The following is a 271529-nucleotide window of genomic DNA, read 5'->3' as shown; positions in this document are numbered from 1 at the left end:
ATTGGAGGTGATTGCTCTACAGTGCCGTGTTACTCGCTGCTGTACACCGTGGCGACTCGGCTATGACTATGGGTACGTCCCCTCTGTCTTGGCCCTTCCCCGCCCCCGCGCCCCAGGTCATCACGGAGCCTTCCCACTGCAGCTGTTTACAGGTCCCCGCGTGCATGTCAGGCTCCCAGTCTGTCCCCCTCCCTGCCCCCACCGCTGTTGGTTCTCTGTCTGCGTCTCTGTCCCTGCTGCGCTCGTCTGTGCCAATGTTTCTGCTTCCATATGTATGAGTTAATTCGTGCAGATCAGTAAACTTTAAAGATAAATTTAGCCATAAAAAATTAATTGTACCTATCCTACTTATTTTTGGTGAGTCATTTACCCCATCTCATGAGTGTCAAGATGCCAAAGCCACATGTAAACGCTCACCGAGGAGCTGGGCGCACGATTAGGTCCCGCTTGTTGGGCTCCACAAGGACGGCGAGCCGCCAGGCAGGTGCCGAGGGAAGGCGAGTCCGGGAAAAAGCCAGAAGGCGACTGGCCAGGCCCCCAAGCCAGGAGGACACGCTTCAAAGGAGGGGCGGATGGTCGGCTCCGCCTGGAGCTCTGGCAGGAGGTTCACCTCTCCAGCGAGAGGCGGGCGAGTCTCAGTTTCACTGCCGGTGCCGTACCCTCCAAAGCCGCGATCCTGAGCTAGGCGGAGCACGCACCAGGAGCCTTCTGCCCCTCCTGCTGCCCAGCCAGGTTGCCTCCTCTGACTCTTGGTTCCTAAGGGTGAACCCCCCGGTGGGGCAGCTGAGGATAGGCCCGGGGGCGGGCCCTCGTGCTCTGTCAGTTCCCTGGAGCACGGCGCTCCCGTAACAGGCTCCTGCAGGGCGCGCCACCACCTCCATCCAGGCGGACACACACCCGGGGCTCTGGGTGTGTTGTGGAGGGTGGCCCGAGAGACGCTTCCCCAGCCTTGAGGCCTGTCTCCACCACCAACAGGCTGATGTGTCCATAGGACTCTCCTTGCAGCCTCACTGTCTGGATTTTATTGGTGTGTGAAAATAATCATTTGACCATCACATTGAATCCTATGGGTTGTGTGTGTGTGTGTGTTTCGGGTACTGTGATACAAAGTTACTTCTTTAGGAGCATTTTTAGTCAAAAATCTTTTGAAGCATAGAGAGATCTGGCCTTTATAACAATAGACTAAGCCTGGAAATGCACCAAGTTAAGAACACATTGTTGGTGGGAAATGGTTTCTCTACTAACACGCTGGGCAGCACAGAGAAGCTGCTGTTTCAGCTTCTCGGAAGCACTTCTAGTGATTCTGCGGTTTATAGTCTGCTGTCGTAGGACCCCTAGGCTTGGGCGGGGGCATCCTGGGACCCCAGGGGTCTGGAAGGAGGGTGGGGTCCTGGGACCCTGGGGCTCTGCAGAGAGGTGAGAGGTGTGGTCCCGGGACAGCCAGGGCTCCCGAGAGTCAGGGGTCCCAGGGACCCACACTTCTTTCTCTTCCTGTTCCTGCGTGGTCCTGAGGCTCTGCAGGTGTTAGAAGTTCACCTCCTGCTGCCCCGTGTCTGTCTCTGACCCCACACCCAGGCAGCTGGAGGGGCGCAGAGCCTGCCCCTTCCCAAGACTGCAGCCGAGAGGGGCTGAGTGCTCCCCATGGAGCTGTGGCTGGCTGGCCCACCTGCTCCCCCAGCACCCTGGTTGGCCCTGCAAGGTTCCTTTCATTTCAGGGACTTGCTTAGCGATACTAGTGGGTAGGGGGCCTGGGGCCTGCCAGAATCTCAGGGCGTGTGTCCTGCTCGTCGTCCGGCGTGGAAAGCACCTCCTTCTGCTGGGTCAGTGTTGGCTTTTCACCCACAACGTGCCACGTTCATGTGCCTAGACTCCCTTCAGGGCCTCGCAGCTTTTCCACGTTTTCTTCACGCGGTTCGCGCATGTTCCTAGCTTGGCTCATTGCATGTACTTTCTCAGGGAGGTGCGAGCGCCTGGTGTTGCGGGGTAGAGCAAACGCTGGTGTTTGCGCCCAGTCTGCTGGCCTGACTGTGACTGCGACAGCCTCAGAACCACACAGTCCCACTGCTCCTCACCCAGAAGAACGTCAGTGGGAAGAGACCCGCAGGGCAACCCAACTTGAGTGGGGATATTCTTAACATTGCCATTTAAGTACGATTGTTGTGGGGGGGTTGATAAATACCAGTTATTAAGTCAAGAAACTTCCTTCTCTTAAAGCTTACTGGACATTTTAGGCTGGAATATGTGATTCCCATTTTGTTTCTTAAGTTAAAATTTTTCGGTAACCTTCCTGTTCTGCTTTTGAATTTTTAACACATACGGATTCAAGCAACCATGACTACAATCAGGACACAGAATGGCTCCATCACCCCAAAGACCCTGGTGCCAGTCCTTTTTTTCACCACCCCCTGTAATTGCTGGCAGCTGCTGACCTCCAGTCTTACAATTTTCCCTTCTCAAAAATGTTGTATAAGTAGAATTATGTACATCGCTTTAGAGACTGGCTTCCGTGACTCCACATACTGCCAGGCGGCCACGTATTCTGCATTTCCGGTGGCGTGGACGGACTGCAGCTTGTCTTCCAGTTCACCTGGTGAAAGGCTTGTGCATTTTCAGTGTTTGGTGATTGCAAACTTCACATACAGATCTCCATGTGGATGTAAGATTTCTCTACAAAGCAGGATTGCTGGGTCATATTTTCACTTTAAGAAAGCAGTAAGCCGTCTGTCTTCATTCCAATCCCAAAGACAATGCCAAAGAATGCTCAAAGTACCACACAATTGCACTCATCTCACACGCTAGCAAAGTAATGCTCAAAATTATCCAAGCCAGGCTTCAACAGTATGTGAACCAAGAACTGTAAGATGTTCAAGCTGGATTTAGAAAAAGCAGAGGAAACCAGAGATCAAATTGCCAACATCCGTTGGATCACAGAAAAAGCAAGAGGGTTCCAGAAGGACATCTGCTCCATTGACTCTGCCAAAGCCTTTGACTGTGTGGGTCACAACAGACTGTGGAAAGTTCTTCAAAAGATGGGTTATCAGACCACCTGACCTGCCTCCTGGGAAATCTGTATGCAGGTCAGGAAGCAACAGTCAGAACTGGACATGGAACAACAGACTAGTTCCAAATTGGGAAAGGAGGACGTCAAGGCTGTATACTGTCACCCTGCTTATCTAACTCATATGCAGAGTACATGATGCAAAATGCCAGGCTGGATGAAGCACAAGCTGGAATCAAAATTGCCGGGAGAAATATCAGTAACCTCAGATATGTGGATGACACCACCTTTATGGCAGAAAGCAAAGAGGAACTAAAGAACCTCGTGATGAAAATGAAAGAGGAGAGTGAAAAAGCTGGCTTAAAACTCAACATTCAAAAAACTAAGATCATGGCATCCAGTCCCATCACTTCATGGCAATTAGATGGGGAAATGAAACAGTGACAGACTTTATTTTGGGGGGCTCCAAAATCACTGCAGATGGTGACTGCAGCCATGAAATTAAAAGGCGCTTGCTCCTTGGAAGAAAAGCTATGACAAACCTAGACAGCATATTAAAAAGCAGAGACATTACTTTGCCGACAAAGGTCCGTCTAGTCAAAGCTCTGGTTTTTCCAGTGGTCATGTATGGATGTGAGAGGTGGACTATAAAGAAAGCTGAGCACCGAAGAATTGATGCTTTTGAACTGTGGTGCTAGAGAAGACTCTTAAGAGTCCCTTGGACTGCAAGGAGATCAAACCTGTCGGTCCAGAGGAAACTAGTCCTGAATATTCATTGGAAGGACTGATGCTGAAGCTCCAATACTTTGGCCACTTGATGTGAAGAACTGACTCACTGGAAAAGACCCTGATGCTGGGAAAGATTGAGTGCAGGAGGAGGAGGGGACGACGGGATGAGATGGTTGGGTGGCATCATTGACTCAATGGCCATGAGTTTGAGGTAAACTCTGGGAGTCGGTGATGGACAGAGGGGCCTACAGCCCATGTGATCACAGAGTAGGACACGACTGAGCGACTCAACTGTGCTGGACTGAAGCCTCCCTTCCAACCCCGTCCTGAGGGTCTTCCTCAGTCCATTTTTGGTACAGACACCAAAAGGCTCCCCGGAGACAAAGGCTGGGATACAAGTCCTCTTTTGGAGGTGTGGGGACCTCTAGGTGCAGGTAGAGATGAAATTCGGGGGATGGAAGACAGCCAGTGAGAAAGAGGAAGGCAGCCCTTAAGTCCAGGAGATCCCTCCACTGCCTTCCACCCCCTCCCCCCATGGGATTCCGACTGCCCCCCCCACCCCCACGATGACCCTGCCCCAGGAGCCAGCTCCCCTCCCCTGGAATTGAACTGCTCTCTTCCTGCCACCCCCCCATGCCCTCCACCCTGCCCCGCCCCGCCCCCCCATGACTCAAACCCCAGGAGCCAGCTCCACCCCCAGGTGCTGGTCCCGCCCCCAGGAGCCAGCTCCGCCCCCCAGGTACTGGCCCCAGCCCCAGTGCAGGTGTCCCCCTTTAAACAGAAGCAGTTTCGCAGGACATGTTGACACGTCATAGTTGAACAGTTCTATGAAGACCTACAAGACCTTCTGGAACGAACATCCCAGAAAGATGTGCTTTCCACTACAGGGGGCTGGAATGAAGAAGCAGGAAGTTGAGAGGTGCCTGAAGGTGGAAAGGAAGGTAAAGCCGCTCCGTCGGGTCCGACTCTTCGCGACCCCGTGGACTGCAGCCCACCAGGCTCCTCCCTCCATGGGATTCTCCAGGCAGGAGTACTGGAGTGGGTTGCCATTTCCTTCTCCAGGGGATCTTCCCGACCCAGGGATCGAACCCGGGTCTCCCGCATTCCAGGCAGACGCTTTACCGTCTGAGCCACCAGGGAGTAACAGGCAAGTCTGGCCTTGGAGTACAGAACGGAGCAGGGCAAAGGCTAACAGAGTTTTGCCAAGAGAATATACTTGTCACATCAAACACCCTCTTCCAACAACAAAAGAGATGATTCTACACATGGACATCACCAGATGGTCAATACTCAAATCAGATTGATTATATTCTTTGCAGCCAAAGATGGAGAAGCTCTATACAGTCAGCAAAAACAAGACCAGGAGCTGACTGTGGCTCAGATCATGAGCTCCTTAGTCCCAAATTCAGACTTAAATTGAAGAAAGTAGGGAAAACCACTAGACCATTCAGGTATGACCTAAATCAAATCCCTTAGGCTTATGCAATGGAAGTGACGGATTCAAGGGATTAGATCTGATGGAGTGTGTGAAGAACTCTGGACGGATGTTCATGACATTGTACAGGAGGCAGGGATCAAGACCATCCCCAAGAAAAAGGAATGCAAAAAGGCAAAATGGTTGTCTGAGGAGGCCTTACAAATAGCTGAGAAAAGAAGACAAGCTAAAGGCAAAGGAAAAAAGGAAAGATATTCCCATCTGAAAGCAGAGTTCCAAAGAATACCAGTGAGAGATAAGAAAGCCTTCCTCAGAGATCAATGCAAAGAAATAGAGGAAAACAATAGAATGGGAAAGACTAGAGATCTCTTCAAGAAAATTAGAGATACCAAGGGAACATTTTTTGCAAAAATGGGCACAATAAAGGACAGAATAGTATGGACCGAACAGAAGCAGAAGATATTAAGAAGAGGTGGCAAGAACACACAGAAGAACTGTACAAAATAGATCTTCACGACCCAGATAACCACGATGGTGTGATCGCTCACCGAGAGCCAGACATTCTGGAGTGTGAAATCAAGTGGGCCTTAGGAAGCATCACTATGAACAAAGCTAGTGGAGGTAATGGAATTCCAGTTGAGCTTTTTCAAATCCTAAAGATGATGCTGTGAAAGTGCTGCACTCAATATGCCAGCAAATTTGGACACTCAGTGGTGGCCACAGGACTGGAAAAGGTCAGTTTTCATTCCAGTCCCAAAGAATGCTCAAACTACTGCACAGTTGCACTCATCTCACACGCTAGCAAAGTAATGCTCAATATTCTCCAAGCCAGGCTTCAACAGTATGTGAACCGTGAACTTCCAGATGTTCAAGCTGAATTTAGAAAAGGCAGAGGAACCAGAGGTCAAATTGCCAACATTCGTTGGATCATAGAAAAAGCAAGAGAGTTCCAGAAAAACATCTACTTCTGCTTCACTGACTGTGCCAAAGCCTTTGACTGTGTGGATCACAACAAAATGTGGAAAATTCTTCAAAGATGGGAATACCAGACCACCTTACCTGCCTCCTGAGAAATCTGTATGCAGGTCAAGAAGCAACAGTTAGAACTGGACATGGAACAACAGACTGGTTCCAAATCGGGAAAGGAGGACGTCAAGGCTGTATATCGTCACTGTGCTTATTTACCTTATATGCAGAGTGCATCATGCAAAATGCTGGGTGAAGCACAAGCTGGAATCAAGGTTGCCAAGAGAAATATCAATAACTTAAATATGCAGATGACACCACCCTTATGGCAGAAAGCAAAGAAGAACTAAAGAGCCTCTTAATGAAAGTGAAAGAAAAGTTGGCTTAAAGCTCAACATTCAGAAAACTGAGTTCATGGCATCCGGTCCCATCACTTCATGGCAAATGGATGGGGAAACAGTGGAGACAGTGACAGACTTCATTTTTTTCAGCTCCAAAATCACTGCAGATGCTGACTGCAGCCATGAATTTAAAAGGTGCTTGCTCCTTGGAAGGAAAGCTATGACAAAGCTAGACAGCACATTAAAAAGCAGAGACATTACTTTGCCGACAAAGGTCCTTCTAGTCAAAGCTGTGGTTTTTCCAGTGGTCGGGTGTGGATGCGAGAGTTGAACTGTGAAGAAAGCTGAGCCCTGAAGAATTGATGCTTTTGAACTGCGGTTCAAAAAGAGTCTTTTGAGAGTCCTTTGGGCTGCAAGGAGATCCAACCAGTCCATCCTAAAGGAAATCAGTCCTGAATATTCATTGGAAGGACTGATGCTGAAGCTGAAACTCCAACACCTTGGCCACCAGATGAGCTGACTCATTTGAAAAGACCATGATCCTGGGAAAGATTGAAGGCAGGAGAAGGGGACAACAGAGGATGAGATGGTTGGATAGCATCACTGACTTTGAGTTTGAGCAAGCTCCGGGCGTTGGTGAGGAACAGGGAGGCTTGGTGTGCTGCAGTCCGTGGGGTCCCAGAGAGTTGGACAGGACTGAGTGACTGAACTAAACTGAACGCAGCTGTCCTGTGGATAATTCAGAGGTTTATTTTCCAAACAGGGAGGCCTCTGAGTCTCTCTTTATTTTCAGTCTTATACCAGGTGCCCTGAGGTGAGACCATGTGCTTTTTGGTCACGCTGGGCAGTTATGGGGTCTTAGTCCCCACTCGGCTCCCTGCTGCCCCAGACTGAGGGCCTCTGCCAGTGTAAGCCCGGAACCCGACCCCTAACCGCCAGGGCATTCTCCCCCGTGTCCTGTTCTGTGCCAGTCCCATGACTCGCTGGGACTGGTTCTGTGACCTAGTCGGCAGTCAATGTTCGTAAATATTCATGGAGCTTGAAAAGTGCCCGTGTTTATCTGTGGTTTCAGTTGAGTGCAAAGTTCGGTGTGTGTCCAGCAGGCCACATTCTCTGAGTGCACTGTCGGAATCGTCTGCATCTTTTCCTGACCTCAGCTGCTGCTTCTGTGTTCTGCTTGCTACTGAAGAGATGTGTGGAATGCGCTTCCGCAGACTTTGACGGCGAGTGCATTCCCGTTCCTGCTGTTGCGTCTCTTCTTTTTCTTCCAGGGGAGGCTCAGGGCCGCGTTTACTCTGCTTGCTGGTAGCACGGCTGCCCCTCCACCCCCGGTTCAGCTCCTCTTTGGCTGGCTCTGTTTGGAACCAGCTTCCAGCTGAGACACAGGCAAGGCTCTGCTCTCTCCCTATCTCTGAGGCTGGTTTGCTTTCTCTTCTGCATCAGGCAGGAAGGCTGCTGGGCTTTCGAGGACCATGAACATCTCAGTGTCCTGAGAGGTTGGCAGGGGCCAGGCAGGAGCCAGATGGGCTAGAGCCATCAGATGAACCTGCTCTGACCGGGATGGCCTCAGGCCACCCAGCCCAATTCACCCCATGGGGCGGAGCAGGGGCAGCATCACCCCCAAGGCCACAGCTCCAGAGCCTCCTGGTCACATGGTCCCTTGCATAGCGGCAATGGGGAGAGAGGCGACTCGGCCGGGAAGGTGCCCGGGACTGCCCGTGTGCCCACCTGGCTGAGGCTCTGCGGTCATGTGACCTGGGCTCTGGGCTGAACCCGAACTTCCCTCTCCTGGGTCTTTCAGTAAAGGGCTGGGATTAGTGTTAACTGAACTGGATTATACCTTTTTAAAGTAAAGTTTTAGAGCAGATTTAGATTTACAGGAAAATTATGAGGCTAATGCAGTGTTCTCTACATCCCACCCCTAGGCTCCCCACCTGTAAACATCTTCCACTGTCTGGTACTAAAGTCCATTCTGTGCTCAGATTTCCTTAGCCGTTTTCCTTGATGTCTTTCTGTTCCAGGATCTTATCCAGGATATTGTTACGGAGCCAAACTTGGGTCCACTCGCCTGCACACAGTAAAACCAGTTTACTGACACCAGGTGGTGCTGAAGCAAAGTGCAGAATTTATTGCAATGCCGAGCACCAAAGAATTGATGCTTTTGAACTGTGGTACTGGAAAAGACTCTTGCAGAGTCCCTTGGACAGCACGGAGATCAAACCAGTCAATCCTAAAGGAAATCAATCCTGAATATTCATTGAAATGACTAATGCTGTGTGGATCACAACCAACTGTGGAAATTCTTCAAGAGATGGGAATACCAGACCACCTGACCTACCTCTTGAGAAATCTGTATTCAGGTCAGGAAGCAACAGTTAGAACTGGACATGGAACAACAAACTGATTCCAAATTGGGAAAGGGGTACGCCAAGGCTGTGTATTGTCACCCAGCTTATTTAACTTATATGCAGAGTATATCATGAGAAACGCTGGGCTGGATGAAGCACAAGCTGAAATCAAGATTGCCGGGAGAAATATCAATAACCTTAGATATGCAGACAACACCACCCTTACGGCAGAAAGCAAGGAAGAACTAAAGAGCCTCTTGATGAAAGTGAAAGAGGAGAGTGAAAAAGTTGGCTTAAAACTCAACATTCAAAAAACTAAGATCATGGCATCTGGTCCCATCACTTCATGGCAAATAGATGGGGAAACAGTGGAAACAGTGACAGACTTTATTCTGGGGCTCCAAAATCACTGCAGATGGTGACTGCAGCCATGAAATTTAAAAAACACTTGCTCCTTGGACGAAAAGTTATGACCAACCTAGATAGTATATTAAAAAGCAGAGACATTACTTTGCCAACAAAGTTCCATCTAGTCAAGGCTATGGTTTTTCCAGTGGTCATGTATGGATGTGAGTTATCACTCAGTTGCATCCGACTCTTTGCAGCCCCATGGACTGTAGCCCCACAGGCTCCTCTGTCCCTAGGATTCTCCAGGCAAGAATAGTGGAGTGGGTTGCCATTTCCTTCTCCATGGATGTGAGAGTTGGACTATATAGAAAGCTGAGTGCCGAAGAATTGATGCTTTTCAACTGTGGTGTTGGAGAAGACTCTTGAGAGCCCCCTTGGACTCCAAGGAGATCCATCTAGTCCATCCTAAAGGAAGTCAGCCCTGAATATTCATTGGAAGGACTGATGCTGAAGCTGAAACTCCAATACTTTGGCCACCTGATGCGAAGAGCTGACTCATTGGAAAAGACCTTGATGCTGGGAGATTGAAGGCAGAAGGAGAAGGGGATGGCAGAGGATGAGATGGTTGGATGGCATCACTGACTCAATGGACATGAGTTTGGGTAAACTCCGGGAGTTGGTAATGGACAGGGAAGCGTGACGTGCTGCAGTCCATGGGGTTGCAGAGTCAGACACAACTGAGCGCCCGAACGACAACAAAGCAAGGAGTCCAGGGCCGCTGATGCTTCGGAGGCCTGATCTCCCCAGTGTTTCAGGAAAGGGTTTTTGAAGACAGGGTGAGGAAGAAGGGTTGTTGAGCTCTCCATCTACTGGTGGACATTCTTCTGATTGGCTAAGATAATCGGAAACCAACATAATCTTCCGATTCCACCTGGTCTGGTGTCTCCGTGGTGTCAGTATCAGCAAGACAGCTCAAGGACATAACTCAGAATAGTATCACAGCTCTCCAGAAGGAACTAAAGATGCTTGACTTTGTTTAGTGGCTCAACTATTGTTACTTTGTCTTGCTTGACTATTTTTGTTTCCGCATTTTCTTACTTCTCTAATTAAATGTATTCTTTGGAACTCAGGGGAGGGTTTGGAGGCTGAAGTTTTTCTACAGACAAGAGGCAGGCAGAGGACATTGTGGGGGGGGGGCTGTCCCAGAAAGGCACCTCAGGGTCCTGGTCATCGCATCATATTCGTCGGCACGTCCCCTTAGGCTCCTCTGGGCTATGACAGTTCCTCAGCCATTTCTTGTTTTTGACGACGTTGAGTTTGGAGGACTGCTGGCCCGGTGTTTTGTGGACGCGGTTAGTCTGGTGCTTTCTCCAGGGTTAGGCTGGGGTGTGTGCTGGGGGAGGAGGGCCCAGAAGTAGGCTTCCTCTCCCGTCACAACATGGGCGCCTGCAGCCAACATGACCCACTGTGACCTGGGGCCCCTGGGACCTGGGGCCTCTGGAGGTGGCGGTCTGTCCGGCTTCCCCATGTGTTCCAGGCTGTGTCCTCTGGCAGAACGTCGCTGTGTGGAGCCCACACCGGAAGAGTGGGGCGTTTGCTCCACCTCCTGTGTGGACCCATCTGCACGGGAGTTGTGTCTTCCCCACACTCAAGTGCTAAATCACGTACCCCAGTGTGGACTCGACGGTTACACTCCAGCACAACTTTGCTCGCACTGGACTGGGTTTGGGGCTGAGTCGGTGGCGGCCAAGTCCCTTTCTCCCACGTGTCATCCTGGAGCATTTCCTCATTTCCAGGCTCATCTTGTACATTTCCTGTCCCAGCCACCAGCAAATTCCTCCCGTTTGGTGAACTGTGCTCACTCACGGAACTTTATCGCCACTCACTATATGAGAATTAGTTGTAGGAGAGAGGCCTGTGAGGAGTGTCCATCTGCTGTCTGAGCCTGGAGTTCCAGCCAGGCACGGCCCCAGTCCTGAGTGGCTGAGGGAGGGGCTGGGAGGTGTGACGGGGCATGTCCCACCTTGCTTGGGCCCCATGGTCAGGGCCTGGTGGATATGTGTGGCTAGAGGCCGACTTCCAGCTGACTGACCTAGAATCTAGGATTCCTTTGAGAAGATCAGAGTTTTGACTGCCTGGACACGGGGCCCAGGGCCCTCCTTGTGGGTGAGCTCTTGTTGGAGCAGTTCCACTCAACTGCCAGTAGAAACCGCAGACTGAAGTAGATTAAGGGTCAGTGCTTGGGGTGGGCTCAAAGGCCAGTCAACAACCCATTAGGATTTGTCTTTCCAAGAAGCCATCTTAACACTGGGCCCTTTGAAGAGTGCCAGGGAGAAGGAATGGCAGGAGTGTGCCCAGATCTCCCCCAGCCCCGGGTCTCCTCCAGCAGCAGGGCAGCAGCCAGGGGCTGCTGCCAAGGTCTCACCCTGTCCCATCCGGGCCTCCAGGCCTTTCCCCAGCCAGGCCAGGCCCTTCTCTTTCCTGGCACAGACCTTTGCCCTCTCCACAGCATAAACCTCAATGCACTCACTCAAGCATGCAAGAAACAGTGTTTATTTTGCAGAAATCAAACACTTCAACTCCCATGCCTCATCCTCTGGGGCTGAGAAAAGTCACTCTGGGCACCAGCGGGGCCTGGGGGCTGATGATCAGCCCTGAGCGGGGGCTCTAGGACACCAGCAGGCTTCACCCTCCGCGACAAGTGATGTGACAGCAAGGGTTCTAGGTGCCTGGGGCTCTGGTTCTTCCCCAAGCATCAGGCGACAGAGTGATGACCCACCAACTGGCCAGCACTGCCACTGGAGGCTCGGGCACCCCCAGCCCCCTCCTCAGCTCCAGCTCCCACGGTGCCGCAGGGACCATTTTGTGGTCCTTCCCCCACGGGGTCTGTCCTGAAGTACGTGCGTGCGTTCTAAGTCGCTTTTGTCGTATCCGACTCTTTTCCGAGCCTTTGGACTGGAGCCAGACAAGTGCAGACCTCCGCTTACCCAGCGTGGGACCACCAGGCCCTACACCCTCACCTGGGCGGAGGGCGGTCAGTTTAGGGAGCAGGGCCGGTGCGCGGGAGGGATGAGTCCGCCGAGAGCAGCTTCAGCTCCCGGGGCGAGGGTGGAGATGCTCTGCCGTCGGTCCCTGGACAAGCTGTGTGGGCCAGGCCGGGCGTGTGTCTCCAGCGCCGGAATTACTGGGCCCTGGGTCAGGGCCCCGCCTAGACCCCGCTGCCCGCCCTCCAACAGGCGGTCCGTGGGACACGGAAGTTCCACTCTTCACTCGGTCAGCCCGGCCCAGCGAGCGATCCCGAGCCCAAACGCCCGCCCCGACCTTCCGCGGGCCGCCCTTCCGGCTTTCTGGTTTCGGGGGCTCGGATTAGCCAGGCTTCTGGCACGTGACCCTCTCGGAGCCAATCGCAGCGGCCTTACCCGGCACTCGCTGATTGGCTCAGGACAGCCAGGGGCGAGGAGGAGCGGGGCCTAGGGATGGGAGGGGCCTGGGGATGGGAGGGGCCTAGGGATGGGAGGGGCCTGGGGATGGGAGGGGGCTAGGGATGGGAGGGGCCTGGGGATGGGAGGGGAGGGGCCTAGGGATGGGAGGGGAGGAGCAGAGGGGAGGGGCGGGGCCCAGGCGCCAGGACTTCGCACCAGTTCGAGTGGCTCTAGGTCCTGCCTTGAGACCTTTCCACCCTCCGGACCGCGTAGACGTTGACCGACACTGGCCAGGCACTGACGCAGCCCGAGCCCATCCCCAGTCCCGCTCCCGGCTCGGCCCCACAGCCCGGCCCAGCCTGACTCTCACCCCGATCCCATCCCGACCACCGCCCCGAGTTCTGCCCAAACCTGCCCCCTCGGTTCGACCCCTCAACCCCGCCCCTCGGCCAAGTGCTAGCCCGGCTCCAAGGACCCAGCCTTCACCCCAGAGGCTACCCCTCCTTTCAGACCTGACGGGAACCGCCTGAGGCAGGAGTGCAGCAGATTCCAAATTGAGTGGACAGGTGGCCCAGACCCAGGGTTCACCGAGCCCCGCTGGCTGCGACTGCGGACAGCAGGATCGTCTCGCTGCGGATTAGCAGAACTAGACAAAATGGCCCTTAACTGCCAGATCTTTAAAAATGTGCCCTGAGAGCCTTGATAGTAAGTGGCTGATGACTCGAAGGAGGAGAGGCAGCAAATCCAAGCAGAGCGCTGCCCGGGGCTGGCTGCCCGCAGAGTGGACAGCTCTGGAGGGGCAGGTATCAAAGCGTGCTCTGCTTTGTCAAAACGGAGCTAAATGTCCTGAAAGGAAAGGGACTCCAGAAGAGGCGGCGTGGTCCTAAAGCAAGCCCAGCGGAAAGGCCGCGGTCAGCCGGAGTCCCCATGGCCACTCTGAAATGCTCAGCCAGCTCCTGACTCGGGGCCCTGGCACTGCTGTTCCTGCCTGGGTCCCATAGGGCTTCTCCTCTCTTCCTTGGGGTCTGTCTGCGCACCTCACCTCCTCAGAGGTGAAATAACCACTCTCACCATCCTCTCTGCCCCTTATCCTCCTCAGTTTCCTCAGAAGGAACTCACCACCTACGTGTTCATCATTTGTCTCCTGCCGTCGGAGCAGTCAGTCCCAGGAAGAAGGACCTCCACTACCCCAGGCTCTAGAGGAGCTCTGCACGTCACAGGGGCTCAGCAACCTGGAGTGAGCGAGCGCCTCTCCCCGGAGTCCTCAGGAGGACCAAGGGGTCTGCCCCACCAGGCACTGGGGAAGGGCTGCCTGGGGTTCCCAGGGAAGGCAACTCAGGTGACCAGCACATCTGAGTCATTGCTTAGGACCAAGATGAGTCCAGGCCAGGTTGGGGGTCGGGAGGAGGAGGATAGAGGTGGGGGAGTGGAGGCTGATGGAGGGGGCCCTTTGGGGTGCCCTACTGAGACCAGCCATGCTGGGGATGGTGGCTTGCAGATCCCAAAGCCAGAGCTGGCTACAAAGGCTTCTGTCCCCGTTCTGAGGTAGAGGCAAAGGGGCAGTGGGCCCAGGGCAGTATTCTGGGCACAGCTGGGTGGGGAGGGGGGAGTGTGGCATTTCTTTTGCTGAGACTGGGCAGGTTTTGCTGGAAGGTGCCCATGCATTCTCCTCACCCAGCAGTGTGAGGAGGGTCACAGGTACCCTCCTCCTGGATAGAAGGCCCAGGTATGGATGTCAAACAGGGCCACTCTGGGGACACAAGTGGCCACGGCCTCTCGGGGTCAGGCTCACAGAGCCAGCGGTTCCCGCAGGCATCTCGTCAGGCCTCAGCCTCCACGGACAGGACGCAGAGGCCTCTCACTGGGCCCAAGGTATGGCCAGCACGGAGAGACCTGGGCCCGCGGCCCAGGGCGTTCGGTGCAGGAGGCCTGGGGTAGGGGGCACTGAGGGACGGGCTGCATTTCAGGTGGAGACGACCCTGGCCCGGAGGACCTCAGGGAGAAAGGGCCGGATGTGTGTGTCTGAGGTGGCAGGAGCTCTGCCTCGGCCTCGGCGAAAGGAAAAGGTGCTCCCGTCTGGCAGGGCACGGGGCCAAGCGGCAGAGCCCAAAGGGAGCGCGGCAGCTGGCCGGGCTCTGCCCTCCCGCCGGGACCCCGCCCCCATCGCCTCCCAGGGAACGGACTCCAGAGGCAATGGCCACAGGCGTGAAATCACTGTGGAGTTTATTGGCTGTGGTTCCATCCGGAGAGAACACAGGCAGCGGCCCCGACATGCAGGCGGAGGCGCGGGCGTCGGGACAGACGGACAGAGGGCGCCCACGGCTGTACTAAGCTCGGCGCGAGGGCGCCCCGCGCGCTGAGGATGGGATGCGAGTTTCTACCAGAGGAGGCCCGGACTGCTCAGAGCTGGCTTTTTAAAGTGTGGAGACAGGCATTAGAAACAGACGCGGAGCCCGGAGGGGCCGGGGCGCAGGGTGGGCGGCGGGACCACGGGACGGTGGACGGCGGGGGACAAGGGCGCCAGGGGCCAGTATTGCCGTCTAGTCATATGGCTTCTCTAAGGAGAGGGGGAGGCCGCGCCCCTGGCCCGGACACTGGACAGGATGAACATTTCTGTGGACAGAAAGGGCCCTGGGGACCCAGGTGACAAGCTTTCTGTCAAGATAAAACTCCTCACAGACAGAAGACCTCATTTACCTGAGATTCAACATATTGTGATGCAAATTAAAGGAGGAGGGCGGGGGAGCGCTGGGAGGCCCACGGCCGCTTCTGGGGAGCCGGCTGGGCGGGCGGCTGGGACGCCCCCTCGAGGGCCTGCAGGGCGGAGGCGGCTGAGGGTCGGGGCTGGTCTTCCGGGCTACACAGTCCGGCCGGCGCGCAGCGCTCGGCCCCGGGCTCCGGGCCGCCTCCCTGTTCTGAGTGAAGCTGCGGGTGCCCAGAGGCTGCACGCACCCCCAGCCCCAGCAGCCTCGGAGGGACAGGAGGCAGCGGCCAGGGAAAGGGATGGGTTCCCTGGGCCCGCGGACTCTGGGGTGGCGGGGAGAGAGGTCAGAGAGGGTCTCCCAGCCTATTGCTTTGCCTCCCTTTGCGAGAACCGGCCCCGAAGCTCAGCCTTCCAGAGGCTTCGGCCGGGACAGACAGGCGGATGAAGAGGATAAGGGCGACATGGAGAGCGGCGGCAGCCAGGCCACCAGGACAGGCAGGCTCAGCAACCCGAGCGTGAGGGGTGGGGAGCTTAGGCCGGGCGTCCCGGCCGAAGCCTGCGGGGGGAGCCCCAGGCGCCTGCGGCTCGCCCCCCACCCCCGCCCGGGCTCCCAAGCGCACCCCCTACTATGGCTGTGCTCCTGAGTCGGGCTCAGCAGGCGCCCACCAACGCGGACCCTTGCGGTGGTCCTGGCCGTGGGCGCTGCTGGGTGGGCGGAGCGGGCGGAGCGAGAGGGGCTTCCGGGGTCCGGGGGCGAGTCCAGGGCGCCCGCTGCCCGAAGGGCACAGAAGGCAGCAGCCGCGGGGGGCCGGGCGCGCCTCCGTCGGTGGCGGGGGCGGCTCTGGGAGCGGGTGGGCTGCGAGGTGGGCGGAGACTCCCGAGGCGCGAGGGGGCAACGGGGCGGATGGACCTAGGGCTATGGCTTATATCGGCGTGGGGGGCTGCGTTCTGCTCCCGGCGGCTCTTCGGGGGCCTCGCGGAGGGCGGGACCGGGGTGGGCGCGGGGCGGGCTGCTGTTCAGCCCGGGCGCTACTTCTTGAAAATGTCCTGCAGCGGCCCAGGCAGGTACTTGATGACCGTGTCCAGGATGCTCTCGTCCTCCTCCTCCGCCGCGTCCCCGCAGCCCGGCGGGATGGCCTTCTTGGGCCTCGTCAGGCTGCCCTCCGAGTTGGCCTCCAGGGCGGCCTGGGCCTCGGCCTCGCGCTCCTCCTTCTTCTTGATGCCGTACTGCGGGGAGGGCGGCGGGTCAGCGCGCGGGCCCCGACCCCGCCCCGCCCGCGCGCCCGGGATGGTGCCTGACGGGGCGAGGCCACCCTCCGGCCCGGGCCCCGCCCTCCTGCGGCCCCGCCTCCCGGGGACCCGGGCGGTGTCAGCCCTGCCCCACGGGGCCCAGATCCTCCGTCCGGTGACTTGAAGCCACACTTTTATGCCAAGCATCCTCGGATGCCGCCAAGAAGCCCCAGCCCCCGGAGGGGCACTCTGCTCGCCCCGTGTCCCGCGGTCACTTCCAGGTGGGTGTCCTCGAACCCTACCTAGGTGTGCCCTCTGCAACGCCCCTGGGCACCGCCGAGCGCCCCCAGTTCTGGTTTCCTGCGTATCTCTCTGTCCCCAACCCTTTCCAAAATCTCCCCTCAGATGGAAAGGAGTCGCCCCAAATTCATGTCACCTGGAACCTCAGCATGTGACCTTGTTTGGAAACAGGGTCTCTGCAGGTGTAATTAAGGTAAGAATAGAGAGAAGCCCTCCCTGCACTCTAAACCCAGAGCTTCTCTGTAAAAGAAAAGTACACACAGAGTAGAAAAAGAAAACGTAAAGCCTTGGGAACCACCTTGCCACCAGCCAAGGACACAAACAATGCCAGAAGCCCCCAGAAACTAAGAGGGGATTCTCGCCTACAGGTTTCAGAGGGAGAACAGTCCTGCCAACATCTTGATTTGGGACTGCTAGCCTCCAGCACCAAGAAAATTAATTTCTAGGAGACTAACACCTCACCCCAAGGCCCCTCAGCACCCTCAGCAGCCCTCCTGGACCAACAAAAGCCCTGAAGCCTGTGAGGAGGCCACGAGACCAGGGCAAGACTTCCTCCCCTCGGACTGGTGGGACCAGGTGGGGCCATGCTGGCCTGATGGGCTGGGGACAGAGTTCAGGACCCACCCGAGCTGAGGGGGCGCCTTGGTCAGGTCTGAGGTCCCAGGTTACACAATATGGAATGTCCGGAAGCAGAGGCTTTGATGCTGGCGAAGAGAGAGTGCCAGGAAGCACGCCACACAGGGCTGCTGGCCCCGGGAAGGGTCCCCAGGCCCGCTCATCTCTCCTCACCAGCTCCTCCTGAAGGAAGCGGAGGGCAGTGGAGGGGGCACCCTGGTCCTCAAGAAGACCCTTCGCTCTGCTTCCAGATTAGGGGGGTGGCTTGCTCTGCACCCATTATCTCCTCCCTCGAGGTTGTGGGGGGCTTCAGGCAGGGTGGGGGGCAAGGGCTCTTCAGCAGAATCTAAGAGGAGGAAGCCGGGCTCCTGGCCGCAGTGACCAGACTACAGCGTGGGGCCCTTGGGCACTGAGGAAGGAGGGGTAAGGGGTCTGGCCACCCTCCTCAGCAGGGGCCCTAGTGGTCTAAAGGCCCCTCTGAACCCTGGACAAGTCAGGAGCTTGGGAAGGGTCTCTGGGGTGGGGGGAGGGCTCAGGGCAACTGACCAAGAGGGCCTCCCCACTGAGCACGGACGCCAGGTCAGCCCAGGGCAGAGTCAACGGGCCAGCCAGGCTGCAGCCACTCCAAGCGGCACATCCCTCTTCCTGGGTCACCACAGAGGGCGGTGCCCTGACTCGGGGAGGGACGCGCGGGGCGGAGAGGCACACCGCCAGGAATTAGGCCAGACCAGAGAGAGCTCCCCTCCAGCCAGAGCCACAGAGTCCAGCAGTTCCTGCAGCCGCAGGACGTCTGTCCCCAACTGGGGCGCAGGCATGTGCGCTGGACCTAGGAGGCCGTGGTGGCCAAAGCCCCCCCACACACTCAGCAAAGGTGCACACACGCGCTCAGGGGAGCACGTGATGCTGGCGGAACAGGCGGGTGACAAGGGGACACACACGTAAGGGCAGGAACACAGGGTGTGTGGGCAGGCAGGCGGTCAGGGAGCGGCCTGTGTCACGGTCCTCCCCTCTAGGGTCCAGGAAGGAGACCCCGGGCCCCAAGCCAGTCGCTCCACTGAGGCTAAAAGCCATTCTGACCCTAAGCCACTCTGGGCAGACCTGAGGGCCACCTTACTCTTTGGGGTCGCTCCCAGGGCCTGGCTTTGATGTGGTCTGGCTGAGCGCCTGTTTGAAACCCCACCCCTCCCCCAGCTCCCCCAGCCCAACCCCTTCCCTCCATCCTCCTCAACCACTGAGACAGTACCACTGAGGCCCGGAGGGAGCCCAGGCTGCCAGCGCCCTGGGCAAAGCAGTGCTCCCTAACGGGCAGAGTCAGCAATGTGCCCACACCTGTTACTCTCAGCGCAAACCTGGGCCAGGGGGGCCGGGTTGACCAGGACCCGCCAGCCCAGCGCTTGCTGGAGGGTGGTTCTGGCTCAGAGTCGCCGATGGCCGCAGTGTAAACCAGAAGGCGGAGGTGCAGACCACGAACCGGGGGCCAGATGACACATGCGGCCAGTCTCCCCCGACCTGGACCCGCGCAGTATGTCATGACGTCATTACGCGCAGGCGCAGTGTGTCATGACATCATCACGCGCGGGCCGGCGGGCGTGGGGTGGGGGGAGGCACCACCCACCAGCCCGCAGAGGCCAGGAGCCCGGATGCAGATGAGGTTCCGCCAGGGAGCCGGGGCACACGGCCTGGCCTGACCCCTCAGCCTCCGTGTGAGGGACCCCCACTCTCTTCCTTGACCAGTCTTGTGAGGTCAGGGGTGGGGGCATGGGGCACCCCACCCCAGACACCAGGAAGGGGCTGCAGGAAGTGGGTCTGGGGCCTGGGGGCCAGCGAGGGCCATTGGGGGAACCACCCCAAAAGGTCAGGGGTCCCACCTGTGGGGGCAGGTGGGCGGGAGGGGGTCACCTTGGAAGGCCAGGTTCAGAAGGGCTCTGCGGCCACGGGGGACCAGGCAGGGCCAGGGGACGTGATGGGGGGCTTCGTCGGTGGGTAGGGGCTCCAGGCGCTGAGCTCATCGTCAGGATGTCTGGGGAGAGAGGGCAGTGGTGACCCCCACCCTGGATGGCCGGGGCAGCCTGTCCTTCCACAGCCGCGCTGTCCACCTCTAGGGTCTTGTGGGCAGAGTGAGCTCCTCTCTGTTGAGCTGGAGGCTCCTTGAAGAAGGTAACCAAATTCTTGGAGACCAACACTGAGGCTGTGAGGACCTGGGGCTTTGGGGCTCTAACATCCAGAGTGCATCAGACCCTGAGCTGCCTCCGACCCATGAATGGGGGCACTCATCATCAGCCTGTCTCCCCTGAACACCGACAGGCCCGGCCCCCACCTGTCAGACTCAGCTGCGTGTGTCAGCATGCTCCCCAACACACCACACCTTCCCTGCAGGCTGCCCCCCAAGGACCAAGCCCTGGCCCCCTCGTCCCGCCTCATCCTCTGATCGCAGAAGCTGTGCTTGGGCTGGTAAGGAAACTGCAGCCCCAGCCCCTGCGTGGGGTGGGGCCCAGCTCTGACCCCTGGCCAAGCAACTGAATTCAGCAGACACCATCGTGCCCCATGGGCAGGTGAGACCAGACCCTGGACGTGCCCAGGAAGGAGGCCTGGGCCCAGCAGGGAGACCGTCCACCGTGGCTGATGGAGCCGCGGTGGGTCTGGGGACTGCCAGGGTCCAGAAGCGGCCTGGGGTCTGTGGAGGCAGTTCAGAAGCAAAGGCACTCAGCCCACCCACGGGGGTCCCAGATGGGGGTGATGCTCGTCTGGGGAAGCAGGACCACTGTCCAAGTGACCCCCGGGGCACCAGGCTAGGGGGCCTTGGGGCTCTGCCAAAGGCTGCAGCCTTCCGTGTGGTCGCCCTGGAAGCTGGGATCCTGAGGGTGGGGGTGGTGAGGGTCGCCCTGCCCCCTGGCCTCCCATGGAGCTGCCCTCAGGGTGGGGACACACCCTCCATTTTCACTGGGACTCACTTTGTGACTTGTGAGTCCCACTCGGTTCCCTGAGGAAGAAAAGGGCGCTGGAGCTGATGCCTGTTCACTCACTCACTCGTTTGCTCAGCATACAAGGGCCCAAGTGCAGTCAGAGTTCCTGCCCTCCCTGCAGGGGATGGACAGTGAACAGCAAACCAGTAAGAAGTGTGTGTCAGAGGAGGGGGGCTTCTCAGGTGGCTCAGCGGTGAAGAGTCTGCCTGCCAAAGCAGGAGGACACAGGAGACTGAGGCTGATCCCTGGGTCGGGAAGATCCCTGGAGGAGGAAAAGGCAACCCACTCTGGTATTCTTGCCTGGAGAATCCCATGGACAGAGGAGCCTGGCGGGATCGCAGAGAGCTGGACACAACTGAGTGCACAGGCATGCTCCCAGATGAAGGCAGGTGCGGAGCGCAGAGGGGACAGGGCGGCGGAGCCTCAGGGAGCCCCGGAGGGCAGCAGCCAAGCAAAGGCCCTGGGGCAGTGGGAGCCCTGAGGGGCAGTGTCCCCATGCCCCTGGGGCAGCCCCAGGGAGATGGGGCCGCTGGACAGTCTGAGGAGGGGAGGGGCAGGAGGGACTTCCTATCTCAGGCAGAATGCCTGAGCCGTCTCTGCCTGCTGGCCGCTCCCCGCCCGTGGCTGCCTCCCTCTCTGCTGTCTGTGTGCTCTTCCTGGCTCTTCCCCGAAAGGCTCTGAAAGTCTTAAGATTGGTCCTGGGGGTGAGGGTCTCATGAGCTGCTGCCCCAGCACAATCAACGTGAACTTTCTGCAGAAAGGTGTCCAGTGACCAGTGATGGGACACCAGGGTGCACCCCACCCCCCATCAGCGTGGGGGCCCCGTGGGCCCAGAGACCTGCAGGCGCCCGCCTGTGTCCGCATCGCAGCTTCTGTGTCAGGCAGAGGCCCTGCGAACCAGGCAGGAGGGAGGGGCTGGGGACTGTGGAGACGCCCTCTGGAGGACCCCTCTGCCCATGCCCGGTCCCCTCCCACAGGCTTCATCCAGTGTCTGGAAACACTTGCCTCAGGGCCCAGAGATGGGAGTGTCGGGGGAGCAGGACAGAATTGAGAGGCAGCACCCCCAAACTGAGTCCCCCTCCCAGGTCTCTGGGTGGAGAGGCCTGGCCCGTGTGGGCCCAAGAGTGGTGCTCAAGGCCCAAGACGCTGTGGACCATGGGAGGCCACGTGCTTCAGGATGTCGTGGGGCCCTGGGGAGGGCCCTTGCTTCTCCACCTGGCCTGCAGGCTGGCCCACCCTGGAGAAGGCAGGAGCAGCTGCCCCATGCCTGCCCTTCCAACCCACAGCTGGGTGGGCACCTGAGGGTGGGCAGTGGACAGGCCCCTGGGGCCCGCAGCTGACAGCCTCCCATGTCTGCCCCTGCTCTGGCCTCGGGTCCCGGCCGGGTGTGTGCGCATGCCGTGCACATAGAGGAAGGTGCCAGAGGGTTCTGGAAAGATGACCTCCAGCTCCCAGCCCACACCCAGCCAGCCCACACAGCCACAGACCTGCCCCCCAACACCCTGTCATTCACCTCAGGGGCCTAAGGCCCACCCGGGCGGGGTCAGGGACATCCTCCAGCCCAGGACGATTCACCCACCTGCAGCCCGCCCGTGGGCCAGCCCCTGGCCGCCCTGCCTCTCCTCTCCAGAAGGGCCTGCCCTCCAAGCCCCTGGGGGCAGTCCCGGGGGCAGCCACGGGAGCTTGTCCTACAGAAGCCAGCACGCCAGCCCGGGATCCTGGGAGGAGGGGTCCAGCCCCCGCCACCGGAGCCAGAAGGACTCGGACCGCAGGGCGAGCCCCAGGCCCGGTGAGCGTGTGCAGACGTGCGCGCTGGGACGCGGGATCTCACCCGCCCGCCCCTCCCCGGGGGGCCCTCCCCGAGGTCAGTTCTGCGAGCCTCGGAGGAGGGCGGGCAGCGGCCCAGCCCGGCTTCGCTCAGCCCTCCCGCAGGCAGCACCCGCCAGCCCGTCCCGCCGCCGTCCCCGTCGCCCGCGCGGCAGGGGCACGGTGCCGAGCGCGCCGCCGCGCCCACCTTGTCGCGGATGCCCTGCCGCACGGCCTCGCGCTCCGCCTCCATCTTGGCGTACTTGGCCTTGCGCTCCTCCTCCTCCTGCCGCAGCGCCTCCCGCCGCTCCTCCTCCTTCTTGGCGGCGTCAGGGTCCTTCTCCTCGTCGCCCCCGAGCATCTTGCCCATGTCCTTGGTGGCCCCTGGGCACAGGAAGGCGGGAGTCAGGCCAGGCCCGGCTTCTCCTTGCCCTGCGCCGGCGGCCGCGCTGGTCCAGCAGGGCGGCGGCCTCCAGTGTGGGTCGCAGGAGGCTGTGGCTGTCGGGGTGCGACTGCACGAGGGCTCCTGCAGGCCTCGGTGCTGCGGTTCCGTGTGTGATGTGTGTGGTTTTGTGTATGTGGTTGTTGTGTGTGTCTGCATGTAGTTGTGTGTGTGTGGTTGTGTGTCTATGGGTGGTTGTGTGCATGCCTGTGGCTTTGTGTGTGGTTGTGTCTGTGGTTGTGTGTGATAGTCTTTGTGTGCCTGTGGGTGGTTGTGTGTGTGTCTGTGGTTGTGTGTGTGTGGGTGGTTGTATGTGTGTGTGCCTGTGGGTAGCTGTGTGTCTGTGAGTGGTTGTGTGTGTGTGTCTCGTGGTGTGTTTCTATGGGTGGCTGTGTGTGGCTGTGGCTGTGTGTGTGGTTTTGTGTATGTGGTTGTTTGTGTGCCTGTGTGTGGTTGTGTGTGTCTGCATGTAGTTGTGTGTGTGTGTGGGTGGTTGTGTGCATGTCTGTGGCTTTGTGTGTGTGGTTGTGTTTGTGTGCCTGTGGGCGGTTGTGTGTGTGTTTCTGTGGGTGGTTGTGTGCATGTCCGTGGCTGTGTGTCTGTGGTTTTGTGTGTGGTTGTGTTTGTGTTACTGTATGTGGTTGCTGTGTGTCTGCATGTAGTTGTATGTGTGTACACCTGTGTGTGGTTGTGTGTGTGGTTGTGTTTGTGTATCTGTAGGTGATTGTGGTGGTTTGTGGGGGTCGACATGTGTGTCTGTGGTTGTGTGTGATAGTGTGTGTGTGCCTGTGGGTGGTTGTATGTGCCAGTGTGTGGTTATGTGTGTGTCGTGTGTGTGTGGCTGTCTGTGTGTGGTGGGGGGCGGCTCTGTGTGGGGGGGTGGCTCTGTGTGTGCCTGTGGTTGTGTATGTATGCGGTTGTGTTTGTTGCCTGTGTGTGGTTGGTTGTGTGGTGTGTCTGTGTGTGGTTGTGTGTTGTCGGGGGTGGCTCTGTGTGTGTGGGCTATTGTGTGTGTCTGTTGGTGGCTCTGTGTGCGTCTCTGTGTGTGCCTGTGTGTGGTTGTCTGTGTGTGGTGGGGGGCGGTTCTGTGTGTGTGGGTGGCTGTGTGTGTGTCTGTGTGGTTGTATGCTGTGTGTGCTGCCTGGGTCCCCGGTGCAGCTGGTGGGGTGGCTGAGTGTGTGGCTGTGTGGCCCTGGCCCGGAACTGCTGGCGGCCGCGGGTGGCAGCCTCAAGGCCCTAATTTGCCCCGCCAACAGCCACTTTCCTCATGCGCGCCTGATTCACAGGCGACAACAAACGCCTCCTCGGACGCCCCTGTGGCTCAGCCCCGGGACAGAGACGTGTAATTACAGCTGGAGCGCCCCCGACGCAGGGACACTGCAGGGAGAGGGCACAGCGGTCAGCGCTGCAGGTCAGCCGGTCTCAGGCCGGGCGGCCGGCCCTGCAGGAGCGCCCTGCGCATTGCACGCTGCCAGCAGGAGCGAGCCCCGTGTGCTCCCTGGGAACCAGCCCGCGTTCCGAGGGGCCCCTGGCCCGGGCTGTCTGGTCTCTGCCAGGCCCACTCTGTCCTCTCATCCCGGGATGGCCCCTCCCAGGCACAGCCGGAGGCTGGCTTAGTCCACAGCCCGGGAGTGAGGGGGGTCTGACTCCGCCACCCACCACCCATATCCAGAGGTGCCCCCCTCCAGCCCTGTCCCACCCTCTCTGATTTATCCCGGTGTCCCAAAGCTCCAGGGCACTGTCCTGGGTACGGGGGCTCCTGTTCTGCTCTGAGGCTGCACAGGTCCACGCAGCTCAGAACTAGGAGAGACTCTGGCCTGCAGACACCTGCGGGTCTCCACCCCCACCCCCGTGGGCAAAAGGAGCCTGGTGGTGGGAAGGGGGCGGCGCTCCGTCGAGTGCCCCGAGCTGAAATCTAAATGTCTGTCGGGCTAGCCTTCCCAGCTGCTGAGACTACTGCCGGGTCATGGGGTCACTGTGGGGGCAGGGAGCCCGCCCGGCTGGGGCTCGGCCGACGGCACAGCTCCAGATGCGAACAGAAACCAGGAGCCTCGCGTCAGTTTCCACCCACGTCTGCAAATTCTGCAAAGAAGACTGTCTGCCGGTGGCTGGAGGGAAACTGGGTCAGGAGCAGAGCCGAGCCGCAGACTCGCTGCTCTCAGCCCCCAGGACAGGCGGCGGTGCTGGTGGGGGCGGTGGGAGTGGCCGGGCAGGGCAGCCTTCCCAGCCTCCTTGGCAGAGGGGGCACCACAGCATTGTTGGGCGGCTTTTACACGAGTCTCCCCTCTTGACCGAGCTCACTCACGCTAACGTGAGAGTGACTGACAGCCCTCTCCTGCATGGGAAGGACTGGCGTCGAGGGCAGAGGCGTGAACAGTCTTGCCCGCATCTCTCTTCTGACGGAAAACGCGTGGAGGCTGCGGTGGGGGCTGGAGGGGCCACACCGACTGGGTGATTCGGGTCCCTAAGCCTGCTCCTCCAACGCACCGTGTGCGCTCTAGGCCTAGTGATCACACAGGCACTTACTGAGCACCAGCTGTGTGCTGAGCTCTGCGTACCAGGCGAACTGGCCCTGCCCCCACTGCAGCTCTGGGCTGGTCCGCACCACCTGCCCAGGAGACAGAGAAGGCTCAGGGCAGCGCTCCAGCAAACCAAGGGTGCTCCGGGAGGCTGGTGGCCTCTCCCAGGCCAGGGGCAGGAGGCCAGAAGTCACCCCACCGTGGTGAGACCGCGCCAGCACCGATGTCGGGCCCCCCTGTGCTCTCTGCCCGTGGCCCCGATCCTGCCTCCATGTGGTGCCCGCACGCCGCCTTGACAGCGTTTGCAGGTGAGCTGTCCCATGCAGTCGCACTCAAGGCCCAGACGGACAGCCGCAGCCCGAGCCTCCCGAATCCAGGCCGTGCTGGCCACGTAGGGCTGCGGGGTGCAGGAGCCGATGCCATCCATCCCTCACTCTTGTCTGAGCCTCGGTTGCCTGGGTGACTCGGCAGGGGAGTGCCAGGGTGGGGGTAGCCAATCACCCCCCTCGACAGTCAGGTAAAGCCCCTGGGGACGACTTCAGTGCAGGATGAGACGCGGGCACTTTTCTCCCTGGAGCAGCTCCCATATTTGGGTGGGCAGGTTATGCACAAACCCAACAACTAGAGCGAGCTCTCTAGAACAGTGTTCACAAAGGCCCTGGCCAGGAGACACCTCGAGGGAGAAGCAGGAGGAGGTGGGCCACCCCACCCCCGCCGCAGTGGGCCATGTTGGGGACAGAGCGCAGCGCTACAGTGGAAGGAGGCCAGGTGGTCTGAGTGGACAGGCCGCCTGCAGACACAGACACGCAGACGCGGGCCGCAAACGTTGCCAGTGGCGGAGGGCCTCGGAACCTGAGAAGGGAGCCCCCTCCCGGGGTCAGTGAGCTCCTCTGGGGAAGCACGAACCTCGACTCGCATAACACCACAGACTTATTAGTTATCAGCCTGAACATCAACCCAAAATAAAAGTGGGCAAAGATAAGCAGCCCTCTCACCCTCAGTCAGCAGACGCTGTTACCTAAAGTGACTGGACACGCTTTTTGGCTCCTTTATTGTCAGCCTCTGCCAACAGAAGGTCGGCGCCAGGAGAGCAGGGATCCTGACCAGCACGGGGCTGTCCTCCCTATGACTGGAATGGTGCCAGACACAAGGCAGGCGCCCACTGAATACTTGGCAAATAACGAGTTTTAAACATTTAACAGCTATGCATCATGTACTCAGCCGCAAACAAAACCTTAGCAGTCCCTTCAGCTAACATCATGGTCCACGTGAAACACTGAATCCTTGCCTCAGCTCACTGATAAGCAAAGGACATCACAGTCCCCTTTTACCGGAGGGCCTGGCTGTTGGACTAAGACAAGAAAAGACACAGAAGCATAAAGACTGAAAAGGAAGGAGTAAACTCTTTTTTAACAAATAACATGAACCGCGTAGAAAAGTTGGAGTCTGCAAAGCCATGCTAGAGCGAGAAGGCTCACAAGACTGATGAACACCAAACAAAGGGGCTGCTGTGTGCTAGCAGCTGACAAGTGGGAAATGAGTCTGAAAAACAATTCCATCAGCAATTCTGAGGAAACCGTAAAATATCTGTGACTACATTTTTAGTAGATGTGGAAGCCTGTTTTACCTAAGTCTACAGAATTGTTGAGAGAAATTTAAAAAGACCTAAATAAATAGAGAGAGACCCCACGTTCACGGACTCAGCATCACTGTGATGTCAATTTTCCCTAGATTGATCTACGGATTCAATGCAATCCCAAACAAAATGCAAATAGGCTTTTTGAGCAAACCTACCGGCTGATTCTAAACTTTGTATGGAAATGGCAAAAGGCCTAGAATAGACAAAACAGTTTTGCACGAGAACAGCTTAGAGGCCCTACCCTTCCTGTTTCCAAGGCCCACTGCAGTCGAGAGCGCGCAGTGTCGACAGGCGCCTGGACGTGTGGACCCACGGAGCAGGACAGATGGTCCAGAAATAAACCCACTAGTGTGCGTTCAGGTGGGTTTCTGACAAAGCCGTGGAGCTAATTGTGAAGAAAGGCCAGTCTCTGCAGAAGCAGCACTGAAACAATGCGGGATTCCTCCGCAAACAAGCAAACACACGAATGTCTGCTCGAGCCTCACACCTCCTAAAAAGCTCAGTGACAGCCCTAATGGGAAAGAGAAAAATATAAAGTGTCAAGAAGAGAGCATAAGAGAGAAATCTTTGTGACTTTGGCTTAGGCAGAAATTTCTTACAGAAGTGGCAAAAATGCGTGAGCCTTAAAAGAAAAAAATGATGGATTCGACTTCATCAACAAAAAATTTTGTTCATAAGACACTGCTAAAAAAAAAAAAAAGAAGAAAATAAAAAAGGCAAGGCTGAGAGAATATATCTGCAGACCACTGGTCTGATAAAGCCTTATGCCCAGTAAAGAACTCTTACAATCCAAGGATAAGTACACAGACCACCTGATTTTAAAAACAGACAACAGATCTGAGCAGACACTTTACCAGAGAAGAGATGCAGATGGCAAGTAAGCGCCTGAAAAGATGTGCTCTACAAAGAGCTGACCAACAGGATGAAACCGAACTCAGGGGCGAGACCGCCAGGCGCCCGCTTGAGCATCCTGGACTGAACACAGCACGTGCGGGGAGGCCAGGGAGGAGCCAGGACCCTAGCCCGCCCCCGGTGGGCTGCTGCTGGTGCGGCAGCTGGAAGACAGTCGGGCTGTTTCCTACGATTAAACGCGCATCGCCCCGGTGACCCAGCAATCCCACTCCTTGGCGTTTGCCCAGAGAAGCAGAGACGTCGGTTCACATGCACGGGTGGCCCGATCTGCAGGAGCCCAGACAAGAGGCCCCTCAACACCCATCAGCAAGCGAATGGACGCGGAGGCCAGGCCGTCCGTCCAGGGACACCGAGGTTCTCGGCCACAAGGAGGAGTCTCACAACCTCTATGGAGTATGAACAGCCAGGCACAAGTTATATGATTTCATTTATATAAACAGAAGTGCGAACTGGTGTATGGGGACCACAAGCGCATCAGGGGTTCCTGGGCCCAGTGCTGGGCCGAGGCCGCAAAGGACCATGCCACAGTCAGAACCCAGGGCACCGCCCGGTCTCGGGCAGTGCTCAGCCAGCGTCAACCACGTCGCAGCGAAACCGAGGGGCAAGCCTGGCAAATGACCAACAGGAGCTGGTGTGCAAAGCGTCTTCCCCAGCCATCGCCCGGTCAGGTTACAGATACTGAAAAGATGGCCAGATCCACAACTTTGTAAAGCTGAGTTTTAGAAATACGTACTTAATTAACCCTTAAGTTGAAGAGGAAATAAAAGCTGAAATTGTGAAAACTCTTAGAAAGCAAAGACAAATAAGCACTTTCTGTCTAAACTTGGGATCCACGGCTAAAGCTGGTTTTGGAGGAAAAACGATAACCTTTAATTTTAAAGATGAAAAAGAGAAAGTTTAGGAACTTCATTATTACCTTTAAATAAGTAAAACAATAAACAACCCAAAACAAGGCAGAGAGGATTAATAAAAACAATAGCTGTATCTACAGAAGAAAACAGACAAGGTGAGTAGATGAACCTGCTCCCGTGAAATCAGCAGCGCACACAGGCCTCCTGCAAATGGCCAGCGTTGCTTTGAAGGGTTGACCAAGTCTCGGAAGAAATAAACCAAGGAGTATTGCACCATAAAAAGAGATGGAATTCTCTCCCTCCCCTCACCCACCTCTTTTGCCAGTGACGTGATCATGTAAGTGAGTGTTAGTCACTCAGTCATGCTCGACTCTTTGCAACCCCATGGACTGCAGCCCACCAGGCTCCCCTGTCCATGAGATTTTCCAGGCAAGGATACTGGAGTGGGTTGCCATTTCCTTCTCCAGAGGCTCTCCCCAACCCAGGGATCGAACCCGGGTCTCCTGTACTGCAGGCAGATTCTTTACCAACTGGGCTACAAGGGAAGCCCAGAGAAACTCATGACATGCCAGTGAAAACCCACCAAAACTAATCACAGAAAGTGGCAGGATGGTAAGTGCAGTATTTATGGATAAAAATTAATTTAAAACTTCACCTCGTGTATCAGAAACAAGCTGGAAGCATCAATGGAGACAGTGGTCCACTTACAGTAATTATATAAACATAAAAAGCACTCAGGAGTACGCTCTACTCTATGGTGGGCTTCCCTGGTGGAGCAGTAGGTAAGAACCCGCCTGCCGATGCAGGAGACATGGGTTTGATCCCCAATCCCAGAAGATCCCACAGGCCACAGAGCAACTCAGCCTGAGAGCCACCACGAGCAGCCGCCACAGGAGCCGCCATGGGAGCCGCCACGAGCAGACACCACGAGCAGACACCACGGGAGCCGCCACGAGCAGCCACCACGGGAGCCGCCACGAGCAGACACCACGAGCAGACACCACGGGAGCCGCCACGAGCAGCCACCATGGGAGTCGCCACGAGCAGACACCACGAGCAGACACCACGGGAGCCGCCACGAGCAGACGCCACGAGAAGCCGCCATGGGAGCCGCCACGAGCAGCCCGTGTGCTGCAGGGACGAGGCGCCCCCACTTGCTGCAGCTGGAGAAGCTCACACATCACAGGAGACCCATCCCAGCCAAAGACAGACAAAGATTAAAAGAAAAGGAACCCTAGGGCTCCTGCTCCTCCCTAAAAGTGACGCTCTGCACAGACGCTCGAGACCCTGGGGGCCCAGGGAAGGCGCGTCAGGAAGGGCCAGCTCCTCCCATGTCACCGCAGGACCAGGTGCAGCCTGTTCACGCTGCCACGGAAACGCCGCAGTCTTCCTCCCTTGGGGGTCGGCACAAAGTTAAGCTTCATGCAGCAGATCGGACGTCAGAGGAGAGCTGATCCAGGTCCCTTTAGGATAGAAACTGTCTCTGCCGTGGTCCCAGGGACAGCAAGGCGGTCACTGACTGGAGACGCTTTAAGTGGGGAGCCCAGGAAGGTGCCCCAGGGTCTGTGGGAGGCGTGCTCCTGGCGGCACAGGCCGATAGGCACACTCTTAAGCCCCTTCAGGGCCCGCCCACCCGTCCACCCACTGGCCTCCTCCTACCTCCTCCCAACAAGCCATATCCCTCCCTGGGGAGCCACTGCCCGTGGCTGCTGACTGGCTGCTTTGTTTCGGCCGCGGCCCCAGCAGACGGTGGGACACGAGGCTCCATCTCGGGAGAACGGCCACGCAGGCCCGGTGCCCCATGTCAGGGGTCCCAGGGGCCTGCGAGCGGGAGGAGCGCCATGCATTACGAGGGCCCAGTGCGGACGAGGAGAAAAAGGCCTATGTGTGGCTTTAGACACTTCTTCACTGATTGTCTAAAGACAGAAAAAGAAAGGCAAGTTACAAACCAGGTTCATACCAAACCGAAATCCTCAACAAACAAACAAAAACCAGCCCATGTTTTTTCCAGACTCTCGTGGAATGTTCACCAAGGGCAGCCAGATGTTCGTCCGCATCATGACGAGCAGCCGCCTCACACAACTGGAGCGGCCCTCACTTAAAACACACACCAAACCCGAACCGTCCCAGGAAGCAGCGAGCGCTGGCCGGGACCTGGAGCGCCTGGGCCTGTGCGCTGTTGAGGGTGCATGAAGCGGAGCAGCTGCTGGAGAGCAGTGCGGAGCGTCCTCAGAGATCAAACTCAGAGCTGCCACAGGGCGCAGCAAAGCCACTCCCGGGTATAAACCCAGAAGAGCTGCAGGCCGGAGACGCGCGCGCCCCGTGCTCACAGCAGCAGCGTCACTGCAACCAAAGGCGGACACAACGGAGCGCCCACCCACAGGTGAGGGGCAAACGCGACGCGGCCTACCCGCACGTTGGGCACTGCTCACCCCTGAACGGGGATGAGATTCCGCTGCACGTCACAGCACAATGCACTGAGGACACCACGCTGAAGGACACATACCAGATACGACAGACAGACTTGCCCAACTCCACTTATACAAGGGCCCTAAAGCAGGCAAACTCAGAGACAGAAAGGAGAGGGGTGCCGGGGGCCGGCGGCCAGGGAGTCAGCGTTTAGTGGGGACAGGGTTCAGTCTGGGAAGACGGAGAAGTTCTGGAGTGGATGGCTGTGGTGGCTGCTCGGCAACGGGAATGTAGGTAACGCCACCGAAGCGTGCGCTTAGGAATACCTAAAATGGCAGATTTTATGCGGTGCATGTTTTATCACGATAAAAAAAGGGAAGTATAAATTTAAACTGATTCATAATGCCACGTCTCAAAAGGAATATCAGGCTGCAGAAGCAACCTGAACACAATTTCAGAGTATTCACAGGAATGACACCGAGCGTCTGAAAGCCTCGGGCAAACAGCAGGAGAGCAGGGAACCTGGGAGCAGGGCCCCCCACCCTGCAGCTAAGCCCCACCCTGCAGACCCCCCAGCCTGCAGACCCCCCAGCCTGCAGATCCCCCCAACCCTGCAGATTCCCCCAAACCTGCAGACCCCCCCAACCCTGAAGACAAACCCCACCCTGCAGACCCCCCACCCTGCAGACCCCCCACCCTGCAGACCCCACCACCCTGCAGACCCCCCAACCCTGAAGACAACCCCCACCCTGCAGACCCCCCCACCCTGCAGACCCCCCACCCTGAAGACAACCCCACCCTGCAGACCCCCCAACCCTGAAGACAACCCCACCCTGCAGACCCCGCCACCCTGCAGACCCCCCAACCCTGAAGACAACCCCACCCTGCAGACCCCCCCACCCTGCAGACCCCCCCACCCTGCAGATCCCCCAACCCTGAAGACAACCCCCACCCTGCAGACCCCCCCACCCTGCAGACCCCCCCACCCTGCAGACCCCCCAACCCTGAAGACAACCCCCACCCTGCAGACCCCCCCACCCTGCAGACCCCCCAACCCTGCAGACCCCCAACCCTGAAGACAACCCCACCCTGCAGACCCCCCCACCCTGCAGACCCCCCAGCCTGCAGACCCCCCACCCTGCAGACCCCCCAACCCTGCAGACCCCCCACCCTGCAGACCCCCCCACCCTGCAGACCCCCCAACCCTGAAGACAACCCCACCCTGCAGACCCCCCCACCCTGCAGACCCCCCAACCCTGAAGACAACCCCACCCTGCAGACCCCCCCAGCCTGCAGACCCCCCAGCCTGCAGACCCCCCCACCCTGCAGACCCCCCAGCCTGCAGACCCCCCCACCCTGCAGACCCCCCCACCCTGCAGACCCCCCAGCCTGCAGACCCCCCACCCTGCAGACCCCCCAACCCTGCAGACCCCCCACCCTGCAGACCCCCCCACCCTGCAGACCCCCCAACCCTGAAGACAACCCCACCCTGCAGACCCCCCCACCCTGCAGACCCCCCACCCTGCAGACCCCCCCACCCTGCAGACCCCCCCACCCTGCAGACTCCCCAACCCTGAAGACAACCCCACCCTGCAGACCCCCCCACCCTGCAGACCCCCCAACCCTGAAGACAACCCCACCCTGCAGACCCCCCCACCCTGCAGACCCCCCCACCCTGCAGACCCCCCACCCTGCAGACCCCCCCACCCTGCAGACCCACGCGCTCAGAACCCTCCCCCACCGCACATGCAGCTCTCTTCAACGGCGCAAGCGCAGGTGAAGTCACAGCCCCTGTGTTCTGGGAGCTGGCGGGTAAGGTGGGGTCTAGTGAGGGCAGCCCCCTGCACCCACCCCTGGACTGCGGCTGAGGGGCAGGCAAGGGACAGCAAGTCCCTGCCCCGAGGACGTGGAGCTTCAGATGCGGGTGTGGCCGTGGCAGGGTGGGCTGCCGGGAGCAAGAAGGCAGGGAAAGGGCAGAGACCTGGGAGAAAGGCTGCAGCTGGGAGGACATTAGAATGGTCAAATGATACCTGTACCCTCTATGCCCACACACGTGAAAACCTGAATGAAGCAGTTTCTTCAAGAAATGTCAAAATCTGGGAACCATGTCTAAGAATTCACAGATGGATTCTTTCAGTCAAGAAGCAGATCATTCCGACGATATTTGGGCTGTTCTTGGAAGGGAAAAAGAAAAAAGAGGGAAATCCTCCCAGTTATTTTTGTGAAATCAGCACGAGAATGACGCCAAACACATTCGGCTGAGTGGGGCCGAGCTCCCACACAAACAGCTGAGAGACAGGAGCCAAGTTTGGCACTTCTCACAGGATTCTGCAGGAAGGGCTCATCTTGGGGAGTAAAAGGCGGTCCGACCAGTGTAGGCGTGTGCGGACACTGTCCGGACCCCCATGCTAACAGAGCAGCAGGGATATTGGGCTGTCCCCAGGCGCTCCCACCCCAGACGTGGGGTCCTGGCACCAGCCCTCCTGGGCTGAAGGGCCTCCTCCCTGCAGCCGCGAGGACATGGGGCTGAAGCTCCCGCTGTGCCCATCACTGCCCGCTCCCTGGGCCTGCCTGGAGCCCGGTCAGGAGCTCGGGTGCCTCGGTCCACATGAAAACCGTCCCAGTGGCAGCCATCCTCAGTGACACAGACGGCTTCAGAACAGCTTAATGGGGGTGCAGTGAGCATGCTCCAAAGCACGAACTCTGACGGACACGACCATGAGCGCATCACACGGTCAGGATGCAACGCACGTCCGCCCCCTCAGTTTCCGGTGGCCCCATGTAAGTCCTCTCAGCACGCCACCCACGGGTGAGCAGACAGCTGACTCCTTTCTCTGCCTGCCCATCTCCACGTGTCGCCCAGAGCCCAGAGAGAGGCAGCCGCAGGACAGGCGGCGATCGTGGGGAGGGGCGGGCCGCCAGGGGGACGCTTTGCTCCCGCCCGCCCTTCCTCACCCTCCCGGGCGGCGAGGACGAGCGAGGCCGTGTCCCGCCGGCAGGTGGCAGGCACGAGGGCGCCTCCGATTGCGGGCGCCTGCCCTCCGTGTCTCACGAGCGCACACAGGCGTGGGCGCTGAGCGGTACTGGCAAGCGGAGGTCTGCTTTCCCGGAACTGCAGACTGTTCTCCGCGGCAGCTGTGTGACGTGACTCGCCCGCCAGTGTGTCCGGGGGCTCCCACTTCTCTGTGTGCCCACCAACACGGCTCCCGCCGGTCCCTGCGGTTCCAATACCCCCCGGGGCCGTGACGCGGCCACGGCGCTTCCCTCCTGACCACAGACGTGAGCATCTCCTCACGCACTTGTGCCTTATTTGGTGGAATCCCTAGTGAAACCGCTTGCATACCTTCAAAAATAAACTTTCCATTTTGGAACAGACTTAGGCTTACAGAAAAGCGATGGGGCAGCACACAGAGCCCCCAGCAGGGACGACGGCTCCCTTCACACGGCGCTAGACTGGCCCGCCTGCCACGCCGACAGACGGCAGTAACTGGCTTCTGAGACGTCCCCCCGAGGCCCGCTTTCTGGGCCAGGATCCCGTCCAGGGCCGTATGCGGCAGCCATCGAGCCTCCTCAGGCACCTCTAGGCCGGGCTCCTCAGCGGCTCAGCAGCGTCCGACTCCGGGACCCTGTGCACCACAGCACGCCAGGCTCCCCTGTCCTCCAGTGTCTCCCAGAGTGTGCGCAAACTCATGTCCATTGAGCCGGCGATGCCGTCCAACCATCTCATCCTCTGTCGCCCCCTTCTCCTCCCGCCTTCAATCTTCCCCAGCATCAGGGGCTTTTCTAATGAGTCAGTTCTTCCCATCCGGTGGCCAAAGTATTGGAGCTTCTGCTTCAGCATCAGTCCCTCCAATGAGTATTCAGGACTGATCTCCTTTAGGGTGGACTGGCTGGATCTCCTTGCAGTCCAAGGGACTCTCACATCTCCTCCAACACCACAGTTCAAAAGCCTCAATTCTTTGGCGCTCAGCTTTCTTTATAGTCCAACTCTCACATCCATACATGACTACTGGAAAAACCACGGCCTTGATTAGATGGACCTTTGTGGGCAAAGTAATGTCTCTGCTTTGTAATATGCCGTGTGTCATAGCTTTTCTTCAAAAGGAGCAAGTCTTTCCATTTCGTGGCTGCGGTCATCGTCTGCAGTGATTTTGGAGCCCAAGAAAATAAAGTCTCTCACTGTTTCCACTGTTTCCCCATCTATTTGCCATGGGACTGGATGGGACTGGATGCCATGATCTTAGCTTTTTGAATGTTTAATTTTAAGTCAGCTTTTTCTCTCTCCTCTTTAACCCTCATCACGAGGCTCTTTAGTTCCTCTTCGCTTTCTACCATAAGGGTGGTGTATCTGCATATCTGAGGTTGTTGATGTTTCTTCCAGCAATCTTGACTCCAGCTTGTGATTCCTCTAGGCTGGCAATTCGTATGATGTACTCTGCATAGAAGTTAAATGAGCAGGGTGACAGTATACAGCCTTGACGTCCTCCTTTCCCGATGTGGAACCAGTCCATCGTTCCAACCAGTTCTAACTGTGCTTCTTGACCTGCATGCAGGTTTTTCAAGAGACAGGCGAGGTGGTCTGATATTTCATCCCTTTAAGAATTCCCCACAGTCTGTTGCAGTCCACACAGTCGAAGGCGCTAGCACAGTCAATGGCGCAGAGGCAGGTGTTTTTTGGGAGCCCCTCTGCTCTCTCCGTGACCCAGTGGGTGCTGGCAATATGATGCCTGGCTCCTCTGCTGTTTCTCAGTCCAGCTTGAACACCTGGAAGTCCGCAGCTCACATACTGCTGAAGCCTAACTTGAAGGGTTTCGAGAATTACTTTGCTAGCGTGTGGAATAAGCACAATTGTGTGGTAGTTTGAGCATTCTTTGGCATTGCATTTCTTTGGGACTGGAATGAAAACTGACCTTTTCCAGTCCTGTGGCCACTAGTGAGTGTTCCAAATTTGCTGGCATATTGAGTGCAGCACTTTCACAGCATCATCTTTTAAGATTTGAAATAGCTCAGCTGGAATTCCATCACCTCCACTAGCTTTGTTCATAGTAATGTTTCCGAAGGCCCACTTGACTTCGTACTCAAGGATGTCTGGCTCTCAGCAAGTGACCACACCATCATGGCTATCCTGTGATTTAGACCTTTCTGGTATATTTCTTACCACCTCTTCTTAATCTCTTCTGCTTCCATTAGGTCCTTACTCTTTCTGTCCTTTATTGTGACCACCTTGCATGGAATGTTTCCTTGATGTCTTCAATTTTCTCGAAGAGCTCTCTAGTCCTTCCCATTCTATTTCATTCCTTTATTTCTTTGCACTGTTGACTCAAGAAGGCCTTCTTACCTCCTCTTGCTAGTCCCTGGAATTCTGTATTCAGCTGAATCTATCTTTCCTTCCCTCCTTTGCCTTTCATTTCTCTTCTTTTCTCAGCTATTTACAAGGCCTCCTCAGACAGCCGCTGTGCCTGCTTTCACTCTTTCTCTTTGGGCTGGTTTTGGCCACTGTCTCCGTTACAGGGTTACACACTTCCGTCCACAGTTCTTCGGGCCATCCGATCTGACCCCGTGAATCTAGTCTCCACCTTCACTGTATAACCCCATGGAGTTTGATTTAGGTCGTACATGAATGGCCTAGTGGTTTCCCCTGTTTCCTTCCATTTCAGCCTGAATTTTGCAATGAGGAGCTCATGAGCTGAGACACAGCCAGCTCCAGGTCTTGTTTTTGTTGACTATATAAACTTCTCCATCTTCAGCTATGAAGAGCACATCATTCAGACTTCGGTACTGACCACCTGGCAATGTCCGTGTGCAGAGTCGCCTCTTGGGTTGCTAGAAAATGGTCTTTGCTATGACCAGCATGTTCTCTTGACAAAGCTCTGTTAGCCTTTGACCTGCTTCATTTTATACTCCCGGGCCAAGCTTGCCTATCATTCCAGGCATCTCGACTTTCTGCTTCCGCATTCCAACCCCGTACGATGAAAAAGACATCTCTTTTTCAGTGTTAACTTAGAAGACGTTGTAGGTCTTCATGCATGCTAAGTCACTTCAGTCACGTCGCTCTTTGAGACCCCCTGGACTACGGCCTGTCAGGCTCCTCTGTCCACTGGGGGAAACGTGCAGGTCTTCATAGAACCGTTCAACTTCAGCTTCTTCAGCATCACTGGTTGGGGCATAGCCTTGGATTACTGTGATGTTGAATGGTTTGCCTTGGAAACAAACTGAGATCATTCTGTCATTTCTGAGGCCGCATCCAAGTACTGCATTTCAGACTCTTGTTGACTATGAGGGCTACTCCATTTCTTCTAAGGGATTCTTGCCCACAGGAGTAGGTGTTAATATAATGGTCACCTGAGTTAAATTTGCCTATTCCCACCCATTTTAGTTCACTGACTCCTAAAATGTCAGCGTCCACTCTCGTCATCTCTTGCCTGACCATGTCCAGTTTATCTTGACTCATGGACCTGAGATGGCTTTCCTGGTGGTTCACATGGTAAAGAACCCGCCTGCAGTGCAGGAGACGCACGTTCAACCCTTGGTCAGGAAGATCCCTGGAGAAGGGAATGGCTACCCACTCGTGTTCCTGCCCGGAGAATCCCATGGACAGAGGAGGCGAGCCTGGCGGACCATAGTCCGTGAGGTCCCAAAGAGCTGGACACGACTGAGCGACTGAACGTGCACACACACGGCCCTGACATTCCAGTTCTTATGTGCAGACAGGATGCAGAAGGCTGTGCGCTCACCTTCTCCTGCGAGAACTCCACAAGTGCCCCTCGCTGCTGGACAGCTGTCGGCAGGGAAATGCCGGATCCCACCAGAAAGAAACCCCACATCCAAGGGCAAAGGAGAAGCCCCAGCAAGAAACCCCACATCCAAGGGCAAAGGAGAAGCCCCAGCAAGACGGTAGGAGGGGTGAATCACGTTAAGAGTCAAACTCCATACCCACCAGGGATGCTCGGAGGGCTCAAACAAACCTTGTGGGCACCAGGACCCAGAGACCCACCCAGAGCCTGAGCCAGAACAGTGTCTAGTGTCTCCTGCAGAGCGTGGTCAGCAGTGGCCTGCCGCAGGGGCAGGGCTCCGGGTGCAGCAGGCCCGCATATGGCACAAGCCCTCTTGGAAGAGGTCGCCATAAACTCCACCACAGAGCCGCCAGAACTTGCACAGCACGGGGAAACCGACTCTTGGAGGGCACAAACAAAACCCTGTGTGCACCAGGACCCAGGAGAAAGGAGCAGTGACCCCGTAAGAGCCTGACCCAGACTTGCCTGTGAGTGTCCGGGAGTCTCCGGCGGAGGCGTGGGCCAGCGGGGGCCTGCTGCAGGGTCGGGGCCACTGGGTGCAGCAGTGTGTGCGTGGGACCATTTGAAGGAGGGCGCCATTATCCTCGTCACCTCCACCATAGTTTGGCCTCAGGCCAAACAACAGGGAGGGAACACAGCCCCTCATCAACACATCAACAGAAAATTGGACTAAAGAGTTACTGAGCACGGCCCCGCCCACCAGAACAAGACCCAGTTCCCCCTCAGTCAGTCTCTTCCACCAGGAAGCTTCCACAAGCCTCTTACCCTTCTCCATCAGAGGGCAGAGAGAACAAAACCACAATCACAGAAAACTAACCAACTGACCACGCGGACCACAGCCTTGTCTAATTCAGTGAAACTCTGAGCCGTGCCGTGTGGGGCCACCCGAGACAGACGGGTCACGGTGGAGAGTTCTGACAAACGTGGGCCCCTGGAGAAAGGAATGGCAAACCACTTCAGTATTCTTGCCTTGAGAACCCCATGGACAGTATGAAGAGGCAAAAAGACCACTCAGGTGTGACCTAAATCAAATCCCTCACAATTATACAGTGGAAGTGAGAAACAGATTCAAGAGATTAGATCTGACAGACAGAGTGCCTGAAGAACTATGGACGAAGGTTCACAACATTGTGCAGGAGGCAGGGATCAAGACCATCCCCAAGAAAAACAAATGCAAAAGGGCAAAAGGGTTGTCTAAGGAGGACTTAAAAATAGCTGAGAAAAGAGAAGCTAAAAGCAAAGGAGAAAAGGAAAGGTATTCTCATCTGAATGCAGAGTTCCATAGGACAGCAAGAAGAGATAAGAAAGCCTTCCTCAGCGATCAGTGCAAAGAAAAAGAGGAAAACAACAGAATGGGAAAGACTAGAGATGTCTTCAGGAAAATCAGAGATACCAAGGGAAAAGTTCATGCAAAGAAGGGCTCGATAAAGGACAGAAATGGTATGGACCTAACCGAAGCAGAAGATATTAAGAAGAGGTGGCAAGAATACACAGAAGAACTGTACAAAAAAAATCTTCATGACCCAGATAACCATGATGGTGTGATCACTCACCTAGAGCCAGACATCCTGGAATGTGAAGTCAAGTGGGCCTCAGGAAGCATCACTACGAACAAAGCTAGTGGAGGTGATGGAATTCCAGTTGAGCTGTTTCAAATCCTGAAAGATGATGCTGTGAAAGTGCTGCACTCAATATGCCGGCAAATTGGGAAAACTCAGCAGTGGCCACAGGACTGGAAAAGGTCAGTTTTCATTCCAATCCCAAAGAAAGGCAATGCCAAAGAATGCTCAAACTACCGCACTCAGCTCACACACTAGCAAAGTAATGCTCAAAATTCTCCAAGCCAGGCTTCAACAGGACATGAACCGTGAACTTCCAGATGTTCAAGCTGGATTTTGAAAAGGCAGAGGAACCAGAGATCAAATTGCCAACATCTGCTGGACCATAGAAAAAGCAAGAGAGTTCCAGAAAAACATTTCTGCTTTATTGACTATGCCAAAGCCTTTGACTGTGTAGATCAAAACAAAATGTGGAAAATTCTTCAAGAGTTGGGAATACTAGACCAACTGACCTGCCTCCTGAGAAATCTGTATGCAGGTCAAGAAGCAACAATTAGAACTGGACATGGAACAACAGACTGGTTCCAAATTGGGAAAGTACATCAAGGCTGTATACTGTCACCCTGCTTATTTAACTTATATGCAGAGTATATCATGTGAAATGCTGGGCTGGATGAAGCACAAGCTGGAATCAAGATTGCCAGGAGAAATATCAGTAACCTCAAATATGTGGATGACACCACCTTTATGGCAGAAAGTGAAGAGGAACTAAAGAACCTCTTGATGAAAGTGAAAGAGGAGAGTGAAAAAGCTGGCTTGAAACTCAACATTCAGAAAACTAAGATCATGGCAGCCAGTCCCATCACTTCATGGCAATTAGATGGGGAAACAGTGGAAACAGTGTCAGACTTTAATTTTGGGGGCTCCAAAATCACTGCAGATGGTGACTGCAGCCATGAAATTAAAAGACACTTACTCCTTGGAAGAAAAACTATGACAAACCTAGACAGCATATTAAAAAGCAGAGACATTACTTTGCCGACAAAGGTCCGTCTAGTCAAAGCTATGGTTTTTTTGTCAGTCATGTATGGATATGAGAGTTATACTATAAAGAAAGCTGAGCGCCGAAGAATTGACACTTTTGAACTGTGGTGTTGGAGGAGACTTGAGAGTCCCTTGGACTGCAAGGAGATCCAACCAGTCCATCCTAACGGAGATCAGTCCTGAATATTCATTGGAAGGACTGATGCTGAAGCTAAAGCTCCAATATTTTGGCCACCTGGCGCAAAGAGTTGACTCATTAGAAAAGACCCTGATGCTGGAAAAGATTGAAGGCAGGAGGAGAAAGGGACGACAGAAAATGAGATGGCTGGATGGCATCACTGACTCAATGGACATGACTTTGAGCAAGCTTTGGGTGTTGGTGATGGACAGGGAGGCCTGGCATGCTGCAGTCCATGGGTCACAAAGAGTCGGACACGACTGAACGTTGGAACTGAACTGAACTGATGCAATCCTGCTCTTCACAGCACTGAAGTTTACTTTCGTCAGCAGACACACCCACGTCGAGTGCCGTTTCTGCTTTGGTCTCTCCATTCTTTTTGAGCTGGTAGTAATTTCCCTCCGCACTTCCCCAGTAGCTTATTGGACACTTTCTGACCCGGGGGGGTTTGTCGTCCAGTGTCGTATCTTTCTGCCTTTTCCTACTGTTCAGGGGGCTCTCCCGGCAAGAACACTGGAGTGCTTTGCCACCCTCCTCCAGCGGACCACGTTTTGTCCGAGCTCTTCACTACTCCTGTCTGTCTTGGGTGGCCCTGCAAGGTATGGCTGATGGCTTCACTGAGTTATGCAAGCCCCTTCACCAGGACGAGGCTGTGATCCACAACGGGGCTGCGACCATTTCTCAAGCTTTCCTTTTCTTGACGACCTGCTCAGCTTTGAGAAGCGCTTTTCAGGAAGTCTGTGTATCTCTCAGTCAGGATTTGCCTGATGCCCTCCTCTTGATTATGCTGGGTGCCGGATTCGGGCAGCAGGACCCCAGAGGGTGGGGCGCCTTCTCATTCCCCCCTGCCCCAGCCGGGCCACGCTCCTGAAGAGACGGTCCCCTTGCTGTCCTGGCTGGCCCCCTGGAGCTGAGGGCTTCGGCGCATCTCTTTCTTTTTTGAATAATTGAATTTATTTACATGCAGTTATGGCTGTGCTGGGTCTTTGTCGCTACGCAGGCTCTTCTGGAGTCGTGACAAGCTTGGGGTGCGCTCCAGCTGCGGCGTGCACTCTTGTTGAGCACGTGCTCCGGGGAACAGGCTCGGGAGTCGTGGGACAGGGACTGTGCTGCTCTGCTGCTCGTGGGTCAGCCCTGTGTCCCCTGCACTGGCAGGCAGGTTCTTACCAACTGAGCCACCAGGGGAGCCTTGCCCATTTCTTAATTGGACTGTTGAACACCTTATTATTAAATGGTAACTGTCCTTTATATATTCTGGATACAAGTCTGATTTTATTGATCTTAACTGTCTTTTTTCAGCCCCACCCCTCATTTCAGTAATTTGCATCCTGATCTTTATTCCACTGTGGACTGGACTCTTAACGTTTACTGAGGCTGCTCCTGTGGCTGAGAATAAGGTCTACTTCAGGAAACAGTCTGAGAGTGAGAACCACCCTGAGTGTCTGCACAGTCAGTTGGCTGTGTCGGTTGGCAGTTTGCTCCAGTTTGTAGGTCCTTCTGATGTTATCACCAGAATTTGTGGGTCGTCTGTTTCACCTTTAAGCGCCACTTGTTTTTGCTCGCGTGTCTTGAAACTTTCTATGAGTAGAAACGGTCAGGACTCATCGTAAGCAGAAGCGGTCAGGACTGCTACATCCGCTTGATTAACTGGCTCCTTCTCACTGGGAAAGAACCGTCTTCCCCTTGGTCCTAATCTCTGCTCTGAAATCTACTCTGTCTGACATTAATGTGGCCCCTCCAGGCTTCTGTGGACCAGCACTAACAGGACTTGTCTCGTTCCTCCTTTGTGGCATCCCTTTGTTTGTGCCTTCATATTTCAGGCGTGCTCCTTGCGGGCGTGATAAAGTTGGGCCTTGGTTTCCCACCAAGCCCAGCATCTGCGCCTTTTGTGAGAGTGACCCCAGGAAAAGCTACCGATCACGGAGCCTCCACCAGAGTAGGGAGTGGACGGCCTCAGCTCTGGTGGTGGGGAAATTATCCTCAGACTGGACCTTGCTCTGATCCCACCAAACAAAGTTCAGACAAGACAGGAAAGAGTCAACCTTTGTCTAAATAATGCGACTCCAGACTGAACAAAATGAGTGTATTTAGGGAAACAGGACCGTGCGGCAGCACCAGGGTGAGCGGGCTCGCCATGGGCGGCATCTGTGAGAAGTCCCCAGGCCGGCAAAGGCCTGGCAAGCAGCTCCCAGGAGAAGGGAGCCGCTCCGCAGCCGGGCAGGATGGCCACAGAGACCGGGGCAGGGAGGGCGCGCAGAGCGTCGGAGAGGCAGATGGGGCGGTAACAGAAAGTACACCGAAAGTGAGTAAGCCACAAACGGCGGCAAGCACTGGCTATTCAAAAGTGTGGCTGAGTGGACAAAGAGTGCTAAATCACACGAAGACTCCAAAATGTCATTAGCAGTGAGATCAGCTTTAGCCCTGGAACCACCCACGCCGGGAAGCGTGCCCGGCTGGGGTGCAGACTTGCCGGATCTGCATAGAGGGCAGTTGGAGATTTGACAGACCAGCCCCGCACACCCTTCGTGCTGCGTTCCTGACAACAGGGATTGCGTGGTTTCCCGAAGGCCGGCTCTGCAGCCTCCGCACTGCCGCCAGCGCCCCAGCAGCCTGGAAGACAGAGCCCCGAGCGGCTTCGCTCCGCGTGGCTCCTCTCGCGGCCACACGTTTAGTCTGTTTACTGGATTGTGTCTGTCTGTTTCTGACACTGGAACCCACACTTTGTTAGACAGAGACCGTCTGTCTGTGTCCAGCTCACGGGACCCACTCAGTGAACACACAACATACCGGATGACGGGGTGACATCGTTAACTTACAGTGTAGGGGCGCCCGCAACGTTGTTTATAAGAGTGGAGAGCCCGGGTGTGAGATGGCACTGGTTAAGTCAGTGGTGGTGAGTTCATACACGCCCCCTACACTCGAATGAGTTCTGTTCCAAGGGCGCGTCCATGAGCCTGCAGGGTTAGCCTTGGTGCCCAGCTAGCACAGTTGGTATACAGCCGCGTATCGTTGCTGGTCTTTAGTAGCTCAGTCGTGTCCGACTCCTCGCGACTCCGTGGACTGTAACCCCCAGGCTCCTCTGTTTATGGGATTCTCCAAGCAAGAACACTGGAGTGGGTTGCCATTTCCTTCTCCAATAGCACCATATAATAGGTTTATAACATTAGTCACACAAATACATAAAAGCAAACACATACAATACAGAAAGCATTGTGACTCTCACAGTGCAGTCCCTTGAAAAGGATGGTAGTGCAGGCCAGCAGCTGCCACCCGGGGGCTGGCATCTTGCGAGAAGGGCTGCTGATGCAGAGGGGCGGGGTGGGACGGTCCTGCTGAAGGGCCATCAGCAACAGGCGCGGCGGGCAGGCTGCAGCCTTGCACACGCCGGAGGCTGACGGAGCGCATGTCCGTGTCTCTGAAAGCTCACAACCTAGGGGACGTACGGTACCAGCCATCCCAGCGTCAGGGCCGCACACCCGCGGCGCTCGTGCCGGACCTCGCGACACTGCTTGTCCTCACACCGCCGCACCTCGCAGCCCTGTGACCCTCAAACTGAGGGCCGGTGGCGACCCTGCACTGAGCCTAACCCTAACCTGACACCCTAACCCAACACCCTAACCCGACACCCTAAACCTAACCTGACACCCTAACCTGACACCCTAACCCTAAACCTAACCCTAACCTGACACCCTAAACCTAACCCGACACCCTAACCCTACACCCTGACCCTGTCGGCGCCGTGTTGCCGGCAGCGTTTACCCGCTTCCCGTCTCGCACCGCATCCGGCGATTCTCACCTCTCAGCCCCTCCACCAGTAAAAAGACTGCGTCCCTGAAGGCGGCGATGATTTTCTACCGTACAGCTTTTAACCCAGATATAAACACTGTCTTTTTTAGACAAAACACTGCTGCACACTCAGGAGACCACATCGCAGTGTGAACGTGCCTCTGTGTGCACTGGGAACCCAGAGAATGCGCTCGGCCACTCTATTGCGGCGCTGCCTTTACTGCGGGGGTCTGGAACCGGCCCCACACCGCCTCCGAGGCCTGCCTGCACTGGTCTTCCCAGCACACTCGCTCCAGCCACCCTGCGTTTCACATCCCATCCAGGTGCTCTAAACCCGGGTGTCTGACAGCCAGTCGTCCTAACAGCTGGCGGTACCGAGTTATAGTTGAACAGGCTGGATGGAACACCCGTGCTTGCCTACACCACTTCCACAACCCCAAATGGGAGCAAAATGCAAAGCTGTAATTCCACGAGGGCAAACAGGGCGGGAGCAGAGAGAGCGGGCTGACTGAGACTCCCGGCTCGGGACAGCGGGACAGAAGCGCAGGTGGGGGCGGTGGGGGGTCAGCAAGGAGGCAGAGGAGCCCTGCCCAGGGCACCCGCAGCGGGGGTGGGGTCGAAGGTGACTGAAGCAAGGTCCCGAGGGCGAGAAATTTCACAGTGCCAGGTCAAAAAGGAAACCGGGAGCCTCCGGAGAGAAAAGCACTCGGGCCACGGCAAAGCAGCTACGAGCGAGGGCCGTGTGGGCCACCAGCAGCTTCAGAACCGCAGCAGACACAAGGCTGCGGAGCCCAGGGAGGGAGTCCTTTAGAGTCCGCAGCCTTGTGCCCAGCCCACCTGGCAGCTGTGCACGAAGGCAGAATGGGGACCGGCTTGCCTGGCGCCCGCTGTCGGGAGGTTCCCCAGGGCCCAGCAGGAGGGGGCGGGGACAGGCCTGGGCACAGGGCACGGTGCCAACGGGGCGGGAGGTGCTGTGTCCTGGGGCAGTGGCCCCGGAGGAAAGGAAAGCGGCGGCCAGCTGTCTGGGATCTTTACCGCGTGAGCGGCGGCTCAGGGTGAAGAACCGCCTGCCAGAGCAGAAGACAGCGAAGACGAGGGTTCGCCCCCGGGTCGGGAAGGGCCCCTGGAGCGGCAAATGGCAGCCCGCTCCAGCATTCTCGCCTGGACAAGCCCATGCACCCAGGAGCCTGGCGGGCCACAGTCCTTGGGGTCGGACACGGCTGAGCCCGTGTACAAACACTGCTGGGCAGGAGCTGCTGCCGGAATGTGGGCGAGTTCACGGCAGGACAGTCAGACACGCGGAAGGCGAGACGCGGTACCTCGGCAGCCCACGGGCTCTGGAGGAAAGGGCGTCACCGGGGCACTCGGCGGGACGCAGGGCGCCGGGGGACATGTCGGGAGGGGCAGGAGGTCTGTCCCGTCTGAGCGCTGACATGCTCGTGGGTGCTTTCAGCTCCCGCTTCTGCCCGGAGGACGGAGGGCAGCAATTCACAAACTGTTCCTGAAACTGGAGTCAAGTCTGCACGTCACCCACAGGACGAGTTTCTCCTTAGTGTGTCTTCACGGCAGATGGAGGCCCCTCTGAAACCTGCACTGCTCAAGGGGCTGATGTCAAGGAGCGGCAGTCGCCAGGGAAGGCTCACTCTTCCCCCCCAGGCGGGGGCAGCCGGCCGGGCCCCCAAACTAGTTCACGTGAGCTGACAGCATTGAGAGCTGCGCAGCCTTTTAAGATTAGAGCTGGGTCTGAAGGGGTTCATTTCTCCTTGAAAAAACACTTTCACATACTATCATTTCAAGGAAGTAACGAGTGATTCTGATGGGTGAGTTTGAAGGCTATGTGGCGTCTCAGTTTTCCGTATCACCTCTTCATGTTTTCTGTATTATTTCAGTTCCCTACAATGAACACTTGTAATTTTCACGCGAGGAAAAAAGGTCCACTTTCATGCTAAAAAATAAATGTGGACAAATACCTCTTATCAAATTGAAGGCAAAGATAAAATATTTTTATAGATTAAGAAAACATTGACTGTAATACCAGTCCTCCAGATCAAAACCACAGACCCGAAGGTGGGTGTGTGGAGGGGCCAGACAGAACTTGCTTGGCCAGATCTGGAGACACGCAGCTTTGCCCCTGAAGGCAACAGCTAGATCCTGAATGGTGTTTCCAAAGGGCACATGGGTTCCAAAACACTGCAGAAGATTTTTAAAAGAGAATCGAGTTCATGCGCTAAGATTAAATAAGTGACATAGGAAGAACGCATGTAAACAAGTTAAAGTGAGCAGAACACAGGTCAGAGCAGACGTTAACTGTGATGAGACACGTTAAACGCTGAACTTTCTTACAAAGCAAGACATGCAGTGAAGCCCCTCACATATGCCCACCCCGCTGCCCAGTGGAGGGGCTTGGCCTGTGGTCCCCGGCGGGCACCTCCAGCCCTACATGTGGGGGAAGCAGCCACACCCGCCTCAGGCCACCATCTGCTGTCCGTTGCCCCGGGCCCAGCATCCCACACGCCCATTGGCCCCGCCGGGACGACCCAGAGGCGGGAGAGGCGGCTGCCCACCCCGTCCTCGTCTGTGCCCTGCTACAGGCTGAGACCACCCCGCCTGAGGTCACAGCCCAGCCGGGGTGCCCACGCCCTCGGGAGGGAAGACTCAAAGCCTGGGGCCTGTCACCCTGCTGAGGGCCGTGCTCTGCCCCGGGCCTGGGCCTCTCACCCTGCTGAGGGCCGTGCTCTGCCCCGGGCCTGGGCCTCTCACCCTGCTGAGGGCCGTGCTCTGCCCCGGGCCTGAGGCCTCTCCTGAAGCTGGCCGAGGGCCTGGCCAGGGGCTGGCTGCATGCAGGGTCGCTTGGGAGGTCCCTGTGCCCAATTCTAACCAGCTGAGTCGGGCCTGGCCTGCCCTGCCTTCACCTCCTGCAGAGCTCAGCGCTCCCTTGCTCCCGTGGCCTTGCCACCCTCGCTGGCTGGCCGGGGGCACCGGGCAGGTGCTCCACGCCCATCGGGGAGGGGCCACCGTTGTCCCTGCCTGCAGTGCCAGGCACCAGGCGGAACGTCTGGCCTTGGTTTCAGGAGAGGATGCCCCGAGACAGAGGCGAGATGAGGCCATCCGTGGACAGAGCCCAAGCGGGGACAGACGGCCGGCCCCTAGCCCCCTGTGCTCGCCAGGGCCCGTCTGCAGCAGGGGCAGCGGCCCAGGGCCCAGGAGAGGGGCCTGCCCGCCCCAGCCCGCCCCAGCCCGCAACTCCTGTCCTGAGGCGGAGCAGAGGCTCCTTCCAACCCTCCACACAGCCCGACACAGCTGGAGGGACGGGGGCTGGTGAGCCACTGCTGCTGGGAGCAGGGTCGCCCGCCGTGTCCGCTCCGGGGCGGGGCAGGGGGCGCCCCACTGCAGAGGCCGCCTTCTGAAGGGTGCGACGTGCAGCGGGGTCCTGCTGCCCAGGGACCCTCGAGGGCCCAAGGACAGAGCTCTTTCCCTGTGTTGGGGGGTCCCCATTCTCCCTGCCCCTCCTGCCACAGCCCAGGCACCTCCTCTCCCCAGAGGCCCCTCGACCAGTCTTCCCATGCAGCCTGGGCAGCAGGGGCCAGAGGACAGGCAGAGGCCTGAGGCTGCGGTGGCCGGGGTACCTGCCCTGCTCCCAGCTCAGGAAGCGGAGCTGAGCACGCGGGCCTGGCGTTTCCCCTGGGACGCTGTCCCAGTGGCGCCGGGGATGCTAGGGGCAGTCATCACACCAGCAGATCCTCCCAGGCCGTGCCACCAGCCGCCCGGCCTCAGGAGTCCTCGGCCTCCCGAGTTCAGTCTGCACCAGCACCAGGATTCCAACACTCAGCCCAGCACACTCAGCCTTCCACTGGCCCTCAGGGAAGACGTCCGCCCTGCCCCGACACCACAGCTGGTGGGCTAGTCCATGGGACCAAAGGGGCCTACAGGTTAGATGGGGGCTCCCCTGGCCCTGCCAGGCTGTGCCCCCAAGAGCAGCTGGAGGTCCTGCCTGACCGCTGCAGGGCTGAGAGGAGCCGCCCCGCCCCCACCCACCCCCCGTCAGAACAGGAGAAAAGTGGGGCGACGCCGGAAAATGGGCTTGTGCAGAGTGCGAGCACAGGAGGGCCCGGAGGAGGGGCTGGAGAGGCCCCACCCGCCCCCAGAGGGATCAGAACTCTCAGCAGCCAGTGGCAGGGGTCTCGGAGGACCGGCTTGCCCCAACGTGGGGTCGCAGCCCCACAGGGGCTACTCGGAGCTTCCAGGAACCCCCTCCCTGACCTCTGCTGACCCCAGCTTGGGTTCAGGAGGCCAAGGACTCTGAGACTCGCCCGCAGTGGGCTTTACCAAGACATGACGCTGACTCAGGGTTTTGCCAAGTCCCTGCTCCGTGAGAGGTGAAAACGCACAGAGAGGCAGACCCAGCCCCGCAGGCTGGCTGTCAGCACGGGTTACGAGAGCCTGCCACGCGGAGCCGTTCACACAAGCGCCTTAACCTCAAGCGGAACCGCTTGCCGACCAACAAGACGAAAACTAAGCGACCTGAGGGCTGAAGTGCATTGCGGGCAGTTTATTCCCCGGTTGGGGCTAAAGCATCTCTGAGTGTCGGCTTCACCGACAGGAGGGCCTCTCCTAGGGAAGGGCTGCCCAGGGCTTCGGGAGGAAAGACAGCTTCTCTGAAGTGTCCTTTTAGCCTCTAAGAGATGAGGAGTAAGAGGTGCCTCTGCCGAGCCCCATGAGGTGAGCTAGCGCTTCTTCCGTCCAACATGGCATCTGGGAGCCCACTCTGAGTGAAAACTGGTATTTTATCAGCTAGTATTTGTTGCCTGCCTGCAGGGGAGGAGCCCAGCTCTCCAGGGAAGGAGGCGCCTCCGCGGTCGGGGAGTGTGTGGTCCGGGGGCCCTGCTCCTGGAAGTCCAGAGTTCCCAGGCTGGTGAGGGCTTGCTCGGCCCTCACCTTCCCAGACCTTCTTGCCTATGACGCACAGCGGAAACCTCCACGAGATTTCACAGACGTCCTTGCCAAGCAAACAAGGTGCTGCCCCCTTCTTCCCCTCCTCACGGTGCATGGGACGCTGGGGCAGCAGCAGCCACTCTGCGACTGCAAGAAGCGAGCTGACCACTCCACTAGGGGCACAGAGCACAGCGAAAGCCGGAGCCAGGTCCCTGATGCCCTGCTGAGCAGCTGAGCTACTTCCCGACACCGCATCACGTGCGGAAACAGTCTGGCCCTCTGAAATCTGAGTCAGAAGTAGTCTCCCCAGTGCAGAATTCTAGAGTCCCCAGCCCAGTCTGTTCCGTCCCCTGCAGTCCAGCTCAGCCTGTGATGCTTATCCTCCCAGAGGCCACAGGACCCGGACGGCCCTGGCCAGCGTCCCGCAGCGCAGCCCCTGGAATGTGGGAGGCCCCTGATAGAGTGAACCCCCAAACAGACGGAGGCAGCAGGGGAGCCCGCGGGAGCAGCCCTGCCCTCAGGCCCTGGGTCTGGACAGGAGGGGGACGCCTGGCCTCATCCTTGGTGTGGAGCCGGGAGCAGTGCGGCGCGGGGTCCGGCGGCTGCAAGGCAAGCACCTGGGGGAGTGCTGGCTGAGGGGCTCCCTGCCCAGGGCGCCTGGCCCACAGAGGGGGGCTCTGCCTCCTGTGAGCCCTGAGATGGGCTGCCCCCTTCTCCTGGACCTGGAACCCGTGGCCCCTACACATCTGGGGCCTGGGCCCTACAAGACCCCCAAGGCGCCCCGGCCAGCAGTGCCCAGCCCACACCCTCAAGGTGTGGCAGCCCCAGGCCCAGGCTCTGCCCAGGGAGTCCCTCCCCAGGGTCCTCCCTCCACAGAGGTCTCAGTAACGCGGTGCCCCTGGCGCCCACACACACGCAGACGTGCAGGCCTCAGGACAGTGGCTGTCCATTCCTTCATCCCTTCCACGCACGGGGCACAGGCCCCCTGATCTCCTGCCCCTCAAGAGAGGATGGCCTCTCAGCCCAGACTCCCTGCCTGTAGGACGGGCCCAGGGCCGACTCACCAGAGGACACCGTCCACACCAGCCAAGCCCCAGGACGTGGCCAGGGCAGGCCTGATCTTGGGGAGGAAGACCCCTCAGGCTTCGGCTCTGGGCTGCCTTCCAAGCCTGTGCCAGCGCCCAAGCCCCTGGGCCTTTGCACGTGCGGCGTTCCAGGCTGTCCGCTCCTCCTTGGAGCCCCCTTCACACACCCCCTCCTCCGTGAAACGCTCCCCGGCCCCGCAATGCTCTGAGGACCGAACACATTTCAGACACAGAACACACCACACCGAGCAGGAGAGGACAGGGTCACTCGGGGCAAAATAGCCGTGTGCCCTCGACATAGCACAAAGAGTGCCTGCGGCGGGCACACCAACCCGACGGCGCCCACCTCTCCTCCGACACGTCCGTGGGGCTCCGGTGCGCTCACCACCGCCTGGCCCTGGGGGAAATCAGCTTCTTCAAGTTACACCCTTGAGGACCCCGAGTCCCCGGCCCGGGCAGACGCAGCCGGGCTCCCAGCCGCCACACGACCCCCAGTCGTGTTCTCTTCTCTCGGGGAAGGAACGTTGGCTCACTGAAGTCTGGCGGCGTCTTGAGGGATCTCGGGAGGGCCCAGTGACGGTCTCCCGGACGCTCTCCTGGTGAGAACAAGTTTGCCAACAGCTCGCACCTTCCTCGACTATTGGGCCCCAAGAGCGTGGTCCCCAGCCGGTCCCACGTGCCCGCTGCAGCCCCGGGCCCCTGGCCTCAGGGCGACACTGACAGCATCGAGGGCCGGGGGCCACGTTTTCTAACCCGGCCCTAAGAGCAGAGGCTCCCGGCCCGCCGGGTCTCACGCAGGCTGCAGGGAGCCGGGGCCTCCAGGGTCCACGCCAGGGCCCAGGAGTGACTGGGCAGACCCTGCCACCTCAGGGGGAGCCCGGAGCCCGCATCCCTTCCTCCATGGCCCACGGCTGCCCTCCTGCCATCAGAGAAACACCCGGAACCCAGAAGCTGCGTGGAGCCGCTGTTCGGGGCCACAGGCCTGCTGGGACCAGCGGGGCGGGAGGGCCTGTGGGCAGCCTCCATGCTCCCCCTGCCGCCCTGTGGGCCTCCCCTTGCCGCCCGCCTGCCCAGGGCAGCCCCATCCCCACTCGACATGACAGCTCCTCATGGACGCCCCCGTTCCCCCTCCCCTGAACAGGGGCTCCCAGGCCCGCGCCCAGCTCCCAGGTGACCTGCGGTTCCCAGACAGGTGGGCTTGGAGTCCACCAGGCAGCCCGGTGGAGGAGCGCCCTCAACAAGGCTGCGGGACCATGGCTCAGAGCCAGAGGCTATGCCGGGCATTGGACGGGCATCCAGAGGCCCACGCCAGGCACAGGGCAGGCATCCAGAGCTATGGGACGGCCACAGGGTGGGCATCCACAGAGCTATGGGATGGGCATAAGGTGGGCACAGGGAGGGCAGGCATCCAGACAGGCCAACGCCGGGCACAGGGCAGGCACAGGGCGGGCATCCACAGAGGTCCACGTCGGGCACAGGATGGGCATCCACAGAGCTACAGGATGGGCATAGGGTGGGCACAGGGAGGGCAGGCATCCAGAGAGGCCAACGCCAGGCACAGGGCAGGCACAGGGCGGGCATCCACAAAGCTACAGGATGGGCATAGGGTGGGCACAGGGAGGGCAGGCATCCAGAGAGGCCAATGCCAGGCACAGGGCAGGCACAGGGTGGGCATCCACAGAGCTACAGGATGGGCAAAGGGTGGGCACAGGGTGGGCAGGCATCCACAGAGGCCCATGCCAGGCACAGGGTGGGCATCCACAGAGCTACAGGATGGGCAAAGGGTGGGCACAGGGTGGGCAGGCATCCAGAGAGGCCAACGCCAGGCACAGGGCAGGCACAGGGCAGGCACAGGGCGGGCATCCACAAAGCTACAGGATGGGCATAGGGTGGGCACAGGATGGGCATAGGGTGGGCACAGGGTGGGCAGGCATCCACAGAGGCCCATGCCGGGCACAGGGTGGGCATTCACAGAGTCATGGAGGGGGCGCCTGGGCTCGCCTGGGGTTTCAGGGCCTGCCAAGCATGAACTGGCCCTCCCTGAGCAGGCCCTGCCGTACCTCGCAGAGGTGCCCAGGATGTGTAGGTGAGCAGGATGGACAGGGCAGAGGCTGCCGGTGGGGTCAAGACCAGACAACTGAGGGAGTGAGAGGCGTGTGCACCCCAGACACGTCAGTTCTCCCCTAAACACAGTGCTCAGGAGGGCTGGAGGGTGGGGCATGCATCGGGGGAGATGGGTGGGGCCAGACAGGTGGGGGCCGGGCAGGTGGGGGCAGGCTGGTGGGGGCAGACAGGTGGGGGCAGGCTGGTGGGGGCAGACAGGTGGGCGCAGGCTGGTGGGCCAGACAGGTGGGGGCCGGGCAGGTGGGGGCCGGGCAGGTGGGGGCCGGGCAGGTGGGGGCAGGCTGGTGGGGGCAGACAGGTGGGGGCAGGACAAGTGGGGCCAGGCTGGTGGGGGCAGGCTGGTGGGGGCAGGCTGGTGGGCAGGACAGGTGGGGCAGACAGGTGGGGCAGGCTGGTGGGGCAGACAGGTGGGGGCCGGGCAGGTGGGGGCCGGGCAGGTGGGGGCCGGGCAGGTGGGGGCAGGCTGGTGGGGGCAGACAGGTGGGGGCAGGACAAGTGGGGCCAGGCTGGTGGGGGCAGGCTGGTGGGGGCAGGCTGGTGGGCAGGACAGGTGGGGCAGACAGGTGGGGCAGGCTGGTGGGGCAGGACAGGAGGCAGAAGTGTGGAAGCCATGCCCCTGTCTGCGGCCCAGCAGCTCCCGGGCTGGCTCCTCCCAAGAGCCCCAGAGTGGACAAGGCTGGGCAGGCACAGCCATGTGTCCAGGGCACTGGGGGTGCCCCGTCTGTCTGCCTGTCTGTCCAACGCTGGACTCCTGAGTCCTGCCGCTGCTGGCCCTGCCAGACAGTTACCCAGAAACCTCTGCCCAACAAAGAGCTTGACTGCGGCACGGCCAGGCAGACGGCCTGGCTTAATTAGGCTGCACGGAGTCTTGTCCCCAGCGCTGAGAGCAAGGCCCGCCGAGGGCTCCCTCCAGGCCGTGAGCCCTTCTCCGAGGGCGCGCGTGTGCACAGGCCTCTGCTTTGGCCCCGACTCAATTTCTCAGTCTCCTTCTAATTGCCGCTGTGTCTGCGGGCCTCTCTGCCTCTCTGGCCGTCCACCCACGCCTGACTCCGTCTCTCTCAGTGTCTGTGTCTGTGTCTCTCTCCCTGTCTATGTCAGTCTCTCTCTCTCAGTCTCTCCCTGTCTGTCTCTCTCTCTCTACGTCTGTCTGTCTCTCTACGTCTGTCTGTCTCTGTCTACGTCCGTCTGTCTCTCTCAGTCTCTCCCTGTCTGGCTCCGTCTGTCCCTCTGTCTGCCTGGCCTGCTCTTGCACTTCCTGCCGTGGCTCCTCGGGTCTCCCAGGCTCCGTCTCAGCCACCCTGTCTTCCGCTATGAGCCTCTGACCCCCTTGCTCTGCCCCTGCCTGCCCTCCAGCACCTGCCCTCGGGGCCTCATCAGTCTGTCCCCAGCCCTGCTTCCCCAAGGCTCCACCTCGGCCCAGGCACGTGCTTTGTCTCTCCTGTCTGTCTGCCTCTCACCCACACTCACCCTGAGAGAACAGGACGCCGCCCGCCAGGGGAGGGAAGACATAGGAAACGGAAGACAAGGTCTCTCCCGGAGCAGCCCTGGGGCGCGAATGGGCTGGGGGCGGGGTAACGCCAGGCTGGGGCGCCCCCCAGCTCCCCGGCCCCTCGTCGGGGGTGAGCCCGCCCTGTCACTGCGACAGGAGGAACTTCGGGCGGCCACGGAACAAAGACAATCCAGGCTGGCAATTACCCAGCTAATTTCAGCCATGCAGACAGCCAATCAAATATTTCGGTTTTCTTCCAAGCCCACCTCAGGGCCTGAATTAGCCACCTAATTAATTATCTGTAGCAGCCAGGGGCTGGCTGGGGGGAGCCGAGAGCCGCCTGCGCCCGGATCACGTCCCGTGACGTAATCGTTATAATTAGACTCAACCTGCAGCCCATCCATGACCGCAGAGCCTGGAAAATGTGGCCCCGGGCCACACCCAGACAGCTTCCCTCTTGAGTCCGGGGGAGACGCGGCCCACTGTGGGGCCCCGGTCCGGGGCACGGGGGCCCTAGGGCCTCCATCCTGCCCCTAGCTCCTAGTGCCAAGCCCCGTGGCACCCTGCCTCTGGTGAAAAGAGGCCTGTCACCCCTGCCAAGAGGTGGGCTTGCCCTGCAGCACATGACCCACACCCGGCTGCGAAAGGCATCAGGTCAGGGTGGGGCCCACAGAGGCCACGCATGGCCCAAGGTGGGGCTGACGCACAGGAAGACGCCTCGGACCGCAGAGTCAGCCGGCGCCTGTCACGAGGGCTCTCGCGGCTGGCACGCACCGGGGAGCTGGGTGCACAGGGCTGGCCCCGGAGCCGGGCTGACCAGACCGCTGTGTCAGGACACATCTCTGTCAGTGTGGACTGAAGTCCACAGCCCTGCCCACCTCCTGGGCCAGGGGCTCAGCTCACTGTGAGGTGCCACCTGCCTCTCCTGGCTGTGGTGGCAGCCTTGAGCCAAGCCACAGGGCTCCTTTCAAAACAGTCAGCGGGGGCTCCCTCCCCCAACACACACACACGGGAGAGCACTGCGGCTGTGGGTGCCCATGAGCTGTTCAGGGCCTTTTCCCTTATCCTTGCGCCAAGCTGGCCCTGAACCCTGTGCCCAGCCAGCCCTGGCCCCCTGTGCCCAGCTGGCCCTAACCCCTGTGCCCAGCCGGCCCTGACACTATGCCCAGCTGACCCTGACCCCTGTGCCTAGCCGGTCCTGACCCCTGTGCCCAGCCGGCCCTGACCCCCGTGCCCAGCTGGCCCTGACCCCCTGACCCCTGTGCCCAGCTGACCCTGACCCCTGACCCCTGTGCCCAGCTGACCCTGACCCCTGTGCCCAGCCGGCCCTGGCCCCCTGTGCTCAGCCAGCCCTGACTCCCTAAGCCAAGCTGACGATGATCCCTGTGCCCAGCCGGCCCTGATCCCTGTGCCCAGCTGACCCTGACCCCTGTGCCCAGCTGGCCCTGACCCTATGCCCAGCTGGCCCTGACCCCCTGTGCCCAGCCGGTCCTGACCCCCTGTGCCCAGCCGACCCTGGCCCCCTGTGCCCAGCCGACCCTGACTCCCTATGCCCAGCTGCCCCTGACCCTAAGCCCAGCTAACCCTGACCCCTGTGCCCAGCTGGCCCTGACCCCCTGTGCCCAGCCAGTCCTGACCCCTGTGCCCAGCTGACCCTGACCCCCTGTGCCCAGCTGGCCCTGAACCCCTGTGCCCAACCAGCCCTGGCCCCCTGTGCCCAGCTGGCCCTTACCCCCGACCCCTGTGCCCAGCTGGCCCTGACCCCCTGACCCCTGTGCCCAGCCGGCCCTGACCCCTGTGCCCAGCCGGCCCTGACCCCCTGTGCCCAGCCGGCCCTGACCCCTATGCCCAGCCGGCCCTGACCCCTGTGCCCAGCCGGCCCTGACCCCTGTGCATGCTCCTGGCCCTTCCCTGGTGATGCCCCGAAGCCCTTGCTGGCTGCCCCAGGCCCAGCTCCGTCCCTTACCCCTTCTCTGGCTGCGTGGCCAGCCTGTGGCCTCCTGCACCCCCGCTCGCCAGAGGCAAAGTCCCCGTGGGGCCCCCAGATCTGACCAGTGAGACTTCCCCAGTGCCCCTTGGGTGGGCTCCACCCGACCGCAGCATGTGGCATGCACCCTTCCCCACCCCAAAGCCAACCATGGTGACTCGGGGTGCTGCCTGTGGTCCGGAGGAGCCTGCAGCTGTGCTTGCGGGCTGTGCGGCCGTCTGAGGGCAACCCTGTGCGACAGCGGCTGTGCGGGATGCAGGGGTCCCCTCGCCCTACCTCCCAGGGCCTGTTTCATCACGAACTCCATGCCAACGGCTCTGCGTCCTCAGCAGCTCCTCGGAGGGTCGAGCTCACATGCGAGTGTGGCCAGGAGTCCTCTGCCTGGGGGAGGACGTGGTCACAGGTCACCCGACGGGGCTGGGGAGGACACGTTCCGCACTCCCGATCAACTTCCCCGAGATGCGGATCTGGGGTCTGAGACAGCATCATTCACGGTCCCTACACACCTGGGGGCCAGACCTCAGCATGGGACAGGCGCCTGGGAGGGTCTGGGAGGGTCCCTGTGATGTGGTCTCATCAAGCTCCTGGGGTCTGTGAAGGTGGCTTTTGGCTGCTACTGCAGGGGAGGGGAGGGTGAAGCTCGAAGGAGGCGGCCTGGGTGAAGCGAGGGCAGCCCCAGGGGCGTTTGGAGGTGACTGGCTCAGTGACTACTTGCTGGACCCCTGGCCCACAGGGGCAGGGATCTATCTAAGGACAGGAAAGGTTAGTGTGGGTGGCACCTGGGGGGAGCACCTTGGGTCTGATGAAACTTGGGAGACCAGGTTCCACCAGGGGAGAGGCCGGCAGTCACTGCCACTCGCCCAGAGACGGGGAGTCGGGGAGGGGGCGGGGAATCCAGCCTTCAGGGAACAAATGGAACGGGGAGTGACCGCTGCAGCCCTGCGTGCGCCGGTGGGCTCTCCAGGGCAGGTCAGCTGCAGGTCTAGTGGGGAGGGGCTTCTTGTAAAATCAGTAACTGAAGTCCCCCCCCCCCACCTCCTGTGAAGTCTCTCCTGGCAGAGAAGCCCGGGTCCCTGGAGATCCTCTGTTTTATGGGTGTAAATTGTTTTCTTCCCAGATGAAGGAGACCTGTGTTTGTGCGGGTTGGGGAAGGAATGCCCTCGCCTGCCCGCAAGGCACTGGTGCGCAGGGGCGCCTTTGCCGCAAAGCAGATCTTCCAAACTTCTCCCCGGCTCCCAGGGGAGGGAGTCTCAAGGCCACAGAGCGGCCGGGGCGCTGCTGGAGCTCCCCCAAGCCTCCCACTGCCGCGCCCCTCGGCTCTGCGGGCGGGCTAGCTGCCCGCCTCTGCCCAGCGGCCCTCAGGCGGGAGCGCGCCAGGAGAGCGCAAGAAAGAGACAGAGGACGAAGCAGGGGAAGGGGGGACGCGAGGGGCAGGAGACTCGGAGAAGCAGCAAGAAAGAGGGAGGGCGCTGGCCGGGACCGCGGGGCCGCTTCAGCACCGCTCCGGCGGACAGCGCCCGGCGGGGCCCGGGAGGGGGCATCGCGGGCGAGGCGAGGGCATCGGGGGCGAGTGCGCGCCCAGCGGGGCCGGGCAGCGGGCATCGGGAGCGAGAGCGCGCTCAGCCCGGGCCGGGGAGGGGGCATCGGTGTCGCGGAGGGGGCCGGTTACCTTCCTGGGCCGCGGCCGGGGCGCGGGCGGGCGGGGGCGGCGGTCAGCGGCAGAGTGCGCTCGGGCCGGCCGGGTCCATGTGGCGCCCCGGGAACTGCGGCGACAGCTGAAGGGCACGGCGAGGAGGGCGCGTCACACGGAGGCGCTCCCCGCCCCCCGCCCGCGGCCTAGCGTGACGACGAGGGCGGGGCCGCGGCGGCCGGGCGGGCGCCCGGGGTTGGGGGGGCGGGGAGGAGCGGGACCGCGCCCCCCCAGCGCTGCCCCTGGGCCGGGCCGGGCTGGGGGCCGTCCCTGGGAGCCAGCTCGCAGCCCGGCGCACCACCCCGGCCCCCCGCTTAGGGCAGAGCCGCAGACGCTGCCCGCAGCCGCCTCCGTCCGATCCCGTCTGCGTGGGCCCGGGCGGGGGCCGCCCCCCACCCAGCCCGAGCCAGGGACCCGCGCTCTCATCCGCTTCCGCCCGTGCGGAGCGCCTGGCGCGCGGGCGGGTCGCCAGGCGCTCCGCAGCCGGGTGGGCAAGGCCTTTTCTCATCCGGGCTCGCGGCTCGCAGCGGGGGTCGGGGGAGGCCCGGGGTCGCAGCCCCGCCCGGCATCCCACTCTCCAAGGGGGCACGGAAAGCGCTTCTCAGCGCGGCGGGTGACCGCGGTCCCCACCGGGCCGAGTGCCCCTGAGCGCTGTTCCGGTCTCGACCCCCGCTGCTGGGCGGGAGAAGGGAGCCCCCAGACCCCAGAAAACCCATCCAACCGTTGGCGGAGGGCAGCCCGCAGACCGACTCGGACCTATTTGTCTGCGTAACAGGGTCGCAAAGAAAGAGCCATGCCGTTTCCCTTTGGCGGGACAGAGACGGAGCAACCCCCGCGCCCTCGGCCGGCGGCCCCACGCAGGGCAGGGACGAGAGAAGGTCACTGCGGAAAGGCCGCTGGGCTCCTGCCCGCGCCGCCGCGCCTCCGGGATCGCCTCTGCAGCGGAAGCCAGGCTGCGGGGAGAGCGGGGTCGCTGCAAGGTCGGCGCCCGGCCTCAGCGCTCGGGGTCAGGTGGTGGCCCGCGGCTCTGCAGGGGCCTGGTCTCCGCTGGTCGCTGGTCGGTGGCGGACACCCCTGCTGACTGCTGCGTTAACTTTCACTCCCCCCAGGGGGCCCCAGCAGGCAGGGGTGAGGATGGGGACAGGGTGGAGAAGGCCAGCACCGCTTTCTGGGAGTGGGCAGGGGCACCCCCACTCTGCAGCTACTTTGCCCAGCGAACACCCTGGTGGCCCTGGGGGAGGCCCACGCCCCAGGATACACAAAGCTGCAGCCTCCTTGGATGCCAGGGCTGTGGGAGCCAGCCCAGAGCTGCCCACTCTTCCTGCTGGTATCTCCTGTCACCCGGATCTGGGCAAGGTGGGTCCAGTGGGGCTGCTCGGAAGGGCGAGCCTGGGGACACACAGGGCTCACACTGGACCTGCAGGGAGCCCCTTGTGCTTGCCCACCCTGGCCGACCACTGGGAACGAGGTGTCCTCGTCCGTTTCACCTCTGGCCCTGCCCTTCACGCCTCCGCAGGTCTGGGACAGGTGCTCTGGGGAGGGGGTGGTCACCAGTTCCCAGGTGTTGAGGGTCTCGTGGGCCCAGCCTTAGCCCTCAGGGTCTGTGCAGCCTGGCCCCTGGTGTCCTCAGGCCCTGGGTGTGGACGTGGGAGGGAGACGTATGTGTCCAGCACAGAGAAGCCCCTTTCCCTGCTGGAGCCTCTGCCCTCCAGCCCTGCCGCCATGGACCCGGGGATGACCCACAGCTGAGTCCGCAGCAGCGCCGTGACTGCCGACCCCAGAGCTTATAAGCCATGGAGACACCCGGTTGACCTAGGGGCAGCCAGGCTGGTGTGGGCCTGCTGAGCACCAAGAGAGAGGGCGTCGGGACCCATGCCCAGCCCACAGACCGTGACCCCACGGACCCCATGACCCAGGCCTGGCCCATGTCGGGGACCGAGGACATAGGCCCTCTGCTGACCTCGCCGCCTGACCCTCCGCCCCCTAGCCTCTTTCTCCGCCCCCCACCCTTTGGGGGCGACCATTCAGAGGTCACACGTGAGGTCATCACCTACCTCTGTGTTGTTGCGCCCTCAGGCCCACCACAAACTCATAGCTGCCTACTCGGTTCTCACATCTGTCCGTCCGGGCCCTGGGCTGGGTGAGGGGGACTCAGACCCTTCCATGGGGAATAGACAAGGTTGGTGACAGTCCCAGCTCAAGGCGCCCAGCACCCGAGGAGGCCTGGAGGGCGGGGGTCAGCTCCGGGCAGGCAGGGGGCAGTGCCCCGTGACCAGGAGGTGATGCAGCTCGCGGCCTCTGCCTGGCCTTGGGGCCACACCCCAGGTGGGCACTCCGGAAGAGGACCTGGGCGCCGGTGACCAGTCCCCAAGCCTGCAGCCGGCCCGAGAGTCTGGAGCGAAGTGGAAACGCCCACGACAGCAAGAAGGGCTGAGCCCGGGGCGCCGGGGCGCGTCAGGGGCTGATGGCCACAGTCAAAGCTAGAAGGTGGGTGACGGGTAGGCCGGGCCAGGCACAGGGGGCAGGGAGGGGAGAGGGTTCCCCAAAGGCGTCAGCTTTGGGGCTTGCCCACAGGACAGGGCAAAGCCCTGAGCTCAGGCCTGTGTGGGCTCCTGAAACCCTGAAGGCTCGGAACCCCTGACCCACAGTAGGGCTACGCTGAAGGCCAAGACCACCGGTGTTGGTTTGAGATGCCCCCTGCAGCCTCCAAGGGGTCATTCCAGATGGCAGGGGCAAAGGTGGCCCCCTGGCTCCAGCACCCCCAGCCTGCCTCCTGGAAGCCCTTTCCGGGCGCCCGTCACGCCCCTGGGGAGGGCTGGCCCCTGCTGGTCCCCTCTGTTCTGGGAGGGCCAGGATCACTTCAAGTCCTTCTTCGGTCCTGGCGAGGGGTCTGGCCAGGGGGCTGCAGGCCCCGTGGGAAGGACACACTGGCTCACCAGAAACTTCAAATGCAAACTGAATAATTCAACATGGTGGATAATTCAGCCTCTGGCACCGGCACCAGCCATGTGGCCATTTTCCTGCTGGATTTCGTCGTTGCTTTGACACGTGAAAAGCAGAAGCCAACCAGACGGGATCATCGCTGGTGCTGCTTGGAGCTGGGCCAGAGCGCCTCGCTCGGCATGGCAGACCCCGAGCACTCCCACCCCAGGGTCCCGTCCAGCCACGTGGGCTCTGAGGGGAGCTGGAGGTGCTGGCCCGGCCCGGGGTGGCCTGCTCTCTCCTTGGGCCCCGCCCCTGCCTGGGGCTCTGGGACAGGCGGTGCCGGGTCCAGTCGGTGCTGAGATGCACCCTTCCCCACCTGCAGGGGCTGCTCCTCACGCTCCAGGGATGGGCGGGCCTTTGGTCACCCCGGGAAACCCCAAGGGCCCGCCTCCCCGTGGGGCCGGCCCAGGATCTGGGCTCAGAGCACAGTTGCCCTCTGCCCCGCCGACCCGGTCCCTCTGACTCAGTGCACCCTGCGGACACGCTGTCCTGCAGACGACCCCAGCCCGCTCCCTGCCCCCAGCCCGCAGCCACCTCCTGCCGGCCGGCCACTCCCTGGCCTCCTGCCCGCCCGTGCCCACCGGGGGCCAGCCCGCTCCTCTTCCTGGTCTCTCGTCACGGCCCTCAGCACAGGGGTCTGTCTGCGGGGCTGTCTGGAGGGTGGGGAGTGTTAGAAAGAGGGGCCGTGACTCCCTGAGATGCCCAGAGAAGGGCCTGGGGCCGTGAGGGCCATGCCCCCTTCTCCTGCTGCTGCCTGGAGCCCCCAGCCCCTCATGCTCCCAGGAAAAACAGTTCACATGGCCTGAAAGCAGATCCCACTTCTCCCCGACTCTGCTGCGAGAGGCAACCACGGGGGCGCGGGCTGCACGGCAGCACCAGGCGGCCCTGGGTGAGCTCAGGGGCCTTGGTCCCAAGTGGGGCAAGGGGGCGGCGGGGCAGCCGTGCGTCCCCAGGCCTCTGTGGGGCGGGAGCCCCCGTCGCCCCGCCCTGGGGTTAGCTCGCCCGAACCTCCCATCAGGGTCTCTGTGGCCGAAAAGAAAGTGACGTCTGGCTGAGGGGCCCACACCCTGCTCGGTCCAGTGGTCACTCCCTCGCTGCGTGACCCTCACGGGGTGAGCTCCCCGAGAGGCCCCAGTGGTCCCTGCTCTGTGAGTAACCCCACCCGTCACTCTGCCGTCCCCCATGCCAGAGGCCTCCTCTGCCCTCCACAGGCCACTGGGACCAGGCCGGGGCCCCTCCAACGGGCCGCACCACCAGAGGCAGGCTCAGGGCTCCCTGAGCCCCTCGAGGGCCCGAGCTGCCCGCGCTCCATGCAGGCCAGGCCTGGGCTCCTCAGCCAGTGACCTGCGTCCAGCAAGGACCGATTCGGCCAACCACAGAGTGGGCCCCCTGGGGTGGGCTTCAGACTCAAGAAATCCTTTCCAGAAAAGCGGGCCAATGAGATGCCACGAGGCAGCACATCCCCCCCCCCCGCCCCTCCCACCCCCATCACTTAAACCTGAGTAAGGCTTGGCCTGTGAGGGTCCCACTGGCGGGTTTGTGTGCCAGGAGGGCCCCAGGGACCCTGTCTGCTCACTCGGGGGTCTTCCTTTGGTCCTGGGTCGGGCCCCTCCTCCTGTGCTCATGTCCAGGGGGCCTAGCAGCCCCGGTCAAGCAGCTCGGGCTTGCAGGGAGGGGTGGGCAGCTGAATTCAGGCCCCGTTCCTGTAGGCCCAGGGGAGGGGGTGGCTGGAGGCCTGCCTCAGAGGACAAGGAGGCTGCAGCAGCCAGGCCCTTGCAGTGCAGTCCAGGAGACCATCCAGCTGAACAGGCCAGAGCCCAGTGACTGCGTCGCGGCGGCCTCAGTCGGAGGCACCCTGCTCACCCATCAGCACCCTGGACGGAAGGGGGCCCTGGGGGCCAGGCCCGCCCCTGGATCACGTCCCCCTCCTGCAGGACCCTCAGCAGGGCCGACGAGGGGACGCAGGACGGCGAGCCCTCATCCTTCCAGAGCTCAAGCCACCTGTGGCCCTGTCGCCGCATGCTCCACTGCCGCCCCGGAGCCATCCTGGCTGCGTACGGGCACGCGCCACGCATCCAGAGCAGCGGAGCCGGAGAGACCTGGGGCCGCGGCCTTCGGGGCCAGAGAGACCTGGGGCCGCGGCCTTCGGGGCCAGAGACCTGGGGCCGCGGCCTTCGGGGCCAGAGACCTGGGGCCACGGCCTTCGGGCCAGAGAGACCTGGGCCACTAGCTTCTGGCTGAGCGACCCTGCGCCGCCCCCCCATGCGTCCCAGGGGAGGGTGGCCTCCCAGGCAACACACTGCAGACAGGTGGAGGGCCTGAGAGGGGGACGGGGCTCCATCCCGCCTCCCAGGGCCAGGCTGCGGACTCTAGGGGCGGGGGGGGGGGGGGCGATGGGGGGCGGGGGAAACACCCAGAGGTGTGATCTCCAGGCCTGCACTGCAGTGCAGATGGAGGGGCCGGCCCGGCCCAGATGGCTGCGACCTCCATCCACCTCCAGGGCCGGAGCCCTCGAGGCCCTGGGACAGCCCCGTCCCCAGACCCCATCCTGGGCGGTTCAGGCTCAGTCGTGCCGGACTCTCTGCAACCCCAAGGACAACAGCTCTCCAGGCTTCCCTGCCCTTCACTATTTCCCAGAGCGGTGCTCAAATTCACGTCCATTGAGTCGATGCCACCCAACCACCTCATCGTCTGCTGTTCTCTTCCCCTCCCGCCCTCAACCTTTCCCAGCACGAGGGCCTTTTCCAATGAGTCAGCTCTTCACATCAGGTGGCCAAAATATTGGAACTTCAGCATCAGTCCTTCCAACGATGTTCAGGGTTGATTTCCTTTAGGATTGATTGGTTTGATCCCCTTGCAGTTCAAGGGACTCTCAAGAGTTTTCTCAAACACCACACTTCAAAGGCATCAGTTCTTCAGCGGAGGGACTTTCAGGATTCACGTGGGAATTACTGCATCACATGCAGAAAAGGAAACAACGGCGGAAGCAGAAGGCTCCCAAACCAGAGAGGAGCCTCCCCTCCGCCCCCAGGGAAAGCCCAGGAAGTGACCGAGTCGAGCTAACCCCTTCTTCCTGGCCTGGGCACCTGTGGGCCTGCCCAGCCCAGGGCCAGGTGTGCACAGCGAGCAGCAGCGCCCCTCAGTGCCCGGGGCTGCCCGGTGCCCCGCCCTGCAGCGAGGCTCTGCCCCCACACCGATGCGCCCGCCCCCACCGGACTCCTGGAGAGCCCCAGCCCAAGGGCCCCCCAGGTCTACCTGTGCCCGCACACCCACCCAAAAGCGACACGCCTGCTGGGCTCAACGCCGCCTGAGGGCCCCTCCGGCCCCCTTCCCGCCCCACTCCTCCTGACACCCCCGGGGTGGCCCAGGACTCCGCAGATCGGAGGCCTGCCAGCTGTGTCCTGGCCCTCAAGCCAGCTCCCCCCCAGCCTGACTGGCGCGGGCCCCCCCGCCCCGTTAGCCGTGACAGCCCGTGGGGTCCTCGAAGCCAGAACACCCTCCCTTCTCCAGGGGGGCTTCCCAACGCAGGGATCAGAGCCAGGTCTCCTACACTGCAGGCAGATGCCTCACCAGCTGAGCCCCTAGGGAAGCCCAAGTGCCCCCAGGAGCAGTCCCTAAAGGACAAGGTTCTGACCCCCCAAGCGGGTCTGGGGGGCTCCTGGTCCTGAAGCATTGCTCTCAGGGAGGAGGGTGTGTGCCAGGGGCACGCGGGCAGGGGACTGAAGGGTGGCAGGGGCACGCGGGCAGGGGAGTGAAGGTGGGGGTGGGGCAGGGGGGAGTGGGCTGTGTGTGGTGTGTGTATGGTGTGTATGTGGTGTGTGGTGTGTATGTGGTGTGTGTGTGTGGTATATGTGGTGTGTGTATGGTGTGTGTTTGTGGTGTGTGGTGTGTGTGTGTATGGTATATGTATGTGGTGTGTGTATGGTGTATGTGTGTGGTGTATGTGGTATGTGTATGGTGTGTATGTGGTGTGTGTGTGGTGTATGTGGTATGTGTATGGTGTGTATGTGGTGTGTGTGTGTGGTTTGTGTATGGTGTGTGTGTGTGGTATGTGGTGTGTGTGTGTGGTGTGTATGTGTGTGGTGTGTGTATGGTGTGTGTATGGTGTGTATGTGGTATGTGTATGGTGTATGTGGTGTGTGTGTATGTATGTGGTATGTGTATGTGGTGTGTATGGTGTGTGTGTGGTGTGTGTATGGTGTGTGTGTGTGGTATGTGTATGTGCTATGTGTGTGTGGTGTGTGTGGTGTGTGGTGTGTGTATGTGGTGTGTGTGTGGTTTGTGTATGGTGTGTGTGTGGTGTGTGTATGTGGTGTGTGTGTGGTTTGTGTATGGTGTGTGTATGTGGTGTGTGTATGGTGTGTGTATGTGGTGTGTGTGTGGTGTGTCTGTGTATGTGGTGTGTGTGTGTATATGTATGTGGTATGTGTATGTGGTGTATGTTGTGTATGTTGTGTGTGTGTATGGTATGTGTATGTGGTATGTGTGTGTGGTGTGTGTATGGTGTGTGTATGGGGTGTGTGTGTGGTTTGTGTATGATGTGTGTATGTGGTGTGTGTATGGTGTGTATGTGGTGTGTGTGTGTGGTGTGTGTGTGTGGGGTGTGTGTATGTGGGGTGTGTGTGTGTGTGTATGTTATATGTATGTGGTATGTGTATGCAGTGTGTGTATGGTGTGTGTATGGTGTGTGTGTGTGGTATGTGTATGTGGTATGTGTGTGGTGTGTGTGTGGTGTGTGTGTGTGTGTGTGTATATATGTATGTGGTATGTGTATGTGGTGTGTGTATGGTGTGTGTGTGTATGGTGTGTGTGTATGGTGTGTATGTGGTGTGTGTGTGTATGGTATATGTATGTGGTATGTGTATGTGGTGTGTGTGTGGTGTGTGTGTGGTGTATGTGGTATGTGTATGTGGTGTGTGTGTGTGGTGTGTATGTGGTGTGTGTGTGGTGTGTGTGTATGGTATATGTATGTGCTGTGTATGTGGTGTGTGTATGGTGTGTGTGTATTGTGTGGTGTGTGGTGTGTGGTGTGTGTGTGTGTATGGTGTGTGTGGTGTGTGTGTGGGGTGTGTGTGTGTGTGTGTATGGTGTGTGTATGGTGTGTGTGTGTGGTATGTGTATGTGCTATGTGTGTGTGGTGTGTGTGGTGTGTGGTGTGTGTATGGTTTGTGTATGGTGTGTGTATGTGGTGTGTGTGTGGTGTGTCTGTGTATGTGGTGTGTGTGTATATGTATGTGGTATGTGTATGTTGTGTATGTTGTGTGTGTGTATGGTATGTGTATGTGGTATGTGTGTGTGGTGTGTGTGTGGTGTGTGTGTGTATGGTGTGTGTATGGTGTGTGTGTATGGTGTGTATGTGGTGTATGTGTGTATGGTATATGTATGTGGTATGTGTATGTGGTGTGTGTGTGGTGTGTGTGTGTGGTGTATGTGGTATGTGTATGTGGTGTGTGTGTGTGGTGTGTGTATGGTGTGTGTGTGGTGTGTGTGTGTACGGTATATGTATGTGCTGTGTATGTGGTGTGTGTGTATTGTGTGGTGTGTGGTGTGTGTGGTGTGTGTGTGTATGGTGTGTGTGGTATGTGTGTGTGTATGTGGTATGTGTATGTGGTGTGTGTGTGTGGTGTGTGTGTGGTGTGTGTGTGGTGTGTGTGTGGTGTGTGTGTATGGTATATGTATGTGCTGTGTATGTGGTGTGTGTATGGTGTGTGTGTATGGTGTGTGTGTATTGTGTGGTGTGTGGTGTGTGGTGTGTGTGTGTGTATGGTGTGTGTGGTGTGTGTGTGGGGGGTGTGTGTGTGTGTGTATGGTGTGTGTATGGTGTGTGTGTGTGGTATGTGTATGTGCTATGTGTGTGTGGTGTGTGTGGTGTGTGGTGTGTGTATGGTTTGTGTATGGTGTGTTTATGTGGTGTGTGTGTGGTGTGTCTGTGTATGTGGTGTGTGTGTGTATATGTATGTGGTATGTGTATGTTGTGTATGTTGTGTGTGTGTGTGGTATGTGTATGTGGTATGTGTGTGTGGTGTGTGTATGGTGTGTGTGTGTATGGTGTGTGTATGGTGTGTGTGTATGGTGTGTATGTGGTGTGTTTGTGTGTGTATGGTATATGTATGTGGTATGTGTATGTGGTGTGTGTGTGGTGTGTGTGTGTGGTGTACGTGGTATGTGTATGTGGTGTGTGTGTGTGTGGTGTGTGTGTGTACGGTATATGTATGTGCTGTGTATGTGGTGTGTGTGTATTGTGTGGTGTGTGGTGTGTGTGGTGTGTGTGTGTGTGTGTATGGTGTGTGTGGTATGTGTGTGTGTGTGGGGTGTGTGTGTGTGTGTGTGTGTGTGGTGTGTGGTGTGTTGCCGGGCCCTCCGGGCAGCAAGCCCCCCTCCCACAGCCGGGCACTGGGGAGGGGCCGTCCCAGCACCGCGGCCCCAGCTGTGTCGTCCCTGGGGTGCAGGGCAGGCGCAGCGGCTCCTGGCAGGGCCCAGCGTGCCCAAGGGCACCCCAGGGCGCTGGGGGACCCGGGCCCAGTGGCTGCAGAGAGAGGGGGTCCGAGCTGGCTTCATGCTGGACAGAGGGTCTCCATTCCCACCTCCGAACTCCCACCTGGGCAGGGGTGCTTCTCCCAGGCCCGTTCACAGACCTGGGGACAGTCACCCCGCGCGCGCTGGGACAGGGCGATTCCCAAGGTCTGTGAGGGACCCGCATCTACCAGGCGGTCTGGGGCTTGGTCCTGTGGGTAGTGGGCTCAGCCCCAGCTGGGCGGGAAGGGAACTGCCATGACCAGGGGCCCTGTGGGGCCCGAGGGGGTCTAACCCTGGGTCCCCCAAGGCAGAGCCCGGGCTTGGGCCGGGGGCAGCAGTTCCTCTCTGAGGCCTCGGGAGTGACCAGGGCAGGCCAGGGAGCCAGCGGAGGTCGGCAGCTGAGCTGGCCTGGCCCGTCTTCCTGGGCTGCTCCACGGGCGCTGGTGGAGGTTCACAGGCAAACAAGTCCTTTCCACAAACGGGTGTTTGCTGGGAATCCAACAAGGGCAGGACTCCAGCCCGCCTTTCGTGCTGGAGCCAAGCACGTGGGTGTCCCGCAGCACCCGAGGGTCCCCAGCCCACAAACCCCGGGGCGCGTGGCCTCCCCGAGGCGAGGAGAGCCACGTGGCAGGAGCGTGACGAGGGTCCGCCATCGGGGGCTTCCTGCAGAGGAATCACAAGCCCACCTCCAGACTCAGGGCTCAATGCCTGCTGGGACTCGGGGGGGGAGCAGAGGCCACGGGGGGCGGGCTGGGAGGGATGGGCCGCGCGGGACGAGGGCCGTGTCTCTCGCGACACTCGTCACCCAGATGCTCGAGCGCATGCTGGCTGGGGCCTCTAAGGGCGGGCGGTGGCCAGACGAGGGGGTCCTGGGGCCACAGGAGGTCCGTCTCCAGACCCAATCTCTGCAGAGGCGCCCCCCACAGCCTCTGCGAGCGGGGACATGGCTGGCGGTGCTGGCTTAGGGCCAGACTCACTCCCTGAGCCCCCAGGGCCACGCCTGGTCTCTGGAGAATGGACACACTGGGGCTGTCACCCACCCCGGTGCTAACTCAGCTGGGGACGTGAGGGAGCGCCCACCAGACCCAGGGGAGGGAGGGCCCTCCAGGGCCTGAGCTGGCACCCGGGATGCGCGTGTGCACCCACGGGCCTACTTGGGCCATTCGCTGTTCTTCAGGAGGCCTCAGCCTGCGGAGGGCCAGGTTTATGCCTCCTAGCCACCTATGGCTGCACCAACCAGGTGGTGAAGCGGCCACCTCAGAGAGGGGACAGAGCAGTGGCCGGGCCCTCGGCCTCCTCTGCTGCCCTCTGCTCAGACCTGTGGCCCAGGATGGGGGTGAGGGGCCCAGGGGCAGAGGCTGGAAGGCCTGGGGCCTCACCGGGAGCCACAGGCTCGCCCTATGCTGGACCAGGAAGGCCCCAGAGGCTTCAGGTCAGAGTCCAGCTGCCCAGACTCCCAGGTGAAGCCTTGATCTTGAGAACGTGCCCAGAGCGCAGTGCGGGGTGGGTCCTGAGGCCAGTGGCGCCCTCCTCCATCTCCCTGGCATCACAGCCACCTCAGTGACTCACGTCGGGCACAGTGTGGGCAGAGTGTGCAGAGCCAGCCCACAGCACTCCAGGCGGCAGCTCTGGCAGGGCCGGGCCATGGGTGCCGGGCGGCCAGGAGGGGACGAGCCCAGGGGTGCGGACACACAGGAGACTGGACCGTCACCTCCAACCAAAATCCCAAGGTGCAGAGCCGCTGCCGGCCATCTTGATGTGCTGACCCCAGGCCCATACCACCCGGCCTTCCTGCTGCAACTGACCGCCAGCCCGGGGCCCGTGGAGGGCCTGGCTCAGCGTGGACGAGGAGCCTGGTGCCGTGGGGCGGGGTCCCTGCGCTGCACCTCCGCGGACAGCGGCAGACGGGCGGGGAGGTGGAGGAGCAGCCGGAGACGAGGATCATCAGAAAATAGTTTAATTCTGTACAGTGGTCACCAGGCTGATTACAGGGGAGACACGAACGCTCACGGACAGATCGCACAGGTCAGCAGCGTGGCGCCGCCCACCTCGTGGACGCGCCACCAGACAAAACAGATCACGGCTGCAACACGCGTGGGAGCACGGAGCGCCACGCTTCCTCTGGGGCCAAGAGGGAAAATGAGAGAACTGGGAGGCTTTGGAATGCTTTCTCTTCTGTCTGGAGCGCCATCGGCTCCGACCCGCTGAGCACACGGGCACGACGCGACGACCGGGTGCAGCCATGCCTGCCCACGCCGCCGGAGCCCCGGCCACCCTCAAGGGCCGCTCAGAGCACCGGCTCCAGAGCCAGACACGCAGCCGCGCCCGGGATCAGAAGAGTGGCCGGGAGCCCTGGCTCTCGAACTCGGCCCAGGCGTCGCTGAGCTCCATGAAGATCATGCGGGCGTACTGCTCGTAGGGCTGGCCCCGGGCCTGCGGGGCGGACGGCACCGTGAGGGCGGCCCCTCCCTGCGCCCAGCCACCCCAGCGTCCACGCCCGCCTTGTCCAGGGGACCCCCGCCCCGGCGCCGCGCCCGCGCCCACCTTGTCGGGGTGGACCACCAGCACGGCCCGGCGGTAGTGCTTCTTCACTTGCGCGGGCGTCACCAGGTCAGCCATGCCCACCGGCGTCCAGCGGCTCTCGCCATCCCACAGCGCCGTGTGCAGCGTGGACAGCAGGGCACGGATGTTTCTCTCCTTGCCCTCCGTCCACTCCAGAAGCTGCAGGAGACGAGGTGCCGCTGAGGGGCGCTGGGACCCGGCCTGTACCAGCCCCACAGCTGGCGTGAGCCCCACGGAGCCGGGCTCTGACCGTGAAGACACGGGGCCCCGTTTCTGCATTGACCCCCCCGGGCACAGTCAGCATGTCCCCGGGTCTGGACGAACGGGACGTGGACGAGACTGGCGTGTGGAACCAGGGACCCCGTCCTCGGCAGGACATCCGGACGACCTGCCGTTGCAGCCTCCGCCTGTCCCCAGCCTGGGGCCCCAGCGACCGGTGGAACGGGGCTGGACTGCAAGGGGCCCCTCAGAGGACCCCGCGGCCCCGTCCCCCACCTGTCCGCCGACGTCCGGGGTGTGAGCACCCAGATGTCCGTCACCCTGGGGTCTCTGCGGGTCAGACCCTGACCAGAGTCACACCTGGCTGGCCTCAGAGGAGCGAGAAGCTTAACGAGCGGAAGGCTCTCGTCCCAGCCACGTGGAGGTGGCTGACCGCTCACCACCAAGCCTCCAGAAGAGCAGTGGGTGCAGACGGACGCGCCCCCCGCAGCGTGCTGCGCGGAGGCCCTCGCGCCTGAGGCGGCAGCCGCCCGGCGGCAGCTCTCCCCCAGTACCTTCAGCTTCAGCGGGTCCGAGTCCCGGGCCTGGTCCTGCCTCCTCATCTCAGCGATGGTCCGCGGCCCCTTCCTGTCGGCTCGCGAGGAGAAGCCCTGGCTGGGCAGCAGGTCTTCAAAGTCGTTCTCTGACACCCTCGGCTTTGGACCTGCAGGCGAGCAGACGGTCAGGGGCGCCCAGGCAGCCCGCCCACCCCTCCGTGCTGGGCAGGGGCTCAAGGACCCCTTGGATGGAGGCACAGCAAGGAGACAGGCAGTGGCCAAAGGAGCTGCCCAAGCTGCAGGCTCGCCAGGGTGGGCGGCGTCGTGGCAGGTGTCGGGACCCCCCGAGGAGAATGCTGCAGTCGGGTCTGGCCCGGCCGCCGCTGCCCGGCCAGCGAGGCAGAGAAGGCTCCTGGACAGCGTGGCCTGGCCGCCGGAAGTGCCTGCCAGGGGCAGAGATCACCAAGACACAGGCCTGAAACCATGAACTTCCGTCCCAAGGGGCTCCCACCGGTGGAGTCTCTTTAAACGCCCTTCCCCAGGACTGAACTGAGCCGGACAAGACAAGGCGTGGCTTTGCTGTACTGCCTTCACGGGCCTGGGGTGGGAGGGGACTCACCGAAGCTGGGGGCGCGGACCCCCCGCTCCTCCCGGCTGCCGATCACACTGAAGCTGGAGGTGTAGTTAGGCCTTGGCTGTACACTGGCTTTGGGGGGCGGCTTGGCTTGGGGGGGCCACGGGGTGCCCTGGGCTGGGGGCCGACTCGTCTGCCAGGAGCCACTGGCCTTGGGAGGGGGTGCTGCTTTGGGACTGAAGCCCCCAGGAGCAGCCGCAGCAGGCGAGCCTGGGGAGACAGTTCCCGCGAGAGCGTCAGCGACGGCCCACACGGGCTGCCTGCAGCGCTCAGCCCTTGGGGACCGTGCCCCAGGTCGGCGGCTGCGACAGGCCATGTCGAGCTGGCGCCCGGAGGGCTCCCCTCCCCACGCGTTCACACGCAGGACCCAGTCCAGGAAGCTCAAAACCAGTGCCCAGAGCCCCCAGCCCCCGACTGGCACACGTGGGCAGGTTGCATGTCACGTGTATGGTCCTTGGCCACTTCACGTGTGTACAAATTCACGCAAGCAGCAGGGTCAAGACATCCCTGTTTTCTGACCCATGACCATCATCTCAAGAACTTTCTGGAAGTGGATCACAGGACAGGCAGCCTTTGTGATAGGCTCTTCTCGCTCAGGACACGCCCAGCTGCCCCTTGTTGCCAGCAGCCTGGCAGGCGGACATGCTGTGAAGGACTCCGGCAGGTTCCATCTGAGGCCACTGCCAGTGGCGGCCGTGTGTGCTGGGGCCGGACCCCCAAGCAGCCTGCATGTGCCTCTGGGGTGACCAGCAGGGAGGTCGGGTCCATAGGGAGCCACAGACGCCAGCTCTGTGCCTGGCGCTGCCCCCGGCACAGGGCGGGGCTGCCGTCCTCTTCGTCACTTGCTCACTCCAAGGCAGACGCGTCCGGCTCTGTTTCACTGTTGCTGCCCCGACATGTGCGGGAGCTGGTGCGCGTGTGGCTCAGAGCCTTTTCCCCACTCCAGCTTCTCATCCTGCTGACAGCCTTCAGCACAGCCAGATCTTCTGATTAAGTCCAATTTACCCATTTTCCTCTACGGATCGTGGTCCAGGTGGCATGCCTTTCTGGTTCTCTCCTAAAGGCTTCAGAAACCTACAGCCGCCTCTGAGCAGTGGCCCCTTACTTGCTGTTTAAAGTGGGAAGCTCAGGGCGAGGCCTCTTTCCTTGCCCAGTGCCTCTACAAATGGCTTTGCACCGCTGTCTTCCAGCTCCTCCATCCTGCCCCGGGACCCGTGTGTCTGTCCTGCCCACACCACGCAGGGCTAATTCCAGAAGCTAGAGTCCTCCAGGGCCTGGTGGGCTGAACGGACCCCCTCCCCCAGCTCTCCGATAAGTTCTACAGTGAGTCCGTCTGAATTCCGGTGGGGACTAAGCTGACGCCTTGCACGCTGCCAGAGAGCCTTCCCCTAGCTGGCCCCTGGGCGGCGAGCTAGTCCCCAAGGCTCCCCGACCTCTGTCCTTGCCAGCTTCAGTAAGAGCTGTGAGTTTCCCTCTTCCTTCTTTTGTGGTGACTGTAGACGGGGCTGCTCTGAACTGGGGGCTTAACCCTGCTGGCGATGCCAGTGAACAGGAGCAGCCCTGGTGTGTCTGTTGCTCCCACGTCCTGGGACCTGAAGTGCTTTCCCAGGCAGACAGCACTGTCTGCACACGGCCACACGCCTGTCCCTTCTGCCCTCTCCTGCCTGCGTGCACTGCTGGGGTCAGCCCCGGGGAGCGTGCGGTCTTCTGAAAACCAGCGTGAGGCGGGCAGCAGGACTCTGAAGACGCGCTGGCTCAAGTCTACAGACTGCGAGCCGCCGGCCTGTCGGGAGTGCCCCCCACAGTGGGGCTGGACTCTGCAGACACCTTTTCTGCACCGTGGGTACGATCACACAGTTCCCCTCCGGAGTCAGCTGACGCGGGCCTTGCTCGTGGGTCTGCGGGTGCTAAGCCAGCCGTGCCTTCTGGGACAAGCCCTGCCTGGCCGTGGCGCGCGCTCGCATTGGTCTGTGAACAATGCTGCCTTGGGGCCTCTGGTTTTCTTCTGCACTATCTCCGTCTGGTTTTGGTATCAGAGCGATACCAGCCTCGTAAAATTAACTGCAAAATATTCCCTCCTCTTCCTACTTCCTAGAAAGACCATGCAGAACTGGTGTTCTTTAAACATTTGGTGAAATTCTACAGCGGGGCCTAGAGATTTCCTCCATCAGCAGTTTCTGACTGAGCTCACGTTCGTCATGGTTACAGACCCCTCCAGCAAACCGCCTCCCCGCGTGGTCCCGCACAGCAGGCCCGGGTGCAGGGCTGAGGCCACGAGTCCGTCTTCCTTTGGCGCCTCCAGGCTCTGCGGCCGACTCTTGCTCGCCTCTCTTTTAGAGGCTCCTCCATCTTAGAGACTTGTCAGCTCTACTGATCTTCTCAGAGAACTGACGTTCTGATCAACCCATTTTCTTCAATCTTCTTTTCCTTCTCACTGCTTTGGGCTTTTCATCATTTCCTTCCATCTTCTTTGGGCTTACTTTGCTTTACAAGCACCTTTAGCTGAGAATGCACGCCACCAGCGAGCCGTCTTCCTCTTTTCCACATCTCCCTCCCACCGTTGCTCTAGCTGCAAAGCTAACGTTTAGCTATCTTGTGTTTTCATTCCGTTTGGCAATATTATTTCCCTTAAGACTTGCCACATAACCTGTGTCATTCAGTTCTGAAAAGCTGGATTTCTGAGTTGTCTCACTGTCACCGACTCCTCCTTTGGCTTTGCTGGTCGGGGAGTGGCGCACACTGTGGTCTCTGCTCTCTTGCTGAGGGTCGTTCGCAGCCCAGCGTGTGGCCTTTCCTGGCGGCTGCTTGGGTGCGGAGGGCCTGTGTCCTGCTGCTGGGCAGCGTCCTGTGGAAGCCCCACAGCTTCTCTGGCCTTCCGTCTGGCGGCTCCACCTGTGACGACACAGGGATGCTGAGGTCTCCAGCTAGAACGCGGGTCTGTATCTCCTTTCAGCGCCATGAGCTTCACGCAGGGCTCTGTTTCCTGAGGGGGGTGTGATGGACGTCTGGGGTCACAGTGCCGGGCTGAAGGCGGGGCTCCACCCTGAGAGCGGGCGCCCCGGATCCTGAGAAGTCCTTTCCACCACAGGCAGCGCCCGAGAGGCTCTGGGTGGCCCTGCCTCAGAGAGCCTGGACACACCCGCAGTTCCAGGAACACGTTCAGGGAGACAATGAAACCTTGGGAAACTCCGGCAAGCGTCTGGGGATGTTACTTTCACCTAAAATTCCACACGCTTCCCAACTGCCAAGGGAGGAGACACACTCATGGCCTCCAAAGACCCAACGTCCTTAGAGAGCTTCTCAGAAAGGACAGTGACAGTGGTGAATTCTGCACCCCAGCCCCACACCCCGAGCCAGGCAGGCAGGTTCCACCATCCTGGGCTGAGGCAGCCCCCAGCTGGCCCCCACACCCCACGGGGCCGGCAGAGGAGCTGCTCTGGCAGCTCCTGGCGTTGTCTCGGCGACAAGCTCGTGAGAGGAGGCAGAGGGGCATCTCCTGCTATTGCTGGGCCCTGGGGGACCAGGTGAGGCCTGGTGCTCCCCACGGCCTCAGTGGGGTGCAGAGCCCCCCCAGAGAGGCCTGGTGCTCTCCACGGCCTCAGGTGGCCGTCAGGTTACCTTGGAGGCCGGAACTGAGGTCACCAATGTCTGCAAATGGGTCCTGGCTCTGAGACTTGGTCTGGCTGGCCGGAAGGCCAGAAGGGGCCGGCTGGTCTCCAGGAGAGAAGGGGCCTGGAGAAGAGCAGGGGCGTCAGAACCCACGCGCTGGAGTGGCACAGCCTCTGTCCCAGCTCACGTGCTGCAGGCCTCACTGGGTGAGTCACCTCGCGTGGGAAAAGGCCACGTGCAGCAGAGCCGCCCCCCAGGCTCCGTGGGGCGCTCCCCTGGCAGCCCGTGCAAACCGCCTGGGCCCGCCCCGCCGCCCCTCGGCGCGCATCCAGAGTGCGAGTGCGCTTTCCCACGCTCTCCGTGACTCTACAGACTGTCCTGCCCCAACTCCTGGGTCACTGAAGAGTCACTATGAGGTCATTACAAGTGACAGCAGCTCAGAAAGAGCTCTCATCAACTAAACGGAAAAGGGTGAACCTCTGATTCAGAGAAATAAAGAGCGTGGAGCAGTTCTCAAAAGAAACACAGAGAAGCAGACCCTACAAAGCAATCACCAAGCTCCCTCATAACGAGGAACCCGAACGGAGAGGGCGGACGGCCTGTGAGGCCGCCGGAGTCCCCTCTGGAACCGGCTTCCCAGGCGGCGTAGTGATGAGGAGCACGCCTGCCAGGGCAGGCGCTCAGAGAGACCCGGGTTGATCCCTGGGTTGGGACGATCCCCTGGAGGGTCCGGTGACCACTCCAAGATTCGTGCCTGGTGAACCCCACAGACAGAGGAGCCTTGGGGTCCTCGGGGTCACAGACAGACAGGACTGAAGCGACTCAGCGTGCACACACACATCTGTAAAGTCACGGCCCGCAGATGAACAGAACTGAGCGAGCATGTGCCACGGGCCTCACACACACCGCTGCCTCCAGAGCACAACTCAGCACAGGCGTCTTTTAGAGGACACACCTGGCAAGGGAGAGGCCAGGCGCCCTCCCGGCCCCAGGAGGGCAGACCAGGACAGCCTGCAGCCTCCCGGCAGCCCTGCAGGAGGCGCTAAGGAACGGTCGGGGTGAAAACTTCAGAACCAGCCCCAAGTATGGCAGGGAGGGGCTGGGCCCCGCTCCTGACCCGCCTCCTTGGGGAGGGCACAGTCTCCCCACTAACCATCTGCAGCCAGCGCGGGGGCCGGTGCCTCGGCCCAGGCGTCCCAGGCTCCCAGCAGGTCGGGGTGGCTGGCAGAGGCTGTCATCTTGCTGGGCTCGGCAGGCAGGTCCCCTGGGAAGATAGTGGTGCTTTCTGAGGGTCCCCGGCAGGGCGGACACACAGCCTCACACGGGCTCTCAGGGCCCCGGGGACAGGCTGGCTATGAGCTCCGACCACAGGGCGCCCCCATCCCTTGCTCGGGTGGCCGGGCAGGGGGCCCCCAGGCTCTGCTGGGCACCAAGGCCCCCTCAGGCTGTGCTCACACCCTCCAGGCCGCCCTCCAACTGGTTCCCTCGGGCTGAGGACACGGCGTGCGGGGTCAGCAAGTGGAGACCCTGAGGGCGGTGCGGAGACCAGTGTCTGGTTCTTCAGGGGCCTCCTCCCGCTGCAGCCAGCCACACACCGACACCCCCAAACCTGCCTCCTGCCCCCTGAACCCAGCCGGGTGCACGGTGCAGACACCGGCTGCGCCCCCGCCCTGCGAGAGGGAGAACCTGAGGCCATGCCCGCCCACCCCACACCCAGGAGCAGAGGCCGCCCTCACCCAGACGCAGGAAGTCAGTGCTGCAGGCCGGCGGCGGAGCGCTGTGGGTGGAGGGGAAGGGCGTGGGCTGGGTGGCTGGGGCGGCCGAGTTGAGGAATTCCCCGAAGAGGTCAGGCTGCGAGCTGGGGGCGGCATCCGTGTCGGGCGGCAGCAGGAGGGGGCCGAACGGGTCAGCTGCAACGACACCGAGTGGGCGGGAGTGAGTTCGGGCACCGCAATGCACACTCAGCCCAGGCACCCACCCTGGGACGACCCTCCCCAGGCACCTGGGCCCCAAGTGCGGGGTCAGCGCTGACCAGCACCGCCTTGCGATGGCTCAAGGTGCCTGGATGGCAGAGCACTGCCGGCGGCAGCACCTACCGGCTGGCGCGGGGGTCTGGGTGCGAGGCGCGGGGGCCGGGCTGCTGAAGAGCAGGGCCGTGTCCCTGTCGAGCAGGCCCCCTGCAGCGCCCTCCGGAGTGGGGCCTGGGGCCCCAAGCAGGCAGCTGAGCAGGTCTGCATTGCTGGGGGGGCCGCCGGGGGCCTGGGGGGTGGGCGCGGGCCCTGCCTCCGCGTGCAGCCCCAGGAGGTCCACGCTGTCCTCCTGCAGCGCAGTGGGGTCGGGCGCATCCTCGTCTGCCGTGTCCCCGCTCTCTGCAGAAGGCGTCGGGGCTTCCTCGTCGGACGGCTCGCTCCCACAACCGTCCTCAGCCATGGCAGAGGGATCCTCCTCGGCTAGGTGACCCTCCGGGCCCGTGGTAGAGTCCCGGTCCTCTGCAAAGGCGACAGCAGGGCAACTGTGGCTCAGCACGAGGGGGCGCCGAGGGGAGCCCCACTGGGCAGCCAGGCCCGCCGACCCACCCCGCCAGTCCAGCGTGTGCAGGAAGTGGTCGGCATCCGCGCTGCGATGCGGCGAGTCCGACTCGGGCTCAGCATCTGCAGGCCTGGCCTCGGCGTCGTACTGTGCAGTGGACCCAGGCTGCCGGGGGAGCTCTGGCTTCCCTGCAAGAAGAGGGGGTGTCAGGCCCCCCACTCAGGGCTCCGGGACCAGGCCCAGGGCTGGGACGAGCTTGCACATCCAGAACCCACAGGACAACCGATGTGGGGCCATCTGTGAATGGATACCACTGCTGCCCGAGATCACACGTGTGCACACGTGTATACCCACACACACACAGGTGCTCACAGAGGTGTACGTGCTTTTTAGGAACACTTAGCTGGCAACCCACTCCAGTATTCTTGCCTACAGAATCCCAGGAATGGGGGAGCCAGGTAGGCTGCCATCTATGGGGTTGCAGAGTCGGACACAACTGAAGCGACTTGGCAGCAGCTACACCTCACATAAAAAAATGGAGAAAAAGCCAGCCAAGGACACGGGCAGCTTGCACTGTGGCCAAGGGAGCCCCAGGGTCACCGCCAGGGAGCTTCCGGCGCTTGCTCACAAGTGCTCTGCAAAGAGGCACCGTGACACACAGATGGGGGGCCACCAGGACGACCTCTGCGGGGGGCCCCGCAGGCGTGCCCACAACGCCAGATCTCACCAAACTTGGACAGGATGTCCTGCTGCTCCTCCCGGCTGGAGAAGAGAATCTTGGGGTTCAGCCCTCGCATGCCCGCACCCTCCCAGGGCGGGGCCTCGCGGCCGGGCTTGTCTCTGGGCTCCACCTCCACCTCCAGGCTCACTTGGAACAGGTCGGGATACTTCTCCTGGATGTCGCAAGCATCCAGATCATACCTGCAGTTGGAGGCCAAACGCAGGTTAGGAAGGACTACGGGCACCTCAGGGGCCAACGTCCACCAGGATTCAAGCGCGGGGCAGGGCCGTGTTCTCGGCTGGCACCACACCCGCGCCTCATGCTCTGGGCGTGCAAGCCACCACCGAGCAAAGGGTCAGAGGGGCCTGTGGGGTCTGTGTGCAGCAAGACCCGACCACACTCTCAGAGCAGGAGCCCAACTCCCATCACCCCTCAGGTCCTGGGCTTCAAATCGGATCAGGCTCTTAGATCGTAAAATGCAGGTTCAAATAAAAACAATGCCATCCATCCTGGCAAAACCTCTGTGAACAGATGCCCACAAACCAAGACCTCTAGGAGCTGCTGCAGAGGCAATGGCCTACCCCGCAGGGTGGGAGCAGCCTGGCCTCGGCGGCCAGCTCACCGGGCAGCCCGAGGCCTGCGGCCTTCCGCCTGCAGGGAATTCCAGTCTGCGCCTCCTCCCCCGAGGCCACCTGAGGACGGCACTGGTGCACCCCAGCTCCTCAGCCAGGCGGCAGGGCCCGCGGCGGATCCTTCGCTGACCTCTGTTCGCGTTACTTACTGCTTGTGCGTGTAAAAACAGTAAGGGGATGAGGGGAGGAACTAAAAAGGAGTGGCGGGTCCCTGAGGGCCTGCGGCGTCGCAACCCAACAACATGGGGTGAGCAAGCACACGTGACGCCAGAGTGACGTCCACCGGTCAGTCCTTCCCATTGCTCGCAGCCATGGCCCTCTCTGCACGATGAGGGAACCAGGGGCCTCTGCGGGGTGAGGCCAGGCCCACGTGGGTGCAGGGCGGAGCGGCTGCCGGGCCGCGGGGCTCTCCTTCGGGTCCCAGTGGGGCGCCCCCAGAAGATGGGACAGGGACAGTCAGCCGTCGGGAGGAGAAGGCTCGGGGACCACGGCAGGGAAGTCCGACAGCGACGGCGGTGAAGGGCCTGGGGAGGGGCCTGTCCACGAGGTGGGGACCAGCCTACAGAGTGCTCGAGGCTGCTAAAGCTCAGCTCCAAGGCGGCAGGGCCCCGGGGCCCACTCCTGGCAGCATGCTGGCAGCCACCCACCCCGCCTCCCCGCCCGGTCCAGCCCAGAGGCGGCCCCCAGGCCAGGGTCTTCACAGCCGGTGAGGACACAATGAGGTCTGTGACCAGAGGTGCAGCCCCCAGTGTCCCCCAAGGGCTGGGGTAGCAGAGGGCCCAGGCCCCACCCACTGGGCAGGGAACAAACGCGCTGGCTTTCGCCCCAGACTGTCCCCTGCTCGCTCACACCGGCTCCCCGCCCCCAGCACAGGAGGCCCCCCCAAGGAATCTGAGTCCTTCTGAAGCGTCTCTTTCAATAGCCCGCCAGGCACCCCTTTGCCTTTCTCCTCTTTAACCAACGAGTCCACTTTCAGAGGTGTGACCTGCACTGAAGCACAGCACCCCGTCCACGCAGAGTAAACCCAGTCTCTCTCCAGACACAAGCAGGACCACACCCCCAGGGGTGGCCGCGGCTCAGGCCGCAGGGACCCCACGGGAGGCCCGAGCAGACACCAGGGGTCACAGACGTGGCGCCACGGCTCACCCACCAACAGCACTGGCCTCTACCCGGTCTGGAGCCACTGAGCCTGAGGCTCCGGGGGCAGGGCTAGCGGCGCTGCCCTGTCACGTGGAAGTCGCTGAGATGGAGATCTCAGCGGTTCTCAGCGCGAGGAGTTCTCACCACAAGGAAGACTCTAACTCTATAGCCATCTCAGTGGTTCTCATCACAAGAAGACTCCAACTCTACGGCCATCTCAGCGGTTTTCATCGCAAGGAACTGTCATCATGAGGAGACTAACTCTGCGTGGCTCCCGACCTGGTGCTTGTCGCCTTCACAGCTCTGAACTGCTTCCCGGGCAACAAGGGACGCTCACAGGCCATGTGGACGCCATCCCTCTGAAGTGCCAGGAGCCTCCTGCCCACCTTTAATAGGGGCTTTCTCTTCTCGATCCCCGCTTCCTTGCGTGTCCTGGATGCGGCCCCACAGGCCCACCCGTGGCACACGCGCTGCAAACGTTCCGCCGCCTGAAAACGTCTCTGCCCGGCTGTCGCTTTTGAAGGGCGAGTCCCCCAGATGTGGAATTCCCAGCTGGTGACGCTCTTCTCCCGTTAAGTGCCCCAATGTGGCTCCACCGCGCAGGTGCACGGCAGCTGCCGGTCTCCTTACTCTGAAGGCCACTCGGGGGCACTGGAAAGGTCCTCTTCAGTCTTCAGCAGTTTGACACCCCTCCTTCCAGGGGCTGCTTGCTGCTTCCGGTGTGCTTTTTATTCGGCTGTACTGGACGTGCAGTTGCGGCACATGGGCTTCAGCTCCCTGACCAGGGATCGAACACAGGCCCCCTGCACTGGGAGCTTTGAGTCTGAACCACGGGACCACCAGAGGGGCCCCAGCATCCAACTCTGCTTCTATGGTTTGATGTCTCTCAGATCAGTTTCAGGAAACTTCCGGCCAGTGGTCTTTCCAGCACTGTCTCCACTGCACCCTCTTCTCCTCGGACTCCAAACAGGGCTGCCTGGCCTCTCCCCAGCACTTGACATCCCCACCTCCACCATGTTCCCACATCTACCCTGCTGCCACGCGTGTGGCGGCTCGCGGTTCCGGCTGTGACGGTCCGCAGCCCCCGAGTCACACCGCCTCCTGTCTACCCGCTCCAGGCCTGCAGCGAAACCCCTGTGTTCCCCACACACGTGACCCAAGCAGGAAGTGCCACCCCCAGCTCAGGCGCGGAGCTCTTCTGCTCAGTGTCTTCATCACCAGCATCTACTGAGAGACACGCCTCAGGCAGCAAGGCCTATGGGAGCCCTGAGGCAGCCTCCCTGAAAGAGAAAAACCTGAGGCCTAAAGATACAACCCTCCCCATTGTCACATAAAGAAGAACGCAAGGAGCCAACGTGAAAACTCACTAACAGACCGGACCGAGCCGCGAGGCTCTTAAAGGACAACGACAGGCGGAAACACGAGCCTCGAGGCTCTTAAAGGAGCAACAACACGCAGAAACACGGGCGGCACCTCCAGCCCACACCACTGATGCTGGGGGCCCCCCGAGCCATCACCACGAGCAGCCCCCGCGTGGCACCTCCTGCAGGAGCCTTCCTGGGCCCCTGCCAGTTTCCACCACGTGGCATTCATCTGCACCCCACCCACAGCAGGGGTGTCTGTGTGCCCCAACCCCCCATCCCCCCATGGTGTGGCACCAACATACTTGGCAAACTTCACAGTCGCTGCGTTCCGAGGCACGAACCCTGTGTGAAACTGGATCTGAAACATCTTCATGGACGCCATCTGCGGGAGGGAGCACAGGAGCAGCCGTCCTCAGGCTGAGTGGGGGCCCTGCCAGGCTTCTCACGGGTCCTACGGTCTGAGAGCTGCAGGCAGGGCTCCAGGTCGCGGGGACACACAGACATCAGGGTGGTGCCTCTGCTGACAAGCAGCTCCTCGGCCCGCAGGGGAGCCCCAGGCCGCAGCCCAGCAGGCCCTCAGGCCCGTGCAGAGGGCAGGTGCAGGCTGCCGACCGGCTCTGCCGCACAGCCAGGACTGGGGCCCTCACTGCACACGAAGGGCCAAGCTCAGCTTTGAGCCCAGGGCCGTTGGCGCCCTCCCCCTTACCTTGGCCTGCAGCCTTCCTCCTAGGGTGGACCTCGCATGATAGATGACGATGAGCACGTCCCCCTGGACCGTGATGCCCAGGGGAATGACCGCCTTGCCATCCTCAATTTTAAAGTCTCTGGAGAACAGAAGCAAGACCAGCAGTTCCCTTACGTAAGCGAGAGGCACACACGCTGATGAAGACCGAAGCGCGTCTCCTCCTGCCTCGTGGTTTTTCTACCAAATTACGTCAGGGTCTGGGCGGAAGGATGCTCCAAGAAATGACGCCCAAGGAGCCACTCAGCACAAAGACCCGGAGGAACCCCAAGGGCTCCGCCAGCTCTGCCTCCAGCCCACCGCCCCGAGGCCCACCACCCAGCTGCAAGCCCAGGGCACAGGCGGCTCCCACAGCTCCAGGAGCACGAGGCTGCGCAGACAGAAGGGCCTGCGCCCAAGCCCACCTCATCTTGTCGTATTCCTGGGACGTGGTGGTCACACGCTCATCCCCCACGTAGACCTCACAGAAGGGCCTGCAGCCGCTCCTCTGCTTGCTGAAGAGCGGCACTGGCGTCATGACCACGGCCTTCACCAGGATGGGCTTGCTGTGGGGCGTGACAGGCTCCTCGGCCACCATGTCACACATGTACTCAATGTACCTGGAGGGCAGGAGGCAAGCCGGGTCACGTGTGCTCCGTACTTGGCCCAGGGGATCATCCACGTGCTCCACGTGCAGCCCACACGCTACGTCACATGCATGCTCCCTGTCTCTGGAGCCTGTCAGGACATCCACCTTTTTTCAATCACAGGTAAGCGTTTCATGTGAAATGCCCCTCAAAGCAATGTTCTCGTGTCATCTCGTGAATCTGACGCAGTTTTCACTCAGTTCAAAGTGTCTTTACATTTCCCTTGAGACTTCCCCTCTGATTCATGGCTACTCAGAAGTAGGTTTTTTTCCCTTGGAAACATCTAGGGTTTCCAAAGCAGTCTTGCTGTCCTGGTTTCTGGATGAACTCCTCAATGGCCTGGGAACGCGTCTCACATGACTTCTATTGTTCTCAATCTGCTGCAGTTTATGGGCCCAGACTGGGCCTTTCCGAGGGCTCTGAGCACACGTTCCTACCGTGGGATATGCTGTGGCTCTGATCTGACCCACCGACTTGCTCGACTGGCCACTGAGACCGTCCGCGTCCTGCTCTGTGGGTCTGCAACCTGCTCCTGCGACTCCTTTCACGTTTCAACGGTTCCATGGCTCCGCCCGCTCTGAGGCACTGCCCTCTCTGTGGCCTGGCCCGGGTGTGGCTCTGCCCCGTATGGCACCACCCCTCCCTGAGGCTCCGCCCACCTCTGCGTGGCTCCACCCCTTCTGCGAGGCGCCGCCCCGAGGCTCCGCCCCCTGTGTGGGGCCACCCCTGAGGCACCGCCCCGCAAGGCTCTGCCCCCTCAGTGTGGGGCCACCCCCTCTGAGGCACCGCCCACCACGAGGCTCCGCCCCCTCAGTGTGGGGCCACCCCCTCTGAGGCACCGCCCCCTGTGTGGCTCCACCCCCTCTGTGTGGCACCTCCCCCTCTGTGTGGCGCCGCCATCTCTGGCCCTGGTCTAACCTGTCTCCCGGGAACAAGCAGGGGCCACGACTGAATTTGAACCCACAACTGTCACACTTCATGTTACCAGAGCACTCTCGCCACTCGCGACAGCTGTGGTAAGACCGCCGTGTGCCAGGAGACCTGGGCACTTTTCACCAACAGTAAGAAGCCAGGACCCGTGACCCACGTCCACAGCCTGAGTGAGCTTGGAAGCAGACGCAAGAGCCAAGGCCGAGAGGAGCAGGCAGCCTGGGCAGTTACTGAGAGCGGGCGGGCGGCATGACCGGGAGTTCCGGCCTCTGGGCACGGCCCGCACACGCCCCTGCCCACCTCCGTGAGGGCCGGGGCGCAGGCCCACAGCGCCACGAAGCGGCTTCCCAACCCCCGGCCGCCCCCGGCCCATGCTTCCCGTCACGAGCTCCTGGGTCACCCGAGCCCGCCCCAGGCCTCCCGTCGTGGCCTCCGCGTCTCTCTCGGCACCCACACTGGCCGTGTGGAGGGCGCCCGTGGTGGCTCCCGGCGGCCCAGGCGTGCCTTCTGGTTTGTCCTGTGCCCTGCTGTGTCCTCCGGGCGTCCGAGGCTCAAGCTCTTCCGTTAACTCGGGGGAATCCTCAGGACCTCCTCCAGACTCCATCTCCCACAGGGACCCGGGGGGTGTGTCTGTTGGGTCCTCCGACAGGGCCAATGGCATTTACGCCCCTCCAGGCGCAGAGCTTCTGACAGGCCCCCTCCCTGCTCAAGCGCGGCTTCCAGCCTCCACCTCGTCAGAGCCTCGAACACACGGACCAGTAGCCCCACACTTCCCAGCACGCTTCCGAGTCTCGGGGCAGGCCGCCTCATCTGACTGTCCCTGGGGTGACCTCATGCCCCCTGAGCGGCAGCCTCCCTCGCCAACCTGTCCTTGGGGCGCAGACCCCGCCTGCGTCTCCTGTGGGCCCTGTCCCTCCTGGGCTGGCGGCCAGCCGAAGGCTCCAAGACGGCTTCTCTGACAGGCGTGGAGAAGCTGTGCGCTCAGAGCTGACGCTGCTCTTTAGCTGCTGCGGGCAGGAGGGAGCGGACACTCTCCACACTTGCACGTCTCCAGGGCAGCAGCCTGGGGTCTACTAGGGGGCCCAGGGCCAGGCACACACACACTAGCAGCAACACTGCTGGCTCCGACCACAACCCCGAGCGGGGCCCTCACTGCAGGCACAGCTCCGGAGCCCTGGGTACGCCCGCACGGGAGGCTGACAGGCTGAAAGGGTCGGAAGCCTGCCTGTCAGCCCAGCCCTTGCTCTCCTGCCCCTTCTGCACCATGGATGGGCCCCCACCCCCTGGAGCCACACAGAAGACATCAGAGTGTGGCCAGCCCTCTCAGGAGGGTGAGGGACAAGGTGCTGCCCCGGGCAGTGAGCCGACAGGCTGGGCCGACAACCAGGAGAGGAGCAAGCTCCCCACCCCACCATCCAGGCCATGGAGCCACCCCAAGTGAGGGCGATGCCCACAGCGGTGCCTCACGAGCCTGGACGCTCCCCAGTGTCCCCCAGGGTCAGGGCCCTAGCTCTGCCCGCTCCAAGGCCCTCCCCACAGAGGAGGGAAGCCTCCCCAGAGGCTCCAGGGCCTAATGACTCCTCAGAGCACCAGGCTGCCTCTTGCCGCGAGGTGGATGGAAGTGAGACATGCTGGCCTGGGGGCAGGCAGCGGCCCCAGAAAGGCAGCGGGTGGGCAGGGACCAGCTGCAGACCCAGGAAACCATCTCGTGTAAGTGGTCAGCAGAGACAGCCTGGAAACCCACGTGTCCCACAGACCCTGATGCAGGGGACACAGCGCAGGGGGCGCTGCCCTCGTGTGCACCCAGAGAGCTCCCAGACGCCGCTCCACCTGCAAGCTGGAGCCAGCGGGCCACGTGCCCCTGCCCACCGAGCAAGAAGCCATGGTGCTGGGAAAGCAGGTGCCAGGAACGGACAGAGGCTCAAGGGCCCTGGTGGGGCAGGAAGTGAAGCCACCCGCCTGCACCTGCAGGCCTGTGCGCCCCCGACGCCACACCCACACCCCACGGCAGACACCGTACCTCTTGTGGGATGGCCAGATGCCCGGGGGGCAGCGCTTCATGCTGAACATGTGCACGGCGGCCTCCGCGGTGCTGAAGAGCCGGCAGAAGCACAGGAAGGAGCACACGGCCACGGCCGACGCCGCCCTCCCGTCCTAGGGCAGAGCGTGGGCCGTGTACGGGCAGTGCTCGCTCCCCTGGGACGGTCACGGCCTCTGCCTGGGGCCGGGGCTCCTCAGGGGCTGAGGAACCCCCGCCTGCGGCAGGGACGCAGGGACCCACAGCAGAAGGCCTGAGGTGGCAGGCCACACACTACACACTCACAGTCCCGACCCGACCTCTGCGCCCAGCCACCCACGGGCACCCTCACGCCTCCCCATCGTCACTCCTGCCTGACGCCACCAACACCAGGATGGCAGCGCTGACCTCCAAGGGCAGGTTCCGGCAGGGATCCCACTGGACAAGATGTCCACAAATCCTCAGCCCCAGAAGGGGGTCAGACACAGGGTCCCAGGAGGCAGAGCAGCCTGAGGGGACCCACCGTCTTCCACCAAAGAGGCAGGAAGACCACCGTGAGGACGGTTTTCTGCCGGAAGCCCTGTTGCCAGGGGACCCAGGCGTGGACACAGCAGGTGCAGGGCCTGCGCCCCCCACCCTCCCCGACAGCCGCTGCTACCTCCAGCGTCTGCCACCCTGGGACTACAGGACCCACCCGGGGCACCAGGCCCGGGCCATGGCGCAGCCCCAGGGAGAGCCACGGCCAGGAGCGGTCAGCGGCTGGCGCTCGGTGTCGCCCGAGGTGGGGCAGGCTCAGCGAGGAGCCCCGGGAGAGCCTGCCCAGACGGCCACTCGTCTCATCCCAGTGCCACCGCCCGGGAGCTGGGAGGCCCCCTCTGCCCTGAGTGCCCAAGGAGGCTGCCCGCTCACCATGCAATGCACCACGCAGACGTTGCCGGGGTCGCGGCGCAGCCAGGCGTGCATGTTCCTGCAGAGGCGGTACAGGCTGCGGAGGCTCGGGGCCCGCCGGGCGACCCAGCCGCAGTCAGAGACCTGCAGGGAAGGCGGCTCGCCAGCGGGGTGCAGACACGGGCCTCCCCACAGCACCTGACGCCGCCCGCCCAGGCGTGCAGCAGGGCTCGGGACCCAGGCTCCGGCGCGTGTGGCCAGAGCTGCAGACTGCCGCATCCGCGCTCACTCTCTGCACCGCTAACGGCGTCCACGAGCCGAGCGACAGCAGAGGAGACTGCGTGGCCTGGTGTTCCCTCTGGAGGCACCGCGGGCTCAGTGACGCTCAGAGAGCCTTGAGAACCGCCCCCAACCCCCAGGCGGCATCCGGGGTGGACCCTAAGCATTGGCACCAGCCCTCTGCTCACCCGGTTGTGGAACTTGGAGGGCCGGTAGGTCCGCAGGGACAGGTTGTAGACGGCGTAGCGACCTGGGTGCTTCGAGTCCAGGAACAGCCGCACATCCTCAATGTTGTTCTTGATGGCCGACTCCACGCCCTCCGCCGGGAACGACATGACTGAAAGACAGGAGCCCCCACAGCCTCTCCAGCCATGGTGTGAGGTCAGCCGGGTGAGGCCCCTCTGCTCGTGGCTGCCGGCCCGTCAGCACCGTGGTCCTGAGAAGGGGGATCAGAGGCCCCTAGACCCTGCCCTGCCACTCATCGGAACCCCAGTCGGGGTCCCCAAGACCCTCCTGAGGCTCAGCCTCTACATGGCCTGAAGCACCAGAGGCTCTCCAAGTGTCTGGACTTAACATGTGTGGCCTCGCATCACTTCCCTCAGGACCTCAGCCTTTCAGAACATTCCAGACTGGGGAGGGGGCTTGACCGGGGTCCTGGGTTGACACAGGACTGCCGGCTGCAGGGCCTGGAGGCACACTGGACACACGGACAGACACCCGAGGCTGGCACCCGGCACACGTCACCAGACAGGAAAGAACCAGAAGACGTCCTCATGGCTAGCGCTGGCAAGCATACCTGCGATTCTGGACGTGATGTAGGAAAGATCCAGGTCTCCCTTCGCGTAGCTGGGGTTAAGAACAAAGGGAGCTTGGTTATTACAGGGAATTTCTACGATTAGCTCATGAACCTTCGCATAGCTGGGGTTAAGAACAAAGGGCGCCTGGCTATCACAGGGAATCTTTACGCTGAGCTCGTGAGCCGGAACTGAAGCGAGTCCTCGAGCGGCTGCAGCGCTCAGGCTGTAGCCTGTCAGTGTGCACGCATGTGCCCGGGTGACTGCACACACGCACACGTGTGCACGTGTGGAGTGACATCTACCTACGAGGTGAAGGAGAAATTATGAACCACGAGGAGGAGGCAGGGCCCGACAGGAAGGACCTTTGTCCCCTCACTACTGAAGGTGGGCGCTGAGGGTTTGGCAGAGAGATGCCGACAGAATGAAGACAGCTCCTGCCGCAGCGCATCACGTCTGGCTAAACACTCACGAGGTGCCGAGGGCCCAGAAACAGTCTAAAGCGACAGAACGGGCATCAGGACCAGACACGGCAGGGGCGCTGGAGCTACCAGGCTGGGAACAGCTGGGGTCGGGGTTCTCTGGCGGCTCAGTGGTAAAGAACGTGCCTGCCAACGCAGGGGACAAGGGTCCAATCCCTGATCTGGGAAGAGCCCACGTGCCACGGAGGAACAAAGACCGTGCATCCCAAGTGCCAGAACTCCTGGGCCTCTGCTCTGGAAACCGGGGACCGCAGTTGCTGAGCCCACACAACCTGCAGCCCGTTCTCAGAACAGCAGAAGCCCCGCAAGGAGAAGCCTGCTTGCCACCGCGGCAGGGCAGCCCTCCCCGCTGCAAAAGCCCACGCGGCAAGGAAGACCCCGCGGCCGCAAAAACCAAAAACAGCTGGGGCTAACGTGCTGAGGGCGCTAACGGCTAAAGCCAGCAGTGTGCGGGTCAGACAGTAAGCAGAGGTGCAAATTCTAAGCAAGAGACAGAAGGAAACGCGAGGCGGAGGCCCTGAGCAGAAAAGAAGGCTGCCTTTGATGCTGAGTAGACTGGACATGGTTGGGGAGGAACCTCTGAGCTAGATCTCAACAGAATCCCCGAAAGCCAAGAGCACAGGCTGGGGGATGGCAGAGAACATCTAAGGCCTGTGGGGTGAGCCTATGACGTAACGGGGACCCCGAGAGGAGGAGAGAGGGGGGAACTGAAGACGTGCGCACATCCTAACTGAGAATTTATCTAAATCAGCGTCAGACACCAAACCACAGACCCGGGAGCCCAGAGGACACCCAGCAGGACCAAGGCCAGGAGAGCCACCCGAGGGCACGTCAGCCTCAACTTCGGGAACAGTCAAAGGTGAAGACAAAATCCTGAAAGAAGCTCGGGGCGGGGACACTTTACCTATGGGGGAGCTACGGTAAGAACTGCGCCTGGCTTCGCCCCAGCAACCAGGCAGGCAAGGAGTGAGGCCAGATGTTTACAGTGTTGGAAGAAAAACCAGCAGCCAGGACTCTGACCTGAGACACCATCCTCGAGACCTGAGGAGACACGAACAGCAGGGACGCGGGGACACGAGGGTGGCGGCAGGAGTCAGGAAGCACACCGCCCCCTGGAAGGAACAGCATGCTATCTGAAAGCGGACCTGGGCCAGCTGGTGACCACACGTGCCAGGGCAGCCACTGAAGTCAGCAAAGAAAGAGCCGTGTAAGTGGCGAAGTGAGCAAGGAGAGAGCGTGGGATCACAGAAAAGGCTCAGTTAGAACCACAAAAATAGAGAAAGAACGGAAGACAAACAAAAAAACTAAAAACAAGAAAGCAACAAGGACTAGAAAACACAGCTGTTGTTCAGGCACTCAGTCCTGTCCGACTCTTTGCGACCCCATGGACTGCAGCACGCCAGGCCTCCCTGTCCACGACCAACTCCCAGAGCTTGCACAGACTCATGTCCACTGAGTCGGTGATGCCATCCAACCATCTCATCCTCTGTCATCCCCTTCTCCTGCCTTCACTCTTTCCCAACATCACGGTATTTTCCAAGGAGTCAGCTCTTCGCATCAGGTGGCCAAAGTATTGGAGCTTCAGCATCAGTCCTTCCAATGAATATTCAAGGTTGATTTCCTTTAGGATTGACTGGTTTGATCTCCTTGCTGTCCAAGGGACTCACAAGAGTCTTCTCCAACACCACAATTCAAAACCATCAATTCTTTGGCACTCAGCCTTCTTTATGGTCCAGCTTTCACATCTGTACATGACTACTAGAAAGATCACAGCTTTGACTAGAGGGACCTTTGTCAGCAAAGTGACATCTCTGCTTTTTAATGCGCTGCCTGAAGCCAGCGTTTTCACTCTCCTCCTTTACTCTCATCAACAGGCCTCTCTGCTTTCTGCCATTACGGTGGTGTCACCTGCGTATCTGAGGTTATTGATATTTCCTCTGGCAATCTTGATTCCAGCTTGTGCTTCATCCCTACTAATCCAACCCCAGGCGCTGTGGAGACATGGTGGGCTCGGCTACAGTCCCCTGCAGCGAGCCAGGACCCAGCAAAGCGAGCCGTGCAGGCACCCTGGTTCCCGGCACGTCTTAGTTACATTTATACTACTCAGGTTTGTTAATGTGCAGTGTGTTATGCCCAAAAGACAGTGCTATCCCTTCAATTAGAAATACTTTATTGCTAAAAAATGTGAACTGTCGTCTGAGCCCTTCAGCGGGTCTCACAGTAACACAGGAGGCCACTCACTGATCACAGATACACCACCACGTACAATAATGACGAAACGTCGGAAGGTTTTCAAGAGCTACCAGACGGGACGTGGAGACACACAGTGAGCAGATGCTGCTGGGAAAAGGTGCTTACAGACTCGCGGATGGGGGCTGGCACAGACCTGTCTGTGTGAAGCGCGGGGAAGAGAGGCTGTCCTGTGTGCCAATAAGCACTTTACACACCACTGACCGACATACACCAACAGATCGTCAGAGTGGGTCAAGACACACAACCCAACTATGCTGTCTACAAGCAACGTGAAACTGAGCATCTTCTTGTGTTTATCCACCTCATTTCGCGGTTTAGTCGCTCAGTCTTGTCCACCTCTCTGCGACCCCGTGGACCGTAGCCCACCAGGCTCCTCTGTCCACGGGATTCTCCAGGCAAGCGTACTGGAGTGGGTTGCCGTGCCCTCCTCCAGGGGCTCTTCCCGACCCAGGGACCAAACCCGCATCTCGTCTGTCTCCTTCACCGGCAGGCGGGCTCTTCACCACGAGCGCCACCTGGGAAGCCACTGACCCTCACGCGCTAAGCCGCTCAGTCATGACCGGCTCTGTGACCCGTGGACTGCAGCCCGCCAGGCTCCTCTGTCCACGGGATTCTCCAGGTGAGAGTACTGGAGTGGGTTGCCATTTCCCTTCTCCAGGGGATCTTCCCAACCCAGGGATCACACCCAGGTCTCCCGTAATTGCCGATGGGTTCTTTACCGACTGTGCTTCCTGGGAAGCCCATTATAATCCTATGCATACTAGCTGTGATTCACACAGTCTGAACGTATTTACTCCCAACCCACTGGCACATTCTCCTGTTAAAGAAATGTGCTTTTCCAACGAACAGAGAATTTTTAATTCAGTTAAATCTATTGACCGCTTCCCCAGCCCTTATGTGCTTTTGGTCACATTTAAGATATCTTTCTTGCTCTGGTGTTATAAACACACCTCTGCGCATTCTATCAGCTTTTCCTCGGAAACAGCTTTTCACAATCAGACCTGTTAGCAGACCAGACCTACTGCATCTTGCTGTTATTAGATGAGATCCCATTTTTTCTTTTTCGACACATACCCATGATCTCATCAACATAAACTCAGTAATCTGTTATTTTCTCTGGACTCACCACTCATGGTTTATAGCACCCCTCCCTAAGTACATGTCATGGGTAAGTCTAAACACATCTAACAACAGATGCTTAAAAAAAATTGACATAAAATGAGGTCTGTCTCTGTTCTTAATTTTAAAAACATTGCTGGAAATTTTGGTACCTTACATGTGAATTCTGGGATCAAAGTCTGTGGCAACAATGTCAGGATTTTCATCTTTAAAGTAAAGAACTTGAAAATGCACCAAGCAGCACCATGACCTCTGAACGTAAACCCCCAAACTCACAGACGGCCGGCGCCCCCACTGCAGTCTGCTGCTTCCGTCTTCCTCACCGGCGGGGGCGGGGCCCCCTCCGCAGGTCTGGCCTGGATGGGGCGGTCCCTCTCGCTGCCCCCCGCCCGCGACCTCTGCCCGCGCGTGCGGCCACCAGAAGAGGCAGCCCCTGCAGACCAGCTGTCCTGAAATGGGCCGCGGGGGGGACGCGCCACACCCTCAGAGGCCACCCGGCACGTGCAGCAGAGCCCAGCGAGGGCCGCTGACTCCCTCGGGTAGGGAGAGGGCGGGCCCGCCTCCTGTGTGTGGGGGGGGCGGGGGGGGGGTGCGCAGGGGGTGAGCAAAGTCCCCAGAGGAAGGTCCGGGTGTGCCAGAAACCAAATCATGCAACGGAGCCACCGAAGCTCCACCTCCAGTATCCCGAGATGCCTACAGCCTGCCTTCCTTTCTCCCCCTGGCTGCACCGTGCGGCCTGAGGGGTCTGGTTCCCTGACCAGGGACAGAACCCAGGCCCACGGCAGTGAGCGCGTGGAGTCCCGACCAGGGACAGCCCGGGCAGGAAAGGCCTCCAGGGCAGAAGACGGAGGGCTCAGAGGGAGCATGGGCAAACCTGCGCCCGAGCGGCGCCGGCAGTGGGCGGGGGAGAGCGCCGGCCACGCGCACTACATGCACCGTCTACAGCGTGTGGCACCACATCAGCAGGAGAGACGGACACCCGTCGTGAAGCAGAGCACAGGCCGGAGCAGCAGTCCACGCGGGCGTGCGGCCGGAGGGCTGCGCCCCAGGCCAGAGCCTGCGGCTCCACACAGCACGCTCGCTGCTGGGGCGGCTGGCGCAGCCCGGCCACTCGCCCCGCTGCCCGTGAGGGGCCAGGGCGCCTGGTGGAGGCGGCCGTGAGGGCCTGGCGTGTGGGATCCGGGACACGTGCACGTCTGGGGCCTGCGCCTGAAAGCGCTGAGCGACTGACGAGAGGCCACGGGCGTGCAGGAGCTCAGGGTCAGAACTGCGAGCCAGAGGCCACAGGGCGGGCCCGCACACCCCGAGAAAGGGTCCCGCCTGCAGCCCTGGGGCTGAGTGGCCCTGGAGGGCCCTGTCACCAGGCCCTGACTGGACCCTGTGACAGACCTGCAGGAAGCCCCTGGCGAGCTTAAGAATCATGGCCGCCGTGCTCGTCTGACCCACAGAGCAAAGGCCGTTCCCTGGGGACCATCGCTCGCCTGGGGGTCGATCCCTGGGGACCATCCGCTCGCCTGGGGGTCAAGGCCCAGGGTGTACTCCCCACACACTTGAGAGCCGGTGGCCGCAGGGATGCCCCTCCCCAAGCCAGTGTCCTAAGCTGGGTCCCCACATCCGGTATCGGCCTGTGTGGGGAGTGGCCTCCCTGCTTTCAGGGAGGACCTGAGGTCCCGTCCACCCTGTCCTGGCCCTGTGGTGGGGAGTGCGGGAACAGGCCACAGTCCAGGGCCATCACCGTGCCAGGCCTCAGCACAGAGCCCCTGGGCAAGTGTGCTCACGCCAGTACCTTCAAGAGCTTCACAAGCCCCGGGGCACCCTGGGCAGGAGGCGGCTACCTGCCTGGCCCTGGTGCACAGAGAGGCTGCCCGCAAGGCTGGCCTGTGGGCGCGCACCTCAGCCGCGTGGGAACGCGGTTCCTCTCTCCTCTGCAAGGCCGAGTGGCTCCTCTCAAGTCTGCTGGCTGCTGTCGGCCTGCTATTCCCGCCGGGTCCACCCGAAACCCCACAACAAACCCCGCTGGGAGGAAGACAGGAGGACGTGAGTGCGGCCGTGGGCATCTCGGCGGCGGACGTGCAGGGAGGGCTGCAGGCGGGAGGGCAGCCGCCACACACAAGGTCAGCCCTCGCCGGGCCGCAGCAGCACGAGCAGGGCCCTCCACACGCCCACGCCCCACCCGGGCCTCAGGTCTTCACACCTGCCCTGGGACAGGACTCTGGGGAGCCAGGGACCAGACAAAGAGGTGCCTCTGACCTTCCTGCTGGAGACGAGGTGCAGCCCCGGCACCACAAAGGGCCGCATCGCACAGGCGTGAGCAGGCACCCTGCCCGGCCAGAGCCCGCACTGGGCAGACACCAAGCTCCTCTCATCCCTACAGTCACATCAGAGGCAAAGCACTGGGGCGCCACCGAGTCCCCTCACAGGACCCACACATGTGCATGCACACTCACGCACAAGCACGTGAGCCCCTGCCCGCGTCCCCGACAGCTGTGAACGTACAATAACCACAGCGCAGAGAAGACAAGCCCGAGGCCTCCGCGGCCGTGCGGGGGCGGCACTACCCAGCGGCTCACGGCACAGAGCACAGGCCGCCCCCGCCCCACGAGGCAGGCACATGCCAGACGGAACCTGACTCTCCGGGGCTCCCTGGTCAAAGCCAAGACCTCTTGGAGGACGGCACCAGCAGGCTGTGTGCGTGGCTGCCATCTCCGTGGACAGGGCCACCCTCAGGAGAGACGCGGCCCGGAGCCAGGGTGTACAGTCTCCCGCAAACACCCTCCAGCGCGAGGGCAGGAAAGTGGTGACGCCTGAGCTCGCGTAGAGGGCCAGCTCACACTGAGCACGCATGCTCACCCGGCCGTAAGTGCGGGTTCTGCACATCTGGACGCAGGTCCGCACCCAAGGCTCCAAAAATCGCACAGCAGAGAACCCACGTGTCTGCACCCTCGACTCACTTGGCAACGGACTGGATGACCTTGGAGGAGGTGCCCTTGATGTTGGTGAAGAGGCGCTCGGTGCCCCCACGCAGAATGTCCAGGAGCCCGCCATAGGGCTGCTCGCACTCAGCGACCACCAGGCCTGCAAGCAGAGAGAGACTGCAGGACTCCAGGCGCCGCAGCGGCCCGTGCGTCCCTCCACTGGGGCCAGGTGTCCCCCACCTGGCTGCCTACACCCCACGCCCGGCACAGGAACGAACTGGGTAGAAGGGAGCCCAGAGCAGGACCTGGGTGCATCAGCAGACTAGAGCCTCTGGGCGCGTGAGGCTGTTCCCACGTCCCAGACGTTCACCCAACTCACTCCCAGCGCCTGCTGGGCACCAAAAGGGACCCTGCCTCTGACAAACACGTGCTAGAGCCCAGGGGGGGTGAGCAGGCTGGTACACAAGGTACGAACATGCCCACAGACGGAGGCTGCCGGTGCGTGGGAAGGGGAGAGGAGGGGAGGGGGCAGGAGCAAGGCTGTGTGTGGCACAGGAAGGCCTCAGCGGCCCCTGCTCTGCTGGGCTGCAGGGCAACAGGCCCCTAGCGGCCGTGCGGACAAGGCCGGAGCAGCGGCCCACGAAGGCCCCAAGACCAGGGCCCAGGGCACGGCTGCAGCCCGGTCGTGAATGCAGAAGGCGGGCGGAGGACAGCAAGGAGGGTCCACGCGCTCCCGTGCGGGGGCGCCTGCGGCCTCTGGGTCCGGTGGCAACACGTGTGTGACACCTACGCCAGCCCTCTGCCCCGCACCCTGTACGCACGTGGGGCGTCTTTCCGGGCACCTCGAGGGAGCCCCACACTGCGCCCCAGGGAGGCAGCTAAGCCAGAGCTACTCTGGTGGACAAGGAGCTGGGACGCGGGCGGCCAGCTGCCGGCACCAGCCCTGGGGCGGTGGGCTGCAGCAGGACCCTGGGGTGTGCTGAGAAACAGGGCAGAGGCGTGTCTGCAAGCTTCTGGGCCAGCCGCACTCAGGGCTGGCTGCGCCCGCCCCCAGAACCCCCAGGCTAACTAGCAAATCAAGTGCAACCCTCTCAGCAAACACGTCCGAGCCATGAGCCAAGTCCACCGGCCCCCGCCCCCTGCCAGACCCACCTCCCCACCTGAGCCCGCCTCATGGTGAGCAGCTGCTGCCCCTGCGGGCCCCTCACAGCCGCTCTGCTCCCTCACACACCGCCTCCAGGCTACCCGCAGCATCACCGCGGGCTAGCCTGAAGGCACACCCGCATCTGACCGGGCAGGGGCCACGTGTACTGGAGACCTGTGCGCCCGCCCAGTCCCCCGGGGCCCGAGGCTGAGGCAGCCCACAGGCAGGCCCCCTAGAGCCCCTCGGGCAAGGCTGGGGCTCAGAGGATCCAGGTTGCCCGACGGCGGGGGTTTAGGGGGACAGCAGGCGCCCGGCCTCTGGCCCCCTCTCCAGTCCTGAGCCTCACCGAGGGGCAGCCCTGCTGAGTCTTGGGGCGGCTCAGGAACCATGAACTGGGGTCCCGGGGATACTCACTGCTGCCCATGGAGCCGGGAGGGGCCGCGTGCCCATAGCCTCCATTCTGCTCCAGGAGCTGGGAAGGTGCAAACTCAGGTCAGGCCAGGTGCTCGGGACACGTCGCCCGCCGAGTACACCCTCCTCCACCTGGCTCGCTACAGAACCACCAAGGACCCCCCCCCCCAGGGTCTCGACGCGTCCTGGACCCCAGGGCTGATCTGTGGGACCACCCAGGCACACGGCTCTGTCCACAACGCAGGCAGCAGCCATGAACCCACCCCAGCCACCGAGGCCGCAGGCCCTGCCGTCGACAGGACACAGAACGGGACCCACGGAGGCTCGGGCAGGATGACCGCCATGAAGCGCAGCCGCAGAGCACGGTGGGCTGAGCCCGAGGCCGCACCAGCCGCTGTCGCAACACCACAACTGCCCTGGAGACCCGAGGCACCCCGCGACGGGCCCAGATGAACCCACTCGAGGGCCGGCCTCACGCTCACCAGCCAGAGCAACTGCAGCTCCGTGTCCACGCTCTACAAGCTACGCGGCACTTGCTTTGAAGTCTCTTGTGGAGTTCAAAGAGCATTCTTACTTTCGGGTTAACATGTCACACTAGACTCAAGAAACACCGCATTACGGCCTCTATTGTACGTGCCACGCTGAGAGTGGTCAGTAATAAACGGAATGCTCCAAGGAGTCTTAAAAGTAACACCCGCGAAGCGTCAGGCACATGTGTCTTAGCTCAACTGTGTCATTTACTCAGAAACCAGAAACTCTGTTTTGTTGTTTCACCAGCTTCCTGAAGACGTGGGGCACCTCCTGGCAGGACTGCAGGCCCCACACCGCCTCGGAGGCTGCAGGGAGCGTGCTCAGAGGCGCCAGGCCCAGGCTGCGGCACACAGAGCCTCTGGCTCTCCTGACCCCTTCCCCACGGGCTCCTGCGTATCAATCAGCCCAGCCTCCTGCCCGGTGCTTTCCTGGTCTCAGAGTGCACCGGGGCCGGTGCGCCCACGCTGCCCCGAGGACCGGCTGACTTCTCTCCCACGAGGCCCCGGGCAGAGGGCGCAGGGTTGGGCCGCTGTCTGGCCCTCGGTCCCTGGTCCTAGACGCACTGAGAGCAGCACGTGCTCGTGAGCCCCAGCAGAAGAGGCCTGTGTCCTTCCTCGGGCGCTTCCACCCTCCTTGTGGAGCCGTCCTCGGGGGCACACCCAGGCTGGCTGCCCCTGGACCTTGGGCCCAAACGCCACCTGAGACTTGGCCCACCCGGGGGCCCAGGTTCTCCGAAAAGAGCACGGGGCAGCCCAGGCCAACCTGATTCAGCGGCCCTCTCCTCCTCGCCGCTGGCCTCTCTGAACCTCAGAGCCCAGCCCCGGGCTCCATCTCCCAGCTCCAGGAGCCCCACATGGCAGCACACTGGCCCTCAGACAACCCCGGGGTCTCCTCCCTCCACGAGAGCCAAGTGGAGCTGGACCCCCTGGCTCTAAAGCAACACAGAGAGCATCATCGCGAGAGGCACGCAGAGGCCCACCTCGGTGATGGGTGACTTGGGGTTCACGTTGCGGGCGGCCGCGATCTCCTGGAGCTGGTTGACCAGCTCCGTGATGGACAGCCGCTCCTCCGGGTTGACCTTGAGCGTCGCACCTACAGGAGAGGCAGAGGTCACCCTACAGGCGGCCAGGCTGGGGCCCCGGGCAAGCAGCACCCCCGCTCTGCAGGGCGCTGTGCCCTGGAGGCCCGTGTCTTGCTTACACTACTGGTTTTAAAAGCAAGTGGGGAAGGACAATGTGAACAACAAGACCAGCAGAAGCGGCCACTCAGGACACGTGCTCAGGCGGGGGGCGCTGCGCTGGGACTTACGGATCAGGCCGTGGAACACAGAGTAGCGCGTGTCATCGGCGGGGATTGCGTACTTCCCGTTGACGATGCGAAGCTTCGCCCCGTCCTCAAACGGGTGCTGCCCGAAGCAGAGCAGGTACAGAATGCAGCCGAGAGCCTGTGGAGACAGAGAGGCGCCCGGCTCTGCCCGCCTTGCCGGCTCTGCCCACCCTGTCCCGCCCTGCCCCACCCTGCCCCGCCCTGCCGGCTCTGCCCGGCCCTGCCTTGCCCGCTGGCCAGGGTCCACACTCATGGGGCGCAGAGACCGGCCAGGTCAGTGCAGCCAACAAAGCCCAACCCTCCATTCTCTGATGAGGTCCTCTCGAGACACCAAGCTCCTACCCCAGAGAAGGATCTACCTGCCAAGCAGCAGTGCGGAGGGCGAGTGGCAGGGCCTCCTCTGGGCTCGAGCTGAGCGCCAGGGACGAGTCAGGGGCTGCCGGCCCTGCACTCAAACATCAGTGTCCCCTCCATGCCTCCACCACGGCACCTGCCGCAGGAGGACAGGAACCCAGACTGTCCAGCACGGTGAGGGGAGTGAGGCACAAGCAGGGCCCAGGCCAGGCCAAGCCCCGCCTTCCAGCTCATGCACGAAGCCCTTGGGCTGGGACATGCTGAACGTGTCCACTTGGAGTCGACCAGCTCAAGCGTGTCCACCAGTCTACACTCGGTGCCGCCGGTCACAGGCCTGATAGGCCTGGACGGGAACCCTGAGGCAGGGGTTCAGGGCGCCCGAGTCCTGCTCTCAGGGCACCAGGGAGGCATCAGGGCACCTCGGATAGGCAGGAGCAGTGCTCCCTGAGCTCCAAGCCCTCATGCTGAACCAAGGGACCAGCAGACACCCGCTCAGTCAGACCCCACACTCGGCGTACACAGGGACAGCCCCACACCGATGGGACGTGTCCCAGAGGATGGGCCTGACCTCCGCCTGAGACCCTGTAAGGGCTCGGGCACAGTCACAGCTCCAGCATCGTCAGGGCGGTGCACAGCTGCAAGGCCATTCGGAAGGCCCAGCGCTGGCCACAGAGGGGCTCGGACCAGATGAACTCAGGTCCAGGCATGCAGGAATGCCCCATCTCGGGCCAGGCCTGGGCAACACCGGCCTCCGCCCCTCAGCACCCCGCCATCAGTGCCTGTCCACCAACAGCGTCACAAGGGCCGCAGAAGAGGAGAAAGAACCACCAGAGGAAAGGGAGAGCCAAGGAAGAGGAGGGGAGCCGAGGGCTGGGCAGCCGCAGCCTCACCCAGGGCCCCGGGGCCCAGTCAGGCTGCCCAGGCACACAGGCCGCAGCCTCACCCAGATGTCTTGCTTCTCGCCGATCGGGAAGTTTGAGTACAAGTCCACAATTTCCGGCGTCCTGTACATGGGAGTCGTGTTCCTGGTGATCTGGAGAGGAGAACGTGTCAGAGGAAATGGCACAGGCCCGTCACAGCTGCTGTGGCAATCCCGGGCCGCAGGGCCTGGCGCCGGTCAGGTAGCCTGGCCGGGGTGGTCACACGAGGCTCTGCAAGGGGGCCCTGGAGCGTGCTGAGCACACGGGACCAGCACCATGGACGTGAAGGATCGGCAACCACGACAGCCGTGCCCAGGGGTCCCCGGAAACCACCGAGAGCGGAGGAGGGTGCGTGGCGGGTAGGGGTCGCAAGGCTTCAGGAGGCGCTCCAGGCGCCAGGACCTGGAGCCCCAGGGTGCGCTGCAGACCAGTCCCCGGGCTCACTGCCCACCTGCAGGCAGAGGACGCGTCCGCAGCCCTGAGACGCACGTGGTGGCCCTGCCTGCTCGTCTTGCGCCGCTCTTTCTGCCGGGGCAGGCTCTGGGGCCGGCTCCGGGGCCGCGTCTGCGCGCTCGTGCATCCAGCACAGGAGCGCAGCGTGAGTGCACAGACGGCCGCCCCGCCCGGGGGTGTCTGTGCCCACTCAGCGGCACCTGCTGTTCACACGGGCTTGAACTCGCCCAACCAGTCTCCCGGGGGGCTCCTGTGGTTAACTGCTGAACCACCCTGAAGGCAGGTTTTTACACGATGCTTTAAAGCGCCACGTTTGGGACGGCTAAAGTCCTACAGAGGGATGGAGGTGACAGCTGCGCTGCGACGTGGACGCATGTAGGGCCACTGGACCACATGCTAAAGACGGTCACAGTGGGAACTCTTACGGTGCGTGCTTTGCTACATCAAGGCACAGGCAAGGGAAGAGCCAGCCGGGGCAGGCACGGTCGGCGGCGGGGTGTCGGCTGCCGCACTCACCTCCTCCTCCACCAGGGCCCGGCGCTGGGCGCTCCAGCTGTAGTCTGGGTAGTGCGAGATGGTTGTGGCACTGCCAAAGTCGCACAGTTTGATGGTCCCCTGGTTACTAAGCAGTAAGTTTTCAACCTGCAAAGTTTCAGGAGACGGTCTGTGAGGCCGGGCTGCAGGCTGCGCTGTGGACAGCAGGGAGCCGGGCAGGCAGGGGCCCAAAGGGCAGACCAGCCGGAGGGTCTTCTGGGCAAAGGGGACACTCCTTTCTGACCAAAATCGGTGTGTGTACCTTGACATGGGACATTCAAATAAACAAACAAAATCCACCACAAATCAAAGATAACCTTAGTAATGTAGAATGTATACAGTAAGAACCCTCAGGAAACGTAAAAGATGAAAAAAATTAACATACCAGTGAAACGTCACCAAACACGTTAATAACTGGAAGAAACCCAACAAAAGATACAGAGAAGACCTCTTATTCAGAAACTGTGAACAAATGAGACCTTAAATCCTCATCAAACAGGGACCTGGACTCTCCTCTCAACAGGAGGGCACAGACCTGCCCGCAGCTTGGGAGCCGGGCCCCCCACCAGCCCACACTCGCCACGGGGGCTCTGCTCCACCGTCTGGGAAGAGTCAGGAAACCAGCACTCCATGACCCAGGTCGGGGGCACCCTTACCAACCCAGCGGCCAGGACGTCTCCAGCCTGTCAACCCCTCTCTCGGAGGGGGAGTCACGGCAACTCCAACCAGATGCCGACACCCTGAGCCGAACAATCACAGGCCAGCCTTGCTTCCCTGTGCTCCTCACACAGACAGGTCTGTGCCGGCCCCATGTCCCTGAGTCGGCAGGCACCTTTCCCCAGCAGCATCTGCTCACTTTGTGTCTGTCTCCGTGTCCCGTTCGATAACCCTTGAAACGCTTCAGGTGTTTCATCATTAGCGTCTGTTATTGCATCTGTGATCAGTGCCCTTTGACGTTACTATGAGACCCGCTGAAGGGCTCCAACGACACTCAGCATTTTCAGCAATCAAGTATTTTTAATCGAAAGGATGAACACTGTCTTTTGGGCATAACGCGCTGCACGTTAACAGACCCCAGAGCAGTATGAATGTAACTAGGAGGCGCTGGGAACCAGGGTGCCTGCACGGCTCCAGACACCAAGAGCTGACAAGAGCCACACGGTCCCGGGGACACGCTCTGGTACAGAGGCTGGGGAGCAGCAAGGTCGGGCACTGAAGACCCCTCACGAGGAGCCAAGACAACTCACGCCAAACAGAAGGGACGCCCGAGGGAGTGAGAGAGCAGCCACAGGAGTGCAGTCTGCCTGCCAGCGCTGACACAGGGCTGTCCCCCAGGACACCGGGTCCCAAGGGCAGGGTGAGGCAGACAAACCCCGCACCAGGAGGAGAGGCCAGCCGAACACACACACACCACCAGGGGCCGGCCACGCGCAGGCACCGGGGCCACCGCGGAGACAGCCTCCGGCACCCAGGGGCGAGGGTGTCCTGGGACAGGGGCCACCACGGTGTGGCGAGGGGGGCGCGGAGGGCCAGGCCCAGCACCCAGGCCCTGCTCATCGAGGACTCCTGAGATGCAAGAGGCTGAAATCATGACGCCGAGCATACAGGCTGTGAGGCTCCACTCGTATGATGCCCGGCGGGACACCAGGAAACTCACACTGAAAGGGACGCGCAGCTGTGATGCCAGGGACGCGCACTGGGCCTGGCACTCACGTCCGGAGTTCCCGGGCCCTTCCTGCCACTCCACGGAGCACCACTCCAAGGCCCCCGTGGACAGACCACAGGGAGCTCGTGAGGGGGCCCCACACGGTGCCAGCTGCCGTCGACCCGGCACACAGGCGCTGAGCAGTCCGCCCCGGCCAAGCTGTCACCCTCCAAGCGTTCCACCTTCCTGAGCCAGAGAGGAGCCCGCCGCTTCCCGAGGGCGGTGCTGTTCCCAAGGCTCAATGCCCCCAGAGGGAACGGGAGAGCTGGCCACAGGCCGATGTGCAGGGAGCAAAGGAAGGCTCCTGGCAGAAAGCGGCATCTGGGGCCTGCTTTCAGCAAGTCAGGCGGCGGAGGGCAGAGGGGCCTGCCGCCACCCTGAGCCGCGGTGAGAGTCGGGGCCCTGGCTCCGCGGACGCCGGATTGCTGTTAGAGTGAAGCCACAGACCACGGAGAACAGCTGTAGCATGTGCCACTGAGAAACCACTGTTCTGAGAATGTACAAAAACCAACCAATAAGCAGCAGCAGAGAGGCAGGAGACACCCAGGTAACTGAAGAGTGAGGACTCTGACCAGACAGACGCAGCACACACACACGTTAAACCAGAAAACACAGTCGTGACCACCAAGCCCCTCCCCCGCCGGCAGCATGAGAAGGGCAGCCTCCCGTGTGCATCACGCGGCAACCCCGCGGGAAGCGCTCCCGCCCGGCGCCCAGCAGCAGGCGGGCAGCACGCCTGCCCAGAGCAGCCCAGGGGCGCCGCCTCCTCTCGGCTCCACGCAGGGGTCCGTGCCCGCGACCACCCACACCCTCGCCCGCAGGTGGCAGCACCCAGCTGGGGCCAGCAGGGAGAGCCTGGGCACAGGGGGGCTGCCAGGCAGCGGGGCGCAGGCGCGGCGGGCGGGGCCCAGGCGCAGCGGGCGGGGCCCCACCTTTGAGGTCCCTGAGGATGACGGGGGCGGGGCGGGCGGGGCGGGGCGCGGCGGCTTCGGCGGGCGGGGCCCCACCTTGAGGTCCCTGTGGATGATGGGCGGCTTCTGTCTGTGCAGGTGCTGCACCGCCCTGCACGTCTGGTAGAAAATCTTCAGGACGGTGTCGCACGAGAGCGGACCTTTCGATTCAACTTTTTTTAAAAATTCCACCAGCTGCCCTAAAAGAGAATCAAACTCACATCACCAGGGAACTGCCGAAGCGAGTGCCCGGGCCTGCTGCCCTCCCGCACCCACCGTGGTGCGGCCCTGCCCTCCAGCCAGCACCCGGTTGGGGCTACAGAGCCCTGGAGGGGAAGTCGGCCCCGCAGCAGCAGAGGCCTCCGACCCCGGAGCCTTCCTGACGCAGCAGCTGCAGGGACCACGACCCCGAACGTGCACATCCCGGCAGACACCTCTGGAGAGACAACCGCTGAGAGTCCTTAGGTAACAGCGGTCCTCGGCTGTTCACCTGAGATCTCAGTGGCTACGCCCTCCATGCGGCACAGAAAGGGTGGCCAGGCTCTGGGCCCCCATCCCAGGCTGCCCCCCGAGGGGTCCCCGCCTCGAGGCACTCCTTCCTGTCTCTGGCACAGGGACCTGAGTCCTGCTGGAACTGGCTGGAGCCCGGGGCCACTGGCCCTCCCCACAGGGGCTCCCTCCACAACCGTGTGCTGTCTCTGCTTGGCCAGCTTCCCAGGACCCACGACTCACCTGCCTTGGTACCCCGACCCTGCTCTTGCCCTGGACGTCCCAAAGCCTCTTCCGAGAGCCCAGCCTGCACACCCTTGTCCAGGGCCCCAGGCTGCCTCCGCTCCCGGAGATGAGCTCCGCACGTTATGGGACCCCCCGGCCCCACTCGACGTGCAACCAAAGAGCAGTGCCACTCAGCCACAAGGCCCCGTGACCAGCACTCTCCCCGCCCCCTGCGACCCCGGCCCCGCCCCCAGGACACTTCCCAGGGGCGCATGTGAACGTGAGTGGCGCGGACGCAGCAGGCTTGCAGGCAGCAGCCTGCTTCATAAGCTCACACGTGATGCTGTCTTCAGTGAGCAGGCACCTCTTTCTTGCAGGTGAAAGACAGTGATGCCAACCACCAGCTAAGTGAAGAGCCAAGCGCCCGACCTGAGCTGAGCACCCATATCGCATTGTGAGCACCCAGGAGAGGTGCCCGCAGCACGGTAAGCGACGGACAGGATCCCACACACCAGTCCCCACAGGAGCCCAGGTGCCCACGCTGCTGGGACAAAAGCACCCTGCACCCCGGGTCCTGGGCTCTCCACCTGGGATGGGGTCCCGGTCCCCTCCACTCAGGGTGGGGATCCTGTCCTCCTGGCTGTGGTCCCTGGTACACCCCCCACCCCCAGCAACCGCCACACAACTCATTTCTGCTCTTCTTCGCAGAAAGACGCCCGCACTCACAGCCCCTGCCCTCTTCCTGGTTCACTCCTCTGGGGGCCATGACCCCTCGGGCTGCTTTCTTCCCTCCCTTCCGGGGAGCCCCTGCCTCAGTCTCCCCGCTCTCCCCTGGCCTCGCGACAGCCCCACGCACTGCCGGTGGCAGATGGACAAGCAGGGCGTCTGGGGGCCCCTGCCCGAGCTCCAGGCCCTCTGGCCAGTCCTCTACGCCTGCCGGGCCTCAGATGTGCTGCCCATCTCCAAGAGCCGTCTTGCCCACACGGGCCCAGCACAGGGCAGAGGTTCAGTGCGGGATGAGAGGAGCCCGACCTTCCAGGCGGGGACCCTGGTTCTGCCGCCGACAGAAGCCTCACCTCTTCTGGGGCGCCCCCTGCCCACCCACTCTGCCCCAAGAAGTCGTGAGAAAGCACCGCCTCCCCGCTGCTGTCAGTGGACACAAGTCTTCCTCTCAGAGCACAGCAAGCGCCACCGCCTTGGGCTGGTGAGGGCGCAGCTCTGCGGCCCCGCCCGCCCCGCCCACTTCCGGCCACAGCTCTGCTCTCAGCCGGGCACGGGGGTGAGGGGGGGGATGCAGCCACTCCAAGAGCTCCCGCCAGACAGGGCGCCGCTCTCTCCCTGGAGACCACCGTGTCTCCGGAGAGGAGACCCCCGGAGCCGTTCCGCCTGCTGGCTGGTGCCAAGCCGCGGGCACCTCACCTCTGCAGAGCTCCATGAGCAGCAGGAACTCCGCCTGCCCAGTGTCCGACTCCTCTTTCCCTATCGATGCTGCAGAACAAAACTGGACAATATTTGGGTGGCCTGAAAGTTTTTTCTGCACGTGTCTTGTTAAAGGAGAATATGTCTGCATGTTTAAAAACAAATATATACAGGACATAAAGGCACTGAAGTCAGAACACCAACTCCAACTAAGGACAATCTGAGCGCATGACCACAAAAACAGTGCGGGGAGCAGGTGGGAGGCAGCCAGGAGGACAGGAAGGCACGGGCACGAGGCGAGGGAAGGCGCTGCAGGACCCCCTGCCCCCCGCCGGCCACACAGCTGGCCAGGGGCTGCGTGGGGTAGCAGGCGAGGCTGAAGGAGGCCCCAGGAAGCCCAGCGCAGTGAGGACCCTCAGGCCTGGGGCTGGCAGGCTCACAGTGGACAGAGCTTCGAGATGAAGGGGAACAGATGCCAAAAGCAAAGGGCGAGAGAGCCAGCCAGACAAGCCTGCCGATCCAGGCGCCACGCACAGACGCCCAGGGCCCTGCCCTCCGGGAAGGGTGAAGGCACCAAGGGGCTGCTCGGAGAGCAACACGGAGCCCAGGGCACCAGGGCTGGCAGGGAGCTGAGGGACTCGGGCACCGCATCAGGTCACTGGGCAAGCGGCAGGGCGGAGGCAGGGAGCTGCCCACCCCCGGCTTGAGGCCTCTTGGCAGGAACGATGCTGTTTTTCCCAATGCTATAAATCTCTTACCATTACTCTGAGAGTAAAGAACAAGGAAGAAAACTCCTTCCTACTAGACACGGGCTACGGGCAAGTCCAATGAAGCACACACAGAGAGGCGTCACGGGGCAGCCGGCAGCCGAGGGCAGCACAGCGGGCGGCGGGCCTCCCCACGGGCCCGCGCTCGGGCTCAGCCCCTGGAAAAGGATACCATGAAACACACTTCCTGAATGATGGCTCTGTTCTTCTCCTCTTCATTGGACAGCAGTCTCTGCAGCGGGAAATAACGGATGAGGGAAGGTTAAGGGCCTTATCGGGCTGCTCTCACTGAGCACACGCAGCACCTCTTGGGGCTGCCCCCGCCTGACTGCGTGTTAACATCTGACCCACAGAGAAACCTGCCTGGTTAAAGGGCCTCAGAAACGGTTCTCTGTGATCCAAGGATGTAAGGAAAACTAAAAACAGGAGGCTTCTCACCCAACAGGCTGGAGGAAAATGAGAGACATGGGTCTACTTCTGGGCCCCAGAGCCCAAGTGCGCGCCCCAGCCCAGCCACACCCCAAGACGGCCACTGCCCCTGCGGCCAAGCAGGCCCCCTGAGCCTCGGGACAGACCTCGAGGCACAGCCAGCAGCCCGCCCGAGAGCCCGGCTCACAGGCACGCTGTGCGCGCGCGACTTTACACCACTGGCTTTTGAACGCCTGGTGTTCCTGGAACCCTTACTTTGGCAGTTCTGTTTCCCCTCCCTGGCCGCCCCAAAGCTGAAACCCACAGCTTTCAAGTCCTCTAAGACTGCAGAAGAATCAACTGTAACAAGTAGACACAGACTGTAAAAAAGAGACATAAACCACAGGGGCCGGGACAAGCCTCCGCAGACAGCGTCACTTAAGAGACTTCCTTCCTTGGAAACACGGGGAAACCCACGAAACCTCAGTCCCCTCTATTACCTTCAATGCATACTCTCTGCCACTTCCCAGATCTTGAGCTTCATATACAAATGCAAACCCTCCTAAAAACGAGAAAAATATGTATCAGTTTCATTTAACATCTAGCTTCAAAAATACCTTGACTGAGAAAGGTACAAACTGGACTGTGGCCAGGAGTCTGTGTTCCGCCGTGACGGTAGCCCTGGTTCACGTGACCGCCTTCCACACACCCTGTTCACAGGCAGAGACCAGGGCAGGAAAATCAACACAATCAACGCCAGTTCTCTGGAAACAAGTGACTCGTACCACACACAAACGTGGATGACAGAAGTCCTGACAGATCGTTAATTCTACGGAAAACAAAATGTTAGCAAATCAAACCCAACAATTATAAAAAGGCTAATACATCACAACTAAGTAAAGCTGGTTTAATCAATGTAATTCGATCATTTTTAGTTTGACTTCTTAGCCTTTTCTAGCTTCCTACGGTGGAAAATTTCACCATGAAAGTTAAAACTCTCAGCAAACGGGAACAGAAGGACAGTTGCTCAGCCTGATGAAGGCATCTCTGGAAGCCCCTCCACGAACACCACACTCGGGGGACGCCTGACGCTTCCCTCTAAGACCAGGGCAAGGCAGGCATCAGGCCTGTTCTCACCACTGCCGTTCAGCATCACGCTGGAAGCGCTGGCCAGTGCAATCAGGCAAGAAAAGAAATAAAAGGCATCCAGACTGAAAGGAGACAACAGGCAACATGCCTGTCTATGTAGACAAGCCGATACCCACTCCTTCAAGCTGCTACCAGCAATAAACGAGTTCAGGAAGGCTGTGGGATGTAAGAGCAACATGCAGAAAATCAACCATCTTGACAAACCCCACATTAGGCAAGCAGTGTGACCCATAAATGGAAAACATGATAAATGGACTTCATTAAAGATGGTTTTTACTGGTTTTTGGAAACACTGTTGAAAGCTTGAAAAGACAAGTCCCTAACTGTACCTCGCAAATCACACATCTGGCAAAGGACCTCTATCCAGAAAATATACAGAAAATCCAAAGTTCAGTTCAACAACATTTTAAGGGGCAAAATATTCAAAAAGACACCCAACCAAGATAAACAGATGGCAAGTAACCACAAGAAACAATGTCATGCCAGGGATATGCATATTTAAACGACAAGGATACTACTATACACCTATTAGAACATCTAAAAATTTTAAAACCGGCCTACCAAATATTGATTGAGGTGTGGAGCAACTGCACACTTATACACTGCCCACAGGAATTCAGAATGGTATCATCATTCTGGAAGACAGTTTGGAGAGTTCTTCAAAAGCTAAACACACACCAACTCCAGGAAAAATAAGGGCACGCGTCCTCACAAAGACTCGTACACGCATGCTCATAGCAGCCCCAGCGGGAACAAGCCGTGTCCGTCAAGGGCGAGCGGGCGGAGCGGCCGTCCTCACGTGGCCGGACGCACTGCTGCCCACGTGCAGCAGCAGGGCGGCTGCAGCCGGAGCGGCAGGCGGGAGAGGAGCGCGCACGCGGCTCCAGTCACGGGAGGCCGAGGGGCCAGAGCACCCGCAGCAACAGGAAGCAGATGAGCCCGGGGGCGAGGAGGGAACCGCCGGGGCGACGGCTCTGTTCACCGCCTCCACAGCGACAGCTGCAGACACACACACACACACTTTTACACACACACGTAAACACACAGGTGGAGCATACTTACAGTGGTTCCACATATATGCAGTCACTGTCACTTTTATTTCAACATAGCTGTTAAAACGTTACATGAGTCCACATAAAACCAGATGAGAAACAAATGAAAATGCAGAAAACAGAAACAGAAGACAGACGGCTCCACCAGCGAATTCAGAGCAACATGTGCGTGAGGGGAGGACAGCCGCCTCACGCGGAGCCTGTGCCGAGAGGGGAGGGCAGTTCCCAGAGTCTTTCTTGAGGCAGAGAAAACAATGAGCACACGATTACGGATCAGAATCATTCATTAACACAGGAATCAGAAACCAGGAAACACCAGGAGCAATTCTGACAGTGCGCAGTAAGGGCAGCACGTCACGGCCACCCAGGAGTGCAAGGCTCACAGTCACCAGGAACCACTGTGGACAGGAGGGCGGGTCACCTCGACAGACACTGAGACAGCTGCTGCCCACGGGCAAAGTCCCGTCATGATCCTTTAAAACAGCAAAATTTTAAAGTGGTCATCAAACTAGGAACTGAAGCAGAAACTTCTTCAAATTAAGAAATGGCAACCACAAAAAACTAACAGCTAACTCAAGACTTAAAGGTCCTCTCAGATCAAGAACAAGCAAGGATTTCTGCTGCTCTCAGAACTGCAATGCAACAGTGTATCAGCGAGCCCAACAGTGCAGGAATGCTGGGAGGACACAGAGCTGGGAGGACACAGAGCGGAAGCACTAACGCTGCCTTCACCTGCAGACGGAGAGGCCACGCAGCGGCGCTCCTAAGGGCTCCACCAGAAACGTCCAGGACAGAAGGGCGGCTTCCGCGGGGCTAGCGGATCCTCGGGGCTGCCCACCGCGCCTCCTCAGCCAGCAGGCCCACGACTGCCCGGGGCCACGGCCTGGCCACAGCCCTGCAGGGCCTGGCCCGACGGCCCTCGCCTCGCTCCTGACTCGCCCCCACGCCCCGACCCCGCTCCTCCTCCCCAGCATTCTCTGACACCTGACTCTATCTGCACGCTTGTTCACTGTCTCTCCCACTAGGCCATGAGCGCGAAGCAGAAACACCGTCCGAGCTGTCCGCACTTCCGTCACAGGCACCCAGGACGGTGTCTGGCACGGCGGGAACCAGAACGGTGTGCTGAGCTAACCAGCAGGTCACAACGACAAACTCTTCAGAGATGAAAGCACAGTCACTTACATCTGACACCCACAGCAAGATCACGCGCTGTCTGAACACAGCGCAGGCAGAGGAAGCGCAAAGATGAGCAGGAAGGACGCGCCCCAGCTCACAGCGGGGGCTGCCTCCAGAGAGATGCGGAGACACAGCGGGGGCAGCGGGCCAGCGGAACCTTCACAGCGTCTGCGGTGCTCCACGGTCAGGAAAAGCTCGGGAACCAAAGATGACCTTTTTAAAGTTGGCAGTGGTTTAGTTAAGTCGTGTCCGACTCTTTGAACCCCATAAGCTGTAGCCCACTAGGGTCCTCTGTCCATGGGATTCTCCAGGCAAGAATACTGGAGAATGGGTTGCCATTTCCTTCTCCAGGGGATCTTTCCCACCGAGGAATCGAACCCCGGTCTCCCGCATTGCAGGCAGATTCTTTATCAACTGAGCTACGAGGGAATCCATTTTCAAAGTTCAGTTCAGTTCAGTTCAGTCGCTCAGTCGTGTCCGACTCTTTGCGACCCCATGAATCGCAGCACGCCAGGCCTCCCTGTCCATCGCCAAATCCCGGAGTTCACTCAGACTCACGTCCATCGAGTCCGTGATGCCATCCAGCCATCTCATCCGCTGTCGCCCCCTTCTCCTCCTGCCCCCAATCCCTCCCAGCATCAGAGTCTTTTCCAATGAGTCAACTCTTTGCATGAGGTGGCCAAAGTACTGGAGCTTCAGCTTCAGCATCAGTCCTTCCAAAGAAATCCCAGGGCTGATCTCCTTTAGGATGGACTGGTTGGATCTCCTTGCAGTCCAAGGGACTCTCAAGAGTCTTCTCCAACACCACAGTGCAAATGCATCAATTCTTCGGCGCTCAGCCTTCTTCACAGTCCAACTCTCACATCCATACATGACCAGTGGAAAAACCATCGCCTTGACTAGACGGACCTTAGTCGGCAAAGTAATGTCTCTGCTTTTGAATATGCTATCTAGGTTGGTCATAACTTTTCTTCCAAAGAGTAAGTGTCTTTTAATTTCATGGCTGCAGCCACCATCTGCAGTGATTCTGGAGCCCCAAAAATAAAGTCTGACGCTGTTCCCACGGTTTCCCCATCTATTTCCCATGAAGTCATGGGACCAGATACCATGACCTTCATTTTCTGAATGTTGACTTTAAGCCAACTTTTTCCGCTCTCCCCTTTCACTTTCATCTGGAGAGCAAGGACAAAGGTGTCTGTTCTGTTGTTACTCCTTCTACTTTTCTGCATTTAAAAAATTTTTCCTAACCAAAAAACAATCTCGAATTTCGTATAGCTGCAGTAACGCAGACTGTGGTGCTGGTGGGCGGACAGACTGTGGATCAATGGAGCAAAAGAGAAAAGCGCTGGAAACAGAACCACACAACCACCCAAGTTGCAAAAGCAGCTTCAGAAGGATGGTGTTTTCAACTGGAAAATACTTCAGGCAAAATAAAGAACTTCAGCCTAAACCTTACACGGTAACTCAGAGCATACAAGTGTCAAACCACGAGACGGCACAGGAGAGAATCCTGGCGATGCACAGCTCAGCAAAGTTTTCAGACCAGGCAGCGACAGCAGGATTCAGGAACAAAAAGCGACAGGATAGACTCCATCAAAGTTAGAGCCTTGGATCCACAAGAGACCCTGTTCAGAGGCCTGAACAGACCCTGTTCTCAGCAGCCTGAGAGGAAACACTCGGCTACCACCCTGGACAGAGGACTCGAGAAGCACTCACAATTCAACGGTGAGAGATGACTGGAAAGAGGCAGAGGGCACAGAGGCGCCCCACCTGTGAGGGCGGGCAGGCGGGAAGGGGCAAAGCAGGAGCGCTTAGGGGAGCGCAGACCAAAGCCTCAACGAGACATCACCACACACCTGCCAGAGTGACCACCAAACACAGCACAAAACGCTGGCAGGGACGCAGAGGATCTGACCCCTTTTTGCAGCAGACTCAACGGTGTCCCCCAGAAGTCACAAGCTGAAGCCCTAACCCCAACGGGGCTGGATCTGGAGACAGGGTGTGCGGGTGACGTTCAATGAGGTCAGAAGGTGGGGCCCGGATGAAACAGGACCGGGGTCCTCAGAGTAAAGGGAGCGAGAACAGCCAAGGGGAGAGAGCTCCTAGGCGCCCACCCGCTCCCTGACCTCAGGCTGCAGCCTGCGGCCGGCGCAGCAGCCGAGCACGAGCAGGAGCCCCTCCGCCGTCGGGCGAGCGCAGCCAGCACGGAGCTCTACAGACAGGCGGGCAGCTCTCTAAAAACACGGCGCCAACTGCCGCGTGACCAGCACCTGCGCACTTATTCCAGAAAGATGAACACAGCCATACAATGACCTGCACGTGGGTGCTTACAGCAGCTTTATTTCAGACAATCAAAAAACCTGCAAACAACCCAGATGTCCTTCAGTGGGTGAAAAGTGGAGCAAACTAGGGTGTCTCCACACCATGGACTGCTCTGCAGAGACAAAAGAAAGTTAGGGCACAGCCATGTGGATGGTCCCCAGAGAATCATGCGGGGTGAGAGAAGCCAATTCTGAGCGGTTCCACGGGACCCCATTCACACAGAATTCTTCAGAGCACAAAGGACGGGGGGGCAGGCTGCTGCTCTCTGTGGGTGCACAGGGATCCCCATGGGGATGGACACTGCGAATCCCGCCTGTAGCCACGGTCTTTCTAGACACCGGCACCAGGCAGTGCGCCCAGGCCTGTCTGCGTCTCCTCTCCTGGCTCCACGCAAGCCTGCAGCGACCTCAGGGGAAAAGTGTCTAAAAAACGGGCGCCAGCACGTAAGACACAGAGAGGGGTGCCGGCTGGGTATGTTCTGGATGGAGCACAAGCTGGAATCAAGATGGCCGGGAGAAGTATCAATCACCTCAGATATGCAGATGACACCACCTTCATGGCAGAAAGTGAAGAGGAACTAAAAAGCCTCTTGATGAAGGTGAAAGAGGAGAGTGAAAAGCCTGGCTTAAAGCTCAGCATTCAGAAAACAAAGATCATGGCATCTGGTCCCACCCCTTCATGGCAAATAAATGGGGAAACAGTGGAAACCGTGAAAGACTACTTTTTGGGCTCCAAAATCACTGCAGTTGCTGACTACAGCCATGAAATTAAAAGACGCTTCCTCTTTGGGAAAAAAGCTATGACCAACCTAGACAGTATATTAAAAAACAGAGATATTACTTTGCTGACCAAGGTTCATCTAGTCAAAGCGATGGTTTTTCCAGTGGTCATGCATGGATGTGAGAGTTGGACTGTAAAGAAAGGTAAGTGCCGAAGAATTGATGCTTTTGAACTGTGGTGCTGGAGAAGACCCTTCAGAGTCCCTTGGACTGCAAGGAGTTCCAACAAGTCAATCCTGAAGATCAGTCCTGAATATTCACTGGAAGGACTGATGCTGAGCTTAAGCTCCAACACTCTGGCCACCTGATGTGAAGAACTGCCCAACTAGAAAAGACCCTGATGCTGGGAAAGATGGAAGGTAGGAAGAGAAGGGGACGACAGAGGATGAGATGGCTGGATGGCGTCACCGACTCAACAGACATGAGTCTGAGTAAGCTCCAAAGAGTTGGTGATTGACAGGGAGGCCTGATGTGCAGTCCATGGGGTCACAAAGAGTTGGATACGACTGAGCGACTGAACTGATATTCTGGAATCAGCAAACGGCTCACCTTCTCTTCCCCACACGTGTGTGTCTCTGTGTGTGTGTGTTCTATAAAAACCAGACTTGGATCCACAACAGATACTCCCAGGTTTATCCGTGAGTAGTCATGAAATTCTCATTATACCACAGTTAGAAAAAGATACTCCCACAACCCCTGCCCCCCCAAAAAAAGTGGAAAAAAGGTTTTAAGAAACGTTTTACACACAAAAAAAGATACACAAGTGGCTAATTAATGGGTGAAAAAATGTTCAACACAGTACCCTGGAGAAGATGCAGGCTCAGCCGCTGCGCGCCCTGGAGCACGGGGACAATCGGGACAGGCATGCGCTGGGGAGGCCGTGGGGCAGGAGGCGGCAAAGCCCCAGCAGAGAGCGTCTGGCTGTTTCAAGCAAAGTCAACCCTCTGTCCGGCTAGAAGCCCACAGTCCACTCCCGGGCATTTCGCCTGAGAGAAAGGAGGACACGTGCTCGCGCGCACACGGTGCACACCCCCTCACGAGTTTTATTCACAGGAGCCCCAAGTGGGAAGACACACCAAGGCCCACAACAGGAGAGGGGCCCAAGTTCCAGGCTCGCGAGGCCACCCGAGTGCACCCAGCCGCCATGGCCCAGGCCCAGAGGCCGCAGCCACCAGCACCGCCCGCTCTGCGGGGGCCGCCGGCTTCCTCCATCCACTCCACTGCCGCCTACACCAACTGTCTTGCTGTATCTCGCTGTTCACTGAACCCAGGACAGGCGAGGTGCGAGCAGGGAAGCTGGAAGAGAAGTCCAGGAGCGCCAGGAACAGGACGCACGTTCGCTCTCTCCAGGCTGCCCCAGTGCAGACCGAGGGCTCCTCAGGCAGGGCCTGCACGCGCCTATAGACCAGAAGTGACCCGTGGCTGAATGGGCACAGCATGGCGCGTGTATCGTTGAGGCGTGAGCACCTCTGTACCTGATCCCGGCTGCTGTATAACCGTATGTTTACAAAACGTGGGGCCAGAGGCTGACCCCACCATCCTGACTAAGTTGCTCTTTCCCTACACCCCCTAAAATGAGAAGGCTGGGGGCGGCTCGAGTCCGGCAGGGCCTCCATGGCGGCAGGTGGCCATCCCTCCCACAGCGCAGGGTCAGGACAGGAGCCAGGGGAGGTGGGGCCCGCTGGCAGGACAGCAAGCCCTAGGCCGGGTGGCACCGCAGCATGGGAAGCAGGTCAGGTGACCTTGACACGCTTTCTCAGCACTGCTGCTGAGAAGCAGACTCTTCCATGGCGTGGAATTCCAGGAGCCCCACTACACACACGCTCATCACCCTCCTGCAGGGACAGGCACGCTCACGCAGACAAGGCCCTGGAGGGGAGCAGGCCCAGACAGCAGGAGGAGGAGCGCGCCTCCCCGCAGAGTCCCACCCAGGGTGACCTCCCCGGGCCCCCAGGCGCCCGCACACACGTGCTGGGGACGGACCGCAGGCCTCGCAGCGCGGCGGCCTCTGCACTAGGCTCCCAGCCAGCCCCCAGCGACCCCGCGCCAGCAGCTGCTTTTACAAGGATTCCCTCTGGACACCACTTCCGGCAGGACACACCTGAGACGGACCCATGCCTTCCATCGGACCAAAGCCTCTCGTGGGCTCCCGCCTGACTCCACCGGCACCCCTGGTGGCCTGGCGAGCTCCCAACAGCCCTGAGCTCAGCACCACCATGACCACCCCCACGCAGCCAGGACCCCACAAGTGCTGCTGTGGGGTCACTACTGTTCTATGCTGGGCACTATTGCCACGATTAAAGGCTGACCTTAAAGCCACCAGCATGCCAGGGGTAGTGCCAGCTAAGAGGGACACGAGACGGGGGCCACTGTGTCCTGAGGGCCACAAGAGGCCACCTGAGCCCACAGCCCTGCGGTGGAGACCTGGCTGTGTGCTCTGCGGTGTCTAGGGAAGAAACATCCACTAGGAACCCTCCCTGGCAGAGAAGGGTCTCCGCACTCAGGCCTCCAGCTCCAGGGTCAAGGGCAAAGACAGAGGGTTGACAAGACCCCAACGCTCAAGCGAGAAGACACCAGAACGACAAGACCGGTGAGCCGTGGGGCTCAGGGCTCACCCACGCTTCCCACGTGGAAAGTGGGGTCCACAGGGGCCGCCACAGCCCAATGGCCCCCGACAAGCCCCCCAGGCGCCACGCGGCGGGGCCCTGCAGAAGAGGGCCCAGTCCTCTCCTCCATCACACCCGCCCCCGTGCCCTCCTGCGGTCAGGACAGGCCCCATGGACACCCCTCGGCTGTGCGGCGGCGCCCCTGCCACCGCGGACGCCCCTCGGCTGCTCGGTGGCGCCCGACGCCCCTGCCGCCGCGGGATGCCAGTGTGTCAGTCGCTCTGTCGCGTACGACCCTTTGCGACCCCAAGGACTACAGCTCACCAGGCTCCTCTGTCCACGGAATTCTCCAGGCAAGAACACTGGAGTGGACTGCCACTCCCTCCTCCAGGGGATCTTCCCGACCCAGGGATCTAACCTGGGTCTCCTGCACTGGGGGCAGATTCTTTACCGTCTGAGCCACCAGGGAAGCCCATTTGTTCTTAAAAAGTGAAAATTTAGAACAAACTCTGAAAAGCTATCTAGCTCCATAGTTCTACCCAACAACCCATTTCAGGCTATAAATTGCAAAAAGTTATGAAAACCAATGCTTTCTCCCTAAATCATTTGAGAGCAAAACCTGATGAGAAACTCAGCTGGGGCAACCCTGACATTAACTGATATGGGGCTATCTGAAGACCTAGTTATACACCAGCTTACCTGGTGGCTCAGAGGGTAAAGCGTCTGCCCGCAATGCGGGAGGCCTGGGTTCGATCCCTGGGTCGAGAAGATCCCCTGGAGAAGGCAAGGGCTACCCACTCCAGTGCTCTTGCCTGGAAAATCATTCGAGAGCAAAACCTGGCGAGAAACTCAGCTGGGGCAACCCTGACATGAACTGATACGGGGCTATTTGAAGACCTAATTACCCCACAGTGAGAATACTTACTTAATTACAGGAGTATTAAATATTAGTACATTTGATGACATGACTGTTTCCCAACTCTCAGCGGTGTATCCCAGGACCCACGGGCTACACTCTACCTTTCTAAAACCTGAAAAATTCTGCAACTGTCCACACAGATGCCCAGGAGTTTTGAGCTGCCCTTCCCCATGTTTATAGAAGCAGCCCACGTGCTCAAGCTGCTATTTTACGTGAAGGACTTACAAAGCTTTCCTGCTGGCCCAGTTCAGAAACAGCTGCACGAGCTTCGCAAGCCCGAGGCTACCACTTCAGTTTAAGGGCAGGAAATCTACGGCTCCTGACCTCCTGGGGGAACGCAGGTGCTGCACAGCCAGGGCAGGCACTCGCTCTCGCTGGTCTTCATCCTCGGGTCAAGCCACTGGCAGGAGCTTCCTGTCTCCCTGAGCCACCTCCCCAACCCCCTCCAGCCCCCCCTCCTCCGCCAGCCCTGCAGCTGAGCCCACTGTCTATCCACCAGGGGCCCCCCTGCACTTTGCTGACCTCCAGTCATCAGAGCGCCTGTGTCTCACCTGAACTTCCACAAAGTAGAAATCACATACTGTGCACTGTGAATTTCTTAAAGAATCAAAACACTTGCCTGGCATTTCCAGAATAAACGAACTGATGGGGCGGTGGGGGGGGGGGGGGGGACACTTCTCATTACTAGATACACTGGCCTCCACTTCGGAAAGAGCCTGAGGCTTTCTCACCCAGTCACACCCAAAATGTTTCTGACAGTGGAGAAAAAATGTGTGGTGGTGCTCTGGCCTTAGCACCACCTGAGGACTTCAGGAAAGAGGGCCCCAGAACAGTCAGCACTCCCCAGCTCAAACTGAGCACAGCTGGCAGCAAGAGTGCGAAATCAGGGGGGTACCTCAGGCTTCAGCACCGGCCCCAAAGCCACGCCTTCAGCTGCCAAGTGCCACGGCTAGGGGAATCTGCCGGGCCAGACAAAGGAGCAAAATCTGGCGCAGCCCTGCTGCGCCAACAGGGGTGAGCAACTCTGCGTGAAGTAAAGAGGGCACTCAGGAAGCCACAGAGGGCACGCGGAAGTACCAAAGACGGCCCTGCCCGGCCTGCCAAGCAAGGTCCGCAGCGGTCACACCTGTTGGCTCGTCCTGCGGAAACTCGCCTGGGGACTCAGACGCAGGTCGGGGAAAGGGACGCTCAGGAGCGAAGAGGCAGCGCGGCTAGCGGGCGCCGCACCGTGTGTCCCCGCACCTGCGGAGGCCAGGACCACGGCCACCCACGCCCGAGCTCCTGTCAGCCAGGCGGCCGGCCCTGCGTCCGCCCACCCACCGTGGCCCTCGGAGCGAGAGGGGCCACGGCTTCGCCTGCCCCCGCCGCACCGCCCGCCTGCAGAGTCCAGCCTCCAGCCGCGTGGAGTCCCGCCCGCCGGGCCAGCCTCCGCCCGGGCCGGGGGTGGCCCACACCCGCCGGCACGGCCGCCAGGGCCCGGCCTGGCCCCGAGCCTCCCTCACGGAAGTGCCCGACCCGCGGCCGGCCTCGTGCCCCGCAGTCGCCGCCCGACCGGCCGCGGCCGCCCTCACCTTCGGCCAGGACCCGGCGCACCCGCAGCCGCAGCTCGCCCATCTCCACCGTCTGCCCCACGAAGTCCGTCTGGTCGCGGGCGGCCGCGCCCCCCAGGGAGCCCGGGCCCGCCAGGAAGTCGAGCGCGGACTGCAGCAGCGACATGGCGGCGGCCCGCGGCGGGCGCCGGCCCGAGGGCTCGGGGTCCGCGCGGGTCCGGGTCCGCTCAGCAACCGCCGCTCGCGAGCCGCACCAGCTTCCGCCCGACGCCGCGACGCAGGCGCGGGGGGCGCGACCCGCCCGGAAGAGCGCCGGCGCCGCACTTCCGCCGCGCCGGGGCCGCGCATGCGCGGCGCCGCGGCCTCAGCGGACTTCCGGGTCGCGCGCCTGCGGGCCTCGGGCGGACTTCCGGGTCGCGCGCCTGCTGGCTGCGGAGGGCGACCCTTGGAGGTCTCGCCCGCGGCCTGGTGCCCAACCGTCCCCGCGTGGCCGTTTCCGCGGAAGCTGGCGCTCCCGGGGCCTGACTGCGCGGCGGGAGCAGCGGGCTGTGTGCGCGGAGCGCCAGGGCGCTGGCAATGTCCATCTTTTTGAGTTGGTTCCCACTAAAGAACTGAAAAGCTCAATTTCAGAAACCAAGATTGGTAGCTTCCGTAGAAAAAAGTCAGATCTGGCGGCACTGGACCCAGACTCCCGGGTGTCACCCACCACCTAGAGCTGCCCCCGCAGGTAAGACAGCACCGCTTGCCTGGCCCCTGGGCCGCTTCCCGGTCCCGGCGCGGGGCCCTGGAGCCGGATCCCCAGACAGCATCGTCACCCGCCCGGAGCTTCACAGAGATCTCTCTCCAGACAGGCTAGCGTGTGTTATCCTTGTAATAAAGCAGGTTAGTTTGTACAGGGCTTTATAAGTGTTCGCCTGAGTGACCCTGGAGCATCTCAGAGAACTCCCACCCCACCCCTGCCTTCGAGGTGACAAAACGTGCTCCGCAGCGGCATTACACGGCCAGCTGGCCGGGGTCTGCTGGACACAGTTAGTGAGACAGCTCGAAGCCCACACAAGTCGCACGGCTTCTCCAGCCAGTGTTCGTCTGCTACGTGGAATACAAGGGTTGGGGGCTCAGGAAGGAGTCAGGCTGTGTTTGGGTGTCCCTAGCATATAGGTGGCAGTTGAAGGGAGCCCTGAGGGGACACGGTGGTTAGAAAGAGGACGCAGTCCTCAGAGGGGAGGAACAGCCAAGGAAGCAGGAATAAAACTAAGAGCATTGGGTCCCAGGGCCGGAGGAAGATGGGGGGAAGGAAGGGAGGGTAATTAGAAGTGGTACACAATGGCCCCCCCACTCCAGCACTCTTGCCTGGAAAATCCCATTTACGGAGGAGCCTGGTAGGCCACAGTCCACGGGGTCCCTAAGAGTCGGACATGACTGAGCGACTTCCCTTTCACTTTTCACTTTCATGCATTGGAGAAGAAAATGGCAACCCACTCCAGTGTTCTTGCCTGGAGAATCCCAGGGACGGGGGAGCCTGGTGGGCTGCCGTCTGTGGGGCCACACAGAGTCAGACACGACTGAAGCGACGCAGCAGCAGCAGCAGCAGCAGCAGCATACCCCTTTAAAAGTAGGGAAAAGAGTGAAAGTTGCATGTTGAACTTAGCAACAATGAGATCTTTGGTGACCTTGCCAAGAATAACATTGTTTCATTGGAAAGCTCCCTTTAACCTAAGGGGAGGAGTATAGAAAGGAGGAGAGAGGGTGAGCGGAGGTAACTCAGTGCCTTGGTGTGGAGAGCGAAGCTGGAGTGATGGTGGGGACTGGGGCAGCCTCTAGCCGGCAAGCAGGGGCAGGGCAGGTGCACAGGGGCCCCGAAGAAGGTGGGAGGGGATGACATCCAGAGCACAGGGAAGCATTTGCTTCGGGAAATCGCTTCTCCTCGTAAATGGAGGAAGGTGTAGTAACTTTATACGTTTGTCGGAATTAAAGTGAGGGATTCTCTCATGACTTCCCTTCTTACTGTGAATAAGGAGAGGAAACATCTACTGAAACTGAGAAGGGAGGCAAGATTGAAACAGTGCAAAAAAGATCTGACGCAGCTTCTGTGGGAGACCTGGTGAATAGCACAGGAGAGCGCGATGCTGCCCAGGGTGTACTTGCGCTCAGAGGGTGTGGGTCGTGCTGGTGTGAGCTGCAGCCAGGCGCAGATTTCTAGACAGTGTGACTCCCTTGGGGTTGGGAGTTTATTCAGACTTTGTATTTCGTTTTGCTGGGGCACTATTGATACTGATCCTGCTTGAGGAGCTGCAGTAGCACCATCTTAATCCAGTTCTGTGTCTCTGGACCACATCCCTCCTGGACTCATGGCCCTGCGTTCTGAGGCAGCTTGCCTCACATGTGCACGCCGAAGGCTGCGTGCAGGCTTTGTCACCAAGCCTGTCCCTCTAGTAGGTTTCATAACACCAATCAGAAGTCAGAAAGGTTTGATAATGATGGATGGGTAAATGCATCAGAAGATGTAACAATCCTATACAGTTCTGTCTCTGATAATAAAACTTCAAAATGCATGAAGCAAAACCTGATACTTCTGCAAGGAGAGGCAGACAAACCCACAGCTGTAGTTGGAAATCTCAGTACCACTTGCTCATGTAATGACAGAACAAACACCCAGAAATTGACCAAGGACGTGGCAGAGTTGAGTGATACCATCAACCAACTGGATCTAATAGCTTTTGTAGGATGCACATTATCAACTATGTAAGCAACATTTACCCAGATGTTTCATGTTGTGGGCAAATATGTTCCCTAACTACTATGGAATAAGCTAGAAATTAATAGCATATATCTGGAAAATCATCCAAATATTTAAAAACCTATTGACTTGTACATTACCCATAGATTAAAGGAGAAATCAAAGGGGAAATTAAAATTTTACACTGAATGAAAAAAATGAAAATGCAGCATTTCAAAAGTTGTCTCAAATCACTCATCTTAATAAACTAGAAAAATAAGAGCGAATGAAACTCTTTAAGTACAAAAAGGGAAATGATGAGCGTCAGAGCAGAAATAAACAGAGACAATAGAGAAAAATCCATGAAGCCGAAAGCTGAGTCTTTGAGATGATAAATAAAATGAGTAATTTCTGCCAGGCTGAACAAGGGGGAAGAAAGACTAACAGTCTCATGAGTGAAGGTGACGATGTCATTGCTAAAAGGGTGATCAGAGAACACGAACAACTTTCTGCCAATAAATCCAATCACTCGCACTAAGGGAACAAATTCCTTGGAAGACACTGCTAAGACTCACTCCAGAAGAAACAGGAAATCAGTATATCCCTAGAACTATTAAAGCATTGCATTCATAGTTGAAAACTTTTCCTCAAAGAAAACTCCATACCTAGATGGCTTTCCTGGGAATTCCACCAAACTAAAGAAGGGATATTACCAATTCTCTAGGGGTTCCTTAAACTGAAGGAAAGGTTTGCCAGCTCATTCTATAAGGATAACGTTATTCTAATGCCAGAATCTGACACAGACATCACAACAAAAGGGAATTGCGGACTAGTATTCTCATAATAGAAATAAAAATTCTTATAAAACATTTTTTAGCCAACAATGCAATGCTATATGAAGAGGGTGATGCGGCGTCGACCAAGTGGAGCTCATCGCAGGAGGGTAAAGCTGGCTTAGTGTTCAAAGATGGGTCAGTGCAATTTACAGCATTACAGTGAGAAAGGAAACCAAATGGGTCCTCTCAAGGTGCAGGGACTTCTTTCTAGCTATGATGGTAAGGAATCTCTGCAGTGCAGGAGACCCTGGTTTGATCCCTGGGTCAGGAAGATTCCCCTGGAGAAGGAAATGGCAACCCACTCCAGCATTCTTGCCCGGATAATGCCATGGACAGAGGAGCCTGGCGGGCTACAGTCCACGGGGTTTGAAGAGCTGGACACGACTAAGCCACTAACACAAGACGTGGGGAAAGCGTCTGATGGCACTTGCCTGGCGATGCCGCGGTCACGGCTCCACGCTGTCACTGCGGGGGTGCAGGTTCGATCCCACATGCCGTGTGGCCAAAACAGATCTTGTTAGAGAAAAAGCATTTGACAAAATTCAGCATCCATTCCTGATTAAAAAGAAAAATACTGTCGACAAGCTAGGAATAAAATGAAGGTTTTTCAGCACAATAAGGACATCTACGAAATGCCTATAGCTGACATAATGGAATGATGAGAGGCTGAATTTTCTTCCCTTCAAGATCAGGAACAGGTATTCAACACTGTACTCGAAATTCTAGCCGGTGCAACGAGGCAAGAGATTACAGCCTCCAGGTGGGAAAGGAACAAGCGAGACGGCTTATTTGAAGATGACATGATTGCCCACGCCAGACTTTCCTCACCTTGGCCATGGACATGGTGGACCAGATAGCTCCTTACCAGGGTTGAGCAGTGATGTTTCCAGTGAACCATAGGGCCTTTGGCAGCACCTCTATCTCAGCCCCCTGGATACCAGTAACATACCACTTGTCACAACCAAAAGCATCTCCAGGCATTGGAAATGTCCCTTAAGGGGGAAATTGCCCTCAGTTGAGAATCACTGCTCTCGGTGAGAAAAAATCTGTGGAAACTACAAAAAGAGCTACTGGAGCTAATGGTTTTAGCAAAGTTCTGGAGTATAAGGCTAGTAAACAAATAAAAAAGTTCTAGTTCCAAATAGCAACAACTATTGGAAGTTGAAATTAGAAAAAACACTGTTTACAATAGTGTCAACAGATACTAAAATTTGAAGAGAATCTGTAATGGATATGCAAGATTTATAACTGAAAACTAGGCAACTTTGCTCTGAAGACCCTTAATAAGTGGAAAGTTACACAGTATTCATTAGTTTAGAAAATACAGTATTGTTAGGACATCAAATCAGTCTACACATTCAGTGTCATCCCAGTGGAAACCCCGTCACGCGTTTCTAAGTGACACATGATTTCAAAGTTCATTTGGAGCAGCAGGGGGGCTAGAGCAGCCATGGCGAGTTCAGACGAGGACAGACTTCATGGCTCACGCCATGTGGCTTCAGTCCTTATGAGAGTGCTGCTGTCACTCCAGTCGCGTCCGACCCTGTGCGACCCCATAGACGGCAGCCCACCAGGCTCCCCGTCCCTGGGATTCTCCAGGCAAGAGCACTGGAGTGGGCTGCCATCGCCTTCTCCAATGAGTGAAAGTGAAAAGTGAAAGTGAAGTCGCTCAGTCGTGTCTGACCCTCAGTGACCCCATGGACTGCGGCCCACCAGGCTCCGTCCATGGGATTTTCCAGGCAAGGGCACTGGAGTGGGCTGCCATCGCCTTCTCCTCTTATAAAAGTACAGTAATCTAAATAGTGTGGTGTTGCTGTAAAGATACATAAGTGATCAGTGGGCCCACAAGTATAAATATGGTCAGTTGATTTTGAATAAAGGTAATTAATTGGAGAAAGGATAGTCTTTTCAACAAATGATGCTGGAAAAATTGGATATCCATATGTTTAAAAAAAGACTTAATCCATACCTTGCATCATATACAAGGAAAAAAAAAACCATAAAACTTCTAGAAAGCCACTCGTGAGAGTCTCTAATATGACACCAAAGAACAAGCCAGAAAAAAGTAGAGAAGCAACAGGAATGAAGAGCAGGAGCAGATAAACAGGACGTCACCAAACTTGGGGACGTGACAGGGCACGTTGCAGATGTGCTTCGGCAGGCGAATGGCTGCACTGGTGCGTGGATAAAACAATTACACAGGGATGAAAAGAAAGGAGCCAGGAGCCACAGAAAAGGCACAGAGTCCCTCAGAAGCACGGCACCAGGGGAAAGGAGCCACTCTGAAGCGCCACGTACTGCTGGATTTCAGCTCCACGCCGTTCTGGGAAAGGCAAGCCCGGAGGCCCGCGGGAGCACCGGCGGCTGCCAGGGTTTCGGGTGGGGAGGGACGCACAGAGGCACCGCAGGGGCTCTGAGGGCTGTGACGCCCTTTCGTGTGACACTGAGACAGTGAGCACAGGCGCGCGCCGACACCCTGAAAGCTGCCGTGCAGTCATGTGTCCACGGTGCCCATCGTCTGGGCCACACTGATGTCAGGGTTAGTGGCAGCAGAGTAGGGAGGGGCTGGTGACTGAGCGCTCTCTGCACCCTCCCTTCAGTCATTCTGCAGACTCAAAGCTGCTTCGCAAAGCAGGCTGTCGGCCTGAATACATGTGTGCGCCCGTGCTCCGTCCTGTCCGACTCTTTCTGACCCTGTGGCTGTAGCCCGCCAGGCTCCTCTGTCCGTGAGATTTCCCAGGCAGGAGTACTGCAGGAGGCTGCTATCTCCTTCCCCGGGGGATCTTCCTCACACAGGGACAGAAGCTGAATCTCTGGTGTCTCCTGCACTCGCAGATGGATCCTTCACCACTGAGCCGCCTGGGAAGCTCTAAACATATACGTATCTGCACATGTACACACACACACACACGTGTGTGGGAGAGAGAGTGAAAGGACAGCCCACGGTGGGAGAGGATATCTGGTCATGCGCTCGTACATGGAACAGAATGCATCGACAGAAAAGCACGCGAGCCCCGCCCAGTCTTCACAGCGATGTCCACACTCACGGAGGAGCCGAGGTGCTCTTCGTGGCTTAGTCCTGGCTCACTTCAGGTGCACCTCCCAGTCTGAGGAAGTGGAATTACGGCACCCTATATTAGTTCTCCTCACATCCAGTCCCATCGCTTCATGGCAGATAGAGGGCGGAAAAGTGGAAACAGGGACAGGTTTTATTTTCTTGGGCTCCAACATCATTGCAGATGGTGACTGCAGCCACGAAAGTGAAAGCTGTTCGCTCCTTGGAAGAAAGGGAAGGAAAGTGAAGTCGCTCAGTCGTGTCTGACTCTTCGTGACCCCGTGGGCTGTAGCCTACCATGCTCCTCTGTCCATGGGATTTTCCAGGCAAGAGCACTGGAGTGGGGCGCCATTGCCTCCTCCAGAGGATCTTCCCGACCCAGGGATCGGACCTGGGTCTCCTGCACTGCAGGCAGATGCTTCGCTGTCTGAGCCACCTGCCATGGCAGATGTAGATGGCATATTAAAAAGCAGACAACTCGCTCCAGTATTCCTGTCTGAGAAACCCCAGAGACAGAGGAGCCCGGCATGATAGTAAATAGACATTGTAAGTATTAAAAAAAAAAAAAAAGCAGAGACATCACTTTACCAACAAAGGTCCATACAGTCAAAGCTATGGTTTTTCCAGTAGTCATGTATGGATGTGAGAGTTGGACATAAAGAAGGCCAAGTGCTGAAAAATTGATGCTTTCGAACTGTGGTGCTGGTGAAGACTCTTGAGAGCTCCTTGGACAGCAAGGAGATCCAACCAGTCAATCCTAAAGGAAATCAGCCCTAAATGTTCATTGGAAGGACTGAAGCTGAAGCTCCAATACTCTGGCCACCTGATGCAAAGAACCAGTTCACTGGAAAAGATCCTGATGTTGGGAAAGATTGAGGGCAAGAAGAGAAAGGGGCGACAGAGGAGGAGATGGTTGGATGGCATCACTGACTCAGTGGACATGAGTTTGAACAAACTCAGGGAATTAGTGAAGAACAGGAGCCTGGCGTGCTGTAGTCCACAAGGTTGCAGAGTCAGACACGACTTGGTGAATGAACGGCAGCAACATTAATTCTCTGTTTGAAACTTTGAGAGACCTCTGTACAGCTTTCCACAGCAGCCCTACTGTTTATATTCCCGGTGACTCAGAAGGTAAAGCCTCTGTCTGCAATGTGGGAGATCCGGGTTCGAGCCCTGAGTCGGGAAGATTCCCTGGAGAAGGAAATGGCAATCCACTCGAGTACTATTGCCTGGAAAATCCCATGGACAGAGGAGCCTGGCAGGCTGCAGTCTATGGGGTCACAAAGAGTCAGACACAGCTGAGCGACTTCACTTCACTCCAACAGTGCACTAAGGTTCTCTTTTCTCCAAGTTCTCACTAAAAGTTGCTGCTGTCCTTCATTCATTTGTGTGATAGCCATCCTGGGGGGTGAATGTCTTGTGGTTTTGATTTGCTTTTCCCAATACAACCAAATGATGTTGAGCATCTTTTGATGTGTTTATTGGCCACTGGAATATCTTCTTTGGAGAGATGTCTTTTCACATCCTTTGCCTGTTTTTTGAATTGGGCTGTCTTTTTACTGCTAAGTTTTAAGAGTTCTATTTGTATTTTGGATGCTAGACTCTTACCAGATACATAATATGCAAATATTTTCTCCCATTCTGTGGGTTGTCTTTTTCTTAATAGTGGCCTTTAAACACCAAAGCCACAATTCTGATGAGCTTCCATTTATCTTTGTGCTTTTGGTGTTACACTGAAGGCTTCTTTGCAGAATGTGAGGCCATGCAGACTTTCTCTGGTGTCTCAGCTCTTACATTCAGGCCTATTCGATCCACTTTTAGTTAACCTTTGTATGTGGCATGAGGTGACACCCAAGTTCATTCTTTTGTGTGTGGATATCCAGTTGTCTCAGCAATATCTGTTTAAAAGACTGCTCTTTCCCCCATTGAATGGTCTTGACACACTTACTGCAAGCCAGTGGAGTGTGAACATAATGGTTGACCTCTGAACTCTGAGTTCTCGTGCATTCATCTGTATCTCTGTCTTTATGCCGGTACGACACTGACTTGATTACCATAGCTTCGCACTGAGTTCTGAAATTGAGAAGTGTGAGTCCTCAGTGGTGTTCTTCTCAAGGTTGTTTTCGCTGCTCCTTACATACCCAAAGATTCCTTACATTTCCCTATGAATTTTAGAGTCAGCTTGTAAATTTCTAGTCAGCATCACTACGAACAAAGCTAGTGGAGGTGATGGAATCCCACCTGAGCTATTTCAAATCCTGAAAGATGATGCTGTGAAAGTGCTGCACTCAATATGCCAGCAAATTTGGAAAACTCAGCAGTGGCCACCAGACTGGAAAAGGTCAGTTTTCATTCCAGTCCCAAAGAAAGCCAATGCCAAAGAATGCTCAAACTACCGCACAATCGCACTCATCTCACACGCTAGTAAAATAATGCTCAAAATTCTCCAAGCCAGGCTTCAGCAATACGTGAACCATGAACTTCGTGGTGTTCAAGCTGGTTTTAGAAAAGGCAGAGGAACCACAGATCAAATTGCCAACATCCACTGGATCATTGAAAAAGCAAGAGAGTTCCAGAAAAACATCTATTTCTGCTTTATTGACTATGCCAAAGCCTTTGACTGTGTGGATCACAATAAACTGGAAAATTCTGAGAGAGATAGGAATACCAGACCACCTGATCTGCCTCTTGAGAAATCTGTATGCAGGTCAGGAAGCAACAGTTAGAACTGGACATGGAACAACAGACTGGTTCCAAATAGGAAAAGGAGTACGTCAAGGCTGTATATTGTCACCTGCTTATTTAACTTCTATGAAGAGTACATCATGAGAAACGCTGGACTGGAAGAAACACAAGCTGGAATCAAGATTACCGGGAGAAATAATAACCTCAGATATGCAGATGAGACCACCCTTATGGCAGAAAGCGAAGAGGAGCTAAAAAACCTCTTGATGAAAGTGAAAGAGGAGAGTGAAAAAGTTGGCCTAAAGCTCAACATTCAGAAAACAAAGATCATGGCATCCGGTCCCATCACTTCATGGGAAATAGATGGGGAAACAGTGTCAGACTTTATTTTTTTGGGCTCCAGAATCACTGCAGATGGTGACTGCAGCCATGAAATTAAAAGACGCTTACTCCTTGGAGGGAAAGTTATGACCAACCTAGATAGTATATTCAAAAGCAGAGACATTACTTTGCCAACAAAGGTCTGTCTAGTCAAGGCTATGGTTTTTCCACTGGTCATGTTTGGTTGTGAGAGTTGGACTGTGAAGAAAGCTGAGCGCCAAAGAATTGATGCTTTTGAACTGTGATGTTTGAGAAGACTCTTGAGAGTCCCTTGGACTGCAAGGAGATCCAACCAGTCCATTCTAAAGGAGATCAATCCTTGGTGTTCTTTGTAAGGACTGATGTTAAAGCTGAAACTCCAGTACTTTGGCCACCTGATGCAAAGAGCTGACTCATTGGAAAAGACCCTGATGCTGGGAGGGATTGGGGGCAGGAGGAGAAGGGGACGACAGAGGATGAGATGGCTGGATGGCATCACTGACTCAATGGACATGAGTTTGGGTGAACTCCAGGAGTTGGTGATGGACAGGGAGGCCTGGCGTGCTGCGATTCATGGGTTTGCAAAGTCGGACACGACTGAACGACTATACTGAACTGTAAATTTCTACGTAGAAGGCAGATGGAATTTTGAGAGGGATTGCATTGAATCTGTAGGTAAATTTGGGAAGTATTGCCATCTTAACAACATTAAGTTCTCTAATCCATGGACAGAGGATGTCTTCCGTTTATTGGGGCCTTCTTTAATCTCAACCATGTTTTATATTCATTTTTAAACATTTATTCCTGAGTATTTCTGACTATTATGAATGTAATTGCTTTCTGAAGTGGACTGCAGGGCTGGTCATTGCCAGTGAGTAGAAGCGCAGCTGCTCTATGCGTTGCTCTTGTTTCCTGCAGCCTTGCTGGACTCATTTACTCCAACAGCTTCCTTGTGTGGGCTCCTTAGGGTTCTCTTTCTACAGCATCACATCGTCTGCAGAGAGACACGGCTTCTGTGTGCCTTTTAGCTCGTTCTCCTTGCTCAGCTGCCGTGTCTGGAAGTCCCAGCACAACATCGGCAGCAGAGGCCTTTGTCTCGCCACTGGTCTGAGATGGGACTGCTTCTCAGGGTCTTCACCATTGGGTGTCATGTTTGCCCTTTATCAGTTGATGGAGTTTCCTTACATTCCTGTTCTGTCAGATAGTTTTATCATGAAGAAGCGTTCAGTTCAGTTCAGTCGCTCAGTCGTCTCCGACTCTGCGACCCCATGAATCGCAGCACGCCAGGCCTCCCTGTCCATCACCAACTCCCGGAGTTCACTCAGACTCACGTCCATGGAGTCCGTGATGCCATCCAGCCATCTCATCCTTGGTCGCCCCCTTCTCCTCCTGCCCCCAATCCCTCCCAGCATCAGAGTCTTTTCCACTGAGTCAACTCTTCGCGTGAGGTGCCCAAAGTACTGGAGCTTCAGCTTCAGCATCAGTCCTTCCAAAGAAATCCCAGGGCTGATCTCCTTTAGGATGGACTGGTTGGATCTCCTTGCAGTCCAAGAGACTCTCAAGAGTCTTCTCCAACACCACAGTTCAAAAGCATCAATTCTTTGGCGCTCAGCCTTCTTCACAGTCCAACTCTCACAACCAAACATGACCAGTGGAAAAACCATCGCCTTGACTAGACGGACCTTAGTCGGCAAAGTAATGTCTCTGCTTTTGAATATGCTATCTAGGTTGGTCATAACTTTCCTTCCCAGGAGTAAGCGTCTTTTAATTTCATGGCTGCAGTCACCATCTGCAGTGATTTTGGAGCCCAAAAAATAAAGTCTGACACTGTTTCCACGGTTTCCCCATCTATTTCCCATGAAGTGATGGGACCAGATGCCATGATCTTCATTTTCTGAATGTTGAGCATTAAGCCAACTTTTTCACTCTCCTCTTTCACTTTCATCAAGAGGCTTTTTAGTTCCTCTTCACTTTCTGCCGTAAGGGTGGTGTCATCTGCATATCTGAGGTGATTGATATTTCTCCCGGCAATCTTGATTCCAGCTTATGCTTTGTCAAATGCTTTTTCTGCATTTATTAAGATAATGATTTTGTCCTTTTTCTATTGATATGGTGTGTTACAGTAATTGATTTTTTAATTTTAAACCAACCTTACATGCCTGGAATGAATCCCACTTGGCATGATATATAATTCTTTTTTATATGTTACAAAATTCCATTTGTTAACATTTTGTTGAGAATTTCTGTGTCTATATTTGATCTTTACTGATTTTTTGAATAAAATTTAATTGAAAACAAACATGCCAAAGTTCAGGAAGCCATGTGACGGGCGTCTGTCCCCAGAGCTGGCCCTAAAGGAGCACGCCGCCTCCCGTCCTGCTGTCGGACGCCCTTCCCTCCCGCCTTCCCCGCTCCATCCGCCTCCCTTTTGTGAAGTGAAAGGGTTCGGTCAGTGCCAGCTCCTCCCGCTGACGGCAGGTGGAAGCTCTGGACAAGATATTAGAAGAGAACGTGCACACAAGGCCACAGGCTGAAAAGGGGGTTGGAACTTGAGGAGTGACGCCCGTCTGAGGCTTCAGTGGTTTCCAGTCCTCCTCCTCCTCTGGCTTTGACCCCAGGCCAGCTCCAGTTGTGGGCCAGGCAGTGAGGGCCGCTGTAGCCCATTTTCCTGCCTGTAGGAACGACGAATGGGGCCCCGACAGCAGGAGACCATGAGGGAGAGGCAAAGAGTGAGAATCATCCAAATGGTCTGGAAAAGAGCAGAGCTGGAGGACTTGAGCCGACATCAGGACCGACGTGAGGCTGGCGCGAAGGCAGTGTGGTGCCGCAAAGGACACCTCATCCTCGGCAGGACGGGGGCTCCCAGAGACACCCCACGAATCTGTCTGTCAGTGTTTGCCCTAGGTGCCCGCACAGGCAGTTCAGTGGAGCGGGGACAGTCTTTTAAACATGAAGTGTTGGCATAATGAGACATCCGTCTGCAGGAAAGGGGAACATGACCATACCTTGCATGTTATATAAAAACTCAAAATTGATCATAGGCCAAAAGTGAGACCTCAAACTTTAAAACTTCTAGAAGAAAACAGAAAATCTTTGTGATCTTGGGTTCAGCAAAGCATTATTAGATATGACACCAAAAGAATAATCCACAAAAGAGAAAGCGGTAAGTTAGGGTTCATTGAAATTTAGAGCTCCCATTCTTCCCTAATGGGTGGGAACCCCTCTTGCAGTGCAGGGGACCCAGGCTCAGTCCCTGGTTTTGGATGATGCAATGAAGACCCGAGGCAGTCGGATAAATAAATATTTCAAAAAAGGAACCTGCATCCTCCTGGAGATTGGTGAGAGAAGGAGAGGCAAGTCACAGATTTGGAGAAAATGCCTGCAAATCACACGTCTAACAACAGACTTCTAACCACAATGTGGGAAGAATTGTCAAAATTCAACACAAGTACAAATAACCCCCAAACAAGTGAACTGAAGATTCTAGCAGGCACTTTACCACAAAAGGCGCACAGGTGAAAAGTAGGCTCGGGAGAGCACCCAGCTGGCCACCGTGGAGCACAGGCTGGACCCCAGTGGCAGGCACGTCTGTCAGCACAGCCAAGATCGAAAAGCCGCCACATTAGTAAAGAGCCTCCAGACCCTGAGGGGAGCAGCTGCGGCTCGCTCACTGCGGTGGCCGTGCAAACCCCGTCAATGGTTTGGCAGTTTCCTGTGAGGTAGACTCAGCGGACCCGTCTGAGGCACCCGCCCCAGGAACACGGCGCTGGCTCAGACCCGTGCTTCTTTCAGGCCCCACCATGTCCGGGCCCCAGACCCCGGAGCCGACCCTCGAGGGGCAGGCAGACGCCTCCGTGGGCTCGCCAGACGAGGACGCGGCCGACGGGACCCAGCACTCGCATCGCATGCTCAGCTTCAGCGACGCGCTGCTGTCCATCATCGCCACTGTGATGGTCCGTGGGGGCCGCAGGCCACTGAGCGGCGGGAGGGGCGGCCGGGCCGGCCCGACCCAGGGAGTGGTCAGTGCCCAGGGAGCGTCCCTGGGTCCACGGTGTGTCTGTTGCAGATCCTGCCCGTGACCCACACAGAGATCTCCCCGGAGCAGGTACTTGGGAACGGTCTGCAGTGTGGGCATGCAGGCGGGGGCCCAGGAGGCTCAGCCCATGGGCTCAAGGCCGGGCTCCTGGCTGGGGGGCTGGGGCCAGGTTGTCCGCCACCTCTGCCCCAGAACCTGCCAGCCCCATCCTGGCTTGTGAATGAAGGTGGTGCCCTCGGGCTGAGCCCTGAGGAGACCTGAGAAGGACAGGGGCGCCTGGCGGCTGGCATGCACGCTCCCCCGCTCTGTGCCGTGGCCCCTGGGGCGGCCCACCAAGCAGGTGCTGGGGAGCAGAGGGGCCGGCGTGTGAGCAGGGAGGAGAGGGAAGCAGGCAAGGCCACGTTCCCGTTGCTAGGCAGCCTGGAGCGTCTCCACCGGGTAAGTAAGGCAGCGACACGGGCTGCCCCTCCGAGGCCGGCCCTTCCCAGGAGGGGACGAGTCCCTGAGCATGTGCGTGCCCAGCGCCACACTCAGCCCCACATGGCCACCCTGGCGCCGGTCTGGGCAGGGCCAGCGTGCAGCTGCGGTCTGGCTCCAGCCTGGACGCTGCTGGGAATCTTCTCAGGGAGGTGGTGTCGTTGCTTCTCACGGGGTTTGAACGAGACCGAGGTGCCGGTCGAGCCTGATGACCTTGGCAAAGGGCCGTGTGGCCTTCTCTGCTCCAGGGAGCCGCCTCCCCACGGGGGCCCGCGGGCTGCGCTCAGGAAAGCCATGTGCCACGGGGCGTGGACGCTCCTGCTGCTCCAGAACCTTCCAGGGACTCCAGTGCCTCCGCTTTCAGGACAGGGAGGCAGGTGTTTGCGGGAGATGCTGAAGGTGACGGGGACCCGTGGGCCTGGAGCGCCTCACCGCTGACCGCCATGGAGAAGTCCCCAGTCTGCGTGCCAACCGGCCCGGAAGGGCTCTGAGCCAGACTGTGGCTGGGACACTCCTTCAGGGCGGGTACCGTGGGCTGGGGCGGGCGCCCTGTGGCTGGCATCCGGCGCCAAGGCTCATTGAGACCACAGGACCCGGGGATCCGGAAACCGGGGCTGCTCACGTGGGCTCAGAGGACCCGCAGACAGGGCGAGGTGTTGGTTTGCACCTGGAGTTTCCGATGACGGTGACGTGTGAGCCCTCTCCCCTGCTGCCCGGCCTGCAGTCACACAGCCTCTCACCCAGCCTCACGCAGCCTCAGGACCACTCACCTGGCAGTGCCGTGACTCTGTGGCTGCCAGGCCCGTGGCCACCCTGCCGAGGTCCTGGGAGAGGCCTGAGGCCTTTCTGCCTCCAGAGCAGACATTCCAGGGGGCTGCATGTCAGGAGGGGCCCCAGGGCCAGCTTGGACGAAGCGAAGCCTGGGTGTGTCCTGGGGCTGGGCCCTGTGCCAGGTGAATGGGGTCAATGGGAGGCACTTCTGTTGCAGGAGTTTGACAAGAGCGTCCAGAGGCTCCTCGCCACCAGGATTGCTGTGTACCTGATGACCTTCCTCATCGTGACTGTGGCCTGGGCGGCCCACACGAGGTACAGCCGGCCGGCTGTGCGCCCAGCGGGCGTGGCTTCGCCTGGCCCAAGGTCAGGCTAGCGGTGGGTGTGCTTGGGTGGACGGCCGCCCCTCCCGGCTCCCCCCCGGAGGCCTCTCCCACACCGATGCTTTCACAGGCACGTGGCCACAGCAGCACGCCCCAGGCCTGGATGATGACAGGGTGCTGGGCACGGCACTGAGGAAGAGTATCCTCAGGACCCCAGGGGAACCGGGGCCGGGAGCTCTGGTGATGAGACCCTCAGGCGGGGGGTCCAGGAGGCCCCCAGACCCCAGGGGAACCGGGGCCCGGAGCTCTGGTGACGAGACCCTAAGGCGGGGGGTCCAGGAGGCCCCCAGACCTCAGGGGAACCGGGGCCCGGAGCTCTGGTGACGAGACCCTCAGGCGGGGGGTCCAGGAGGCCCCCAGACCCCAGGGGAACTGGGCCCGGAGCTGTGGTGGCGAGCCCCCATGGGCAGGGCGGCCAGGAGGCCCCCGGGCTGGAGAAGCCCCCGCCAGGGTGCTGGGGGTGCAGGAAGGCAAGGAGCCTGCAAGGTTGCGAGTGTCTCACAACGCCGTCCCGCACACACGTGTCTCCAGCAGAGTGGGCGTCTCTGGTGGGCACAGGTGACCCCCTTTTGAGGCTTCGAGGGATTCCCTCCTGCCTGCTTGTTCACAGAAAGTGAGGCGGCCTGGGGGCTGCCCAGCCCAGTCCTGCCGGAAGCTGCACAGGCCACAGGCACAGCTGGCGCCGGTCAGCCCAGCAGCGGCCTGTCTGGAGGTTCAGCAGCGCCCCCACTCTCTGCTGCAGGGGCTGCGGCCTAGGCTTCCGACTGAGAGAAGCACCCAGGCCCTTGGGCGCCCTCGGCCCTGGCCCTGGCAGAGACCTCCCTGGGCGGAGCAGGCCGCGTCCTCGGGGCTCCGAGCGGGGAGACCGTGGAGGCTGAGACAGGCTGCGGCCTGGGCGCTCTGCCCGCTCCCTGCCTGGGAGTCTTCCGCCCACACCTCCCCACCTCAGAGTGAAGCCGTCGTGAGAGTCTGTATCTCATGCCGTCAGAGCCACATTTATTCACAGTGACTTCTGTTCTTTTCCTTGAATTGTTCAGGTTGTTCCAAATTGTTGAGAAAATAGACGACACGCTGGCCCTGCTCAACCTGGTGAGTCTCTCCTTCGGTTCCTGGGCTGGAGCTCCACCCGCCAGGAGCCAGGGCTGGTGGTCCGCCCCGGGTGTGCAGGGCTGGCCCCCCAGCCGCCCTCAGCCGCGCCCCTCCCTCCCAGGCCTGCACGATGACCATCACCTTCCTGCCGTTCACAGTGAGTCACAGGGGCTTCCGGCCCCAGGTCCACCCCAGGCGCACCCACCCTCCACTGACCCCGGAACACGCCCTCCTCAAAGCTCTCAGACCCATCGGCAGTCGGCCTGGACCACGTGGTTGCAGAGGTCTCCAGGAGCCTGCCGGTTCCTGTCACGGGGCGCGGGTGGGGGTGGGGGTGGGGAGATGCCTGCCCGGCCCCCGGAGACCCCAGCCTCCCGGCCGAGCTGGGCGCATCCCCGCCAGTGACCCACCCTCTGCTCACCCAGCAGCTCCTGGATTCGGAGGGAGGGCCGTGCTCTGAGGGCAGTGCGTCCCAGCGGGCTGGGGTCTGGAGAGCCTTTACGAGCCTGAAAACCTTCAGCTTTAAAGGCTTCACGCTTTGGCCCAAGGGCTCCTGTGGCAGAGACGCTCCCTCCCCGGACGGCTCCGCAGCAGCCCGGGCTCGGCCCAGAGGACTCGCGGGGGCCCTGACGTTGTGGGTTTTCTGGCTACAGTTTTCCTTGATGGTGGCCTTCCCCGAGGTGCCTCTGGGCATCTTCCTGTTCTGCGTGTGTGTGACCGCCATCGGGGCTGTACAGGTAGGGTGCCGCGCCTTCCTGTGTCTCAGGGCACAGCTGCGGTGTGGGCTTGGGCCCCGCTGAGGAGCCTGTGCAGACCGTGCCTGCAAGGGCGCGCCTGCCCCGGGCACCCGCTTGGGGCCCGGGCCCCCATCCTGATGTGGACAGAGAATGAGAGGGGGCTGAGGCCCCACGCCCCGCCGAGCAGCGCGAGGGTCCCGCCCCCTCACCCCAGCACTCCCGTGGCGCCCGCGTGAGGCCCCCCTGTAGCCTGCAGCGTCTCCCGCAGGCGCTGATCGTGCTCTACGCCTTCCACTTCCCGCGCCTCCTGAGCCCCCAGATCGAGCACTCTGCCCACCGCGGCCTCTACCGGCAGCACATCCTGGGCATTGTCGTGCGGGGCCCCGCGCTCTGCCTGGCCGCCGCTGGCTTCTCCCTCTTCTTCTACCCTGCGGTGAGTCCAGCGCCTGCCCAGAGCCACCACAGTGCAAACCAGCGGGCCCGGGATGCGTGGCCCTCTGCACGTGTGTGGGGCCGTGACCCACTGAGACAGGAAGTAGGGAAAGACCTTCCTGAGCCAGGAAGGACAGAGTGGAGGAAAGGGAGCTGCAGGCACGGTGGGCTTGCCCCACAGAGTGCTGGGAGGCGGCGGCCGCAGGCGGGGCTGCGCCTGCTTCTGTCCTGGCTGAGCTGCAGCTGGAGACGCTTTGCTCACAGGGGCGGGAAGATAAGCCCCACCAGCGGCGACTCGGCAGCTCCTGCCTTTACCTGTGCGCCGGTGAAGCAGAGTGAACCCTGAAACCCAAAGCACCACAAGAAGTGTGAAGGAGTGCATTTTAAACGTCTAGTAAATGTTTCAAGAGAATTCCAAATTTAAAATAAACAGAACGGCAAGGGCTGCAGGCCCACACCCTGGAGGACGGAGCTGGGGGCTGGGGCTGGGGTCCAGGGTCCAGGGTCCCCCAGCTCAGGCCATGGGTGGGGCAGGGGAGATGATGTGTCCCCTCACCGTGTGGGGGCTGCACCTCCCGGTGGACCCCGCTCCTGCTGGTCAGGGCCCTTGGGGACCTTCGGGACCAGGCGCAGTGACCCTGACCGTGGCCTTCAGGAGGGCGCTCCCCGAGGACAGGGCAGGCCAGCAGGGGTGAAGCACCCGCGCTGTGGGTGGGTCAGCCCCCCGGCTCTGGCCGGGCTCAGGCCGCGGAGGTTGTTGCGTGGAGGACAGAGGGCCTGGCTGGTGTGGAGTGAGCAGCCTGGGCAAGGAGCAGGCAGAGCAGAGGCCCCTGGGTGGGCGCTGTGAGTGCCCTGAGGGTCCTGGGCAGGGAGGTGACTGGACCCTTGAGTGGTGGCAGCGGGGGGGAGGGCCCTGGGCTGCCACAAAGCAAGCAGGGTCTTCTTCGGGCTGGGACCCAGGTAGCCCCTCCCCCACGTCCCACCTTCCTGCAGCCGGGGTCTGGCCCCTCAACCCCTCACCCGCTTGCCTGAGGCGCCTGCCCGTCACCTGGGAGAGCCCCCTGCCCAGCGCCCCCACAGCTCCCCAGGAGCCCTTGGCCATCCTCCCAGGCGTGCTCACTGCCCCCCACCCCGATCCGGGATGCTGTCCTGGGCCCACCTTCCAGGTTCCCCCCACAGCTCCCCAGGAGGCCTCGGCCATCCTCCCAGGCGTGCTCACCGCCCCACCTCCCCCACCGATCTGGGATTCTGTCTTGGGCCCACCTTCCCGTCCCCACCACGGTCACCGTGAGCCCTTGGCCATCCTCCCAGGCGTGCTCACTGCACCCCCCAACCCCCAGATCCAGGATGCTGTCCTGGGCCCACCTTCCAGTTCCCAGCACGGTCACTCCCCTGGCCCACCGTCCCCACCTCTGTCTGGCCTGTCTCCATCAGTGCTGACGCGCAGGCCGGGGGCCTGCTCCTCCCATGGGCTCACACCCCTCGGTCCTGGGCAGCCCCACCCAGCTCAGGCTCCGCTCAGCCTGCTGTTTCACGCACACACGCCCTGACCCTGCCATAACTGTGCTCCCCCGGGCCTCAGCACCCCCTGAAGCGCTCTCTCCGCACAGTCATACCTGCTGATGGCCACGGTCATCTTCCTGCCCTACGTGAGCAAGGCCGCCAGCTGGTGCAGGGCCCAGCTTGTGGGTAGGTGCCTGGTGGGACTGTCCCGGGGGACTTCGGGGCTGCCGCCAGGGCCCACGGAGCATGGGCCGGGCGTCCCTGCAGGGCCCCCCGCTGGCCCAAAGTGCTGAGGGCTCGGCCACCCCTCCCTGGCCTGCCACAGGCCCCAGAGAGCCCCCGGCTCACAGCGTGGAGGTCTTCACCTTCGACCTGCACGAGCCGCTCAGCAAGGAGCGAGTGGAGGCCTTCAGTGACGGGGTCTACGCCATTGTGGCTACTCTGCTCATCCTGGACATCTGGTGAGAGCCGTGGGCCCCCCTCCCAAGGGACTCCCACCCTCGGGCCCCAGACAGGGCTGGCTCCCCCCGGAGCTGCGGGCGGTGGGCGGCTGCTGCATGGCCCCCAGCTTCCTGTGCCCCGCTCTGCCGCTTGGCCAGGCAGCCTCTGCGTCGGTCAGAGTTCCAGCCTCAGTTGTTGTATCTGCGTTTCTAAGTTACTCCTTTTCCAAATCTTCCATCCTTTTCAAAGCCTCTTTTTGTTCCTTGGCCATGTTTCTGTACATTCATCTTTTGTTAACATTGAAACACTCTGATTTTACATTTTGTATCTGATCATGTAAGGTCTTGATGCTCCTAAGCTTCTCTGAGTAGCTTTTTCTTACTGTAACTTGTGAATTTTTAAAAATTAGGAGCAAATGTCCATGGGCACAAATCTCTGAGGCCCAGACTGAGGCTCTGCCCTGAGCCAGAGCCCTGCCCGCCTCGTCCCTGCTGGGTGGCAGTGAGGGGCAGCTGTGGCTGGGCGCCCCATGCGTCAAGGTTCCTTTCTCCCCCAAGAGGCACAGCCTGAGGACCCCAGGCGGGGGTCCCCGGGAGCCCCCAGGCTGTCTCCTGCCCCCACCCGCCAGCGTGCATGCGGCTGCCGGGTTTGTCCAGGCTGTGGCTGTCGTCCACGACCTCCCCCGTGTGCCTGAGACTCTTCTTACAGTCAAGTTCGGCCTGGGCAAAGCCCCGAAGGCCTGCGGGGCCACGCCCCATGGAAGGGTCCCTGCAGGGGGGTGCAGGCCTCCCAGCACCACCCGTGCACGCCAGAGGGGCTGCGGTCAGCCTAGACAACAGAGGCCGCAGCTGAACTTGACCTTCAGGTGAAGGGCACCGCGCGTGTCAACACAGAACCGCAAAAGCTCCGCACGTGCTGTCCGTTCATCGAAAGTTCGAGTGTGCGGGGGCGGCCGCGCTGACCGGACGCCAGAGGCGGGGCCCCTGCAGATTGGTGTCTCTCTCCCCTCAGCGAGGACAACGTCCCGGATGCCAAGGACGTGAAGGAGAAGTTCCAGGGCAGCCTGGTGGCCGCGCTGGGCGAGTCCGGGCCGCACTTCCTGGCCTACTTCGGCTCCTTCGCCACGGTGGGCCTGCTCTGGTTCACCCACCACTCGCTGTTCCTGCACATCCGCAGGGCCACGCGGCCCATGGGGCTGCTCAACACACTCTCGCTGGCCTTCGTGGGCGGCCTGCCCCTGGCCTACCAGCAGACGTCAGCCTTCGCGCAGCAGCCCCGTGACGAGCTGGAGAGCGTGCGCGTCAGCTGCGCCATCATCTTCCTGGCCAGCATCTTCCAGTTCGCCATCTGGACCGCGGCCCTGCTGCAGGAGGGGGAGACGCTGCAGCCCTCGGCTCGCTTCGGGGGCCGCGAGCACGCGTTCATGTTCGCCAAGCTCGCCCTGTACCCCTGCGCCAGCTTGCTGGCCTTCGCCTGCACCTGCGTGCTGAGCAGCTTCAGCACGGCCATCTTCCACGCCATGCAGATCGCAGTGCCCTTCACCTTCCTGCTGCTGCGGCTCCTGGTGCGCCTGGCGCTGGCCGGCCTGCGGGCCCTGCGGGGCCTGCTGGGGCCTGTGCGCGCGCGCCCGGCGCCGGGGGCCGCAGACGAGGCCCAGTCCCTGCTGCTCCCTGCCCCCTGCTAGCGCCGCCCCACCCGCCCCACCTCGAGGGCCTCGTGAAGATTCATGCTCTGCCCCAGACTACTTCCACTTTGCAGAAAAGAGTCTCAAGGCAGCTTCACCGTGTTGCTTGTGCCCGCTGTCTGCTCGAGCCAGCAGAGAGGAGCCCCAGAGGGCTGGCAGGAGGCGGAGGCCCAGCCCCTCCCTGGACTCAGTCTACACCCCAGTGCAGAGGCCCCAGCAGGCTGCCAGAGCACCCCCCCACCCTCCACGACTCGCCCCGGGCACAGCGACGCAGGAGACGGACAGCAGCAGGGCTGGGTGCCCAGACTCTATTTGTCCAAGATATAAATTACGGTCACCTTCAGGGGGTAGGTTACACACGACGAAGGGGTGCAGAGCTCACACAGACTCAGACTCGCTTACACGCAGGGTGCTCGTCCACCCGAACCACAGTGACAGACAGTTCCCGTCAACCGGTGCAGCTGCGAAGCAGAAGCTGATTCCACCCCCAGGAGCGCAGGCCCGAGGGACGCACACTGGGCACTGGAGGCCTGCGGCCCTGGTGGTGCCCGTGTCTGGGTAGCTTTGGCACGAGCTTGGCGGGCATAGGACTGGGCAGGGCCGTGTCTGAGATCGAGGCCAGTCTCAGGGTGAGGCCACCACCCAGGGTGTGGGCCTGGCAGAGCCAGCGCCAAGGCAGAGGGGCCTCCGGACCCCCCTTCCCAGCCTCGGGGTCCCCAGGCAGCTGGGCCAGGCTTCTCCAGGGCCTAGACGGGGCTCTGGGCTGGCTGGACTCCGGGGCTCTGAGTGACCCCCCGGCGGCCCATCTGCGTCCCCCGTCTCCACGCAGAGAAGCACAGAGACGAGTCTGCTCGGTGGACACGGAACCCGCGTGCTGACTGCTGGCACGTGGGGGGCGAAGCGCTTTCCCCAGCCGATTAAACCTCTCCCGCTGCACGCTTGCCTCACTTCCTCGGGGGTCCCGGCCGGGCCAGCTCCTGTTGCCTCCCAGGCACCACACACCTCCCGGGGGGCCAGGCCCACCCAGCTTCCTCGGGGCCTGCCTCTCCCAGCCCAGTCACGCCAGGGTCCCCACAGAGCTCCAGAATGGGCCAGCCAGGCACTGCGTGGCCTGGGAAGCCAGTGGCTGGGGTGTCCTGGGACTGTGCTGGGTACCCCCAAGGCGCAGAGAGCCAGCTGCCCTGCAGGAGTGTCTCAGGGCACTGCTGAGGTCTGGTGCTGCCCAGCTCAGGGGCCCAGAGGTGGCAGAGGGGCTCCAGAGGGGTGCATGTCCTCCAGGACAGCGACCTGGGCCCTAGGGAGCCCCTCACCACCCACCCAGCAGTCTCCGCGTAGCACGGGGAAGAGACAGGGAGGCCAGAGCCCACGGCTGTGGGCACATCTGTCCGCCGCTGACCGCTGCTCCAGGACACACCACTACTTGGGGTCCCCCTCGGGGGCTGGCGCCCCATCTGCTCGTGCGTCCCTGGGCGGCCCTGCCTTCCTGGGCTTCTGCTTCGCCTTCCTGAGCATGTGGACCTGTCCCAGGGCACGCAGGGGCGGTCACAACTCAGGCCACCTGGCCACAGGGCCCAGAGCTGCCACCCCTGTCTCAGCCAGTTTCACGGAAGGGGACGGAGTGGTGGCTAAGGGCTGGCCGCCTTATCCGGCCCTGTGACCTCTCAGGGTCAGAGAAGAGCCAGCCATGGCTGGACTGCCCACCAGCCACAAGCCCGCTTCCCAACCCACTCTGATGTACCTTAGGGCCCGCAGCCGAGATGATCAGGTGCCCGGGAGCCTGGACCCAGGGTTCACCGTCCACCTGCACGGGCGTGGCCTTGAGGAGGGTAACGCGGAAGTAGGAGCCCTGGGCAATGCGGATGCCCGAGCGCAGCCCGCTCTGGACCTGGCCCTGGGGAAGGGGGCCAGGCTCAGCAGGCGCGGGCGGCACCGAGGGTCTGCTCTCCACCCCCACGCTCCCCGCGCGCACACCCCGGGCCCCGGTCTCCCAGCACCCACACTCCCCGTGCACACACCCCGGGCCCCTGTCGGGCCCCTGTGTCCCAGTCCCATCTCCCCATGTGCACACCCCGGGCCCCGGTCTCCCAGCACCCACACTCCCCGTGCGCACACCCCGGGCCCCTGTCGGGCCCCTGTGTCCCAGTCCCATCTCCCCATGTGCACACCCCGGGCCCCGGTCTCCACCCCCCATGCTCCCCGTGTGCACACCCCGGGCCGTCTCCCAGTCCCACGCTCACCATGTGCACAACGCCCGTCACCCCCACCACCTCCAGCAGCCCGTCATCCATGCGTGGCTTCTCGAACCTCGAGTCGCTGTCAGAGCCCCACAGGTCGGCCCCTGAGCCCCAGCTGCATGAGAGGGAGGGGCATGGAGGTCAGAGGGAGGCTGGACAGGAGGGCGGGGTCCAGAGCCCAGGAGCCCTGTGTGTGGGGGGCATGCAGGCCAGAAGGAGGCTGGGCAGGAGGGCGGGGGCGGCGTGGGCACCTGGGGATGTTGATGAAGATGAGCCCCTCGATGCTGGGCAGCTCCACCTCCTGCTGCTCCACCTGCAGCCGCAGGGCCCTGTGCAGGCTGCGCGCGTGGCTGATCTTCTGCAGGCCGACCCGCACGTACACGCCCTTGTTGTGCAGCCTGGCAGGGGATTCGGCGTCACGAGGGGTCCCCGCCCCTGGTCACGGCTGGTGAGCCCCCAGGAAGTTCCGGGCAGCACCGCGCCGCCCTTGCGCCCTGACCTGCTCGTGAACTTGCCAGGCTCCTCCTCCCGCGCCTGGTGGAAGTCCAGGCTCAGCTCTGCGTCGATGCCAATCCCACAGTAGTTACTCATCTGCACGATCTGAGGGCAGGACGTGACTCCCTTGGACCCTGTCGACCCCAGGGGCTCCCTGCTTCCTGCGAGCCCAGCACCCGTGGCCCTGCTCTCAGCTGCCCATCCGCCTGGGAACAGCACTCAGAGCAACGCTGGGGAGTGGCCTGGATGAGGACAGACTGCCACCCACAGGGCACCACACCCTCGCCCGGGCACGCTGGCACCTTGGGGGGCTCTGCATCTGCCTCACTGTCCTCCCCGCCAGCAGGCTCGTGAGCGTCCAGCAGGATGGTCCAGCGGTCCACAAGCACGGCGTCCGCCTCGTCCACTGACAGCAGCACGGAGAACAGGTCCTCCCCGCTGTAGCCCGCGCCCCAGCGCAGAACCCGGCCCAGGTCGTTCCCTGGGAGCCACAAGACAGGCTGCCTCCACACCGGCCCCGCCGCGCCGCCCCCACCCCACCCCACCCCCTACCCCCCACCCCCTACCCCCCACCCCCCTGGCATGCCGGCGACCCCACCTGTGCCCAGGGGCAGGATGGCTACAGCAGGCTCCGGGCAGGCCAGGCGGTGCCGCACGTCCTCCAAGGCGGCGAGCACCCAGCCCACGGTGCCGTCCCCGCCGCACACCAGCACCCGGAAGCAGGGCACCCGGGAGAACACGTGGAGCCTGGCAGCAGGGAGACACGGCGTGTCCGCCACCGCCAGAGACCAGCGGGACGCAGCCGCCCCCGGGGCAGGAGAGCGGCGGCGAGGGTCCCGCCCCGCCCCTCCAGGCGCGCTCACCCGGGCAGCGGCCCCCCATTGGTCAGCTCGAAGACCTGGTGGGGGTTGAGCAGCTTCCGGAAACTGCAGAGCAGGTCACGGCCCTTGAGTCCTCCACTCCTGGGGTTCACAAACACGAGCAGGGGGCGGCAGTCTGGGGCCAGCTTCGTGTGCTGACGGATGCGGGCTGGGTCAGGGGCTGCGGGACGGCCCCCGGGGGAAGCCGGGCCTCCCCCGACCCGCAGCCCACCCCCCACGCCGGTCTGGGACTGGCCTTCCTTGGGAGGGAGGCCATGTGGCCACCCCCAGCAGTAGAGAGAGCACCCACAGACCACTGGCCAACGGGCATGGACGGTGCCTGGAGCCTGAACATGGTGCCCCCTGCCATGACGTGTCTTCAGGCCCCACCCCCGCCTGGCCCACGGGCCCAGGAGTCCAGGCGGGAAGGCCACCGGGACCTGCCCGGCAGCCAGGAGGGGCACATGGGCACACAGGGCCGCCCCACACCTCATCCCAGCGAAGGGTAAAGGCCCTCCCCACACACAGCAGAAACGGCACTTAAGAGAGCAGGGGTCCCCAGCTGGTGTGGGAGGGGGGCCGGGGTCTCCGCACGGTGAGGGTGGGGGGCTGGGGTCCCCGCCGCGGGGGCCGCTGGGTAACAAGGGACAGACGGGCACAGACACTGTGGGCAGTGGTGGCACACAACTCCGCCATGGCTCGAGGCTGTGGGCGCGCAGAGGGTGTGTGTGCGCCCCCGGGGCAGGGCGGCCTGCAGGCAGCACTCACCCCATTCGCCAGGGCAGGCAGCTGCCGGGGAGCGGGCCGGCAGGGCTCACCTGTCTCTGGCCACAGGGCAGGTGGAGGATCCCCGGGAGGGCCCGCCATCGCCGCGCCCTTGTCTGGACGGTTGGCCAGGGCAGCAGAGACTGCAAGGTGTGGCCCCCAGCCATAGCCCAAACTCTTTCTGCTATAATTCTGCCTGACTTGAGCTAGGTTGGGGGCCACAGACACCCTTGGTGATGGGAGGCGCCCTTGGCAGCCAACAGGGCTGAGGACCAGAGGTGAACCAGGGCACAGAGCAGAGGACAGGGTCTGCTGGGACTTCGGGACAGCCTCGGGCGTCAGGGAGGATCACCTACTGAGGAAGGCCCACGGTGCAAGCAGGGTCCGGGGGCCTCCCAGGCAGGGCGAGTGGGGCCAGGGCCCACGACCGCACCACGGCTGCCAGCGCAGTCACACACGTGACAGCTTGAGGACATGCGCCCTGCAGGGCCGGCCAGCCGGGGCCAGGTCAGACCTCAGCCCCTCCCGAGGAGTGAGCTGGCCTTGCTGCAGACGTTTGGACTTTGCTCCAACGGCCCAAGATAAAGACAAACCGCATGGGAGCCACACCCCCAGACCCGCCTTGGCGCCACTCACCAGCACCTCTGGGAGCACCAGGGCAGTCAGTGGCCGGCCGCGCACAGCTGTGTCCCTGACCAGCATGTACAGCCGCTCGGCCTCCGCGAAGCAGGCCACGTCCAGCACCACAGCACCTGTGGCAGGTGGGCGGTGAGCTCGGGTGCCTGTCTGAAGGTCCTGGCCCCCACAGCGTCTTGGGCCAGGGCCCCAGCTGCGGGGGAATGACCCCAGTTCTGGCCACGCCCACTTTGGACCAGCCTGTCCCAAGGCATGCGTGACTCCTTCCCCTGGGGGAGGCCTTCAAGGACGGCTAGGCTCAGAGATGGGAGATGCTGGGTGGACGGAGCAAGGCTACCGGAGGTGGGGTGGGGCAGACACACCCCAGGGCCCACAAGAGCCACAGAGGGTGTTGGGAGCTGCTGTCAGCCCCCGGGGGGGGACACGCACCCCACAACACTGTCCTCCTGCTGGGGAGATCTAAAGTTTCCCAGGATAAACGCTGGAACCCGCGAGCAGGACAGGCTGTGGCGAGAATGTTCTCTGCACCTCAGTCACATTTTAGCAAAAGCATCACAGCTGGGAGCCGGGAAACAAACACCAAGGTTTCCCCTACCTCTGGGCCCCCAACGAGGTGAAGCCAGAGGGCGGGGCTGCCCCGCCTGCTCTGAGGGTGACCTTTGACCAGACCTAGCCTCGGTCTGTAGCGGCTCACCTTGGGCGGAATACACGTGGCTCACCGTCACCAAGGCAGCTGCAAAGATGGGGGCACTGTGATTGGACGCCGGGGACTGGCCCCCAGGGCCTGTGGCCACCCAGCCTCCCAGACCAGAGAAGCTCACACCCCCCATAAGGGAAGCTCACTCGTCCAGAAGTGCCCCCTACTTCAGGCACACGGCAGCCCCAGGGCCCAGATCAGGAGGCTCAGAAACCCTCCAGAGGAATAACAGGCCCTGGGCCTCAGATGTGAGGACAGAGATCCTCTTGTCAGGAACCAGTCTGGCACGTGACTGAGGCACAGAGGAGCAGGAGGGCCCCGCCTTGGTGCCGCAGCCCCCGGCCCCCCCTCAGGACTCCTGGCCTCTCCCCGACCCTGGCCAGGTGCCCCGCCAGCCCAGTGCACGGCAGTCCAGGCAGGCGCACCTTTGCTGGCGACGGCCTCATCCAGCAGACTGCGGTACTCCCGGGGGGACAGGCCTGGGGGCAGACCGCCCACAAACAGAGAGACGCGCGGGGCCAGCACGCTGTTCTCAGCCACGTAGAACCGCGTCTGGCTCATCTGCCGCAGGGACGTCTGCAGGGAGGGGACGCTGAGCGGAGCACCAGGGACACCCCCCCGCTCTGCCAACAGGGGCCAAAGGGGAGACATCCCAGGCCAAGAGCCCCCAGAACAGGGGAGGACAGGAGAGGAGGGACACACGGGGACCTCGGGAGGGGAGGCACTTCGGGCCAGGACGGCCAGCTGCCGGCCAGCGCGGACTTGGTGTCCTCAGGGCAGACTCCCTGTCTACAAGGGGCAGGCGCTGCCCCAAAGCCAGCGGCTCCCCAGGGGACAGTGGCCACACCCACTGACCTGCCGGATCTCACGAAGCCGGTCCAGCATGGGCTCCTCGTCCGCCAGCACCGTACGCTGGACTGCGGGTTGAGACGCCACCGTTAGCCCCAGACGCCCCGGTGTCCTGGAGCCCCTGGGCAGACGCGGTCAGGGCGTGGGCCAGGCTGCCCCCTCACCTTGTCTGCTGCCCATGTGCACCTCTACCAGCTGGAAGCCCTCGACCCCCTCGGCCTGTGGGGGTACAGTTCAGGGTATCAGACCTAGACGGGACCCTGCCACCCCACGAGTTGGGCGGGGCGGGCACACGGGCGGGGCGGGCACGCACCTGGCATCCGAGCAGCGGGAGGACCTCCAGCACCACGCTGCGGGCAGTGCTCTGTGGGGTCACACGGATGGACACGTAGGCCACACCCACCCTGCAGGGGACACGCTCAGGAGCTGGGTAGGCAAAGCCCGCGCTCCTTCCCTCCACCCTCCACGGCCCTGCTGGGACCTGGTCTCACTTGAGCCAGGCCGGGTAGATCTTCAGGATCTCCTGGGTGCGGGGCAGAGCGCGGAGTACCCAGGCCTCGGGAGCCGCTCTGCAGCCCTCCTCCTCAGCGGGCCCCGCGCTCCAGACCTTTCCCGCAGCCTCGGTGTCGCCAGACTGCGCAGGTGTGGGGACCGCCTGCAGCTGGAAGCCCTGAGGATCCTCGGGGATGTAGTAAGCCCGCAGAGCCGCCTCCTGCGAGAGGGGAGCAAAGGTGGGGCCTGCCGGGGCCAGGCCTGTGGGTGCCTTCGGTCCCCCATGGCCGGGCCCCCTCTTACCAGCACCTCCTGGCTCCGGGCCAGGCGCGGGACCGTGACTACACGAAAGTGGTTTCGCTGCATCGCGTCGCTGCCGTCAAAGATCTTCAGAGTCTGCTTGCCTGGGCCGCAGGAGAGCGCGTGCAAGTCCGTGGAGTGAGGGCCGATTCGGGGGAGCGGGACCCGGGGTGTGGGAGCGGGGACAGCCAGGGGCCACTTACCGGACTCAGGCGCCCCCACCTCTCGGCCCGGGCCGGCGGAGACGGTGCCCTCGGCGCTGTCCTCCCCATCCCCTGCGGGAAGGTCACGGCCGGCCTCAGTCAGGGCCCGGCCCCGCGCCGGCCACCCCTCCCCGCCGCCCCGCTCACCGGGCTCCGGCGCCGCGCTCTCGGGAATCCGGAAGCAGTGCGTCTTGCTGAAGTTTCGGGACAGGAGGCGCACGCACGCGGGGGGCAGGACGAGGGTGCGCAGGCGCCCGAAAGTGCACTCGGGGGCGAGCGCCGCGGAGCAGACCGAGTGGGCCTGCAGGGGAGCGGGTGCGGCTAGAGCGCGGGGCTCCGGCGCAGAAGGCCAGGCGGACCCACCCCGAGTGCCCCCAGCCAGAGACCTGAGTCTCCCCTGCACCCTCAAAGGCCGGAGGGCAGCGCGATCCAGACGAGCTGTGCCGAAGACCCAGGACCCGGTCCTGCGGCATAGCCCAGACCCCCGCGCGCCAGCCCCGCCCCGCAGAGGCCCCGCCCCGCGCGCCCACCTGGACGCCGCACCACTCGCAGCGCACGCCGGCCGGCACGTCCGAGGAGCCGCAAGTCTTCCGACAGAGCTCGCAACGCGCGCCGGACGGCAAGATCCCCTCCCGCCAGTGGTGGAGGTGCGCGTCCTACGGAGAGCGCCGTCAGCGGCTCGTCCGGCCGCGCTCCCCGGCCTCCCCCAGGCCCCGCGCACTCACGTGGTCGCGGTGCCCGTCCTGGTGGCACTGGCGGCAGTCGCTGCAGGCGAAGGGCACACAGTCGGGGTGAACGTGCAGCTCACACACTGGGGGGCGGGCAGGGTTAGGGGGCCTCTGGTCGCTGCCCACCGACCCTGCCCGCCCCCGGCTCGGGCCTGGGTCTGCCCCTCCCCGGACCTCACTTTCCTGAACGTTTGGGGGCCCGTGGTGAGAGACAGGAGCACCCTCGACCCCGCGGCAGGATGGGAACCGGCTTCTCTGCGTCTCTCCCGCCTAGCCCACCTCTGCACGTAGGGGGCGGCCCTGCGATGGCCCGCACCCACCTCCCCGCCCCCCCACCCCAGACCTGCGGCCCGACCGCATCGGGGGCGGGGCCGCCCGGGCCGCAGAGACCAGGCCCCTGGAGCGGGGCCACCCGGGAGGCTGGCGGTACCTTCGCAGCGGAGGCCCGGCGCCTCCAGGCCCTTCCGGCACACGGAGCAGAACCTGCGCTTCCAGAGCCCCCGGGGGCCGAAGCAGTGAGCCACGGGGACCTGGGAGGGACAGAGCGCGGCCTCAGCCTGGGTCCTCAGGCCCCCCTTCCTCTCTGCCTAGGGAGCTGCCATCACCAGCCCTGGCCCCTCAGTCCTCCCAAGCCCTGCTGACCGGGTCCTGTGTGTGCCTCGGGGCCCCTCCATGCTCCCAGGGGATCCTGCTGGGGACCACCCGGCATGCCGACTCCGCCGTTCCTTGTGCGGGACTGACTGGGGGCAGCCCCAGGGCGTGACCTCAGACAGCCCCTTCTGCAGCTCAGGCCCAGCTGCACAGGTCCTGGCGACCCCCAGGCCTGTTCCCCTTGCTGATACATTTGGGGCCAGCTGGATCGAGCACAGATGCAGGGAAGCACAGCCACAGGCTGCTGGGTGCCAAGGACCCCAGAGAAGACAGGGTCAGAGCCCTGGGGAAGGGAGGCCCCCTGCTGCCCTGGGAGGGGCTCTGGGGCAGGGATGCAGTGCGAGGGGGCCACTCCCAGCCCAGCCCCCACCACAGGAGCCGGGCCCCCAGACCCTCTGCGCCCTCCCCCCAAAGGCGCAGGTGCAGCTGCCGAGCCCCATACGCACGCGGACCAGGCTGGGAGCCACGCTCGTGCAGGGGGTCTTCACGTGTTTCAGGCACTTCTCATGGGACATGAAGTTGCAAACTGTGGGAACGAGAGCCCTGTGAGTTGGCCCCTGTCCTCCCCAGGAATCAAGAGACCCCAGGGCTTGGCATGCGGGAGGCTGCGCCAGGGCAGACAGCTTATCACAGTGGGCCCACCCTCACACTCTCCCAGACCTTCCTGAGCCTAACCCTGGCCATCGGGGTAGGGAGAGAGCATGGAGACAGCCTGGTCCTCGGCCCCACCCCCAAGAGCTGAGTGAGGAGCAGCTTGGTGGCTCTGGCCATCCGGGATGACCATGCACTCTGGTGTCCTGAGTGGGCCCTGTCCACCCCCCCCCCTCACACACACACACACAGGCCCAACTCCTTCCAGTCTCTACTGGCAGTGGGCAGACAGGCGGGGACTTGGCCAGTTCCTGCATCTCTGCCTGCCCCTAGACCAGCTTCCCCAGGGACACTCTTCCCTCGCTCCCCACAACTGCATGCACCCCTAATTACCCCTCCCACACACAAGGTGCCTGTCCAGACCAGAGCCAGTCTGACAGACAAGTATGCCCTGCCCCTGAGGGTAGCTGGCCCTGCCTGGAGAGGCAGCTGGCCCTGCCTGGAGAGGCAGATGGCCCAGAGCTCACAGTGGGCCCACCCGCACACTCTCCCAGACCTTCCTGACCCACTGGGAGGCAGCAAGGGGGCACCCTCCATCCTGGGGGGGGCACCCTCCATCCTGGGGAGGGCGCCCTCCATCCCGGGGAGGCCTGCAGCAGGGTGAGGCGCCCGCCTGGCACAGCCTCGGAAGGCGGCCGCTCTGGACAGGTGGTGCTCAGCTTCCTCCTCTGGCCCACAGAGAGCCCCTGCTCCTCACACATCCTGGGTGCCCCCTGGCAGGGGAAGGCGCTCTTCCTCCCACACCCTTGCCAGGCCTCTCTGCGTGCCGAGGTCACCAGCTCACCCTCCGGAGCTGGGGAGAGTGTCCGCACATCACCCCCATTTCCCTTCCGTAAGCTCCTTCGCCCCTCAGACCCAGCGCCCACCAGCAGGAGGTCCTACCTGTGTGGGGGACCGGCTACTTCCCTGGCAGCTCCTCCCCCCAGACCCAGCCCAGCCACCTCAGCACACCAGGCCCCAGGCTCCTGGGTCCCCAGAGCCCCGGGCCTGTCTCCCTGGGCAGGGCAGGGGCGCCCCGCCCCGTCCCACTCCCCGCTGAGACGCGTGGAGACGCCCAGGAGCCAGAGGACGGAGGGCCTCCCCGCCCGACCAGGCTCACTTGGCGGCTGGGCTGGGGCCCTGTCGGGGCACGTCACACTTGGGGTGGCAGGCCTGGCCCAGCTCCCTGGGAGTCTGAGCCCGGACAGCCCTGTGGGCAGCAGCACACGCCCAAGAGAGGGCAGACCAGCAGCAGCCCCGGGAGCTAGTGGCCCAGGCCGGTCCCGCCTGGCCACGCACGCTGCTGGCCCTTGCACCTGCCCAGGGTTGGCTGGCCTCGTCCCCAGCCACTGCACCGGGCGGCTGTCGCGCTCTTCCCTCAGCGGGTTCCAACCCAGGTGAGGACGCCCAGGGAGCAGTTCTTTCCCTCATCGTCCTGGGGAGGGGCCGCGGCCGCTTGACGCCCCCAGACCCCGCGAGGAGCTCGTCTTCATAGCCTCCGCCGGGAGGTCTGGGCCTGGCAAGCTCCTGCCCCGAGGGCAAGGGGCTCTGTCCCGGGGAGGCCCCTGCTGGAAGTGCAGAGAGCCGGGGCTGGGGTCCGCGGTGGGGTCTCGGGCGCTCACCGTCACACAGGATGCCGGCCAGCCCCCAGATGAAATCGGAGCAGAGGTGGCAGAAGGTGGGCTTGGTAAGCGTCACCTTCCTGAAGCTGTGACTCGGCGCGGCGGGCACTGGGGGCCTGGCGCTCGACCGCTCCGGCCCCGACCCGGGCCCGGACCCTGGCCCCGATCGCGAGCGGCTTCCGGCGCCCAGCTCAGGGCTGGAGGTCGGGCTGCCAGGGCGCGGGGAGCCGCCGCCAAGCCATCCTCGGGCCCCGGGCTCGGCCGCCGCCGCCATCCCCAGCCAGGGCGGCCCGAGCCCCGGCGGCGGACGACTGCGGGCTGCGCGCTGTGGGCAACCGGGGCTGCCGTCCCCGCGGTCCCCGCGGTCCCCGCGGTCAGCGCCGGGCTTCCGACTGCGCCCGTGCTCACTGCGCAGGCGCGCGCCTGTGGGGCGGGGCCGGCCCGGGAAGGGGCCTGGCGGGGTGGGGCCTGAGGCGTGGGCGGGGCCTGAAAGGGGCCGGCCTTGGGAAGGGGCCGGACGGGGTGGGGCCTGCGGGTGGGCGGGGCGTAGGTGGGGCCGACCTGCGGAGCCAGGGAGCTGGCCCACGTCCTGGGTCCAGCCGGCGGGTGGATGGGTCTGGTGGTCCGACGGAGCAAGCACAAGACCTCCACACACCGATGCAAAGTGTCTGCACCTGCGGCGCTCAGGTGCGCGCCTGTGCAGACGGACGCCTCCCACCCGGCCCTGGGATCCTGCCCGTTGTTCCGTGCGACCCGGCAAGCGTGTGGCACAGCCCCAAGTACTCAGAGTAGGGCCTAGAGGGGACCCCGTGTGGAGTCAGAGGGGCCGGGAAGGTGTTGGTGTCTCGGGGTGGGGGGTGTTCCCAGGGTGAGGTCCTGGGCCCCAGTCTGGGGGCGCATGGCGGAAGATATGGCCGTGGGTCTGGGCGGGCCGGCCTCCCGCGTGCTCCCACCACCTGTGCGTGGGCGGCTGTCTGCAGGGTCTTCGCAGACGCGGACGCCGGCCCCCGTCCTTATCGCCACAGGTCTCCCAGCCAGCGCCGGCCGGGGCCTTCAACCCACTGGGACTCTGCTGCCCCGCCCGTTCGCGTGTTCTTGCAGGAGGAGCCCCCTCCTCATCTTCCCCTTGCGGAGCCCAAGGGTTTTGCCTCTTTCCGTCCGGGCGACCCAACAGGTGACCCTATCCCAGGCCTCCTGGAGACCAGCCCCCCACCGCACTCCCAGTTAGGGCAGTGAATCCCAGCCCTCACCCTGCCCCCAGCGTTGTCTCTGGGATGTGTTTTGGTGGTGTCCACAGAGGCCGCCTGCGCTCCAGAGTTCCTGCCCCTGTGGGCCTGACTGGGGATTGTCATCCAAGTTGCCAAGATGGGCGTCCTGGGCCAAGGGGCTTCCCTGGGACCCGCCTGGCTGCCCTCCCTCAAGCCAGACCCCTGCCTGGCAGGGTGAGCAAGGGTTGTAGGGCCCCCAGAGGAGGAGGAAAACGGGCACGGAGGCAGCCAGGGGAGGAATGTCCCAGGAGAGGGTGTAGTAGGGAGGAAATGCCTGGAAGACTGCTGGGCCAGCTGGGAGGGGCTACAGGGGCAGGAGAGGCGGGAGGAGTGGGGCAGGAGAGGCGGGGGTGGGGCAGGAGAGGGGACTGGCCCAAAGAGGAGCAAAGCCCTGGGTTGCTGGGGCACTCCTGTCCTGCTAGGGCACTGGGCGCTAGGCTGGCACCCCTGCCCCCCTGGGGCTGTGTTCTGGGGCAGACAGACAACAACTGGAAAATAGGCTGGGAAATGCCACTTAGTGGTGCCTGGCCATGGATGGAAGGAGCCAGGACTGAGCTACCTGGACAGACACCCAAAGAGGGCAAACAGGGCAAAGCCCTGGGCGGCGACGCTGCAAAGGCAAGGGCGTCCCTCCCCAGGGCTCTGCAGACGGCCCCTGCGTCCTGAAGCATGCAGTTCGTGCAGGACTCCCCCCTCCCCAAAACCTGAAGCCTTGCCTGCCCCCTCCTCCTGTCCTCAGCACCCCTCAACCTATGAGAAGCAGGTTTCCACTGAAGCCCATGCCCCATAATCCAAACCAGCTGACTCCCAAGGACACAGAATTTCAGGAGGTAGCTTTTCTATTTGTGAGAAAGTGGAGAAAGCAGGGAAAACATCTTGAAAAATTCACATCCAACCATTTTCGCAGATTTTAACTGCTTTCTGATCCAGCATATTAAATAAAATGGCAAACACACTTCTGTCACACTGTCCCACAACCTTCTTAGAATACCTTCCAAAATAATCAGCAGCTTCTAGTTGAAGTTCCCCCAGGAGAAGGGAATGGCAACCCACTCCAGTATTCTTGCCTGGAGAATCCCATGAGCAGAGCAGCCTGGAGGGCTACACTCCACGGGGCCGCAAAGAGTCAGACACAACTGAACAAGAGATGCTTCCCTACTTAGACAAAACTTAAATCTAAACCTTTCCTTGGTACGTTTAAAATTCTGGACAGGCAGCTTCAGCAACAGACACTTACGTGTCTTGGTTCTGGAGGCTAAAACTCGGAGATCAGGGAACTGGCGTGGTGGGTTCACGTGAGTGGGTGTCTGGCCTGCAGACACCATCTTCTGACTGACTTGGGATGCAGAGGGGACACTAATCCTGTCGTGGTTCAGTCAGTCGCTCAGTCGTGTCCGACTCTTTACGACCCCATGAACTGCAGCATGCCAGGCTTCCCTGTCCATTACCAGCTCCTGGAGCTTGCTCAAACTCATGGCCATCGAGTCGGTGAAGCGACCCAACCATCTCATCCTCTGTTGTCCCCTTCTCCTGCCTTCAATCTTTCCCAGCACCAGGGTCTTTTCAAATGAGTCAGTTCTTCTCATCAGGTGGCCAAAGTATTGGAGTTTCAGCTTTAGCATCAGTCCTTCTGAAGAACCTAAGCCACTCCATTTTGTTAAAAAAGACTCCATTTTAGAGTTCTGAGGAAAGAGTCTTTGGAAATCCCCTGACCTCACCCCACCACCTGCAAGCCAATCAGATCCCAGATCAGGATCTCTTGACTTTACATTCAGGACTTATGACCTGCCCGGGAAATTCAAATTAAGCCCAGGAAATGGGAATCAATCAGAACCTGTGGCCAGCCCGGGAAATGAAAACCAATCAGAACGCAACACCTGACCCTTCCACAGAAGGTAACCAATTAGACGTCTCCCAGCCCGGCAACTCCCGTTTTTCGAATTTTTCGCGCGAGAATACCCTATATAAGCAATGTAACCCAGAGTTCGGGGCTCCTCTCCTTAGCCGCTGCGTCAGTAACGGTGGGAGCCCCAGCTCGAGCTTGGTAATAAAAACTCTCCTGCTTTTGCATCGGATACCAGCTCCCTGGTGGTCATTGGGAGATTTTGCAACTTGGGCATAACACTTCCAATGAATATGCAGAACTGATTTCCTTTGGGATGGACTGGTTGGATCTCCTTGCTGTCTGAGGGACTCTGAAGAGTCTTCTCCAACACCACAGTTCAAAAGCATCCATTCTTCAGCACTCAGCTTTCTTTATAGTCCAACTCTCACATCCATACATGACTACTGGAAAAACTATAGCTTTGGCTAGATGGACCTTTGTCAGCAAAGAAATGTCTCTGCTTTTCAATATGCTGTCTAGGTTGGTCATAGTTTTTCTTCCAAGGAGTAACTGTCTTTTAATTTCATGGCTGCAGTCACCATCTACAGTGATTTTGGAGCCCCCCCCCCCTCCAGAAAATAAAGTCTGCCACTGTTTCCATTGTTTCCCGATCTATTTGCCAAGAAGTGATGGGACCAGATGCCATGATCTTAGTTTTCTGAATGTTGAGTTTTAAGCCAACTTTTTCACTCTCCTCTTTCACTTTCATCAAGAGGCTCTTCACTTTCTGCCATAAGGGTGGTGTCATCTGCATATCTGAGATTATTGATAATTCTCCTAACAATCTTGATTCTAGTTTGTGCTTCATCCAGGCTGGCATTTCCCATGATGTACTCTGCATTTAAGTTAAATAAGCTGGGTGACAATATACAACCTTGACGTACTCCTTTCCCGATTTGGAACCAGTCTGTTGTTTCCATGTCCAGTTCTAACTGTTGCTTCTTGACCTACATACAGATTTCTTAGGAGACAAGTCTGGTATTCCCTTCTCTTAAAGAATTTTCCACAGTTTGTTGGGATCCACACAGTCAAAGGCTTTGGCATAGTCAATAAAGCAGACCCTTGCATTTTCGATGATCCAAGGGATGTTGGCAATTTGAACTCTGGTTCCTCTGCCTTTTCTAAATCCAGCTTGAACAACTGGAAGTTCACGGTTCATGTACTGTTGAAACCTGGCTTGGAGAATTTTGAGCATTACTTTACTAGCGTGTGAGATGAGTGCAATTGTGTGGTAGTTTGAGCATTCTTTGGCATTGCCTTTCTTTGGGACTGGAATGAAAACTGACCTTTTCCAGTCCTGTGGCCACTGCTGAGTTTTCCAAATTTGCTGGCACTTTGAGTGCAGCACTTTGACAGCATCATCTTTCAGAATTTGAAATAGCTCAACTGGAATTCCATCCCCTCTGCTAGCTTTGTTCTTAGTGATGCTTCCTAAGGCCCACTTGACTCTGCATTCCAAGATGTCTGGCTCTAGGTGAGTGATCACACCATTGTGGTTATCCGGGTCGTGAAGATCTTTTTTGTACAGTTCTCTGTATATTCTTGCCACCTCTGCTTAACATCTTCTGCTTCTGTTAGGTCCATACCATTTCTGTCCTTTATTAAGCCCATCTTTTTATGAAATGTTCCCTTGGTATCTCTAACTTTCCTGAAGAGATCTCTAGTCTTTCCCATTCTATTGTTTCCCTCTCTTTCTGTGCAATGATCACTGAGGAAGGCTTTCTTATCTCTCTTCGCTATTCTTTGGAACTCTGCATTCAGATGGGTATATCTTTCCTTTTCTCCTTTGCCTTTCGTGTCTTTTCTTTTCTCAGCTATTTGTAAGGCCTCCTCGGACAACTTGTCGTGGGGCCCAACCCTAATGACCTCCAACCTGACTATCCCGAGGAGCCCAGCCCCAAATACCATTCCATGGAGGCCAGAGCTTAATCAGTGGGAAACTCAGCTTGTGGCGCTTTGTGTGGGAACCTAGGCAATCCGTCTCTGGCTGCACGGGGTCTTCATTGCTCTGTACAGGCCTCCTCGAGTCGCGGCGTCCAGGCTCCTCATTGCGGTGGCTTCTCTCGCCACGGAGCGCCGGCTCCAGGTGCGCGGGCCGCAGCAGTCCCCGCACACCGGCTTAGTCGCCCCAGAGCATGTGGTTCCTGGACCAGGGATGGAAGCCATGTCCCCTGCATTGGCAGGCCGGTTCCCATCCACTGCTCTGCCAGGAGGCCCTGTCCCAACGCCTTGCCTCGAGCCGCCCTGCAGGTCCGTCTGTTGCTGCTCACGCCTGGGTGCGTGTGGGGGCATGCTCTGGCGGCTCTGTGCTTCCACTCAATCCCAAGCCGCAAGCCTGAGTGTTGGCCCCAGACTTTGGCTGTTATGGAAAATACTTCTGGAAACATTCTCATCCGCGTGTTTGGATACACACATACCCACGTGTCTGCTGAAGTAGAACATGCTATGTTCGCTTCTAGAAGATAATCCCAAACAGCTTTCCAAAAATTCACACAAAAATAAAGGTTCGCCCCTACCAGCACTGCAGGAGCCTTGCCAAGCCCGGAGGGCGACAGCCTTCCTGGCAAGGGCGCAGAGTGTCCATGAGGCTCTGTGGGATGGCACGGGAGGCCTGCACCTCGCAGGGCCTCTGTGCCGTCTGCAGCACTTCCTACGAGGCATGGGTAGATGTCTTGGTCACTTTCTATGAAGCGTCCTTTTCATATTGATTTGCAGGGGTTCTTTGTATATTCTGGAGATGGCTTGTCTGCTGGTTACAGTCAGTTCTCCATATTCTCAAAGTCGTGCTCCATGTGGTCTCCAGGAACTCCAACTCACCTTTCCTGGGTCTTAGCGTTTTCCCCGACGCGAGCGCACTGTCCCTGGCTCGGCCGCACTGACCCCGCGGGCAGCACCACCGCGCGGCCTGGACAGAGCCGGCCCGGCACAGGGGCTCCCCCGTGGGGCCCATCCGGCCTCCTGCGCGCAGGTCACTGGGTGCGACGAGCTCTCGTCCGGGGTCACGAAAGCCGCAAAGTCACCCCCAGAAGCACCAGAGCGGAGACGCGCCCCGTGTGGGTGGGAAGACGGCTCTTCCGGGAGCGGGGAGGCACCGCTTCCGCGGCTCCGGGCACCTCCATCCGTGGTGCCCTCTCGGGCCCCCCAGTGCCGACGGCGCGGACAAGCAGGGCCTCGCGAGCAGGTGGGCTCGCAGAGACAGGACCCGGGAATATTGGGAGGGGCCACGTCTGCACCCTCCCCTCACCTGGCTGGTGGGGAGCGGCCTGCTGTGTTTCCCTCTCGGCCAATCATCAGCCTTTGCCTTCTGGGGAGGGCCTCTGTGTCCTGCTTGAGCACTGCCCACACCGAGGCTGCAAAGTGCCCAAGACCAGGAAGAGGGCAGTGCGGTGCGAGGGGCGTGCACACCGCCACCTGACCGACACGTGACCGGGTCAGCGTGGGGCTGGGCCTGCCAAGGTTCGGGGTAGCCTAAAGTCGATGGGACCCTAACTCAAAACAAGCGAAATCATTTTGATAAATGATTTGATAAATGATTTGATAAAAGAAACATACTTATTCAGAATGAGAGGGAAAAAAATCACAAGAAATCAAACATGGAAAAATCAACAAATGGCAGAAAACATCGCCAAATCTAGAGAAAGACAACTTTCACTCATAACTGCCTGCTGCCCCACTGCAATTCTTTCATCTGCAGCTTAAAAGTGCTTTGGGCCGCACTGGCAGTTTATGGGACCTTAGTGGTCCAACCAGGGATTGAGCCCAGGCCCTGGGCAGTGAGCGCTCTGGATCCTGACCACTGGACCACCAGGGAATTCCCTCGGCTGCATCTTCTTATTGCCTCTCTTTATAACAGTATCATACTCCAGGGAGAAAGAGAGAGAGAATTGAGTCCCTCTGGCATAGCTGCTCCAAAACGGCGATGGTGGCTTCGGGTGTGTCTGCATGTTGGTTCTGGCTGTGCTGGGGTTTGCGCCATGCCCTGGCTTTGCTGGCTTTGAGGAGCGGGGGACACTCTCCGGCCGCAGCTCGTGGCTTCTCACGGCGGGGGATCAGTTGTTGTGGAGTAGGGCTCTAGCAGCTCTGGAGCTCTGGGTCAGGAGTCGCCCACAGGCTTCCCCCGCTCCGAGGCACACGCATCTTCCAGACCAGGGCTCGAACCTGGATCCCTGCGTTGGCAGGTGGATCCTTATCCTGGAGTCCTCTGGCTGCTATTTCACAAGAGTCTCTACTTGACGAGTCATTACTGGTTGTATCACATGAACGTTTAAGACTGCTGAAACGCCTGGGGAGAACTTTGTCAACTCCTCTCATCCGTCAGCTGGGAAGCCTCAGGGCTGTGCCCTTTCCTTGGGCTGGGACTAAACTAAATGCCCCCGCCGATCTGACGGAGCGCCTTCCGTTATGTCCTTGTCGCTGCCAGTCAGGGACCTCGGCATCTTGTGGAGGTCAGTGTTTCCTGTTAAGTCAGCTGATGTTTAATCCTCTCCCAAAGCTGGTGTGATTCACGCCTTCCTGTTGGGCAGCTGCGATGGGAGTTCCTGGAAGCTGTTTTCTACTCCAGGATGTCTGGCTGTGACTTCCCAAGCAAGTGGCTTCCCCACTGACCCCCAACTGATGTCCCCACAACCAACTTCCCCTGGGCCAGACCCCCAGAGTGCCCCCCAGGACCACTCCAGCCAGAGGGAAGTGCGACGGGGCACCCGAGCGAGTGTGGGAACCCCCGCGGTCACGTTGTCTTCATTTAGCCAGTTTTTTAAATTTTTCTTTTAAATTGAAGGAGGAATTGCTTTACAGAGTTTTGTTGTTTTCTGTCGAACCTCAGCATAAATCAGCCACAGGTATACATAGATCCCCTCTCTCTTGAACCGCCCTCCCATTTCCCTCTCCCCACCCCTCTGGGTTGATACAGAGCCCCTGTTTGAGTTTCCTGAGCCATATAGCAAATTCCCGTTGGCTATCGACTTTACACATGGCATCCAGTGAGCCTTGCAAAGCCTCGTGGGCATGTGGCCGAGGCCCTGTGCGAACCCAGGCTGCCGCGTGGGCCTTCCCTGGGTGCCTCTGTCCCTCCTTGCCCAGTGCCATGCAGCCCCACCGCTCTGGTGTCACGGTCCAGTCCCAGCCAGCAGGAGCCCCTGTATGTGTTCAGGCTGTGGGCAGGTCCACGTTCCCGCCCAGTGACTGAGCCCTGTTCTCAGCATTCTGGAGCCCGAGGCCCCCTCCTCCATCATCAGAGCCTCAGCACGACATCTCTGTTCAAAAATTTGTGCCCAGGATTTGTTTTAATCACATGTGGTAAAGTGAGGGAGACACTGCCTCAGGACGAAGAATTTATCATTCACATTGCTTGAGAGAAGGGGCGGCACGTCCAGAGTAGAGGTTTGGGGCAGGAGGCAGAAGCGAAGAAAGCGTGGCCCAGAGCCTTCACGGGGGGGTGGCAGGAAGGAGTGGTGAGCAGCACAGGACCGCGGAGGAAACCCAGGACCGGGAAGCTTGAATGATTCCGGCAGGCCTGAGCGCCGGGGCAGCCCTTGGTTATCCAGTGCCAGCCTGGGGGTGACTGGGGGTCATAATGAGGCACCGCATGAGTGCAGGTGAAGGGCCGACTGGGGTGAGGGCTCTGGACCTGTCTGAGAAGAGGGTGCAGTCCTGGGTAGGGGCAGCCTCTCCAGGATCAAGGCCCCAGAGGCCGGAGCGCCAAGAACACAGGGAAAGTGAGACTGAAAGTCACTCAGTCGTGGCCGACTCTGCGACCCCTGGGGGTTCTCCAGGCCAGAATCCTGCAGTGGGGGTCAGTCGTGGCCGACTCTGCGACCCCTGGGGGTTCTCCGGGCCAGAATCCTGGAGTGGGCAGCCGTTCCCTTCTCCAGGAAGGAACACAGGAAATGAGCAAAAATCGTCAATACAGTCAGAGATGGATGGGGGCAGGTAAAAGCAAACCGTTCTTAGCTGCTTAGAGATAGAGGCCAGGGCTCATTTAAGAGAGAAAACAGACTTTAAGAGAAAGCAGAAGGGGAAAGACTGCTGGTGCTGCTGGCAGGGCCCCTGGCCCTCTTACCAGCCAGAGACAGGGACGAGAATCCCAACAGGAGAATGGACGAATAAATAAATGAAGAAGGAGAAAAGACTGAAAGGAAAAAAGCCAACTTAAGGGCATCAAGGGGAGAGTGAAGCCTGATTCAGTCTGTTCTTTTCCCAGGAAAATTTCAGGTGGGCGCAAACCACACCATGCCGCAGCGGTCCCACTGCTGGGCCCCTACACCCGAAATTCTACAGCGTCAGCACCGAGGCCTCAGCAGCCAGCAACCAGGACAGTTTCCTCTCCTGCTGCTGGCTCCACCCCCAGGGACAGCCCCGCTGCTCCAGGCTGCCCAGGGCAGGCCTGGCCCTGAGCCCATGACCAGAGCAGCACCCTCCTCCAAGCACAGGTGAGGCCTCACCATGGCAACGCCCTCCTCCAAGGAGAGACACGGACACACAGATCCGACGTCTTCCGATCTCTGTTGGGTCTGGGGGCGATGCATTTCCCCCCAGACCTCCTGGCCACCTGGAGGACGACCGGAGTCTCAGTGTGGGCGTCCCTGGACTTTCGAAGGGTGCTTCCAGCCACACCCCGCCTCCCGCCCTGTGACCGGGCTCCCTGCAGCCCCGCTGCCCTTGGCCCTCAGCCCTGGTGACGGAAAGAACCCGAGCTCAGCCTACCAGCAGCGGGCCCCCCCGAGTGGCCCATTCCCATGTGATCACGTTGTCCAAGCTTTGCCTAAAATTCCCGCTTAGTAGTGAAGGACTTTGGGAATCTCTGGTCTCACATGAATACACTGAAATCCCGCATGTCTCCAGGCACACGAAGGCCACGCACGGGGTCAGGGAGAGCTGGTTCTTTCGGGCTGACACACACACAAGGGTCAGTCTCACAGCCTGGCTCTGAGGGTGCCCAGAGGGCTGAACTGAGACGCAGACGGGCCTCCTCGGGCAGCCTTCTCCAAACTCCAGTCCAGCAAGTGGGCCTCCAGGAGGGTCCCTGTCTCGTTCCAGGCCTGAATCTCCCTTCATTCAAGCACCGTGGCCAACTCACCCCCCATGCCAGCTTCTAAAGCTTTCCACTGCCCCTTCCTCTGTTAAAGGGGACGCATCCTGCCGCTGGGCACTCGAGACGCCCTGCACGTGGGGTCCTTTAATAATGCTCCTCTGCTCTCGGCCTCCCCGTGTGGGCCTGCCTCTTTTCTCTGGGGTCTGTGTCCTCTGGTCTAACCATACCTGATTAAAAGAAGTCCCGAGGACAGAGTTTAGGGCAGTCTTCAGGAGGCTTTCTCTTCTGAAGTCCCCATGGGGCCTCTGTCGTGTCAAATCTCCCCCGTTTCCCCCCGACAAGGACATTAGGGCCCAGTCAGATAATCCAGGATCATCTCCTCACTGTAAGGCCCTTACTTAACTCAGTCGCAGCTGCAAAGTCCCTTCAGGGCCGCAGCTCCACTCGGGACGGGGCGGCCAGCCGCCCGTGCACTGCTGTGCCCCTCGCAACTCCTGGCAACTGTGGTCAGGGGCTTCCGTCTCGGGATCTGTCTCGAGCCTCACGTGCGCGCTGGTGTGTGGGGGTCTCCATCGGGTTTGCAGACAGCAGACCTTCCGGCTGCGCGTCCGTCCTTCCCGTGAGGATCCCTACCTCCCGCAAGGACACCAGTTGCCATCAAGGAGGGTCGGTGGTGGTGAACGTCCTCGGAGCTGGACCCTCGGAAGCGTCTCTTCTGGCCTCATCTCAAAGCACATTTTTTGCTGGGTTTAGACGACCTGGCTGACAGCAATCGACTTTGCTTTCCTTTCCCTTCCGCCGGCTCTGTAGCTTCTGCTGGAAGCTCGGTGCTCTTCCTGCTGCCTGGCTCTCTGAGGCGAGGGGTCCTTCCCCCCCCAGCTGCGTTGGAGGCCCCCCTCTGGCTCTGCCGTCTGCACTTCACCTGGACGCTCCTGGGTTCTGCTGCCTTCGTCCTTCTCCGGCTGCGCAGCTCGGCTCCATGCCGTGGCCGGAGGGCGTCAGTCACTCCTGGAACGCGATCAGCTCCTCTCCGTCTTCACCGCAGGGGACTGCGGACGAGGGTGGACTCCGGGTGGGCTCTGCTGTCAAGGGAGGTCAGTGCGGGGGCTGGAGGCCCCTCCCTGGCCCCGAGATGTCTGGTGGAGGAAGTGCAGTGGCACAGAAGCGCGTAGTGTGCGTGTGCAATTCACAGCTGAAACACACCGCTGACCCCACCTCCCCCAACCCATGGGCCAGGCTGCCCATCTGGCCACAGAGGTGTCCGGTGCACTTCTCAAAAGCAGCGCAGACCCCGGGCCACCCTGGTTGCTTAACAACAGCTCCTCTCTCAGAAAACCGCAGGTCCCCCCGTGGCTCCGGCCAAATTCCCAAGGGCCACCAGCCCACCTTCCAAATGGGTCCACATCTGGTCACCTCCCCGCACCGTCCAGTCGTCGCGGTTTCAGCCATGGAGCAGCCACCCGGCCGGAGGGTTAGGCTACTTCCCGGCCCGCGGAAGACCTTCTGAAGCCCTGACACTACCCGCAAGCGCTTTCCAAGCCGCGTGGGAAGGGACGGAGGGGCCGGTGCCCGCCTCCGGAGGGGAAGGAGGGGCGCACACGGCCGGGAGGGGCTCCAGACGCGGGAGCAGGGCACAGCCCTCAGGAGACGCGGGAGCAGGGCACGGCCGCCCCACGCCCACCGCCCGGGACCGTCCCCACCCGACCCGCGCGGCCGCGCTCCGGCCCCGCCCCGGCCACCACGCCCCCCCCACCTGACCCCGCCTGCCCCGGTCCCGCCGAGATCCCTCCCCGCGCCGGCGGTCACGTGGCGCGCGACCCGGAGGCGGAACCGGACGGCGGGGCGTGGACCTCGGCTCTCTCGGAGCGCAGAGCGCCGGGGGCGTCTGCAGGGCTTGGGGTGCGCCCGCGCCCGCGCCCCCGCCATGCGTGCCCCGCGCCCCTCCGCCGCGCTGCTCGCCGTTCTGGGCGCGCTTTGGGCGGCGGCGCTCGCGGCCGCCGAGGCCCCGCACCTGGTGCGCGTGGACGCGGCCCGCGCGCTGCGGCCCCTGCGGCCCTTCTGGAGGAGCACCGGCTTCTGGTGAGCTCCGCGCGGGGACACCGAGGTCGCGGCGGCCCAACTAGCCAGCGCCTGCCCGCCGCGCGCTCCTCCCAAACGGCCCGCGGCCTCACGCCCCGACCCGGGCCTCCGGGGCCCCCTGTCGCAGCTGGAGCGGGCGCCCCGAGTGAGGGGGGCCGCGGCTCCCTCCTTCCTTTCGGGCCGGCCCTCAGGGTGGGGCGCTCCTCTCTGTCTGCTGGCCCTGTGCCACGCTTCCACCGGTGCAGCCGCGGTTTGCCAGCTGAGCAGCTGCCCCTGCTGTCAGCGCCTGGGGCCGGGTCCCAGGGGTGCCTGGTCACCCCCAGGAGTCTGAAGAGCCTGGTGGCCGCCCAGGACACCCCAGGCTGCAGGAGGGGCTGTGGCCTGGAACCGTCTCAAGGGGGCAACCTCAGCATCTCCCACGACCCCGCAGTGGGACCCATTCCCGTGACTGGTGCCCCTAGTGGCCTCTGTCAGGCTTGGAGCTGACGGTCGGGCAGGGCTTAGGTGAGGATATGGCTTCCCCGGGAGCGCTTGACCCTCATAAACCTGAGGCTTCACCCAGTCCTGGCGTTAGGGACCAATTTATTATGTCAGGGGCAATAAAATTCATGGGCAGAAAGGCACACCCCATCCCTTCCCTGGGTTTGCAGGTGGGGTGTGTGCGGAGGCTGTTCCACGAGCCCCTCCCCTGGGGACTGACGGCTCCACTCCCCCTCGTTTTGTCCCCAGTCCCCCGCTGCCGCACGGCCAGGCCGACCGGTATGACCTCAGCTGGGATCAGCAGCTCAACCTGGCCTACGTGGGCGCGGTTCCTCACGGCGGCATTGAGCAGGTTAGGACCCACTGGCTGCTGGACCTCATCACGGCCAGGTGGGTGACGGAGGGGCTGGGCTGCTGGGCAGAGCCCCTGGGGGCGGTACGGGCAAGACTGAGAGGAGGTGGCGTCTGGGCTGGAGGACAGTGCGGCATGCGCCCTGGTCAGGGCTCAGTGAGGGGGTGTTGCGCCCGGGAGCCACTGCCCTTCTGCTTCTCGGCAAAGACCGCGTGGGACAGGGACAGTGCCGGGCCCCCCCCAGCAGCCCCTGCCTCGGGCACAGCAGGCGTCCTGCTGAAGGCCACCCTGGAGGCACGGCTGGACCCCGCAGCGGCGAGTGGGCACACTTGCTCTGCTCAGGCTGTGCGGGGTTGCCCCGTCAGGCCCAGGCTGCAGGCATGTTGGTCCCTTCTGCCTTTGGCCCTGCGAGGCCCAGCGGGGCTGAGGTACACGGTGTGAGAGACACTTGGGTGTGTGCAGTGTGGGGTTTCCTAGACACAGAGACCCTCACGTCCTGGCCAGAGCAGCCAGCTCTCACTGGGGGGTGGGGGCTGGCGGCTCAAGGGACTGATGTCCTTTTGGCACCTCGAACGCCAGGTGACTGCCTCAGGGTCCTCCAAGCGAGACAGGACGCCAAGTGTCAGACTGGCCCCAGGGACCGTGGGCGCACAGCGCCGTGCCTGGCGTGACGCCGGGGTGGCGTCTGTCTCGGGGTGCCGTGACGGGCATGGGCGTGGGGGCTGGCCGCGGGGGCTGGCTCCGCTAGAGGATGGAGTTGGCGGCTGCCAGCTCCTGGTGGCGGGCGTGGGCTGCCTGCACAGCACAGTGCACGCTGGGGAACAGCTGCCCGTCCTCAGCCGCGTCCCCCTGGTCATCCCCAAGGAAGCCGCCTCTTCTCAGTGTGTCCGTTACCGAGGGGTTGCAGCAGGCCAGGAGCAGGCTGATGCCCAAGGCCCCATAGTCTCGGTGCAGCTCCTGCAGCGTGGCCAGGCCGGCCACATCCAGGAAGAGCAGCGGGGCGCAGTCGATGACCACCGCGTGGAAGCGGGTCACCGCGGGCACCAGCGAGGCTGCGCCGCTCCTGGAGCCTGGGTCCCTGCCCCCCGTGGGGCCTCCCGAGCCAGCCCCCAGCCCGGGGCCCCTCTCCTTCCTCCTGGCGACCGCGCAGCCCGCGTCCAGCCCCGTGAGGCTGTACAGTGACTGCCGGAAGATGTCCTTGTTGGCGTAGTAGAGCGGCCCCGTGAAGCGGAACACCTGCACGCCCGGCTCAGGGGCCAGGCCCTCAAACTCCGCCGGGTCCCCAAAGAAGCTGGAGCCCCGCGCGCGGGCGAGCAGGGCAGCGTGCGGGCGGCGGGTGCGGCCGGCCAGGCTGAGCAGCGAAAGCAGGACGCCGGCCAGGAGCCCGGCCTCGGTGCTGACCAGCACGCAGGTGGCGGCCGTGGCCACCCAGACCAGCGCGTCGGCGGGGCTGAGCCGCCACAGGCGGGGGACGTCCCGCACCTTGCGCAGGGCCCCGCGCAGGCTGACCACGATGACGCAGGCCAGCACGCTCCGCTGCAAGTCCCGGAACAGCGGCGCCAGAACCAGGAGCACCAGCAGCACCACGGCGGCGCTGACCACGCTGGACAGCTGCGTGCGGCAGCCTGTCGCCGTCTTCACCAGGCTCTTGGCCAGCGCGGCACTCGTGGCGAAGCCGTGGAAGAAGGCGGGCAGCACGTTGCAGCAGCCCACGGCCAGGAGCTCCTGGTTGGCGCGCACGGTGTAGCCGTGGCTGCGGGCGAACATCTCCGCCAGCGAGATGGAGAAAGCGGAGCCCACGAGGGCCAGGGAGGCGGCGTCCAGCGCCACCCGCCACATCAGCCCTGCGTCTGGCACCCGTGGGGCCACGAAGCCGGTGGGGATGTCACCCGCCACGCTAGAGCCGAAGCGCCCGTGGAACTGCCCGAAGTGGGACACAAGCGTGGCCACCACGATCACCAGCAGCTCGGCGGGCAGCGGTACCCTCAGGCGGTGCCGGAAACGGTCCGAGAGCTCCTTGGCGGCCAGCAGCACGGCCAGGCACACAGCGCTGGTGAGCACGTCGCACAGGTTGGCCTGCCCGGCACTGTGCAGCAGGCTCAGCCACGTGCTGACCACCAGGCCCGGCCCCTGGTGCCGCGGGACCCGCACGCCCAGCAGGTGCCGGAGCTGGGAGGTCAGGATGGTCACCGAGGCCCCCATGGCAAAGCCGTCCAGCAGCGGCTGCGAGAGGTAGGCGGACACGAAGCCCAGCCCGAGGATGCCCATGAGAACCTGTGGACAAGCCGCAGCTGCAGGCGGACAGCCCCACCCCGCCCTCACACCGCCTGTCTCCCTGGGGCCCACACGAGGCGGCCCAGCAGACGCTGGAGCGCACGCCGTGTCCACGGGGTGCAGCACAGCCTCACAGACGGGGACTCCAGGAGTCGGAAGGCACGCCACCGCCTCCCAGGAGAGCTGAGGGCAGGGACTGGGGTGGCCTTTGGGAAGAGGTAGGTGCCCGGGTCCGGGGAGGCCTCAGGAAGGCAGGTGGGCCCCAGGGTCCCACTTGGGACAGGAAGCCAGGGAGGACTTGGGGCCAGGTGGGGCAGTGGGGCATGCCTGGGCCCGGGGCCACGGCCCGCGGCCACCCGGACAGGCTCCCCGTGTGGGCGCAGGCACAGCCCCTCACCTGGTAAACCCCGGCCACCAGCGTGAGGGCAGTGGCCACGCGGATGGCGTAGCAGTCCCGCGCGCAGTCCTGCAGCCCGAGTGCCAGCGCGGCTGCCGAGCTGTTGAGGCTGCTGTGGTTGGCCCCAGGCCCTGGGCCATCCTGGGCGGGGTCGAAGCCAGCCAGCAGGAGTTCGCGGTCCACCACCTGGCCCACCATGAGGGAGAGCAGGCTGAAGATGCCCACGGAGACGTGGCGTGAGGTGCCCATGAGGAAGTAGATGAGGTTCGCGAAGAAGGACGTGTAGAGGCTGTAGATGGGCTGCAGCCCGGCCAGCAGCGAGTAGGCGATGGCCTGCGGCACCAGGATGATGCCGATGACCAGCCCGGACATGACGTCGCCCGCCAGTGCTTCCCGGGGCCGGTACTGGCGGAGCCAGCAGATGGCGGGGAACAGGGCCTGCAGCTGCGCCCAGGCGCCCTGCACGCTGCAGGCACAGCTCCGCCGCAGCCCAGCCTTCAGGGCCTCGCCCAGGCCCGGGGGCGGCGGGGGGCGCCGTCGGACCAGCAACGGCCGCCCGCCCCGCTCCATGTACTCGGGGGACGCTTCCATCGTGGGGCAGCGGTCCCCCCGGAGAACCTGCAAAGCGGGCGGAGGTGGGCGTCACCATTGGGGCGGCCAAGCTGTCAGGGTTAGGGGGCCTCGTGGGAGCCAGACGCACCCACACCAGAGGCCGTCCCACCCGCCATCCGGACACCTGGCCCGGGGCAACAGGAAGAGCCCTGCAGAGGCCGGAGCTCCGAGCCCACGCTGCAGCAGCGCCGGCCGTGGCCACTCCTGGGGCAGACTCCTGCACAGGCGGTGCAGCTGGGGGGGAAGTGGGGTGACGCGCCTGCCACCCGCCAGGGGGTCCCGGACGCAGGCCCCCTTTCCCAGCATGAGTTAAGGCAGCTGGGTTCTGGCTCAGACCCCATGGGCACCGTGGGAAGCACGTGTCAACCGTCCTCGCGGTCCAGAGGGCAGCCTGCCGCGCGGGCCCGGCCCGACCTGCCGCCTGCTCAGCGGGCGCCAGGGCACTGCTCCCAGCTGTCCTGAGGGCCCTCTGGCCTGCCGCTCTTGATGTCCCCCTCGTGACGGTCTCTGCCCGCCCAGAGCCTGGTTACCCCAGCAGGTGCACACAGGGCTGGGGCCTGGGGCCTGGGGCGGCCCTGTGTGCGGAGGACGGGTGCAGGTCCAGCCCTTCGTGAGGCGGGCGTGGCCCCTGGGGGCTCTGTCGGGGTCCCCTGAGCTCAGCCAGAATTCTGGGGTCCAGGGGCGTTGGTTGAGGACTGTTTGAACGCCTGGGAGTCCATAGAAGAAACCTCAGGGTCCGGCCTTGCTGCTCTGCAGATGGGGTGCTGACCTCTGCTGTGGCCAGGTGGTCCAGAGCCCCGCTGTCCTGCAGCGGGCCCCAGGGGACTCTCACCTAAGGGACCCCTCCGGGGCTCGGCGTGTAGATCAGGCCTGGCGCGTCTGTCCCAGGGACCCTCCGGCTCAGTCTGCAGGTGGGGCGTGCCTCGGTGGGCTCAGGCCAAGCTGGCCCGCGCTGGCCAGCGGGAAGTGGTCTGTGCTCAGCATCTGACTGCCCAGCTTGCTGGGCTTGCAGTTAAATCATTTACTCCAGAGACTGCTGAGTCACAGGTTTCCCCAAGATGAGCGTTACCTGAGCGGCTAATCCGGGGAGGTGTTCTGTACTCAGAGGCTCAGAGAATGACAATTGTGTGGGCCTTTCATAAGCTTCCAGCCTCCCAGGAGCCGGGCTCCAGGTGCGGACAGGGCAGCTGGGGTGGGGGCGGGGAGCAGCCAGCGGGTGAGGCCTCAGCTCGGGGGCAAGTCCACAGCTTCCAGGACCTGGAACGTGGGCAAGGGTGGGGGTCTGCGGGAAGGACGCGCCCCCCGGCGCCATCCCTGGACATCCTGTCTTCCAGGAGGTGGGTCTGGTCCGTGCCGAAGCTGGCTGGGCCCCAGGCAGACACGGGCTGGCTTCTGCTCTGGGTCTGTGTGGAGGGCAGGCCTGAGGACTCCAGGGTTGCCGGTATGGAGATCCAATAACCAGCTGGGCGTGTCCTTCCTGCTGGGGGCAGTGGGGGCCTTGGGTCTGCCCTCTGGAGCCCAACCCGCTGGCTCTCAGCCAGGTGCTGACCCTGTGTTGAGGGCGGGTGCCTGGCCTCACCACACCTCCGTCCGCTCCTCCAGGGTGGTGGGACCTGCCTCTCGGGGCCAATGGGAAGGTAAACGGTCGCTTTAGAGAACCGCCCTCATGTCCCACACACAGTGAACTGAGTGGGCTGCTGCTCTAAAGGGCATTCAGGACCTCAGTTCTCCCACCTTGAAAAGGAACAGGTGGGTGTCTGAGGGGCAGCATGGCGAGAGGAGCCCATCTCCTGGGCCGTGAGTGTCCTCCACCCTGGGTGCCGGGCCAGGGTCGCTGTGACGAGGCTGCAAGGCAGAGCTGGCCTGGGCCTGCTGTCCCCGTAGGCCCCTGGTGATGGGGGGCGGGCGGAGGTCTCTCCAGGTTCCTAACACACTCAGCCTCACTCCGGGACCTTCCCCCAGAGCCCCCTGAAAGGTGTGTCCTGTTCTCACGTCCACAGCCTGGCTGGGGAAGACCAGAGCCCCATTTGGGGGCCACAGTGGGGGTGGCACCCCAGGATGGGCGGGGAGCACCCGAGAGTGGGAGGTCTCCCCGCACCTGCGGCAGCAGGCTGTGTGGTCAGCGCCCAGGCCCCGCCGTTCAGCTCCAGACAGATTCCCCACCCTTGAGGACTCCGCCAGAGCCTGGGCCACCCCAGCGTGCTGTCCCCACCCCTCAGCGGGCCCCCCCCACCCCCCCGCTGCCCAGAGTCCTGCCCAGGGCCCACTTGGCCCTAGCGGGGAGCTGTTTGCCCAAGGATGTGGTTTATTTACAGGAGCCACTGGCCCGCGAGCAGGCAGGATGAGTCACAGCTGCCCAGGGGCAGATAGGAGTCCTCTCCGGGCTGGAGCGTGCACCCTCCGGGTCACAGCGCTTATCTTCCAACCCGGCTACCAGCAGGGCGGGAACTGCCACGTGGGCAGAGGTGGAGCTGGGGGCCTGAGCCTGGGGAAGGGGTGCTCTGCCCACCCTGGGAGTCTCTGTGGGTGGGGGTAAGGCCTAGGCTGTGCACCCGGGGGTTCCTGAGTGCGTGGAGTGGCGGTGGTGGGGTGTGATGGGCTAGGGAGCTGGGGCGGGGAGGGGAGCCTGGAGGTGGGAGGGCATTCTGGGGACTGGGCGGGTGGGGACGCCCCGGGAGGGCTGTCTGGGGGCTGGCCTGGCTGCCGTGGTGGTGGGGTTGGGCCTTCTACTCCCCCAGCCCCCTGCGTCTAAGCAAGTGAGGAGATACAGCTGAGGAGGCTTCACTCCTGTCCTTGGTGGAACCAGCAGGACCCCCGGGGGCCTGAGCCGCGCTGTCTGCCCTCTGTGCTTTGAGGCCCCTGTTCTTCGCTGTGGTCTGAGTGGGCCCGGGGCCTTGCTGGCTGAAGCCCACTGCAGACTTTTCTGCGTGGGCAGGAGACAGCAGGGCCCTGGAGCGCAGCTGGACCGCAGAGGGCACGGGGCTGGGGGGGTGGGGGGACGGCCCTCCGTTTGCCTCCTCCAGTCCTGTGCACACAGTCGTTTAATACTGGTCCTTAAATCACCGTCTCCATAGCTGAGTTCACGTATTTGGAAAGGAGCCTTGTGTCCCCACGGCACGTGAGAAGAGCCAGCCCATCCTCATCTCCAGGGCGCAGCTCGCGGTTCGTCTCCCCACTGCCCAGTCGCAGCCCCGGCAGGGCGGCGCTTCCCGGCCTCCGCGCTGGGCGCTCTCGGCCCCGCCCCGCGCACTCGCCCACGCCGGCCGCGCGCGTCCCACCCGCACCGAGCAGGGGCGGCCCGGGCTCCCGCCGCGTGCATTTCCACACGTGGTCTGCCCGTCGCCCCCCTCGCGAGTGCGCCCCCACTCCGCACCGCCCCCAAGCCGAGCAGCGCGGCTCCAGCCTGCGCCCCCGCCTGCGCGCGCATCCCTTCCCGCACCAGCCGGGGAGCACCCCGACCCCGACCGGGCGTCCCTACTCTTCCACGAGCGGGGCCTGGGCCCCGCCCCGCGGACGCGAGCACTCACCTGGGCGCCGCCCGCCGGGTCCTCGCGGCGCACGCGCTCGGGCAGAGGGGCGGGGGTGGGCTCGGCGCCGCCCGGCTGGCCGCCTGCGCGGTGAATGAAGCCGTTGTGCAGCCGCCGCTGTGCGCCCGCCGCGGCCCGGCCCCCTTGCAGGAACGGAAGGCGACCCCGCCTGTGCCTCCCACCCAGGATTGGCCCCTGCGGGGCAGCAGGGTGGAGAGGAGCTGGGGCGACTGCGTCGGTGACCCCGGCCCCTGCAGGGGATCGCTGGGCTGGGCCGCGCACTGCAGCGCTGGCTCAGCCCTCTCGCTGGCTTTGATCGCTCCCATTCCTTCCCCAGTCGGGGCTGAGACGGATGGAGACCTGGGCATCAACAGTGGGGCCCAAGGGCCGCCCCTCCGGGATTCTGTGCCCGGGATCCCCGCAGTGTTGGGTCTTCGGGTCCCCGAGGAGCAAGTGTCCCCACCCCCAGGGCATTTCCGGGGGCCGACGCCGGACGGGTCAGCGGACCTCTCAGGAGGTCCGCTCGGAGTGACGGGCTGGCATCGGCCCTGCGGCCGGGGCTCCCCTAGCGGCACCCTGCTGGCCCGGGACCAGAGCGCGGGAACAGCATTTACCCGAGGCCTTCCTCGCTCGCGGGATCCGCAGAGAGAGCCTGGCCCCTGCTCCTCAGCGTCCCCCACCCCCACCTGCGGGACTTTGGAACCTGCCCCCTGCCGCGCATGTAATATTTACCCTATCGCTTAAGGTTTTTTCCGTTTGCTGCTGATTGTGACCTTTGGAGGGGGGAGGGTCGGATCCCCGCTGCGCAGCACGTGCCGTGGGGCTGGCCCCCCTCCCCGAGGCGGGAAGACCGGGCCCGACGGGAGCCGGAGGCACTTGGGTGCGTGGTGGCTCGGCCTCGACTCTGTAGAGAAGAGTGGGGGGCCGGAGGCCCGCGAGGAGGGTGCTGACTTGCCCGAGCGCTCGCTCTCCGTCCGGGACTCAGCGCGGGTCAGCCCAGACCGGTGTGAGACAGAGCAGAGCAGGGCAGGGCCGGCTTCCCCCGGGCTTCACCCTCTGCCCTCCTCTCCTCCTCTGCCGCTGCCCCCGCGCGCGGGAGGGAGCCGCTGGGGGCGCAGCTGCACCTCCGGCTCCGATCTGGGCCCGGTGGGCCTCACCCTCTCTGCTCCGCCCGCCCCGCACGCCGCCGCGTGACCACCGGGCACCGGCCCCCTTTGCCAGCCCCCCGAGCCGAGTTCCCCTCGGATGCTCACCTCCGCGCCACGCCAGCACGCCAAGGCCCATCTCACTCAGCTCCCGCCTGCCTGCCCCTGCCCGCTGCAGCCGCCCCCGACCCAGGGCCTCAAGCGAAGCCCCTCAGTCAGCGCGAGCTGCCCCTGCTCCGCATCCATCCGCTCAGCTCCCTCGTGTCACCTCCACAGCACCACTCAGAACTGTGGTTTGGGGGCGATTATGTCAGTGTGGGTTCGAAAATGGTAACAAATGTCCCACTCTGGGAGTTGACTGTGGGGCGGGGGCTGTGCCTGTCGGGTGGCAGAGGTAACTGGGAAAGCCTCTACTTCCCTCTCATTTTGCTGTGAGGCCGAAGTGCGCTCAAAAAATTAAGCCTCAAAAACATGAAGGAATAAAAGGGGTTCACATTGCTTCTCAGAGTGGGAAGAGGCAGGGGTGCGGTCCATGGTGCCTCTCAGAACGGGGAGGGGGCAGGGGTACTGTCCACGGTGCCCGGCAGAGGGGCATGGGGCTCGGGTTCTGTGGCCAGGTCGTCTCTCAGAATGGGGAAAGGGCAGAGGTGCTGTGTCCACAGTACGTCTCCAAGTAGAAGCGGGCAATGGTACTGTCCATGGTACCTCTCACAGTGGGAGGGGGCAGGGGTACTGTGTCTGCAGTACCTCACAGTGGGAAGGGTGGGGTACTGTGTCCACAGTACTTCTCACAGTGGGAGGGGTGGAGATACTGTGTCCACAGTACCTCACAGTGGGAGGGGTGGGGGAGAGTGGGAGGGGTGGAGTACTGTGTCCACAGTACCTCACAGTGGGAAGGGTGGGGTTACTATGTCCACAGTACCTCACCGTGGGAGGGGTGGGGGAGAGTGGGCGGGGTGGGGTACTCAGTACCCCTCAGAGCGGGAGGGCACAGGGGTCCTGTGGAGCCAGATCCAGGCCCCTGGCCCCAGGAGGTGCAGGACCTGGCAGGGCAGCGTCCTGCCAGGCCCACCACACAGCCTCCCCCTTCGCTGTGAGCCGTCTTGCTCTCCCCGCCTCCATCCTGTGGCACCTTTTCCAAAAGGCCTGCCGGCCCCTCCTGCTCTGAGCCCCAGGCTGTTCTGAGCCCCTGAAGGCTTGAGAGTGAGCTTCCAGTGCAGACACACTCGCGCATGCTAGGCTGTGAGTGACTGCCAGGCTCACACAGTTATCTTCTCAGAGGAGGAAGGCCAGTTGTGTCTGGAGCCTAGTCCTGCAGGGCGCCCTGCTGGTTCCCGAGCTGCTTGAGTGGTGGCTGTGGTCTCAGCCCCCGGCCCACCTCCCACCCTGACACTGAGCGTCGTTCCACAGGGGCCTATTCGGGCAGGGCCTGCGCTACAACTTCACCCACTTGGATCGGTACCTGGACCTTCTCAGGGAGAACCAGCTCGTCCCAGGTAAGCTGCCACATCGCCCTGGTGCCGCTGGCCTCCCCATCTCTCCTTGGCCTGCTTCTTCCGGGTCCTCCTGGCTGCCCACTTAGGGCTGCCTCTGTGCCTGCCTGCGCCAGGCAGGTGAGCTGTGGGATGCCGCCCTCATTTCTGCAGGCTTCGAGCTGATGGGCAGCCCCTCTGGACGCTTCACCAACTTTGAGGACAAGCAGCAGGTGTTTGAGTGGAGGAACCTGGTCGCTCTCCTCGCCAGGAGATACATCGGTGGGCGGGGCGCGTGCCCTGCGGGGGCGGGGTGGGCACTCTTGGGCAGGCTGCCCTCTGTCCCACCCCCCACCTGGTTTTCTCATGAAGTCACCAAGCCAGGGCCTCCTGATGAGCAAGGGGCTGGGCAGGGGGGGCCAGCTCCCGGGAACCCAGACCCTCCCATCACATGCAAACCTCCCAGCTGTGGTTGCCCCCCCGGAGGGCTCCTTGAGCTGGTGACACCACCCCAGAGGAAAGGCCCAGCGAGGACTTTCTGCAGGTAGGTACGGCCTCGAGCACGTTTCCAAGTGGAATTTTGAGACGTGGAACGAGCCAGACCACCACGACTTTGACAACGTGTCCATGACCTTGCAAGGTGGGTGGGCTGGCCTCTTGGGGTCCTGCGGATCTGGGAGGGGTTGGCAGCGGGCCCCTCTGGCCCCAGGTGTGAACTCTGTGTCCTTCCCGCCCAGGCTTCTTGAACTACTACGACGCCTGCTCTGAGGGTCTGCGAGCAGCCAGCCCAGCTCTGCGCCTGGGCGGCCCTGGAGACGCCTTCCATGCGCCGCCCCACTCGCCACTCTGCTGGGGCCTCCTGGGGCACTGTAACAATGGCAGCAACTTCTTCACCGGGGAGGTGGGCGTGCGGCTGGACTACATCGCGCTGCACAAGAAGGTAGGCTGGGGACCTCGCCCTTCCACGCCTGCTCCACACCCGTGACCCCTCGGCGGCCCTCCGGAGGTGCTCAGGCGGCTGCTCGCAGGGCGCGGGCAGCTCCATCTCCATCCTAGAGCAGGAGGCGGCGGTCGTGCAGCAAATCCAGCGGCTCTTCCCCAAGTTTGCTGACACCCCCATTTACAACGACGAGGCTGACCCGCTGGTGGGCTGGTCCCTGCCGCAGCCCTGGAGGGCCGACGTGACCTACGCGGCCATGGTCGTGAAGGTGGGCCCGCCCCCGGGAGCCCCGGGTGGGAGGGTGGGCGCCCCACTGGCGCGGTCCCAGCCGCCCCGACGTCCGCAGGTTGTCGCGCAGCACCAGAACCTGCTGCTGGCTAACGCCAGCTCGGCCGTCCGCTACGCGCTCCTAAGCAACGACAACGCCTTCCTGAGCTACCATCCGCACCAGTTCTCCCAGCGCACGCTCACCGCGCGCTTCCAGGTCAACGACACGCGCCCGCCGCACGTGCAGCTGCTGCGCAAGCCGGTGCTCACCGCCATGGCGCTGCTGGCCCTGCTGGGTGAGCGGCGGGCCGCCCTGCGCCGCCTGCTGCGGGAGCCGGGCCGGGACGCGGCCTCGGCTGGACGGGGAGGTCTCTCTAGGCCAGGCGTAGCCTGTGCAAAGGCCCGAGGGCCAGCGGACCCTGCCGCGGAGCGGGGAGCTCTTCTCTCGCCCGTCCCCGCTCTGTTCCTAGCTCACGGGGCCTAGGAGGTTGTGACGTGGCCAGGGACCTCCCGCGGAGGGCGAGTGGTGGGAAGCCCGGCCCGGGAGGGCAGAGCAGCCGGGACCCCGGTGTTGACCGCCCCCGCGTGCCTGCAGACGGCGAGCAAGTCTGGGCCGAGGTGTCGCGGGGCGGCGCGGTGCTGGACAGCAACCACACGGTGGGCGTCCTGGCCAGTGCCCACCGCCGCACTGGCCCGGCCGACGCCTGGCGCGCCACGGTGCTGGTCTACGGGAGCGATGACACCCGCGCCCACGCCAACCGCACGGTCCCCTTGATTCTCAGCCTGCACGGGGTGCCCCCGGGCCCCGGTGAGTAGGGGTCGCAGGGAGGGGACCCCGGCCCTGGGGCGGGCAGGGCCTGGAGGAGGCGAGGCGCGGCCCCAGCATCTGGCTCCGCAGAGGTCGTCTTTGTCCAGCTCTACGTGGACAACTGGCTCTGCAACCCCTACGGCGAGTGGCGGCGCCTGGGCAGGCCGGTGTTCCCCTCCGCAGCGCAGTTCCGGCGCATGCGCGCGGCCGAGGTCCGCGGGGAGGGGGAGGGGAGGGGGAGGGGCGGGGCGCCTCCTGAGGTCCCAGGGTCCCGAGCGCCCGACTCTGTCCTCAGGACCCTGCGGCCGTGAAACCGCGCTCCTTCCCCAGCAGCGGCCGCCTGACGCTGCGCCCTCCGCTCGCTCTGCCCTCGCTGCTGCTGGTGCACGTGTGCGCGCGCCCCGAGGAGCCCCCGGGCCAGGCAAGCCGCCGCTCCCCCCGCCCCGCCGCCGCCGCCGCCGCCCGCCCGGGGCGCCCCGCCCCGCCAACCCTGCGCTTCGCTCCCCCAGGTGACTCGGCTCCGTGCTCTGCCCCTAGCCCGCGGGCAGCTGCTTTTGGTCTGGTCGGACGAGCGTGTGGGCTCCAAGTGCGTGAGTGCGGCCAGCGCCCCTACCCCTGTCCTCCACCCCGCCTCAGCCCCCAAGTCCTCCCCGCTGCAGGGCCCAGCGCCCCTCGGACCGCCCCGGCAGGATGTGTCCGCGTCCCTCCGCTGTTGGCGCCAATGCCCATGGCTCTGCCCCTGTCTGATGTAGGGTGGGGGCGGCCTTCAGGGGACCTCTGCCCGTGACGCTTGCGGTCCAGTTCTCTCCTTCCAGCCAGGGTGGCCCTCGTCGCTGCAGGGGGAGTGTTCGCGGCCTGGGAGGGGGAGGGAAGGGCTCTGGGCCTGCCCTTTCTGCAGCCCCCCTGGACCCCAGCCTTGGTCTGACCTCCCCAGGTGCCTGTGGACCTATGAGATCCAGTTCTGCCCAGAGGGGGGCGTGTTCGCTCCCATCAGCAGGAAGCCTTCGACTTTTAACCTGTTCGTGTTCAGCCCAGGTGTGCCCGCCGCCTCAGCACAGTCCCTGGGGGGAGTAGGGTGCTCCAGGGCCTCTTGACACCTGGAGTTTGGGGGGAAAGGGGGTCCAGGCTTCAGACAAGCACTTGCCTCTGTGTCCGCAGACACAGCTGTGATCTCCGGCTCCTATCGGGTTTGTGCCGTGGACTACTGGGCCCGGCCAGGGCCCTTCTCCAGCCCTGTGCGGTACCTGGAGACCCCTGCTTCTTGAAGGCCTCTGCTGCCCAGCGACTGGGCCTGTGCTGACCGTGAGCCTGGGCGGCCAGGAGCCAGGCTGGGCCCAACTGCCAGCAGCCTGCCAGCCAGTCCTCCCCTCTGTTGGTCTCCTCCCGCCCCTCACTCACCCCCTTAAAGTGCCTTATGACTCACGGTCTCGGGGACAGCCTTCATGGTGGGCACTGGGGACGCGCGGCCCGGCTGGAGCGCGGCCATGCCTGCCAGCCCACCCGAGGCCCCTGCCCGCCCGTGGGAGCCGGGATTCCTCTCGGCTGGGACGCAGACAAGTGCTGAGTTGGAGTGCCCACCTTGCCTGTCTGGGGTCTCTGGTGTCACCACTGGCTGCAGCGGGCCCATTGTGTCCCCTGGAGGGCAGGACCTGAGGCTCTGCCCGTAGGGGGTGGCCTGGGAGTCCCAGGGGAGCCCAGAGGAGTCCCGCTTCCTGAGGCCCAGCCAGACTGCCCCCTGCACCCCCCGGGCAGGGGTTTCCAGGCTGCCTGGGCCAGACTGTCTAGCGGAGAGAGAAGCTGACAGTGTCCACTCCGTGGCCATCTGGGCTGCTCATCCAGCCCCAGGAGGAAACAGATGGCACGTCCAGATGAGGACGCCCTAGGGGCTGTGGACGGACGTGTGGGCAGAGGGCAGGGAAGCCACAGGGGTGGTGCGGAACACTGGGGCTCGTCCCCACCCCACCTGCGTCCCAGGACAGATGGAGCCCGCAGAGCAAGGTGTGGAGAGGCCCCCAGTGAGGAGAGGAGTGCACCCAGCAGAAGTGGGCCTGACCCCCGCCCCCCCCCGCCGCCGCCTGCTGCCATCCCAGAGCCGCCTGGGCTCGAGCAGGGGGGCTGCAGGCCTGGCTGAGCGGGTGGAAGGCAAGGCCTGGTCGTCCCCCGACCCTCCCTGAACCTGCTGCCCCGTCGACGTGGAGCACACGGGCATGCCGGCCCACCAGCGCCTTGTCCTGGGCAAGGGTGTTGGTTCGGCCATTCTCCATGTGAACCCCAAGATCAGCGCCCGTCCCCCTGCCTCAGGGCTTGGTGCCCAGGGCCCCATTGTCACCAGCCACCTCTTCTAAGGCCCCCAGTCCAAACAGCACTCACATCCCGAGGGCCTGGGGGTAAGGACGTCAGCGTTTGAACTGGGGGAGGCAGTTTGCCTGCACCAAGCCCTGACTCTTATCTGTGGTGGGAACACCTCACCCCAGCATTAAAGCAGCCTCTTCTCCACTTCCTGGCTCGGTGGCCTGAGCACCCGAACGGTCAGGGGCCATCTCAGCTCTCAGCATCCTGGGAGGGGGACCGCGTTCCTTCCTCAGACACCGTGCACCCCACCTACCCTCCAGGGAGCAGAGATCACCCCCTGCCCATCCTTCCAGGCCCAGAACAATGGCCCAGGCTCCTCAGCCTCCAGTTGGGAGCCCACTGCCGCCTCGCTGCTGGGGAGAGGGCACCTGCTTGGGAGACAGTTGTGGCTTCGCAGCCATCTGTGGGGATTAGGCCCTGGCCCTTGGGTCTCATCGGGATGGTCAAGCCCTGGCTGTCTCCAGGGGCAAGTCACCATCTCCCCTTGGACCGTGGCTGGCGTGCCGTCAGACAGCCCCCGTGCTGCAGGCGTGTCCTCGCTCTCCGACCGTGTTTCGGTCCTTGCTAGCTCGGGGTTGGGCTGGGAGCCGGGCTGAGAGTTCTGGAAGGCCACGTCCTCGGCCCCTGCACGTCCTCCATCGTCCCTGCTGCCACAGCCGCTGCGCGTGTGTGCCGTGGAACGGCCCCAGGACAGCCAGAGGCTGCCCTGTCTGGCGGCAGGGGTCCCTCCCTGGACCCGTGCAGCCTTCCTGCAGGACGCAGAGCTCTCTGCCCCCCTCCCCAGGCGTTTGTCCCCAGGTGTCTCATCTTCGCCATCCTGAGTCTGGCCCGCTGGCTGCCCTGCTGGACGTGGCCTGCTGGAGCCAGGCGTGCAGCTCGGTCCCGCACGTGCGGGGGTGCCGGTGGGTGTGTGCCCTCGGACTACCCTCCAGGGCCACTGGAGGCTCCCAGAGCGGGCCCACGTGGTGGGGGAGCCTCCAGGTCACACATCCTGCTTCCAGACGCACGGGGCCCAGGCTCTGGCCACGTGCTGCGGGCGCTGGCTTCTCACTGGCCTTGGGGGCGTGCTCCTCCGTAAGTGTGGCTGGAGCCGCCCCAGAGCGGCTTCTCGAGAGCAGAGTCGGTCCCAACCGACGAGGAGGCGGCTGTGTTCCAGGTTGCCGGGTCCTGGACCAGAGCACTTGCCGGGGGTGGGCCTCAGATGCTCCTGCCAGCGGGGCCCTTGCGGGCCGTCCACCCACGGGCGGGGGCCTGCGTCGTCCCTGGCCGGCACACCTGTGGCCCAGGGGAGGGGTCAGAACGGCGTGTGTAGGTAAAGTATCTGCTGCCCCCACCCTGAGCCCCAGCAAGTGCTGGGCTCCCAGAAGTGGTCCTAGAGGAGGAGAGCGCCCCCACTTACAGAGAACACCCCAGCACGGCCAGTACCCCGCCTTCACGGACACCCCAACACAGCAGTACCCCACCTCCGCAGGACACCCCCACACTGCCAGTACCCACCTTCAGGACACCCCAGCACAGGCAGTACCCCACCTCCACAGGACACCCCAACATTCCCAGTACCCCACCTCCACAGGACACCCCCACACTGCCAGTACCCACCTTCACGGACACCCCCACACTGCCAGTACCCACTTTCACGGACACCCCAACACTCCCAGTACCCACCTTCATGGACACCCCAACACAGGCAGTACCCCACCTCCACAGGACACCCCCACACTGCCAGTACCCCACCTCCACAGGACACCCCAGCATGGCCAGAACCCACCTTCATGGACACCCCAACACTCCCAATACCCCACCTCCGCAGGACACCCCCACACTGCCAGTACCCCACCTCCACAGGACACCCCCACACTGCCAGTACCCCACCTCCACAGGACACCCCCACACTGCCAGTACCCACCTTCACAGACACCCCAACATTCCCAGTACCCACCTTCAGGACACCCCAACATTCCCAGTACCCACCTCCACAGGACACCCCCACACTGCCAGTACCCACCTTCACGGACACCCCGGCACGGCCAGCCCTTGGGCTGCAAACTCCCCTGGAGTCGTCTGGACTCTCACAGGGCCCACCTCCACCCCCTGCGGGAGGACAGGCCTTACCCAGGCCTCCAGGGTGCGTATCGCTGCTCTGCCTTCCTGATTGGCATGTTGTCCTCGAGGTCCCTGGGCTGAATGAATGAAGATGCTGGGAGAAGTGGTGCCAGCAGGTGAGCTCTGATGCTGAGCTACCATGCTGGCCACCCAAGGGCTTTGCTGGTCTCGTCCAGGAGGGTAGGGAAGCAAGCACTTGCCAGGCGGCGGCATGTCGGTGCCAGGGGCTGCAGTTCCGTCCAGTAAAGGCGCCGCGTCCAGGTGTCAGCCGATGGGTGTTGCCATGGGCAACGCTGATCATCGGTCACCCACACCAGTCTGGCGAGTGGCACGGAGACCAGAGGAGGCCCTCAGTCGCATCCCCCAGTTTCCAGCGTGGGACCTAGTCTCTCTTCCCCACTTGGCGGGCAGGTCTGGGGGCTTCCACAGTACGTCCCCTCCTCCAGCCAGGGGGCCGTGGGGGCACTGCCGCTGGCTGTGGACAGCTCAGCCTGTGTTCTAGGAAGATGGGGACACCCACGGGAGGGGCTGCCCATGGACTCAGAGATTAAGGCCAGGGCCCTGTCTGACCAGCACTGGTGGTTTTCAGGAGTGTGGCTTTGCCTCAGGTCAGAGCCGTCATCCAGGAGCCCCCAGGATGTCCGAGGGTTCCCCTCCATCAGGTGGTCACTAGTTGCCTTGGGTGCCCCTCCCACAGCTGGGGGGCACAGCCTCCTGACTGCACGGGCACCCAGCCTTCCCTCCTTTAAAAAAAAAAAAAACCTTTATTATGGTAAAGTTGACACTATTTAAAGCATCTGATTTGATAACTTTTGACCTATGTCCTTGACACCATGACCACAATCTGGACACTGGATGTTTCCCTCACCCCCAGGGGTCGTCTCAGGCCCCCTCCCAGCACCCACATGGGCAGCCCCAACATCTGCCTCAATCACTGTGGACCCCGCCTCTTTCTAGAAGGTGGCACAGACGCCACTGCATGGCACCCACACCTTGTCCACCAGCACGACTGCCTCGAGACACCTGCGAGGTTGTGTTGACAGATGGTTCATGTTGGATTGCTGACCACGTCTCTCCTCGTATGGACAGAGAATGGTTGGCCCTGTGGCCCGTTGATGGGCATTTGGGTGGTTCCCAGTTTGGGGGTATTACCAGTAAAGCTGCTGTGAACATTTGCACGCAAATCTTTGTGTGGACACGTATTAATACGTCCTTTCCTGTCGGGTAAATACCTGTGAGTGGGAAGCAGGCCTGTCCATAGTTCATCAGGCACTCTATCTATCAAATCTAGGCCCTTAAATCTATTTCTCACTTCCACTGTATAAGGGATTTGATTGAGGTCATACCTGAATGGTCTAGCGGTTTTCCCTACTTTCTTCAATTTAAGTCTGAATTTGGCAATAAGGAGTTCATGATCTGAGCCACAGTCAGCTCCTGGTCTTGTTTTTGTTGACTGTATAGAGCTTCTCCATCTCTGGCTGCAAAGAATATAATCAATCTGATTTCGGTGTTGACCATCTGGTGATGTCCATGTGTAGAGTCTTCTCTTGTGTTGTTTGAAGAGGGTGTTTGCTATGACAAGTGCATTTTCTTGGCAAAACTCTATTAGTCTTTGCCCTGCTTCATTCCGCATTCCAAGGCCAAATTTGCCTGTTACTCCAGGTGTTTCTTGACTTCCTACTTTTGCATTCCAGTCCCCTATAATGAAAAGGACATCTTTTTTGGGTGTTAGTTCTAAAAGGTCTTGTAGGTCTTCACAGAACCATTCAACTTCAGCTTCTTCAGTGTTACTGGTTGGGGCATAGACTTGGATTACTGTGGTATTGAATGGTTTGCCTTGGAACTGAACAGAGATCATTCTGTCGTTTTTGAGGTTGTATCCGAGTACTGCATTTCGGACTCTCTTGTTGACCATGATGGCTACTCCATTTCTTCTGAGGGATTCCTGCCCGCAGTAGTAGATATAATGGTCATCTGAGTTAAATTCACCCATTCCAGTCCATTTTAGTTCGCTGATTCCTAGAATGTCGACGTTCACCCTTGCCATCTCTTGTTTGACCACTTCCAATTTGCCTTGATTCATGGACCTGACATTCCAGGTTCCTCTGCAATATTGCTCTTTACAGCATCAGACCTTGCTTCTATTACTAGTCACATCCACAGCTGGGTATTGTTTTTGCTTTGGCTCCCTTCCTTCATTCTTTCTGGAGTTATTTCTCCACTGAGCTCCAGGAGCGTATCGGGCACCTACCGACCTGGGGAGTGCCTCTTTCAGTGTCCTATCTTTTTGCCTTTTCATACTGTTCATGGGGTTCTCGAGGCAAGAATACTGAAGTGGTTTGCCATTCCCTTCTCCAGTGGACCATGTTTTGTCAGAACTCTCCATGACCCATCTATCTTGGGTGGCCCTACACGCATAGCTTAGTTTCATTGCGTTAGACAAGGCTGTGGTCCTTGTGATTAGATTGGTTAGTTTTCTGTGATTGTGGTTTCAGTCTGTCTGCCGTCTGATGCTCTCTCTCAATGTCTACCATCTTAGTGAGGTTTCTCTTACCTTGGACCTGGGGTAAAAAGTAATAAAAAAAATTTTTTTTAATGCAAAAAAGCAAAATGGCTGCCTGAGGAGGCCCTACAAATAGCTGTGAAAAGAAAAGCGAAAAGCAAAGGAGAAAAGGAAAGATATACCCATTTGAATGCAGAATTCCAAAGAATAGCAAGGAGAGATAAGAAAGCCTTCCTAAGTGATCTGTGCAAAGAAATAAAGGAAAATTATAGAATGGGAAAGACTAGAGATCTCTTCAAGAAAATTAGAGATACCAAGGGTACACTTCATGCAAAGATGGGCTCGATAAAGGACAGAAATGGTATGGACCTAACAGAAGCAGAAGATGTTAAGAAGAGGTGGCAAGAATACACAGAAGAACTGTACAAAAAAGATCTTCACGACCCAGATAACCACGATGGTGTGATCACTCACCTAGAGCCAGACATCCTGGAATGTGAAGTCAAGTGGGCCTTAAGAAGCATCACTATGAACAAAGCTAGTGGAGGTGATGGAATCCCACCTGAGCTATTTCAAATCCTAAAAGATGATGCTGTCAAAGTGCTGCACTCAAAGTGCCAGAAAATTTGGAAAACTCAGCAGTGGCCACAGGACTGGAAAAGGTCAGTTTTCATTCCAGTCCCAAAGAAAGCCAATGCCAAAGAATGCTCAAACTACCGCACAATCGCACTCATCTCACATGCTAGTAAACTAATGCTCAAAATTCTCCAAGCCAGGCTTCAGCAATACGTGAACCATGAACTTCCTGATGTTCAAGCTGGTTTTAGAAAAGGCAGAGGAACCAGAGATCAAATTGCCAACATCTGCTGGATCATGGAAAAAGCAAGAGAGTTCCAGAAAAACATCTATTTCTGCTTTATTGACTGTGCCAAAGCCTTTGACTGTGTGGATCACAATAAACTGTGGAAAATTCTGAGAGATGGGAATACCAGACCATCTGACCTGCCTCTTGAGAAATCTGTATGCAGGTCAGGAAGCAACAATTAGAACTGGGCATAGAGCAACAGACTGGTTCCAAATCGGGAAAGGAGTGCATCAAGGCTGTATATTGTCACCCTGCTTATTTAACTTACATGCAGAGTACATCATGAGTAACCCTGGGCTGGATGAAGCACAAGCTGGAATCAAGATTGCCAGGAGAAATATCAATAACCTCAGATATGCAGATGACACCACCCTTATGGCAGAAAGTGAAGAACTAAAGAGCCTCTTGATGATAGTGAAAGAGGAGAGTGAAAACGTTGGCTTAAAGCTCCACATTCAGAAAACTAAGATCATGGCATCTGATCCCATCACTTCATGATTAATAGATGGGGAAACAGTGGCTGACTTTATTTTGGGGGGCTCCAAAATCCGTCCAGATAGTGACTGCAGCCATGAAATTAAAAGACACTTACTCCTTGGAAGGAAAGTTATGACCAACCTAGACAGCATATTAGAAAGCAGAGACATTACTTTGCCGACAAAGGTCTGTCTAGTCAAGGCTATGTAGTAGTCATGTATGGATGTGAGAGTTGGACTGTAAAGAAAGCTGAGTCCTGAAGAATTGATGCTTTTGAACTGTGGTGCTGGAGAAGACTCTTGAGAGTCCCTTGGACTACAAGGAGATCCAACCAGTCCTTCCTAAAGGAGATCAGTCCTGGGTGTTCTTTGGAAGGACTGATGCTAAAGCTGAAAGTCCAGTACTTTGGCCGCCTGATGAGAAGAACTGACTCATTTGAAAAGACCCTGATGCTGGGAAAGATTGAGGGCAGGAGGAGAAGGGAACGACAGAGGATGAGATGGCTGGGTGGCATCACCGACTCAATGGACATGATTTTGGGTGGACTGCGGGAGTTGGTGATGGACAGGGGGGCCTGGCGTGCTGTGGTCCGTGGGGTCACAGAGAGTAGGACACGGCTGAGCGACTGAGCTGACCTGGGGAGCGGGCCATACGACTGATGAGATGCGTGCTCCACTCTTTAAAACCTTTCCGACCCAGCTGTGCGTGTGCGGCTCACTGCTCCAAGGCCAATGGCGATGAGTACTGGGCTGTCTCACCACCTTGCTGTGTTCACCAGTACTGTTCATTCTGGTGACTTTTTTTTGTCGATTCCATAGATTTGTTCCCATAGATGACTGTGTCATTTACAGATCAAGACTTTACTTGCTTCTTTCCAGTCTGAACTGACTTGACCCTCTAGCACGATGCTGAGTGCCAGGGAGAGAGCAGACCCCAGGTCTGGCTCTGATGTAAGCGGGAAGCATCACTCTTTAACAGTCAAGTGTGATGGTAGCTGGAATGTTTCTGCAGATGCCTTTTGTCAGGTGGAGGAAGGCCTTGTCTTCGCCAGTTTGCTGAGAGGTTTTTTTTTTAACAACATCAGGACCAGGTGCTGGATTCTGTCTAGAGCTTTTTCTGCATCTATTGAGATAATCACGTTTTTGCTTTCTGTTGATACGGTATGTTACAGTGACTGATTTTCAAATGTTAAACCAACTTTCCATCCTTGGATAAATCCCGCCTGATCATCATGTATTATCCTTATATATATATATATTGTTGGATTTGATTAACCAACATTTAAGGTGTTTTGCGTATGTGTTCATGCCCGACGGTGTTCTGTGGATTTCTGGGTTTAGCATCATGGAATGAGTTAGGAGGTAGCCCCTCCTCTCCCTTTTTGGGAGTGTTTGCATAGAATGGGTGTTATTTCCTTCTTAAATGTTTTGTAGAATTTCTTGGTGAAGCCATGTGTGCCTGGTGTTTTCCTGGTGGGAAGGTTTCCAACTAAAAATTCAAATTATTTAGTAAACATATTCAGATTTTCTACTTCTAGAGTGAGCCAGGGTCTCCACTCTGGCTGCTGGATGCAGGCTCTGTTCCTGCCTGCAAGCTCCCAGCCTTCAGGGCGGCTCTTCCCCAGCCTCCGATGCTTCCTGTCCACTCCGGGGCTGATCCATCCTCAGCTGCAGCCTCCAGGCGACCCTCTGTGGGCCCCTGGGGCACTGTCTGCACGGCTCTCTCCTCTCCAGGACTCTGCCCCGTGAAGGCCAGCCATCACGTTCTCCGGAACCTCTCTCCCTCTGGGCTCCATCTGGGCCCCCCTGCCTGCACTGGAAACCGCGGGGAGGGAGGGAGCGGAGAGCCGTGAGCCAGCTCGCAAGGGTGGCCGTCTCCTGCTGTCTGATCCCATCTTGGCTGCTGTCCCCAGCCAAGAGAGATCCAGGCGCGCTCTCTCTTTCTCTCTCACACATATAGATACCTGATTTTTTAAAGAATCATTTCTTTTTGGCTGCACTGGGTCTTTGTTGAGCCCCACAGGCCTCCTCTGGCTGTGGCAAGCCGGCCTCTCCCTGTGGCGACCCTCCTGCTGCGGAGCACGGGCTCCAGGCTTCAGCAGCTGTGGTGTGAGGGGTCAGCAGCTGCGGCTCGCAGGCCCTGGAGGGCTCAGTGGTTGCGGTGCCCGGGCTTAGCTGCTCCAGCCCGTGGAATCTTCCGGGACCAGGGATTGAACCCAAGTCCCCTGCATTGGCAGGCAAGTTGTCATCCACTGCGCCACCGGCGGAGTATTCTGAATTTTTTAAGTTTAAATATTTTTTAACATGCAGAGAGCATGTAAGTCTGGTCCCTGTTGCTTCATGGGGAGCAGAAGCTGGTGTCAGGGCCCTCAGCTCCCTGGTGAGCACTTCCCATCCTCAGAGGTGATTCCTGGCCCCTACACCTGCCCCTGAGATGCCATTTCTCCAGGCTGTGGGCCTTCCCCGTCTGCCCACCCTCACCTGTCCCAGCCTCTGGCACACAGCCAGGGCTCAGCTTGTCCGGGTGGAAAGGGGGTGGCAAGAAGGGCAGCAGATTAATACCTCCTGAGGCTCGCTGTGTCCGGCAGGTGGGAGATGGAAACTCGCAGTCGCCAAGGTCATTCGACGAGGTCGGACTGCAGATGAGAGGACCGAGACCAGGAGCTTAGCTAACTGCCCAGATCTCAGTTTTAAAAGTGTTCATATTCCGGGGCTAGTCTCATGGAGGGGGAGCGGGGGCCGCTGATGGGAGAGCTCGGTGGAGGCGGCAGGCCGGTCTGGCGCCGCGTGGGGAGCGCCGCGTGGGGAGCGCCGCGCCTCAGACGGAGAGGGAGGCCAAGGTCCTGGGTGGGGAGGGGACTCGGGCGACCTCGCGGCCCGCCGCGCCCCGAGCCTCCGCCAGGGGGCAGCGCCTCCCCGTGCAGAAGCCTCGCCCGGCCGGACCCTCGCCCGCACCTGCGGCCGCTCCCCGGCGAGACCCCTTTCCCCTCCGACCCGCCCACCTCATCCCCTCCCCGCACGGGGCTGCCTCGGCCACTTCCTGCTTCCGACACCCACCTCCCCACAGCTGCTGCAGGCAGCCGCCCGCCTGTGTCAGCTCTGCGCGCCCGGTGACGCCTCCCCACACACCTGCCCCCGCGGCCCTGCGCGGCGCCCCCAGAGCCCACCTGCCCCCTTTGTCCCAGGGCTCCTGTCTGCGACCCACCTCGGGTAGGCGCTGAACGGCCGCTCCTGGCTTCCTGCCCACTGCTGCGGAGCCTGACTCCCAGTTCAGCTCAGTTTAGTCTCTCGGTCGCGTCCTCTCTCGGTTGTGTCCGAAGCTCTGTGAGCCCATGGACTCCATGGACTGCAGCACGCCAGGCCTCCCTGTCCATCTCCAACTCCCGGAGTTTACCCAAACTCATATCCACTGAGTTGGTGATGCCATCCAACCATCTCATCCTGTCGTCCCTCTCTCCTCCCACCTTCAATCTTTCCCAGCATCAGGGTCTTTTCCAATGAGTTAATTCTTCAGATCAGGTGGCCAAAGTATTGGAGTTTCAGCTTCAGCATCAGTCCTTCCAATGAATACTCAGGACTGATCTCCTTTAGGATGGACTGGTTGGATCTCCTTGCAGTCCAAGGGACTCTCAAGAGGTCTTCTCCAACACCACAGTTCAAAAGCATCAATTATTCGGTGATCAGCTTTCTTTATGGCTCAACTATCACATCCATACATGACCACTGGAAAAACCATAGCTTTGACTAGATGGGCCTTTGCAGGAGGGCTACTCGGGTCTGCGTCTGGGCCTCCACCCAGCGTGCAGGCAGGATGGTGAGCACCCAGCTCAACACCACCCACCCACGAGGTGGGCGCCCTACCGGCCCAGAAACAGCATTGAGGAACCGCCTATAGCTGGCTTGGAAGGAGTGGGCAGCCTGGGTCTCCACGGGCTGAAACCCTGATGGCTCACACCGCCAGTCCAGCGCTCCTCTGCCCTGGGGATGCTGACCTGTAAGATCTCTCCAGTTTCAGCTTTCCCTGGAAGGCTTCCTGGAAGAGGGAACCCTAAGAGGAGAGAGCTTGTTCCAGAAAGGGTTCTCAGAGGAATAGCAGGAGCAGAGGTCCAGAGGGGCCGCAGGGAGTGCTACCGGGGAGTAGAGGTGGGAACTGGGCAGGGCCCAGGCGTCCAGGGCCTCAGGGGTGGTGGGGTTTGTGTTGAGGGCACTGGGGAGCCAGAGACGCATCAGGGTCGTGTTTTTAAGGGATGAGTCTGGGACTTCCCTGGAGTCCGCTGGCTGAGAATCTGCCTGCCAGTGCAGGGTGCATGGATTCGACCACTGATCTGGGAAGATCCCGCATGCTGTGGAGCAACTAAGCCCACGTGCGGCCAGTACTGAGCCCACGTGCCGCGATTACTGAAGCCTGCACACCTAGGGCCTGTGCTCCCAACAAGAGAAGCCGCCACAGGAAGTCTGCACACCACCAGAAGAGTAGCCCCCACTAGCCACAGCTAGAGAAAGCCCTCTCACAGCAACAAAGACCCAGCACAGCCAAAAAGGAAATTAATAAATTTAAAATGTTTTTAGAAAATGATTTGCAATTTCAGTGAAGAGACAGTGAAGGGAAACCCAGGGGAGACTGGCCCACTGATTCAGGCCAGTGAGCTTGGGGTGCGGTCAGGTGACGGACGGAAGGAGGGCAGTCATGGGGGCCAGTGTATGTTGGTTGCTGAATAGCCAAGGGAAGGGCAGTGGGCAAGGTGGAGAAAGAGACACAGGACCGGGGCTCTCTCCAGTGCGCGGTTCCAGTCCTGGGCATCTCAAGTGCCTGGGAAATCTTGGGTGAATTACCTGCTTTCACCGTGCCTGCACAAGTGACAGCAAGACGTCTGACTGATTATGAGGATTAGAGGTGGTGCTGAGTTATTAATACGCTTCTGTTACCATCACTGGTCTTCCCGCCTGGTGCTAGCGGTAAAGAATCCACCTGCCAACGCAGGAGACCCAAGAGAGGCAGCTTTGATCCCTAGGTGGGGAAGATCCCCTGGAGTATGAAGGGCAACACACTCCAGTCCCCTTGCCTGGGAAATCCCATGGACAGAGACGTCTGGCGGGCTACAGTCCAGAATCGGACACGACTGAAGGCACGCGCACCCCATCGCTAGCGGACAGGAGACCGCAAACCGCCAGGTGGGCGGCGGGAACACATCTGCTCTCCGGCAAGCGGATCTATGAGCCGATCGCCAGGGCGGGATCTCTGCACCCTACGTCATGCCCGACTTGGCCCTCCCTGGAGTCGTCTGGGGTCAGAGCGGGGTCTTGGATCTCCCCTCCGTTCCCGACGACCACCGGGGGGCTCAGATATCGGGACTCTGACTGCCCAGCTGGAGCTCGATCAGGGACGACTCTAGAGGCGCGCGGGGGGCTGTTGGCCTGAGGTTGGGGACTCGGATGCAGGCGCCCACGGGTGCAGGTGCGAGGTGGACGGCGCGGGACCTGGAGGTGCGCGAGGCGAGGCTGGGCCGGGGCTGCGTGGGGGCGCGGCGTGCTGGCCCGGCCGCCAGCGGGGGGGACACAAGCTGGGGGCGGGGCCAGGGCCCTGCGGGGGCGAGGCGGACGGGCGGGGGCGTGGCCGCGCCCCGGGAGCCGCCCCGCCGCGGGCGTCCCGTGCTGCTAGGGTTAAGGCCGCGAGCCGGGCGGCGGCGGGGCGGGCGCGCTCGCCGATTGGCGGAAAGTTCGGGCGCGGGGCGGGGGGGGCGGGGGCGGGGCGCGGGGCGGGGCGCTGCGGCCAGGACGCGCCGATTGGAGGGAAGTTCGAGCGCGGGGCGGGGCTCGGGGCGGGGCGCGGGGGCGGGGCGCGGGGAGGGGCTCGGGGGCTGCGGCGCGCCGATTGGCGGGAAGTTGTGTCGGGGCGGGGCGCGCGGCGGGCTCGGCGCTCGCTCCGGGAGAGTTGACAAAGCCCCGCAGGGAAGGACGCCTCGCGGCGTGGCGCCCCGGGCCCCTCGCCCCGCCGCCCCGGGATCGCGGCTCCGGCCCGCGGACCGCCCTCGCCACCCTCCTCGCCCCCCGCCCCGACCCCGGCCCCCGATCCCCGCCCCGGCCCCAGCCCGAGCCGCCCGCGCGCAGGTAGCGCCGCCCCGTCCCGAGGCCGGGCCCGGGGGCGCGGGGCGGCGGGGTGCGGCGCCCGGGGCGGCAATGACCGCGCAGCGCGCCCCGCGGGCCCGGCCCTGAGCCCCGCCGCCCGCGAGCCCCGCCGAGGTGAGCCCCTTCGCGCGCCTCCGATTCCCGGGGCAGACTGGGAGGGCCGATTCCGGAGGGTCGGGGGCCGGGGCCGCGGGAGGGGGCGGGGGCCGAGCGTCCGGGTCCCCGCTCCGCGGCGAGGGGCCGCAGGCACCGGCACGCGCCGCCGCGGCTCCCGCCCGGCCCGAGGTCCTGCCCGCGCCCCGCCCCCGCCCCTGCACCCCACGTGGGCCCCCCCAACGCAAATTTGTCCGCTAATGGCGCAGGCGATTATCTGCGGGGCCGCCGGTGTTGTGTGTCCCGCGGGCAGGGCCCGAGTTACAAGCGCCAGGAATCCAGACTGTGTTTGGAGGGGGGGCGGGGGAGGTCGGTAATTAGTGTAAACCCTTTGTCTGCCTTTGATACCCACGGTTCCCCCGCCGCCGCTTCCTCCGCCCGGAGCGCGCCAGGGAAGGCGGGGCGGCCCGCACCTCGGTCCCCCTCGGTCCAAGGCCGGGGTGCTGGCGGCTCCGGGGCCCTCGGCCCGGGGGAGGGGGAGCGGGGCGGAAAACCCACCCCCCCCCCCCCCGCCACCCGCACGTAGATGACCAGCCTCTGAATCCCCCCCAGGTCCGCACTGGCCGAGATGACGCCGAGCCCCGAGTCGGTGCTGCCGCTGCTGCTCCTGCTGCTGGGGGCCCTCCCGCCGGCCGCCGCCGCCCGAGGTGAGTGCTGGCTCCCAGCCCGGCGCCCCGGCCTCCGCCAGCGCCGCCCCTTTCCCTCCGGCCCTGAACTCTGCCACAGTGCCCGCCTGGCGCGCGTGCCTGCGCCCCGCCCCTGCTGGCCGCGCGCAGCCCGGCCCCTCACCCACTGGGCCCCCAGCTCACCCACGGGCCAGGGCAGCTCCCGCGTCGGCCCCACACCCAAGGGCTCCTCAGCTGTCTGCGGGGCCTCCCCTCTCGCCATGAGGTCCCCCAGATCACCCACGGGGTGATCTCACTGCGCAGGCTCCCCCAGCTCTGGCACGGGGTCCCACACTGGCTGGCAGGTTGGGCTCTGGCCCCAGTCCCCCTCAGAGCACACACATCCACCCACCGCTGCAGTTGAGGGCAGCCGCTGGTGGAGGATTCCTGGGCAGTGGGCAGTTTGGCCACAGTGGACCCAGTTAGGCCCCTGAAAACCTACAGAAACCCCCTGGTGGCCAGCGCCGGGTGTGGGGACAGTGGGGACCTTCTTGGCATGTGGGACTAACGACCCAGACCAGTGCGCTAGGCCTGCCTGTCTCCAAGAAGGTGCAGGGTTGGGGCCAGGGGACTGAGGACCCGGCACACAGGGTGAAGAGTTGGGGCCTGTCTTAAAGCAGACGCTGAGGCTACCTCGTTCAGGCACACAGTGCGTCCCTCAGTGTGGCCTGTGTGCCACAGTGGGGCCTGGACGTGGGCTCACACACTTTCTGTGCAAGAGGGCGGCCTCAGATACCCCTGGAGGGAGCCCTGCCCCAGCAAGGGGCGTCCTCGGCTGCCGGGCGATGGGCGATGCGCGCCCGTGGCCTCTCACCGCCATGTTCCGTGCCGGCCTCCTTCGGCGAGGCGGGACCGGCCAGGCCAGCCCTGTGGGTGTGTTGACCACTCAGGATTGCCCTTGCCCTGTCCACCAGTCCTCTGAGGCGTCGCACCCCGCCCCCGCCGCTGTCCCGCAGGCGCACCGAGCCCAGGCTGGCCTTATATGGCTGCATTCGGGTGTGGGGTGGCGGGCGGCGGCCCAGGTGGGCCTCATGCCACGGTACCCACCCCCCCCCCCACGCCTGCCCTGCCGGGGACTGGCTGGCTCGCTTGAGGGTGGGGGCTGCCCAGGCGTGGCCGAGATGGCAGTGCCCAGGGTGCTGCGGACACTTGGGTCATGCCCAGCAAGGCTCCCCACCCCTGGGGCCAGCAGCTCAGCCTCCAATTTCTCTTTCATCTGCTTGGACTCTGCCATCCCCGAACCTGCCTGTCCTCTGGCCGCTTGGCTAGGGAGGCTCGGGAGGCCACTGGCCTGACCTGGCCACTGGCTGGAGCCTGAAGTGGAGGGGCGGGTGGCAGTGGGCCATGGACGGCCGTGGGCAGCAGGGCCTGCCTTGGCGCCGAGCGGTCCCCCAGGGGCCACACCCCGCTCGGTGCCCTTTGGCTGAGGCCTTGGGCTGCATGGTGCGGGCCCTGGCGGCCGTAGGGAGGTGGGAGCCGCTTTCCAAGGGCAAGCAAGGGCCTCTGTGGTTCCTGGTGGGGGTGCTCTTCCTGAGTCGTGTTGGCTTGTCCTCCAGGCCTGGACTGGAGGGTAGAGTTGTCTCAGGCCCTTCCCACTTGGCGCGTGAACAGGCTGCGTGTGGACCTTCTTCAGGCAGGCAAACCAGCGCAGAGAGAGTTTGGGTGGTTTTTTGAAGCCGCTTTCCCCGTGGTGTCACAATTTCTGGAATCAGTACATTTCTAGACTCAATAGTTTTAAGGTTCCCCTTTTCCTAAAGTTTCACAATCTCGGTGGGTTAGTCTTAAGCTTTTTTTTTTTTTTCAAATTTAAAAACAGAATTTGGCTTTCTCCGTTTCCACTTTATTTCTCACAGTGGGAATTCGAGAGGCTCCGAATGAAGTGCCTTTTACAATTTACTTTGAAAAGAGTCATTTCAGGGCTTTCTGAGAAGTGCCACCTCTGGACTTTTCTGAGGATGGTGCAGTGGATGGTCTCTGAGCAGCTGGCCCTGGAGGCCCCTCTCCCTCCCCTGGACCTGGCCAGCGCGTGCCCGGCCACCTTCTGCCTGTGGGATGGGACAGACTTCAGGCCGACTTGCCTGGGGGCTGTGGTGGAAGGCTCTGCCAGGGCATGTGAGTCCACAGGGAGGCGTGTGGCTGTCAGAAAGGCTGTGATGTGTGTGCTGGTGGACCTCAGCCTCTGACCGGGCTGCAAGGGGCCACCTCCTTGCCCCCCAGGCCCCTGCAGGCAGCACTGGCCAGTGTGCGGCCGGGCCTAGGTGGACTCACGGGAGCCCGGCCCAGGCTCTGCAAGGTGGACCTAGGTCAGCGGCCCACTTATGTCTTGTCTTGGGCCACACTCCTGGAAAGGAAAATAAACCACTGCCCACTCTGCGGGGAAGAGGGAGCAAAGAAAGTCGCCCTTGGCTGGACCTGGAATTGCTGCCTACCAGGCTCCGTCTCCAGTGCGTCAGGATCAATGGGCCCCCAAGTCCTCCTGGCTCTGCGGCAGCCCTAACAAGGGAGTTGCTGGTTTTCTCCAGTAGCAGCCCCAGCCTCTGGGTCGGCTGGGCAGCCCGGGCCCCACGGACGTGCGGGGGAGGTGAACGGAGGCAGCCCATCTTGGCCTGCTTTGCCCCGTTCTATGCCTCCACGGGTGACCACAGCCTGGTGTGTCCGGGGGACAGCCTCAGTGAGCGGGTCAGCATGCGGAAGGAAGGGGTGCCCACCCCATGGACGCCCTGTCTGGTGTGGCCCCCCACTCTTCCTAGCGGTGGTCCCGGGTGCTCCAGTAAGCACAGCCTGCCTTCTCTCAGGGCCCAAGGTGAGCAGGGGCCACCGTCCTGTGGGTTTCGCAGCCCTGGGTCCCCTGGAGAGGCTCGGGTTTCACAGGACCAGGTGGGATGGGCCTGGAAGGAGAGGTGGTCCCAGTCAGGTGAGGCAAGGAAGGCCTCCAGCGGCAGGAGTGTCGTAGGCAGAGGTGGGCAGCCCACCATGGCCAGGGTGGGCACAGTGCCTCGGCCTAGCAGGGTAGGGCCCTCGGGTGGGGAAGGGCTGGGCTGGTCGGCCGAGGGGAGCGTCTGGGGGGTGGTGCACTGGGGCCTCTGTTCCTACCCTGTGCCCCGCCGAGTGGCTGGGGCAGGGTCTGGAGGTGGCATGCTGGGATGGGGGGGCACATGCCCACACCGAGCAGACTGGCCCAGGGGGGGACTGGCCCAGGGTGAGGGGGGCTTCTGGAGCTGTCCCCAAGCCGGAGGCAGGGCAGGGAGTTGCCCCAGCCTCGGGGCTGCCGAGCCCCAGGGCCCCCATCTTGGCAGGAAACACAACTCCTCTTCTTCCTGCCGGGGAGTTTATTTTGTGAGAGATTTTCACAAGCTGTGTGCTGGATAACGGGCCCTGTGGAGCCGGCAGGGAGGAGGGAGGCCCCGGCTCCCGTGATGCTGCCCCCAGGCGCCCTCGTGTCCAGGGCTGCCCCCCGCCTGCGCGGCAGCCAGTCTGGGTCCTGGCTGCACTGTGGGGCTGGTCCCAGAGCTCACCCTGAGAGTCCGGTGGCCCACCCCACAGCCTCTGGGGCCTGGGGGTGCCCAGTCTGGGTCGCTTGGGCCTCAGGGCCTCAGGCCTGTCCAGGAGAAGCCGCTCAGGGCTCAGTGGAGCGGATGTGGGACCAGGCCGGCTGCTGGGGGTTGGTCGTCTGCGGCTGTAGCCTGGAGACCCCGCATTGGCCCTGAACGCCAGGGGGCTCCAGGCTCAGGAAGGGTCCTCTCACCTCCTAGGTGACTGCCCCTGGGGTGGTCTGGGCCCCGAAGCACGTTATCCTGTCCGCTGCATCCAGCACGGCAGGTGTGGGAGGCCCCGGTGGACAAGGGCCCTCTCCGCCCTCTGACAGCTGGGAGCGCGTCTGTGGGGTGGTGGCGGGGGGCAGGCACAGGCAGGTTTGCGGGAGGGTCGGCACTGAGTCTGTGGACCCAGTGAGACCTTGGCACTGCGCGAGGGCTGCCCAGTGCTCAGCTGTGCCCCGGGCGGGCTGGGTGCTTTCCAATCACCGTCCCCCACTGGCAGTTCCCATGGGTGCCCCCAGGGATGTGGCACCCTCAGGGTGATGCTCTGGGCCCCCAGCCAGGGTCCCGGGGGTGCTGGGCCGGGGTCCGGGGGTGCTGAGGGTGAGGCAGAGGAGCCCTGAGGCTGGCTTCCACTGGAAGTGGAAGGGCCCCCTGGTGCCCACTCCTCTGCCGGGCAGCTGGGCAGCGGGTGGCGGGGACACTCCCGCCGCCTTGCTCGGTGGGTCAGGCTGTCCCTTTGCCACGCCCAGAATGGCCTGGTTTCTCGGGCAACCACCTGTCCTGCGGGTCCTACCAGTTCCACCACAGATCCCGTGGGTCCGGCCCCCGGGGCCGCCCCGGGCCAGCTGGTGACCAGGAGCCTGTGAGCGTGTGCAGCTGTGCAGCGGTGCTGGGCGGGGGTCTGCCCGCCTCCTGGCAGCTGCGTGGTGGTCCTCCCCTGTGCCCACCCCGACCCGGGTGCTCCTGCCCTTCCCCTGGGGCCTCGCCTCCCTGGGGAGGATGCTGGGCCCAGAGCCTGGCGCCCACCGTGCCGAACACCTCATGTGTCCCACCGCCTAGACAGCCTAGTGCCTGGTGCAGGCGTCCAGGCCGGCCTTGTTTGTCCACCTCTGGGGCCCAGCCCCCTCCCCACCTGCTAGCTTAGCTGGTCCCACACGGCACGATGGCAGCTCCCAACCGGCCGCCCCCACCCGTAGCCAGGCCCACCATGGTCGGCTTGATCCACCGCCCCCCCCAGCCTTGCCGCGGCCAGAGCATTCCTCAGGCTGGAAACTTGGGGGCTTTGCAGGGTTTGCTGGGGACAGAGCTGCCCTGACGTGCAGGCTGAGGGCTCAGGCTCCATCACCTCACCTGCTCTGAGGCCTCTGGCACCTGGGGTTTGGGGGAGGGCGGTGTCTGGCTCACCCCCCTTGAAGGGAGCTTGGAGCCGCAGGCCAGGGCCCACCAAGCACCCTGGGTGCCTGGGAGGGGTGAGGGCTGACCTTGGGGTGCCCCCGCTCCCCATGGCCAGGCCCCTGGCAGACTGTGGACAGAGCAGGGAGTGCGGGTCCAGGCGGAATGGCCAGGGCAGTTCACCCCGCCCCAGGGGGGCAGAGGCCGCGAGGCACGGGTGCTGCACTTCGGGGTGGCCCCCGGGCCCTGTGATGATGACTTTGGGGATTTGAGGGGGCTCCAGCTGGCGGTCCCTTCTCCATCTGCCCAGCACCTCTGCCCTGGGTCGCAGCAAGGTCTTGTTATAGCAAACCTGGGGAAATGGAGCCCCGGCCAGGCGGGGGGCCTGCAAGCCTGGGGGTCTCCGGCGCTCAGAGGAGGGGGTCTGCACCCCCTGTTGGGGTGTGCGTCTGGGGGACAGCGTATGGGGGCAGTATCGCGGCCGCTTGTGGCCCAGTTCCAGGTTCCCCAGTGGCTCAGGGGTGAAGAGTCCACCTGCAATGCAGGAGACCCAGGTTCGACCCTTAGGTTGGGATATCCCCTGGAGGAAGGCACGACACCCCGCTCCAGCGTCCTCGCCTGGAGAAGCCCATGGTCAGGGGAGCCTGGCGGCCTGCAGTCCACGGGGTCGCAGAGTCCTACGGACTTAGCAGCTGAACGCTGGAGCAGCTGCAGAACCTGGCAAGGAGGAGGGAGGGGAGGAGGGAGGGGCTCTGCCCCCTTTGCCCATGCCCACGATGCTCAGCCTGCATCCTGGGTGAGACCCTGCACAGCCTGCTGCCTCCACACCCTCTTTGCACCTTGCCTGTACCCCAAACCTCCCCGCACTGTGGCTCTGGGGAGGTGCTAGTTTGGGGCTTCCTGGAGGCTGCGCTCTAGGGAGGGGCGGCAGCTGGGTGGAGGCCTTGCCGGGAGCTGAGAGGCTATCCCCCTAGGCACCCCCACACCACCAGGCCCTGCAGGGGCCCCAGGTCCCCAGGCGAGCCTCAGTTTCCATGGCAAAGCGTCGGGATGCCCCGTCCAGGTGGAACAACGGGGCTTGTGTTTCCTGGGCTAAATATAGGGCTGCCGCAGCCGTGCTGGCAGCCAAAACCCCTAGGAGTCTGGGGGGCCGGGCCTCCCGCCTGTGAGCCTGCGGGGGTCTCTGCAGAGGCTGGCCAGGCAGAGCACAGGCGGGGGCGGGGCAGCCGCGCGGGAGGGGCTGTTTGCTTTGGGATGCGGCTGGCTCCGTGGGCACTGCCTCGTCCGCCTCCGCTCAGGCCGGCTCGCGGGCCCACACTTCCGGCCCATCTGGCGGTCAGCAGACCCCGTCCCTCCTCTCCGCAGTGACCCTGGGCAGCGTCCGTGCCACTCACAGTTACCCCACCCCCACTTCTGAAGGCCTCCTGGGGAATGGGGAGGGCCCCTTCTCTGCCACTGAGGCAGGCTGCTCAGGGTCTGGGGGTGTTGGCGAGGGCCCAGTGGTCCCTGCAGGTTGTGGTCAGGACAGGCAGAGCCCCACCAGGGAGGCTCCGCATACGCGTGTGTCTGTGTGGACACGTGTGGGTCTGCGCGTCTGATCCTTGTGTCCAGGTGTCAGCCTGGGGGACCGGGGACAGGCTGGGGGTACCCGCTTTGTCCTGCAGCCTGGGAGGCCCCTGGGGATGGTGGAATTTCAGGCGGTGACAGGTGGTGGACAGGGTCTGCCTGGGAATGAGGCCTGGGCCCTGGGCAGCCTGGTTGGGCCCTCCTGGGGTCCACTCGTCTGGGGCCCCTGACACCCCCCGCACTGTGAACTGAGTGGGTGCCTGGGGGCAGGCCCTGCAGACTGCGAAGTCATTAGGGAGAGGTGGTCAGGGGAAGCATGAGGGCTGGCTGGCCGGTGCAGCTGCCTCGTGGGGGTGCGGCCCCCCGAATAGGATCTCTGTAGCTCACACCCCGGTCCCCTGGAAGCAGAGCCTCGGGACCCCCTCCCCACTTGGGGCCCCAGAGAAGCGGAGCCCAGGGCCGTCAGCTCGCCCATCCCCGGGGTCACAGCCGCCACCCCCCCTCAGCACCCCAGGCAGGGGCGGTGGGGGTCCATGCCCTGCAGGGCCCTGGGAACCGGAGCGTCTGCGGGACCCACAGGAGCCCTCCAGTTGCAAAGCAGCGGTGGGACCAGCTGGCCGTGCTGGAGAAACACCCGCTGGTTATTGAAAACACACGCTGCCCTTGGGCCCCAAACGATAGCGTCTCAGAGCAGCCGCTCCAGGCCAGCACCTCCGCGCGGCCAGGACACTCGGCCGCGGCCCTCCTGGCCTGAGTGGCGGACTCGAGGGGTGGAGGCACCTTCCAGTGGCTGGTGGCTGCAGTCCCGGGAGCCAAGCCCAGTCAAGCCCCTGGGAAGGGCAGCTGAGTGCTCATGGCTGCCTCTCCTGGCCTGAGGGACAGGGGTGGCTGCCCGCGAGAGAGGCCCGAAGCCCCCGTGGTCTTCCCGTGGTGCTGGAGCTGCACGCGGGCCCTGGCTCTGGGCCCTGGGCACGGCGGGGGCTGAGGGTCCCCTGGAGGTAGCTCCGTATCCTTGTGGTGTCCGCGGCGTCCTTCCCCCGAACTGTCTCCTGTTGCCGTGTAGACCTGATCACCCCCGTTGTGCCCACACTTCACCCCAGAGGAACTGAAGCTTGACCCAGGCCGGGGGATCAGGGACGGTCAGGGGCGCCAGTGGCCTCAGCCCAGGACTCTGGCTTCTCCCATGGGAGAGAGTGGTCACCCATAGCGGGGGTGCCCAGCTGCTTGCCCTCTGACCCCAAGGCCTTGGTGACCTGGCGTGGCCTGGCTGGCAGCGGGGAGGCTCTTGTCCGGGCAGACAGACCTGGTTCAGTGTAGCCCAGGCACGCACGGGCACAGATGCAGAGACGCTCGCGTGTGCACACCCTGCCCGTGAGGGGCTGTCCTTACTGGCCTGTGCACGTGTGTCCTGGGTGAGCCGGTCCTCCGGACTGCGTTCCAGCTCCTGTGCGAGAGCGCGCAGGGGCCCCTGTGGTCTGGGGGGGCAGGCGTTTCTGCGTGGGGTCCTGGGTGGGCTCCCGGCAGGGACAGCCCTCCCGCCAGCTCCCAGTGCCCACACTGCCTTTGCCCTGACCGACCCGCTGCCAGTCCCCTCCTCCCTGACGGAACCCTCTGACCCCCACAGGGCCCCCGAGGATGGCGGACAAGGTGGTCCCGAGGCAGGTGGCCCGGCTAGGCCGCACGGTTCGGCTGCAGTGCCCCGTGGAGGGGGACCCGCCGCCACTGACCATGTGGACCAAGGACGGCCGGACGATCCACGGCGGCTGGAGCCGCTTCCGCGTGCTGCCCCAAGGGCTGAAGGTGAAGGAAGTGGAACCGGAGGATGCTGGTGCCTATGTGTGCAAAGCCACCAACGGCTTCGGGAGCCTCAGCGTCAACTACACGCTCATAGTGATGGGTCAGTGTTGGGGCAGGGTCTTGCACTGGCAGGGAGGCAGCGCTTCCCTGAGTGCCCACCGGCACCCTCCGTCCTGCCTGAACTTGACCACTGCCCCCCAGGACCCTGGGGTCCCGCTGGCTGCCTCTGAGTCCAGGACACCCGCCAGCCCGGGCTGCCTCCTCAGGCTGCACCTCGGGGGGGCCCTTTCCTCCCAGCTTCTTCTCCGCCAAAGTTCTGCCAGCTTGAGGGGCCAGGGCTGGCTGGGAGACGGCAGGAGTGGGTGGGGGGGCCCCAGCTTGAACCGAAGTGCAGCCTGGTGGGCCAGGCCGGCCGGTAGCCTTGGCGTCGGCCGTGACTTTGAGGCTCAGGTTTCTGAGTTCAGAGGGGCCGCTGGGAAGCAAGGGCCTTGTGTTCTCCTCTGCCTCCGGGGGCCTGGGCTTGGGGACTGGGCGGCGCCCCAGCAACACGCCCTTCACTCGCTGGTACCAGGCGCTGGCCTGGCCCTCCCCCACGGGCGCCGGAGCAGCACAAAGGAGGAGCCTGACCCACACGCCCTGCCGTTGGGTTCCGGGGTGGGGTCCGAGAGCTGGGCCTTGGTCCTGGGCCCTGGCGGCGGCGGCTGTCCCGGGGAGGGGGCATTCCTCAGCATTCCCCGCGCACCCCCCCCTCCAGGTTCCCTCTGGACTGTGGAATGGGAATACTGTGGGTGTCCCCCACCACGTCCTTTCAAAGGGGAGGATGACCAGGCGGTATGCGAGCCATGTCAGTTCACCGAGCCCTCGGCCCCTTGATGTGGGCTAGGGTTACTGCAGCTGCTGGCGGGCCCCGGCCCCCACCGCCCCCAGGCCCTGCAGACCCCCGGGAGCCAGGGTGGGAGAGCCAGACCTCTGTCCCACCCACGCCTGGCGGGGTCACCTGCACCCAGGCAGTGGGCCGGGAGGCGGCTCCCGCCCAGCTGTCCCTGGGATTCTGAGCTGCGGGCATGCATCCACGGCCTCCTGCTGGTGTGCTGGAGCCTCCAAGCTGGGCCTGGGGCTGGGGTCTATGCTGGGGTCTCACAGGGGCTACTGAGGCACCTGTCACGTGCCCCCCACCAGATGACACCAGTCCAGGAAGGGAGAGCCCAGGGCACGACAGCTCCTCTGGGGGCCAGGAAGATCCAGCCGGCAAGCAGTGGGGTGAGCAGAGGGGCGTCAGGTGGGCTGGGGGCTGGGCCTCACCGCTCCCCCAACCCCGCCTGGCCCTCTGACCTCCACGCCTCCCTCCCTCTGCAGCGCGGCCCCGCTTCACGCAGCCCTCCAAGATGAGGCGCCGCGTGATTGCGCGGCCCGTGGGCAGCTCCGTGCGGCTCAAGTGCGTGGCCAGCGGGCACCCGCGGCCCGATATCATGTGGATGAAGGATGACCAGGCCTTGACCCGCCCGGAGGCGGGCGAGCACAGGAAGAAGAAATGGACGCTGAGCCTGAAGAACCTGCGCCCGGAGGACAGTGGCAAGTACACGTGCCGCGTGTCGAACCGCGCAGGCGCCATCAACGCCACCTACAAGGTGGACGTGATCCGTGAGTTCGGGTGGGGGCGTGGGTGGGGCGAGGGCTGAGGGTGGGCTGCAGCCCTGGGGCCGCGCCCAACGCTTGTCCCTGCGCAGAGCGGACGCGTTCCAAGCCTGTGCTCACGGGCACGCACCCCGTGAACACGACGGTGGACTTCGGGGGCACGACATCCTTCCAGTGCAAAGTGCGCAGCGACGTGAAGCCGGTGATCCAGTGGCTGAAGCGCGTGGAGTACGGCGCCGAAGGCCGCTACAACTCCACCATCGACGTGGGCGGCCAGAAGTTCGTGGTGCTGCCCACCGGCGACGTGTGGTCGCGGCCCGACGGCTCCTACCTCAACAAGCTGCTCATCACGCGTGCGCGCCAGGATGACGCGGGCATGTACATCTGCCTGGGAGCCAACACCATGGGCTACAGCTTCCGCAGCGCCTTCCTGACGGTGCTGCCCGGTACGTGCGCCCCGCCCCGCCCCCCGGGGTCCCGCCCCGCCCCCGGGGTCCCGCCCCGCCCGTGCGCACCAGCTGGGTTGTAGGATGCCCGCGCCCTGACAGTGCCCTCCCTGCCCTCCTCGGTTTCTCCCGTAGACCCAAAGCCACCAGGGCCGCCCGTGGCCCCCTCGTCCTCCAGCACCAGCCTGCCGTGGCCGGTGGTCATCGGCATCCCAGCCGGCGCGGTCTTCATCGTGGGCACCGTGGTCCTGTGGCTCTGCCAGGCCAAGAAGAAGCCGTGCGCCCCGGCCCCGGCTCCCCCGGCCCCTGCACATCGCCCGCCCGCCACAGCCCGCGACCGCGGCGGGGATAAGGACCTGCCTGCCCCCGCCACCCTGGGCTCCGGCCCCGGAGTGGGGCTGTGTGAGGAGCTCGGGCCCCCGGCTGCCCCCCAACACCTGCTGGGCCCCGGCTCAGCCACCGGCCCCAAGCTTTACCCCAAACTCTACACAGACACGCACACGCACACACACTCACACACACACACACACACACACTCACACGCGGAGGGCAAAGTCCACCAGCATCAGCACATCCACTGCCAGTGCTAGGCGCCTGGGGGGCTTGCAGAGGCCACCCCGTGCAGGCTGGGGGCAGAGGGCCACAGCGGGGACGCACCACGGGCCCGTCTCCCCATGCCCCGGGGGGGCGCACACGCACGTGGATGCGCACACACACACCACATACCTCTGGACACACACACACACACACACACACACACACACACACACACTCAGACTGAGAAGCCTTTGGGAAGGTCCGTATTGTAACCGCAGTGCGCATGTGGCAACCGGCTAGCTCGTGAAGGAATCCCTTGGCCCTGTGAGGATTTCACGGGGGCCACGGGCACCCCCCCACCCTGGCCTGGCAGGAGATCTGAGAGGCACCCTGGCTTTGCAAACCAAAAACTCCGACCCCTTCCCTACGCCTGCCTGCCTGTGTCCCTGCCCAGGCTATTTTTGCCACCACCTGTCCTGGTGTCCAGGAGTCCACCAGCACCCTGGAGGGGGGTCGGGCGGAGCAGTCCTGGGCCCTGTCCTGAGAGGCTGGAGCCAGCTGGGGGTGACTTTCGTCCCACCCGGCCTCCCACTGCCAGAGAGGAGGGGCCTTGATATTTATATTTAAGAAATTAAGATAATAATATTAATAATGATGAAAGGAGGGCTGGGCCACGGAGACTTGGCCTCTTCCAGGGCCCAGGACCCACCTGGCTTTGTGGCCACACTGGATGTCCACCCTGGCCTGGGCACCCATCACCCTGTTACCCGTGGCCCCAGACCTTTGTAATTTTATATAGAGTTTGAGCTGACGCTTCGTATATTTAATTTATTTTGTAAAACAAGAAAACGTGCATCCTTTTCCTTGAAGCTGGTGTTCCTTCCCATGCGCGCGTGCGCCTGTATGCCAGGAGCCCCTCGGCCAGGCCGCAGGCTCGGGTCCCCCAGGGCCCACCGTCAGTGTCCGGGACACGCGTCTCTGGCCGGCCCGAGTCTGGCTGTCTGGGGATCTGCTTTCTCTACTGGTGTGACCCCCCCCGCCCCCAGTCCTCACCACAGGGCCTGTGCTCGTCGCGCCCCACATTCCGGGGCTCGCTGTGTGCCCTCGGCGGGCAGGTGGGCTGGGGGCTGCCGCAGGGCCCCATCCACCCTGGTTGGGGCAGCAGTGCCTCCCTCAACGGGGAGACAGGCTCTGACTCATCGGCCAGCAGGCAGGGCTTCGGCTGCTCCGGCCCGTAGGTTCTGGAGCCTCTTGAGGAGCACGAACAGCTTGTGCGATTTTCGCGAGGCCCCTGGGGCCAGCCTGGTTCTGGTTCTCAGCACTTCAGGCCAGGAGCACGGGCCCTGCCTGACCTGGAGGCCGGGCCATCTTGCCTCCTCCGTGGCCCCCTCCCGGGCTGCGGCCCACATCCTCTCCCAGGCTCCGAGCTGGACCCCCGCCTCTGCTGCCTCGAGCTGCCCCTCCCTCCTCTGCTGGGACCCCAGGAGAGGCAGGACGGCACCCCCTGTCCACTTCAGTGCTGTGCCCCCAGCCTCTGGCCCCCCAGGGTGGACCCCACTCCTGTCTCCAAGGAGGCAGGGGCCGGCCCTGAGGGACCCCTCACCAAGCTCAGGCCGGATGACGGGGGCCACCCACAGCCCCAAGGGAGACCCAGGGCCTGGCTGGCAGTGGGAAGCCGGGCGGCAGTGGGGGCTGCCGGTGGCCCACAGCTGGCGACCAAACAGATGTTCCCCAGACAGGACTGGCTGCAGCCAATGCCTGGTTGGGTTTCAGTCTGAGGGGGAAGGGTGGAGAGAGAGGAGGCCTTGGGCAGTGGGGAGACCTCAGGCAGTGGGCCATCTCTGGGTCATAGGAGTTGGGCTGCCCCCTCCCCAGCGTGCGGGTAGAGGGGCAGGTTCCTGGAGGGTGTGGTCCCTCAGAACCTCAGAGGAGACTGGGACCCCAGCCCTGTGCCCTTGGCCTGAGGCCGGTGCTGTCCACCTGGCTCAGGGGGACCAGCCTCACCATCTGCCCCAGGGAAGGTAGGGGACTGATGTAGGGCCTGTCTCAGCCTGAGCGGTCTGGTTCCCTGGAGACCAGTGTCCACCCCCCAGCGCCCTTCCTGGAGAGAGGGCTGCTGGTGGGCTGGGCACTCTGTGGACCTGCTGGGGTGCCGGGAAAGGTGTGGGGGCGGGGGTGGGGTCTGGACGAGCGGACAGGTCCATCCGCATGGGGCTGGGCGGCCACCAAGAAGCCCAGCCCCGGATTACAGGCCGGCCACACCTTGGCGATCAGAGTCCTCAGCCACGCCATCTCCCACTTTCAGCTGTAGGTGGGGCAGGTGTGGAGGGAGGAGGGCACCACGTGGACCAAGGCTCCCAGGGCTGCCCTAACCGCATGCAGAGTCCATCCGGGCTGACATCTGCCTACCCGGGGCTTCTGGCCGGGCCCGCCCCCTGGGGGCCCTGCTGAGACCTGGGAGCCTTGAGTGGGCGGGGCGCCGGGGGCGGGGGCGGGGCACCCAGGGCGGGGGCGGGGCCGGGCTGCGCGAGGGGAGGGTCTGGGGTGAGGAGGTCCCGAGGGTCTCCGAGTCAGGCCCGCTTCCGGAGTCGGGTCGGGGCTCCTGGGGTCGCACCAGGAGAGGCTCCGTGGCAGGGCTTCGCCTCTTGGGCTCTTGGGGGCCGCGCTTTGGCCCCGCTGGCCTTCCACAGTTGCCCCTCCATAAATACCAAGGCCAGGACCTAATGTGCCCTTGGTCACAGGCAGAAAGACCAGCAAGCAGCCCCCCGTGACGCCACTGGGGTCCCAAACAGGAGCACGAAAGCTTCCCTGACCCCAGCTTCGTGAGTCCCCGCGGGGTGGCAGTGGGCCCTGCCCCTTGTCCGGGGGGGTCCCAGTCTCGAGAAACAGGAGGGGGACCCAGCTGTGTTCTCCATAATTCCCAGGCCAGACTGGGCCACCGGGACCAAAACTCCTGATGTCCATGGTGGGGTTCTGGGTGCTGAGTAGATGGGGCTCCCAGGAGGGCGGAGGCCCGGAGCCAGGCCGGCACCTTCCCTGTGGCCTGGGCTGTGACAAGCTGTCCTCTTCAAACCTGCGAACTTGAAAGGGCAGCTCAAGCTCTGATGCTCTGGGGTGTGACTGGCCCCTCCCTACCCCACCCCCCCACCCAGCCCCCCCACCTCCCAGCCCTCCTGGTTTCAAAGGAGCGGCTGAGAGGCTTCTGCAGCTGTCCCAGAGTGGGGGCCCTGAGGCCGATGTCCAGGGACCGGGTGACACGGCAGGAGGGTGGAGATGGGTGAGTGTAGGGCCACACCTGTGGGAGGGCCTGGCAGGAGATCAGAGCCTCGTCCAGGGGCCCGGCCAGGAGGCCTGGGACAGGAATGCAGGAATTAAGACTCAGGAAAGGGGACAGGAACATGGGTCATGGGTTCAGGACATGGGACGAGGACACCCTGCCCAGCACAGACTCACCCAGGGCTCGGGAAGTGGGGTCAAAGCCTGCAGGTGCCAGCCAGGTTGCCCAGCCTCCTGGGAGGCACTGCATAGAGCTTGCAGGGGCCTGGGCCTGCTCAGGGGCCAGGGTGGGGTGGAGGGGCTGCGATGTCAAGGGGCTGAAAGGTGAGCACCCAGACCCAGGGCACAGCCCAGACCCAGGGCACAGCCCAGACCCAGGGCACAGCCCAGACCCAGGGCACAGGTCGGGTTGCCCTGGGACGTGACGGCCTGCGAGGTGGAGCTGCTGCGAGATGGGGTGCGGAGACGCGGGGATCCCACAGGGTCAAGCCACCCGGGGCTGCACTGGGCCAGGCCAGGCAGCAGCCCTCACAGTATGCCTGGGCATCAGCCCCCATGCAGCCCTCCTGAGGGCAGTGGGCGGGGCCGAGGCTGCTCGTCACATGCAGGGGGCGGGGCCTGGCCGGAGGCTCCCTCTGCAGCCACTCTGACCTCACCCGGGGGGCAGGAGCCCGTCCTACTCAAGCCCCGAGGGCTGGCTGGTCTCAGGGCCCTCAGGAGATGGGCCGGGCATCAAAGGAGCCCAGAGCCAGGGGCTCTCCTGGGAGCCCTATGAAGGTCCATGCTGTACTCCCGATTCAGCCCCCATCCTGCCAGTCCCACCTAGGTGCCCTCCCCACACCCACCTTGACAAGCCCTCTTCTGTCCTGCCTTGGCTCAAGAGGCTTCCGCAGGCCGGTGATCCCCCTGGCCCAGCCACCCTGACTCCTGGACTGCCGCTGTCTGTGGAAGGAAGGGTGAGCTTCCCAGCAGGCCACATGTATTAGTGAGCCCAGGCGAGTGGGTGGGAGCTGGTAGCGGTCCCCAGACTGGGGAATATGGTGCCTGGGAAGGGGGCTCTGCCTTCCATGGGGCTTCTCCCGTGGAGACCCCCGGGGGGGGCCCCGATGGAGCCCTGGGTCGGCAGCTTCCAACGCCTTGTTCTGGCTGTGCTGCCTGGGGTCACCTGCAGCTGTGCCTGGAAGACGCAAGAGCCCGCCATCCAGTGTGCCTCTGCTGGGCAGCAGCTGGCACTCTGGTCAGCTGCCTGCGCCCCTGGCATCGCTGACGTGAGGTATGGAAGCCTTGACATGGGGCTCGCACCAGCCCTGGGTGGCTGCGCCCATCCTGGGCCTGGCGTCTCACGCCCCCACCCCGGCGCCCTGGCCAGCACCAGTTCCGCATCTGCTCCGGGGCGAAGGAGGCCCTGGGCCAGGGGCCTTCAGCACACTCCTGCATTTAGGGATGTGGGCTGGCTCCTTGGGGGTCTTGTCTCTGGTGCCTGTCAGGGGCAGTGAGACGGAGCGTCGCGGTCGGGCGCCATGGCCAGTCCTGAGATGTGCGGCCTCTCCTGCCTGGATCTGGGCTCAGTCCCACCCCGGCCTTGCCTGGGGCTGGCAGGCTTGCTCCCTCCCCTCTCCAGGACCGCAGGGGTGAGGGCACCCCCAGAGGCTTCACTGACCCCCCACCCCCTCCCCCACAGCACCTTCAAGACTCCATGGAGCTGAGCTCTGTGGGACCCGCCAACTCCACAGACAAGCCCAGGGAGAGGGTGCGCGCGGGCCTGCCTTGGAGCAGCCTTGGGTTAGGATCAGACGTCCATCCCCGTGGGGGCTGGGCTGAGACACACCCTTGGCCCCAGGACCGAATGGAGGGACCAGTGAAGGGTCTGCAGCAGCCCCAGGTAAGGGCGGGGCGGGCCCAGCGCCCCCCTCGCCCTGCAGCCACGGGGCATCTGGCTCCAGGCCTGCAGGTGCCAACAGCTGCCAGCAGCTGGCTGGAGGGGCCCCTTCTGAGTCTCGGGGGTTGGGGAGAGCGTTGGGTTGGAGGAAAGGCTGAGCCGTCCTTGTGTCCCCAAAGCGCCACCGCCGGGCCCTAGAGACCCTCGAGGAGAGGACATGCAGGGGTGTCCTGGCCCTGGTACTTGGGCTGTGCCCCCAGGAGGCACCGTCTGCTTCTGTGGGCCCCAGTGGTGGGGGCCTCCATGAGGGGGGCAAGGACACCCAGCGTCACCCCGATGGAGGCAGTGAAGGGGGGCTTCGGGGGGAGGCCCTGGGGAGAGGAGGTGCCTCACCCCTCCCGCTGACACTGTCCCTTCCCTGCGCTCAGGATTCCTGACCCTCCTGGAACCTGGCAGTCTCTCTTGTCGGGCCCTGGGTTCCTGGGCTCTTGCTGGGATGCTGCCCCGTCCCTCCTGCTCCCTAGGCCTGCCCCAAGGTCGTCCCAGTGGGCTTTTCGTGAAGCCTTGTGGCCTGCCCACTCCTTGCCGGGACCCACCCTCAGCCCCGCCCTGGGGACCCGTCGCTGGGTGTACATCTCCAGCGAAGGGGGATGGTGTGGTGGGGGGCAGGGGCAGGGAGCCCTCCGTGTCCCTGACCCCTGCCTCCTGCCCTTGCCCTCCTCCGTCTTGTGGCAGGGACAGGGGGTCTGCCAGCCTCCAGGAGGACTGCGGCGTGGCCGAGAAGAGCGTGTAGTGGTCAGCGGCCATGGCCCGGCCTGCCTCTGACCTCTGATGTTGGCTAGGGCGGTGGGGGTCTGGGGTCACCACCGTATCCCCTTCCAGCCCTGGGCTGCAGGCCCCGCCTCAACCCTCACCCTGCTCTCCGCCGCCCGGCAGCACCCCAGGCTGACCTCCCACCCAGCGCACACGAGCTGTCTCCTCAGGCAGCAGACCCTCCCATCTTGAGGCCCCAGGCAGCTCCCTGCCACTCTGACCCTCAGTCTCCTCTGTGGCACAGGTGAGAGGCCCCAGCCAGCAGGAGCCCCTGTCACTGCGTGGGTAGGAGGTGAGCGCAGGCCCGGCCCAGAGTGGACCGGCCCGGAGTGGACCCGCCTGGACCGGGGCCCGGGGCGGGGCGGGGTGGGCTGGGGTGGCACCGGGCTCCGCAGAAGCAAATTCCTTCTTCCTTCACAACTTTTTCCTCTTTTTTTTTTTCCACGGCTTCCAAAAGCCGTCCTCTGCTGTTCATTCCTGGAGCCCCTCCAAGACCATCGGCTCCGGCTCCACTCGTGGCCACAAAGCTCCTTTGATGGCGGAGGCGGGGGCTAAGCCAACAGTGGCGGAGGGGCCGGGCGCCCCGGCGAGGCCTCGGGGTGTCCTCGGGGGCAGGGCTGTGCCGGCGTGGGGGTGGGGGCCCAGCAGGGACACCAGCCCTGGGCTCAGCCTTGTTCCTGGCTGGGAGGATGGTGGCCCCTGAGCCCAGCGCCCGTGGTTGAGGCGCCTTGGCTGTTCTCGGGGCAGCCACGGGGGCCTTCGTGTCCACCCAGGTCTGCCGAGGGTGGGTGCCAGCCTGCTGGGAGGTCTGCGGCCACAGGACCCTGTGCCTGGCTGACCGATGGAATGGCGTTTGCCTTGGATTGTCCATCCGCTGCCAGTGTCTCCACCTGTGGGCTGCAGGGCCCAGACGGGCACACAGCGGCGCTCGCTGAATGTTTGGAGAGGGGCTGTTGGCGGCAGAATGTCAGGGTGTGGTTCTTCTCCTTTCTGCCCTCTTGGAAACCGAGAGGGCTGGCCCCCCTGTGACCCCCCAGAAGCCAGCTCGGAGCGTTAGGCACCCTCAGATGCCAGGGAGGCCTGGATGGGCCACAGGGTGACAGGGAGTCACGGGCATCACAGGGCAAGGGGGTGCCGGGCTGGGCTGGGGCTGGATAGACACATGCTGTGGGCTGGTGATGGCAAGTGTCTGCACAGGAGGCGGCGCGGGGCAGGCATGGAGCTGCCTGGCTGCCACCTTGGGGCTTCGGGCAGCTGGTGGGGGGAGGGTGGCAGGCCAGCTGGGTCCAGGACAGGCTGCCGGCTCCTGGGCTCCTGGGCCTGCGGCTGGTACCCGAGGCCATCCGTGCGCTGAGCCCTAGCAGCTTGGCTGGAGGACTCTCGCTTGGCTACAAATGCAAGCATCACCCCTGGGGCCCCGCGGGGGCAGCGGCCGGGCGGGGAGCAGGCCCAGAATGAGGCACAATCCACCCTTTGTTCCCATGGCCGCCCGGAGCCTGCGGGCCAAGAGGAAATGAGGCCGCGCCAGCCAGCAGCCCTCAAGCCAGGCCCCGTGGACACTGGGCAGGGCCGGCAGAGAAGTGGAGGGCCCCTGGGGAGGGGCCCTGGGGAGGGCTCTGGCGGGGCTGAGCGGTGTGGACAGAGAGCCCACACCCCCACCCTGCACGCCCACCAGCGAGGTCTGCCCTGTGCCCTGTGGAGGGCCATGGCCGGAGCACGCGTCCTGGAAAGGCCCTGCTCCGGGCTGAGGCTGGCCTGCTGGCAGCCTCCTCCCCCCAAGGGCCGCAGACAGGCGCTGGGTCTCTCCTGGCTGAGGGTGGATAGTGGGAGGCACGGTCTGACTGGCCAGGGGCTGGCCCACGCCCTACCCCGCCCCTCGCCGCTTCCCAAAGCCCCCTGGACAGGACGGAGGGGACAGGGTCTGCGGTCCATCCCTGAAGCAGCCAAGCTCTCCCTTCCCCCTGAGGGGGGCGGGCCTGGGGCTTGGAGTCCTGTCTCGGGGGGCCTGGGGCCCCTGATGGGGGCTTGCGCACACCTGTGCACTGTGCGCACACCTGTGCACTGTGTGACTGTGTGCACACACGCGCAGCTCTGCATGTGGGTGTGTGGGGCTTGGGGGCGCTTCCTCACACTTCCCTTCATCCACACACCCTTCCGAGAGGCCTCCCGGAGTCCTCGGTTGTGAGACTTCCTGGTGGGGGCCCCTGGGGTCTCCTGACAGGCCTGCCGCAGCGGGCTCAGTGGGTCCCAGGCTGCCCCGTGTCTCTAACTCCGGAGCGTTTCAGCGCCGCCTCGGCCTGTGCTGAGGCTGAAATGGGACCGAGTCCCCATTGTCTCTGAGACCCGCGTCTCCCCTGGGGAGGGCTGACTGCCCGCCAGGCACCTGGCAGGGCCCACTTTTGTCCTCACAGGCAGCAATCCCACCAGGCCTGACCCCACAGCGGGGGCGGCCTGGGGTCCCACCGGAGCGCCGGGCGGGAGCTCGGGGTGACATGCCCGCCTCAGCTCAGGTCTGGGTGCTGGGTCCTTGGGGTCCCCGCAGAGAGAGGGGGCCGTGGGGCAGGGGCTGTTGCCGTATCCCTGAGGCCCAGGCTCAGCCCGGCAGCCAGGGTGGGTCTGGGGGGGTCTCCTTCCCCCGACACCTGGCCCGCGTCCACCCCCGGGGTGCTGTCTCGGCCTCTAGCAGGGAGGGACCAACGGTGGAGGCCCTGCTTGGACTGAGGTCCCCGGGGCCGGGGCGGGGCTCTGAGGCCTGGGCATCTGGCTCCGCCCTGCGACGTACATGTGCACACACCCGTGCACGAGGACCACGCCGGCCGGCACTCGCGAGGGGCTGCGCAGACCCTCCCAGAGTTGGGGGCCCTTCCTGGAGGTGGGCGGAGCCCGGCCCGAGGCTCGTGCCTTCCCGCAGCCCCAGGGGGCTTTGCCCTGACCCACCCCCAGGCCAGACCCCAGCTACAGTGAACACCGGTGGACCGTGCCGCTCCCCAGCCTGGAGGATGTGGTCCTCCTGGGGCAGAGAGGGGGCCGGCCGCATGAAGCCGGGTCCCCAGCAGGCCTGGCCTCCGGCGACTTCCTGCCCCAGTGTGGCCCCCGCTCACCTCGATTGGGAGATGACCATGGTGTGGGGTCCCAGGCCGCCCCTCCCATCCACCAGGGCCTCCCCGAGTGACACCCCCTCTGGCTACCTGGCCAGGAAGGCAGGGGCACCACACACTCAGGACTAAGGAGTGTGGCTGCCACCTTAGAGGAGGGACTGCCCACGCTGCTTCCCCCAGAGTCCGTGAGACGGTTGCCCAGCTGTCCTGGTCTGCAGCCCAGGCCCCTGCCACCCCCCGAGCCCACCCCACAGCCCCCTGGGCGGGAACTCGGTTCAGGCAGGGAGCCTGCAGGTCCCACGGTCCCCCAGTGCCCACCCCCGCAGGGGGCCGAGGGTGGTTTGTTGCTCTTCCCGGGAAGAGGTTGGGGCGGTAGGGGCCTGCCTCTACCCACCAGTTCCTCTCGGAACCAGGGGCCCACAGCTGGCACATGGGTGTGTCCAGCCCACGGGGGTCTGTCCTCCAGGGCATGTCTGTGTCAGGGGCCTGCAGCTCAGGGCCGGGGGCAGGTGGCAGCAGGCGTCCCCGGGGGGTGGGGTGACGGTTGTCTGTGGCCCCCACCCCTTTCCTCAGGTCCAGGTTCCTAGATAGCGTGGGGGGTGCAATAGGCCGGGAGTCCCAGGCTGTGGGGGGACCTGCCCTGGGTGTTGGGGGCTCTGCCTCGTGGCGGCCCCATAGCACCTGCCTTTGGGTCGGGTGGCCATAGGGACCATCCTGCCTTTCCGTGGCTCAAGCTGGCGCAGGTGGGGACGGCCATCCCTCCAAGGAGGACAGGTGGGCGCAGGTGGGCCCAGCCTGGGGTGCCGGGAGGGCCATGGGAACTTGAGGGTAGCAGACTCCAGGGCCTGGCTGCGGGGTCAGGTGCCCGCTCCCAGCCGCGCGCTGAGAACTGTCTGATGCCTCCTGGGGTCTGAGCGGGGAGGGCAGGGAGACTGGCTGCGGGGCTTCAGGGCCCCCTCCTGGCCCCACGCCTGCCGGCCTGGTGGGCAGCCCTGCCTCCCTCCCAGGCTGGGCTCCTGGCTGGTCAGGAGGGCAGGCGCGGCAGCAGGACCCCCTTGGCAGGGCGGTGAACCAGCCTGGGGTGGCCCCCGAGCGGGCACCAGCCTCAGAAGCCAGCGGGGTGAGCGGGAAGGTTCTGGGCTCACATTACAATTTCCAGTGGAAAAACAGCCCCGTTTTGAACGCTGGCTCCAAGCTTTTAAAAAATTGTAAATATATCCAGTTTCCTGACGTTCACTCAGCTGGTGATGGCTGAGGCCCAGAGCGGCCGGTGGAGGGCCCGTCGGCAGGGCTGACCTGCAGCTCTGGGGAGACACCCCCTTGGCCTAGCCAAGGGGCCCTGGGGTGCAGGCCTGTCCCGGGAGGCAGGGAGGCTGAGCCTGTGGTGGCCAGAGTCGCAGGGATGTCAGGAAGGGCCCCTCTGTCCTGCGAGGTCGTCCTCCACTCAGGCCTTTGGCAATTGCACCTGACCCCAGGTTGAGGGGCGGGAGCCCTGGGGGCCGCTGGCTCCCGGGGCCTCAGGGTGCGGGGCGGTGGGGCTGTTCTGGGGCTCAGCGCTGTCGCCTGCCACAGCCATCATCTGTGTGGAGGGGGCTGGGCTGGGTGTGCGCACACATGTCTGCACTCCCGTAAGGGTGTGTGTGGTGTGAGTCTGGGCACATCTGCAGCTGCCCCCACACTCGGGTCACGGCGGGACTTGAGCACAAGAGGGTGAGTGGGTCTTCAGGGAGGGTGCAGAGGTCCTGGGCTGCCTCTCTCTGCTGCCCTGGTCCCTGTGTGTCCTCTACGCTTGATGTCCCCAGGCCGGGGAGGCGGGCCCTGCCCAGTGGCCTGTTTGCTTCGCAAAGCAGCAAACATCCTCGGTGCCATGTGGCTGCCCGTCCAGAAGTGCCACAGGGCCAGTGGGGACTCTTGCCTGCCCCGGCCACATTCCTGGGCTCACAGAAGGCTCTTCCTGGTGCCAAAAACATCTGGAATCGCTTCCACGGGCTGGATTCGAGCTTCCCGCAGTTGGAAATGGGGCTGTCTCCTGCAGGATGGGATGGTGGTGGGTCTGACCTCCCCCTCGCTGCCTGCACTGCCCGAAGGGTGCTCCCAGCTCGGCCGGTGTGGACAGGATGCTGGCCTGGGCGGGAGTTCTCAGCCCCAGCAGAGGCTCCTCTGGGCAGGAGCTGGAGGTGGTCCCGGGAGGCCCACTGCGAGACTGGCCTTCGGCCCGGGGGGAGCCACATGCCCCCGTGACCTGTGGGGGCATCTAGGAGCCGTGGTAACCCCAGGTCCTCCCTGGAGTGGGGACGAGCGGAGTGGCTGGGGGGGCCCAGCACCGGGGCACAAGCCAGGGAAGCACAGCTGTGCTTCCTCACCGGGGACGTGAGCGACCTCCGGGTTTACGCAGGAGCTGCAGATTCCAGCTCCACCGAAAAGAAAACAGACTCCTCGGCAAGGACGCGCCTCCCACGTGGAGACCCGCTCGCTCGCTCGAAAGCATCCACCTGGGGTGGGGGGAGGGCCCTGAGGTGGAAGATGTGAAGGAAGCGGGAGCCGGCTGCGAGAGAGGAGACGCCCAGAGGCGTCGGCCCGGGAGAAGGGTCCAGGAGGGCCTGGGCACTGACTGCCGTGGAGGGCGTGGAGCGGGGGCTTCGGACAGGGGACAAGGGGAGCATAACATGGGGCCTCTCCTGGGCGTCTGCCTGCGCCCATCAGGCTCCCTTCCTGCTGGCCTGACGCCAGAATCAGAGCCGAGTCACCTGAGGCCAGAAACAGCAGCTGCCCACCTGGACCACACCCCCAGGACGGTGTGCAGACCCCCAGCGGGGCCATGCAAGGGTCTCCCCGCACCCCCCGCGTCACGCGCATCTGTGCCTCTGTCCCCACGTCCATGTATCCCTCAGTCTGCCCAGCCCGGGCGCCGCCCCAGGGGCTTGGGGACAGCGTCATGGGTGCCCGGGGTGGGGAGGGGTTCGCCTGACAGGGTCCTGGAGGTGTCAGAATTGGCCAGCAGAGCTTCCAGCTGGGCTCCTGGACACAGTGACCCAGGCCGGCCGCTCACATGTAGTGCCTGTGGCCGCAGTGTGTCCTGGGGCCACATCCTGTCGGCCTAGGTGGCTCTGGACACCAGGCAGGGCACCTTACCTGGGCAGGGTGCCGCCCAGCGGAGGTGGTGGAGCCGGCCCAGCCCTGTGGCCACAGGGCAGCTCTGTGCCCCCTGCCAACCCGGCACCTGGTCCTGGCCTGGCTCCCGGCCTGCTGCGCCTCCCGGTCAGCCCACCTCCATGGGGGTGCCAGTCACCCCAGCCACGCTGCCCTGGCTTGCGGCAGGGAGACTCAGCATGCCCGTGGCCGGCCAGCCCTTTGCGGGGCAGGGCGGGGTAGGGAGGCGGGTGGGGCAGCCCTGGCTTCTGTGCCTGGGCCAGGCGGGGGCCTTCTCTGCATCTGGTTGGGCTGCCTGTCCTGGCCTGCAGGCGGTGCTGCACTCCCTGGTGGCAAGGCCACGGCTCCGGGGTCCTCTGGTGGATAAAACACATCTTTCTGAAAACGGGTTGTGACCCGTTATGGGACTCTTCCCACCCCTGCTGCGCTTCGCGGCTGCACCTGGGTCCTCTTCTGGGGGCCAGGTGCTTCTGCGCGTCAGCAGGAGTGCTGGCCGGGGGAGGCACTGGGCAGGCTGCGGGTGTCAGAGCCCCAAGTGCGCGGCCGCCCTCTGCCAGGCCCCCGGGTGGTGCTGGTGCCGACTCTGCCAGGACAGGAGCTCAGGGGAATGAGGCTGGGCTGCCGCGTGGCCCTGGGCTGGGGGGCCGTACTGCCAGCCGCCTGCAGCCAGAGGGCCGTGGGCTGGTCCCCATCCTCCCTGAGGCCCAAGGGGTCCCGAGACCACCACCTTGATGAGTCTCAGCCATTCTCTGCTCTACACGGTGCCTGAGCTGCCAAATCCAACCTGAGTCCCGCGGCGCGAGCGCTGGTGTGCCCGCCCAGTGCGTCCCTGCTGAGCGCGTCCACGGGTCCTTGGGTCGGGTGGGCTCTTCTGAAGGCAGTTTTCCCGATGGAGAGGATGATAGTGGGAGAGAGGAGGGCTTTGCCCTCTGTGCCCCATCCCACCGCTGCCTCGTGGGAATGCGCTGCCTCTGGGGTCTGCCAGCCCCGTCCAGCCCCTTCCAGTCGCCTGTGCCCTCCTGGAGCATGCTGGGCTTGCGGCTGCTGGCCCTGCCCGGCTCCTGGGAGCGGCTGTGCCTGCCTATGCTGAAGGCCTGGGCTGTGAGTCCAGTGGGCACAGCAGCGGCCACTAGTGACTCTGGGCCCTCAGCTGCCCTCCTCATTCCCACATCTGCGGTCTGTGCTCATCTCTGGGGCACATCTTGTGGGACCTGGTGCTCTAGGCGACATGGGAGCCACAGTCCCCCAGCCTCTGGGCCTGTGGCCACCAGCCTGGCCCAGAAGCCATGGCGGGGATGGTTCTGGGCTGGAGGGCGTTCCCCTCAGCCAGAGCGTGTCCTGTGTGAGAACTCACGGGCACCTGCCACAGGGCAGGAGCAGGGCACCAGGAATGAAAGTTGCTGAGCGCATGGTCGCTGTCTAGAGAAGTAAACTCGGTAACAAATGAGGTTTTTAAAGAGGCACAGAGTGAAAAGCCCTGGGAGGGGCTGGGGCAAGCGTGCTGTTGGCGTGCGTCCAGCTGCTCCCCGTGTCCTAAGCGTGGCTGCACAGGGCGTGTGTTCAATCGGCACGGCTGCCTGCCCCTGGACACCACCGCCCACCAGATGCTGGGCTGGGCCCTGGCTCCGGAGCCAGTTAGGGCAGGCGCCGAGCGTGGTCATACGGTCTCCCTGGGGGTCCCCAGACCCTCCTCAGGGGGCTGGCCATTTGCCTCCCCAGCCCCACTGCCCGTTGCCCCCTCCCTGGACCTCTGGGATCCGGGGCCACGGGGGTGGGGCCCTGAGACCGCAGGCAGCTGAGGCGCAGAGGGCTCCCAAGGCCTCTCCAAACCGGCATGGACTCTGCCCCCCCGGCCAGTAGCCTTCCCTCCCGCTTACGAAGGTGTCCCCAGAAGCAGGTGTGTGACCGGACTCCACTCACACAGCCTCAGTTCAGTTCAGTCGCTCAGTCGTGTCCGACTCTTTGCGACCCCATGAATCGCAGCACGCCAGGCCTCCCTGTCCATCACCAACGCCCGGAGTTCACTCAGACTCACATCCATCGAGTCCGTGATGCCATCCAGCCATCTCATCCGCTGTCGCCCCCTTCTCCTCCTGCCCCCAATCCATCCCAGCATCAGAGTCTTTTCCACTGAGTCAAATCTTCGCATGAGGTGGCCAAAGTACTGGAGCTTCAGCTTCAGCATCAGTCCTTCCAAAGAAATCCCAGGGCTGATTTCCTTTAGGATGGACTGGTTGGATCTCCTTGCAGTCCAGGGGACTCTCAAGAGTCTTCAACACCACAGTTCAAAAGCATCAATTCTTCGGCGCTCAGCTTTCTTCACAGTCCAACTCTCACATCCATACATGACTACTGGAAAAACCATAGCCTTGACTAGACGGACCTTAGTTGGCAAAGTAATGTCTCTGCTTTTGAATATACTATCTAGGTTGGTCATAACTTTTCTTCCAAGGAGTAAGCGTCTTTTAATTTCATGGCTGCCCACTTTCCACGTTGGTGTGAGTTACATGGACCCTTTCAAACTGTGAAAATGTTTCCATGTGTCAGTGTCTTGAAGTCAATTTCAGTGTGCCTTCAGTTTTTTTTATCATGGTAAACTCTACGTTGGAAGGACGGACGCTGAAGCTGAAACTTCAATTCTTTGGCCACCTGATGCGAAGAACTGACTCATTGGAAAAGACCCCAATGCTGGGAAAGATTGAAGGCGGGAGGAGAAGGGGACAACAGAGGATGAGATGGCTGGATGGCATCACCAACTCGATGGACTCGAGTAAACTCCGGGAGTTGGTGATGGACAGGGAGGCCTGGCGTGCTGCAGTCCATGGGGTTGCAAGGAGTCGGACACAACTGAGCGACTGAACTGAACTGAAGCTCTACATTTCACAAAACGTACTGCTGTAAGCATTTTAAAGTGTGTAGGCCCGAGGCCTCCATCATGTCTCCAGTTCTGGGACGCTCTCCGCACCCGAGCGCAAGCCCGACCAGCGGCTGTGCTGCCCAGCCCCGCCCCAGCCCGGCAAGGTCTCGGCGTGTGCCTGCTGTCTGCACGACGCCCGCGCCAGCTTCTGGGCTGCGGTGGACCAGGACACACGCTCAGCATCCTACTCGCCGTGCTCTGCATCGCTGCTCTGGGTCTGTCCTCGAGGTGACCAGTCGGTGGCATGTGGCACTTGCTGTTTTGCTGTGTGCAGTGCCCGCCCCACCCCATCCCGTGCGCCTGTCTGCGCCAGGTGTCAGGAGGACCCCCAGCAGAGAGCATATTACTGCAAGGCAGTGGCATCCCTGGAAGGTGAACAGGCAGAGGGAGCCGTGTAGAGCTGGGAGACGTGTCACGCGGAGCTCGTGTGTCCTCATGGAGGTTGTGTGTCCACGTGGAGTTCTCTGTCCATGTGGAGCTCGTGTGTCCATGCAGAGCTTGTGTCCACGTGGAACTTGTGTGTCCACGTGAAGCTCCTCTGTCCACATGGAGCTTGTGTGTCCACGCGGAGCTCATCACCAGCTGGGGTGCCAACCCTTGGTGCCTGGAAGCACGTGAGTGGTTCTCCACCTGGACACCTGTGCCGGCCACAAGAGAACAGCTGTCAAAACCAGAAAGAGAGCCACTCTGTGTGAAGGACAGGCCTGGGCACACGTGTGCGTGTGCAGACACGCGTGTGCACACACAGACATGTGCGCATGTGCAGACACGCGTGTACAGCCCAAGTGGTGAAGCAGGTGGACCCCTGTCCACAGCGGAGAGTCCAAGGAGAGGGTGGCAGGTCCTCCGCACGCATCTGACTCTGTAACTTTTCTGTGAGGGTCTGTCCACGTTGGAAGTTGAGCTGAAGCTCTACAGTGGGGCTGAGTAGAGCCGAGGTGGTGACTGGCCCGCGTCCAGGTGGCCGGTGTCGGGAGCCTGGGGGCCGCGTGGTCTGTGGAGCGGGGCTGGCGGCTGTGCCTAGATGCACACGAGCCGGGACGGCTGTCCCATCTCAGGCCTCTCCGGGTTTTGGACACTGGCTTATGCAGACAGCCGGGGGGCCCTGTGTCTCCAGCCACTGGTCACCTGGAGTGGGTGGTGGGCCCAACCGGCCAGCTGCCTGCCTTTACCACCAGACCCCGGGGGTCGGGGGTCCCAAGACGCCAGCCCCCTCCCGCCGCGTATGTCCCGGCTCTGCGGCTCCCTGAACTCCACGCAGGAGCCTGGATTTACCACCGAAGAATTCCAGGAATTTCCTATTAGTCTGAAACGAAAACCCCTTCAAGCCCTCCTTCGTGGCTCTAAGGGGCGTGGAATGGCCCTGTGCTCTCGGAGGCCGTGCATGCGGGGGGCCCAGCCTCCTGCCTGCTCCTCTCAGGCCGGCATGGTTGGGCCAGGGGGCCCCGGGGCTCCTCTCCCGGGCTTTCAGCCCCCTGGGCTTCCTGTCTGCCCCAGGCCTCTGGACGGCTCCGTGAAGCTCCCTGCGGGCTGGCCCAGGCCCCCAGGCTGGCGGCAGTTCACTCGCTGTGCCGGGAAATAGTGCTGCTCGGAACACTTTCACTTTGGAAAAACACATCCAGCGACTGTAAATTATACCTAACTCGACGCTATTTGTTCATGGAAACTTTACGGCTAAAGCGAGGCTTCTGCCAGCCATTCTCGGCTTTGTCTCAGACGGGGTGATGCCCGGGACGCCTGATGGCAGCGGATCCCGGACCCCAGGGGCCGTGCGGGCAGAGGGGCTGGGACACCCTCCAGGGGCGGCTCGCGGGGGCGGCAGGAGGGGCAGACGCTGGGAGCCCTCTGAGATCTCTCTGGGAGGGTCTGGCCTCAGAGACATGTAGGATGTGATGTGCCTGTGAGCAGATGGGGCTGAGAGCAACACCTGAACACGGAGAGCTGGGGGACACATGTGCGTCCCCAGGGGTGCCCCCACGGGTGCCCCGACCCGGCTGGTGTCCCCGGGGGGTGGTCCCTGCTGTGGGCACGCCGCCTCTCCTGGCCCCGCCCTCTGACCTCCCCTGCTGACTGCTCACGCCTCCTCTGGGCCCTCCTCGCCTCTCGGCCCCCCTCAGCCCGCCTCACACCAGAACCCCTGAATCCCGTCCTGGGACGCTCCAGACCCCGGCACACCCCCGGGTTGTCTGCTGGCCCTGCAGGGCACCCCCAGCTGCGTCCCCGGGTCAGGAGCTTGAGGGCCCTTGTGACCTGCGGGGGTCCTGTGCACCCTTCTCCAGCCTCATCCCGGGGGCGCCCCATCGCGGGCACTGAGGACTGCATGGCCGTGGTGCGCCCGGCATGCTGCGGGCGCCCCGAGATGGGAGCAGCGCAGGGAGCGGGGGCACAGCCCGGGGGGGCCACCGGACGAGCGCCCCACCAGCTGGCCCCAGGAGCCCCGCAGGCGAGCCCAGGTTCCCTAAGCGCACAGCCAGTGACCTGACCCACTGAGCCGGCTTCTGAGGAAAGGACACGCTGGGAACACGCTGTGTCTCCAGCGTGGGTGAGGCAGCCGAATGCACCCGAGCTGAGGTCAGTCCAGATGCCGGAGGGGCCGCCGGAGAGGACACACCTCCCACCTGCAGTCCTGGGCTCAATGAACAGGTTCAGTTCAGTTAGTCGGTCACTCACATCTGACTCTGTGGCCCAGTGGACTGCAGCGTGCCAGGCCTCCCTGTCCATCACCAACTCCCGGAGCTTGCTCAAACTCAAGTCCGTCGAGTCGGTGATGCCATCCAACCATCTCATCCTCTGTCGCCCCCTTCTCCTGCCCTCAATCTTCCCCAGCATCAGGGTCTATTCCAGTGTCCGCTCTTCGCATCAGGTGGCCAAATAATTGGGAGTTTCAGCTTCAACATCAGTCCTTCCAACGAACTCAGGACTGATCTCCTTTAGGATGGGCTGGTTGGATCTCCTTGCAGTCCAAGGGACTCTCAAGAGTCTTCTCCAGCACCACAGTTCAAAAGCATCAATTCTTCGGCGCTCAGCTTTCTTTATAGTCCAACTCTCACATCTGTACACGACTACTGGAAAAACCATAGCTTTGACTAGACGGACCTTTGTCGACAAAGTAACGTGTGAATAGGCATGATCTTGGAATCAGATGAGAAAGAAGGTAGACACCACAGCAGACACACCGTCAGAGGTTGGCTGAGCATCCCCAGGGCCACCAGGCACCAGGGCTTCTCTCGGACCCAGTGTGGGCCCCTCCCCTTGCTCGGGAGCTCGCCCCCTAGCCTGCTCCATGGTCCTCACTCTGCAGACCCAGCCTGGGGCACAGCTACGTCCCCCAGCTATCTTGTGGTTTGCCTTGCTTTCTTGCCTGAGCTCTCAGACTCCCCGGCAGCCTGGAGGAGGCCCCCTTTCCTGGACATGGGACCCACGTGGCGGGAGGTGACCCAGGAGGATGTGGTCTGAGCAGCCTGCTCACCCTGGACGGTTCCACTCGCTGGGAAGAGCAGCATTATTAACAGCGAGCTTCCTGAAGGAGATGGGCAGTGACCAGATGGGAGGCTCACTCTCCCCTGAGCGGTCTCATGGCCGGGCTCCGTCTGCTGTCTAGCCCGTCTGAGCCCCTCCTCACAGGCCTGCGCGGCACTGGCATCTCCTGCCCCGCCTTGTTCATTTCAGTCTCATGTTTTGTTTTCCCTTAAAATTCAGATGTCCTTTAAAACTCACAAGCATACACGCTTACATTCCCCTGGCCCTCAAAGGAGGGTTTGTGTGATACACGGTCTTGTCCACACCAGGCCCTACTGGGTTGGCCAAGCTCAGTCCCCACACCGGAGCCTGCTGAGACACCACTGTGTGGAGGCTGCAGGGATGGAATGGCCAGGGGGCTAGGCTGTCACACGGCCCCCGGGCTGCAGGTGTCCTCATGTGACACGTGGGGCGAGTCACACCTGACTCCACACCCAGAGCGGGGTGAGGGCCCCACCTGGCCAAGTGTGGCTGCCACACCGGGCGGGCCTGGCTGTCCCTGGACACGGCCACCTCTAGGCCACTGGCCACCAGGCAGGACGGCACAGGCCTGAGCTGCCAGGACACGTGGGGCCCAGGCAGGCCGAGGCCGTTGGCTCTGACCCGCCCCCTCACGCGGCGGCCCCCTGCTGGGCCGGGGCTGGCTCTGGTGCTGGCGCGGCCTGGACAGAAGGTCTGAGCGGGAGCCTCAGGCGCTGGGCTGCGGGTTGCCTACAGCAGCGTGTGCACTGCCGTTTGGATTTGTGCTCAGTCTTGCCTTTCCAATGAAGAGAGCTGCAAGAGGAGAGTCGGGGTGCTGGTGCTAGTGGTGAGCCAAGCGGAGAGGGCAGGAGGCACGAGCCCGATTAGACACCCTTGAGACTGAAACTCCGAGTGAAAAGCACCAAAGCTAAAGAATAAACGGCGCTAACAACGTGGCATCGGGGCTTTTCTCTGAAAAGTGAGACGAGGCGATGGAAGAGGGGAGTTCAGAGCTGAGGACAGACCAGGCCCCAGACCCACGGAGCCAGGGCTCCACCTGCAGGAAGCCTGGAGGCGGCATCACGAAGGCTCCTCTGTGGCAGCCGAGTCCCCTCTGGTCCCGCCGCCCTCGCCCCTCGCGCCGAGCTGTCTGCCCTGGGACCGTCTGCCCTGCACGGCACCCACATCCCCGTCTGGGGCATCATGCTCACCCTGCAAGCGTGTGCCCAAGCAGACCGGCTCGCACCACCTGTGCCCTCAGGAGCACTTCTGACGCCCGCAGCGTGGAGGCCAGGGCGGAGCACCACCTGCCCTGCTCAGCCCTCCAGGGCAGAGGATCACCTGCTCTCAGCAAGCTCGGCCGTGGGCTTGACCCAGGTGAGAGGACCTAGGTCTCTGGGGGCAGGTCTCAGCTAACTGCGACGTGAGGACCATAGTTCTGTCTTTCCAGCCCGCCGTGTCCGAAGTCACATGGGGCGAGGAGGGCGCACCTGGCCCATGGGAGGTCACATGAAGCCCACGGCTGGAGACACACGAGCCCGCACGTGACGGGGTCAGGGATGGGTCCTACCCGTGAGGCCACGTCGCCAGCCTCATCCCCGCCATGGCCTGGACCAGCCCGCCACCTCCCAGAAGCCTGTCGCAGTCCCCAGCAGGGAGGTGGGGGCTGGCTGCCTGTAAGGGGGTCCTACGGCATAAAGAGCAGACACATCACGCTGCTGACCCAGACAGCCCAATGGCCATTTATTCACTCGCGTGGCTGAGTCGCTCCGTCAGGAAGCAGCAGGCCGGCGGCATGGACACCCAGATGGGAGGAGCCTGCTGTCAGCTGTGCCGAGTGCCCTGTGGACACCCAGACGAGGGTGAGCCTCTGTCACTCGCGGGCAAGCCCCCCGAGGCTTGCAGGGCCTGCAGGGAGACAGGGCCACTGTGAGGGGCCGTGGGGGCTCTCGCCCTGGGCTCCCTGGGCCCCGCCTACCTGGACGCTGCCTCTGCATCAGCCCTGAGACGCTGATGGGCTGCCTGGGTGCTGTCCCTCTGCCCGCCGCAGGCGCCGGGCTCTGCCTTGGCCACTCACGGGGCATCTGCAGGGCCGGGATCCTAGCAGCAAATTTGACAGATAAAATCAGCAGTGCCTTTGACTGCGTGGTCATTCAAGGGTTGGTTACGTCTCAGTTTCGAAGGGCACACGGCCAGCCTGGGGTCACGGGTCCAGCGGGAGCAGCCCCCACACAGCGCCCGGCAGGCAGCCTCACGGGAGGCCCGCTCCGGACTGTGGTGACCCTAGCAGGGTGCCGAGAACCGCTGCTCACTCACAGGGCCCAGCATCCACATGGGTCTCCCAGGGTCCTCTGTGCTGATGCTGAGAAAGGCAAGGTACAGCCGGGAAGCGGAGCAGCGGGCATCTCCCTGGGGGTCAGAGGGCACGGAGCGGGATGGGGCTGGCTGGCTGGGGGTCAGAAGGTGTGCAGCAGGGGGCCGGTTTCCTGGGGGTCAGAAGGCATGGAGTAGGGGGACCGACTCCCTGGAGGTCAAAGGGCATGCACCTGGGGGCTGGCTGTCTGGGGGTCAGAGGGCATGAAGCAGACCCCTGACATGGAATGGGGTGAGTGGCCTCGGAGGTTTGGGTTGCAGCCTGTGTTCAGGCAGGTGAGGGGATGGCTTTGTCAGTCACAGGCAGGGGGCCAGAGGTCTGGAGGCCAGGGGTCTGGGCGGTGCTAAATGGCAAAGTGTAGACAGGCTCTGGGTGAGGGGTGAGAGGGAAGGAAGGGTCTGCCGTCTGCAGAGACTGCCTGCACTCCCAGGGCTGAAGAGCCCCCGGGGGAGGCAGCCCACGCCTGGCACGTCTGCCCCTGCACATGGTGTCGCCGGGCTGGGCATGCTGTGGGCCCTTCCAGCTGTTCGTGATAGTGGCCCATGTCGCCTTTCAGCTTCAAGAACGTGAAGCGGTGCCCACAGCACAGCCTCCCTCAGAGCCCGGGACGGGACCGGCAGGGTCCCGGCGCCCCCAGAAACCAAGGGTGGGACCTACCTGGGCGCCTGAGGCTCGCTGGAGCATCGGGGCGTCAGGCCAAGGTGCTGAGGGCGGTGGGCGATGCTGCCTGCAATGATAGGTCAGGGGGGCTGTGCCCATTGCCGCCCCCAGCCAGGACCCCCTGAGCTCCCGTCTTCTTGCCCGAGCAGGCAGTCTGCTGCCACTGCCCCCCCGCGCCGCTGCCCACGGCTCCGTTCGGGAAGGACACTCCTGTGTGTGGCAGCTCTCGGCCCACGTCTGGACCCGTCACCCCGAGGGCCACTGGCAGGGAGGCCCCTCTGGCTCTGAGGAGGGCAGCAGCCACAGGCAACGTCAGGCGCCGGGACCGCTGTGCGGTCTCCACCCAAGGCACGGAGGCTTACCCTCTGACTTCTGCCGTTGACCCCTCCCGGCTAGTAAGAAGCTTCTGTTAAAGATGTAAATGGTCCCTGGCGTGCCTCAGCCACACCAGGGGGCAAGTATGGAAATAACTGTTCTTTCGAATACCTGAATTCTCCTGCATCTCAGCTCTGGAGTTGCATCAGGAGGAAGTGGGAAAAAGAAGACACCAGCGTTTAGCTGAGGCTCCTCTCTGTCCCCTCGCGTACCCCTTCCGTGACCAACCTGGACCAGAGAGGGTGCCTGCCTCTCCCTCCCATGGCCCACGGAGGTCTCATCTCTCCGCCTGGGGCAGTGTGCACTGTGAAGACACAGCCCACTGCGGGTTGCCGCGGGAGACCCCCAGAATGGCTGAGAGCCAGGATGAACCATCTCAACAGCTGCGTTCATCACGCCTCCTGCTTCTGGGGCTTTACAGGGTCTGACAACCTGGGGCCTCCCTGACCCTGGAGGGACGGCCCCCCTTCTCCGCCGCTCCAGGTGGGCTGGCTCTCAGAGGTGGGCCCACTGTGCCTGTGACCCGTGCGTGCCTCTGACATGAGAGCAGCCAGGCCAGGGATGGCTCCTGTCTGCGGCGACACTCAGCCCAGACAAGTGGGGCGGCCTTGCCACTCGCCAGCCTGTGTGCCCCACCGCCCCTCTGGGGCCAGCCCCCGCCCCCGCTCTGGCCCAGGCCTGCACCCGCGCCTCCCAGGAAGCCCTGCGTCCTGCTCCCGGGGACTGTGAGCCGTGCTGCCCGCGGCTCCCCCCCTGCTGGCCTCCCAGAGAAAATCGCGTGTTTGGTCTCACACGCTCGCGCCCCGATGGCCAGCGGCAGCAGTTTCTCACCTGTGCTTTACATGACTCTGTGGGGACGACTATTGTTAACACCGCCGAGAACCCCAAGGCCCTAGGAGGTGAACAACTCACGGGCTGTGTGGGCAGCGGTCTGAGCCCAGGAAGACAGGTGCCAGGCCCACAGTTGGTGGTCTTTCGGATCCTGCCCGAGAATCAGGGACCCTGGGGTCTCTGTCCTGAGGGTGCTGACCCCAGCGCCCAGCAGGCCGGGCGGTGGCGGGGCCAGGCGGCACCGAGCAGCTGTTGCAGGGCTGGAGCTGCGGCCCGACTAGAGGCCAGTGGCCCGCTGAGGACGTCCCCCGGTCTGGGCCAGGGTTCAGTTCAGGAACGCAGGGGGCGTGACTGAGGGAGTCTGGCAAGATTTCCTTTTGAAAAATGCAGATGGAGACCATGTTGACACTTAAAGAGGGGACGTCTCACTGCCGGGCATGTGGGGTGCTCGCGCCCATGACGCCAGGACGGGGGTCCTCTGGATAAGACCCTGGGTGCTGACAGCTGGGCGACCGAGGCGCACAGGCTCATGGATGGGAACCAGGAAGGGGATCGAGCCACGGTCCTACGGCTTCAATTCTTCCAGGAGTGTTTGCCAAGAACTGACTTCAGCTGCCACGGAGCTGAAATCTGTGAGGAGACTGGACCAATCCAGGACACCGCCAAGGCAGCTGACAGCCCCACACCCGGACACCCACTGCCGCCAGGCTGGGGAGGGGGCTCCCTCGCTTGGGCTGAGAGAGGGCGGCTGGGAACCTGCGGCTTTGCATCTGGGGTCGCGAGGAGGAGGAAGGGCACGGCGCTGTGGCCAGCACGCAGAACCCCAGACCAGCCACAGCCCTCCCGGGAGAGTGGGGAGAGGCCTCAAGACTTGCACCATTTTGAAAAGCCCTCCAAAATGAGCAAAGGGCGGAGAGTCCTCAGCAAAGAGAGTATTTCCTCACACATGGGGACACAGGAACATGAGCACAGGGTTGATGGCGACTCCTGGTCAGAAACTGGGGGCCAGACAACAGGACGACCCTGCACGGTGCCGCCAGCTGAGACTCTGCCCAGGGAGTGTGTCCTCAAATGAAGACAACGCTGTTCACAGGAAGCCAAAACCTACGAGAGCTCACTGCTGGCCAAGCTGCCCCACAGTGAAGTCGTGCTTGGGTCGGAAGAGTGACGCCACAGGCACGCGGCTGAGGGGAAGGAGGCGGGTGCAGACGCCCGTGGAGCGGGCCTGGCTCCTCCTGCCTCTAAGACAGTGAGCGTCTCTAAAGGGGGCAGGAGAGCCGCGCTGTGGGCTCTTGTCACCCGCGGCTCCACGTCATCAGAGCCTCTTGGATTGGGGGGAAACCACTTGATCAGAACTCGGTCGGGTGGCAAGAGAGGCTACGGCTCCCCAGGCACAAGAACCACAGGACGGCGTCCCCCGGTCGGCTTGGCTCCGCGTCGCCCTGCAGGCTCGGCTTCAGCCACGACCATCTCTGTTTCCGAGTCCCGAGGCGGGCGTCCCAGGCAGGGCACAGGCAGGTCTGAGTCCTGGTGATCCGGCGGATCCCAGTTACCGCCTGCAGACGCGCCTTCGGGCTGTGTCCTCACGTGACCTCTTCCCGCGTGTGCATCTCCCAGGGAGGACACAGATCCAACCGGATTAGGTCCCACCCTCAGGGCCGCGCTGACCTCCAGAAAACCCCAGCTCCAAACACAGCCTCGAGGGACACAGTCCACAGCAAATGGCGCACTTGAGCGCGGTGAAAGCCAGTGGCGGCAGCTGAGGGGACTCGGACACACACGGAACCCCCACACGGCAACGAGAACACAGCACAGACGCCAGTCCAGGCCCACTCGCAGCCGTGCTGGCCCAGCGACTGAACGCTCGACGCAGAGGCGCAGATCACGAGCATGACCCAACCACGCGTGTCCACGGGACACACACTCTAGGTCCAGAGACGCAGATGGGTGAAAGCAAAGGACAAAAAGATGCCTCCTGCATACCACACCCAATCCGGAATTCCACCAGGAAAATTCCACTGTCAAATAACTCATTCCTCAGGTTCCAGTTCATGAAACAAGCATGAGGCTCATACGCCGAAAATGGCACTTCTTCAGGTCACTTAGGGACCAGTAAGTAGTCAGGTCTCATTGAGGGGAATCCCTCAAACCATGAGCTCCTACAAAATCCCACAGGGAGATCTGGTCAGTGGATCTAGGGTTTACGTGGAAACGCACCGCGCTCGGCGTTCAGTCGCTAAGTCGTGTCCCACTCTTTGCGACCCCATGAACTGCAGCACGCCAGGCTTCCCTGTCCTCCACTATCTCCAAGTTTGTAAAGAATCCGCCTCCAATGCGGGAGGCCCTGGTTCGATTCCTGTGTTGGGAAGATCCCCTGGAGAAGAGAAAGGCGACCCACTCCAGTACTCTGGACTGGAGAATTCCATGGATTCATGGGGTTGCAAAAGGTCGGCCACGACTGAGCAACTTTCACTTTCCCTTTCTTTCCGAGGAACATCTTTTTTTTTTTTTTTTAAAGCAAAGTGTTTTATTCAAAAGCTTCTCAGCACCATCTAGTTGTCAGAAGGAATGGATGATACCCCCTTTCTGTGCCCCACCCGACCCCCAGTTCCAGAGGCCGGAGGTAAGCCATTTGGCGAGAGCCCCTCTAACGGTTATACTTCAGGTGAGTTTCGGGTTGTCCTCTCACCCACTTTCCCGGACCCTCCACTTAACCACGACTCAAGTAGAGCCGTGTTCTCCACACCTCAGAACAACTGGAAGGAATCACGGCAATCTTGACCAACCTCCCATTCCTGGGCTATTCAAGGCACACAGAATTACCCTGACAAACTGACTCCAGTGATGCCGCCTCGGAGGGACAGTGACACCGTCAGGAAGCATGCAGTTTCGAGAGCTCGAGTATCAGGGCACCTTCCCCCGACTCGACTCTAGGAGCAAGGCCCTCTCCAGACAGATGTCCAGCAGGTTGCGAGTGGTGCTGACATTCTGGGCCAGTACGAACTGAGGGTCGGAATTCAGTTTCTGAAGCAGAGCCGCTACCTTCTCCGAATTCAGTCCTGCTGGAATACCCGCTCCGTTCAGGGCGCCCATGCTGCCCGGCAAGGGGACGGTAGTTTTGGAGTCCTCAGGCTGGTGCCGGGACGGCACAGCACCTCGCAGACTGGGCGGGCCGACCTGCCTCTCGCACCCGGAGCGCCAGCCAAGGAACATCTTTTAATGTCACGGTTATATCTACCACCTGCGGTGATTTTCAAGCCCAACAAAATAAAATCTGCCACTGTTTCCATTGTCTCCCCATCTATTTGCCACGAGATCATGGGACCAGACGCCACGGCCTCTGGTTTTGACTGCTGAGTTGAGGCAGGTTTTCACTCTCCTTGCTCACCCTCATTAGTAGGCTCTTTAGTTCCTCTTCACTTTCCGCCGTTCAGGTCAGGTCAGTTCAGGCGCTCAGGCGCGTCCGATGCTTTGCAACCCCACGAACCGCACCACGCCAGGCCTCCCTGTCCGTCACCAACTCCCAGAGTCTACCCAAACCCATGTCCATTGAGTTGGTGACGCCATCCAACCATCTCATCCTCTGTCGCCCCCTTCTCCTCCTGACTCCAATCTTTCCCAGCATCAGGGTCTTTTACAATGAGTCAACTCTTTGCATGAGGTGGCCAAAGTACTGGAGTTTCAGCTTCAGCATCAGTCCTTCCAATGAACACCCAGGACTGATCTCCTTTAGGAAGGACTGGTTGGATCTCCTTGCAGTCCAAGGGACTCTCAAGAGTCTTCTCCAACACCACAGTTCAAAAGCATCAATTCTTCAGCGCTCAGCTTTCTTTATAGTCCAACTCTCACATCCATACATGACCACTGGAAACACCATAGCTTGACTAGATGGACCTTTTGTTGACAAAATAATGTCTCTGCTTTTCAATATGTTGTCTAGGTTGGTCATAAATTTCCTTCCAAGGAATAAGTGTCTTTTAATTTCGTGGCTGCAATCACCATCTGCAGTGATTTTGGAGCCCAGAAAAATAAAGTCTGACACTGTTTCCACTGTTTCCCCATCTATCTGCCATGAAGTGATGGGACCGGATGCCATAATCTTAAGTTTTCTGAATGTTGAGCTTTAAGCCAACTTTTTCACTCTCCTCTTTCATTTTCATCAAGAGGCTCTTTAGCTCCTCTTCACTTTCTGCCAAAAGGGTGGTGTCATATGCATATCTGAGGTGACTGATCTTTCTCCTGGCAATCCTGATTCCAGCTTGTGCTTCATCCAGCCCAGTGTTTCTCATGATGTACTCTGCATAAAAGTTAAATAAGCAGGGTGACAATATCCAGCCTTGACATACTCCTTTTCCTATTTGGAACCAGTCTGTTGTTCCATGTCCAGTTCTAATTGTTGCTTCCTGACACGCATACACGTTTCTCAAGAGGCAGGTCAGGTGGTCTGGTATTCCCATCTCTTCCAGAATTTTCCACAGTTTATTGTGATCCACACAAAGGCTTTGGCATAGTCAATAGGGCAGAAATAGATGTTTTTCTGGAACTCTCTTGCTTTTTCCATGATCCAGCAGATGTTGGCAACTTGATCTCTGGTTCCTCTGCCTTTTCTAAAACCAGCTTGAACATCTGGAAGTTCACGGTTCACATATTGCTAAAGCCTGGCTTGGAGAATTTTGAGCATTAGTTTACTAGCATGTGAGCTGAGTGCGGTAGTTTGAGCATTCTTTGGCATTGCCTTTCTTTGGGATTGGAATGAAAACTGACCTTTTCCAGTCCTGTGGCCACTGCTGAGTTTTCCAAATTTGCTGGCATATTGAGTGCAGCACTTTCACAGCATCATCTTTCAGGCTTTGAAATAGCTCAACTGGAACTCCATCACCTCCACTAGCTTTGTTAGTAGTGATGCTTTCTAAGGCCCACCTGACTTCACATTCCAGGGTGTCTGGCTCTAGGTGAGTGATCACACCATCGTGATTCTCTCAGTCGTGAAGATCCTTTTTGTAGAGTTCTTCTGTGTATTCCTGCCACCTCTTCTTAATCTCTTCTGCTTCTGTTAGGCCCCGACCATTCCTGTCCTCTATTGAACCCACCTTTGCATTAAATATTCCCTTGGTATCTCGAATTTTCTTGAAGATTATCTCTAGTCTTTTCCATTCTATTGTTTCCCTCTATTTCTTTGCTTTGATAACTGAGGAAGCGATCTCTCCTTCCTTATCTCCTTATCTCATCTCTCCTTGGTATTCTTCGGAACTCTGCATTCAAATGGGTGTATCTTTCCTTTTCTCCTTTGCTTTTCGCTTCTGTTCTTTTCACAGCTATTTGTAAGGCCTCCTCAGACAGCCATTTTTCTTTTTTTGCGTATCTTTTTCTTGGGGATGGTCTTGATTCCTGTCTCCTGTACAATGTCATGAACCTCCGTCCATAGTTCATCAGGCACTCTATCAGATCTAGTCCCTTAAATCTATTTTTCGCTTCCACGGTATAGTCGTTCTAGTTCTGCCATTAGGATGGCATATCTAGGGTTACTGCTATTTCTCCCAGCAATCATGACTTCAGCTTTTGCTTCATCCAGCCCGGCATTTCACACGATGTGCTCTGCACAGAAGTTAAATAAGCAGGGTAACAAAATACAGCCTTGGTGGACTCCTTTCCCAATTTTGAGCCAGTCCATGGTTTTATGTCCAGTTCTGTTGCTTCTGGACTTGCATACAGGTTTCTCAGGAGACAAGTAAGGTAGTCTGGCATTCCCATCTCTTGAAGAATTTTCCAGTTTGTTGTGATCCACAAAGACTTTGTGTTTTTCCTTTGATCCATAAGGTAGTTATAATTGTGTTTTCAAATATTTTATTCTTAGATTTTTTTTCTTTTGCTGATTTCCAACTTAATTCCACTTTGGCCCCAAAATACCCTCTGTGTAAACAGTTCTTCCCAAGTGTCAGGGCCTGTCTTATACCCCACTGCAAGGTCCTCTTCACAGAACGTCCAATCTGACCCTGGAAAGCCTTCCTCTGCTCCCCCACCTGACCCACTGCTCGCAGAGGCACCTGAGTTGTGTCTCAGCCTGTCTGCACCTCCGGGCACGAGGCAGGTCCCCCGCAAACAGCGCACAGCAGGCGGAGGTCTCTGCCCTGGTGGGCACTCACACCAGACACTGTCCAAGGCCGACGCTGCGTGTCCACTTCACTGCTTGTTTCTGCCTCTGAGCGGGAGCGCGTGCTCCCAGGATGCACTTGGTTCTTCCCAGCACCTGTCAGCCTTTGCTTTGGGCACCTGCACCACGGTCTGGCGTGCACACCTTCGTGAGCACTGCGTCCTGTCACCACGAGGCTCCCCGCGCTGCTGGTGGGTTTCTCGGGCGTCATTCAGTGTGGGGTCACTCCTTTCACCCTGACCGCATCTGCGCTGCTGCTGGAGCGCGTCTCAGGGGTGGGGTCGCCTCTTCACTGGCAGCCCGGCCGCTCAGCATGGGATCAGAGGGGCTGGCGTCAGCCTGCTCCCGCCACCATGTCGTCTGCTCTCTCTGCCTCAGTGCTCTCTGCCCGTCGGCTTCTGTTGCCTTCTAAATGCTTTTTAATATAACTGCTTCCATTCCTCCAGATTTAAAACGGTCCTTTCCTTTTTTGCTTTTTAAAAACTGAAGTACAGTTTACTCGCAATGTTGTCTAGTTGTAAGCATATAACTATGTGTTTCGGTTACACATTAATCTATTCTTTCCCATTATGGGCTCTTACAAGATGTTGATAGAACAAAGAGGCAACAAGGTCCTGCTGCGACAGCACGGGGAACTGCGATCACCATCCGCCAGACCCCAGGCTCCTAAGGGGAAGGTGCTCCTAGCAGCAGGCTTGGTGCCTTGGGCCCGCAGACACTGATATGAGACCAACCCCTGCAGGGAAGTACCAAGGTGGGGGCCCAGAATGCCCAGTGCCCAGAAGGAAGGCCGCCTCCGTCGCCAGTGAAATGGGTCAGCAGGAAGCAGGCAGTGCTTGACGACGGGGAGAGGAGGCTTCACGGGGGCTGAGAGGTGCTGTGTCCACGGAACAAGCGGCTGGAACCCTGACTGGTGGACATGCCAGCTGCACAGGACGGAGGTGGGCAGGAGGCGAGGACGCACCTGGGAGCAACTGACAGCCTGAGATCCCAGGAGAGCGTGGGCAGGGAGACAGGAAGGCGCCGGCCTGAAGGAAATCAAGTGCCAACCAGGTGCTCAGGTGCCAAGGTGGCACCAACAGGCCCTGGACGAGGCAGCGCAGAACACCTACACCTCAGGGGTGACGCTCAGGACCTCAGGCTCAGCGAGAGGACAGGAAGCCAAGGGCAAGCGTGCGGTAGCCGCGGAGAGAGCGAGCTAAGGCGCTAAGGCTGGAGAGGAGTCAGCGCTCGGCTCACGCGTGTGCGCTTCCACAACGACACCGAGGGATCTTCCGGGGAGGGACTCGGGGAGGACAGCGTGAGCGTGAGCGTGAGCCTGAGCCTGAGCCTGAGCCTGAGCCTGAGCCTGAGCCTGAGCCTGGTGCTCATGCTGACCCCAGGAAGGGCCGGGCGCTCACTCGCGGCCACACCGACAGCCACCAGGAGGCGCAGCGGCACTGGCACTGAGGCAGGACAGCAGGGCAGGAGCGGCCCGCTCTGGGGGCAGGGTAGGCCTTGCAGCATGTGCGGTCTGGGCGAGGCGAGGCGTCTCCACTTACCCATGCGTCCATCCCGAGGTGGGCTGAGAAGGGAGATCCTCGGTGGGCCAGTGGCGACCTCAGGCTGCCTCATAAAGAGAAAATGACCGCTGACGCTCCAGACTGGCTCAGGAGCAGAGGCTGTCCCTGTTTGCTAAGAACACAGATCCTCAGTCGCGTTTGCCTGACACACGGCAACGCTGTGTGTGGGAATGCGGCCGCTGGTGGCTTTGCGCCTGCCGCCCCAGGGGCCCAGGTGGTGAGTGGATGAAGGCTCCACTGGTGACTTTAAGGATCTCACAAGAGAAAGAGTAAACGAAGTTCTTGGCTGGCATTAGGAATTCGAAAATCCTGAGTAATCCTCACTTTGGGAGCGTCTCATCACCTTGAAATCCAGATGCTGACAGACACTGGCAGGCGGTGGTGAGGGCAGGCCTGCTCTGCACTGCGCACCCACCAGGCGGGGCCCCACCCCACCCTGCTGCCTGGAGCCCTCCCACTGAGCAGTAGGGCCTGGTGGGGGGCACACACCTGCTGGGGGCCAGGAGCCTGGGCCTGGCACTGCTGCTGCTGCCCGCCAGCCACCAGCCCTGTGACCCCAACGCGCCCTCGCCCCGCTCCCGTGCCTGGCACCACAGTGCTCCTTTGCTCCACCGTCACGCAGTGAGCACCAGCTGTGGCGGCCTCAGTCCAGGACCCCCTCTGCCAATGGCCCCACCCCGGCCTCACCTCTGCTGGCAGGATGGCAGCCTCGGAGAGACCCCCAACACTGCAAGTGGGGTCACACTGCCCAGCAACCCGGTGTCCACCCACGGGAGCAGCGCCCTGCCTCTGGGCTCCAGCCCCTGCCCACCCAGCACAGGCTGACACCTCACAGAGCCCGAGGGGAGGGCTGCGCCGGCTCCACATGACCCTCACTCTCCACCGAGGCTGCGGCGTGGCTGGCTGTGAGCAGACCCCACCTCACAGCCTTCCCGCGGCTGCTGCGCTCAGAGCCCCTCCGGTTTGGGCCCCTCCCGGGCCCTCTCGGCCCCCTGCTCCCCACCCCCACCTCTGGCCTGCCCTATACTTGGTGCCCCGTGTCCGGCACGGGCTGACTCTGAGAAGTTAGTCACAGCACGGGGACAAAATTGCTCCTGTCGGGCAGAACCCGAGCGTCCTCTCTCCTCACAGGCCCAGGCCCTCTGTTCGCGGGAGGGTCCGTGACGGTACATAGGAAGACTTTGCAGGCGCGGGGCGTCCAGGGCCCAGGCTGGAGAGGGCGTGAGCGCAGCAGCAGCAGGAACTGAGGCGTCACGAGGCCACCGGGCCAGCAGGAGAGGGGGTACCCCCACCCAGGCCGCACCCCAGCCTCCCCATCAGGCCTCTCCTTGGAGCTGCCTGGCGACCGGCTGCCTCTGCGCGTGTGCTGTGGGACAGCTATCCATGCCGGGAAAGACCACCCGTGCAAAGCGCCTGGGGCCACACGCGTGAAGTCAGTATGCTCACCTTTCTCCTCGGAGAGGGCGTGAAATCGACTTCCATGGACTCTGCCCTGTTACACAGACAGCGAGACAGCCACGGGCTGACTGCACTGAAGTGACAGAAACATGTATACACACACACGCGCACACACGTGCAAATGTGTACACATGAGGCCCTGCGGGCCCCCTCCCTACAGCTGCTCAGCACTCCCAGAGTGCGGTGATCACAGCCCCGCCCAGGCCAGCAAGGCCCATAAAGCAGATACACTTGCCCAGGGACACGGAGGCGCCCACCGTGTGGCTAGAGCGGCCCTCCCGTCTCCAGCCCCCGTCCATCCCAGGAAGGGCCCCTTGGCTCCTCCTCGCCACCTGCACCGTCCCTGGGCTCCCCCACCTCCTGCCGGGCGTCTGGGGCGGGACCACACCCTCTGTCCACCCTATGGCCCGGCCCCCATGTTTCACGTGTGCAGCGCTCAGTCACGCCAGATCCCTAATTAACCTGCTCCAGGCTGGCAGGGACAGGCCAGGCCTTCTCGCAGGAGCACAGGGCAGCTGGGAGGGGGGCCTCGCTCTCCACTTTCTGAAGAGCTGGGGACAGGGGTGTGGCCTGCCGGGCACGGCCAGGGCACCCCCATCAGCCTTGCTGCCCACGGGCCCAAGTGCACACTTCCAAGAAAAGCACTTCACCAGGGGCTCTAGGTCCCAGAGGCTGCCACCGGCTCACCCCTCCCATCCCAGTCAAGGAAGGGCCCAGCCCGGTCACATGGCCACCCCGCCCACCCCTCTGCTTGGAGATGGGAGTGAGCGGCGAGGATGGGGCGCCTGTGCCCCGTGCCTACGCTGGGGGTGGGGGCTGAGGACGCAGACCTCTCAGAGGCTGATGAGCCACGGGGCTGGAACAGAAGAGGTCCACTCGGCTTTGCAGAAGGTGCTGTGACGAGAGACCCAGTGCTGGAGCCACGGGCATACCCAGCACCTCTGCCACCCTCCCCCTTCCAGGCATCACTTCACTTACTTGAAGCTGCAGTTTTTACTGTGCTGAAAGCTGTTTGTTGTGATGACCTCACCCTAAATAGATGGAGAAAAGACATTATTGAGTCGCAAACATTTACATCCAGGTAATTCCTTCCAACCTGAAGTAAAGAAAACAGAAAGGACCCATTTCTCCATGACACGCTCTGGCCCCTCCTCACCTCGGGAACCTGCACCGGCCTGGTCCACCCCAGAGGGGCTCCTGAGTCCCCAGAACACACAGCAGGCAGCGCTGAGAACACAGTGGGCGCTCCCTAGAAGCCTGTTGAGCAGGACCGGCTGCTGGGCCCAGCTCCCAAAGGACACTCGTGCCTGCTTCCAGGTGACCTCGTGAAACAAGTTGGGTGCTGGTGTGTGGGGTGGACAAGCGTCCACGGTCCCCAAGACAGAGCCAGAAGCAGAGACACCACCGGGGCAGGTGGGAAGACCCCGGGCGCGCGTGGTCTGGGGCGAGGGTGCCAGCTGCGGGGGCAGGGGGCACAGGTTCCTCCTGGAGGAAGATGTAAGCCACACCAGTGCAAGCGGAGTGAAGTGGTCAGTGGGGGGGCCTGGCCCAGAACCCCCCGCGCCACAAGCCCCCCACCCGGAGACGGAGGGAAACAGGCAGACTCGAACCTGGAGACACCAGGCCTTCCCACCCGCCCTGCGTCCCCTCCCCTCCCCCCCCCCCCCGCGTGCCCCCAGGACTCACCTCTGCAGCTGCTCCACCCGCAGTGTCGACTTCCTGAGGGACTCCTCCAACTGAGAAATCTAAACACAATTGAATGACTTCCTATTACCACACAGGCCCGGTGAGAGTTTAGCGGGAACAAGTGAACTCTCAAGTTCTTAAACCAGGAATCAGAATGCAAGTGATGTGGCCGAGGCCCTCGACTTTTTGTGAGAATTTGCACCAAGTCCACTTCACTTTTTTGGTAACCCACCACAGTGTTCTTGCCTGGAGAATCCCAGGGACGGCAGAGCTTGGTGGGCTGCCGTCTCTGAGGTCGCGCAGGGTCAGACAACAACTGAAGCGACTCAGCAGCAGCAGCAGGCCACCAGGTGTGTTGGAAACCGGCTCCAGGAACCTCTTGGGAAGCGCACAGCACTGCCTGGCACCACCCTGCCCCGCGGAGCAGCCTTCGGGCAGAGCACCCCTGGCGCCCACCCACTGCTCCGCTCCACCCGCACGGCCCAACAGGAGGCTTCAACCCAAGTTACAGCTGAAGTGCCATGTCTGTTTTCCCTAAAGCTTTATTTTTCTTCTTTAGAGTTTCAAAACCAAGCGAGGAGGATGCTTTGGGGATAAGCAAATGCGCACTAAACCTCCTTTAGTGAAGATCGGTCAGAACAACTTTATGCTCACATTTATCAAAAAGCACCACAGAAACCACGGGGTGACCATGGGTCTGTACTGATGCCCAAGGTGGAGGCGAAACCACGCCTGGGTCCCCAGGTGGCTGCATGGCTGACCTCAGAGAGGAACTGTGCAGCGGGCTGAGCGTTTGTAGGCAGACACCACCCAGCGGCCTATGCCAGGAGGGGTCACACAGCCACCTCGCTCCCTGTGGCCCGCTGACTGGAGTTACCTTTTCTCCATAGAAGGCTAACAGTCTTCTTCTGTGCCTTTCTTGAAATTCTGAGATCTGAGAAGACAACGTCTGTCAGCTGCTGCAGAGGCTGAGGCTGGGGGCTTCCTGAAGCCCCAGCTCCTCCCCAGACACTGCCCCCCTGCTGCCAGCAGCCAGAGTGGAAGCCGAAGACCCCAGGCTCAGTGGGCAGCCCCGGCCGGACGAGCTCTACCCAGAGGTGGTGAGCACCGTGGGTCCCACGTGAAGACCGCGTGGGCGCGGGGGCTGCCCTGCCTCCCTTCCATGTGCTTCAGTGGCGCTCAGGACACAGGAAGGGACGCGACCCACGTGGGCCAGTCACCACGCGCGGCCCCTCAGGTAGCAGCCGCTGGATCACAGGAGCCCCCCGACCGGAACTTCACTGGGCAGGGATGCCACCAGGCAGGCTGGCAGGGCCACGCTGCTCTGAGAGCCCAGTGAACTTTACTAGCCGGTCAAGGCCAGCAGTGCCTGAAATCACCACCACCTTTGGTCTCCAATTACGAGCCCCAACCTCCACGTCTATGGAGCAGAGCCTGGACTGTTCCTGGACGCGCCAACGGACGTCAGGAGAGAATGACGGACACTTGTGGGAAGAGAGAGCTGTTCATCCATGTGGTTATCTGGCTGTGCTCAGTCCTGGTTGTGGCGTGCAGGGTTTTTCCACCTTCTTTACAGGGTGCAGAATCTGCAGTGACAGCATGCGGGATCTAGCTCCCTGACCAGGGACAGAACCCGGGCCCTTGCACTGGGATCACAGAGTCTCAGCCACCGGACCACCAGGGAGAGCTATTCTGCAACCTTGGGCTTTTCAGACGACAACCATCCTCTTGAAACACTGAACTGTTTAGGCCTAATTCTTGCTGTCATCTGTGCACAGCTGAGAGACAGCGGAGATAATACTGAGCAAGCTGGTTGGGGCAACATCATATAAGCGCCCCCCAGTCACTCCCTGCCGCCAGGGCGCTACCCCTAGGCGTGCAGACGGCAGGGCATGCTCCCAAGGCTCCCTGGTCTGGTCCAGACGGAGCGAAGAAGTCCTTCTGTGCAAACAGGCTGACTGCCTCAGAGTGGGGGGAGCTGCAGGTGGAGGGCAAACACCCTCCCAGAGCCCCTACTGCTCCGGCTACTGCCTCATCAGAGGGGTTCAGAGCCCTCACCGTCGGGGACCCACCCCACGGGACAAGGGACGTGTGTCTCCACCTAGAGGTGGGGCAGTGGACACAAGCTCTGCCTGGAGTGCCGCCCGTGGAGCGGGTGATGGGAGGGTGCCCAGGGCTGCCGCTGCAGGAGTCCTCACTGCTCCCAAGGCCCCGCCCGAAGGCTCCGGATCGCACCGATGGCCTTCACGCCTGCTGCCCCCGCCAGGGCCCTCGCAGGCAGGCACTGAGTCCTCACTCATCAGCCGGGGACTGTTTCTGCGTCTCCCTCTGCCTCCCCCGGGCGGGACTGGAGGTGAGGGCCGTGCCCCTGGGAGGGGCCTGAACAGGTCTAAAGCGCCCTTCCCGTCACTGAAGCAAGACAAGGTGACAGTCACCTCTCTCAGCTCACTCCTCCGAGGGCCCCACGCTCAGGGCAAGAGAGACCGATGTCTGAAGCTGACCTCTGAACGCATGCCTTGGGGCAGGGCCCAAACAGAAGCAGCACCGCCTCTGGGCGTGGCCCCGGGCTCGTGCTCAGCAGCGTCTGGGAGACAGTCATGGGGAACCCCACCTGAGGCACTGGGCCCAGCAAGGCCCGTGGACAGGCCGCTTCCAAGGGGGACCTTGGTGAGGACAAGCATGCAGGGCTCCGAGATTCAGATCCATCAGGACAGGAGAGGCCACAGCAGGAACAGGGCCATGGGCAAAGCTGACCGTGGGCAAGAGGCCGGGGAGGGGGTGGTCCCTGAGCAGCAAGTGGGAGCAGCCCCACTGAGGGCAAGGGCTGCGGGTGTGCTCGGGCATAGCCACGCACCACCTGCCCTGGGTGGGGGCCAGCCTCGGGATTCAGTGTTGCCCTGACCGACAGAAACAAAACAAAACAGGGCCTGAGCCCCAGCTGGAGCGAGACAGAAGTGAGCCTGAAAAGACTCGCACAGAGGCTGCAGGCTATGCCGCCAGCAGCCCACCAGGGGTCGCCAAGGGAGCTGAGGAGGAGCTGGCCATGGCCACGCCCCCTGGAGCCCGGGACGGTGGGAGGACCATGTCCTCGGGCCAGGTTATGGTCTGGGAGCAGCACAGGCCAAGGGCGTCTGTACTGAGGGGTCAGGAGAGGACGCGCAGGCACGAGGAGGGGTCAGGAGAGGGTGTCAGGAGATGCAGCCCCCTGCCCGGTGTCTGGACGCCCCCGTCCCACCTTCCAGACCCAGAGCTGCGGCCCAGCCCTCAATCCCCGAGGCAGCGTGGGCGTCCTGCCCGAGCAGCCGCTGTGTCTCACGCCTTCAGACACAGGAGCGGTGCCCGGCTTTCCCAAAGTGGGGGCGGGCGCAGACTGGACTCCCACCCCACCTCCACGGCCTGGGGACTTACCTGGGAGGTCTCCTTGGCGTACTTCCTACACAGGCTGTCTATGCCCATGAAGAGCGCCTGGATGTCGGAGTCCGTCTGAAAGAGAAAAGGCTGCTTCTGCCGACATTGGCTCCAGGCCCAGAGGGCCGTGGCGCTTCAGGGCCGAGACCAGCCAGGACACCATCACAGCGGCTTCCAGGGACACCGAGGACACGGGGTGTGGGTGCAGGGCAGCGACATCTCCTAGGGGACCAAGGGTGGCGCTGAGGAGTTTCGGGCGGCTGGGGTTGGGGCAGCTGGGTACAAAGGAAACGGTGGAATCAGAAGCAGGAAGAGCAACGGGCACAGTCTCTAACTCTCACAAGTATGTGTTGAGTTACTTCGGCGTAAACACGACAAAAGAGGGTGCATGAACCGGCACCTGCCCACCGGCACACCACCTGCAGGCACGCCTGCCTCTCCTCTCTGCCCACCCCCACCCCCACCCCCCGGCAGCACCAGGGACACAGGGGGCAGACAAGGACACACACGGGCCCATGCACGGTGGAGTGACGGTCGTGCTGCACTTGGGGAGAGAGGCCCGCAGAAGCAGTCAGGAAACACTCGAGGGGCCAGGGCCCCAGGAGCTGCTGGAGGACCTTGTGGAGGGGAGGGGGCGGCCGCTTCACTGGAGACGGGGGCAGCTGCTTTGCAGGTGGGGGCAGCTACAGGGGAAACGGCCCCAGACTCTGCTCAGAGCAGGGGCTGGGAAGGGCGCCGGCAGGGCAGGGGCCTGCTGCAGGCGCTCCGAGTACACGCAAGCCCCCCACTCGGATCTCCATCTGAGACCCTGGACAGCACCCGACGCCCCGAGCCCCGTACTCCGAAGGAAACAGGACAAAAGTCTGCCCCCACCTCCAAGGGCCCCAGTGAGCCCTACACACAGCGGCAGGGACCCCAATGATGAAGACCGGACTGACGCCCACGGAGGACCAGGCCCCACAAGGAGACCTTCCCAGGCCCTGGGGGAGGCGAGGGTGTCAGTGCTGACCTGCTGGGGCCCAGGGCTTCCCTGGGGAAACAGGGATGGGGACCCCCAATGGCACAGAAGGGGCGACTGCATGCCCTATGCGCGGAGAAGGAAATACTAATAGAAAAATTCTGAGTGTCATTTCACTTAATCTTTTCAACAATGCAATGAGGGCCCCAGAGCAGATGGGAAAGAGACTCTTCCAGAAGCCCACAGCTAGGATGAGAACCTGCTCTGGGTCTGCTAGACTCCAGAGCTGGGCTCACGCTAAGACACGCTGGTTACTCCCTAGAAGCTTATACGGGAGAACAGTTCCTCCAAGTGTGGACTGCGGGGTATTAATATGTGTTCCTTGAAAAAGGATTCTGTCGCAAACACATTTGAGAAGCGCTCGGTGGAGGAGGTTTAACGAAGTGATGCCTTCTTTCTATTCTGAAGGCAGTGTGGTGGCTAAGAGCCCTGGCTGGCTTTGGAATCAGTCAGACTTGGGTTCTCAGTGCCCCTCTGTCTCTCTCTCTTTTTTGTTTGTGATGATTAGGGAGACATTTTGCGCCACCACCCTACCCTCCCACCCCACCAGGCCTCTCTTTTCCCTACTTCTAGGAATTTATGCTCCAGAAATAGTCTTACAAGTATGCAGATCTATGGTTAAAAAAAAAAAAATGTTCATTTTAAGACTGCAGTAGTAAAAAACTGAAAAAGCCAAAAGGTTTTCCTATCACACCAGAAGCCATCTTCAGAGAATGTGAGTGTGTGCACTTTAGGACATGTAGTGCCAACTGAGAAACACCACTTTGTTAAAGTCCCACCGACACCCAGAGCAGGGCCCACACTCCTGCTTGTTGTCCTTGGGAAGCAGGAGTTGGGGACTTTCACATTCTGTTATGGTTTTCTGTTATGTTTGAGGTTTGAGGTAATTTTATGTTTGTAATCAGAAAAAGAACTTTTACAGATTAAACATCAGATCAAATACACATCTTGGGACCTAAACTTGAAGGGATCAACTTTACTCCCTCGACCCTCTTGACTAGAATGGACCCCAGGGAGACCAACCCCACCACCATGAGGAGCTGCAGGGGCCGGCGCCCCGCGCCTGTCCCCGGCGGTGCACGGGCTCTGGTGAGGAGACGGCCGCGTGAGGCATTCAGAGCCGCAGGTGGGCCTTATACAGGAAGTCTGCGCCATCTCCTAGCACGCCAAGCAGGTCGGCAAAAGTTGCAGACGCCACAACTGAGTAAAAATTGAGCGTCACACTTAGAAAGAACCACTGATTAACAGGAACATACTGCAGACTTCAACTCACGTGTTTCGAAAGTAGAACTGTACGACAAGCAACTTTACAGATCAAGCATTCATCCCTTTCACCTACAAAAGAAAGCAAACTTGATTATAGTGAATAGTACCTTTAAACACATGCAAACGCAGACCTTAAATTTCAGTGCTTCTTTTAAGTGTACAGGATTACAGGCCTTACCGTGGACAAGCCTGGGGGCATGCACATAGTTGAAAAAGAATTCTACACTAACAATTTGTTTTTTCTTATTTTCCAAATATGCTCCAAACAGTGGTCACACAGATCAACAACACTTAAACTTAGATCAGCCCAGATTATCTCCCACAAGCGTGTTTTATGAGAATAAAATGGGGATAACTTAGCTGAAAATTTTAAACACTACAAAATGAAAGCTCCCCCCACCCCCACCTGACAGTTCCAGGGTTCTGCTCTCCCTCGGCCTTGGCAGCAGCACTCCTGCGAGGGCCAGGCCGCACTGGGAGCTGAGAGTCGAGGCGGCTGGACCGCTGGCCACCCCGCCGCCCCGCCCGTGCTCAGCCTCCTCCCACCCACTCCCCCCTGCCCATCCTCCACCGCCTGGCCCTGGACCCCGCAGCGGTCGCTCCTCAGCCCCCTCGCTTCCAGCTCCTCTCTGGCCCTGCCCGGTCCTCACAGCCTCTGATCTTGGTTTCTCCACCAGGCAGCTCGGAGGCGAGGCGTCCACACCCGACTGGCCCAGGTCCTCCTAGGCAGCATCAACAGCCCAGTCCCAGGGCTGTCCCCTCCACAGTCATCGCCTGAGAAAGAGGCCCCATTAGGCGTGCCTCGCTCCCCCTGCCCACACCAGGGCTGATGGGCTCGGCCCCTTTCCTGTGTCTTAGGGGACGCCTCCCCTTCCCCATCCCAGGCCTAGTCTTCCAAGGGAGGGCTCACCTCCTCTCCCACCCACTGCCTCCAAGAGGGCTCTTGCCCTCCCACAGACCCCCTAAGCTCCACCCCAGCCCTCCCCCTCTCCTCCCAGCACCCAGCCAGCCCCTCTCTCCTCTCCACAGGGCACTTAGGCAGGTAATCCTCACACCAAGGCCGGCGCCCTGACTGCCCTGGGAGGCCTGGTTTGACATTTCGGCGGTCCCTCCCCACCCCAGCCTCCTCCGGCCCTCACCCAGCTTCTTTAGAAAAGGCTCTTCCCCAGGTGAGAACAGGCGTGTGGGTCTCCTGCCTCCCACCCCCCCCCCCCCACTCCGGCCCCTGCAGTCCCCTCCCCACAGCCCTCCACTGTCTGCACCACCAGACCCTTGTGCGCTCACAGCCCTTTGAGGTCTCCCTGCACGGCGGTCCCTGGCACCTCTGTTCCACACCGTGAGGTCCTGAGCCTTACCTCAAACCTGCTCTCTCCCCTGGCACTCTGGATGGCCAGGGGAGCCTCACCCCCAGTCTGGCCAGCTGCCGCCCAGACGCGTCTGCCCAACATGAGCCCTGCTTCTGTCCTGCCCTGGTGGCTGCCCTGCTCGGACACACCTCCCTGTGCTGGGCTCCGCTTCCTCCCAGAGTGCTGCCTGCCCCCCCGTCTGCCAGGATCCAGACTCGGCCAGCCCACCTGGGCACGCGCCTGTGGCACCCCGAACCCCAGAACCTGCGAGCCCAGCACCAGCGCACCTGTGGCACCACCACGGCAGACAGAGGCTGGAGGAGCGCGAGGGCAGCAGCGAGCTGGGAAACACGCCAGGCCGGAGCAGGCGCGCTGGGGCAGGGGCGCGAGGGGCAAGCGTGCACCCAGGGTCCTGAGGCAGAGGTCCAGACGCGGGCCCGCGCGGGGCGGAGTGTGGGGTGAGCCTGGCACCGGCTGGACGCCCTGCTCAGGGCTGCCCAAGGAGACGGGCGCCACTTCCGCCAGAGGGTCTTCGAGCTGGTATCGCAGGCCAGTCACCCTGAGAGAGCTCACTGCGTTTTCATTTGGGCTTTCCTCCTGCCTGGGCTCTCTAGCTCAATAGAAACACCTCAGAGACAGAGAACGTCTGTCCAGGCGGCGCCACAGGCGCGCGGGTGCTGGGCGCGCGGGGCTGCGGTGGCGGCCGGTCACCTCGCGGCCCGCAGCCCGCCCGGGGTCCCCCTGCGCCTGCTTCGGGCCTCACACCCCCGTCTCCTCTGCGGACCCCGCTTCCCGCCCCTCGCCCGCCGGGCTCCAGGCGGCAGGCGGTGCTGAGGCGCGGGTCCCGCTGCCCCAGCCCGGAGGCCCCGCCCGGCGCCGCCAGCGCTCCCCCAGGAAGCGCGGCTCCGGAGGCCCTCGCGCCCGCCCCAGGGCGCCCCCTCAGGGCGCCGCCGCCCCGCGAGGCCGCCGCCCAGGGGCCCGGCCGCCGGCAGCGCCGCCCGCCGCGCCCTGACCTTTGCGCAGGCACGCGTCACAGTACACGTGGCCGCAGCTGGTCAGGCTGAAGCTCGACGTCGCCCGGGGCGGCTGGAAGCAGCGGTTACAGAACACCCAGCTGGCCATGTCGGGCCCAGGGCCGCGCCGCTGCCGCCGCCGCCGCCGCCGCCGCCGCGCGAGAGCCACGCGAGACCTGCGCGAGACCTGCACGAGACCTGCGCGAGAGCCGCGCGAGAGCCGCGCGAGACCTGCACGAGAGCCGCGCGAAAGCCGCGCGAGACCTGCGCGAGAGCCGCGCGAAAGCCGCGTGAGACCTGCACGAGACCTGCGCGAGAGCCGCGCGAGACCTGCACGAGAGCCGCGCGAGACCTGCGCGAGACCTGCGCGAGAGCCGCGCGAAAGCCGCGTGAGACCTGCACGAGACCTGTGCGAGAGCCACGCGAGAGCCACGTGAGAGCCGCGCGCGGGAGCTGAGCCTGGCCCGAGGGCGTGACTCCGCGCCTGCGCGCCAGGGCCAGCCGCTCCCGCCAAAAGGCGCCCGGAAGGTACCAAGGCAGGAAGGGAAGGCGGTCGGGGGGAAGGATTACACTTTGCCGCGTCTGCGGGTGGTCTCGGCCGGACGTCCGGGAGCAGGAACGTTTAGGCGTTCCCGGCCGCACTCGCTCCAGCGCTGCAGCGCGTGGTACTCACGGACCCATGTGGACCCCCGGGTGGCGCCGAGGTGGGTGCGCCGAGGCCGCCGAGTCTCAGGGACCCTCCCGGGGGCCGCGGCCTCACAGGAGGCAGTGCCCGGGCGAAGGGTGGAGGTGGCCACAGGGAGACAGGACGTTTGCCAGCCTTGAGCGCACTGCGCTGGGCTGACCCGCCAGGAGGCCCCTGTTCTGTGGTGGTGGTGGGGAAGGGTGAGGGGCCTTCAGGGCTGCAGACTGGAGGTGGGAGACGAAGGGGCCCTGGGCCATGGGGGACCAGTGGGGTCAGAGGAACAGGAGGTGGAGGGGCGGGAAACCCTGGGGTGGGGTTCTAGGAGATCGGTGGGCCAGGACGGGGTGCCAGGAGGGCTTGGTGGATTAGGGTGGGGTGTCACTGCAGCCCAGGACCAGCTGACCCGGTCACTTGGCAAAGGTGGGCCAGGCGGAGCTAGGGCCTTGCTTGCGTCTGGCGTGAGCATATGAAAAGTCTTGACCTAGAGAAGATTGTTTCCCATTTACAAAGAGATAGGCAAGCTGGTGGAAAGGACTGTTCTATTTTTTGTAGTTTCTAAAGGACTTGTAATTAGAATTTAGAGAAGGACTTCCCTGAGCATCTAGTGGTTGCGACTCTGGGCTTCCAGTGCAGGTGATGTGGGCTCCATGCCCAGCTGGGGAACCAAGATTCCACATCCTGTGCAGTCCAAAGGAGAAAGAAAATTAGAGAAAATGAAGGGAGCTACCTTCATATCGCTTCACGCCTCATGGAATGCCCCAAGCTCTCCATGAAGAGCTGTTTCGATCGCCCTGATCCAGGTGGAGGGGGACCAGGTAGGACCTGCAGAGCAAACTTAGTTCAGAGGAAGTCTCTGTGCAAAAGGAGCAAAGTGGCGTTCAGGGAGACAGGAAGACTCAGCGACTCGGGGCGACTCCGGAGTGCGTTAGGGAAAATATGCACCCCAGGCTGCAGCTGGGAGCGCCCTGTGGCCACTGGACCTTGAAATGGGACTGGGTCCAAGTTCAGATGTGCTTTGATTGCAAAATACACCTGAGTTTCCAAGACTTCTTATCAAGAAAGAAAAGCTAACTGTCTCATTAGTAATTTTGTATTGATTACATGTTAAAATGGTGATGCACTGGGTAAGTAAGTACATGTCACTAGGGTTAATTTTACTCTTTAAAAACCTTGGTCAATGTGGCAGCCAGAAAAATGTATATTTCCGTATGTGGCTCATGTTTTATTTCTGTTGGACAGGGCTGGTCTAGGCCAGATTCAAGAACAGGATTGTGTGTTCATTCTGTCAAGCTCAGAAGCTGTTGTTAGGGTGACATTCTGTCAGTGCTGTTGTCTGGTCTGTGGGCATGTCTGGACTCTGACCCCATAGCCTGCAGCACCCCAGGCTTCCCTGACCTTCACCAACTCCCAGAGCTTGTTCAAACTCAAGTCCATGGAGTCGGTGATGCCATCCAACCATCTCATCCACTGTTGTCCCCTTCTCCTGCCTTCAGTCTTTCCCAGCCTCAGAGGCTTCCAGTGAGTCGGCTCTTCACTTCAGGTAGCCAAAGTAGTGGAGCTTCAGCTTCAGCATCAGTCTTTCCACTGAATATTCAGGGCTGATCTCCTTTTGGATTGACTGGTTTGATCTCCTTGCTGTCCAAGGGACTCTCAAGAGTCTTCTCCAACGCCACAGTTTGAAAGCATCAATTCTTCAGCACTCAGCCTTCTTTGTAGTCCAACTCTCACATTCGTACTTGACAGTTGGACATTTTATCAGTGTTACAATGCTATAACATCAATTCCAACCTTAGATGCCTTTGAAATCAGAAAATAATGACACTTATGAATATATTTTATTAACTCAAACATCGTGCAAGGTAGAAGGTAATTATTTGCCTTTATTTTTTAATTTATTTTTATACAAGTTTCTTAGCTATGAAGAAGTCTTTAAGGGACTTCATTTGGAAAATTCCAACTGAGATAAAGATTAGTGTTTGTGTAAATGCCCACCACAAGACGTTGCTGTTTGTGTCTTCACTGGTCATTCGGAATTTTTCTTCACGGTCCTATAGAGAAGAGAAGTCTGCAGGTTAGGCTTCTTAAGGTGCCTCATGCATGAATTTGAGGGGAAGGTACTGTACACATTCGAGGTGCTTAATGTCGCTCAGGTAATGTCTTATGCCAAAGAGCACTGTCTGATTTTTCTAAGTTAAGGTGTGTTTTTAGCCAAAGATGAGGAGGCGTCAACCTTATAAAACATACTTTCATATTTTGGTGTAAAATATCAAGTATTTGATCTGTCACTTTATATGTTTTATTTGTTAGCATCAAAGTGTGTGTTACCTAATTGACACTTTTTTTTTTATCATTCCAGTTCTTACTTTAAGCTGGGCACTGCTCATTTTATTTCCCAGATAAGGAAGCTGACGCTTAGAGACAGGAGAAGGTTAGTGAGTGGGGGTGGATTCAGGCCCACATGCAGCCAGGGTCCGCCGAGCACAGTGACCCGGGAGACACACGACGTCTCAGGAACGAAACAATGCTATAGAAGGTGGGCACCCTCAGCTGCAGATGCACAGGGTGTGTCGGAAGCCCTTATTTATTCGTCTGTGAGCTCACAGCCCTGCGGCGAGCGAGCCTCAGCCCCTCTCCTAGAGGAGCTCACGGTCCAGCAGACGGCACAAGAGCACCCCCACCAACCCTGCACATCCACACAGTCCTGGAGAAACCCAGGAAACAGGCAGTTTAGTCTTTCCCTGGTTCGGGGGCTTAGTCAAGAATTATGTTCCTGGCAGGAAGAGAGGGTGTAAGCTGATTAGGGAGACTGACCCTTTGATAGTTCTGTTCTTTGACTATTTGCTCAATTTGCTCGATGAGATGTTCAAGCTTGAAGCTGACTTCATTAACTTTGTCCTTTGCTTGAGTAATGGCTGCATCAAGGTCGTGTTCTCCGACTCGAATATCTAAGTGGATCCGCTGTACAAACAGTAAAAGGGAAGAAGCGCGCTTCCATGTGGCTCGCTCACTTTCCTTGCTTTTCCCTCATTGTGTCCCACCGGTCCTTCCTTCTCCTCCACCCTCAGCCCCCCCCACCTTTCTGAGAGTAAGCGCTCCGTTCTCTTTCTGCCTCGCCGCCGCTCCATTCCACGGTACACAGTCTTTTGTTGTCACGAGAGCGCGTTAAGTGGCGCCTGCCACCCTGAAAGGGCAGCTGCAGCTTCCTGAGCTGTGCCCTCTAGACTTCCGGGCACATGCCTTTGGCCCTGAGACAGTTCGATTACTCTCAGGAAAAGGCTCTCTACATATAGCTAAATTTCTGATGCCTCAGAACCTTTAGAAAATATCCAGTCACCATCTACCGTGTAAGAGTTTCATCGATTGAAATTCCATTATTAATTCACCCTTCAGCCTTCAGTTGTTTTCAAGCCTGAATAATCACAGTTCTCTCAACCTTCCCTCCCAGTTCTCATTTTTCAAGCCCTTTAATCAACTTTGTGGCTCTGCTTTGAACCCCTTCCAAGCTCTCCAGCTCCCTCTTTAGTTGCTGTGCTGAGATCTGGGTGCAGGACTTTAATACGGCCTGGGCATAATGGTTCTGCATATCATTGTCACGCCCGAGTAATGCTGACACTGTTCATCTGCAAGGACACGGGGGCATTTACTTACCAGCTTACTCCCTCCGAATGACACAAGCCTTGTAGAATTAGATTGTAAGCAAATGATGTGTTCACCAGGTGAATGTGAAGTGAAATAGAACGTTCCTTGTGGGCCATATAACTTTGACAATAATACCTAGGATTAAGGATTTCCATAGTTTAAGATCATTACTCTCTATATTCCATTGAAAAAATAAACCATCCCTATGTAGTCTAGTGAAATTTGTGCAGTTCTTAAAGAAGAAATCACATTACCGATAACATGAAAAATATTCAGTCTTGCTGCCAATCAATAAAGCACAAACCACAGTTAGATATTCTTTGTTATCAGATTGGCAAAGACTGAAAAGTACCTGGTGTGGGGATGGTATTGGGAAATGCTACCTCTGAACACTGTTTTGAGAATGTACATTGAACAGCCATTTCAGAGAATGGTTTGGTAGTACATATGAAAAGTTAGAGCGTATCTATCCATTGACCCAGCAGGGCTACCTATTGAAGCTTATCCTATGGAAATGCTCAAGTAGACAAAGTTATATGTAAGGCTATTCAGTGTAATGGTAATTATTTTAAAGTTTGCATTTCTGAAATAACTAATAGATTTCAGTAGGGACTGATTAAGTTTAGGTGAAGACAAATGAAAAGTTGCTAGTAAGAGAGACTGTTACAACACCTATATCTGTACTAAAGGTGTCCATGATATTAGGGGTAGGCCGTATAGGGTCCTGTTTTTGTGAAACATAGTATTTGTAAAAGTACATGTGCATAGAAGAAGATTATAAAGGTTTCAGATATTCTAAAGATTGCAAGCTATTAGGCAGGTGTTTGTTGGGGACTTTGACTTTTCTGCTTAGTACATTTCTATATTGTTTGATACTTTAAAAACAGTATAGGACTTTCAGTCTGGTACATAAGGAGCTTGGGAGTTGTTACTTTGTCTTAACAAGTAAAAAGCTGCATGAAAAGAAAGTCAGTTCTTAGATATGTCAGAGAATTGAGGTCCCAGGGCAGTCTACTTCCCTCAAAATTGGAGACATAGACAAATGCAGGCAGTCACAATGTACCAGAGCGAAAGCTTGTGGCGACCAGTACTGGACTCCTTTACCCAGCATATCGTGTCTAGCTTCCAACAGCAACAGAAAAACAGCAAGGCGTACGAAAAAGGCGAAAACCATAGTTTGAAGAGACAGAACAAGTGTCAAAACTAGATTCAGATATGGCAGGGATATTGGAATGATCATGTTGGGAATTTAGAAAATCTGTGATTAATATTCTGTGGTCTGTAATGGAAAAAGTAGACAACATGCAAGAGCAAATGTGAGGAGAAGGGTTGAAATTCTATGAAAGAATGAAAAAGAAGTGCCAGAAATGAAAAGCACTAGCAGAAATGAAGAGTGCCTTTGATGGGCTCGGTGGACTGGACAGGGCTGAGGAAAGACTCTGAGCTTGAGGATACGTCCACAGAAACATTTAAAGCTACAAAGCAGAAAAAGACTGGGAGTGAAAAGGACCGATATACAGGGATCACAGGATGACGGGTGAGGATGTACCACACGTGCACTGGCCGTACCAGAAGGTGAAGAGAGGATGTAACGGAACAGACACTGAGGACAGTAATAGCAGGATTTCGAGTCAGCGTCCGACACCGAGCGGCAGAGCTGGGAACCGCAGAGAGCGCCAAGCAGGAGGAGCGCCTATAGAGCCGCCCCGCGGAGAGTCACGGAGGCCACCTGCCAGAGGCGAAGCCTGGGAAGGGCCAGAAAAGGCCCTTCTGGTTAGGGGAGATGAGAGTCGTGCACAAGTGCTCAGAAACCATGCAGGCAGGAGAGTAAACATTTAAGGTGTTGAGAGAAAAAAACCCATCAATCTAGAAATTCTGTATCCTGCAAAACTCTCCTTCAAAAGTAATAGAGAAAGCTTTTCTCAAACAAAAGATGAGAGGACTTGTCACACATAGACCTGCCTCACAAGGAACGGTAAAGGCTCTTCAGGGACGAGCATGGTGTACTGGTCGGAAACTTGGATCTACGTGGAAGCTGTAAATGCGTTAGAGAAGGAATAAGTGGAGGTGAAATTATCTTATTGTTAACTGAGTTAGTAGATACTTCTTTCAAAATCATAGCAATGTATTTGATGTTTACAGTTTATGTATAAATGAAATCAGTAACAGCATAGATGCAAGGGATGGGAGATAGGGATTAGGACTGCTTTGTTATCATAAGGCACTTGTGCTACCTGTGAAGTGAAAAGTTTTTATTCGGAAGTGGACTTGGATTGGTTGTGAAGGTATATTGCAAGGACTGACAGAAAGTTAAAAGAAGTGTAGTTGATAACCAAGAAAAGAGATGAAATGGATCATAAAATAATCAAAACCACGAAAGACAGAAAAAGAGTGGAAAACAAAAATAGGAACAGATAACGAGGGCAGCAACCAGAAACAGTGATAGACATGATGATATTAGCCCAGCTGTGTCAACAGTCACTTTGAAAGTCAGTGGTCTAAATGCACCATTTAAAACAGGTGGTCAGTGGATTAAAAAAACCAAAAGCAACTATCTACGTATTGTCTCTAAGAACCCCCACTTTAAATGTAAAGACACATATAGATTAAAAGTTAAGGGACAGAGAAAAATGTATATGTTAACTTTTAGCCAACTTTAATCGACAGACAGCTGGAGTCATTATGTTAACTTCAGACAGAGTAGACTTCAAAACAAGGAAAATTACCAGGAATGATGGGTAACAGAGCATTACGTAACAATAAAGAGGTCCTCTCTGCAAGAAGACAAACCTTAATGTGTATGCATCTCATAACAGAGTGTCAAAATATATGATGCAAAAACTGATAGAACTGCAAGGATCAATGGAGGAGCTCAGTGTTACAATCAGAGACATTGATCCCCCCATCAGAGGTGGACAGGCCTAGCAGAAGATGAATAAGGACACAGTTGAGCTCAACAGCACGGCCAACCAACCGTATAATCAGTACCCATAGGCTGCTTCATCCAACAAAGCAGAATACACTTTCTTTTCAAACTCATACGGAACACTCACCAAGACAGACCATGTCCTGGGCCACAAAACACACCTTAACACATTCAAAATAATAGAAACCATACAATGTGTGCTCTTAGACCATAATGAAATTAAAGTAGAAATCAATAACTAAAAGATAGCCGGAAAGTCCCCAGATATTTAGAGATTAAACAGCACACTTCTAAATAGCTCATGAGTCAAGGAAAACATCTCAAGAGAAAAAGTATTTTGAGTTATCAACACGAAGATTCTGGGAAGGTGGTGGTCCAGGAGGCAACAGGAATCTATGTTGAGACAACAGCTATCCTGGGAGGCTCTGATGGAGCTATGTCGGAGCTATGTCGGCGCTCTGGAGTCTGTTGAAGCCTTGCCACTTCCAGGGGGAAGACTTGGATGGTAAACTGTGGTTGATTTTGGTCAGTTTCAGTTCTCAGACAGTAGCAGCCACTCCCCGCGCCCCCCACCCCTGCCCCAGCCACATGGCTGGCAGCTGTGCAGGTTTTCCTGGGGCAGCCTGCACACATCCTTTAGAAGCCAGGGTAGGCATAACAGACCCTGTCCTCCAAATGTCAGGGACTTTTGAGGTCATAATATAGAAAGGATTCTGAATAAAATTACCAGCAGATTTCTCATCAGAACTTTGGAGAACAGAAGCAGCGGGCAGATATATTCAAAGTGCTTAAAAAAAAAAAAGAAAAAGCCAATAAGCACATGAGAAAAAAAGCTCAACTTCACTGGTCCTTAAGGGAATGCAAATCAAAACTACAAAGAGCCTACCTCACACACATTAGAATGGCTGCTATAAAAGACAGTAAGTACTGGCGAGAAGGTGGAGAAAGTGCCACCCTTGTGCACTGTTGGTGGGAGTGTAAGATGGTGCAGCCACTGGGGAAGACAGTATGGTGGCTCCTCAAAAATGCGAAAGCAGAATTGCTGTATGATCCAGTAACTCTGCTTCTGGATATATACCCAAAGAATTCAAAGCAGGGTCTCAAAGAGGTATCTGTACACTCCTGTTCCCAGCGGCATTATTCACAATAGCTGAAATGTGGAAGCAACTCAAATGTCCATTGACAGGTGAATAAGTAAGCAAAGTATATGGTATACAATGAAATGTTATTCAGCCTTAAGAAGGAAGAAAATTCCTACGTGTGCTACAACCTGGATGGATCTTGAGCGCATTATGATAAATGAAATAAACCAATCATAAGACAAACACCATGTGGGTCAACGTTTTGAGATACTTAGAGTAGTTAAAAGCATGGAGTTATTGTTTAATGGATGTAGAGTTTCACTTCCAAGACTGAAGAGTTATGAGGGTGATGATTACACAACATGAATATATTTACTATCACTGAACCATGTACTAAGTAATTATTAGGGTGAATTTTATGTATTTTAAAAATCTCAAAAAATATTTGAACTAAAATGAAAATACAACATAAAACTTGCGAGTCACAGTGATAGAAGTATTGAAAGGGGAAATTATAATACTGAGCGCGTGTATTAACAAGAAAGTCCTAAAATGCACGATCATCTAAGCCTAGGAAGCCAGAAAAAAGAAGGGCAAACTAAATCCAAACCAAGCATAAGAGGAGAAATAAGATCCCGCTAATGCAGAAATCATGAGAAACGCTGTGCTGGAAGAAACACGAGCTGGAATCAAGATTGCCGGAGAAATATCAATCACCTCAGATTTGTAGATGACACCACCCTTATGGCAGAAAGTGAAGAGGAACTAAAAAGCCTCTTGATGAAAGTGAAAGAGGAGAGTGAAAAAGTTGGCTTAAAGCTCAACATTCAGAAAACGAAGATCATGGCATCCGGTCCCATCACCTCATGGGAAATAGTTGGGGAAACAGTGGAAACAGTGTCAGACTTTATTTTTGGGCTCCAAAATCACTGCAGATGGTGACTGCAGCCATGAAATTAAAAGATGCTTACTCCTTGGAAGAAAAGTTATGACCAACCTAGATAGCATATTCAAAAGCAGAGACATTACTTTGCCGACTAAGGTCCGCCTAGTCAAGGCTATGGTTTTTCCTGTGGTCATGTATGGATGTGAGAGTTGGACTGTGAAGAAGGCTGAGTGCCGAAGAATTGATGTGTTTGAACTGTGGTGTTGGAGAAGACTCTTGAGAGTCCCTTGGACTGCAAGGAGATCCAACCAGTCCATTCTGAAGGAGATCAGCCCTGGGATTTCTTTGGAAGGAATGATGCTGAAGCTGAAACTCCAGTACTTTGGGCACCTCATGCGAAGGGTTGACTCATTGGAAAAGACTCTGATGCTGGGAGGGATTGGGGGCAGGAGGAGAAGGGGACGACCCAGGATGAGATGGCTGGATGGCATCACGGACTCGATGGATGTGAGTCTGAGTGAACTCCAGGAGTTGGTGATGGACAGGGAGGCGTGGCGTGCTGTGATTCATGGGGTCGCAAAGAGTCAGACACGACTGAGCGACTGAACTGAACTGAACGCTGAAATCAATGAAAACAGGAAATAAAGTAGAGAAAACCAAGAAAACAAAAGCTAGTTCTTTGAAAGTATCAGTAAACGAAGAAAAAAAGAGACCCAAATTAATAATATCAGAAATGAAAGAAGAGTGTTACTACAGGTTTCATGGGCATCGATAGGGTCGTTGAGAAATACTAGGGAACGAGGTCACAGAGGAATACTGTGAACCATGCTGTGCCTACAGACTTGGTAATCTAGATGAAATAGCCCAATTCCTTGAAAGATGCGATTTGTCACCAGTCACACAAAAAGAAATAGACAACCTACACCTAGTAAAGAAATCGAATTGATAATAACTTCCAAGCAGGAAGCCCCAAGCCAGGATGGGTTCACTGGTGAATTTCACCAAAGATTTAAGTAAGAAATCCAACATATTCTCTGCAATCTTCCAGAAGACAGAGGTAGAGAGAATACTTCTTGCACTGTTTTCTGAGGCCAACACTAGCCTAATACCAAAGCCTGAGAAAGACACAAAAAAACTATGGACCATTATCTCTCTTGGACTTAGACACAAATATACTCAACAAAATATCAGCAAACTGAACCCAGAAATGTATAAAAAGAATTATACACCATGGCCAAGTCAGATTTATTCCAAATATGCAAGGCTAGTTTGATATTTTTAAATCAATTAATGTAATTAATCACATCAGCAGCATAAAGAACAGGATATGATCATATCAGCAGATGCAGAAAAGGCATTTGACAAAATCCAACATCCATCACGGTAAGAACTCAGCAGACTAAGAGTAGGGGAACTTTGTCAGTTTGACTTAAAAATCTACAAAAACCTTACAACTAACATTCTTAATAGTGAACAACTAGAGGCTCTCCCACTAAGATCAGAAAGAAGATGAGCATCTCCCCTCTCACTATCCCTTTTCAACATCACGGTTCAATTCCTAGCTAATTCATTAAGAGAAGAAAAGAAAGAATGATATGTAAGTTGGGAAGGAAGAAATGAAGCTGTGTGTGTTCACAGGTGACAGGATTGTCTATGTAGAAAATTCAAAATAATAAAAAACTTACCAGAACTAATAAATGATTATAGCAAGGTTATAGGATGCAACATTAATATGTTAAGTGAATCAGTTTCTATGTATCTGCAATGGACAAATAGAACGTGAAATCAAAAACAATACCATTTACTTTAGCATCCACCCAAATGAAGTACTTGGATATAAACAAAATACGTGAAAGATACATGAGGAAAATTTTAAAACCTGATGAAAGATATCAAAGAAGGCAAAACACATGGAGAGATATTATGTGTTCATGCCAGGAAGACTTAACGTTGTGAAAATCTCAGTTGCTCCCAATTCAATCCGTAGATTCAACAATCCCAGTTAAAATGTCAGCAAGTAATTTTGTGAATATCTACAAGCTGATTCTAAAGTTTCTATGGAGAGGCCAAAGATCCAAAATAGCCAACATGGTACTGAAGAAGAATAAAGGCAGGGGCTTGACACTCTCGATTTCAAGACTTGCTGTAAAGCTGCAATAACCAAGTGGGTGTTGTTGGTGAAAAGCAGAAAGACCAATGAACCAGAACAGGGAGCCCAGAAACAGACCAACACAAAAGCGGTAGCTGGTCTTTGACAAGGAGCAAAGGCAGTTCAGTGGGAAAGGGCAGTCTTTCCAACAGATGATGCTGAAACAATTGGACGTCCACAGGCAAAGAAATGAATGTAGATGCAGGCCTTACACCTTTCACAAAAATTAGCTCAAAGTGGAGCGCATATCCAAAGGCAAAACGAAGACCAGACTAGAAGGTGACAGGAGCAAGTCTAGATGACCTTGGGTTTGGTTGCGACTTTTTAGGTACAACACCAAAGACACGATGCATGAAAGAATTGAGAAGCTGGAATTCATTAAAATTAAACTTCATTAAACATTTAGCATTAATGTTTAAACATTGAATTTCATTAAAATTAAAGCGTTCTGCTTTGCAAAAGAGCACCATCTCTCTGTCAAGACGAGCCACAGACTGGGAGAAACTGTAGAAGACATATCTGATAATGTACTACTATCTAGAATCTACAAAGAATTCTGAAAACAGCAAGAAAATGAACCAATTAGTTGAAAAATGGGCGAAATATCTGAATAGACAACACACCAAAGAAGACATACAGATTGCAAATACGCCATATTTGCCATCGAACAAGCGTCACATGTCGTTAGGGACTTGCCGTTTAACAACGACGACGAGATGCTTCACACCTATGGGAATGGCAAAAATACAACACAACCCACAACACTAAATGCTGGCAAGAATGTAGAGCCACAGGGACTCTCATCATGGCTAGTGGGAATGCAAAATGGCATAGTCTGCTGGTTTCTTAGAAAACGAGACATACACTTCCCATGCAGACCTGCCATCGTGCTGTTTATTTACCAAAGTAAGGTGGAGACTTGGGTCCACACGGAACCTGCACACACGCTTATGGCACCTTTATTATAATAGCCAAAATTAGGGAGCTGTCAAGATGTCCTGCTGCATGCGAATGCACCAGGCAACCACGGTTTGCATTTTGACAATGGAATATTATTCAGCGCCAGAAAGAAACGAGATCTCAAGTCATGAAGACATGGAGGCGGCTTGAGTGCGTATCCTAAGTGAAGCGCGCCAGCTTGGGAAGTCTGCCTCCTGTACGGCTCCAGCTGTATGACACGCTGAGAAAGGCATAACTATGGAGACAATTAAGAGATTCAGCTCAGTTCAGTTCAGTCGCTCAGTCGTGTCCGACTCTTTGCGACCCCATGAATCGAAGCACGCCAGGCCTCCCTGTCCGTCATCATCTCCCGGAGTTCACTCAGACTCAGGTCCATCGAGTCAGTGATGACATCCACCCATCTCATCGTCTGTCGTCCCTTTTCCTCCTGCCCCCAGTTCCTCCCAGCATCAGAGTCTTTTTCCAATGAGTCAGTTCTTCGCATGAAGTGGCCAAAGTACTGGAGTTTCAGCTTTAGCATCATTCCTTCCAAAGAACACCCAGGGCTGATCTCCTTTAGCATGGACTGGTTGGATCTCCTTGCAGTCCAAGGGACTCTCAAGAGTCTTCGCCAACACCACAGTTCAAAAGCATCAATTCTTCTGCGCTCAGCCTTCTTCACAGTCCAACTCTCAATCCATACATGACTACTGGAAAAACCAAAGCTTTGACTAGATGGACCTTTGTCAGCCAAGTAATGTCTCTGCTTTTTAATATGCTGTCTAGGTCTTTTAATTTCATGGCTGCAGTTACCACCTGCAGTGATTTTGGAGCCCAAGAAAAGAAAGTCTGTCACTGTTTCCACTGTTTCCCCATCTATTTGCCATGAAGTGATGGGACCAGATGCCATGATGTTAGTTTTCTGAATGTTGAGCTTTAAGCCAACTTTTTCACTCTCCTCTTTCACTTTCATCAAGAGGCTCTTTAGTTCCTCTTCACTTTCTGCCATAAGGGTGGTGTCATCTGTGTATCTGAGGTGATTGATATTTCTCCCAGCAATCTTGATTCCAGCTTTTGCTTCATTTAGCCCAGCATTTCACATGATGTACTCTGCATAGAAGTTAAATAAGCAGGGTGACAATATATAGCCTTGACGTACTCCTTTCCTGATTTGGAACCAGTCTGTTGTTACATGTCTAGTTCTAACTGTTGTTTCTTGACCTGCATACAGATTTCTCAGGAGGCAGGTAAGGTGGTCTAGTATTCCCATCTCTTAAAGAATTTTCCAGTTTGTTGTGACCCACACAGTCAAAGGCTTTGGCATAGTCAATAAAGTAGAAATAGATGTTTTTCTGGAACTCTCTTGCTTTTTCGATGATCCAACGGATGTTGGGGATTTGATCTCTGGTTCCTCTGCCTTTTCTAAATCCAGCTTGAACACCTGGAAGTTCATGGTTCACGTATTGCTGAAGCCTGGCTTGGAGAATTTTGAGCATTACTTTGCTAGCATGTGAGATAAGTGCAATTGTGCAGTAGTTTGAGCATTCTTTGGCATTGCCTTTCTTTGGAATTGGAATGGAAACTGACCTTTTCCAGTCCTGTGGCCACTGCTGAGTTTTCCAAATGTGCTGGCATATTGAGTGCAGCACTATCACAGCATCATCTTTTAGGGGGTGCTAGCACAGAGAAGGCAATGGCACCCACTCCAATACTCTTGCCTGGCAAATCCCATGGGTGGAGGAGCTTGGTAGGCTGCAGTCCATTGGGTCACTAGGAGTCAGACACAACTGAGTGACTTCCCTTTCACTTTTCACTTTCATGCATTGAAGAAGGAAATGGCAACCCACTCCAGTGTTCTTGCCTGGAGAATCCCAAGGACGGGGGAGCCTGGTGGGCTGCCGTCTACAGGGTCACACAGAGTTGGACACAACTGAAGCGACTCAGCAGCAGCAGCATGTGAGAAATACTAAAGCCGGATCTGTGTCTTGTCCTCACACTGCCCGATGGAGAGAGCCTTCCTGACCACCAGGGCTTTGCAGTAAGGGTTTTCTCTCCTGTGAAGTGAAATCGCTCAGTCGTGTCAGACTCTGCGACCCCATGGACTGTAGCCTTCCAGGCTCCTCTGTCCATGGGATTCTCCAGGCAACAGTACTGGAGGAGGTTGCCATTTTCCTTCTCCAGGGGCTCTTCCCGACCCAGGGATTGAACTCGGGTCTCCCACATTCCAGGCATTTCTCTCCTAGGCCGTGCCAAATGTGGAGCTGTTGGTGGCGCTAGTGGTGAAGAGCCCGCCTGCCATTGCACAGTAGGCAGGAGACTCGGGTTCGATCCCTGGGTTGGGAAGATCCTGGGGTGAAGGGGATGGCAACCCACTCTAGTATTCTTGGCAGGAAAACCCCATGGGCAGAGGAACCTGGTGAGATATAGTCTGTGGTTGCAGAGTCAGATATGACTGAGCATCTGAGCAGCATGAAAAATGACAGAAAAGGACAGCAGAGATTTGTGTTTTGGTTTAACTGGGCAGGAAGTGAAGGAGGGGGGTATCAGGTGGAGAAGGCAGCTGTGCTAGAACTGGGAGAAGGGACCCAGGGGAACTCTTGTCACAGGGTGCCCAGGGCACGAGGAGAAGGCTGCTACAGCCGGCAGGAGTCGGGTGTCCAGCGGTCCAGCTGGACTGAATCTCCCGGTCTCCACGTGCGTGGGGGCATCACAGGTCTGGCTTGAGCACAGCTCTCCTGAGGACTGGAGCCTGGGCCCGTCCGTGTCAAGTACCCTCCTCTTCTTGCCCATCTGTTCTGCGGGGCCCTGCTCCACCACTAACCTGCCACCCCGTGAGTGCATTCCCAAGATAAATCCAAGGGGAAGTGCCTCCCACAATCCCGTTGGAATTATTGGAAGGGCAGGCCACAGTGCTGTACCTTGAGCTGGCCTGGTGGGGAACAACGTCTGCTACGATGTCGGACCAGGAGAAAACGGGGGCTTAAAGCAGTCAGGCAGCTGCTCGAGAGCCAGCCTGTAGGTGGCCGTCTGCAGTGACACCTGGCCCTGACTCCAAGGCCCACCTTCTTCCCTTTCGACCTTGGTGCCTTTTCTCCCCTGCCGACTCCCAGCAAGGAAGCGCTCTAGGAGGCGAGACAGACGCAGAGGCTGCCACGTCCCTGCAGAGACCCCGCCGGATGGGAGGGGGGACGGGTGGCCTGAGTGGTCCTTGTGTCTGGGTGAGGCTGCAGCTCCTGCAAGACCAGAGGCGCTTGCGGCCTGTGGGTTCCTTCTGCCCGGCAAGAGTGGCAGAACCTCAGGGCCATGAGCGTGGGGCCCACCCTCTGTATTGCTCTGAGCTTCCACTTTGAGTAGTCCCTGCTGCTCAGCTCGACTGTGGGCACGTCCCACGTTTTGGTGTGGTGCTTTGTCAGGATCACACTCATTAAAAATGAAATGCTGGGTGTTGAGCACTTGTGTAGAGATTTAAAAAGTCTGTGGGCATACATGACACATGACTTTTTAGAAAATAATTTCAGTAACAAGACAAAAAGTGTGTTTTACCTCATCGCTGTAAGTTGTAACGGTCACAAACATTCCCAGACCAGGAGCAGATTCAAGGAAGTCGTGTCTGCCTAAGTCCCATTGTTGTATCTTGAAACTCCCTGTTTCAAAGATATGACATTTATTATAAAATAATTTAATAGTTATACATGATTACTGAGAAACGAAGTTTTCAAATTATCCAAATCAGAAAAATGCTGCTATTTTGAACAGCTTAGTCATGTATGGATGTGAGAGTTGGACCATAAAGAAGGCTGAGCGCCAAAGAATTGATGCCTTTGAACTGTGGTGCTGCAGGAGACTCTTGAGAGTCCCTTGGGCTGCAAGGAGATCCACCCAGTCCATCCTAAAGGAGATCAGTCCTGAGTACTCATTGGAAGGACTGATGCTGAAGCTGAAGCTCCAGTACTTTGGCCACCTGATGCGAAAAGCTGACTCATTGGAAAAGACCCTGATGCTGGGAAAGATTGACGGTGGGGATAGAAGGGGGTGGCAGAGGTTAAGATGGTTGGATGGCATCACCGACTCAGTGGACATGCATTTGAACAAGCTCCAGGAGATAGTGAAGGACAGGGAAGCCTGGCATGCTGAAGTCCATGGGGTCACAAAGAGTCAGACACAACTGAGCGACTGAACAGCAACTTATCTTAGTGATCAGCTCTTGTAGAGGTGTCGGAAGATTCTGGAATGTAGAGTTTTGGGTGCGGCTCTCATCATTGTTCACCAGTCACTTCACCACTCCAGACCTCAGCATTGCATCTCTCCGAGGTCTGCTGAGAAAAATGAGCCCACAGAAGCTTTGCCCCTGAAGGGTGAATGTCCTGTGACAGGACCGCCCCTTGCGGACGGGCCTCCTGCCTCTGCCCTCCTCCTGTAGCTTCGCCTACCTGCTTCTGGCGCAGTGTCAGAGGAGACTTGCCTGACTTCCCCACAGATTCCGGGCACGTCCCCACACCCCTGCCCTGTCACTTGCTTCCTCTTACAGCATATGTGGCATCTTCGACGTTTTCTGTGTCCTTGCTGTCTGTCCTCTGTGAGAACGAAGACGCTGTCCATGTTGCTCGTCCGCCCTCAGCTCCTCCAGCTGCTGTCACCCCCTTGAAAGGAGCTGCTCGTCATGCAGCTGTCGGCTGACCCACTGGCTGTAAAGGACAGCTGACCCCCAGCAGCACGGGGTTGAGCCATGCAGGTCAGCTTGTGTTCTCTGCGGGGTTTCTTCAGTGCAGGAAACGCTACATTGCTGCACGACTCGCAGCTCCTGAACCTGGGGCTGTGGACGCGCAGACGTGGGGGGCCCCCTGCAAGCTACACGTCACTTTCTAACTGCTTAGAGGGCCAGCGCCCCGCCGGCTCTGTAAAGGGCCGTGTCCTCTTTGAAGGGGAGGGTTACAGAGAGTCAGCAGCAGGAGGAAGCAATCTTTAATCTGTGCATGGGGTGTTCTGGGCACCCTCTCTGAGCAGCCTGTGCTTGCCACAAACCAGAGCAAACACAGCAAAACCTTTGCAAACCCAACCGTGGTGTGGGAAACACCCGGTTTCAGGTTGGCCTCTGGGCAGCACACGAGCAGGGCAGGCCCGGAAAGTGGTAGAGAGCCTCCAGAGACCGACGTCGGGGTGTGTCAGACGAATCGAAGTGGGCTGTGCGCGTTCAGCCACTCGGTCGTGTCCGACTCTCTGTGACCCCGTGGACTGTAGCCCTCCAGGCTCTGTCCGTGGGCTTCTCCAGGCAAGAATAGTGGAGTGGGTTGCCATTTCCTTCTCCAGGGCATCTTCCCAGCCTCGGGGCTGAACCCCTGTCTCTCCAGCTCCTTCACTGGGAGCCAGGCTCTTTACCACTAGTGCCGCCTGAGAAGCCGTAAGTGGGTGGACCACCTGCTAACATAAAAGGTCTAAATAGAAACCAGTGTCATCGCATAATACTCAAGACGCCTAGGGCACACTGCAGAAGCATACGCCGAGCGAAGGACTGAGAGAATTCCGACTTGCGTGAGAAGAGACAGCTGATAGACCCAGCATCAAGATGACACAGAGTTGAAGTTACCTGACAAGAGTTTTAAAGTCAGCATGAAGACACATCCGTGAGCTTGAACACCCTTGAATGGAAAAGTAGGGAGTCTCAGAAACAGAGCAGAGACATAAGGGGAAAAAGGAACCGTAGAAAAAGCACAGTATCTGAAAGTGAATGGACTCAATAAAAGAGAGATGAGAGGGGAGACTTGGCGAGCTTGAAACTAGATCAATGGAGTAATCAAATCTGGTCAATGGATAGAAAAGACGTGGGGACAGAGAAGAACCTCAAACGAGCCCATGAGCCCGCGGGGCAAGAGCCGAAGGTCTAGGATTTGTGAGTCGGGAGGAGAAGAGAGAGTGAGGGGCTGAGTGAACACATGAGAAGTGAGGGTGAGCGACTCCCCAGACTGGGTGAGACGCCCACAGACTCAAGAGGCTAAACGACCCTGTAAGGCCGGACTTCCCAGATTCACCACCAGACATGGCATGATTAAACTTCTTAGGACCAAAGAAAAAAAAGACCTGTGGAAAATAGCCAGAGAGAAACTTCATTGCTGAGGAGGGAAAACGACCTGAGTAACAGCAGGCCTCTCATCAGAACGTGGAAGCCAGAAGGAAGGGGCACGCTTCCAAGTGCTGACAGGAGAGGAAATTGTCAAACAATTCTATTCCCACCAAAGATACCCTTCAGAATGAAGGCAGAGTATTCTTAAGGTCAAGGAAAACTAGGAAGACCTTTCACTAGAACACCTGCTGTAAAAAGATTGCCAAAGGAACTTCTTAAAACAGAGAAAATAGTAAGAGAATTTGGAATAGCAGGAATGAAGGAGGAAAAACGGGCAGGTCAACCCCAGGGAAGGGAAACCACAATAGAATTTTCTCTTCCGTGTTTAAAAAAAAAAAAGTTATTTGACAGTTGAAGGGAGGTAGGTTAAAAGTAAAAGGAAAAAAAAGATGTATCATTGCAACAATCAAAAGAAAGCTCGTGTGGCTCCATAAATACCAGATAAAGAAGACCCCACAGCAAAGAGAGTCACCAAGGACACAGAGGGGCCTTATGTGATGATAAAGGGGTCAGTTCAGTACGAAGACAACCATCCTAAATGCATCAAAATAACCTGAAGCAAAACCGCTGAGAGAGGCATGGACAAGTCCACCGCACCCTGAGGGCTGCCCACACTCCTCGGCGTGGTGGGGCTGCTGGCCGTGGAGGAGCTGACTCGCACCGTCCCCGTGCCTGCTTGGCGTCCCCACGTGTCTCCCCAGACAGCAGGGTACACATTGCGCTTCAGGTGTGCATGGGTGTCTCACCAAGTTGGGCAGCAGCCCCGAGCCTGCCCCGGCACCTTTGCTGAAGCTGCTGAGTGCTCCTGGAGGAGCACACGGCCAGGCAGTTGGCTTTCTTGGCCCCCGGGCACCTGGAAACGTCTGCCTCGTGGTTCCCGTCCTCCCAGAGGACCAGGGCGCCTGGGTTTCCTGGGGGCCTCCTTCCGTGCCTCCCAGCTCGCCCACACGGACCCGCTCAGGGTCTCCCACTTTCACCAGGAGCACCCTGGCCCCTGGCTGCGCGCCCCCCCCCCCCCAGCCTGCCCCCGGGCCTGTCAGCAGCCGCCCTCCTGCCCCCAGGGCCCTGCTGTGGCCACCGTTCCCACACTCGCCACCCACGCTCGTCCTGTCTGCAAGCCGCCCCCACCCCGGGCCTGGAGACACGCCGTGTCCTCTTCCGCGGGCCCCCTGCCTGGCGCAGAGGGAGGTCGAAACTTGGTGAGATCTGTGGGGTCACTGGAAGTCTGTCTTGAATATTCACTGGAAGGACTGACGCTGAAGCTGAAACTCCAATACTCTGGCCGCCTGGTGTGAAGAGCTGACTCATTTGAGAAGAGCCTGATGCTGGGAAAGACTGAAGGCGGCAGAAGGGGACGACAGAGGATGAGATGGCTGGATGGCATCACCGACTCGATGGATGAGTTTGAGCAAGCTCTGGGAGTTGGTGATGGACAGGGAGGCCTGGCTTGCTGCAGTCCGTGGGGTCTCAAAAAGTCGGACACGACTGAGCGACTGAACTGAACTGAACTGGACGTGTCCCTGGTACGTGTTCAGGGAAGGACTTTGAGCGGCTGTGAGCCCACAGCCCGGGGTTCCTGGCCCCGGGAGGCGTCATGCCCCACGGCCGCCGCCAGGTGGCAGGAGAGCAGCACTGCTGGGGGGCGCGCAGAGCCGGCCGCGGCGTGCCGCCTCGATGACGCAATCCCCTGCGGTGTGACGACCCAGTGACCATTGGCACACGGCTTAAGGCAGAGCGTAACACATGGTGAGCCTGACGCAAGCACTCGATGAACTATTCCTTAGTTGTTGGGCTTTTCACACGCGGTGTTTCCTGTCAACTCCCGTTAGGTCCTGCAACCCTGCAAAGTCGGTATAATAATACCCACGTTTACGGTGGAGGAGGGCGTGAGCTGGAGAGCTTACTGACTTATCAACGCCCTCCAGCCCGCAACAGGAGCGTGTGCACTCAATCACTGCATCGTGCCCGACTCTCAGACTCCATGGACTGTAGCCCACCAGGCTGCTCCATTCATGGGGTTTGCCAGGCAAGAATTCTAGAGTGGGGTGCAACGCCCTTCTCAAGGGGGTCTTCCTGACCCAAGGATCAGACTTGACTCTCCTGTATTGACACGTGCGTTCTTTACCACTGAGCCCCCAGGGAAGCCCTGAAAACGAGGGAAACCGGCACAGGCTGATTCTCTCAGGCTCGGCCCTGGTCGCACGCCTCCTGGCCCCAGCCGTGTGGCGCGTGCTAACCCCGCCTGCAGACCTTCTGCACTGACCTTGCCCTCAGGCACCCCTCCTCCTGGGGCTCTAGTCAGCGGCCCTGGTGGGGAGCCAGGCTGCCCTCCCCCGCCAAGGTACGCCTGCTGAGGCTCTCAGCTCTCCCTCCCTGCCCCAAGGCAGCTGTGTCTTCTGCCCCAGACTCAAGTCCTGGAGGCTGGCGCCCAGGGCCATTTGAGCTGGACAAGTGAGACGCAGCTGTGGTGGGAATTGCAGAAAGTAAAAGCCCCCACCACAGGCTTCTGGTGCTCAGTTTTACCCTTCTAGCCTTTCCCCACGGGGACACACAGTATATTTCATAAAAAATGAGGTCATACTGCACAACTCTGATTTGATTTTTCCACCAGCTTTTTGCAGCCATCCTTGTATGTCCTTAAATGCTCTTCTGTAGCTTGACTGAGGTCTGTTCAGAGAGCTGAAGAGAGAACCATGTCATGTCCAGCGCTGAGCCCAGAGCTCTGCAGACAGGAACTGGCCCCACCGTGTCGGGGGGCAGGGCTGCAGCCAGGATGGCCGCTGAGCGGGGTTGCTCAGACCAGCCGTCCGCGCGGCCTGGGAGCAGCCTGGCTCGAAGGCAGGTGCTTTCAAGGTCACCGAGGACGCAGAGCAGCCCTTTCCAGGTGCCCCAGGCTCCCGGGCGCCTTGGCTTCCTTCCAGCCTGTGAAGCTGGCTGAGGTTCTTTCTGTGAAGAGGGAGGGAGGGAGCCCCAGGCCGCTGACACCAGGCGGAGGCGCCCCACGCCCCGTCGGGCCCAGCCAACCAGCAGTCACCACCGAGTCTGCGGCCAGATCACAGCCAGCCTCCAGACGCCCGGTGCCCCTCAGCACCACGCCCAGCCCTCCAGCCCTCCAACCTGTGAAGACGCAGCGTGTTGCGCCTATTCTCCGTCCCGTGCGTGTCCCCCTGTGAGCGCGCTCAGCCTGCGTGCAGGGGCCTCCCGTGCGGTCCAGGTGCCCACCGCCCCGTCGCTGCCGTGCAGTGTCCCGTCCCGTGAACGGATGACCGACTCTCCCCCTCGCCAGCCTGGGCACTCCGGGGTCCTGGTGTGGGCTCTTTCGTGTCACGCTGCTCTTAAGGGTCTCCTGAGCTGTGCGTTTCTGTTGGGCGAGTCCTGCGTGCACCCGGATCCAGGCTGGGCATGTGTTCATCTTCTGGGGGTGCCACGTGTGTTGGGGTGAGGGCTAGGCCTGGAGCCGGGGGCCTACACTCGCCGGCACCCCAGCTACCTCCTGTTTTCTGACCCGTGGGTGTGCAGCCGCGTCTAGGGCTGGGCTTTGAGTCGCCTGTCGGGCGTGGAGTCAGAGCCTTTCTGCCCGCCCCTGGCCATTCCAGCGTCTCCTCTCCTGACCACAGGACAGTCCTCTGTGCTGGCCCCTTGGGTGCAGAGGCGTGGTCTTCCTCGCACACCCGCTCTGCTGTCAGAATCACGGTGTTCCCAGGAGAGGCCGGGGGAGCAGAGAGCTTCTCTGGGACCTGGGTCCTCGGATCCCTGGCTTCTGGAGGGGCCTGAGGCAGGTGGGCACTGCAGCCCACATGGCACAAAACCCTGGCCCCAGAGGCTTGTTTGGAAACTTCAGTCAAGCCTGTCGTCTCCCTTTGCTCTGCTTCTCTTAGTGCTTCAGCTCAGTGCAGTCGCTCCGTCGTGTCCGACTCTTTGCGACCCCATGAGCCGCAGCACGCCAGGCCTCCCTGTCCATCACCATCTCCCGGAGCTCACTCAGACTCGGGTCCACTGAGTCAGTGATGCCGTCCAGCGACGCTCTTTATAAACAAGCTCTAGGTTTTTTGAGGAACTCGGGCAGCAAGTTGTCTCAGGGGAGAGAAAGGAGAGGGACGAGGGGCTCCAGGGAGCATCAGCTCTGTGACCGCCTGGCAGGCAGTGTGGCCACCTGCTTGCTGGTCCCTGCGGACACTTTAAAGCAGGCTGTGAGTTTCTACAAAGGCAGGCGCCAAGCGAGGGGAGAGGTGCCATGCGGCGCAGTGACCACATGCGGGAGAATTCATTAAAAGGAAAGCAAGGAGGGAACTCCTTGGAGGTCCAGCCCTTAGGCCTCCACTTCCACTGCCGGAGGCAGTCCTTGGTCGAGGAACAAAGACCCTGCGTGCCCCGTGGCCCGGCCAAGGAAAGAAGAGAATTAGAATTCAGAAGCTCTGAAGTCTGGCTCCTGGTCGCTCCCTTCTGGAATGTCCCTGGACGTGACTCTGGCCCTGGGCCAGCTCCCGGGGTTCTTCAGCTTCTTTCCTCCGAGTGCAAAGCTTCCCGGAGACCAGGAGGAGGAGGAGGAGGAGGAGGACCGTCACCCCTCAGCGCACGGGAGCGTGAGGCCTGGGAGCCTCTGGAGCCTCGCCCCCGCCCAAGCCAAGGATTCAAGCACAGGTGATTCATTACAGGGGCACCTGCCCCGGAGAGAGAGAGGCCAGGTGAAGGGAGCGAGCCGGTGAGGCTCCGGCTTGGAGCTCAGGAACCTGAGCCAGAGCCCCCACCACTGAGAGGACACCGGGGGTGCTCTGAGCCCTTTCCCTTTTAACCTTCAACACAGGAATTCCAGGCTCTTCTCAGAAATTTCCTCCCTTTCAGGGAGGGGTTGGAGCCAGAATCGAGGCCACCCTGCTTCCCGGGAAGCTTCTGACAGACCCTGGGAGGCCAAGCTGGCCAGGTTGGAGACAGAGTCCAGGAGGGTGGGAGGAAGCCCGCGCGCACACCTGTGGCTGTCAGGGGCCCACCAGCTGCTCCAGCTCACAGGTGAGGAGACGGGCTCAGAGTCAACAAACATCGGCGACAGAGTCACCGCCTGCGCACTGCTGCCCGCCTGCGGTGCCCTTCGCGGCCTCCCCTGGGCACCTGGCTGCTGACTGCCCAGATGCCCTGCGGCCTATTTTTAGCCCCAGCAGCAAAACACACTTTGAGGTCTGGATCTGACCAGATGGCCCCGAGGCCACCTGTCTTCGGCATCTGGAAGGTGTGTTGCCCTGGACCCCTTTGGAACTGCAAGTTGGTAGGAGAGAAGGCAGAGCTGCCGCGGGCTCTTCCTGGCCACGGGGTGTCTTGACGTGTTCTCAGGTCCCCACAGATCCCCAGAAAGTCTTAACATCTGTTTTCCCACTTTGGTGATCTAAGCATTAATTATAGCGTGTTCTTGGTTGGCACTTCGTAACCGAGTAGGACCTGACCCGTGCGCTTATGATCCAGTGTCGCTGAGCGAAAGTCAGGATGTGACAGGCAGCAGAGGTTTGGCGCTAGGTCAGCGAGGCAGGGAGTAGAGACAGTCATCTGCGGAGCAGGCAGCCTCACCACGCAGAGCCCGCTGCGGTCGGGGATGGATGCACACGGCCAGCAGGCGGCTGAGGTGTAGACGAAGGGGCTTGCGACACAAAAGCACAGTAAAAGTGCAGCAAAGTGTGTTATAAAAGGGGTTTTTAAGGGAGCTGTCTTAAGAATTGTATCTGGGGGTATGCTGTTATACTATTTAGTGCATCAAAGAAGTGGGCTGATGATGAAGGATCTGATCATAATTAAAGGGGAAATAATGACAAGAACAGAGACTTAAGTGATGGTCCATCATGTTCAAAATTCTTTCTTTATTTTTTATTTTTTTTTCAAAATTCTTATAAAAGAAGATCATAAGAGTAGGAAACACCTCCAAAGCATCTATTACCAAACCTGGCCTCCGATTTTTGTGTCTCTTTAACTCTGGTAATATTTTTTTTCTTAAAATCTCCTTTGATTACACCAACTTCGGTTTGGTTTATATTTGCAAGGCATGTCTTTTCCCATTCGCTTACTTTCAACCTTTCCCTGTATTTAAAGTGGTTTGTTTGGAAACAGCGTATAGTTGGTTTTTCTCTTTTTTAAGGAAAATTAGCTGCCTGTTTGTGTTTGGCTGTGCCGGGCCTTTGTTGCTGCCCAGGGGCTCTCTCGTTGCAGCGCACAGCCCTCAGGCTGGGGTCAGCGGCTGCAGCCCTAGAGCTTCGGCTGCTCCGCGGCACGTGGGATCTACCCAGACCAAGGATCGGACCCATCTACCCTGCACGGGCAGGCGGCTTCGTACTCACTGCGCCACCAGGGAAGTCCCGTGTGTTTTTTTTTTTTAAGTTTAGTATGACAGTCTCTGTCTTTTCATTGGAGAGTTTTGCCCATTTACACTTAAAAGTGAAAGTTCAAGTCGCTCAGTCGTGTCTGACTCTTTGTGACCCCGCGGACTACGCAGTCCGTGGAGTTCTCCAGGCCAGAATATGGGAGCGGGTAGCCTTTTCCTTCTCCAGGGGATCTTCCCAAGCCAGGGATCAGACTGGGGTTTCCTGCATTGTAGGCAGATTCTTTACCAGCTGAGCCATCTTTACCGTAACGTGAAGTGCAGTTGGGTTTAAGCCCACCGTGTTGCTCTTCCCACCGTGTTGCTCTTCCCACCGTGTTGCTCTTCCCACCGTGTTGCTGTCCCCACCGTGTTGCTGTTGGCTTTTCATTTGTCCTGTTTGTTCCTCCTTCCTCTTCCCCTTCTTGTTTGCCTTTTAAAAATATTGAGTATTTTCCCATTTTTCTCCTTTAGCATATTATATCTTCTAGGACTCTAGGACCATATTCTCTTTTAGAGAAAAACTGAAACATATGTCCTGACATGTTTGCACATTTTTCCTGTAGTTGCAGTAGACGCCGAGTAGCTGACTCACTCTGTGTGACTGCTGGGGGTGGTGGCTGAGGGGACCTCGGGGCGGGGTGGGGCAGGGCAGGACAAGGAGGGGTGCGAGCAGCCATGTCCGTGGGCACAGGGATTCTCGGGAGTCCCTGACTCGGGGCCTGTTCCCCACACAGCTGCCAGACGCTACCCTGCCGCACCTGCCTTCCTGCCTCAGACCCTCAGCTGGGCCGGCTGTCTCTTGACTTGTGTCGCGGGCACGTCCAGGCCAAGTCGGCACAGCTGGCGGACTGCCAGCCGCCAGGTGGGCAGGCCGCTCCTGTCCCTCTCCTCCTCTGCCCTTGTGAGTGCAGGTTGGAAACCCCCCAGGTTACTAGGAGAACAGCCAGCTGCTGGAGAGCCGGGGGCTCAGAGCGTCCCGGAGGCGAGAGAGTCCGGGCCGGGGAACAGTAGCGAACACGGTGCCTTCTGTGTGTCTGCGGGGCTCCAGGAGCCTTACAAGTATCAGTCCCATGCTCATCACAACAGAAAGGAATCGGTGTTATTTTTTACCCCACTTTGCAAAAGCGGCAGAGAGGCTAGGAGCTTGCTCAGGGCAGATGGCGATTCCCAGCAGCTCTGGGGTTAGATCCGGGCGATTTTAACTCCCTGCAGCCACAGACACAGCTTCTGCCCACTGCGGCTGCAGACGCAGGAGAGGTCTTCACCTGCCTTCTCCCCATCCCTCACCCCAGGCTCTCACTCTGCAGTCTCTCTCTCTTTGCATCCACGCTTGCTGTGTCTCCTGCGGGTTTTGCAGGATGAGTTATGACACTTCGCAACAGAACACTCAGGTGTGATGGCCAAGATAAATTTAGAGGAGAATTCAACAACGTTTAATGTAAGGTCGCATTGTATATAAAAATACATGATCAGCACTTGTGAGAAATGCTGCTAGATTGAGCTCCCGCTTCTCTTTTTATGTCAGAAAAGCAGCCTCCTGATTCTATGAGGCTGAAGTTCAGAGGACACCCTGACCTCTGCTGCTTTGCCTTGTGTCACGGAACCAGCCTAGAGACCTTGGTCATCTCGCAAGAACTCAGCCACAGTCAGCATGACTCACGGCCTCAGAGCCTGTTTAACTGAAGGAGACCTGACAACCGGAAAACAAATCAAGCCTGGGTTCTGTGCCCTTGCGTCTGGCTTTCCTGTTTCATGAATTACGCAATTCAGTCTTGAGCCTGTTTTCACGGCAGTTTTGTATAATTTGCTATGCAAAAAACGCCGCGAGAAAACTGTACAGGGTGAGTCTCTCTGCCAGCTAACTTGTACATCAAGAAGTTAGCGTAATAACCTTAATAGCTTTAAGACAGCATCCTGAGCTCAACGTTCAGCAACTCATTTAACCCACCTGTTATCAGGGTGTCGCTCGGAATGTCTTCTATTATGCATTTCTCCTCTCGTTCCCCCGTGTGGAAGTAGAAAGCAGTTGAAAGCGAAAAACAAAAGCTCAAAAGAAACGTCGCCTTGTGCATTTCTGCTGCTTTAGCCACCCCTGTACTGCTCTGGAAACGGATCAACTGCAGGCGATACTGCCTGTGGAGTATTTGTATTTCACTGGTTGGTTCTTTGTAAATTGATTTTTGTGAGAAGTGGCACGTGGTGGCTGCACCTGGGCAGGTGATTGCAAGTCCCAGGGAGCCCCAGGGCTGCGCTCAGTTCAACATCAGAATTCCTTGGCACCTGTTAGTTTTAAGGATTTTGAAGTGCTCCGAGGGAATGAAAGACAGTGAGGCCAAGGGGCAGGCGGAGGAGGACTCCCCAGAGCGCCACACCCAGCGCATGCCCGGTGGCGGCCTGAGCTGTGCAGCAGTGTCGTTTCCGCTTGGCGGGAGGTCGGGGAGGGAGGCTGGTGAGGACGCAGGGTGGAGGAAGACGCAGGTGCTGAAGGGACAGCTTCCCGCCTGGGACTCCAGTCCTCACCTCCAAGGCTTCCTCACTAAGTCAGTCAGTCACCCGGTGTGACTTCCTACATCTCGGCTCCGCAGCCGATGTTTTCCCTTTTCTTTTTTTACAGGAGTTTATTCCCAGGTGGCTCTAGTGCTAAAGAGCCCACCTGCTATTGCGAGAGGCAAGAGACGCAGGAGGCGTGTGTTCAGTCCCTGAGCTGGGAAGGTCCCCTGCAGGAGGAAATGCAGCCCAGTCCAGCCCTCTTGCCTGGAGAATCCCACGCACGGTGGAGCCTCGCAGGCCACAGTCGACGGGATTGCAGAGTTGGACATAGCTGAGCAGCTTAGCGCAACACATTCTTAAATATACACTAGGTTCCAAGACGACACTTCATTGTAGCTATAGGCAGCAACAGATGTCATGGCAGGGAATCCAGATGTTTAAAGAGGCATGGAACCAAGGGTCATGAGGCTCAAAGGACAGCTCACTCTTTGCCAGATTTCTGAATTCCGCCTGGGGCTGGGGGCCTTTCTCCGCCGCCCGCGCTGTCAGCTCCTGAGTGTCTCCGGCGCTTGCCTCCTTCCTCCTCGCCTTCCATCGCCTCCCCAGCTTGCTTCTGGGGCTGCCTCAGGGGCTGCTTCTGGCCACCTTCGCAGCCGACTGGCGCGCCTGCTGCCCTTCCCCAGACCCTGCCCAGCGTTCTCTTTCTTTGTCTTTGGTTTTGAAGGGTTATAGACACGAGAAGTTGCAGAAACAGTCCCATCCCCCAAGCCCCCAGCGGTGACCTCTTCCATGGCCAGGGGATGGCACTGCCCCCAGGAGACGGGACTCTGGCCTTGGTGGAGTGCGCTGCACTGTGACTATGGGCTCACCCGCGGGATCTCACCCGCTTCTGCACACACGCATTGTTTTTTAAAAATGCGAGTATATCATCGAAAGAACACATCACGTACTTATGAGCACTTGAAACCAGCAGAAACGGGAGGAAATGCAGCGTTGTTTTCGGGTTAAGAGACAGGTCCTGTGACGGGGTTGTTTCACTGACGGGCCTTTGAGCCGTGAGAACGCTGGCCGCTGGCCGGCAGCAGGCCCCCTTCGGTCCGGTGGGGCGGGGCGGGGCGGCTCTCTCCGCAGCGCAGAGCGCAGGTGAGGCCCTGGCTCCGCGCCAGGCACGCAGGGGCCTGCAGGAGGAGGTGCGCGCGGCTGGGCGGGGCTGCACGCGGGCCTGGTGCGGGCTGCAGCGGCTGAGCACAGGCCCTCCGCAGCATCTCCACCATGACCTCTCCCGGCCCTGGGGCCCGTCCTCGCCTGTGCTCAGGGACCATGCTGGGTGCTCCCTGCCGGCCTCCGCAGCACCCCGGCCCCTCCCGGGCCTTTGTCTCGGTCTGTTTGGGCCGTTACAGCTGAACACCACAGACGTTGGTTTCTCACGGTCCTGGAGGCCGATGGTGTCTGGTGAGGGCCTGCTTCCATCCACAGATGGCCGCCCTCGCACCGGGTCTTCACACGGCAGGAGGGGCGAGGGAGCTCTGAGGGGCGTCCAGTGACGGCAGTGGTCCCAGCTGAAACCTCCCAGGGTCCCGTCCTGATACCATCACTGGGGCCGTCGGGATTCTAGCACACAGATTCAGACTGTAGCAGCCACCAGGCTGTCCCTCTGAGAAGTGCTACAAGGGGTGTCCACAATCTGACATGGGCCTGTGAACAGCACTACAGGGGGTGTCGGGCGGGTGAACAACACTACAGGGGTGTCCACAGCCTGATCCCGGGCCTGTGAACAGCACTACAGGGGTGTCCACAGTGTGAACATGGGCCTGTAAATAGTGCCACAGATGGTGTCCACAGCCTGAACGTGGGCCTGTGAACAGCGCTACAGGGGTGTCCACAGCCTGAACGTGGGCCTGTGAACAGCGCTACAGGGATGTCCACAGCCTGAACGTGGGCCTGTGAACAGCACTACAGGGTGTGTCGGGCAGGTGAACAACACTACAGGGGGTGTTCAGAGCCTGAACACGGGCCTGTGAACAGCACTAAAGGGGGTGTCCACAGCCTGACACGGGCCTGTGAACAGCGCTACAGGGGGTGTCCACAGCCTGATCCCGGGCCTGTGAACAGCGCTACAGGGGTGTCCAC

At 60.4% G+C, this 271529-nt stretch overlaps 8 protein-coding genes across 13 annotated transcripts; 3 read left to right on the top strand and 5 right to left on the bottom strand.

Annotated features, from left to right (window-relative positions):
• Window positions 1-16320: 16320 nt before the first annotated feature.
• On the bottom strand, window positions 16321-27774 carry CPLX1 (complexin 1). The gene is made up of 3 exons (XM_068975652.1): window positions 27753-27774; window positions 22414-22589; window positions 16321-16518 (listed from the first exon to the last, which is right to left on the bottom strand). The coding sequence occupies exons 1-3, from the start codon at window positions 27772-27774 to the stop codon at window positions 16321-16323; spliced, it is 396 nt and encodes a 131-aa protein (XP_068831753.1).
• Window positions 27775-69132: 41358 nt separating this feature from the next.
• Window positions 69133-117492, bottom strand: GAK (cyclin G associated kinase). The gene is made up of 28 exons (XM_068974999.1): window positions 117348-117492; window positions 106274-106335; window positions 105538-105597; window positions 104599-104713; window positions 102523-102665; window positions 99793-99918; window positions 98847-98936; window positions 97532-97667; window positions 97203-97315; window positions 95696-95753; window positions 94174-94297; window positions 87371-87420; window positions 86763-86911; window positions 86317-86439; window positions 85411-85544; window positions 82239-82433; window positions 81799-81916; window positions 81395-81474; window positions 77963-78156; window positions 77283-77423; window positions 76803-77195; window positions 76443-76616; window positions 75860-75970; window positions 74716-74829; window positions 71083-71307; window positions 70482-70630; window positions 69691-69867; window positions 69133-69579 (listed from the first exon to the last, which is right to left on the bottom strand). The coding sequence occupies exons 1-28, from the start codon at window positions 117490-117492 to the stop codon at window positions 69478-69480; spliced, it is 3801 nt and encodes a 1266-aa protein (XP_068831100.1). The 3' UTR covers window positions 69133-69477.
• A 256-nt stretch (window positions 117493-117748) lies between these two features.
• Window positions 117749-138531, top strand: TMEM175 (transmembrane protein 175). Of its 3 annotated transcripts, XM_068975468.1 has the most exons (11): window positions 117749-118053; window positions 130771-130931; window positions 131045-131083; window positions 132480-132577; window positions 133683-133734; window positions 133856-133891; window positions 134388-134471; window positions 134740-134904; window positions 136514-136592; window positions 136732-136867; window positions 137859-138531. In XM_068975468.1, exons 2-11 carry the CDS (start codon window positions 130779-130781, stop codon window positions 138529-138531), a joined length of 1515 nt encoding a protein of 504 aa, XP_068831569.1. In that variant the 5' UTR covers window positions 117749-118053; window positions 130771-130778. The 3 variants fall into 3 exon arrangements, with proteins under 3 accessions (XP_068831569.1, XP_068831570.1, XP_068831568.1); XM_068975467.1 differs by lacking the exon at window positions 117749-118053 and having other exon boundaries at window positions 130833-130931; window positions 131045-132577; XM_068975469.1 differs by lacking the exons at window positions 130771-130931; window positions 131045-131083; window positions 132480-132577.
• Window positions 138532-138842: 311 nt separating this feature from the next.
• Window positions 138843-149967, bottom strand: DGKQ (diacylglycerol kinase theta). The gene is made up of 23 exons (XM_068975466.1): window positions 149694-149967; window positions 147888-147967; window positions 147221-147320; window positions 146788-146873; window positions 146593-146718; window positions 146188-146363; window positions 146063-146118; window positions 145863-145963; window positions 145559-145779; window positions 145381-145471; window positions 145232-145286; window positions 145074-145135; window positions 144644-144794; window positions 144216-144254; window positions 143522-143637; window positions 142124-142275; window positions 141859-142007; window positions 141563-141741; window positions 141265-141365; window positions 141017-141163; window positions 140769-140880; window positions 140270-140422; window positions 138843-140049 (listed from the first exon to the last, which is right to left on the bottom strand). Exons 1-23 carry the CDS (start codon window positions 149965-149967, stop codon window positions 139948-139950), a joined length of 2829 nt encoding a protein of 942 aa, XP_068831567.1. The 3' UTR covers window positions 138843-139947.
• Window positions 149968-161800: 11833 nt separating this feature from the next.
• IDUA (alpha-L-iduronidase) lies at window positions 161801-176701 on the top strand. Of its 4 annotated transcripts, none has more exons than XM_068975654.1 (14): window positions 161801-161955; window positions 162685-162825; window positions 172153-172238; window positions 172389-172496; window positions 172759-172854; window positions 172952-173154; window positions 173243-173422; window positions 173501-173717; window positions 174017-174229; window positions 174320-174441; window positions 174525-174650; window positions 174739-174815; window positions 175164-175264; window positions 175388-176701. In XM_068975654.1, the coding sequence occupies exons 1-14, from the start codon at window positions 161801-161803 to the stop codon at window positions 175492-175494; spliced, it is 1932 nt and encodes a 643-aa protein (XP_068831755.1). In that variant the 3' UTR covers window positions 175495-176701. The 4 variants fall into 4 exon arrangements, with proteins under 4 accessions (XP_068831755.1, XP_068831758.1, XP_068831759.1 ...); XM_068975657.1 differs by lacking the exons at window positions 161801-161955; window positions 162685-162825 and adding exons at window positions 167769-167819; window positions 169145-169232; XM_068975658.1 differs by lacking the exons at window positions 161801-161955; window positions 162685-162825 and adding an exon at window positions 167806-167819.
• Window positions 162548-166049, bottom strand: SLC26A1 (solute carrier family 26 member 1). The gene is made up of 2 exons (XM_068975653.1): window positions 165459-166049; window positions 162548-165061 (listed from the first exon to the last, which is right to left on the bottom strand). The coding sequence occupies exons 1-2, from the start codon at window positions 166047-166049 to the stop codon at window positions 163532-163534; spliced, it is 2121 nt and encodes a 706-aa protein (XP_068831754.1). The 3' UTR covers window positions 162548-163531.
• Window positions 176702-189031: 12330 nt separating the features above from the next.
• Window positions 189032-201222, top strand: FGFRL1 (fibroblast growth factor receptor like 1). Its single transcript, XM_068975195.1, has 7 exons — window positions 189032-189116; window positions 189360-189454; window positions 197594-197866; window positions 198946-199026; window positions 199123-199407; window positions 199494-199847; window positions 199983-201222. The coding sequence occupies exons 2-7, from the start codon at window positions 189376-189378 to the stop codon at window positions 200435-200437; spliced, it is 1527 nt and encodes a 508-aa protein (XP_068831296.1). The 5' UTR covers window positions 189032-189116; window positions 189360-189375; the 3' UTR covers window positions 200438-201222.
• Window positions 201223-244728: 43506 nt separating this feature from the next.
• On the bottom strand, window positions 244729-269994 carry LOC138081892 (transmembrane emp24 domain-containing protein 11). The gene is made up of 6 exons (XM_068974997.1): window positions 269885-269994; window positions 268858-269042; window positions 257995-258095; window positions 246479-246604; window positions 245642-245788; window positions 244729-244878 (listed from the first exon to the last, which is right to left on the bottom strand). Exons 1-6 carry the CDS (start codon window positions 269992-269994, stop codon window positions 244729-244731), a joined length of 819 nt encoding a protein of 272 aa, XP_068831098.1.
• Between the last annotated feature and the right edge of the window lie 1535 nt (window positions 269995-271529).

Source organism: Capricornis sumatraensis, chromosome 7 (assembly GCF_032405125.1).
Source record: "Capricornis sumatraensis isolate serow.1 chromosome 7, serow.2, whole genome shotgun sequence".
NCBI classification, from domain to species: domain Eukaryota; kingdom Metazoa; phylum Chordata; class Mammalia; order Artiodactyla; family Bovidae; genus Capricornis; species Capricornis sumatraensis.
This window is presented reverse-complemented; position numbering and strand designations above follow the sequence as displayed.

Bases quoted from the DNA above. Each gene is read 5' to 3' on its own strand.
- GAK (XM_068974999.1), bottom strand. From the start codon at position 117,492: ATGTCGCTGCTGCAGTCCGCGCTCGACTTCCTGGCGGGCCCGGGCTCC. The intron at 97,316-97,531 runs GTAAGTCCCAGC...CCTCTCCTGTAG, and splicing joins TGTGTTCCACGGCCTGATCC to GTGCGACGCTCAAGGTCAAC. The intron at 71,308-74,715 runs GTAACCTGACGG...CTGTCTCCCCAG, and splicing joins CCTCAGTTCCGGCCTCCAAG to GCTCGCCTGCTGCGGCTGCT.
- IDUA (XM_068975654.1), top strand. From the start codon at position 161,801: ATGCGTGCCCCGCGCCCCTCCGCCGCGCTGCTCGCCGTTCTGGGCGCG. The intron at 172,855-172,951 runs GTGGGTGGGCTG...CTTCCCGCCCAG, and splicing joins CGTGTCCATGACCTTGCAAG to GCTTCTTGAACTACTACGAC. The intron at 175,265-175,387 runs GTGTGCCCGCCG...CTGTGTCCGCAG, and splicing joins CCTGTTCGTGTTCAGCCCAG to ACACAGCTGTGATCTCCGGC.
- CPLX1 (XM_068975652.1), bottom strand. From the start codon at position 27,774: ATGCTCAAGCGGGCGCCTGGCG. The intron at 22,590-27,752 runs GTCTCGCCCCTG...TCCTGTGCCCAG, and splicing joins GCTCAAGCGGGCGCCTGGCG to GGGCCACCAAGGACATGGGC. The intron at 16,519-22,413 runs GTGGGCGCGGCG...CCCTCCCCGCAG, and splicing joins GGCAGGGCATCCGCGACAAG to TACGGCATCAAGAAGAAGGA.
- TMEM175 (XM_068975467.1), top strand. From the start codon at position 132,171: ATGACGGTGACGTGTGAGCCCTCTCCCCTGCTGCCCGGCCTGCAGTCA. The intron at 132,578-133,682 runs GTACAGCCGGCC...TGAATTGTTCAG, and splicing joins GCCTGGGCGGCCCACACGAG to GTTGTTCCAAATTGTTGAGA. The intron at 136,593-136,731 runs GTAGGTGCCTGG...GGCCTGCCACAG, and splicing joins GTGCAGGGCCCAGCTTGTGG to GCCCCAGAGAGCCCCCGGCT.
- FGFRL1 (XM_068975195.1), top strand. From the start codon at position 189,376: ATGACGCCGAGCCCCGAGTCGGTGCTGCCGCTGCTGCTCCTGCTGCTG. The intron at 189,455-197,593 runs GTGAGTGCTGGC...TGACCCCCACAG, and splicing joins GCCGGCCGCCGCCGCCCGAG to GGCCCCCGAGGATGGCGGAC. The intron at 199,027-199,122 runs GTGAGCAGAGGG...CTCCCTCTGCAG, and splicing joins TCCAGCCGGCAAGCAGTGGG to CGCGGCCCCGCTTCACGCAG.
- SLC26A1 (XM_068975653.1), bottom strand. From the start codon at position 166,049: ATGGAAGCGTCCCCCGAGTACATGGAGCGGGGCGGGCGGCCGTTGCTG. The intron at 165,062-165,458 runs GTGAGGGGCTGT...GCTTGTCCACAG, and splicing joins TGGTGGCCGGGGTTTACCAG to GTTCTCATGGGCATCCTCGG.
- LOC138081892 (XM_068974997.1), bottom strand. From the start codon at position 269,994: ATGGAAGGCGAGGAGGAAGGAGGCAAGCGCCGGAGACACTCAGGAGCT. The intron at 269,043-269,884 runs GTGAGCTGTCCT...AATACTCCACAG, and splicing joins ATTCAGAAATCTGGCAAAGA to GCAGTATCGCCTGCAGTTGA. The intron at 246,605-257,994 runs GTAAAACACACT...CCTTAATCCTAG, and splicing joins TTACAACTTACAGCGATGAG to GTATTATTGTCAAAGTTATA.
- DGKQ (XM_068975466.1), bottom strand. From the start codon at position 149,967: ATGGCGGCGGCGGCCGAGCCCGGGGCCCGAGGATGGCTTGGCGGCGGC. The intron at 144,795-145,073 runs GTCAGTGGGTGT...CCCTCCCTGCAG, and splicing joins GGCTTCGTGAGATCCGGCAG to ACGTCCCTGCGGCAGATGAG. The intron at 141,366-141,562 runs GTGCCAGCGTGC...TCCTGCCCTCAG, and splicing joins CAGATGCAGAGCCCCCCAAG to ATCGTGCAGATGAGTAACTA.